Below are 288,358 nucleotides of genomic sequence, written 5' to 3' on the forward strand. Positions count from 1 at the left end.
CAGGTATGTACTCATTGCATCTAAAAAGCAGCCTATAAAGATCCACTTAGATATCTATTACTCTTTAAGAAAAAGAATACCACCACTTCACACCAGCTGGGTAGCTTCGTAGGTCATCCTTAAATATATAATGCCTGGAGAGCAGAGGCACTATGTTGGTACTCACTGCCACAGCAGTTTGTGCACTACCCCTCTCTGCTCAGGGCCTGACATCCATCCCTATAGATGATTTTGTTGTGCAGAGCAACTCTGGATTTGTGCAACAAAATTGTTCTAAGATAAAGCCTATATTTACACATACATACATACATACATACATATACGTGTATATATATATAAACATCAGTAATTCAGTGACATTTCATTCTAATCTTCCCCAAGGGGACTATTAACAAGCATCTCATTTACCTTGCCTTCAGGGGTGGGTCATAACATGAGGTGCTACAGTGCTGCTCTCATTGGAAAAATATCTGCATCCCAGGATTTGCTGTCTCCAAACAAACCTCCTTTCATCCAGTGTACAAGCTATACATATTGTCTGTTTAAATCAGGAGTAGATGGGCAGCAGGCAGCCCTGCTGGCACTGATAGATCGTAATTGTTTTGACCAACGTTTCCTGAGACTCTTACCCACTGCCTCTGTCCATGGCTCCAGGAGCTCCATTTCAGCTCAGGGCTTGCATCCCATTCCTGGGTTATTGACAACTGAGAGAGAGAGAGAGATGGGGACTAGTGACTCATTATCAGAATCTAAATTTACTGTGAGCTACATATGCTTATATATCATTCTAGGAAGGCTAGTAATTTTGTACTACATTGATTGGGTTAAACATCACACAAACAAACTTACAGATTTTGCAACATTTCTACTTGATTCAGTATTCTTCCCTGTCACCAGTCTTGATCCAATCTTCTTGCAATCTTCAAAGCTCTGTTTGTTCTTTCCAAGGCATCTTGGTTATCAAACTGCTTATGCTAATTAAATCCACAGTACTCTCTGTCTTAGCTTCCATATCTCTCCCATTTATTTCAATTAAAAATATACTCTTAAGTGACTTGTCTGTTAATTTTTTCACACACTGTAAAATACTAGGAATAACCATAACAATACATAATATAATGCCTAATACATAGAAGCCTATTTTAACTAAATTTCTTATCCACCTATTAAGTCTATAAGTCTGTTAGAGGTCAAACAGGTGCTGATGAGGTTCATCTCACAGGCACCCCCAGAGGGTCAAATCATGAATCTTCAGAGGTCAGTGCCAGGGCTGGATGACAATTAAGTAATTTTTTCTTTTTTCTGGGCCTCATTCCTTTTGAAGGAGATAAATGTTTGTTCAGATGAGCAGGTAACTAACTACCTTGGAACTGTTGGTGATAAGATAATTGCATATGTTCTCCCTAGGTTAGTAAATCATTTAGGCTTTATCATTGTACAATCAATTAAAGATCTTTACATAGAAACTTTTAGGAAATTGCCTCTGCACATGTAAATCTTCAAAGCAGTATCACTCTGCCAGGGATTAAATTTGATTTAATTTAATTTCAAAATTTTTTAGTATAAATATTGCATTATTTAGATGTTCTTGAGGGGCCATATTCCCCCTTATTTTGTTTTTTTAACAATGTCTCTCATTATTGAACATGAAGGCAACATAAAAAGCAAAATAATAAACTCACACCAAGCAAAAATAATAAAGTAATATAAATAAAAAAAGTAATCCGCAAAAGATACTATGGTGATTTAAAGCAATGCATTATCAATTCCCTAAATACTGTACCATCATCCAGAGTCTGCAGTAACTGGCAAGCCTCATTTTAGAGAGGGCTTGGAGAACCATTCCCAGATAAGATTTTCCAACTTTAATCCAAAAAGGGTTCCAGCTATTATAGGTCCAAATTCAGCAAGTCAAAATTACTTGAGTACAATTTTTATGTAAAAAACACCTAGGTTGTTGGCATACCTCGTGATCAGATAAGGTTAGGATTTGGCCAGGGTTCAAGCCTTAACTGGAAGGGTCTCCCTAATATATACTGAAAACCTCTCAGTAGTAGGAAGGTTTCTTCAAATGATACATGTCTTTTAGATAGCTATACAAAGATATATTAAAGTTTGTAAAGTAGCCAGAATTGTCATTTATATTCAGTTAAACAGTCAATGGTGCCATATACAAATAGCAAATAAGTAAAGTAGTATCTTAAGGATAATGCCTGTTGTAAGAAGTCATTGAATTCACACCATGAGATAATCAACAACATAATCAGGATTATTAATGTATCAGTAGTAACAGTCTTAAGAAATTGAGGTAATATTTTCTTAGACATTTATGCATACATGACAATGAAGCAAAAAAAGGAGCACTAAATAGCTTAACTGATGTGTTCTGTCTTATCTCTACAATAAAATAGCTGTATCTTGTAGTTTAAATGAACACATTTTAACAGAAGTTAGTTCCATGCAACTTCACATTACTCATCTCTATATCAAAAGAATTGCATCTTAAAATTTAAACAAATGTATTTTAACAGAACTTAAAACTAATTTCACTGAAACTCACCATTACTTAAATACAATAAAAGTACACCTAAGATAGTTAGCATTACTGAATTGATCTTAATAGCACTTAACAGAACTTAAAATAATAGAACTTAAATTGAATAACACTTAAATTTAACTTTGCTTAGTCTAATACTTAATCTTAACAGAAATTAACTTAACAGTACTTAACCTTAACAGAATCTTAATTCATGTTGACCCTATCGTTACAAAAAGGTTACTGAAAATTTGTCATACAGCAGTTAAACATGCAAGTAAACAACTGTATTGAGATAGAAGCAACATGAATTTACTGCAGAAATTCAAATGCCGCAGCTTTTTAAAGAATGCTTGTACAATAGATTTGAGTTTAGCCTAATAAAAGTAATGGGATGTAAATACTGACGGCTAAAACAATAAAAATGAGTTTTACACAAGTAGCTTCGTTAGGTTAGTGGGTGTGTAAGACCCACACTTGCATACAGTTACAAAGTTAGGGGGTTTTGATCCACATAAACCGTTTTTCCAGGTTAGTGCCTCAGTAGTCCCCATTAAAAATCTGATTGATTTCTAAAACCCCATTGAAAGAGTACATTCCTCCCTCACAAAATCTGGGGGACAGACAGCACAAAGGGTTGACTGCAGCAATCTGCCCCTCAGGTCCTGTAATTTGCACCAAGTGTTGGCTTTGCAAGCTTAGTCTATTCCCACACACACCTGAGACCATCTGAGGCACAGTTGTTAATGGTTAATCACTGGGCCATTGGCTTTTTGAGATAACAATCATGTCTCCACCAGTATCAATGAGTCCTGTTAAGATTATGTCCCTGCCTTTCAGAGTCGCTTAGCATTGGCATGTGGGACACTGCTCTAATATAGGCTGTACCCAGCATATTTGGAGTGTTCCCGTAGACCCACACCCTCCTTTTTGCATCACGTCCGTGAAAGGTATACTCATAGTTTGAGAGAATAAAATCAACTGAACTATTTGAGGTGCAAGGTGGTCGAGGTGTCCAGGCCGTAATTATAATCTCATTGTCAGAGTCAGAGTCTATAGCCCCAGGGACAACAAAAATAGGTGATCAAAGAGGTGGGTGACTGACCTAAAAGGAAAGCATGTGTACCTGGTGGTCCAAAAACTCCTGTGGAAAGCAAATGAACAGATGAATCAAGTAACATTAATGTGTTGGAAGTTGCCAGGTCCAGTCCAGTGCTCCCTTGTGTGGTGGGTTGTAGATTGGTGGTGGTCTGGTGAAGGCTGCTTGTGGCAGCTGGGCTGGGGCTTGCTGCAGTCCCCTCTGGTTTGCAAGCCCCACAAATTTCACAAGAAAATTTCTAACCTCTTTTTGCACTGAGCATCAAAAATGACATACTGAGTTTGGGTTAATAGTAAATTCTCCAGTCCCTTTAAATCATGAGAGGTCATAAGAGGAGTTGACAATGTAGACTCTAAAAGATTAGCAAAGTAGGGAGATTCCAGCCCATGTTCTGTAGCCATGTAGCATAGTTCCTTAATTTTCAAATATGTGAGGGGTTCCCACCACAGTGGTGCCATGGTGGTTCCCCTGGTGCCATGAAACATGACTGGTGCAACTATTTTTTCTGTGATATCAAAATCCTCCTCCTTCAGACCCTTGTTCTTTATTCTCACCCCGTTGTCATGGAGGTCAGGAGGGAATAGGTCAGGTTCAGCATCTGGATCTATTGGTCCCAGGTCGAAGGGGACCCCCTTCCTCCTCAGTGCTAGAGCTACATTCAGCAACACAGGCTGCTGAGGACTGTGAGACAGGATACCTTCCCCTCCTTGACTGGGCAGAGAAGGGGTTGATGGCTGCGGCCGCTCTCCAGTATCAGGTGTACCAGTTTCAAGCAGGCAGGGAGAGTCAGAGTGGGGCAGGGGGCTGGTGGCGTCTGCAGAGGATACAGCCCGAGACTGCTCTTGCTTTTTCGAGGTTACAAAAATCACCTCCAGGCCAGGACCATATGCACTACTGCCCCATGTCCCTTTGTAGCCAGATCATAGAGCTTAACACCAACCTTTTCCCAGTAATGAGGGGTAAAAATAGAAGGGGTGGTATCAGGAAACATGTGTGACACCCATCATAAAAGTGACTTAACGTTGTGCTTTAGGATGGGGGAGCCATGCTTGGCCAGAAGAGCAAACATGGTTTTATTGGTGTCTCTCTCCTCAGACATGTTCTGTCCCATAGTTCTGTTCCCCAGCTCACTTGTCACATTGCAGCAAGAGAGGTGATTGTGGGCCCGTATGCAGTTCTTTCACTGACATGATCAGTTCCAGGGCTTGCCGATTGCCACCAGGTAGGCCAGTCCTTCTCCTCACTCAGGAGCATCAATTTGCAATGATTGAGAGAGAGATGGGGACTACTGATTCATGATCAGAATCTAAATTTACTGTGAGCTACATATGCTTATATGTCATTCTAGGAAAGCTAGTAATTTTTTACTACATTGATTGGGTTAAACATCACACAAACAAACTTATAGATTTTGCAACATTTCTACTTGATTCAGTATTCTTCCCTGTCACCAGTCTTGATCCAATCTTCTTGCAATCTTCAAAGCTCTGTTTGTTCTTTCCAAGGCATCTTGGTTATCAAACTGCTTATGCTAATTAAATCCACAGTTCTCTCTGTCTTAGCTCCCATCCTGGGTCATGCTGTGGCTATACTTTTCTTTAGTCCTGGCTTTGGATTTATCTTCTACTGCTCCTGTCTTGATCTCCCAAAACGCCCACAGGACTGATCTGTGACTTTGCCTGCTAGAGAAACCTGCTGCCAGGTCCCTGCTCTGCCTACCCCATTTAGGTGCTGTGGGGCTGCTTCCTGGTTGGTGAGGTTACTTCTCTGCTTGTGCTGTGGTCATTTAGAGGATCCTGTCTCTTTGGTAGCTTCTTGCATGAATCACTGCCAATGGAGAGTGTCAGGGAATCTCATAAAATTGCCCTGTCTCAAGAGCTGGTGTGGATGTTAGGAGTGTGGATAAGGAAACAGGGGAGTGATTTACTAGTTCTGCAAAGAAACTGGAACTTCCCGTGAAAAATGAAGAAATAGAGTTCAGTTTGTCAGGGACCTTGTCCTTTTCCTCATTAATTGTGACATTCAGGGTATATACAAACCAGCACAAGGCACCTTGATGATTTATTCTGTAGTTATTCTACAGGGTTTCTACTTCACTTCTGTGTCTCTGTAGTTAGAAGATACTTGTGAAATATGTAGGTGACTGTAGTGTCAGGATGAATGTACTGTCACAAAATCAGTATTTTCATATCAGTATGATATATCATATGATATATCATATCAGTATGATTAATCATATGATATATCATATCAGTATGATTATGCATATTAGTATATATGCAATGGGGCAAAACCATAATAGAAAAATATATGAAGAGATATTTAAATATTGAAAAGAAGGGCTGTGCATCTTCAGGATTTGATTCATCTTCAGGGTTTGATTTTCTTTTCAGCTTCACTATTTAAAATGTATCTGCTAGTGCTCTGCTCATATAATTAGATATAGGAGAATAGCTATAGATAACAAACATGATGAGGCTTTGGAAATTTCTTTGTGTGACTTGTGGATGGAAAATCAGATTAGTTATTCAGCACAAACCTGGCACACATCTGGAAAGGAAAAAGATTGAAGTGACTTTAAGCTTTGCCTGTTTTTTTGCCCTATCTGAACATGATATGAAAGGCTGCTTCTTTCCGCTGGCAGAGAAAAGAAATAGATTGTCCAAGAGAGCAGTTTCCAACACATGAATGATAAATTGAAAAAAATGAATCAAAACAGGAGGCTCCACATCAAGAATATCAATTCCCTTCACTCCCCATTTGGCATTGGACAGCCTTTGACTGAAAGCATTGCACTGAAGTGAATGAGAAGAGGAGAATGGAGGTGATGTGTAAAGGTAGTATGGAGAAAGAAGGCAACAGATATTAGACCCTCACCAGTAGCCCATGTGTCTTGTTGCTGGGATACAGTGGAGATGGATGGGACAAGGCAGGAAGAAGTCTTCTGCTTGAGGAGGTTACTTAATAGACAAATAGCTAAAGCAAAGGTACAATATAAAGGCCTAATAGAGAAATATAATCAGATTCCCATCAACTTTTTCTGGACAATAACTCCAGTGTGTGTTCTGGTATAAACCTGATACTCAGTGCTTTACATCTCATTCTTTCAGTCACATTTTCAGGGGTCAGAGTCCCTCCAACAATGTGCTTTAGAGCAGCATCTGTGCTACCTTAGGATGCTGTAGTGTTTCACAGAGTTAAGCAATAGACAATACTTTAAGGAGAGTCAGGGAGAATTCAGGGTGTGCAAGATCTTTATTGTTTGTTTGGGACACACCCACAGAAGGCCTGAAACCTGGCAGGGTTTATACAACGAAAAGGAGTCCAGCTTCAAAACCCAGAACTGAGTTGGTTTGCCCAGCCATCCATTGGGGTTCTCTAAGAGAGACAATAATTTAATCCTGAGTTTTAAACCTGAGATGAATATTTCATGAACAAGCATGGTTTTCTTGTCTTTTTGCCTGGCAAGTGGTCAAAACTTCACCAACTTGATCTTGACTTTAGACCACTGCAAAGTGATGACCAGTAGATGAACACTAGAGAAATGGAGAAAAGCTGCGTGATGGATCGTTTCAATTTCTTCATGCATCAAGATGAAAGTCAAGACAGGGGGAGATTAACATTGTAGAGGAACATGCTTTTAGCCTGCAGTCTAACCTCCTGTTCTGGTTATTATCACTGCCCTTGGCAATTCACTGGTACAAAAGGAAGTATTGACTTAGAGTTCTGTCATAGCATTGTATCCTCCCTATTAAATACAGTGGGCAAATCGAGAATTCTGAGTATTGGATTTCAGAAAGGAAAATCTATCAGCTATTGCAGTAGACTTTTCCAAACCATAGAAAGTACTATCAAAACATAAATGAAATAACTGAGCAGTCATTTAATTTGGTCAGTTTTCTTCACTACCTTTCCCATGCTCCCACACAACAGTCAGCATTTGAGCTCTTTTGACTCAGAAGGTGGCTGCAGCATGGAAGAATGATATGAAACAATGACACTTCCAGCTGTGGCAAACTGCTCTCCAGCCAGCAAAGTGCTGTGGGGCAGACCCGTTTTTTCAGATTTCTACCAGCACCAGTACTGGAGGGTGTTTGCTTTCTGATGGTGTGATGTTCAAACTGTAAGTTTTAAATTTCACTTCACAGCAGCCCAGCCTACCACTCTCCTAAAATGATTAAGTGTTGCTTTTTGCCTGTTGAGCTTTGGCAGAGTGTTCCATGAGTGCACTTATACTGGGATAGCTCTTAGCAGTTGGCTGGCTCTGTTAGTATCATGCCAATAGGAACTGGAAAGGCTGTAGTATTTATCTTGCTGATTTGTGGGCATTCCATTTTTCAAATGGGAGTCTTTGATTGCAAAAATGCCATTGACAAAGCTAAAGCAGCTGCTGTGAGACTTTGTCTAAGGAGCATGGATGTCTCAGGGCATTGCTAAAAATTGGTGAACACCTGAGTCATAAAATCTCCCTGTATTATACAGATGCCTGTTGGGGGTTGGTTCCCTCCCTTTTCCCTCTGTGGAATTTTCCCCATTGTCATGTTAAGATACCTGTTGACTGGGCCCTGGTGGCAAGGGGGAGGGGAGAGAACAGGGAAACCCCTCGATATCCAAACAGCCAGAAGAGGAAATGGAAGGCTCTGGCTCAGCCCATTTCCCCCGTGGAGTTCGGACGAGAAGGACGATCGCTGCCTCAGCCCACCCCTGCCATCCCAGCACCAGGAGCCATCCTCACTGCTGTCAGACCCTGCCCTGCTGCCTCCTCGCTGTAACCTGCCACCATCCAGCACTCTGCTGAGCACCAGGACCCACACCGTGAGCAGAGGGCTCTCTCTCCATCTCTCTCTCCCCCTGGGACAGCTCTGCCATCACCCCCAGCCCTCCTGCAGCTCTGCAGGACCCGCCCGCCCCCAACACCGGGAACTGCAGCTCAGGGAAAAGGTGCCTGCAGCCAAAAAACACTGGGACTGAGTTACTGTTCTGTTTGTGGGTAATGTCATAGCTGTTGTTGTTCTTGTTTGTCTTGTTAGATATACTCGTAAAGAACTGTTCTTCCTATCCCCATATCTTTGCCTGAGAGCTCCCTTAATTGAAAAATTATACTAATTTGTAGGGGGGAGGGATCACATTTTTCAGTTCAAAGGGAGGCTTCTGCCTTTCTTAGTAAATACCTGTCTTTCAAACTAGGACAGGTTTACACCTTTTTCTTCCAAAGGAAGGTGCACATTAAGTGGACTTGAAAATATACACCAGTTTAGACTTATGAGGATGGAACATATTTGTGCTTACAGTAATTCAAGGTTTTCACACAGGTCTTGAAAGTTTTTTTAAAAAGTGCAGAAGAGAAAAGAACCAGTCTGTTTCTTTTTGGTGGACAGATGCTCTTGTGTCCTCGGATTGCTCTGAAGCTACAAGTTCTGTGAGTGAGAAGAGCTCTACTGGCACAAGCAGATCGCTTCAAGAAGGCCCTGGGAAAAACATGGATTCAGCTTCTTTTCTGCTATGAAAACTAAAGACTAAAATTAAGCATATTGTAAATCTTCAAATAGTTGATGGGAAAACTAGCTGAGTAAACAGGAGCATTTCTGATTTGGAGGGTAGTATAAAGAAATACACACAATTGGGCTTTTTTTTACCCAAAATACCAGCATCAGGGTTGCATTTTTCCCCCACACCAACATGACCTTGTTTCTTAGATGGTATTCTTTATGAATCCTCACCTTCAGTCTCACCGCAGATATATGAGATACTGCCATATTTGTGACTGCACACCAGGACTTTCAACCCCCTAACACTTTCCAGAGAGTCCTGGGGCAAGCACTGCCGCCGCATACACCACCCTCCCTGTTAAAACATCTTCTAAGTGAGGAAAAATGATTGTGTCTAAATTCAGCTGTAACTGAATTTATTTCTAGCCCGTGTTTCTGCTGTGGTTACAGATTTGTGCACTAATTTGGATCGTAATGGCCCAAGATTAGTGAATGTGTTCTCTGCTTGACTGCATGAATTAGGTCTGATGTGACATCACAAAATTGAGATTCTCTGTGTCAAGATGTTCACCATCAATGATGAATGGCTGGAGCTGTGTATTAATCTAGGTCAGGTAAAAACAGGCAGAGGACTATCTATAAAGATTTTTTTCCAAGGATTGCTATCAATACTATTTATCAGCTTCATATCATGCTATAGGGGGAGGTCTGGTTCAGGTCTCTTAACTTTCAGCTCAGTGATGCCCATAGCAGTGGGTGCTGGGAAATTGGCGTTCTCCCTCCTGCAGGAGGAGCAAAACGTCAATAAGGTACTACAAGTTAGGAATTTCAGATGAAGCTTCCCATAAATAAGCCTCAGCCTTCTGCTGTACATCAGGGTGATGAAGAGGTGAACGATGCAGCTCGATTCCCACGATAGCCATTTCTTTTTCCTTTTGACTTAAAGAAATGTCAGCCTACTCTTGACACATTTGAAATATCTGCACTGTGGCCTAAAAGACCTGTTTCAGGACTTGCTAGAAGACATATTTCATGTTCCTATTTAGTTTCTTTTTCTTTCTTTCTTTTTTTTTCCTGAGTCTTGGAAACTTTGCTAATGATTTGCTTTAATGTTTCAGACTGTACTGTAGTAAACACTGCTCTTAGTCATACAAAGTAACTGTCAAGTTGCAACTCTTTCATTTATATTAATCAGCAAGGCTGTCAAAGTAAGGACAAAATAATAATGACCCTCTTCCCAAGTCCCCCGCTACTATCCCACATCACTCAATTCCATCCTTCTTTACCAGAATAAATTTCTAAAATATATCCCAAAAGCACATTCCGGCCAAGTCTGTACATTGAGATGCTGCTCTTTCTCCATTTGTTTTAGTGGAATGACTCAGAATAAAACAACTTATACAGGAAAAACACCACTCAGCACCTCACCTGTTAATATCTTTTTTTCTCCCCACTCATGCCGTTGTTGGGCTGTGGTAGATCTTTTCACATAAAGGTATTTTCTGCCAGGAAATACAGAACCAATGCTGTTGCCTTTCCAGGGTCTCAGATGGTGTGTTGCTGGCCCTGCCTTGCTCCAGATTCTGCCTTGAGCCAGGGAAAGTGGTGCCTGGGTCAGCAGAAAATTTGGGAGCCATAACAGTACCTAGCCATATTCAGAACATCACTCTTTTAGCTCAAATCACATGAATTGAATAAGAAAAATATTTTTCCTCAGAAATCTGAGGGGGTTTTTTTGAGCCATTTACAAGCTCTTGGTCTGTCCCAAGCTGTCACAGATCCTGAGGGCAGAGGTGACCTTACCAGTAGGAGGATCTTTTCTTTCCAGACACTGCTCAAGCAGGTTTCCCAGGGACAGTGACAGAGCAGGTGAGATACCAGCTCAGAAGGACACAGCACCTTCTCCTCCCATCCCCATGGTTTCAGCTTGAACAGATCCAGTGTTGTACCACAGAAAAGATATCAGCTATATAATATAAACCTATTTTGAGACAGTATAAAATATTTTAACCAGTTTTCACCTATCTGAAAATATTAGTTTATTTGTAATTTTCCTTTACTACTAAAGTGTTTTAGACTTGATCTTTGCTAAATAGTCAAGGATGGCTGTGCAGTAACATCTGGGATGACAATCCCTGGAGAGACTGAACTGAGGGGATATCTGCTACCAGCTAGAAAGTCACTTATTGACTACACTGAGTTTTTGCTGTATCTGCTTGCCGAGGAGACTCATCTAGAGCTGGGGCAGGAGGGTTACTACAGCTTTTATGCTTGGACAGCACACTAGGATGGTGTGCTTAGCCATGAATTCATAGGCTGACTCAAGCATGAACCCAAAGCAACTGTCCTGCACCATCCCAGGATAAAAAAGCAGATGAGAAAAGAGAGTAGCCAAGTGCCAGAGAAAGGGCTTTTGAATAACAGTGTCCTTTGTGCAGCCTATGGTCAAGTGAATCATTGCCCATAATTACCTGAGCCTAAATATTCCCTGCATGTGCCAGAGCAGGGCAGGAGTGTGTCAAACACACACTCTGAGTGAGAAATTGCCAACCATTTCAGAACAGGTAGAGTAGTGCAAACAGGGACTAGATAAGGCCTAGCTGACCTGCAGCAAAATGAGAGGAAGAGGAGTTGTTTCTGACCCACTGTGTGCTGTGGCAGGCAGCACAACAAGTGGTGTAACAAACCAAATACTGAACATCAACATCATCTGAGGAATGACTGTGGAAAATGGCATGAGCTCTTGGCAAGAGAGTCCAATAGGAGCAACCCACAGAAGAGCAGCAGCAACAACCCTTAAGGTAGGGGGATTTTTGAAATGCCAGTGCTATTTTTCAGAGTGAAACAGTTTAATGATGTTTAGAATTAGGTCACTGACTGCCTTGGGAACTGTACCTTAAGCTTTGATAACCCTAATTTTGGGAAGTAAGAGTCAATTAGGGCTTATTTAAAGGAGGCTGACCTTTTTAACCAGCACTGCTGTGTGACAGATGGTCATGATCTATAGGGAACCTTGGGAAATATGCTTTATTTACCCAGAGAAAAAAATTGCAGAGAAATTCTCTCTTTGGTTTTCTAAGACTCATGTGCTAACTTAAAGCTTAATGTTCCACCTCTGGAAGTGTTCAAGGCCAGGATGGATGGGATCAAGTGGAAAGTGCCCCTGCCCCTGGTAGGGAGGCTGGTGATCTTCAAGGTCCCTTCCAACTTTCTATGATTCTGTGATTCTATGTCTCTATGATTCTATTCTATTCTATTCTATTCTATTCTATTCTATTCTATTCTATTCTATTCTATTCTATTCTATTCTATTTCTATTTCTATTTCTATTCATTTGCCCTTCCCAAGGACAGTGCAGGTTAAAACAAGAACAGATGCAGATAAAAACAAAAGCCCTCCTGGCTCTGAAGGTCTGTCACAGTAGAGAGATAGAGCCAGATGATCTGGCTCTTATGGTGGCAACAAGAAAGTTCATCTTGGTTCCCAAGCAGAGGAGACAGCAATCAGGTTTAGTCAATTCCTCTGCCTGTTCCTGGGAAATAGTTCTTTAATATTGTGCAGAATAATGTGTCTTATTTCTATCTTAATTCTTAGTGAAACTAGCTATGCGTTAAAGGAGCTTTTTCTATCTGCAGCTTTCACTCTGTCTTCTGAGACATATCTGTCCTAGTTTCAGCATCCTGGTAGCTGGTGAAGTGCTGTGTTTTTTGTTGGGAGTATGTGAAACAGAGGCCTCTCTGAAATCCTCAGAGAGAGATCAGAGTGCAAGAATCTAATTAAAACCTTTGGATGGATTAAAGTATATTAAGCCACTCAGACATGAAATAGAGGTGTAAGCTTAGGTTTTAAGTCAGTAAAAAAATTATTAAGTTGCATAGATATGAAGTAGAAGTATAAATCTTAGTTTTAAGCAAGTAAAAACTTTTTAAGTACCCTAAAGAGCAAAAACCTTACAATCTAGTGTAAAAAGCTTCAGTGAGAACTCAAAACCATAGTTATAGACATAATAAAAATATAGTAAGAATATTGCTTACATTCTTCAGATAGAACAGATAAGCTATATACACAAATTATATGTAAATTTTGTATTATAGAACCATAATTCTAATAGGTTTAGAAGAAATGCTTTAGGTTTGTGTTTTAAATCATTGGGTAATTTGTAAATAAGAATCCATATATTGGAGCGAGAGCTCTCTCGTTTGCTTGCTCTCTCTTCCTCTACCATCATCATCATCACTACCATCAAAGAAGAAGAAGAAGAAGAGGAAGAAGAAAAGAACAGAAGACAGACCAGGGAGCATCTGCCTCTCGAGACTGTACTAGGCTGCAGCCTCTGCCTCTGCTCAGGACTCTGTACTAGGCTGCAGCTTCTGCTTCTAATTGGGACTCTATACCAGAAAGTTTTTAGCATGGACTTTAACACTTTGGACTGTTTGTCTTTTGAGACTGATGTGCCTTTACAATAAAAAAAATTACAGCAACCAACAACTGCTCTGCTCTTTTGAAGACTTAAACCCATGACAATCCTGACATTTTGGATTCAATATGAGAATAACATAGATAACACACTAATATTTTAGTTGTTGCTCAGTAGTGCTTAACCTAAATCCAGGACATTTTAGTTTCCCACTCTAGCAATGAGAGTGAGAGGAAAGCTAATGTTTTTGTAAACAATTTGATGGGTGAAGTTATGGGGTCAACATATTTGAAATGGGTCTTAATGCCTGTACTAACTTTGAGCAGCAGGTTTGTTGCAGAGCCCAGATACCTAGGCTCCTGAAACAAACAATGGTCTGCACAAACTGGAGTTTCTGAGCTTTGTGGTAAAATAGTAGGTTCAAGGGGAGAATATGTGGTAGGCAGTTTGGGAAGGCTGTACCTTCTGAGTACCTCAGCCAATGGGGAAAGGAAGAGGCAACTTGCTACTGGGAGTTTAGGATTAAAGGAGGCTGCACCCTGCGAAACCTCAAGAGAGAAAACCCCATGGGCATGGGCTCCAGAGGACTCTCTCCCTTTATTTTAATAAAATTTCAGGAGTCCTCTGTCTCCTTTTTGGACATAACCCTCTGGTGTTTGTGGATTTTCCTGACAAACTTCATCCAGGATCCTTCCACTGTCTGGGTCCAGCACACGACAAGAGAGCTGGAGGTGCATCTCACCCAGTTTTGGTGACCAACTCCCTTTGGTGCTGACTGGCACTGGGCAATTGTTTGGGCTCCAAAGGCAGTCTAGGAGACAGACGAGATGTGAAACAGGGGTGTCCCTGAAGAGTCCATAGGATATGGATGCCCAGATTGGGTGGTAAGGGATAGTAAAAAAGGGTCTTAGCAAATCTCACCGGAGAGTTGTTGGGGGTTGGTTCTCTCCCTTTTCCCTCTGTGGAATTTTCCCCATTGTCATGTTAAGATACCTGTTGACTGGGCCCTGGTGACAAGGGGGAGGGGAGGGAACAGGGAAACCCCTCGAGATTCAAACAGCCAGAAGAGGAAGCGGAAGGCTGGGCCTCGGCCCATTTCCCCCGCGGAGTTCGGACGAGAAGGACGATCGCTGCTTCTCCTCCATCTCTGCCATCCTAGCGCTGGGAGCCATCCTCACTGCTGTGGGACCCTGCACTGCTCCCATCTCACTTTAACCTACCACCATCCAGCACTCTACTGAGCACCAGGACCCACACCGTGAGCGGAGAGCTCTCTCTCCATCTCTCTCTCCCCCTGGGACAGCGCTGCCATCACCCCCAGCCCTCCTGCAGCTCTGCAGGACCTGCCCGCCCCCAGCACCGGGAACTGCAGCTCAGGGAAAAGGTGCCTGCAGCCAAAAAACACTGGGACTGAGTTACTGTTCTGTTTGTGGCTAATTTCATAGCTGTTGTTGTTCTTGTTTGTCTTGTTAGATACACTAGTAAAGAACTGTTATTCCTACCCCCATATCTTTGCCTGAGAGCTCCCTTAATTTCAAAATCATAATAAATCGGAAGGATCACATTTTTCAGTCCAAAGGGAAGCTTCTGCTTTCCTTAGCAAACACCTGTCTTTCAAACCAGGACAAGAGTACAACTTCAAGGAGTAAAACATGGATGGATGCCGAGGGTGGGCAACAAAGGAAGTTGACAAAGGGTCTCGACATTTGGTATGATGATCCCAAAATACTTCAGAAGGGTCCTTTGGGAGAATGTTGAGATGATTTGCACATTCTCCCAGAGGTAGTTTGGGAAAGGATTGGTTGAAAGGGAGTGAGTGCAAGTCTTTTGTACTCCCAGCTTCCAGGAGAGGTATATAAAAGATATGAAAGAAGGGAAGAAGAAAAGTTAATGGTACAGGTAGGGATAATGGCACAGTTTTTATAAACCCTGATGGGAAAAAGTGCAGGAAACTCCAAGACCAAAGGGAAGGGGGCAGCCCTCAGGACAGCAATTGTGAAGGAATCAATGTTTGATTTGTAAAAAGGAATATTAGAAACTAATTATTAAGGGAAACTAATTATTAATTATTAAATATTGAGCGAGGATCTGCTGTTGTACAGGGGGCTCACCCCACTGGAGCCCTTGCTGAACCAAAAAGTGTGTTTCCTAGCAGACATGGGAACTTCTCTGTCTGATTTGAATTTCATGCCAAAGGGGGAACAATTGCTCAAATGTTCTTTTTATAAGTGGGAAAGATGAGCAGGTGCATTCTATTCTACCAGTACTGGTGAATGTGTGTGTGTGTGTGTGTGTGTGTGTGTGTGAATTATCACTGCCTTTGCCCATTCCCTTCAAGCACATTGTACAGGGTTGTGAGAGGCCAGGAAGAGACCTGAACAGTAAGTTGGCTTGTGTCCACTGAGTTGTTTTATAGTTTTTCTCTGTGTAGCAATAATAATAGTTTTTGCTTTTTTTAAACCCAGTTTAACCTGTGTACTGACAGTGTGCAGCAAAATTAAAGGGCTACCATGAGCCAGGTGAATTCTCTGGATTGCTCAGATCCTTCTGCTGAGGAGCCAGTTCCTCGAGAAGATGAATGGAGGGATCCGGCTGGAAGGGAAGCTGTAGGAGAGTCTGCTTTGCATCCCTGACCCTGGCAGCCTACTTATGATGTGCTGCAGGCTGCTACTTCCTGAGAGCTGAGGGTGCAGAACATCAGGGAGTGCCTGAGGTCACAGGGGTTACCTGAGGTACTTTGGGCTTATTTGAGGTCACTGGAGTCTGTGGTAGGGTTTGAGGTCATGTGGGGCTACTTGAGGTCATTTGGGCTGACTTGAGGTCATTGGTGTCCCTGGTAGGAGATACTTGAGGTCATTTGTGCTTGAACAGGAAGATCAGTTAGCGCAGATGTTGCCTTTGGCCTTTGCTGTTCATAACCTCCAAACAGGACAGCAGAGATGGCAGTCAAGACAGCTGAACATGGATGAATCCATCACACTCGGGTCAAGGTCTCTAAAGCCCCGGAGATTTGGACTTTTCAGCTGGAAGAAAAGGATGGGAGACTTCGGCTATCAGTAGCCACGGACCTCTAGTGATTAATGGACTAATATGAACCATCACTGTCTATTTTATTCTCTGTATTTACTTGTCAGAGCTTTCTGAGGCACAGCACAGTCCAAAGAGCCCCTGGGGCTGCAGCCCCTCTGCTGCTTCCCGAACACGGACAGCTCTTCCTCACCCCTCACCAGTGCTTCCAGAGCACTGGAGCGCCTCCCTCATGCCATACATCCACATCCAGAAGGGGAGGAAGAAAACAGGGATGAGACACCAGAAAAGTCCCATTTCTCCCCAGAAAAACAGGCGGGAGGCAGAGTGTGACTGAAAATCCACCCATGATGCCACGCAGTGGCAGCAGAGGCAGCACCGACCGATGACTGAGCAGCCCTGAGAATCCCGGTGGGTACAGTGGGTGGAGAAGGGAGGAGACGGCCCTGTTATGCCCCATTGCCCCGTTTTGCCCTGCCTTACCCAGTTTGCCGGGTCCGGCCCCACTTGTGAGCGGCCACACGGGGCGCAGCAGCGGGACAGCCGGGAGCAAAGCGGGCAGGGAATCTACAGCGTGCAATAGGAATTACCATACCGAAAGAAACTTTGCTTTTGCTAGGACGCTGAGGCAAGCTGGGAGACAGCCCAGGCCTCTGCAGACTGCCTAAGAACGAGGGGCGCTGCCAGTGGGGCTTCATTTTCAGAGACGGTTCTGGCTGTTTTGTTGGCTGCAGGGAGCTCCTGTGGCACACACACGTGCACGCCCAAGGTGATGGGCACATCTCCGTGCACAGGTGGTAGGAACATAACATTATTTTTCCTAATCAGTATTAATATCAACTCAATGACAGCTGTCTGACACTGCACATGGAGCAAATCACAAGATCCTATGCAGAGTAAGTCCATATCATCCCGCCTTTAAATACCAAGCAGCATAACTTGCCAGGACTTTTGTTTTTTTTTAATTAAACTGTTTGGAGTGAAATGGCCAGCAGAGAAACAGCTCTGAAATATCCTGCCTAAATGCAACAACATTTAATCTGAAGGGAGCTGGAAATCCCAAAATTGCTTTCTCCATGTCACAGAGTTGTCCTTTGCAGTTCCAGGCACATGGGACAGAGATATGGGATGCTCTGCACCCCACAGGGTGGCCCTTTTTTCTGAACTCAGTGCTGGCACTGGGAAATTCCTGCTATCAACCTCCTCAGCTCTCCAGATCTCCTGCCTCTGGGCCCTGTCCAATGTGGGCAAAGCAACTAGTACCTGAGCAAGAAGCGAGAGGTTTCTGATTTGTTTGTAACATTGCTGGCTCTGTCTCACTGAGTGGTTTCCCATCTCTTCGGCCACGTGCACTTTAGTACCGGTGAAAATCAGAACTTGGCACGTCCCACATCCTCACAGGCCACTAACTGCTGAAATCTTCATTGAGCATAAATAGAGTTACAGGCAAAATCTCAGCCTGAAGATGGAGGAAGGAATTCAGGTCTTTAGCAAGAGGCATTTTTCCACTTGGGAAATACATGGGAGTTTTCAACTTTTCTGGCATGTCTCCAAGCCTCCTTCCCTAGTGAAAAAAATAAAATGCTTTTATGGGGAAACACCCTATTCCCCCAGCAGCCAAAGGCTGGATAACTGCTGTGTGGAACAGTGATGCTCACCTGTCCTTCCACACCTGGAAGCATCACGTGGGGGTCCTGTCATTCCCATGGACAACATCTGTGGACAACAACTGCATATGCTGGCAAAAAGCTAATAATACTGAGCATGAGGGATTAAACCCATTTTGAGCATTTTTTACCCTAAGCAAAAAGCTTGCATAAAAATATTTTAAGATCCTTTATTTAAATCCATAATCATGTTTAATCTGGTGGGTTCTTAGCTACAGGTACCAACCTGGATCAGTCTGAATGATTTCTTGGACCATGTGTTCTTTGCTCTGTGCCATTTTTCTTTTCCTCTTTGCCTTTCTCTAAAGGAGCCTTCTAATGGCAGATAAGGAAAGGTATCTGCAGCCACCATGACTGGATGACCACTCACATTCATGCTGGTAATAACCCCCTGGTGGGAGTTAGTTTTCCCTTTTCTCTATGTGGAATTTTCCCCATTGTCATGCTAAGAAACCTCTTGTCTACACCCTAGTGGCAGGGGGAAGAAGGAAGGGGGGGAAGAGGGAAACCCCTCGAGATCCAAAAAGCCAGAAAAGGAGAGGGGAGGCACTGGCTCACCCCATTTTGCCTGCAGTGTTGAAGGTGGACAATCACTGCCTCAGCCCCATCCCTACCATCCCAGCGCCGGGAGCCATCCTCACTGCTGTCAGACCCTGCATGGCACGCTGCCTTCTTACTTTAACCTGCCATCATCCAACAGTCTGCTGGGCACCGCGACTGACACCGTGAGTGGAGGGCTCTCTCCATCTCTATCCCACCTGGGACACCACCACTATCACCCCCCTCCTGCAGCTGTGTGGGACCTGCCCCCACCACCAGTAACTACAGCGCAGGAAGAGGGTGCCTGCAGTCAAAAAAGGATTGGGACCGAGTTACTGTTCTGTTTGTTGTTATTTTCATAGCTGTTGATGGGGTTTTTTTGTTTGTTTGTCTTGTTAAATATATTAGTAAAGAACTGTTATTCCTATCCCCTTATCTTTGCCTGAGAGCTCCCTTAATTCCAAAATTATAATAATTTGTAGGGAGAGGGGATTACATTCTCCATTTCAAAGAGAAGCTTCTGTCTTTCTTAGCATATATGTGTCTTTCAAACCAGGACATCCCCAAGGAGGAGTAATCATCCAGCATTGCTTCCGGGCATTGCAGATGTGCCCTAAACTGCAGTAGCAGACAATGCAATTGTACAAGATGGGGTGCTGAAAGTTAAAAACCTGAATATACCTCAGTTTTTCAGGGATTGCTCCAGCACAAATGCAAATGGTGCTAATGCCTCCTTCCTCTTCAGACCTGACATCTCCTGAGCAGATCTCTCCTTTGACGTCTCTCTGTAAATATTGATGTTGCATTCACAAGGATAATAGATCTCTGTCTACTCATACTGCAGCTGAATGTTTCCACTGGGACTGTTACTACTTCTTATGGCTGGAAATGCACCTGCACCATCTGTGAAGCTATGCACAGCCCCCCTGCCAGCCCTAAATCCCCCACACTCTTAACAGACCACCACTGCCTCCCGTGATCCGTCTTGAGACAGTGGGAAAGGAATACTCTCCTGACCCTTCCTTACTGGGGAAAGAGAAAAACCCCATGAATTTGACTACCTTCCTCCTAAATAATTTCCTTTCTCTAAAACACATGATCCCAGGGCAGGTATCAAGCATGAAAAATGACTTGCCTGTCATACATGACCCACACAGCCCCCCAGAATAAGCCCGTTGTGTTGCCTGACCCTCCCAAAGGAGGAATATTCTGAGGTTTTTATTTTCCAGCAACAATCCAGCTATTCCTCCCCAAAATGAGATCATTCCTTGTCCCCATCCTTATCACCCAGGGATGAGCCTCAGCACTTGTTCTAATGCTTTACCTCCAGCAAAACTTCACTGCAAAGCATTCCTTTGTCCTTACTGCTCGGCATGATCTCTTGCCATGTCAGAGGCCTCCTTTAGAAGCAAAGTGGTTTGATGAAGCCTAAAAGCAGCTTTCTAAGCCTCTGCTTTACATAATATGAACATTTGGCAGACTCTTGAAAGACAGCTTGAGGCAGGGCTTTGAGGAGGCAGTGCTGACCGGTGTGTAAGCGCTGAGTGGTTCCCTTGAAAAAGAGTACTCAAGAGCCATTTTTGCACAAATACCTGTTTTCTCAGTTGCCTCAGCCCGTTTTCTGTCATATTCAGATCTTTGTTTTCCCCCTCTCTCTCCCTAAATACATCCTGTTGTGACACAGCCATCACCTTTCACGTGGTTAGCACAACACCCTCAGTAGAGGTTTGGTGTTCAACACAAATATGGCCATATGAGCAAGACAATTTTCCCCTGGCTTTCCTTTGCTCCATGGTCCCATGTGGAGGCAGAATGTTACAGATGTGCCTCCCTCCTCTCCCAGTGGGGTCATTAATTCATCCTGGGACAGGAACACTAATGAAGGCCAAATTCTTCCCAGTGACACACCTTGATGAGCTCTGTTTATCCCCCCTGCCTGGCTGAAAACACTTTTTTCAGCCCAATCCAGTCTCACTCCTGGACTATTTGCTGCCATTCACCATTTATTAGCCATGCCTAGATTCTTGTTTTAAGAGATTATCACCCAGTGCTTCTGCATGTGTCTGCATATATAGCCATGCATCTCTCTACATACCATACATGCATATACACCTCCTTCTCCCTCCTCCTCCAATAACTGGGTCCAACCATGAATTTTATGCCATTTAAAAGATATTAGCAAGCCCTGAGGAAGTCCTGAGCTCTGACACATCTCATGGAAAAGGACCACAGGATGCCACTTTCACAGCATTTTGAGCATTTTGCCCACCGGACGGTGTGCTGCTTCTTATCTTAGCTTTGTTTATTTTTTTAAATGAACATAAAATTCTCCTACCTTCCTTTTTTTCTCCCAATGAAATAATTTTACCTTGCATACCCTTCTTCTCAGTGGCTCGACACACTATTTCTTGATACTATTTCTATTAAATTTTAGACCCTGGAGATTCATGTTTAAATGTCTAGCTTGAAACACAGACCTCAGAAGAGAAATCCATAGGATTTCTATTTTCCTATAATAAAGATGGTCTTTACTAGAAGCAAACCAATTGGTAGGCAGCCTATCTCACAGTTTTTCTGCTTTTTGTTTTTTCAGCTTGGAAGATTTTTCTTTTGATTTTGTAGCCAAAAAAAATAAGCTTTGAGCAAAATAAGTCATCTTCACCAGCACAAGTGCAGCTGGTGGCCATTTAAGGGGAGCTTGAAGAGTTCTGGGATAAAAAAACCTGGTTAGAGCTTTTAATGGGTTATGAAAGCAGCACACCAGTGTAAGAAAACATCTCCTTTTCTTACACTTAATTTGCTGAATATTACCATAACTGATGCTCTGAGTAACTGAGTTGACCCCAGCTAGAGATGAGGAAATGAAGGTGTAAGGAAATCACCTACATGGGTGCCTTGTTCTCCATGGCTGGCTCATAGGACTTTCAGGGAGGAAAATAATGAGCTATATGTTAATGGGTTGTCAAAGGTTACTGCTGGGGCCTGCAGCCACCAATATCTAGCGGCTCCCAAAGGAATTGCACCAGATGCTTCCACTGGCAGTCATACAGACAATGGGTGTGTTCAGTAAGCATCATACACTTCACACTTGTTTCTCCAAGGCTTTTTTCCCCTGGAAACCCTATGGCATGCAATAACTGCAAACACAATCTGGTCTGCTATCATGGCTGCTAAATGAGCAACGCTTTTTGCTGGACACCATGCTACTATGGCTCCCATTTCCTACCCAATCTTAGCCTGAAATACCTGTCCTCATATATGTGACATTTAAGCAGATGCATTATTAAAATTGCACACCTGGAAACACACATGCACCTGCTGAGGGAACTGCAACAAGGAACACCAGGTTTTCAGCACCCACCCCTGCACTGAGTTTTCAAGTGGCGCTCTCTTTTTCCAGTCTGAGCTGTCTCTCTGTGCCCCACTGTCATTCACTTTCTACACTAACCTGTCAGCTGGTGCAAGCAGCATCAAGTTGATAGTGGTCCTAGCATCTCTCTAAGTCCCACACCACATCTGAGGCATTGTGGATAAGGTGGTTTCTCTCCTTCCACCCACTCATTTTACGAAGCAGAATCAAGTGTGCCCTTCTCCATTCCTTGAGATTCATGTCCCTCCACTTGTTAGCAGAGATGAATTGTTCTGGGATGAGGTTGTGCTGTTTTGGCTGCTTCTTAATGTACCTGAGGGTGATTTTGAGCAGGCCCTGTTGACTTGAATAAATCTATCTCATTCTTTCATCTCTTCTTCTGCTTGCTGGTCACCTTTTTATTTTCTTTGGTAGAAGTATCTAGTCACAGTTCATACATTACATGCTATTTACGCAGTTCAGCCCATGAGAAATACATGAAGAGTATTTAGCTGTTTCTACCCACAGTTTCATAAATCTTGCATTACTCCCTGCATGGCAGCTCACCTTCATGGGGTGATGGGGAGCAGCCTCCCCGCTGCTCCTGCCCTGGGGCCACAGCATCCTCTGGGGATTCTGGTATTACAGGCTTGAACCCTTCCAGGTTGGCAGAGGAGGGGAGAGGTTCAGAGCCCCCTCAGCACTATTTCTATATTATTGGACAGGAAAATAACTCCAAGTTACTGTTTAGCTGCCCTGCAATATTTACAGCACAACCATAATCTTGCCTTGCAGTTTGTGTCAATTTTACTGAGAACAAGAGTGATGCAGATAATATTTCCCTGAGCACAGCTTGTTGAGCATTCACAAGAACTGTTGTTTGCGACTCAAGATGCAGCTGTGCATATATTCAGGGACCAGACAGAGGCTGTACAGAAGAACCACCCAAAAAGACAAGTCAGGAATGTGCTTAAGGGCCCACTTTAAGGTAAAAAGGTAAGGCAAAGCACCTTACCTTTCTGTGCAGGTGAATTTACTAGCTGGTGCCCATGAAGTGCAAGTGCCTTTTCTCACTCTGAGCCCATCAGAGGAAAATGACAGGCAAACACTGATTTGAGATTTAAGAGCGGGTCCTAGGCTAATCTGAGCCCAAAGGCTCATGGAAGTTGCCTCATTACTTAGTTCTCATTTAAGATGGAACATTGTGGAAGGAGTTTGCAGCCAGCTCTGATTTTTAATGCAACTTTCCCCATGTTTGTATTTTCCCCTTAGCAGGCTCTCTGCCTCCAAGAAGCTAATAAGGATGCTGACTACATGGGCAAATTAACAGTTCTTCCCTCTGTCCTCAGACCACCTCTGATTCCTTACAGTGTCTGCTGCCATCATGGTCCAGCAGTGGACAACCTCAAGCTGAACAAGAAAACATTGACTGGGGACTGGCATGTCAATCCAGAGAGATTTTATCCAAGCTGCTGACAAACTCATTTTGCTAACCCAATTGACCATGTGCTCCCTTTAACATATATGGCAGCATACTGCTGCTGTTCTAGCCCATCATGCCTTTCCTGGCCATGGTGTGAGTGTACCACTACCCATCATCTGCCACAGCTTCCTGTCATGTCAGAAACAACAGTATCCATATCTCTACCTCTTCCCTTTTTCCTCTAGCAGTGGACAAGAAGATGGTGGCTGCCCACCACCACCTTCATTAACACCTTACCCAGGTCAGTCTCTTGCCCCTTGGCCTTGGCCTTTCCCACTTAGGGCTTTTCTCACATCTCTCTAATGCTGGCCCGTGCCCCTCTGCAGCATGTGGCTGCCCCCAGATCCATGGAGCAGGGGATGTGGTGGTAAGTGCTCCAGCTGGTCTTGGGTTCCTGGAAGACTGTGGTCTTTCCCCCAAAAATTCAGAGAAGATCGTATCTTGGGAGGAAAAAAAAAAATTACGGAAAAAATGGTATTTCTGAGGGATATATGGTGAGGGACTGATCTGGGGCTTAGGTGGTTTGGCAGGCCCTTTGCCCCAGAAACTAGACTAAAAAAGCATATTTTCCCCCAAAACAGAGAAAAGTGGGAACAGCCTGTAACAAGGCCAGATGCATTCATGTGGGTCTACATGTCTCACTCATCCCAAAGGCCTCTTTCCCTCAGGGACCATGAGAGTAGAACCAAACCTGCATTTAGGAGAGAAAAAAAACACAGAGAATTTATTTCCTTTCCAAGGGATATTGGTTGGGGGTTTCCTGATACTTTGTGGAAAGTCGAAGGATCAAATGTATGTGTGATTCACAACTGGATGTTGCTGTTAGTCAAAGGTTTTTATTTTCATGAAAAAATAGAAAATTTTATACCTTACACTACAAAAAGCTCCCATGTGTGCAAACAAAATGCACAGAAAGCATCCAAAGAGGGGAAAGGGAAGGAATAAATACAGCAATGCTACAGCCTCCTGTGTGTTAAAACCCTGATGCAAGGAATTGAGACAGATGCTGCAACTGTGGCAGTGCTGGATGTACCAGCTCCTGCTCTAAGGAATTGCAGTAAAGGATTAGCAACTAAGTGTTAATCTCAAAACTGCTTCTGACGTATTTTACATCTGCCTTAACATCTAATTTCAAGTCCACAGCAGTCCGAGGAGTCACAATTTCTTGTGCACTGGGACTTTCTATATTATATTCAATATTGAATAGACAAAAAAAAAATTACCTTCATTTTTTATTCTTCTCACTATTAACATATAGGAGAAATACATAAAATTTTAAACTGATTTTCCCCTTTTATATGAGTCTTCCTTTTTAATGCTCAGATAATTTTTCCAAGTCACAGCTACACAATGAAAGGGCATCAGTCTACACAAGCCATTCTTGGGGACACTTCTTTCTCCCAAAATGAAAAACGGTATCAAAAAAAGCCTTTCTACCTTTTGGATCCTTTGAAATACCTCCCTCTCAATTATCAGCAAAATATACTGGAAAAAACAGAATCTGTTGGCTCAGCTGCAGCTGTAGCAAACTGGAAAAGCAAAGCACTTGGACTTACCATGGGCAGGAAATCTGCCTACAGCCCTTTCCAAGAACACAACCAGCCAAATGTTACTGTCATTTTGTTCTGCTATACCCCAATTCATATAATCATGCCTAACACAAAGTTCTTGCAGTTCTTGGGCAGGAACTGAAAACCTCTTTTTGGTTTTCCTCCTCTAGAATTTGTTTCTGGACATAGAAGCTGGAACCTTTGGACCGTACACATTAAAACAATGTTTTATTTTTAGCCCCGAGACAAAGTCTATTAATACAGAGATCTGTAGCAAGAACAGCTCTTGAAATAAATAGAAAAGGCTATTTATTTATTTATTGGAGAAAGTGAGAAGAGGTGGCCTATTTACGAATGCAGTCTGGCTTAAGAACAATTTTGTTTTCCACCGGTTCATCATTTTGAACGTAACTCCAGCATCTGGTAGGTATCCCAGCAATACGGATGATGAAAAGGGGATTTTGCTTTTCAGAGCCCAGGAAAAAAACAGACTGAGTTCAACTCCTCCCACAGAGCCAACAGGAAAGGAATGAGTAGAGATGATGGGCAGAAAGTGCTACATATTTGCTAATAGCATCTCAGTGCCACCAATGGATGCAGGCAAACGAACCATTCCTCCTGATTAAATGAGTTGTTTCTGCCTTCCTACATGTATATTCCCAAATGTTGCAGACAGGGAGGCACAAATAATCTCAATACTCTTCTGCTAACAGCTCTAATAGTCTTATTTATTATTTGACAAATCTCTTTTCCTTGCTGAAATTGTTACGTCTTGATACCCTCTTCTTTTGTGGTCCAGTGGCTGGCAGAACAAAACAACAGGATGAGAAATGACACTATCAACATTTATTAGACCTTGCTGTGGCTCCTTTCCCTCCTATTTCTCCTGATGCCTGAGGAACTCAGCAGACACTTGCAGAGGCAGAGGGGACCATTTCAGAACAGGCAAATATTGCCTGAAGAAGCTCTGCTGTAAGCAAATAAAGCCCTGCTGCTAAGAAAAAAACATTTAGCCTCTTCTCCTAGATGCTTCTCTTCTTAAAAAAACCCAAAACATTCTGTGTATCAAATTGCATCCAAAGACTAGGGGAAATGAAAGAAAAGCTTCAAACCAGCTTCAGGTGCCTTGCAACACCTGTTTCTGCAAGACATGGACATAGGCCTCTTTTTGGCAGTTTGAGGTCTTTGGGCTTGGCTCTGCAGCACTGGGAAAAATGGAAGCTATAGCAACTGTGTATATTGATGTTATTATTAAGGAAGGGTGCCACAAGATGCTATCCAAAGTCCAAGGAAGAAATACATTTACAGAAACAAGAAACCCTTACAAACCACTGAGCTGTTTTAAAATCCTTATCAAAGTCTTCACAAAATAAAAGCCCAACCTACCTACACCAAATTAACTGTGCTGTTTAATCCTATCTACAACAAAAAGAGGAGGACAACCCCAAAATATTTCTTGGTGTGATTCCTAGGGGACTGGGTTGCCCTCAGGTCCCTCTAAAAATACCAATCATGGGCTTTAATGGATACACTGAACCCCAGCTACAACAATGTCCTGATCTGAGCTGTGCTAGCCCCAGATGAATGGCATCTCCTTGCCCTCAGGATGCCATCACTGTGACCACGTTGGGCTACTCTGCTCTTCCCTCCCCTCTGAGCTCTGTCACGAAGTAGCCAGGTCCACAGCAAACCTAGAATGCCAAGAGACAGCTTGGGACAGTACAGTTCTAAAAATAATCTCACTACCACCACTGTGGGAGAAATACTACAGAATCTCCACACTGGATGGCCATAGGCTCATTTCTACACTGTGCCCCAGGACTTAAGTCACATCACCAGAAAAGGAACAACAAAATCCCTTCCTTCTAGCTAAAACTACCTCGTCCTTTCTCTTCTGGGCTCCAGGAACAGAGGTGATGGCTGCACTCATGATGGCTACTCTGCTAAAGCACCTGTGGAAAGGCAATCTCACGCTATCTTTGGCCACACACAAAAATTGATGCTACGTTGTTGCTGGAGGCCATCAAGAACCAGATGTTTTACTTCTCTTCTTCTGGATGTCTTCAACCCATGGTGTAAAGGAAGAGAGGGCAAAATATTTTATTTAAGCAAACTCCTTCTCATATACATAATCAAAACTCCTGAAGGCTTTATGTGTTGATCAAACCAAACCAAACTGCAGCAAAAATACAAAGAAGCATACGGGTAACATGAAAGGGAGACTGAGTAAAAGAGGGAGGAAGGAAGGAATAAACCAAGGAAAGAGCCCCAATCTTGCACCTGATGCATAGCAAACTGTACAGTATATACATCTTCATCATGTATTATCCTCCCCAAAGAGCAAATAAAAAGAACTTGGTAACACAGAAGGAAGAAAACAAAATATACACCCTGTATTGTATTTGCCATGGAGTAAGCAACATGTTTATATGCTAGTCTCTATAACTTAATGCTGTGTAACAGCATTTTTTTCTTTTAATTTACAAAACAAAATATCTATCAAGAAATAATCTAATCATATTGCTCTGAATACACTTCAGTAGACAAGTAAGACTCAAAGTTATACTTCAGCAAGCTGCAGCTGTTGGGAGTCCATGAATGGTCACAAAAATCCTCCATTCAAGTCAGTCATTGGAAGCATTACCACGTGTTGCTGTAATTCAGTATATAAAGATGCTATATATACATATATATATGTGTGTGTGTGTGTACCTCCCATGCACAGACAACGCTTGGTGGAAGGCTTGTCATCACTGTTGAAACTTAAGAGACTGGTTAACCTCATGTACAGCAGATTTGTTTCCACGTTCCATGCATCTTACATTGACTTCATGAAAATGAGGACACAAATAGGAAGAAAAGCAAAACTTTAGTCAAACACTGCTTTAGAAACGCTGCAGCAGAGGCCAATGTCCTCCAGCTATAGAAACCACTGAATTTCCCTTTTTATCTTTTCTTGGGTTCTTTTTAGTCAAAATAAATTTCAGGGCTAGAGTGCAAAGTTCAGGACTGATCCACTTGAGGAAGAAACTTTATAAACCACGTTACAACGGCACCATCCCATTCACCAACTGGACCTTCACCTCTTGAAGGCTGTTCATTATCTTCTTCTGGTGACCAACAAGTGTCACTCCCAGACGTCTCAAATCCCTGTGGGAGAAAGCAAATGTTGGTTCCATGGACCTCTTAGGCACACTTTGCCACGCACACCACGCGCTGCATGCACTGCTGCTGCTGCCAATGCCTACCTGTTATCACCGGTGGCTCTCAGAGCCAAGTTTAGTTGGCAGGTTTTATTTTCCCCATTTGTAATTTTTTTTATAATGGCTGACAGCATCTCAGAGAGGTGATGTGATTTGAATGAAATCACCTTGCTGGCCAAGGAGAAAGGCCAAGCAGCAAAGTGTTAGCATCATCTTTGGCCAAGGATTCTGCTAGGTGTGAAAAGTCCTACTTCCAAGAGAAAACCCATGTAAGAAAGCCCATGTTGCTGTTTCCTCTTCTCATGGGAGAGGCTGGTATTTGAGCTTGGATATAAGCAGTGAGGAGTAAGGTCAATCGGTGCTTGTGCTTTCTTCCTCTTCAGATGAGGGAAAGCCAAAGAAACACAAATGGCAAAAGCTTTGAGCATGGCCACCATCCTGATGACTCCTTAAAGTCAACAAGAATTAGCAAAGCAGCTCCACTTTGGGTCTTTGCAAATCTTCCCATAAACTCACATTTGGTATTGCTTTGGGGAGGTGAATTCTAGAAGCCAAGGGCATTTGTGGTGATTCTGCCTACTGGGCTACCATTACAGGAAAGCTGTAAAATAAATCAGTTAATGTAAAATGCAGGATTAGGAGGAAAGTTTGTCATCACCCTCCAAAATTCAGGTGTATAGATGAAAGTAATCACTTTCATGTGATTCATGTGAATGGCATGAAAGAGGTACATGAATGGTACTATGGTACAATTTATCCCATCCAAAGACAGGAGTGGGACAAATCATCTCCTGGAGATACCACAGCAGGACACTGGGTTATCAGATTCAATGACACCTCAAAAGACAGATAAGGCCATCAGTTATGGCAGAGTGTAATTGTAGAAATTTCTTACTGGGTAGAAAAGTGTTAAAAAAGAAATTGTAGGAATAAAAGCTCAGCAGAAACATCAAGACAGTTCATATATGTTTCCAGCACAAGACACAGAAACTGTTAGAGAAGCAGATTGACTATAAGAGATGTGGTATTTTGTCTGAAGACTTCCACTAGGAAAATATCAGTCCCCCACTTTCTACCTCCAGACTGGAATGAATTAAGAATATTTCTGCATTATGCCTTCTGGTCCTGCCAATACACTTGTGAATCCCCCAAGCTGCTAACACCCTGTGTGAAAGTCTTTTAGGAGAAAATTCTCCAATAAAAGCCACTGAGATGTGACAGCTGTTTCTTAGAAACCATGCTGTTGCATTTATGCAAAGGCTGGGAATCCCCACCAACACCTGGGAGCCCAACCATCATCTGAGACATAATTGCAAACCTGGCCTACAGTTCACAGCAGGGCTGTGTGCTGGACTGCAGGTGAACATGTGCAAGGAACACCAAAACATTTTCACATGAGCTGCCCATGGAGGTGTGCCTCTCTCAGCAGCTTCACATTCTGGACAGAAACTCCTGTGCAAGTATAGCCAACCATCCGTGTCCACAAATTACACAGATGAATGCTGCTTTGAATAAAAAGCAGTCTTGAGTGAAGGCTAATACATTAACACATAAACTAGTTGAAGCCAAAAGCTAGATATGTACTTCTCCAAGGACTGTCATGTTTTCTGCCCTTTGATTTGGAAAATATCAATTTTTTTGCTTTGGGCTAAACACATGACTTCATTAATGTACCCTTTTTCAGCAATACTTCTTGATGATGCAAAGGGAAATCATAACATAAGGAGCACAGAGCAAAGGAGGTCAATGAGACTCATCAGCAGTGCTCCTTACCTGGCAGAGAAAACATGCTTTCATTTCTGCTTTCACTGAATTGTGAAACTAGTTCAGTAAGCCATCTTAATAATGAAGGAAAATGAAGGAATGCTATTGTCACATGCAATTTATTTTATGTACACAGCACAGTTGGAAGTTCACACCAGAGATAAAAAAAATCACCAAAACCAAAAACCAAACCAAACCCCAAAACCAATACAGTATAAGACCTGATTTTTAAATAGAGACAACATCCATCCTCCCCCTGCTGAGTCCTGCTTCACTGGCACTTTTTGAAAAATCAGTTTTTTTTTCCAGGTACCTCAAGTGCAAGCTGAGCTCCTTTGAAAATCCAGTACCACATATTTCACAGATGTATAATTTCTGACAATCTTGCATGTTATGCCGGAAAAAAAAAACAAACCAGCCTGAAACTCAGAGAAAAGCATGCATGTCTTGGCCTTTCACACACAGCCGCATCAGTCCAATAAAGCTCCCACCCAGTTCACTATACAGCCTTTTTTCCCCCCATATACTATCCCCTTAACTCAATATCCTTGAGGAGTGTCTTACTGATTTACAAAAGAGAAAGAAGGAAAAAGAATTTCTGGTTTCAATACATTAACTGCTCACCAGGGGATCCAGTCAATCTTTTTTTTTCTTTATATCAAATCCTCTCAAATGTGAAGCCACCAGCCAAAAGCCTGGGGGATTCCTCAGAGAGAGGTAAAATACTACTGTGGGGTCTTTCACCTCAGCAAAGATGAACCAGAAAACACAGCTCCTCAACCAGATACTCACCAAGTATAAAAATCAGCAGCTTTATTCAAAAGCCACCTTGCACATAGCAAATACAACAGCAAAACTTTCTAAAAACTCCCTAGAGAATGTAGGAGCTTTAATTCTCATGTTTCAAGCATAACCTATAGCACATTGCATGCTCTCATGCATCCAGTGCTGAAGGACTTAAAGCAGTGTAAGGCAGAAGACAATTTTGAACAGAATTTGGTGCACAAACCAGCTGTTTTGGGGACAAAAAGCCCCAACAACTTCTGTGCTGAAGGGCTGCTGCCTCTAAGCTCCAGTCCAGAGCTGCCTGGCTGATGTTACTGGGGCCAAGTAGAAATTTCACTGGGCTTGGCTCTGCAGAGATGTGTGCAGACATCCACTGGGGCTTTACAATAAAAATGTGCATTCTCTGCAGAAAAAAGGCACAAGTGAGACCAACAGGCAAACAACACCTGCAATCATGATCCACTTCCTTGCTGTGGAAGCGACCTGACCCCTGGTGTTGGATATTGTGTATGCCTCTGCAGTGAAGATTTGTGCACCCATTTGCTGGGTGGTCTCCCTGCTTTAAAATACTTAGCCTCCCCAGCCAGCAGACAACTTTAATTCTTATTTTAGGGAGGAAGTTTATCTTTCACTTTTCATTCATGTAGGGCTGGAAATGAAAGCAGGCGGGAATTTAAATCACTTGTCAACAAGGTACTAAAAGACTTAGCTAACTTGACCAAAAAGCCAAGGAAATAAAGGGGAAAATTGGTGTCAGCTCATCCCAAGTAGGCTGTATACAGCTGCATGCATGCTGCTCTCTTACCACTGCCTTACACGGAAGCCCAGCTGCAACATGCCAGTGACAACATGGTATCCCCTTCCCTGCAGTAGCCTCCATTTGCAAGGGTTGAATTCATAGTCTCCATGTTGTAGGAAATAGATTAAAAACATTTTATTTACAAATATAACTACTTATACACCACGGACCAGTTTGCCAAACGCAGTGTAGACTAGGACTGGATTGCCACATGAAATACAACCCTTTCACCAGCCAGTTTAGTCATACAACCAAAAGGGCCACAGTTCTGAAAGATCTCCGTGGTCAGAAGCTGTCAGCCTAGCACAGGTATTTTCTATTTCATCTCCCATCCAGGGCAGATCTCACCACTGTTCTGCACATGGTGTAACAACAGTTGCCCATGCAGACTCCGACTACTCATGGAGTTAGTTGTCAGTTTGAATGAGGGGAAACAAGAAGAACCTCAAAGACCTTCAGACAATGCTAAAGAGAGAGGAATCTGCCTGCTAGGGACATTTGCATGAAATGAGAACTTAAAAAAATTTATTTTAAGAGTTCATCTGCTCTTACTCATAATTCCTATTCTACGTGATTACAAGATGAGAATTTATTCAGAAGCAGACACAGCATCGCAATCCCACAACTGAGATCTCAGTTTAAGAGTAAGTATCTAGAGCAGGTGAACTCTTAAATGTTCTTCATCCAGTATAACTTTTAATAAATAATTTATTTTATTTTAGAAGAAAAATATATACAATGCAAAGCAACACAACACATGTTATTACAAATATTCAGAGCTCTTCATCTAATAACAAACAACAGGGTGTCCTGAGATTCAGTGAGTACAGATCTTTCAAAAGGTGAAAATATGTAGTCCACATGGTTAGTAATTTGTCCAGTTAAGGGTCAGACTGAAACTCATGTCATGGATCTATCTATTCTTGAGTATTGTCCTGGTTATTCTTGCAGTGGATTGAAAGAGTTCCAGACACACTCAGAGTCACTAGTTGGTCCACAAGTATAAAGAGCAGGTCTGGTCCACTGGAAAGGTTCCCTTCAAGTCTGATATCCACTTGGAAAGAGAGGGTGGAGGGTGAGGCTCCACTTTTCACAGGGTGATTCATCCCTTTGCAAGAATTAGAGCTAAATGTAGAAATCACTCTTTGTTTGAACACATACATTTTCAGGTCTTTGCTTAAGTAGGCAGAGCTTAGGACTTGGGGTGATATTCATGATCTTAAGATTTGTAATCTTTTGCTTTCAGAAATTTGTAAATAATACTACTCTTTTCTGGAATAAATGCATCAAGCCTTCAGTTTGAAAGAATCAGAATGGTAACCAGGATTTTGCTTTTCATGACAGGGGAGGGAGGTTTAAAAAAAAAAAAAAGCTGAACATTAACTACCTCAACCAGATCCTGTAAAGAAGCCACAAACTGGGCACCCACAATTATTAGTCCTGTCAGTATTATTGCCAACTCCTCCTACAGTACTAGTAGTTTTTTTCCAGTAGATTTTAGAAATTCTTTATATTTATCATATTCTTTTCCTGCTTTTTTTCTGGCAGTAGTTATCCACCTAATTTCTACATCTGTCTCCTGTATGGTTTGAACTTGGTGAAGACCATTTTGGATGGTATTTGAAGGCAACCTCTTAAATTGTAAAGACTTACTGATGTCATTTGGGGAAAGCAACCTACTTTCAGATGTTCAGATCATCTTTTCACCAGATCCCCCCAAGTCCCAGCTCTGGAATATACAGAACAGTTGCCTCTATTAAAAATGACAAGGAACATTTAATCTAAATTCTCCTTTGCAAAATACAGAATGTGTTGTTGCTCCCTTTTACAGGGATAAAAAAATTGAAAACTTCCAGAAAACCAACCCCTCTCAGTATATCAGCCTTTAAAGATCTTTGCTGGTTCTGGTGTTTATTTTCTGGAGAACCCATGAGAGCCTCAGATGAGCCCACCAGGAGTCATTTTTCCACCTTACTTTACTTTCTAAGGGCAATCTGCCCTTTTACATCAGTCTAAGTTTGGGACTTCAGTACATGACACTTTTTCTCTTAAACTGCTATGATGATTTCTCTTTTTACAACAGCTGAGAATCTGCTGTTTTTTGTTTTTTTACTGTTTCTGAGAGGGATGAGAGAAGTTTTGATTTGGATGGCCTTTTGATTAATCTTCCACAGGTCTTCCAAAAATAGACCTGAGTTTAGGTAATTTATTTATTTAAAAATAGCCTTCTTGCCAAGCCACCTCTTCTATGCAAAGATGTGTGGGCTGACAGAGAAGAACCAAGCAGGCATTTCTGCAAGAATCTCTGTCCACAGGGAGGGGGTGGGGGAATTTATTTGTTGACATGGGTAACTAGCTGGAATAGGTTTCAACCTTTTTTTCAGCTTCACCTGAAATGGAAGATGGATCCATGAAATGCCTCCTTCCAGTTTAAAGAAAAAAACAAATCCAAAAGCTCCCCTAGGTTGCCAGGTATCAGCACCTTCGCACTGTTCTGCTGTTCTAAATTCCCAGAAGAAAGCTGAAGTTGAGCAGCTCAGACATGTTGTCTCCACTGGGACCAGTAGGATGACATTTGTGCCACAGAGAACATCCTGGGACAAGGCCCTTTGAGAAGGTTTGCAGCTGGTGAGAGTCAGAGCATCTGTGGCAGCTATAATCTTATTTAAAGACTTTAAAACCAACTTGCCTTTCTGGCTAGAACTGTGCAGGTAATGGGTTTCTTGGTTCATTGCCATTTGGTTCATTTTAAAGCACTTTTTGCAACACTTGGGAAGATTTTGGGGGACATTTTTGAAATTTCTGGAACACCAAAGACTAAACATAGGGAAATAATTACATTTTAAAGTCAAATTAAGGATCTTATTTCATAATCTGAAATGTTGCACTTTAGGAATTTGGAGGTTAGGAATAATTTTGTCAGCAACATGGGATGCTAAGATGGTGTAGGAGGGATAGTAAGATTGTTTGGAGTTACACAAGTAAGTAAACATCTAATTTGCTGTTGAAAACACCCACTAATTTGGGTTTCAAGTCAACATATTCTGTGACCCAAACAAAAGCATTTTACTTCTGAGCATTTCATGTATAGCTCCTGAAACTGCAGAAAATTCTAAAGCTAGAAGCCTTATTTTCTTCTTTGATATGACTAATTAAGCCAAACAGCAATAAATTTATGATGGATTTTAGACAACCTGCATTTTCTATCAGAAGTTGCTTTGGTTATCAGATTGGGGTGATAATTTGGAGGAGAACGCTCCGATGTTTTCATTTTCTCATAAATTACTGCTTTATCCTATCCCCTTTCTTCCCACTCAGCCTCTGGCGATGGATGCTTTCTTCCTTGGTCAATGTTTGTAGATTATCAGTCAAAACTGTGGAGTCCTCAAAAGCCCAAGTAACATGACACATAATTGCAGTCCAAGGCTGGGAAACAACTTGTAAGGGTCTCAGGAGCTCACCAGAGGATCTAGGCAAGAATCCATGCACCCTGATTTCCCAGACAGTTGCTGGAGAGGACTTCATCCCTACCTCAGGTTCTTCATGTGAATAGCTGAATAAAGACTGGATAAGTCCAGGTGTAATGGGCAGATATTGATGATGTGAGTGGAGCAAATAAAATCAGAGAGCATGTATGCTCCTGCACTCCCTCCATGTATATAATGGAAAACTGAACTTCTTGGAGATGTCACCCACTTGCATCACACTCCTGTGCTGTACAGTGAACTCCATGGCAAGCACTGTGGCAGACAGGAGGAAATGCTAGAGTTCTGTGGGGTGAGGCGATTTTTCTTGGTTTATTCTTAATCCTCAGAAGGAATTCTGTATGTGCAGTGGCAATCTGCATGTGGTCAGAGGAGAGAGAACTTTTTCCAAAGCAGCAGAGTACAATTATTCCCATTCTGCCTTAATGCTGGCAGTAAACTAAGCTCGAATTAACCCAGCTAGAAAGGCAGGCTTTGAGTTTGAGACAGCACAGGCAGCAACAGGAAAGTATTGACACAATTACACAAGCAAGGCAGGCAATTAAAGGTGGAGCACAGCAAATTAGCAGCCCTGAGGCATTTACCAAGTCATTTGAAGGCTGTTGCCTCAACTGCAGTCGCCCTGGTGCAAAAACCACTGGCACATTCAGAAGAAAGGGTCTCACTCAGGAAGCCTGTCCTCTAGAGCTGTGGGCTGCTGATGCTCTTGGACTGGCATCAGCTCTTATATATTGCTGTTAATGCTGAATACCATTTCCACACCTTACTGGGCTTCACTATTCACTTGGTTACATCCAGATCAGCCGTGAAATCAGCTCATCTGCTGTGAAGCCAGGATGTCTCAGCAGGGATTCTAGCATCTATACATTAACTGGCAAGGTAGAGGGTGGGTCTATTTTGTTGGTAACCCCAAATAATCAACGGCTATTGTGACAAGAGGATGGCCTAGCAGTTACAGAAACTCAGGCATTAACTTCTGTGAATAAAGGAGACAAAGTACTTGCTGCCAATGTAGTGATTGTAAATTTTAATCTTGCCTGCACTTGTTATCAATAGAAATGCTATAAGGGAAACTGCTGACTGTAAACACAGGATAATGTTTTCCCTTTCTGCAGCCTCATCCTTTCGTATTTTTGAATGTTCTTCTCCTCCCTCCTCCCATTGCAGTTTAACGAAATGAGGTGAAAATGATCTGGACACTACTCACTCTAGGGTCACCTGAGCCACTGCATCCATTGAACTGTATCCATTTTCCATGAAGATCTCTGTGTACCGGCCCATTTTGATGGCTTCCAGCCACTCACCCACAGACCTGTAGGCACCACTCCCGACTGGACTGTGCTCTACCAACAGATTCGACGCTCTAAAGACAAGCAAAAACAAAGAAGCAAACATAATCAGTATTGAGATATACACAACGTGACTCAAGTTGCTTGAAATTTTATGGTAAAGATGATTCTTTTGTCCCATTTTCAGTAATTGCTGCATCTTAAATCCTCCTAGCAGGCTTGATATGCAGTGTATCAAAGACGGCACTTCACCTGCAACTTCACCCATTCTTGAGTTAGTTCCTGCCATTTCCGGTCTTCACCACAAGCAGAAAGAGGAGGAAAGGAGTGGCATCCATCCCACTTACCTCTTCGCCACAAGTAGGCTCCCCCAGTCGCTCCTACTTCAAAGTCTTCACTTTGATGACTCCTGCTTTGCTCTCTTCCTCCACCTTTAAAGTTCATAATTAACTTAAGACAGCGCAGAGCCTGGAAGCTGAAACCCAAATTACATTTCCCAGCAGCGGCTATCAATGGCAGGCAGCTGTTAACAGTCCAGGGAGCATTAATAGTCCAGGGGCTGCTTCTGCAGAGTCACGGGGGAAAGAGGGGGGTGCAGGTTTGGGATGCCGACAGCATCCAACGAGCCTGCAGAGAGCAGCAATGCTCCAGCCACGCTCCAGCCCTGCAAACAGAAGTACACTCCTGCTACCACACCCTCGCTCCAGATCCTGCCACGGCAATTGCTCCGCTATGCCACGCACTGAAGAAGTAATTCAGGCAAGTAATAACCCTTCACCACGGCTGGAGCACCGATACAGTATCTGGCACAAGTAGGGTCCACCACCCCACTAATGAGGCGCAGAGAGCAAAGAGGGCTTGTCCAAGGTCAGCCAGGAAATAAACCAGACCTGTTCACTGCTTTGTAAAACGGGACACGCAGCTAACACAAGCCCTGCGTAAAGATTATTGCCCACACGTAAAAAAAAAAAAAAAAAATAAAAATTCTGGGTCAGCCTCTGATGGTGACTATTACATTTAAAAGACTTTCAACTGGAAAGAGAGCTGGGATATTATATTATTATAGCACTTCAGGAATCTTCATATATTTTATGAGTACATTAGTATTATTTGTTTATTTAATAGCAATGCTGAAGGGTCTAATAATGTGAATACTTGCAATACCAAGAACATAATGGCTTCCCATAACATTTTATACACATGAGAAATTCGAAACTCCTAAGTGATCATAATGAGAAGTGAATTTTCATGACTAATGTCAGGAGGTACCTAGTGATATCATAGCACACACTGTAATGTAGAGTGTGACTTCCTCCCTTATTTGCATTAATGAGAATTTCCATAAAGAACACATTATATATATTTAAAAATCCTTTACAGCTGTTCTATATTGAAATTATGATTCATTTGGAATTACTATGGTCTGGGCACAGCAATCTATGGGAATAGAAACACAGACCCAAAGCCTGACTGTTCCGGTGCTCCATCCATACCAGAAATACCCACAGCATCTCTGAAAAAGACACGTTTGGAATTGCATGGACCCATTCATGGAATAGAACATCAGCAAAGTGCTTAGCAGCTCAATAAAATGGTTTTCTGCCTATCTTCCTCATCTGGCATAACAGTTTGGTATAAAAGAATGCAGGAAACACCATGCAACAGGCCTGGAAAATAACTGTTCTGAGTAGAAAATAAAAGAGAAACCTCATATATTTTATGCTGTCATAAAAATTTTTCTGCAAGTTTGCTGGGACTGACATTACATCTAACTGCTAACAAGAATAACTTCTTCTTCAGATAGTGAATCTTAGATGTAAAATAGCCCAAGGAACTAGATCTATCTTGTATTTAAAAATTAACAGAAGTTTCAGGTTCTTATCTTTCAGTGCACAAAATGCCATGCACAGGAACATGCCACTATAGGGATGTCCAGTTGCAGCAGGTGAGATGTGCCACATGCTGCCGTGCAAGGCTCACTTGGAAGGTGTGGGGACAAATGACTCACAGTAGTGTCTCTGTTTTGGCCCATATCACCAGTCTAACCTAATCTTATCTCCCTGATTCTTGCTTAAAGAAAACAACATATTTTTGTCCCTCCTCTGAGGATAAACTTTTCTGAAGGGCCTTTTCCATTATTAATCTGGGGAACTCCACTGCCATCAGTGAAGCAGCAACAATATACATACACACACACACACCCCCCACATATATATATATGTATATATATATATGTATAACTTCTTTATGACCTTGCAAGGGACTGCATGATTAGCAATACTGATGGCTCAAAAGTAAGTTTCACTGTGTGCTTACAGTGAAAATAGAAAAAGCCTCTCCAAGACTATTTAGTTCTTTCTCCCTGCTCTATAAACTGCATCCTTATTTCTTGATTGTGTTTACCTTACTTGTAGCTGTGTAACTATTCAGATTCATGTTTAAATACAAACTGGCTGTTCTATTCACTTAATGTAGTTTCAGCACAGGGGTGGTGAACTGCACTTTGGGAACCAGAGACCTCCTCTTGCAATTACCAAGACTCTCATGACTTGTAGTAGTGGCTGGCATGCCTTGGAATAGTTGTGGAGGGATGTACCCAGACATCCATGAGCTTGACACATCCTAAGAGCTTCCCCAAGAGACACTCTGCATTTGTATTACCAAGATAAAGTCAACAGGCAGATATTTGGAGCAGTATTTACTATCTACCTCATGCACTCAAGTCTCACCTTCTCTAACCTTGCAGTAGAGCAAAGGTAGTTTTGTCACAGACAATGTACTGATGAAACTCCTATTTCTGAAGGACAGACCATGTTAATTTTTTGTGGCAGCACTGCATAAGAGTGAGTGAATTGCTCACTTGGCTGCCAACTGCAACAGAAAAAGCAGATATAAGTCAACTCCCCTGGACATAACAGAACTGAAGGAACATTCACACAAGAATACATGAAGGCTAAATAATCAGAGGGAATCCAACCTTAGGGATGGGTATTCAGACAAGGAGCTTGCTCTGAGAAACGATTCTGGGCTGAGTCTGTACCTGCTTGATGCATTAACCAGTATCTTCAAGCTGCTTGGGTTACGGATGAGCTTGTCCAAGATGCTAACAATTTCATCAAACTTGGGCCTGCTGTTGCGGTCCTTCTGCCAGCAGTCGAGCATTAGTTGGTAGAGAGCAGCAGGGCAGTCCATGGGACTTGGCAGGCGATAGCCTTCCTCCACGGCTTTAATCACCTATAGGACACAAAACGCAAGGCTTTTCTTCCCCTCTGTTTCTCAAATGCAAATTGACTTTAACGTAGAACTTTGGGATCAGCAATATGCTCACAAAAATCCTGCCAGTCCCCCAGTCTGCACACAAGAGGCAAACTCAGTAAGCCCCTCTATCTTTCACATTTTCTGTGGGACGGGTTGAGTAACTCTATTTTTAGTCATTACAAAATGAATCTAGAAAGCCAAGGCACTGCTGCAACAATGGAGCCAGATTGCCTGGTTGCATTTGTTCAAAGCTCAGTTGTGGTCTCTATGTTATATACCAGGAAACTCTTGCAGCCTATGCTAAAACCCATGAAAAAGAGCCTACAGGGCTTTCTGGCATCTTCTTGGAGTGCAGTGATTTTTTTTATTCAGATGTTGACTTCTTTTTAAATGAAAAGTCATGTGCTAGACCACAAATTTGTATTACAGTAATAAAAGTCTGACTGTATTTCAAAAGAGACTTTGAATGCTAATTGATGGATGGATTCAAGGCAGAGGCAGAACAACCATCTCATATATCATTTAATACTGTCTAGGTCTAGCAGTTTCTTAGTGTGGCCACATTTCTGCCAGGAATCTACAATGTCAGCCCAGGAGTATGTAAATTAAAACCAGGGGAGCTGTTGCACTGATTTCAAATACAAACCACCTATGGTTTTATATGTAAAACAAGTAGTATGCATATGTGTTGCCTGCCCTCTGAAAAGGCAGAAATGAATAAATGAGGGCAGAATGAAGAGTGCAACTTTTCCCCACTTTGGGGCAGATTTGTGGCAGGGCTTTAAGCCCAACAGTTCCCATTTTGAACCATTACAATTTTCAGGAGACTGTAGCTCATGTTTCAAGCCACAGGGTTCTGTGTCTGTGCCAAGAGAGTCATGGCAGCCCATCTTCATGCCCTCCACTCCTAAGTTTCCTTGATGAAAAGGAGCTAGAAGCAGGTATTTGCTGTATCCACATAAAAACCACATGTGCTTCACTGTCCGCTCCTAAGACTACCTCAAATGCCATTCATTCTAGGCCCTGTCTCACAATTTGAAAACATCCTGTGTTGAAAAAGAAGGCCCTGTGGTTAACCTGGAAGTTGTTATCTTGGTCTTTAATTATTAAATGAGTAGTACACGATGAGCTGTGTCAGGCTAGCACTGCATTTCAGAAGGCTTCAGAATTCAGGACTGCATGGATTGTTTTTAAATTGCCCTTCACCACAAAGCTTTTTCTTAAGTGTAAGAGTTGCAGGAATGAGCCAGGCCAATTGAGAAGTACTGGGAAACTCAAACTCTCTGAAGATGTACATAGCAGAGAAGCAGTTAGGTGAGGCTTTACAATCTCATCCAAGGGTAAAAAGCACATCAGAAGATCTGGGCCACAACATGTACAGTCCCTTTGTGCCTATCTGACATTTCATCTGTCAGTGGAGCAATTGCACCACTCTACACCCAGTCTGCACTTGCAAAGCAATCTCTTCTGTGGCCTGGCTGTTGCTCCCTGCTCCACCTAACTGTGCTATTTATATTCTCTGTTGTTCACACCATGCTTTTCAGTTGGTCCCTGATTCCAAATTTGCAGCTGCCCTATAAAGAAAAAGCTTCAGTGTGGCACAGACATGAGAGTGTTATTTGCTGTGTCCATGTCTGTATTTATAACAATAATGGGTCATCCTCCAACTGCAGCAGAAAATAGTAGCAAGACAGGGATCAGACCATCTGGCACCAGATCAGAATATCTGATGGTGCAATGGGGTTATGCCTGCTGGATATTCCTGGTAATAACATCACTATCCATAGCCTTAACTCAATTTACAGGATGTCATTTGTCCTGGTGATACAATGCAAATAGTATCAAAATACTGCAAGAAGCTAGGATGCTGAAATACACTCTTGCATCTGAAGGTGCCTTCAGACGTCTAGCAGTAAGAGGAGCCTTATCTTGTGATCAAGCCAAAGCATATTTTTAGAGGGCCATCCAGAAATTAGCATGACTTTAAAATTTGATTTATATCCTTAAAACATTTCTTGCCCTATTGCACTTCACCTCCTTTAAAGCAAAGCATCTGTAACACAGTGAGAATAATTTTGCTCATCATCAGCTGTGCTTGAAAATTATATGCTTTAATCACAAGTCATGCAACAAGAAACTCTTGTGCAACAGAGTCCAAAATTTATGTGACCTTCTGCACAAAAGCCAGAGAAAAAGCAGAAAAGTAACTGGAATAGGAATGCTGCTCAAAAAAGCAAGAAGGATGAAACACCAAGTATTGTGACCAGAGGAAACCCATCCAGCAGTAGGATTTCCACATGCCCCGTGGTAAATCTGATCTCATGACTAGCTGGCATTCTCAGAGATCTTTGCAAATCATAGTTTTCAGAGATGTGAAGAAGAAGGAGGGACCTAGAAAATCTAGCTACCCCAGGCTTAAATTTTTTTAGCCTTAGACAAGGACATATGTTGATGGTGAGATCAGGGTAGAATGCAGCCCTGCAATAGGATCAAGAGATCCCTAACCAGGCTGGGATTGGAGCTGCAGTCAGGTGGGAGAGAATATTCCCAGGCATCTCACTGTTTGGAGATGCTTCAGAGGGTGGCCTCAAGATCGGAGGTTCAAGGGGGAACTGGAATCCAGGAGCAAGGGGACACAACTTGAAGGGTACTGTAGAAATGAATGAGAGCTTGAGTAAGCACAGATTTACAAGATGTTCACAATTGGAGCAAAACTATTCTCTTGAGATCAGCAATGCAAGAACAACCAAGATGCAGCTCTGTGGACTGCTGTCACTAGATCAAATCATTCAGCTTTTCTGCCAGGAAACAAAGCCCCAAACATGGCTCTCTTGAGTTTCTGCTTTATGTGGCAGCAGAGGTTTGAACACACAACTGAAATGCTGCAGTTTATCAGCATCTATTCCCTGGCAGGCCTTTATCATTAAGCAGAGGAGGAACAGGCTCCAGCTCTAACATAGTTAATGAAGCTCCAGAGGTCTGCTGGGGGAAGCAGACTTGCTTCCATGCAGACACATTTCCCTCTGCACACAGCTGGTTCTAGGTTGCTGCAAAAAAAGAGCATCAGATGGGAGGATAATTTCTGTCTGGCATGGGGGAGCAGAACCATTTTTACTGCAGTTCTCCTCCTCTTGTCCCCTTTCTGCCTCTCGTAGCAGAATGAATGCTGAGCCCTCAAAGTCCCATCACACAGCAGCTCTGGCACATGCTTACATCTTGGTTTGTCATTTCCCAGTAAGGCCTCTCGCCATAGGACATCACCTCCCATATTACAATGCCGTAGCTCCAGACGTCGCTGGCAGATGTGAATTTGCGGAAGGCAATTGCTTCAGGCGCTGTCCATCGAATGGGGATCTTCCCTCCCTAAATGGAAAAGAAATTGAGAAAAACCCCAAAAAATAGATTGCAGAGGAGGGCAGAGACCATGCGAAAGAAGTCAAAATAGCTCTTCTCAGAGAACCAAGGGATGTTATTTTCTCTCTGGAAAGAGACATCAAATTTTAAAGTAAATCTATTTGACAGCATGGGGCCCCTTTCCACATTATCTCAGCCCATAAGCATTTGTAGACCGCCAACTAATTGGATGTCCTGAAGGTTTGTTGTCTGAATGTTGTTTGAATGCTGGGACATGTATAGCATCAACATCTCAATTATGTTGCATGAGCTGGTAAGGGAATACAGTTCATCCATTTCTGAGAGTGAGCAAGGGAGGAACAGATAGTTCTGAAGCTGAGGAAGACTGATCTAATGAGGGCTTCATGCAAATTACTGAGGAAGTAATTACCTTTTTTTTCTTTTTTCTTTGGTTTTTTTTTTTTTTTTTAAATGCAGTCCTGGTCCTGCAGAGAGATCAGTGTACCAGGCACAGAAATCTGTGCATGCAAAGACCAGCCTGCTTGGCCTCTGCTGTGGGAGTAAAAATGATGCCACAGGTGTCAAATGTGCTTTGCTGTTTCCTTCTCTCCTTTCTATCAGTTTAGAAATCAAACTTCAGATCAGCTCTGAGAAGGGAAAGGGGAGGGAAAGGAAAGTCTGGATTAAGGAATATTTTTTCATTGGGCTTAAAGAGTTGCCTCTCTTGATTTATATAAAAAAATATTTTGCTGTGAAATCCCTTTCTCTCCATGTTGAGCTAAATATTGGAAGGTCTCCCTGAATGCCCCCTAACAGTGTTTGTTTTTGGAAAAAGACAGGATTTGGAACACATTTTCAAAGCAACTTTTTAAAAGCCTCTTCTTTCCATAACTACTTATTCACAAACTCAGCAGCGCATGCCTTAATTGAAGGGCCAGATTCTCAGCAGTGCCAATTAGCACATGGCAGCACATGGGAGCTGCAGCAGGCCTGGCCAAGCCTTCCTGCAGGGTAGTGCCAGTCCAGCTGTGCACGGGGTCCCATCACGGGGCCATGACTGACAAAAGCTGAAAGGCCCTTTCAAGATGTCTGCAGGAATGGGGAACATGACTCAATTCAGCTCCCACCACCCACAAAACAATATCCTTGGAAAAACACATATGACATGTACAAGGTGTGCCAATCACTGCCATTAATACTGGAGGCTCTCTCCAAGTCTGTGCTGTTGAAGGTGGGTCCTGTCCACCCCCTCTCTCCAGTGCCATTGCCATGTGGGCAGAGCAGGGACAGAGCACTGAGGTTGGAAAAGCTCTTTCTTAGGTTGGGAGAAATTATTCTCAACTGGGTAATGCTGAGGGCAACATACATTATTTGCAGTGGGCATTCATTACACACTTACTAATGTTTTAAAAGGGTCAAATTGTTCAGAACACCATGGCTTATATCCCAGGATGGGTGCCTGGCAAAGCAATTGCTCTTTCTTCCCTTTGGTATTCACCAAAGAGGACAGAATAGAGCTTGGAAGCATGGCAACCTTGTAAAGTTAGCTATTTAACTCAAGTACCCAACTTAAAACTTCAGAGCTATTAGTTAAGCTCTGTGTTATTTGGCCATCCCCACTATAAATTAAAGGCATTTGTAAAATTAATCTGGTGATGATTAACAGTTATCACCTGATCTAACCCACTTGTACATTTTAGAGGCTCTGGGACTGTAGAATCCATTTGCTAGAGAGCCTGAACACCAAAATGTGGCAAGAAATATGTTTCTGTTGAGCTGAATCAGTTTGGTATCCTCATAACTGACCCTGGTTGTGTATGCTGCTTCAGGGTCATCTTCTAGGACTCTGGAGAGGCCGAAGTCTGACACTTTGCAGACCAAGTTGCTGTTGATCAGGATATTCCTGGCAGCCACATCTCTGTGCACGTAACCCATGTCAGACAGATACTTCATTCCCGATGCGATGCCTCGTAGCATCCCAACCATCTGGATGATGGTGAACTGCCCATCGTTCTTCTGCAAAAGGAAGGAGACATTTGATGAGTTGAGAGCCTCTGCGTCTTCACCATTGTGTGTGCATGAATAAAAATGCAAAGGCAAGTCTCCAAGGAAGGAAACCAGGAAAATTAATAATTTATTACTCTCATCCTCTGACCATGAAGCTTTTCTAAGTTTCACTGTTTAGATTAGGATCTCTAGAGACAAAGCTAAGGAAGTGTAGTTCTTTAAATTTGAGATCAAGAATTGAACTGCATCTGCTGGTGACTGATAAAGAGACTGTGCCTGGGAATGAACACGTGTATAAGAGCACCAGGCTGGGCTGCTTTTCAGTCAGGTAACTGAGTGGCACAAAGTTGGATGAAAATCCTACCTGTAAGGGTTCGTGAACACTTGAGGGCGTAGGGGCTTCTCCCCATGTTGCCACATTGCATTTCTAAACACCTCCCCACTCTCCCTTCTCTAGCTTTTACATTTCATGGAAAAGCTCTGACAAGTCTGGGGTCTGCTATGCTGCAGTATGGAACTGCTCTTGTACCACACCACACTTTGCAGGATAAGTTAATACTTCCACTACCTTCTAAAATAAATGTAATATCCTCCAATTTATTTTTACCTGTTTCTATCACTGTATGCACCAGGTCCTTCATGACGCTGTGTAAATGCAGATCAAAGAGACAACTGAGCTACTCCTGCCTCCAGACAGCACCAACACTCAGAAATCATTTTCATTGATATTAACCATCTACAAAGAACCCAAACCTTAACCAAGTCCCCAAGTCCCCCTGGAAAAAGGATCTAAGTAATACCTTTAAAAATGTATCCAGAGAGCCATTCTCCATGTATTCAGTCACTATCATTACTGGTTTGCCTGGAAAAGAAAAAGTACATGAGTTTGTTAGGAATTTATCTAAAAAACATGAGCAATAAAAAAGTCTTTTAATAGTGCCTCTGCATCTGGATATACAGCCATGCAACAGCAAATACAAACCAAGCAAATATAAACCAACGTATACCCCAGCAGGATGACAAAAGTTGTTTCCAGAATATATAGAGAAGTAGGGAAATAGAGGAGGAGGGGATGGAAAAGTAATACAATTATCATGGATGGGGAACCAAGCCTTAGACTGTTTAGATGATGATTGAGAAGGACGTTGCAAGATGAACCCAGGCAGCCTTGTTCTTGTCTCAAACAAGCTGAAAACTTGCAGAGGCCAAACTGCACACAGCAAAGCCTTTGGACACTTCTCTCAAGCTTCAACACCCTGAAGTAAAAACAGGAGCCCAACAAGAGCAACAAGGATGATCTGAAGCTTGGGCTTGGTAGCCATGAAAACCGAGACCAGGCAAGGACTGGACTGCATTCCTTGTAATTCAAGTAATTCCATGTGACTACCCTTGTAAACACATCTGGAAGTAAGAAAAGGAATATTACACTGCAGAACAAAAGCTCATTAAGTGTGGAACGAGTGCAGGCTAAATCAAAGTAAAAGTTCTTAACAAAAGACCTGGTCTCCAATTGTTGACAGAAATAATAATGTTTTTCCAAATCTGTTTGATTCATTTTCATGCCTGAGTCATTTTAATGGTAATTATGTATAGTTTTGCTTAGTTTTTATCTAATTTCTCACTAGCTTGCTGCAATGGTGTAGCAATAATTAATGTGGTGTGGTCCAGCCCTTGTAAATTCAATGAAATCTTATATGAATATGTAAATTATTTTTTATTTAAATCAATTTCCATTAGTTAGCATGAAGCACAGACAAAAGAAGAGCTGTCAGTTATTTGTAAAGTGCATTTTAAACATCTTTTATAGAAATGATCAGTGAGAGCTGCCATTTGTCATAACATGTACATGAAGGTAAATACTGAAAATTGGCATGTCCTACCTTTAGATAGACCTCAATTTTCCCATTTTCTATTACCTTAACTATTTTGCCTAATTTACTGCATAATTATGTACATAACGAAAGTAATTGTGAACTTGTCAATCAAAATACTCATTGCTATGCAAACACCACCTTTGCAGCATGAAGAACCTGAGCTGCTTCACTTCTTTTAAGTTACTATCACAGCTGGTGCCCAAGCTTGAAACTTGCTCAGAATATTACTTTTGATATGAGAAATGCACCTTGGGACCATGAAAAATATTGCTGAATCCCAAATGAAACAATGGACCCCATCTTTAAGGATGACAGCCATCTGTCCATGCACACACAAGCTGAACATAGGAGAGAGGAGACATCTCAGGGGCCCTTGCCACTGGATGGCAAACATGCCAGTGGCTTTACCGGGAAGAAAACTCCAGTGATATCTCAAATGTTAAAATTTTTGTTTGTTTTTAAAAGCTGAACACCCAACTCTAGCATGGGGTCCCTTATCTCTGACACTTCAAGGCAGTGTTGCAGTGAGAATGGTATCTTGTTAGGCCACCACCCTGGGAGACCTCCTCCAGACTCCTGCCTTTGGATGCCATCAGAGGAAAAAAAAAGTAAGATTTCTGGCACTTATGTTTCATTATCTGACTGCTGCAGGTTGGCAGCAATCATTGAATAAATGAACCCCATATCCAAGAGCATGGAAATAAGGACACAAATAGGTAACTATCAACAAAGTAAATTAAAAGTAAACATTAGCCCTTCCAAAGTGCTAGGCTGATTCTCTGTGTCACTAGGGCTTCCTCCTGCTGGCATCACATGGTCATAAAATATTTGTGGATGACATTCATGTCAGTGGTGTGCACCTTAATGCAATGTTGCACACCATTAGTGCAACCAAATGGAATGCAAATGAAAACTGTCACTACCTTTGTAAAGCTGAGGGTTTGTGTGTAAGGGGACAATGATTAGTACAAATTAACCAACGTGTGCATTTGAACTATATTAGTTAAATACAACAATATTCTCACTCAGAATTAAAAATGGCCTAATTCAATTTAACTTAATTTACTTCCAAAGTAAATAATGATGTAGTAAAGACATTTTATCCTAAAGATCTGATTCTACAAAAGGCCAATAACTAAGATACTGAAGAGTAAAATACTTTAAGAGAGCAGAATACTTTGCAATTCATAAAGGTCCATGTAAAAGAAAAGGAAAAACCTATGAAGATGCAACAGATGTCTGCTGGGAAAAAAACTGAGTGCAGTAAGCTAACATTTTACTGAGCTAATGAGATGTTCTGGGTGTGTACGTCCCCTTGAATCCAAACTCCAGTTGCTCCAAGTCCAATTTAGAAGAAGAGCTCCCTATGTTTCCACAGCCTTTGGAGCAGATATCCACTTTATATAAAAGGCAGCTTGTTAGGGAGACACATTTTCACTAGAAGTGGAGTTTCCAACCATACCCTGAGGCCTCAGCAGCAGCTTTCATGGATGTATAAACATCACTCGCTCCCAGCTCAATATTCCATATCCCTGCAGGGCTAGAAATTTGAGCTCTTACACAGGGTCTCCCCAAGAGATTTTGGCATTTATTAAAATTTTGGGAGAAATCCGTTTTGGTTATTTTTTTTCTTAAAAGTTTTAGGAAATGCAATTTTGAGGAAAAATGCGAGAAAAGGTTGTTGATTGCAAAACAGCATTGACTTTGTGGAGGTTACAAGGACAAACAGATGGAGCCTCTGTACCTTCTCTATTGCAGCTCTGAAAAAGAAGTAACATTGGAGACAGTTCCTCTGAGGAATTATAAATGGTACTGAGAACAGCACATGGCACTGAATGCCACCATCTGAACAGTATTGGGTAAGCAAGCTCTGACATTGCCAAACATGAAGGCAGGAGAGGAGACAGCCATATACACCAGTGAGTCTGCTGCTTCTTCACTTAAAATGCTTCTTAAAATAAAGAAGTAGTTATTTTCAACAAAATAACCCTTGATGCAAGTAATGTAGACCCTCCAGGGCTCTAAAATGGATGAGTAACAACAACTCTACACATTTTCCACAGCCTCATCACAGTATCACCAGTCTTGTGCTGGGCACATTTGGATGTGCTGTCGCTTTCCCTGCCCTTATCTTTAGTGCATACTGTCATTTGGAGAACTGGGCTGAAAAAGTTACAGAGGGCTGTTCTGCAAACTGAGCAGTCAAACCTCAGTAACTCTCATGCTGGGATGCCTTCAATCCTTCCCATACACCAGCACCATGGGCAAATATTATCAGAGGCATCTCTAACAGATTCCAGAGGGACCTTACTTTAATTGTGGTTTTATACATTCCTGTCATCTTCACCTACAGTCCCATTCTTTTTCCCTGCTTCTGGAAAGCAAAACTTTTTTTTTAGAAATTATGAGAAGTGCATTCAAAACACGCATCACCTAAGTCTTACTCCCTTAACCAACTCTCCCATCAGACAGAATTCACAGAAAGCAGCAAGTTGTACCTACTTTTTGTGATGACACCTTCCAGGTGTATGATGTTGGGGTGGTCAAACTGCCCCATGATGCTTGCTTCTCCCAAGAAATCTCTTCTCTGTTTCTCTGTGTAGCCCACCTTCAGGGTTTTGATAGCCACTGGAAACTCACGCTTTCCCTGCAGCTTCAGCCGCCCACTGCAGACTTCTCCAAATTCACCTTCAGAAGAAAACACAGAACGGGATCACACCACATCAAGGGAACATATGATGTGCCCCTGTCTACAGGATGCAGCACGGCCTTGGCTGATGAAAAGCACAAAGGGTTGCCCTGCGTCCATGGACATGAACTGCTGAACATCCCAGTGATGACTATCTCAATCAAGCACTGTACCACAAGCCAAGTAATTAATAAGCACAAGAAAACTTTGAGTAAAAATGTAATTTCCCTACATTTAAAGAGCTATGATTTATATTCCACTGGGCTTTTTTATAATTTTTACATTTTTGTATACTATATGAAAGAGTCCTGTCATATCCTGTACCACTGTTCTGTGTGGATAGCTGTAAAACTCAAACCACTTGCTTCTTAACCTTCATTTGGTAAGTTACATAGATGGAAAGCTGTTAGCCTTTCACAGTAATATATATTTTTATAGACTATAAACTCTTTACAATTTTATTACTACCTTTCCCAAAAAGTAACCTAAATGGATTTTTTTCTGGTGAACACTAAATTACGTCCAAACCCACAATTTCAGAGGATAGAAAATAGTCCTAAGGTTGGATGCAAGTTGAAACAAACAGCTTTACTGGAAACAAAATGGGATTTTCTTCTTTTAACCAAAGAAGTTTAAAGCTTTGGACTTTTGCTTGTGCTTTTTTAATGTCCCAGGTGACCTCTTATTTTTAATTTTTGCTTCAAGACTGACCTTAATGTTGGGGGATACAAAGGTTTAAATGGTAAAAATAATGTGAAACTTAAGTGACTCCTTTCCCATAGCATCCACTGAAATAGCTCAGCTGATAATTTGTGACCCTTTTCTGACATATTCAGTTCAGCTCCTGAATTTCAGAACTGCAGACGATGACAGTTTGGTCTGTCCCAAACTTCAGCTAGAACATGCTCACCTTCACTTGCAGGGTACCTAACAGTACAAATGTTTCTCAGCCCTTCCCAGATCTCTCATGTTAAGAAAGCCAACCCTTCACATTGCTATGGGTCATGGAATGCATTTCCATACCAGCTCCGATAACTCTTTCAATGCTTATGCATGAAGCTTCAATTTCCTTAGCAAACTCATGGACAGCTTGATTAGGGTCCTCGTAGGTATGGGGATCGACATAAGTCCTCATTCCAGGAAGCTTAACTGCAAACATAAATTAAGCACATTTAATGGCACATGACATCACAGAAAATGGGCTTTACACACTCCCATCCCTTGCACTCTGCTCTGCTGGAAATTTATTTCTATGGTGAAAATGAGTGTCATTCTTGAAAAATTACATTTAGTTTATATTGGCATATGTGCAACTTCAGCATATTTAGAAAAGCACAGTAGTGCTCAGTTGGAAAAAAAAGTCCCTTTCGGTCCTGTATAATGGGTTGGTATGGTATCTGGTAGAAAATAGTCCTTTTCTGGAACTAGAGAAGACACACCAGGAGGAAAAGTACAAATAGCAAAATGTTACAGTAGGAACTTGCAAAGCAAGCTGGATGGATGGTGGTTGATGAAGAGCTGAAATAAATTATGCCCTACCTATCAGCCAATCAATCAATCAATCAATCAGTCAATCACCCACATTATTTCAGACAGAGTTACTGAGATTTAAAAGAACTGCTTATTTGCAGTTGTACAAAGCCTGTGGGTTGTATCAGCAGAAAAGTAATCAATAGCAGGCTTTTTCTGCAGGACTTGAGAGAGATAAGTATTTTCATTATCCATATTAGAAGTTTGTTTTGACAATCATTAAGGCTACTCACATGAAGAATTGTTCATCAGTCTAATGAGACAGCTACATTACACTGTGGCTCTTAATTGATTTGTATCCTGCTGCCTTCATTACATAGCACTAATGGAAATTTGCCTTTCACTCACCATGTGTTTGCCTTTTCCACCCCAAAATCCACCTCACTGTTACCCATTCCCATATCCCACAGCTCTTGATGAAGGAAGGACTGATAGCAACCACGAGATTTGCCTTCTGGCATCACCACAGAGGGTTTTTCTATACAAGGGCATTAACACGGCATTTCTGAAATCTTCTTAGGTGCAGGAAATAGGTGTTCCTCACACCTCTGCAGAGACATCCAAGCTGAAGAGCAGCAGTGGGCTTCGTCCTCACAGCTGGCTGGGTTAAGCAAAGTTTTCAAACACGTATTCTGGGCTGATGCATCCAGACCACTAAAATGTTAAGTATGTTATATGCTGAGCAGAAAAAATTAATAACATCTTGGTTCACACAGCAAAGACAGAGGAACAAACCAAAACGGCTCACTAGAAAGATCTGGTGCAAACTTACAGATGTGAATAGCTCAGCACATATAAGGACTGTTCAAATCTTCAGTTCTCTGCGAGGCTTGCAGCAGGGGCAGGTGGGGACTGCTTGCACAAAACATCCTTTTGTGAATTACCAGCAAAAGCACATTTTTGTTTTTTTTTTCAGGAAACTACCTCTTGGTTGAATTTCTCATTACCACAGAAAGCCAAAACCTCATATATGCCTGATCTTTACTCACTGTGGCCATTATGAAAATGCATCTTTTCTTCTTCTGGATCTTGCTTAGCCTTGCTATAACCACATCGCCTAGAGAGAAAAAAAAACACACAACAGAAGGGTATTTTTGTCTCTGGTATGGCAGAACTGCATTCTTTACTTTGAATCATACAATGCACAAAAAATCAGAGCAGTGATGAACCCAACCCCTCTAGTGGCTCTATTGCTGTTGTCCCAGTTTTAGCTCATCGAACTAGTTGCAATTTCCCTAATGGGATGCAGGGCTCAAGGCCCATGGATTTTCAATTGGACTTGTGTTTCCAAATCCCACAGATGCTTCTGAGCAACTCCACTCTACGTGACATTTAATGCAGCTATTTTTAAGAAGAAAAGAAAGCAGGAACAGGAAGGACAATGAAAGGGGAATGGGATGAAGCATTAGAATTAGGTGATAGTTTTGCATTAGCATTAACTGTCTGCTTTTGTGGCATTTCTGAGATTCGCTTCACTTAGACAACCACATGGAAGCCCCAGGATAACTGCACAGGCAAGAAAAATTTCTACACACACACATACACACATATATTTAAACATATGGGATGAGGTATGCACATAAATAAATATGCCTGTCTTTCCAAGGACCTGATAACATAACTGGATAGGGGAAGTGGATCATCCTTATCATCCTTACAGCAAACTGCATGAACATGAGACTGAAGGACACTGCTTGGTTGAATGAAAAACCTGGAACAGACATCTGCAAGCCAGCCAGCATGCGGTGGAATCACACTAGCTGGCACACCTCAAAGAAAGTCTCAGATCACTAAGAAGCCACTTAAAGCTGAGAAACCTCTCTTCCATTGCTTCCATGATTTTTGGGATAGGGGCATGTGTGCACTCCAGGATCACTCACAGCAAGGAGAAGCATATGATTAGCAGCAACAAAACTGCAATTAGGAGGAGGCAATAACAGGCATCTGCATTAAACATGCCCTCAGCATTAAGTCCTGTTACAGGGAACTGCTCTCTGCCTGGATGCAAGAGGCCAAGCAGCCTTTCATCTATAGGATTCTGGCACTGGGTTTGTGAAATGATCACAGTTACAGACAAAAGCCTGGACACGATGAGACCCCCACCACTGAGCTGCACTCAGCAGAGCAGGACACTGAACAGTTGAGGAGAGGAAAAGCAACATGAGCCTCTGGGGCTATTCCAGGGAAGAGGAAGCTTACCTTGGGGATAAAGGGAGACCAGTGTCACAGGGAGAGGAAGGAAAAAGAGACTGCAAACGTTGTGCAAATGCAGGGGAACAGATCAAAAAGACAAGGGAAGGCTGGCAGGCAGTCTGGGGATGCAGGCACAGAGATAATCAGGTTGCACTTGATAAACAGCCAGACTATACATGCAGGGCATGATCTCAGCAGCAGCAACCAAGCTGAGACTGTAACATTTTGAATGCAAAGCCCACAAAAACAGCACTGAGGTGCCCAGAGACATGGCTCAGCATGTCATTGCTCAATGCCTTGCTCTAAATTCAGCATCACCATTTCCTGAGATGGGGTCCAGCATAATTAACTCAAAACCTAAGCACAAGGTGTACATGGAGACCCTGGGAGTAAGGGTCATTTCAAAGTACATTCTGGTGTTCATGAACCCTTGGTGAGAATGGATTCTTCTTCTTCATCATATGATGTCCCCTTTAACTAAATAGAGAGATGATTCTCAATATCAAGTCTCACTTCTGGCAACCCCATTTTTTTCTGCTGCAAGTTGCCAAAGTTACATCAGTTTTCTGCAGAACCAATTTTTCTGGATGGAGCCATGTGACTCAATTTGCCTTCTAAAAATACACAAATATGTCAATTCATCCTTCTACCAAATGCAAATATCCAATACTTCTGTTTTTCCTTTTGGAGCAAATGCCCTTATCTCTTCTTCAGGTTTGGAGCACTTTGCCTGTAAAAATGCTTTTCTAACATCATCCTCTCTATGACCTGCATCATCTGATTGCTTGACCATAAATACAGACGAGACAGAAAGACGCCATCTCCTACATACAGTGATCCAAGCACACCTTGATGCACAGTGGTCCATGTTTTACTGCCCATGCATGCACTCCAAGGGCCAATGCAAACCAGTTGGCTCCAGATGCTCCCTTCTCTCAGCTGGGTAACACATACACCAGCACAACACATTAGCATATGAAATCAGGCTCTGGGATGCCTGGAAGCATCATTAAAACAAGCCTTGACGAGACATGTCAAAGTGAAATGGCAGCTAGTGGACTGAGACTGTCAAGCAACAGTTGGGTGTCACTAATAAAGCTTGCTGCAAAACCTGCCATCACTTGTACCCTTCACACACTTTTTCAAACTACCCAGAATCCACAATGACTGGGGTCAAGCTGCGCTTCTTCTATTCTTGACCTTCAGATGCTTTAAATAACACACACAAGAATTTTTTTCTCCTTTCTTCCACAACTAAATCCCACAAAAATCTGCAATTTTGTGTTAACAGTCTGGAGTAACTCTGTGAATCTTACTGGCAGATCAAAGTATCTAAATATTGCTGCTTTGCAATATGTTTTGGGAGAAAAAAAACCTCACTCAATTGTTTGTGAAATAATAAATTTCTGCATGTGTACTTGCTCTTAATATTTATTGGCTAAGCTGTGAGTCAAAAGCTCTGATGGAAGACTTGTTCTTTAGTTTATTATCACTGTACAAACCATAGATTTCCTATATATTTTCTGTATCACACACAGCAAAAGCAAAAAGATCCTTAGACTCACTTCATCTCCCACTGAGCTGGAGACACTCAGCCAAAGAGTTAACGTAATTCAGCAGCACACCTGAATCTCAGTTCATTTACGCCTGTTGTGGGTTTGTCCCAGTTTCTCTATGTGGAAGGCAGATGTCTTCCTTGCACATCTCTGTGTTTTTCAATAAAAGTATCAGAGGTAAAAAAGAAAAGTGAGATTTTAAATATTCTTAAGGCATAACATCTTTTTTAAAAACTACTTGCAGATTGGCAGGTAGCTTGTAAAATATTTATGGAGCAGATTATAAAAATGAAGTTGTAAAATGATCCATATATAGGTTTATAAAATATAAAGTGGACAGGTAGAAAAATGAAGAATCCAACTGGGAAACCAATGCCCACTACCTTGCATGACAGAAGCCAATTCACAGAGAAAAATACTTCACAAAGTGAGGCATAAAGATGCTTGCTCTCCCTGGACTAATGGAGATTCTTTTGCTTCTGCCCTGTTGCTTCAGGATACCTGTGCTGGGTTGTGTGTGGCCCTTTAGCCACTCAAGGCATTCCCCTGAAAACCACAGAATTTCCAAGGGAAAGAGTTTTCATCTCCTTAGCCAGGGCCACCATTCTGGTCACAACCCTGGCAATACAGAGCCAGGGGACTGTGAACCTAGACCTTGGATGTCAAGCCCTAGGTGGTGATATGAAAAAATCTTTACATAGTTCTTTTTTTTTTTTACAGGCATAGGACAAAGCATTTCAGCACATAGCCAAGGCATAACTGGAAATGCAGGTGGGGATAGACAGCATTGAGACATCCCTGGTGAGGAAAGAGACTTCACCCTGCCAGGTACAGTCAGTACCACTGAACAGGTTGTGCCCTGTAGCAGCATGCAATCTTCCATCCCAGCTTTGCAGAGACTTACACATGTGTTAAATCTCTTAAACATGAGATAAAACGAAGCATATGCACTTCTCTGAAACAGAGACAAAACACTTTTTTTTCAGGGGTGAGACCTTCACTCAGAAGCATGTCTTTTACAATAAATCAACTTAGAGGAATACTTCCAACCCATCTCAAGCTGTCACTTTACAGGAGGTTTGCAAGGACTGCAAAGTTGTTGTTTACAAGGGGTTAGTGCTTATTTCAGACTATTTATTCCAAGATGTTAAAGCAATAAAACTGCCTATGTGTTGCAGAGCAGGAATGTGTTCCATGCAGAGGAACAAACAAACATGGATCTCTCCATCTGGTGAAGATCCTGTCACCTCAGCTCACATGTGGAGACAATAACTTGTTCAGTAAATAGCTTTATCCTTCATAAACAACACTGATACTGAGAGCCAAAGACAGAAATGATGTTAGAATACCACTAGTCATGTTAGTCCGTGTTCAGTACTGAAGTTGCTTTCATTTTTCTGTTAGCTTTTCTCTTGTACAAGATTAAAAGAGCAGTAAAAGATCTGGTGATGACAAGCAAAGACCTTTAGCTCAGTCCAGGAGATACAGAAAATGGCTGGCCTGAGAGGAATGGGGCAGATTCCCTTCCTAAGGGCTGCAGGCTCACAATCTTCTCAGCTGCTTTCCCAGCACTGCTGTCCCTCTCTACACTATGTGACCCTGTCTTTGACCTCCGATTAACCTGGATGCCTTACAAAGGAAGCTTCACTAATCCAGCAGTGGTATTTTTAGCCTTTAGTCTTTCTTTGCCTTTACACTGAATGACTCCCTGCTTTCCTAAACCACCGCCAGAACAATGAAAAATAATTTAAACAAGATATTGTTTTACTCTCTTGCAGGAAGCTCCCTCTGAAGTGATTACCATAAATCTCTCTAAAGAGGTTGTTGTGCCTTCCCACAGCAGAGTCAATGGCATCCGTGCCTTGAAGTAACTTTTCCCATTTCTCCTTCCCAACCTGCTGCCACATTAGTCTCCCTGCACCTTCGGAGGAAACCTGCAGAGGGTGTTTTCCAGGTCAGCCAAGTTTTCCTTGTGTGTCTCTCTTCATAGCCATCCAGTCAAATCCCGGTCTTCTCTGAGAACTATTTTCCTTTGCTGTCATGCTCCAGTTGGGGGCCTTGCTGAGGAGATTTGAAGCATGACTTGCAGCGAGGGACTGCTTGCGCACTGGTGCCACAGACATGATGGACAGTAAAAGTAGTGTAAGGTTTTCTTTCAGAGAAATCATTGCCAAAACAATGGTCCACATACCAGAAGAACTTTTTAAAGGCACACACTTTGAACTGAGTATCCTTGCTTGCTAAATCTGCTCTTAAGCACTGAAAAGTCACAAAAAAAACAAGTAAAAAATGCTCCACCAGGAAGAATAACCAAAACCAAAACCCAAACTCCTCCTCTATGAAAATAAAAACACAGCACCAGAAGACCTCAAAATGGTCCACCTTAGTGACTGCTGTGCCTCATAGCAAGGGACTGCACCAAGGGACTGACCCAACCAATAACATCCAAAGCCTCAGCATCCCCCAGAAAACACAGCTGAAGAGTTCCACACCTCTGACCCGCTATGCTGAGAAAACTTCCCAGCTTAACAATGTATGTGGGATGTCTCAGAAGTTCTGTGGTCTCAAGCAACTATCTGATGGGGATAGTGATTACATGCATCTCTTAGGACACTTAAGAAGATCTCTGCCCACACAAACATTACAATTGATTCTTCTTTGGGAAGCAACTCGATTTGCATCCAGTCAAACCAACAGAAATTAAAATCACCCCTCCTTTGACTAGTTAGAAAAGAGGGGAGAGTACAAGAGAGCAGAAAGTGTTGAGGCAGCCCAGATGGTGGCAGAACAGGATAGCATGCAGCATGGACACGCACCTCAGGACACCTGCAGAGATATGTCCAATGCTGCTGGAGCATATCGTGGGCAAGCAGCACCGTGTCATTGCTGTGTATGTCATACACTGACATGTATGTCCATGACATATACTTAATTCCACTGACATGCATTTAACATGCCACTAAATAAATACCTTTTCGCTCCCACCTACCCCCTGCCTCCTCTGCAGGCACATTACCTCCCCCTGGCCCCTTTGGATGACAAGAAGCAGAACTTGATGGGTGTACAGCATACATGATGTTTTATTAGACACCTGCTGCAGTATATGGATTGATCATGGCACAACATAGCAGGTTTTTGCCCCTGAGATCCCTACTCTTGCTGAAGATACACTCTGCTTCATGTCACACTGTTTCCAGTTGTTGAGATAGATAAGCTGGGTACAGAGATCAGATAAGAAAGTGATTTCCAGGCCAATACAAGAAAGGAAGGGAGAGGCAGACTGTGCACAGAAAACATGGATGGAGAACATGAAGTAGGAGCCAGCACGGGTGGGAACACTGACCATGTTAGGCTTGGATAGGCAACAGCACGTAGAGAAGAAGCCCACCCACAGCCATGATCGCAGCAACTGAAAAGCAAACAAAAAGGCCCAGGATAAGGAATAATCCCACCACCCTGGCAAGGTGCAAATACATTCACAACATTTTTATATGTATTTCTTCCTTCTTACTGCAATTTTTATTTGGACCTGAACACCCTGTGCTGCAAAAATTTCATGGCATATGCTATTGTTGATGAAACATGCCTTGGGGAAGAGTGTCTAGATCCTGGTGCTGTAAAGCAATTAGTCATGTGCTTCCTGTACGGGAGTACCACCATCAGGATTAATGGGGCCAGCCATGTGCTTAAACTTAAGCACCTGCCTTGAAGCAGAAAAAGTGATTTTTTTACCACAAGTGTGCATGTAGTACAATTACAATTGCCTTTAGAAAAGGAAAAGCACTGGATGAATATGAGCCCTACTTTTGCAGATCCTTATGCATGTACTCACAGAGCCCTTTCTGCATCTCCTTGTATCAGTGAAGCTTTTGATACATCAGGTATCTGCAGAAGCAGGACCTTGTGAGAGCATTCAGCCTAAATAAACTCAAAACACGGTGAGCTGAAAGGCACTGTATGCACCCACAGCTTGCCTTTGAAGGCTGCTCAGCCATTACTTTAATCAGACTATGGGTTTGCCTGGCATCAGTTCTCAACCCAATGCTGGCTGCACCTCAGTAATTGTTCTTTATCCTTGTCAGAGAACTTACACAGACAATTTTTCTGTTACCAATTCTATTAAGATAATTCACCCTGGAAAAGAACATAGTACAGAAGAAAAAACAGGAAGGACTTCAATACAAGTGGGAGCCCAGTGTTGCAGTTATACTCCAGTTAAAGTCAGCTGAAGATCTCTTCATTTCTCCTCAGTCATCACAACAAATCTTCAAAAATATCCTGTGCATGTCAGATTTTTATACAGTATAACTTACAACACCTAAATACATTAAAATAGTTTATTTAGACAAAATTAGCACACTGCAACTGCATTGCCTTAAATTGTGATGCAAAATAATCCCAGGCATGCAATGATTTGAAGAATTATACACTGAGTTATGTGCTTACTTGAATTAAAACTGGTGAAGAATGTCTTCTAAGCTCCTTTTGCCTCAGCAAAACAACTTGTTAACATTTTCTGAACAGCAATGCCAATGCCTCTAATTGACAATATTTTCTATTTTCATAATGCCCCAGCTTGTTCAGTCATACTAATATGGAAGCAGATCAGCCTTCACTAAACCACTCCACAGATCCAGGTTAAAACCATAGAACCAAAACTCAAAGGCACACAAAGGGAACCCAAGCACAGCACCATGTATCTTGAGTCAATGTTGCCATTTTCTTCTTTTAACCTGGCAGGATTTGAGTGCAGGGAACTGGTTCATCTCCAGAAGGTCAGTTTGGCTGTGACCATTTAGCTTATTTTTCAGCTAGGAGACCCTTTTCCCCCAGACATTTTCTAATGGTTGCTGCCACCAGACCTTCCCACACCTCCACACCACTCGGCATGCGAAGTCAAAGTCTTCCAAACCTTGAACCTTTCAGGTTCAATTAACCTGAGAACCAACCACTTCTTTAAAAAGAAAAGAGCTCAATGTTTCCCTGAACAAAGAAAACTCTTTCAGACCTCATCAGCAACAGGGCTGTTCTGAGATGAAATCAGTTCCTGGTACTGAATCCAGAGCACTTCAGATCTAAGTCTCTTTATATGGACTAAAAAAAAAAAAAAAAAAAAAAAAAAAAATTGAGGTGCAAGAGAAATGTACTTCAGTGCAGCCTCGCTCCTAACTAATCCATCGGCTGTGCACTTATGGTCAAAATACTCTGAGGTTCACCATTAGGGGAAATCTAAAGTGCTTAGAAACAAACTGAACTGGATCAGCAGACTCATAAAATTCACTTTGAGTCCAAGGAGCATTTGGATAGGTAAGTGAACTTATTAATTGGTCTGAACAGTCAGGACAAAGGAAGATTTATTACTACTTGTGTTAAAAGGATGACTTGGTTTAGCACATAAATCAAATTTCAAAATACTTCAAAATATTAAAATCCTGAGGCAAATAAAACCAATGTTCAAATCAAGCAAAGCCATCATGCATCTTGTGGCCATTGGATTTGGGTGCCTAATGGCCTCTAGGAAGCGCCCAGTACCCATCTCCTCATTTCCTGCAGGGCTTTCTTAGTCTAGAAACTGCGGAGCTGAATGCAGACAAGATCAAAAGCTATGGATAAGATTAAAATGCTGTTTAATGAAATTGAGCCAGATCTCTTCAGGGTTTTAGATCTTTAGCCAGCAAGCTGACCTATACTGGAGAGCAGAGCTGAACCAAGCACTACATATGTCAATTTTATCTGCAAAGTCTCCAACCTCACTGAATCTACTAGCAAACTATGAGGAGAGCTAATGGGGGCTGCTACTGGTCAGGAGATCCTCTTATCTGCTTCAGGATAACAGATGACATGTCCATGTAACAGCAAAAGTTACTGAGAAAACACCTGCAGTGTTAAATCCCCTTTGCAGGCTCTGAGGCGACACCATCTCCAAAAGCCAAGCTTACTTGAAAAAAGATGTGATACCTGCTTCTAGCCCTGGCTTCAAGGAAGGGGCTGCAGATGGGAAAAAAACATTTAGAGGAGCCTGAAGCTGCAGTGACACCTCCAAGACCTCTGTGGCCTGCTGGCACTGCCCTATTCCTTGGCTAGCCAAACTATGCTGCTTTCAGTTATCTCAGGCACAGAGACAACACTACTCCAGTTCTAGCTAAGGTGACCCCCACAAAGCTTATGTGGTTTGCAAACCAAATTGTCCAGAGAGAAAACTTTAATAAACCTGTGAGATGAGCACTTATCAACACCCTTGGCATTGTTTCAAACCCTGGACTTGTTTAATGAAATGTATATGTATCATGGGCCCCAGCAACTGTGCCCGCAATTAATGTAATTAATTTACCACAAGTCTGCAGATGACCCAGAGAGCATTTGGAATTAAACTACATTTTTAATGGCTAGATAGAATTCAGAGAGGCTCTGCCATATATAGATGTAGCTTTTAAGAGTTACAAGTTGAAGTCTTAGAATCATGATAAATGAAAGTCTTGTTTGTTGCTTTTAATAAGCTATTCTAATGGGGTGTTTTTAAGAGGGTTGCAATTAAGAGACTGAAATACTTGAGAGTGCCTGGGAAGATTTTTCTAATCCTTCATACAGCCTTGAGTGATGGTAGTGATTGCTTCCTGCATCTCCAGGTCAGGAGGCCAGCGCTACACCAAACAATTTCTGAGTCAACATGCTTGCTCTAAACATCAGAGAAGTAGCATTATACACTGTGAGCTGCTAGGAATACATCTCCACTTTGTCCCAAAATATATCAATGTTTAAGGAATCACCTGCTCTTCCTTCAAAGAGCAGTAATACTGCTCCTCTCTGGGAAAATGTACCAGCAAAGAGGCTGCTAATAGGATGGAAGTAGTAAAAACTTTGACCCCAAGAGAAGCAGGACCAGACCCTGCCTGCTCTTGGTGGATGGGAATTTTGACTTGGCAGAGCAGTGGCTTCCTCAACAAAATTCCTCCTTTTGTCAGGTGAATTGTGGGCGATATTTGGCAGTAGGCAGCATAATAAAGTGGCTGTAAATCACAGGAGAAAATGTTCTGCAAGTAAGAGGGATGAGCAGGCAAGCATGTAGAGATAAAAATCCTCTAAAAAGTCCCAAATAACAAAAATTGTGAATCGTGCTGGAAAAATTCTCTATGAAAACCATTATCTATAGACTGTCCCCCATTTCCTACGGAAATACAGAAAAAGCGAACTATTTTAAACCCTGACACAACTTGGAAATATGATGGGAAGAGGCTGTGGAAAAATTCATCCATTTTGACCTTCCACATCACAGAAGGTTGTAAACACTGTCGCAGGACCTGGAATATACACCACCATCTTTCATCGTCTCTACTCCCTGAAAGTCACTTTTTAACATCATGCGCATATTTGTGTCCAGAAAGTAGCCTCTGCCACCACAGGCACAGACATTTAAAAGTCTAAATCAGGTAGGGTCAAAGATGGATATGCTGGTGTAAGAGCCTCTAATTACCAATACCCAGCTGGCAAAATTTGTCTTTGCTTTGTCTTTTAGAGACTAGCTCCTTGCCAGAAGGAGACTTTCTATATATGCATGACACAGAGTGAGGGGCAGTTTTTGTTGCTTCAATTTTTTTTTTTCCTAAGTTCTATGAAAAGCTCCCTCTGGTTCTTTGGAAGATTGCTAGAGATGGAAAGGTCATCCATAATGGGTAGTTGGCTATAAATGCAGATGCACAGTTGACTTGGCTGTTTTGAACAGCTTTTGCAAACATACAGAGCATTGACCTAATATCTTCCTCACTTTACTCTGTAAAAGCTCATGCTTTTGTTTAGTGCTACAAAGTTTGAAAAGCTTGGGGGACTGGAGGAATCAGTCTCTTAACATTCACGCTAAGACCTTGTCTGTTTTGCAAAGAGGGATGGGTTTGAAGGACAAAAGAGGGGTACTGCTCTGGAGCAGTTTGTCTCCTCCCCAGACTGCTGAAAACCTGGCTCCTTACCTTAGTTTGTAGGGAGAAAGAGACTGATGCCACACAACAACTGAGGTGCTTTACTGCTCTGTGTGAGATGGAGTGCAAAGATCTTTGTCACTGGATTGTCCAACACAGACTTTACAATAGTCAATAATGATTTTAGATTAATACATACTTAAATCAGGAACAATAATGGTAACAGACATTAAATTCACGCATTGCTAGGAAAGCAAAATGTATAGCTTAGCTCTATCTGTAAAATGCACTGTGTTTTTGAGAACACATAATCCTAACAAAACAAAGATAATAACAATTGTGTGTTCTTTAATTCAATTCCTGCAGCTGGTTTAATAACAGATTTTCAATCCACTTCTCTTTTTTATGCTGATACAACTACACTCTGGTTTAGTGAAGCTCTTTGATTTGTAATCCTGATTGTTATATTATTAATATACCCTTGATACAAGAAGCAGGATAACTTAAAAAAATGACCAGCTATTTGGCTTGGCATTCATGACCTTGGTCAGAGGATGTATTAGGTACAGGAAGTTTTCTGGAGCATCTGCAAGGAAATCAGCTCTGAAATGCCTCTCAGTTGTTTAGGGCAAAGCACATAGTTTCATATTCCCAGGAATCTCCAGCTTCAGATGCAAAGGGCATTTCCACAGATGGACACTGACATGTGGAAATGCCACCACAACTACTGTTCAACTGACCTTTGGTTTAGGGCCAGCTGCCAATGGGAAATGCCAAGCTGTTACTTATATTAATTCAAAAAAGTGAGAAAACTGCAGAGACTTGAAAGCAAAAAAAGGGAAGAAGTGTGGTCCTGCCTTTGGGAACCTAGCAAAAAATAAAAAAACCTGCACACTCCAGCAAACTCCTCAGCCTACGACTGGAAACTCCTTTCAGAACTACCAAGAGCAGGAGGACATTCATTTTGCACTGCAGAACTGCTCTCAAGCCTCTGCTTGATGCAGCCTGGGACTTGGGAGAATAGGTGCAAAGACATGCTATACAGCATCCTGGGGAGGAATACCTTGAGGTGTCCAGAGCCTCTCAGGGACCTGGGAGCACCCTGGGAGCTGTCATACATCAACAGACAAGACAGAGCCTGGGCTTTGCATAGTTTGGTGTGGCAAGCAGTAGTGATTCCAGCTGGAGTTCAATATAGCTGTTTTCCTAACAGCAGATACAGGAAAGAATTACAAAAGAAAATGCAACCCCCCTGGAACTAGGCACTGGAACAACATAATCACTCTAGAGGCTTAATAGGAAAGCATCTTCCAGAAACAGGTTAATTGCTTCAGAAAGGGATTATTCCATGACTTGGAACATTTATTGTCCTTGCTGTCACAGCGGGAAGAGTTACTCCACAAATTGTCTTGAATCCTTATCAAAGGCAAAGCAGCATGAGTAACAAATCTCCCTGGTATCTCTGCTTTCTTCCAAACCAGAGCAATTTCTTTGTTTTGCTTTGTTTAATTTCAAATTGTCTGTCATCTCTCTGGATTTTTGGGGTTTATTCTGCTGTTCTTATGAGTCACTTGATGTACTAGATGGGCTTTAAAATTAATGGGAACTCAAATTGGTGGAGAAGCCCTGTGGTTTTGAAGGCAATTTGCTAATAATGGACCAAACCTTGATGTGGGAGGTTTCTCCAGCAGCTCCAAATGAGGGACTATGGTCTTTTCAGTTAGGGGATGGGTTGAAAACATAAAAATGGAGGAAGAGCTCAGCTCCCTGTGCCTGTTTTTCCAAGACATCCAGCATGGCACCATGGAGAAGGACCCAGAAACCTGCAGCTGCCCTGGGGGACACACAGGATGGTGCGAGTACAAGGTAGGAGGATTAAGGTAGCAGCAGAGGCAACAATAAAACTCTAGCCAAAGGTGACAAGGGCTTTTTTTATGAATATGCCAAGAGATAAAGAGCTAAGAGGAAGCACATCCTGGAAAGCACATTAGGTAAGAGGACAGAAAGACATGACTAATGAGAACTGCTGACAAATGGCTCAGGATTTGCAACTGCTTGCTGAGACTTGAGAGTGTAGCAGTGAAAAGGAAACTTGCAAGGGTACATCCTCCTCAGAGGAGTAATGAGCCTTTGCCAGCGACTGTAGAAAAAGCAGGAGCTACTGGTTGTGATTCCCTACGGTCAGAGAGGGATATATATTCCTCCACCTGTCATTCACACCCCTGACTCTTCCTTGCAGAGGTGCCAGTTTACATCTATAGCATCTCTACATTCACACATCCATGCTCCTGCTTGCACCAATACAAGCACACATCCAGGCTGGGGGAAGCCAAGGTTCATATCCACCTGCTCTGATGGAAGAAGAATTTTATCATAACCTCTAGCCTTTAAGGAGAGGCTTGAATCCTGTCTAGAGTGTTCAGAGCCAAGTCTTTAGACTACAGTTTTCCTGTAGGCCCTGGTGTGAATTGTCTGTAACCTTCCCCCCCCCCCCCATTCCTCTCTCCTGCTGCATGCTTCTCATGGAGACAGGAGCATTTACTCTTCCATTTTTAAGCCAAACAAGTCACTCAAAGCGGACAACAGGAGCTCGAACAGCTGAACTGGAAGAGACTGTCAGTCTCTGACCTTGACTGGAGATGAGTCTGGCAGCACACTTACCTTTCAAGACAGGAAATAACTTTGTCTGTGTCCTTCCACGGACGCCTTATGCCTAGGGACAGAGTTGCTCAGCCTGGCAGGATTTCGCTGCTCTGCATTTGCAGACTGATACCTTACCTCCTCTGGGAAATAAAGACCCTCAACCAACAAATTCAGTGCAGTTCCTCTGTGTCTGTAACATGTTTTAATGCTTACAATATCCTGTAATTTACAGCCGCCTTGCTAGACCTGAGCTTAGGACAGACCTGTATCATAAAAACAACTATAGGCTGATGGGTAACTTAGAAGCATAAAAGTTTATTTTGCACTGAAAACAAATTCAGCCTTATCAGTAGATGTACTTCATATTGCTTTGTGGAGTACTTCACATTGCTTGGTGTACTTCACATATGCATAAAGGATGTTGCAATGTTTGACTACTGCCACTAAAAAAGGTACTAATATACACATAGAATAGGAAAAATGTGCCTTCAATGCTGGCTGCCAAGCAAGTTTAATGTTCCAGTACAAACTTATCCCGATACAAGCCAGATTTGGACCCAGTACTACAATCTCTTGTACATCAAAAAATTCCATCAACTTCCATTAGAGTTGTCAAACATGGTATTGCCCAGGCTTTCATCACTTGCCTATGTTTAAGCACATGAGAAGTCAATGGGATGGTTTGAAGCAGAGTGTCTCCTTCTGTGGGGGAAGCTCTCTGTATGGTTTAGTAACACTTGGAAAACACATTAGTACCTCTACACATGAGAAATGAAATCCAGATCTGACCAAAATGTGGGACATTTAGCCATTTCAGTGAGTTTATTCTTATTTTCTATGAAGCGTTTTCCTGAAGTCAAGTTTTCTCCATGAGCAAAGTCCATTGCAAGCTCTGAGTGCAAACATATGGGGGTGAAGATATTTTACCTCTAATAACATGTTCTGCTTATTTTTAAAGGAATGTGAAAAGACTTCTCTGAGAATCAAGTCAAATAATCGGGGTTAGCCTATAGACTGATGAAAATGAACTACATCTGTGAGTGCCTTTGTCATTTCTGCTTGTCCAAACAGATCAATCAGCCCACCCTCATGCTGTTTTACAGTGCTACCACTTGACAGCTTTGTTCACATGCTGCTTTTGCCTAGATCACACTAATCAGCTGGTCAGATAAAAGTTATTAAAAAAGTTGAAGAAGTATAAATATACAGCTGCTTTTCTTACCGTCCGCTGAGAAGGAAACCGATAACAACAGCCAGCAGAATGACTCCCACTGTTACAGATACAACAATTATAGGAATCTGACTCTCGTCACTGGATGCAGCTACTGCTGAGATGAGAAACACAAAATGGAGATTAGGGTTAAAATAACAGTCAGCACCCACATAAGTCTTTCTAGTAAAGCTGCCAGCAAGGTTTCAAATCTTATCGGTTCGCTTCTTCTTTTATGGTTTGTGTTTTCCCCCTTTTTCTCTCTGTTTCTAGTTTGGAATGGATATGATGGAAAGGAAACAAAAGCACATGCAACACTAAGCCAAAAAGCCCAACAAGATTGCATCTCATTGCTGAATTCAGAAACCAAAGTGTTGCAGAATGCAGCCTTTGAGTTTGTGATCTCAAGTCTTTCTCCCTGAGTTAGCTGCATTAGAAATCAGAGATAAAAGATGAAAACCCAACAGGCACTCATTTGGATGAAAACCCAACACTCAGAGAGAATATTTATAGAATGTTATTGCTAACAGACACAAGCAAAATCTACAAGACAAAAATAATTACCTGCACTTCAAGAAGCTATAAACAATTATAAACTAACTCCTTGTGGCATCTCTATCACATGGCCATAATGCACCCTCTGTAAAACAGTTGCTAAGACACACACATTGGCCAAAACCTGGGGAAGCAAAACTCTTCAAGTTCGTGCCATGTAAGGGGCTGTCCTGCTGAAGGGCAGATGATAAAGATGCCAGCAGAAAGGTCAGGAGAGCTGATTGAGAACTGAGTTTTGACAAGGGTCAAGTAAGACCAGGTAAGCAAGCTCCTGTAGGCTGTAAAATGGAAATGCTAATACCAATTGTATCTTGTTTATCTGCCCGACACGGTAGGAAAAGGAGCCTATTTTCCCCCAGTGGTTTGTATGTGGGGTTCCCCAAGCAGAAACCAAAGTTTGCCCTCACCTTGCCCCCTTTGCTGCCAGCTTATTTAGCTGCATGTATATAATCACCCTGCGGTACAAATCTCACATCCTCCCTGCAAAATCAGCTCCATGGCACAGGCACCACTGCTCTGTGGGGGAAAACCTCATTATAGCTCTTAACCTTGTGCCAGCCCAGGATGAAGCTTCATCCACCCCAGAGAGCAGCAGGAATTGATTGCATACTGAAGAAGCCTTTAACTAAATGACTGAACTAAAAAAAAGGTCCTTAGCACAGGATTAACATTATGAAGGCTATAATATAACTGAATATAGTCCCATATTAATTGTTAAAGGAAGACAGAAAGGTATGTCATTAAACATTGATGTGCATTGGGCTTCAAGCAGCTCTTCATATGGGAGCTCTCTGGTGTTTAACCACAAGCGGGGTGGACCTGCTACTGCAATGTAAGTGATTTCAGAAGGATTGGTCCTGATACACTAAATATTTAATTTTAACTGCTCCAAACCCCTGCCATCACCCAGAAATTTTATTAGCCTCACAGTTATGGGGGCTCCTTAAGATGGTATTTTACTGCTTTCTTGACAAAATAATTAAAAAGAAAAACATTTAAAGGACAACATTAAGCAGTGATTGGTGTTTTTTTTGCACAGCTCAAGGGATGGGGAAATGAGATAAATTCCTCTGTGATCTATGGCACATGAAAAGCCTGAATTTATAAACCAAGCTGGGACTTGCTGCCTTTCAAAGTCAAGGACACACCCACCCACCCCTGCATTACCCCTTCTCAGCTTGGTGATATGTTCCTACTCCCACCCAGCAGACCAGACAGATTAGCTCACCAATCCAGCCAAAACCCAGCTCTTGGAAAGGTTAGTTTTTGGGGTTAGATGAGCTTGGTGGCATTTGGAAATGATGAAGCAACAAGTGGATATACCCAGCAACACCTTCCACTCAAATAAAAAGAATGCTGAAAATTGAAGCCCTGGCTGCTTCATGGTGCTTTGCAGAATTGCACAAGCAGGGAGAAGTATGGAAAAATTCCCAAAATCTGGGAAAAGAGGGAAGTCCAAAAGAGCTCACAGCTTTCCTCCATTGCATTTCTCAGACTGTTGTAAAAAACCTCCAAATGTATTAAAGATAGAAACTTTGCAAACTGGAAACAAAACCTGTTGTTCAGTCCAAACAACTTTGAGAGTGTTTTTGTTTCAAGGAACAGCCACTAAAAGGTTTTCATCTGTGCCTCAATGAAAATCATTTGCTTTGGCTCTAACAAGAAGTTCAGATCTGGGTACTCAGATGTAGCAATGAGATTTCGATCTGTACTTGTTTTCAAAATCTCTAGGATGTGCAAGAAAGCAGTGGGAGTCTGGTCATGCTCCTGACACTAATATTGACTTTTTATAGGGCTTTGGGGAAAAAATGCTTTTTATAAGGTATTAAATGTCAAACAGAGCTGCTTTTTACAAGATACTGAGGGTTACATTGTATTTAAATCATATTAAGTGTTAAAGTGTCTGGTTAAGTCTGGCCTCAGCCAGAGCTTGAGTCCAACAGACCAACAATTCCCAGTTCCCAAACTGGGAACCATGCAGTAGGTATTCCTCTGACTATGCCAGCAACTCCTTAATATCAGAGAAGTACCTATTCCTCTGCATTTAAAATGTGAAAAAGACTGGGATGTAGGTAAGACTAAATGACCCACAGAATTTCTAGTGTTTAAAAATATTTCCACGTGATGTCCTCCAAAATTCCCAATTAACACAGATACTTACATGATGGGCTTTATGAAAGTGCTATTATTTTTGGACCAAGATCATAGGTAAGAGATCAAATGTACATATATTTCATTTGTTACTCATTAATAGACCAGAAGACTATTACTCAAACAACTCTAAGCTAGAAACTTTCCAACTGAGAAAAATTATACAGAATAATTTTTTGGCATAACATGATTTGGTTGCTACTTACAGGGCACAATTAATGGTTAATACAATAAGAAATACATTAAATAGACTATCCTTACTGCATTAATGCTTCCATTGTGATGCAATTTTCACTGTATTAGCTTAACCACTGTCTCCACAGCTACATTTGCACATGTACAATCACTCCTTGAAAATCTATTATGACTTAAAAGGTAGCATGCACTGAAAAGACAACTCAGTATCTTCTTGTCAAAGATGATGATTTAAAAAAAAAACTGGAGTAACAGTAATCAAAGTATTGATGAATTTACATTTTCAAGGAAAACACAGAAAATAGTCTTCCACAGGAATGATCAGAGTATTTCCACCATAAAACTCCTCTTCCATGCACACAGTATAAAATTAATAAATGCTAGCTGTACAAACTAAAAGGGAGAAGACATATTTTCTGGTGGACAAAACTGTTTTGACACCTCAGCAAAATTCTGTATTTGGGACAAAAAGAATTTCCCCACAGCTGTGCCTAAACACAGAAGAATGAGCAGCTGAGCCCCTGTGTGCCTCAGGAGTTTACCCTGTCACAGAATCTGTTCCAGAATCCAGCCCTGGATAATCAGATTTGTTTAGAAAAAAACATTAAAGAAAATTTAAAAACCCACAAACGTAACAGGCCAAGAAGAAGTCCTGCACCTGCAGTGCACATTTGTTTCCATTTCTTTTTACCAGTCAACCTCCTTTTGAGGCTGTGGCATTGGCAGCCAACAGAAACAATCATTTAACTTGACAGGAACTTTCCCCAAAAAACTCAAAAGACCCTAATGCTGGTTCAACTCTTCCCCTTGCAGAGAGGCACCATTTCAGGGTTTTTTACCTCAGATGTAGATATTTAAGAGAGCTCAGCATCCTCTGCAGACAGCCTTTTTAAAGAGCAGGTCCCATCCCCTCTGTCCCTCCTGAGAGGAAAGACTCCCTTATACCAGGCTCCTGCAAATACAGGATTTTTCTAAGCATGGAATGCCATGAATTTATGAAGCCTGAAGATCTCCTGCCTCACCATGATGAAGCAAAGGACAGATATGTCAAGTTCAGAGTCATGATGTGCCCAGTGTTTCCAAAGTCAAGGGATGAAGTGAATAAAAAGAAGTGCTCTCTGCAAAGGTATCAATCCCCTGACTTGTTTCTGGTAAGCGCTGCAGAGACAAGGGCTGACAGTATTTACAAAGACTTACACAGTGGGCTGGTTTCAAACTCGAATCTTTGGCTGAAGCCCCCGTAGCCGGCAGCTGTCCGGGCTCGGATCTGGAAGACGTACGCTGAGCCTGGTTTCAAACCATCTGCTGTAATCGTTGTCTCTTTGGACTTGATGATGGTGTAGCTCATCTCTTGGTCCTTTTCCCAACACCCCCACAAAAACCACAAAGTTCAAACACACACATAGTGGCTCCCAGAGAAGACCCACTCTTAACAACCCCCAGAGAAACATTACAAAAGGTGACTGAGGTATGTATTTTTAAGGATTTCTTCCTAAAAACCCCCGCTCTGAAGGTTCTTTCTGCAATACAAAATGCGAGATCTGATTTTCTCTTTTATAATCAATGATTCTAGGAGAAATACTACTGGCATTTGCAGTAGAAGCAGCTTTCCACTGCTCAGGGTGCACATGGTCTGGGGTCATCATACAAAGATCAATCCCAAGGCATAGGGAAGATAAAACCAGTTTCATCACCTTAGAAAAGGATTTTGATTTAAACCAAAATGGCTTCCCAATAATGTAAGTAGGCCTAAAATAGACTAATATATTACACACTGTATAACTTTATGCCTGCATTTCTAGAACCATGAATTAGACCTTGGGAAGGGAATGATAAACCAAAACTCCAGGAAAATACCTGATTTTTGCATTGTTCTTCTGAAGCAATGAACTTGAAGAAAAATTGCTGAAATAAATCTTGATCTACATCAGTTTCTAATGTGAAACAGTTCTAGTCCTTTGATTAAAATTTTGTTGAAATCCTAAGTAATTACTCTTAGAATTATTTACTGTAACACATAATCTAGACAAGAGCTCATAAATTAAGGTCTGTAAATGTGGAAACGGTTTTTTTATTCACCACATCTCTCAGATCCAAATTATTATGCATTAAATCAGACTTTTCAGTGGTTCCTTACCAATATTTCTGTATAGCTCTTAGAATCTGAGCTCTTTTTCCCTTTTAATTTAATGGCCAGCTTCCCATAGACAACAATATGCCTGGCTAAGGTGCTGGGAATTTCTTAAATGTAAGATTACAAAATTTCTCAACTGAAGCCTGCTTTAGAGAAATGTGTACAGACACACACACACACACACACACACACATATATATATATATATATATATAAATATATATGTATGTCCTTTTTTCTTTATAAGGAGTGATCCCTCTTACAGGAATGCAATCTGACAAAACTCAGTTTTCCCAAACATTTAATAGAAATAATTCTTGTCCCTTGGAAATGAATGTGAATTTACCCTTATGAAGGGCTGAAAACTGAGAGAATATAAATTATAGTAGCAACAAAGAAAAAGGATTAAGGGCAATATCCCCAGCCTATCTCAACTACAAAAAGCAGCAAGCGAATATTAGGTCACATCTTTGCTTGTATGCCAGCCAATTAACTTTTCAATACACTGGCTTTGGCAAACACTTGGACTCTTGAGTTTTTCTATGGAAAACACTAAGCTTCATTCTCAGCCTGAAGAAAATAAATCAAGACAGCATGAACTTGGACTGGCTGGAGCTACCTCTCCACAAAGGACTCACTCTTGAAGAACTGTTTGATGAAGCTGTTTGACACTAGCCCTGGACTACAAATACAACATTTTAAGCACCCTCTCCTGCCAAACTGTTTGAAAACAAACTAAGGAAAATGAAGAAATACACAATTTTTTTTTCACTTTAATTATTTGCTTTACCTTTTTTGTTTTCTAAAAGCTATTCTTCCCAAGTCATTCCATGGTAAGGATTCAATATACCCCAACAGTCATTCAAACAAGTTAATAAAATAATTAGTAATGGATTATTTCTAGCAACAACACAACATGATTCTTGCTGTGTACTTTAATCTTTAGCACTATTTAAGTAACTCACAAATCTATTTCACAAGCTCCCTCATCTGCAAAATAATGTTGATTTTATTTTGATGGAGAAGATTTATTACATTCTTTCCCCTATTTGCATGGACTGCTTGAGCAGGTCCTTTCCATGGTCAGAGAAAGAAGACAGAAGGAGTAAGGATCCAGTCCTGGTCCAGGTTCAGCAATTTCGCCTGGATCACAGATAGAGCTAATGAATAATCTTCCTTAAAATAGAAACTCAATCCCCCTAAAAAAGTGAATTGCCACTCAATTTTGTTATTTTCCTCCTGTTTTATGTAGAAAGCCTAGATGTTTCTGAGGAATAAAGAACACCTTACAACTCCAGCTAAGGCAAAAAAATTGCTATTCAGTCAAATCCTGAAAACCTGATTTTTGGAAATCTAAGATTTCCAGAGATTTAAGGCAGTATCACTCAAAATACCTTACTTTGATAAAGTGTATTTGTAACCATTTTCATTTAAAAGACAACAATTTTGCAGGAAGAGAACAAGTCACCATTTGAAATGAAGACTAGGAGAGGCAAGTTTTGTGGGGAGACTGCTTCCTTTTAAATTGAGAGAAAGAGCTGGAAAACCCAGGCAAGTTCTTAAGCCAAGATGCCTTTCTTCATATCAGAGCACATACAATTTCTCTCCGCACCCCCCTTCTCTCCTCCTTTCACAGTAGATGGAAAATCAAGTGAGAAATTGAAATACCAAAGGCAAGGTATTGCTTGATGCTTCTGGGAGGAAACAGATGCTCAGTCCCCAGCCCCTTCTATTTTTAACAAATGAGCAGGCTCTATCTTAATGTGGTAAGACTGGAGAAGAATCTGACACACAGATTTAATGCATTTGTTGAAGACAAGTGGCACACTAATGGAAAACAACACCCTCATTTCAAGTCTTCCTAATCATTTACTGCAAAATCAATCTGACATTGATTCTCTCCATTCCCTTCCATGACTCAAATAATAACAACTAAAAGAAGAGAACAATAAAGAGAAGGTACTTGGGAAACTCAGCAATCAGTCCATCAAACCTTTTCAAAATATTTGATTTCATATTCCAGGATGATGCCATTAGGTCGATCTGGCTCCTGCCAGGAAAGAGAGATGCTATTTTTAGTTATCTTCCCTTTCTTCACAGTACTGACTGGAGAAGGTGCTGCAAGACAGGAGAAAAACAACAGGTGAAAACTATTGTTAGTAAGATGGTCTGCTTCAACCAAAGTCAAATGCATCAGCGCATCCTCAAATGCAAGATAATTGTTTGCTACTGCAGATCAGTGAGGTCTGTTTTTACCTCGGTGGTAATTTTCCATTTTTAACAATTGGACTTGCAAAAATTTGCAAGATAACAACCAAGGCAAAGTAATAACATGAACTACTACCACAACTTACATATCAACCCTGTCTTTTCAAGCAATTTTCAAACGCATCAACTCCACAACTTCTCTTGTCAAATGTGTCAGGGGTCTATGTTATCAGAATTGCATATTGATTATGTTTTGCTTTCTTTTGCCTGCTTTCAAATAGGAAGACCTTAGCTTACATGGGCTCCTTAACTATTTTTGTATTTTAAGTAATTTAAGCCTAGGCATCCTTTCAGTCCCCTCCTTCTAGAAGCAAGGAATAATACAACCTTTATAATTCAATTGCTTTCCATAAATATCACTGGGATGTTACAGCTCACATGGTGATGCTAATTCCTTGCAAATGGCAAAAGATTTTAATGGCAATCACAGTTCAGAAGTTTGCAGTGTGCTTGGGGAAGTCACAGCATGAGAGCAGCCACACCAGCTCTGCTCATTATTTTAAGATGCAGCCCTGAAAGGTTATCTGCCCTTTGTAGCACATGTGCATCAGAAATAGGATTGACCCTTTGCATTCAGTCTGATGTCTGCAGAGACTTTTTAAACTTGTGGTTGCTGCCACCCTTGCCAGCTTTCTAGCAGAAGTTGCTATGGGCAATGCAACCCTAACACCACAGGTATTTCGTGCCAGTGATTAGAAAACAACACCAAGTGAAAAGAAAAGGAGATGGGAGAAATTCACAGTCTCCCATTTGCAGGGTCAAGAGCAGCTTTTCCAGAGATAAAAACAGGCCATGCCTGGATGAGTGACTTTAACTCATCCTCCACACAGGCCAGATCCTGCTGGATGACAGGGGACCTGACCAGACCCATGGCAAATACTTTTGTGGCCATATGGGGAATGGAATGCAAATAACCACATATAATCTTCCAAAATGTGTGTAGAACTACAGAAAAAAATTCCATCTATATGCAGGACTAGCTAATTATCTTAATACTATAATAAAAGCCTAACCCATTAAGTAAAATAAGGACAACAAATACATTAATTTTGAAGCCAAAAAGTAAGGGAAGAGCTCCAGACAATTATTCTTGGACTGAAGGCTAGCAGCAACACTTCTCTGTTATAGCAAGTTCCTACATCTGAGTCTTGCTTCCGCTGTAGTTTTTTACACTTCTGTTTACTTTTCCCACTTGGCTCTTGAAGGATCCTGAAAGGTGTTGGCTATTTCCATACCGTTTTCTGCTGGAAAGCTGGCATCAAGATGTACAGACAGTGTTTGCCTTTTAACTGTGCACACACCACTGTGCTCACAACTGCTCCACTGAGTGAGTAAAAGCCACTTTGATTTGAGTGATGATCATATTATTTATGCAGGCACTACATGGTGATCACTAAAAATTTTTCATCTGCAAAAGTCACCTTACCCCTCCCTGCCTGACGTCCTCTACAAGTTTTTGGGCTATGTGAAGGCAAATAACAACCTAAATACAAACTGCTAATCTGGTAAAGGAATTTCTGTCCATCAACCCAGGTGCCTAAATGTGCACTGTGCATATATGAGCACAGCAGTCTGAGTTGTGCATATGAGATATGATCTGTGCTCAGGTGTATGGTCATATATATTAGCTCAGAGAAGACAAAGTGAGTAGTGTGGTCCATTAAAACAGAATGAAGCCCCTTCTGATGCAAGGAAGCTACACAGTTTTTAGGGGCATTAGATAACAAGCCTTGCTGTGTGGTGATAGTACAAAGTAAAAGGAGATTTTACAATCCTCGTTAAATAGATGATACTGATCACTTATCATGAAACACTCAGATGCTACCATGTACAAGGAGGAGCCACCAAAGTACTCAAAAAAAGGCACCCATGCCCTCTGGGACTGATTTTCAATGCCCCCAAATCCCTGCAATGCCTATCCCATGCTTACAGAGCTAGCAGCAGAGGTCTGACAGGATAGAGAACATCAGTGCTGAACATTAAACTACTTTAAACTCCTATTTGCAAAAGTAGACATGAGAAGAGCAGTGAGGGGAGACCTCAGCCATCCCTGGTATTGAATGCTTCTCAGGAAGGTGAAAATGATGCAATTCCCAGTATCAAAATCTCCTGATCAAACAGTGGATTTTTCATTCACTTTATTGAGGTTTCCTGAAGCGTTTATAGGACTGAGGCTTACAAGTGCTTTACAGCCAATAAAACAATATAAGTGCTCCCAAACTCTGCTGCAAAACCTTTCCCTATGAGGTTCAGGGCAGTTTAGCTCTCCTTTACATGCACCTGCACTGTACAACACAAAATTCACCACCAGCCACCCAAACACACCCATTAGACTTCCTACACCCCTAAACCAGAGCATTCCCTTTTTAAAAATGTGTGCAAAAAGCTTGACTAGTGAGCAGCTTCATGAACTTAAATCTTGGGGAGTGCAAATCTCTAAAATGTTCAATCGTGGCTTACAGAATGCTCTGCTCTGCTTGGAAATGGATGGAAGATAATAAAATGAGTAACCCAACTCTTGAAGTAAATTAGAAGAGGAGTAACCATATCCTTTTTTAATCTCCTTCAAAAGAAGTGTTAAAGTGTAACTGTGAGATAAAGGCCAATTAAGTAAATTCAATAAATCCCAGTGGTGTTGGCAAGATATAGCAACTACTGCATCCTCAATGGACAGCGATTATGATGCTCTGAAGTGAAGGAAGGAAGGAAGGAAGGAAGGAAGGAAGGAAGGAAGGAAGGTATAAGTATTTTAGAGTTTTTCTTTGTAAAAAAAAAAAATGTAATCCAATCCAGGCAAATGGACAAAGTCTGCAATCATTCCATCTTAAAAGCCTGCAACTGGATACTGCACTATATGATCTCAGAAAAATTAAAGGATTACTTAAGACTTCCTTTTCAAAGGTCACTGCTTCTGCAAGGGCAGCATCCTCTTAAGAGAAAGAAGTCAAACCACAGAGCCCTTCCATTTGGAGTATAACACGTAAAAAAATTCACTAAGAGTCAAGATACATAAAACTGTAATACCTCATGTTTCTTATGTAAGTAGAGAGAAGTCTTGCTCAAATCCCTGCCTTGACACAACAAAAGGTGGATGTACATTGTGAATTGTTCATGTTCTGCATATATGCATTAATTTCTCAGCCACACAGTCAAGATCAAAGAGGGTTATTGCATCATTTATGTTTATGTTTGCCATTTATGAAAACAGCCATGCATGTGATGAAAGCAAACAGAAGACGTAACAAGGTGTGAAACTGCCAATGTATATTTCTGCTTTCCTGAGACCAAAAATTGATCAGGAAGCAAAGAAAAACACAGAAAACTGATTCTTCCTTTTTTTTTTCTGTTGTTCTCTTTCTAACATTTCTTAAGAAGAGTAACACCAAATAAATAAATTAAAGTTTCTGCTGAAGACACATCATTAGTCACATCTGAATAACTACAAAAATTTATTTAATGATGAACAGACATTTTAGGACATCGTTCCTCTGCAACCTTTGATAATGACACTAGCACTGAATTAGCCATCTAGGCACCAAAGGCCATATTTACTACATACTGTGCTGTGTCCCACTAATAGCTAACATACAATAATGCTTAGTGGAATAAAATGATAATTATATTTTAGGAGAAACTAATGTTACCAGGAGAACAAGCACTGTACCAAGACAAAACAAATCCAGCTTCTACTTTCCATAGTCTATCTAATGCTCTCTCCAGGCCAATTACTTTTGCCTTGGTATTTTTCACTCTGGCAGAAACAACAGCAAATGGCTCCCCACCTCACTCATTCCCAAAGCCATAACCTTCACATGTTATCATATAACTAAACAGTTATATTATAATTAATGAACTTAATAAAACCAGGTATAATTGAAGAAAATAAAACCTGTATTAGACCAGTAACCACAAGACAAGTAACTCTGGTTTCACTACAAAAGCCTGGTATATTCTAATTTTTTACTCAGTTTTTCTCTGATGTTTGATGACTTTAGAGTTTGAAGCAAGATTTGCCTTATTCACCAAGTCACACTAAAGCCATTGCAAAATTGCAGGTGGCTTCAAGCAGTAGGTTAATTAAAATAACATAGATATATTAAATGAAATAGAAACATTGCATAGGGAAGAGAAAAAAATGCTTCCACTGTATTATCTCTTTGCATGTCTACATAGGAACTTTTAGGGCACCTTAACACCCAGTGGCTCCCTTTAAGGGTACTTTTACTGTGAATATTACTCCTGGGTCAGAACTTTGGATTTAAGTAATAACTTGTCTTTTGTGCTGTAATTTTTCATATCCCAAAGCGTACTCAAGTTTGTCTGATAATGGATTTCTCCCTTGAGAACAAAAGATCTGCAAACCATGCCTGGCTAATTAAGCAAACAGGCTGGGCCCCAAGTTTTCAAGTGCTTGCAAATGTTTTTGAAAACTGACTCTAGGGAATGAAAAGTCCTTGTACTAAGTAGCATTAAATGTCACTTCTATTCTCTCTGAGATCTTTCATGGGATTTCAATCCTGCACAGGCCCTAAATAAGGCAAAGAGGTAAATTTTAGCCCCAGGATTAGATTAAATGCAAACACCTTGCCAAGTAGGAGCCAAATCCTAAAACATTGTTGGTAGATGGTGATCATCTTCTTTTGAATGATTCTTCAAGGTATCTCTTGTGTATATGGGGGACTTCATGTTATTCCTTTTCATGCATCAAATATCAAAATGAGAACACAATCTTCAAATTGCTTTGGCAATGAATATATAATATTTCTTCACAACTTCTATGTCCCAAGATGAACCCAAGGTGCCAGGTCTTAGATCTCTTTGCAGTCTGAATGGACATTCTGAATGCTTCTGAAACCTGAGATGCCCTTATCTGTACCTTGAAATAAAATAGGTCAAACAAAAGAGGGGAACCCAGCTGAAGCACTCCATGGCCTTGAGAGAAGGCAGAGCCTCATTTTTGTAATATGAATCCATGACTAACCCTAGCAACCAGATCTATCTTATTTGAAAAGGGGTGATCTTTCAGGTGGCTCCCATCCTGGTTCCAGTAAGATGGTTCTAGTAAAATTCAACACAGGTCTTTAAGCTTGACACCAGGACATAACTTGTCACCCAACCTGATCATGGCCAAGGTGCTCCCAAGACCTTGCTGCCTCCCAGCTGGACAGAAGTTTGGGTTTGTGAAAAGTGAAACCCCAAAGGGTGCCTAATTGCGTTGAAGAGCCTGCTCTTTCTTTGACCAAGCTTTTCTCAGATAACTTCTCTCTAGGCTTCTAATACTTGGACCTAAGATACCAGAAAAGTACCTTTGCTACAGGCAAATAGAGCAGTAGGGATGCTGTGGTTTTGTGGACACTATTAACCCAATGCTTTTAATTACCAGCACTCTTGCTACAGAGAAGTAATCTTGTGTTGGCAAATACAAACCAAAAATATCTCCTTCAATTCATATTCACATTAGAGAAATAACAGAAGTAATCTCCATGCACTTTGCATTAGCACAGGGATGAAGGTTCATCTTTTACTTCTGATCTCTGTAACAGCTCAGGAGAGCTATGCTGGCTATGCACCAATGTGGTCTAAGGTCTCAAGATTTGCTGTGCCTTAATACTCAGTGCTCTTGCAGTAACTGAAGTATGTTTAGGGGAAAGAGAGGTGTGTGCACACTAAATTCAATAATCCAAACCTTTCTTTTCTCTGAGTATCTCCTAAAGGAGCTTGCAAGAGAATCAGCAAAGAGAGAAAACAGAGGAAACTGCAGCAACAAGCTAATGTCAACTGACCCACCCATAAGGACCTACTGCTTCTTATGGTAAATCTTTAGATGAGCACTCACTGATATTCTGTTACTCCTGTAAAATGGTACTAAAAGAACAGATAGCAACAAATGCCTAGCGCATGTGAAAAATCACTGCTGAAATCCTTCCCGCAATAACTTGTGTTATAAAAATGTGTCTGTAAAATATTATTTATTATTAAGACAAGTTATTAAGACCAAGTACTGATTATTTGCATATAAACTATTAGAAAAAATCCATAGCTTTAAATGCTTTTATGTAGTCTTTTCCTCTTAATCAATATGTGTTGTTAATTGTGAGACAGCAGGACTGAACACGTATTCTTTGAAGGACAATGGATGCAACCAATGAAAGCTTTGCCATTCACAAAATATTTTGCTGTAACAAAATATTGCTAAGACTCACCTACCTAAATGCCTACCTTTGTGGAGGCAACCTAGGAAGGCATAACAACATCTCACCTCTGGCACTCCTTTCTCTTACTGAGTGCATGGAAGTTTCCAAGATTCACCGCTTACCACCGCAAAAGAAACAATTAATTTCTAAAAAATCTACCATAAGGAAGTTACTTTGTGTCAGGGCTATCATAAATTAGAACTGCAACAGGATTAACAAGCAGAGCCTAAAGACACCACAAAAATCTAGGCACTAAACTATAGAGCCCTTGGGGTAAGACTGCCTTGTCATTCCTCATGCACACACCATCCCATAGATCAGAGCCAGAATATTTAATGATACCTAAAATATAACACTGCCATCTCAAAGAAACACATAACCTTTGGCAAGGCTCTTAAAAGCACATGGTTTCAAAAAATAAATTGTGTTCTTGCCATTTGCCTTCTGTTTACAGAGTTGCACAGACATGCTCTCAGCTCCTGCCTATCATGGATGAGAGACGTGTACTCTCAAAGAAAGGAAGATGCCTGCAGATCCAAAAAACTTGCAGGCACAAGGCCTGAGGAAAACATGACCAGATATCACAAGAGAAAATTGTGTAATATCGAGCTCACTCATCTCAAAGGAGGGAAAGTATTACCTCCAGCTTGTTCAACAAACATTCTTAGCAGGAATATTGGTATACAACAGTTTCAAGGAATTTTAAGGACTCTGTATAATGAAGGCTTCAAAGGGCACTATCTGCAACATCAATCAAGGTAATTTTTTTTCTCTTGAAACCTGGAGGCTTGCAAACACCTGTATTTTGCAGGGTGCAAAGTCCCCTTCATGCAGCTACAGTCTGTTTAGAAGAAATAATTTTAAAAGTGGCCTGGCAAGACTGGCCCTGATCATAGCTCATTGTCTGAGAAACTTTTTCCCAATTGCCAGGCCTAACATATGGTCATTTGTATTTACAGCAGCATCAGCCCTGCGTCCTGCACAGCCAGCTCCTATTAAGCTGCAATTTATTGTGATCCTCAGAGGGGAGAGGGACATATTAGGGCATTACAAGTTGCTTGGTCTCAGGAAGAAGAGGCATCCCTGATGTCCCTAGCAGGTACTTGCACAGAAGGCCAATGTGTATCTGAGACAAATATTTGTTGGAGCAGGGAAGAGAGGCATTAAGAAATATCTTCCTAGAGGGTGCACATCCACAGGAAATTCCAATGCTTGGTTTTGTTTTTCTAGTGCCTCTGGAAATCAAGATAGTAAGTTTTTCTGGAAGCTGGGGAACAGTCTGTGGCTAAGACCGGAACCAGATATCTTCACACCACAGAAAAGCTGTAATTTCCCTATATTCCATTAGTGGTTTGGTTGTGAAGCCTAAGAATAAATACTATTGACTTACAAGACTCATAAATTCACTCCTAGAAAGATGATGAAGACTCCAGCTCTGGTCCATCAAAGCATTTTTGGAAAATGCTTAATTTTAAGTGCATGAGCACTACCACTACTGCCAGCATTTTGCTGGATTGTAGTCACAGGGCTCAGCATTTTGCTGTAAAATTCTCATTATTGAGTACATTTACCAGACTAGCTTCCACCACTCTTACCAAGGAGTGCCTTCCCTATCTTTCATAATCTAATATCTGATTTGCATTTAAGCAAAAGCTTCCTTTTTAAAAAAACACATGCCATTAAGAACAAAACAAAGCCAAAGAACAGCTACTGAACTAAATGTAAAGTGTGCATGTTTCTGCTCCCAACTACCATACCTTCTTAATTTCTAAATTGTCTCCTTTCTTTGTACAAGACTTGCTGCATCCTTTTTCTAGCTGTTATCACACTCTAAACCCTGCAAATTCATGGATCATTTTTAAACTGTGTTTTTCTCTGCCAAGTCTGCCACTCTGTATGATATAGCAATGAGTCTTGCTGATGAATTCTAACATTAAAGCCAAAATACTAAACACTCTAGTGAAATCAAGGGCAGACAAATTCCTTACATTTGCACTTGTAGAACAACTACATACACAAAAGTGTATCAGGTCAGAGGGAAGAATAGGCAAAGTTCTTAACTGCCACTGTAGCTTGTTTTGGATTTCCTGTGGTATTTGGTCCCTCTGAATACCACCATTGTTCTTATCTCACCTCTCATTCAGAAATGGGAGAAAAGCATGAGCCCACCACTTGTCACAGGATCCTGAGCTGGTTATAGCTTTGTAGAACCACAATCCAGACCTTCTCCATAAATGAGTTCCCCAATGAAGACTGGAAGGCTTGAAATAAAATTCTTAAAAACAAATAATAATGTAGGGAACAGGTAACAATAGATCAAACCCCTATATAAGTAAAATCTCAAAATTACCAGAGCTGAAATGGAAAAGTTTATGTACCTGTTATTATATAAGACCCTCGGTTTGAGACTGACAGTGGCTTTTCTGGATCAGAGCAAAGGCTGCCCAAGCTCCTACTGTTTTTAAGGGAAATGGCAGACAAATAAAAAAATCTAACAGATCTCATCCTTCCTGCCAACTCAGGAATTGTGCCCAGTCTTTTGGCACTTAAGTGTGACCATGGGCTCTGATAGTCCTAAAATCTCAGGTTCCAAACACTGAGATGAAGCTAACTACCAAGGTCAGCACAAATCAAAATTTTACTACAGGTGCTTGGGAAAACACCTCTTGGTACTATCAAGGGAAATTTATCTACCTTCAGCTTCCTAAAGAGTAACCTTTGCATCCTGAAATACTGGAGCATGCAATGCTCCTCTGGAAGGAAGGAAGAAGATGCAGCTTCACAGAATCATAAAACGGTCTGAGTGGGAAGACACCTTAAAATCTAGTTCCAGCCCTGACGCCATGTGCAGGGACACTTTCCAGTAGACCGGATTACTCAGAGCTGCATCAAGCCAAACCTTCAACACTTCCAGGAAGGTTGCAACCACAACTTCTCTGGGCAGCCTGTGCCAGCACGTCAACATCCTCATAGTAAAAAAATTGTTTCCTTGTATCAAGTCTGAATCTACCCTCTTGTAGTCTAAAGCCATTATTACCCCTTGTGCTATCCTTACAGGCCATAAGAGAGGGACGTAAAAGTCCCACTCCAGCTTTCTTGTAGGCACCCTTTGGGGACTGGATGGTGCTGTAAGATCTTCCCAGAGGTCTTCTCTTGCTGGCTCCATCAAACTGGTAGGAATAGGATGAACTGAATTTCTTCTCCCCTCCAAGTCAGCAGACTGTGACCTCCCTGTGCACCCTCCCACATAAACTGTCATGCCATGCCCTGTTTCCCCTCCTGGTCACTTGCAACTCTCCCTGGGGTTGCTCTTTTTGGCAGTGGGTACTCCTGCCCACTCATCAGCTGCTCCTGTACAAGCTGTGGGCTTCTGGTGGGTCTTGGCAATCCTTGGGGGTGTCCCTGGCTCAGTAAATCTTCCTATATGCCTTGATACCCTGCTTTGCTATGGAATGCACCTTGTCCATGCTGTTTGCTTCGGCAAGCCCTCAACCCATGGCTTCCCAGTCGGCAAAGTCCTATGAGGTCCTTGGGGAGAAGGAAGAAGCACTTGAGGGATCTCCATACTGTGCCTGTTTTGAATGTCAGGAAAAACACAGCATGCTTTTATGGAATCCAAGAGGGAATTGGAGAAATCCCACATGTTAAGAAAGCTATGAACAGAGACTGTTGTGTCCTGGGGAAACTCTGCTTTCCAGATCTTCCAGAGACTCCCAGTATGACCATGAGCAAGTCACTTCATCTTTCCGTGCTGTTATTGGTACAATGAAGATAACAATAATTCCTTTATCTGTATAGACTTGAGGGGCAGGAACTAACTATTCAGATGCTGCCAGCACAATCTTTGCTTTGGCCCGCAGGCACTGCTGTAAGGCAAATAAGGAAAAGAAGGAATACTTGCAAGCATTACTCCTGCCAGCTGGCTTCTTCTATTTATATCACAAGAAACTTGTGATATCACACTGAGCTCAAACATGGAACAAAACCCCCATGTGAGTGACAAAGAGGAAAATTGTGGGGAAAGTTGTGGCAAAGGCTTGTTTTCATAATTTAATAATTCTCTCCAACTTCTGTTTCCAAGAAGAAGCACTAGTTCTGTGCTTAAAGAGAAGCACAGTGCAGAATTGCTTTGCTGAGGCAAAACTGCAGAGATCACAACGGAGCAACACAAGCTTAGGATGAACATCAACCTTTCGAACAGGAAAAATGTATCTGCATATGTAAGCATGGCTTTTGACTCTCCCACCCTGAAAAGGCATCACTTTTCTGCAGGAAGCAAATATAGACTCTTCTGACAAAATATAGCAGGCTTTTTCAGTCCAGTTAGTTTCTGAAAGTGTTGATACAGATTTAGAGACAAACTCAAGAATATGCCAGAATGTTTCTAACATGAAAACCCAATTTACAGACTGTACAGGGACTCTCTAGTCCAATTTTTCCCCTTACTGCTGACAGGATATGTCATAAGCCCTGGGTCACTACATGCTCTGGAGGTCAGGGCAATGCTATGGAACCAGGAGAACAGCCTGAGCATCTGAGGGTGGGATTGCCATCCAGAAGCTAATGGTCTCAACAGAGATTTTAGCTGTTTCAAATGGTAGCTGCACATGCACTCTCTAAAGTATCCTGAGGCTTTGGTGACATGGTCTCATTTGTCTCATGACATTGTAGAAAGATTGAGGAAAGACAAGTTTCACTGCATCCAGATTCCTCTTTGGGTTCACAACTACTGTAACAGGACCACAGATTTGGTTTCGGCAAGTTCTCCTTTACTGGTCACTTGCTTCCCTTCGGCTTTGTGAATGTTAGAAAAAAAAAGGGCATTTCAACATCAGTCACTGTGGGTTCCTCCATCTGAGAGGTTTCTCTGCTCTCTTCTCCAGCTTTCTTGGTTCTCTTCTCCAACAAGACCAGGGAATGACTTGGATAGACCTAAGGAAGTGCCCTAGTCCTTCCTTTATTCAGTGTGTGGACTAGACCACTAAAAACTTTCCTGAGGAATTAAAATACATATATGTATGTCTTCATAGATGTAATACATAAAACACTTCCCTGTTTGATATCACCCTGCCCATTTGTCACTCTCTTTTGACCAATGTTAATACTGCAAGTGCTCATTGCATCCAGTGGCTGGCAAAAATTGTGCCTTGAAGACGTCTCAAAGTAGTCCAAACAGCAGATGACAGGAAGCTACAGGAGTGGCTATTAGAGCTCATTGCACAAATACCAGCTGCTCACAGCCATTTGCCTGTATCCTTCATAGGTCTGTGATGATGTTAGCTCCCACTTGCTCCTGGGAAAAAGCAGCTTACAGCACCATTGAGAACTACCCACCCAGTACAGATGAGAGCTCATTAAAGTTTTCCTTCAGACGATGCCTTGAATCATCCACAGGGGTATCAACTCAAGAACAGACATGTACAACAGTTTGCTTGGGCTCAGGCTGCTTAGATTGAAGAGACAGAAAACAAACCATATAGGTTCTCCACTGTTCTGTTACCAGGTTGTTGCTTATTAGCACGACTCTCCCTAAATGTTCCCTGCATAAATGTGGAATTGTAACAGCAAGTGGCATTAAAAACGTGAATGATGCATCAGACAGGATGATTAAACAACCATGTGTAGATTCTGGGGCATATTAGCTTCTCTGCCTTCTGACATGATAATTGATCATTCCTAATCTATAGCAGAAACAAAACCAGGATTACTTCCTCTCAAACAACTCAGCTTCTATTCTCCTTTGTTCATTCCCCCTTCCTCTCCCTCACACAAAGAGGAAATCCATTAACTAGCTCTAACTGGTTTTAATTCAGTGGTACTGAAAATGGGATCCCAGCCATGCACATAAATGATGCCATTTCACAGGACTGCCTTCCAAGGAGCAGCAAAGGTGAAGCATTCACATTATCAAGGTCACTGCAGTGAATGCAAGAATAACAAAAATTTGGATTTGCATCAGGATTCAATTACAGTGAAGTATAGAAATGTTGCTAGACTGCCCTCCCCCCCCCCCAAAATGAGAAGTACTCTCAGAGAGCTATACACAGCAAAGCAGAATTAATAAAAAGAACAATATTTAAAATGGTTTTGTTAAAACCCTATACAAATACAGTGGACTCAAACAGAATGTGTTGTATGTTCATTTAACTTGAATTTGTAAATTTATAGGCAGCAGGTAAAGCAAGATAATTTAAAATCAATATATCTAGGTCTTAAGGCTAAAAGAGATCATTTAGCCCTCTCACAAAACACCAATGACTTTTCATCTTCCTTTACATCAATAACAATTCACTCCTGAGGGCAGATTACCAAACTTCACCACACAGTGACATGCTGCCCCATTGTGCCACTTGGTTAAAAATATATAAGATAATTGAAGCTTGTTCTAGGAATTAATACTGAAGAAAAAAATATGTTAAAATCATCAATACTGCAGTTATGATCTGAGACCATGAAAAACAAAAGAGAAAAGGACACCTTTAAATATAGATATATACACATGTACACTTCCATAAGCCACACAGAAAAAAATCAAAAAGAGCCTTAAGTAAGGATGCATACTTCAAGTGTAATTTTAGAAGTTCAGTGTCCCTTGAAGACTGTGAGTAAATTTCCAAGCAATTTGGGAACATTTATCAGTCCATAAAAATGACAAAAAACAGCCCAATTTTAAAAGGCCTGAAGATACTGAACATCTGATCAGTGAGAACTGCCCACATGCACTTCTATGCTGTACAGCACTGCAGTATACAAAATTCAGCTCTGTGGATTAACCTCCTATGGGCCTGTTTCTATTAGTGAAGAATGCATCTGAGGAAATAAAGAAATTTTGCTCAGTGTTATCTACTTGAACAATCACATAGCTAAGAAAAGCATAGAAAGAAAACTTCTACCCAGTCATTCAATTGCCAAGCAACTGCTTGTAGAGACTGCTTACTTTGTGTGGTATTCAATCACTTCATTTACAGTACTACAAGCGAAATTATGCAAGCCATTAATGCCTGTCTAACTTCTTGTGCATCACTCTGATAAGAACTTTATATTACTTACTTTCTTCTGCTGCTAAATGAATTTAATGCTGATCACACAGGCACATCTTACCTTGTATCTCAAGAAAGACACTGCTAACATCCTTGCATGGTTTCTAGTGGCTGCTTACTCTGGTATCTGCTGCATAAATGTAAACCACAGGCTCCCTCTGGATCACCAGAATGCTGCTCATTTTAAAGCTGCTTGAGCTAATTGAATTCTCTTCTGTTTATTCTAAGACTATGGCCTTTAAAGTCTGGATGTGACATTTAAAAGGCCCACCCAGTAAATACCATATCCTCTCTCAACCATGAATCTTGTCTAACACAGCAGTGTATCATGATCTCAGTGATCTAATTCTCAAGATCATCTCTTAACTAACAAGACCCAGGATGGCCACTATGATAAAGCCCTAGGAACTCAAAAAAATATTTCAGTCAGTGACTCAATAATAAATCTGGTGTTCTCTGCTTCATCTTTTCCTCAGTAAGGCATGTCAAATCATATACTGTATGACCTGGGCAAAAGGATTTTCAGATCATGGGGAAGACACTGTATTAATAAAATAACAAAAATCAAAATGATGGTATTTCCATGCACAAGATAATCTTGCTTCCTCAATACCCTGGGGAAAAATAATTATGTTTACAGCCAACATTTCTAGAGCCCAAACAGAAACACAAGAGCAGCAGTGAAAACACCCAGAGAAGTAAGTGTGATGATCAAACCTACCTGAGACATCAGGCCCTTCCCTGCATTTGTCTACATGAGAGGCTACTCATGGACTTCATCAAAAGTAGCTTCCGTACAAGCAAGACAAGAATTTGATCCACTATGGGAAGAAAAAATATAATATATCCCTCCAGGTACTATATTAGCCAAAGCAATAAATGAAACAGAAGACCACTTGGACCTAAGGTCAGCTGCAGGATAACAGAGAAAAACTGCCCTTCCATTTTGGAAGAGATTCTATTTAAGTCTTGTAATCCAGTCCTTCATCAGGAATGACTCAGATGTACACCAAGATTCAATCCCTAACCCTGCAGTATTCCTGTGTTAGAGCTCTAAAAAGCAGTCAAGAAACATGGGGACTAAAGGAAGGACGCAAATAAATAAGTTACCTTTATGTCTTCACCTTGAATACAGTGAAGTGTAGTGCCACTAGACCCTGGTGACTTCTGGTCTCTTCCTGGCCCTGCTTATGAACTTGGAAAAAAATCACTTTGCTCTTTTCTGCACCCTATAAATGCAAATGCAGGAAGGACAGTCCACTGCTCACAAAGCATTACAAGGTTTGCAGTAACATCTACTGTAGCACGTACATACTCATCTTTGGTGGTAGCCTTAGGCCTGTGGCTGAAACAATCTCTCCCCTAAGATCTTAATTTGCCCATCCCTTCCCAAATACATTTAATTAAGAAGCCCTAAGTGATGAGTTTCTACCTATGATCTTCTACTGAAAATCATCTTCCCTTGACAAGTTGTTCCTATCTTATTCCTAGACACAACTTCCAGAGTTCCTTATTTCTGCAACATGCTGCTTCTACCTACACTTTCTTTGATGGGCTGACAAGGGAACATGTTGAATTCCCAACAGTGATTTTTTTTCAATCAAGGTGGCAGAGCCCTGTGCCTGTGACATGTATCTGGCATTACTTCAGACCTTTTCTCAGAGGCTCCCAAGAGTCAAGGTTTCTCTCTTCCAATGCTGGCATGCAGAAATACCCTGCACAACAGAGCACAAATGGAGCACTCCTTCCTCCTGGACCTGAACACATTTTTTTTTATTTTTATCTGTGTAAATAAAACAGGCAGAGGTGAATACTGCAGCCAGCAACAGGTAAACCTCTGGAAATCCACAAATATCAGGAACCCACAATATTATTGCAGCAGGGCTATGGAAACCATCTGGTGCCTCTCCAAGTGCTCTCCTACCACCTGATGTTACAAATGCTTGGATGATGGAAGCATCTCTGACAGGCTCTTAGGTCTCCTAAACCTGATTAATCTACATGCAGCATATACAGCAAAGCTACAGATACTTCCTAATGGTCTGAATGCCAACTTCCATGATAAATATATGTATCCTATGTGCAATTATGCCTGTATCTTAATAGCACTGAGATGGCTGCAAGATATTAATTACCAAATAAGAATTCAGCAATTATACTCCATCTTACCTTCTGCCTGACATAGCTACTTTTAAATAAATAAGGATTTGTTTTCAACACTGCCAAAGAAAGAGTAGTTTTCTCCTTTGCTTTGTTTTGGCTTACCAAGTGTGATCATGGAATTAAAGAAGAGTAAAAAATTCCATTTGCTGAAGTACTGCCACTGCTTCACTGAAGCCACCTCACTGCTGTTTAAGAAACACTGTTAACTCTTTAAGTAATCAGGGGGAGGAACAATGTTACCAGAAACAAAAGCAATCTCACTAGCTAATACCTGCTATTCTCCAGCCAGAATTTCAGTGTTTGTCATGAACTGAATGACAAACATTGCAGACTCACCTTAACTTTAATTACCAATACCACAAGATCCAAAGTATTGCCTGTTTGTCCAACACTGATGTTGATAGACAAAACCTCTTACCTGCATCATCTGTGGAGACACTGGCAAACTGCTTACACCACAAGTAAAGAGTACAGAGAAGCTTCTTTCTGAGGCATGTGAGAGGGATGTAATGAGAGAATTGTGCCAGTGTCACTCAAACATACAGAGGCACTGTCCTTGCCATGAAGTCAGAGGCAAAGTCCCTGGTTTATTACAGTGCAGGGGGAATTAAGCCAGTGCTGAGCAACTGATACATTTCCCCTTTGAGTGTTACCTCCTAATATAAAAATAAATTGGCATTGTGGTCATCTACATAAGAAGCTGGTTAGGTGAGATTATAGCAAGGATAACGCAAACCAGTCCAAACCATTCTATGATTCTAAACATGAGAATATGTAGCAATGTGAAAGGATGTGCTGATGACAGCAATATTTTTCCACTATTCATGCAGCATGGAGACAAATATTATGATCTGTCTCTGTCTGCCTTTTCTGAAGTGCCGTTTTATGACACAGTTAATGAATTAGCAAAAAAAAAAAAAAAAAGAAAAGAAAAGAAAGTAACAGCCCTGTATCGCAGCAACTGCAAATCACCTTTGGCAGAGGAGTAACAGAGACCTGTGTCTGACCCCTTTATACGCATTTTGCTTGTGACAGGGGGAGATGAAAGGGAACTTGGAGTAAACATCTAAAAATATGTGTGCAAATGATGTATAAGATGCCATGATATATGACTATCTTATTTACCATAATCCTTAGCCACAGATTTATCACCCTGCTCTTAACACATGCTGTACATCTCTTCATCTTCTCACCCCTACTTTCACTTCTAATTGGAATTCAGTCTGTGAAATGTAATTAAAGCTGTCATAAATACTGCCAGCAAGTGCATCCTTTTTCATCCAAGTAACTACTAACATCTTGGAGGAGACCTCATCAACTTCTGATACCTCTGGGGTTCTCACACACTGCACTCAGGACGAGGAAGTCAATATTCCCACCTTCCACATAATTAAAGTCATCCACATTATGTACTTTTCCTTCACTACTCCCACCCCTTCTCTGATACATCTATTACCCTGTCATCAGCTGCTTTCCTTTCATCTAATTTATTCTGTTTCTAATCTGAGCAAAATCCAGTACTTTCAAGAAGACCTGGAGCAGTCCTAGGCATAAGCTCAGTACCAAGTTTATTGTATTAGAAGACAGCACTTTCAACTCTCCTTTAAGAGGGATAATTTCCTGCAATCTACATAGTTTATTCATGCCTAGGAGTAAAAAAAAAAATAACCTTTTCCATTCACAGTAAATGACTGTGACATTAACAATGAAATTCAATGGTACTTCAAAGACTCCTATGGGCCCTAAAGGTTGTGCAAGGCAGCCTGGGGACTGAATAAAGCCCAGTTAACCCAACAGGTGGCTTCATTTGCTCTGTGAAAAACAGCTGCTGCTTCTCTTGGAGAGGAACACTCTCTTAGACTCAGCCAAATGGCAGCTGTACAACTGTCTGACTTGAGGTATCTCTAAAGGTTTCAAGCATCCTCATGGCAAAGGGAAAAGGTGGCTGCTGTGCATGCCAAAGTTTTCCTGCTAGGGCACAGTGCACAGAACTTCCATGATCCACCGGTTTGAGCCATATGCATGCCTTGTCCCCAGAATCATTACTTCTATGAGGCACAGTAGCTGGAGATGGAGACAGGGAGGCAGGAGACCTGATAGTTCCATACTTCAGATGTTTGGGTATTCTCCCATCCAACCCCTGGAACAGCCCCTTGGGCACCTGCTTGGGACTCAGCCATGGGGACCAGGGAGCAGAGGGCTGTGACCTCAGAACCTGACACAGCCCTGGGCAGTGATTGCCCCTGGCTGGGAGGCAGCCATCTCACCAGTCCCTGGCAGATGGGCTCATGATCCAGGTTAAAAAGTTGAAGAGAGGCAGAGAAACTGGGAGGAGCCCCTGAAATATTTGCTAAAGTGCTGAAGAGGATAAACACAGTGCCAGTGTCTTAGGAGTTTATTACTGCTATCACTTGATTTTGTTAAGTGTTTTTTTGCCAAGTCACTCTAAATACTATTACCGTCAGAGGCCAAATAAAACTCAACTGTATTTGCTGAAAAGGTAGCAATTGTTCTCTTGCTAGATACCAAATCAAAATGATCAGGATTTTATCTACATGTAATCATCAAGGCATTGGAATTTGTAACACCTTGGAATGGACAGTGTCACATTATTAAGAGCTCTCTTTCTAGCACACAAAGCACAGTTCACCAACCAGATGAATGGAAGGCAACACTTTGCACTCAGCTGGACTTGGATCAAAGATTGTCTCTCCTGACAGAAGATGCAAAAGAGGAAAGGAGGAAATTTTCACGATTGCAAGCAATTAAGACTGCGAGCAAATGGGCCCCCATCACACTTCACCAAGTTATTCATCAGACTTTAGCTCACTAAAATGCTTTGGATAAAAACACTTTGGATAAAGACATTTATATCTTTAAAGCTGCAGTGAAACTGAAACTTCAATAATACTGAAACCAATTCAGAAAAAGCAATCCCAAACCCAACAGTACATCTCCTGTGGACTCTGGTGAGCCTCTCTTTTCTGCTCTCTCAGTTAGTTTGGCAAACAGGATAGGAAACACTTCTAATGCACCTTAGGGTTCCAGCCCTATGGGAAGGGTTCAGCAGGGGCAAGGAGCAGCAAGAGGAGTCCTAGTTCTGGTGTGTGTCCTCTAGCCTGTTACACCACTCCTCCATGCCTCAGTTCCCCCATCAATGAACCAGATGCCTGAAAAACCTCCCTGATGAAGGCAATGCATAAAGTTTTAGGCATTGAAATAGCAACTTATGGACAACAGGTATCCCTTGCAATGATACTGCATCAATCAGATCTGCATAGAAGAAAGTTGAGCCAACTTGCATTTATGTGCATAATGACCATGTATTTAACTTTCCAATTTTGTCCTAAATGAAGAACAGGACACTCTACAAAAGAATTTGAATAGCAGTTCTCATTCACTGACCAATTCAGAAGATAGAGGAAGAGTGCAAGGCTACAACAGAGACACAATTGTTACTAGAGCACAAACAATATTATCAACTGACTACTTATGGGGGATTTGTTTTGCTTTATAGAGATGTTCTGCAGGGGCTGCAAATAGCACTCAAAGCTCCCAGGGCTATCTGACTCTGGTGAAGTCCCCCTTGAAGCTTCAGCCAACATGTAGCAGAGAGTTTGGAGTGACACCTCTGTGGAAGGCACTGGGCATTTTTTCCTTCATGCACACACAGCTTTGCTAGTTGCAGTTCTGGAAAAGGTGGAGATGGGTCTGTGCCCTCATGCGCATCCTTACCCAGTCATTCTCTGGTTTCTTTCCATGTCCTTGCAAGGGCTGAGCTGCACCTGTGACAGAGTGATGTACACCAAATTAAATAACCCAGTCATTTCTGCAGTGATAGTCTTCCAGTTTACTGAACTGCATGAGAGCATCTATTAGTGGAAGCTGTCATTGCATGGCCAGGTGTTTAAAGGCTCAGACCATAAGTCTCCAGTAAGGTCAGCAAACAATTTCATGCTCTTGGTGCCACCCCTCAGGAGAACAAGGCAGAACCACGGAGATTCATGGCTTAATGATGCAAGGCAGGAGCCCATTGTGGGGAAGGTAGAGCCCTGGAGATTACAGGATAATGGTGTGGTGCAGATCAGCCCCCCTGCTGAGCTTAGTCTAATAAGCCACACTAATGCGGAACTGTGTGGAAGGCAAACCAGGAAACAGAATAATTAATAATCTATTTGGCTGAGCAGAACTTTCTCTCCTTGGATTGAGGCAGACTGCTGAAAGCTGGAAAGAAACTATGAAGAAATGGAATACAGGGTCCCATAAACCCTTGCAAACTGAAGGAAGGAAGGCAAGCCCAGTTTTCTCTTTTCATGTGATTCAACTTTCTTTCCTTTTATCTCATGTAGGGGCAGAGAGCAAAGATGTACAGTTTTGCACAGCAGGATGCAGAAGCATGGTGGGCAATTGTGCTGTATATTCCTGGGAAGGCAGTAAGCAGTGCTAGCACCCTCCGCTGGCGTTTTCCACCTAATTTTCTGAATTTGCTTTTGAAGCTTTTCTCTCTCTGCAAAGCCCAGGGAGCCAGATGCAAGAGGTCCCTTGTACCACCTGGCACACTGTGCTGGTTTTACCTTGAACACCTGAGGAAAAGGGAAACTAGGCAGTTTTTCTCCATGGGAACTTCCTCTGTGAATTGATGGGACCAATTGGAGGCTGGTTTAGTTGTTGACAGTCTGAGAAACCAATTGGAAAAGTCGGTTCGCTCGGGGACTCACATTTGGAGCAAGTAAACAGTGGGAGATCTCTCTTGCATTTCCGGCCTTTTACAAGGTAACGTTGATCTGGCCCGGGCCCGCTTTTCAGTGCGGCCCGGGCCAGGCAGGGGTAGGCTCGGTGGAGGCTGCTGGGCCCCGTTTTTAACCAGGAGCCTCAGTAGCCAAAAAGAAGAGAAGCACATTGCCGAGATCTTTACCTTTTCCCGGTGTGTCCGTGGCTCGGGGGGCCCTGCCCTGCCCTGCCCCGGCTCGGAGCAGCCCTGGGGTGGCCGAGCCCGCCCGGCCGCCCTCACGGGCTGGGGGGAGGCAGCCGGGCCCGGTTCGGGAGAGCCCCCAGGGCTTTGTGTGCTGGGCAGGGCAGAGGGAGAACACTTGGCCCGCAGCTGGACCTAAATGCAGTTGTGGCACCGGAAGGCAGCTATGGAGTCAAAGGCGTGTTACCAGTTTCTCCTCTGACTGGACTTTGTTTTTGTTTGCCCCCCACCCCGCCCGTGGCCTGGGCACCCTGAGATCCTGACACAGCTCCAGCATGGCCTGGCCCAGCCCCTGCAACTTCTATGTGAGATTTTAACTCTTTTTTTTCCCAATGCTCAGATAAGACTTACAGACTTTCATCTTTCCTTGGGTGAGAGGGAGAAGAACAGAAAGGCTACACTAAAGTCAAAGAAGTAAAAGCTAAGTTTCTGAATGGAAGGAGAATGAGGAGACACCACGAAGGTTGGCTGAAATATCTTTTTATAAGTTCTAGGGGTGGACTGTACTACACGAAAAAGAAATTCCTTTAAACCATGAGAAAAAGAGACATGGGGGGGGGGGGGATGGAGTAAGGTGTAAAGTGTTTGAAGAATCCTTTGCCCCGAGGGAAAAAGGGGGATCTCTGTTCCTGGGAATGAAGTATGAACAGAGGGAAGTCAGCTGAAGAGAACTTTTGTCTTTAAGTAGCTGATCTTTAAAAGTAATACCCCATCACTTTTTTTTTCTTTTTTTTTTTTTTTTTTTTTTTTTTTACCATGGCCCACAAGCACAGTTTTGGGAAGACTGTGAAAGTGGGAGGAGTTTCATGATAGCAGATTCCGGGTGGCTGTTATTAATGAGAAAAAGTGAAGTAGGAAAGAACTGGTTATTTCCTCTTGAAAAAAGTCCTTATAGCTTGAAAAAAGAAACTACTCTCCTTAAAATGAACTGAAAAGATTATTTAAGTAAGGAATTGACTAAAGTGTCTCTGTATGTTAAGATATGAAAAAAAGGAAGAAGGAAGTGGTCTGAAGATCTGCTCTGAATTTATTATTATTTTTCTTTGTGTTATTAATAAAGTTTTTCTTTATCCTCTGTTAAGTTTTAAGCCTGCTTTACTTTTACTCCTATTTCACAACAAAAGGTATATATGTTTAAAATTGGCAAACCCAAACTATAACACACACCTGTCACTGTCTGTGGGGTCTCCTGAACTTGAGATCACCCACAACAGGACATTTAGGTGGTTTAGAGTTCAAGTTTTCCCAGTTGAGCACCAAAGAAGAGTCAGGAAGCCATTTTCTGCGGTTCCCAAGGTTGTTTATTCTTTCTTATCTAAGATATTCTTTCTCTAACAGAGGGCTGTGTAGTACATCAATCCAAGACACACTCCCTCTGCCCTTGGGGCAGGACTTATCTTTTATACTATAAATTATGTACCTAATGTTTACAATTACTTTCCAATACATGACACCGTTATTACACTGTCCAACTTTGTCCCAAACCAATCCAGTGATGCCATCCCGACTCAGAAGATGGATGACATGAAGAAGAAGCAGAAAAGACATACCACACTCAAAATCCTCCATCTTAGCTTTAAACCCCCTAATATAAACATTTCTAGAAACTCACTTTTCTACCTTCTAACAATCTAATTTATACTCCACTGAATTTTTGTGACTTGTTATTCTTGCAATGTTGGTAATTTTTCCAGGGACTAAAATCCAGTCCCCAGGGGTCTTGGGCACTATACCAAGCCCTCTAAGCCCCCTGCCTGGAGGGCACTTAGAGGGTCAGTCCAGCGTGGTCGGCCCCTCTGCGCAAAGAGCAGTGACTGACTCACCCCAGTTTGCTGCATTGCAGCAGAAAAACCCTCACCCAGCACCACCATAGCCACTGGGTGCATCGAATCATACAGGGCCTTTTGATCAGAGCTTGTATTTTTAAAAATTATCAAGCCTGAAGAAACAGGAAAATAAATAAAAAAGAACACTTTCCTTCTGGTGATTTCTATTGTACTGATCTAACTGGAATTCCCATTAGTTACTTGCTTTGATGAAGACTGTTCCTCCAGGACCAGGAGATGCAGTAAGCATTCCATCACGCTGGCAAATGAGCACATCTGAAATGTGTTTTTATTAAAACCTTCAAAGTCTTGAGCTTTTTGTAGTATTTGCATATACCTGAACTTTGGCCCAGCTGCTGTGGAAGAAATATAATTTATTGCTGGGTTGTCTGTCACCTTAGTGCTACTCCCAGCTCTTCAGATCAGAGATCTCCCCCCTCCCTGTCCCCATGTCCCCCCCCACAGTAGGGAAAGAAAGGGCAGTAAGCTGGGAAAAAGTGCTAGCCAGCCCTAATACTTCTATTACATTAGCCCTTTGAAAGAAATACAAGTGCCAGAAGTAGCATTTTGGAAATCTTTCAAGGAATGAGCAAGGAGTTTGCTGTAATAGCAACCACAACAGAAAATGTGGAAAAATATTCCAAGCCTCACTGAAACAATACCTCTTCAATGAGAAGCAATCCAGGGGAGAAAGGCATTTCAGCCTGATACTGTAAAATACAAACTGGTAACCTGTAATTCATGCACATTGAGGGCTGAAGCTCAGTTCTGATACAGCAAAATCCTTCCTGGGATACAGAAGCTAGCCTGCTGTGCGGATGCAGACACCAGGCACAACAGCAACCAAGGGGAAAAAGTCTGGCCATATGAGAAAATAAATATTACAAACTGCTTATTGAAGAAGGGTTATGCTCATGGCAAAAGAAAACACACAGAAGGTAAAAGGGACCAGAGAACTGCCAGGTGGCCTTGCAGCACAGAAAGCCACCCTCTTCAGATGTGGGCCCAGTTAGCCAGCAATTTGGCACAAGGACATGAAGAGCGAAAGGCACCCAAACTGAGATTTACCAAGCTGTCACAGATACCCACATAAAACAAGGGTGTGTAACCTCTATGTCCTGCATGTTCATACACACACAAATGCACACGGAATCACTAGGTTGCAAGAGACCTTCAAGATCATCGAGTCCAAGCCATGCCATAACACCTCAACTAAACCATGGCATACACAATGCCATGACTTCAGACTCCTACAAATTTATTCTATCAGCATGATGGGTGCATGGGAAAGGAGAAATGCCCTGTGAAGCTGCTATACCCTGAGCAGTGTTTCTATAGCACAGCTCTCTGAATGCACAACTACTGAAATGCAAACGTTTAAACTCCTCTGTTTCCTCCACTGTGATACTTAACTTTTGAGGGAGATAAATATAAAGAGCTTACTTGGTTTGGTAAAAAACTGCAGCCAAAGAACAAGTGAGTTGTTTATTAAATGCCTGCAAGTCTACTGCTATTTTTCTAATAGTGCTGAAAATATTTTTACATTCTTTTTTGGCTATTTTGGAGTCCTGATGTCTTAAAAGAACTCTCAGAAGTATCATTTATGCAGAGTGTTATAAATGTAAAACTCCTTTTAATGTTAAAATCAGAGAAATAACATACCAGGCAATGGAATCATCAGCTTGCAGAGTGAGATTAAAGAGGTGAATGGGACTTTATCAGCAGTGAGATTCAAAAGCAACATTTGGGGGAGGGGGAATCTATAAATTGATGTCATCTGGGCAATGAAACCATTTCAGATGCTTCACTTTTGCTCTGTGCCAGGTACTGTGTTCAGCACAATACAAAGAGAACTCTTTGGCCTTGAAGACTGTGTTTTAAGGGAATTAGAATTAGATTAGTATAAGATTACTTGGCAATCCTTTAAAAATATGCCAGCAAAATGAGAAAGATTTTAAACCATCTCTATCACTCTTGTAATTTAACGTGAGTAATGCCCTGCAAAACCACAAATTTAAACTCTGACCTCATGCAGCTCTTACTGCACCTGATCGCAGCATGGCCTGCTCAATGCTATTTGGAAAAAAAACAAACAGTGTTTTATTCTCATGCACCTCTAAAAACCTGGATTTGGATTGCCCAATATCTGCTACTTTATCCCAAGCTTGAGGTGATGTTACTGGTGGGGATTCTGGTGACTCAGAGATGTTACTGACCAGTGTCAATCCTGCTGGTTGCAGCATCATAAGCCAAATATTTGGGCAACTCTTTCTCCCTCACACCCATCTGCATGGCACCATGTGGGTGCAGTCCATTTTGCCCAGGTATAACCCAACATTTTCTTTTTGTACCTCACATCTCATGAATAGCACACTTTGAAGAAGACTAATTACTTCACCATAAAGGTGTTTGTCTCACTGCCACTGGGAGATGGTAAAAACTGCACCCTACTGTACAACACACAGTGGTTGTCATCAGCTGAATCTCATCATGAAATCTTCAGCATCTTTCTTTTTCCCTTTTTCAGGATGTGGCTGGATACAGACAACTATTTATTACTATTTTTATTTTCACCTATAAATAAGATGTTTTCATTTCATGTCAGAATTGAAATTGGTCTGTCTGTAGATAAAGGAAAATGGTTTTTATTTCATCTTTGAATGTCCTTATATATCAACCATGGGGCTGTCTCACAAACTTCCAGAAAAAAAATGACCTCCAAATAAAACTTATTGTAATTTGGGGATTTTTTTTCATATTCCAAAGACTTGTCTCAGTATTCAAGCATGTATTTCTAATATGTGAAGTACAACAAAAAGACTTATAACAAACTATGAAAAAGCAGCAATTACCGATAGGAGAATTATAAATAAAACTGTAAAATATTAATCTGATCCATAATTCATTTTGTAGCAGACACCTAGCCATCTGGGCTGGGGTGAACTCAAGACTCCGGAATAGGATGCTGGATAAAGATTTTGCATTCAGTATAAATGCAACCATCACCCAAAAAAACCCAGAAATATTCAAACAATAAACCTTTTGTAGAACACTGGCTTTCAGGTTTTACTTTGTCAGTGTACTTGCTTTTGACAACCTGAGATTGCATGCTCTGATTGCATGAGACCATGATTCAAAAACATACCAAAATACTTCTTGAAGGTGACTACCAGCATACTCATGGAACTTAACAAATTAAATTATTCTCTTTCTGGCTGAGCCTTCACTGGAAGCTCAACACTAATTTTCACAGCTCCCTGTGGGTGAAGGGTGTTCATGGCCAGCAGAAAGATCCTGTAGTTAGGGGCAGTGCAGGGTGAGTTTTAAATAGAGACTATGATCTTAGAGGCAGTGCAGTTTACCCGTACAGTTTACCAGTGCATATTAAAATACCCCTGTATTCACCCATCCCGGTATGGAAGAAATTATTTTCTTTTAAGAGTACTTTGTTCTTGACTAAATGCTGCAATACATGGGTTAACACACTGGAAGCCAGTGATGCATCTCTAAATGGCAGTGCTTTCAACACAGATGGGTAATTGCAAACCTTAAAACATCTATTTATGCCACTAATAGCTCCTCTCTGGCCAGTGTGAATCAAAAGCAGAGTTTAAACTCCCAGACATACCAAATTCAGAAAGAATTGCCTGCAGCCATTAGAATTTTCTTAGAGTCCATAAAATAACTAGACAAACTGAGAAAAATCGATTAAGGGCTATAAAGCACAAAGAGGCGCATCCCGGAGGTTGGAGAGCGTTCTAAGGAAGCTCTGGTACGTGTCTGCTTCCTTGTCTTAGCCCTTCTGTGTTATCCAGTAGTGACCACTGGTGGAAGGAGATGCAGCCCAGTGGATCAAGTATGGTTGCAACAGATGTTTAAAGACAAGCCCTGCATAACATACTGGTTGTGGAAAGGCAGTTTTCCAGAAGTAAGCATCTACTTAAGCTTTTGCAGACCCTGGGCCAGCAGTTCTGGCTAAAACAGTAGAGCTGCAAGAGCAGTCTTGCTTCTTGTGTGAGATGATGGAACATGCTGCCTCTACTGGAGCATCCCCCTGGAAATTTTCTGTTATTCCTGAAGAAAATAAGTAAACTGCTCTCTTCCCTGTGCCAAACAAAAAAAAACCTGTGAAAACTTCAAAGTTGAAAGAATCAGATCCTGAATGTTACAGCACTTGAACCTATCAGTTCCCAAAGGCAATCTCTGAAAATGTGGTCCCCATCTCTTGCCTCATTTTCTGATGTCTTTTTCCCAGACTGTGCAGGACTGCAGGCTCCTGGTTTCAAGAGCATGCAGATACTGATACAAGATTGCAGCAAGCTCTGTGTTACAGGTTTCCCTTTCCAGACGGCTCTTGGCTGCTTTTCAAAGCCTGTACACATCCTGACTGCTAAGGAAAATATCTTCTCCCTTGCTCCCCTCCACTGCAGCATCCCAGCCTGCACAATTAGAGTGAAGACCATTGTTTTCAACACACTTCCCTGTTCCATGAGCCTTCTAGCTGCTCCAAACATCTAGCCATTTTTGGTCAAGTAAGAACCTAGCCACGCCTCCCAGACAGCACTACAGGTTGCCAGGTTCTGTTCTCCAACACCTTTGCTTAAAAAGGACTTCTGCTCCACAGGAAGCAACTTCTATCTCTGGTTTGGCCTCAGGCACTCAGACTCCTTGAGGCATTAGACACATTAAATACTCTTCTGTTAGCAAGCACATCTGTATCTTTCTTCTCCTCCTTGCCCAGAAGGCTCAAAAACATCATTCAGGTCACAGAAGGGGCTTGAACACTGGCTTCTGACTTTTCAAACAGAAAACAGTCAGAGAGTTTATCTAAAAACACACACAGAGAAGGTCTTTAAGTGCAAAGGAGTCTGGCATTTGGGATGCCAGCAGGAGTACTGCCCCACTCTCATACACCCCCACCTCCAAGCCAGTTCCAATGCTGAAGCCATACTCAGCATGGAACTTGCTGACATCTAAGCAAAAAAAATTTCTCGGCTGTTTAGGCTGGCTTAAAGTGAATACTTCTGGAAGATTTTAAGTCTAGAAAGGTTTTAAACATTGCATCTTTCCAGTGTGCTCCTGTGATGATACAATGGGCATGTAGGCAACCATGAATCAAAACTTGCTCCCTATGGACCCATTACGACACAAGTCTCTGCCCAAAATGTCATAGTAGGTGCTTTCTGTATACAGGGCAGAAAAGATGAAAGACCTCAAGGGAGATGCACATCTCTATCCAGAGCAACAGCATACCTTGATCATCCAGCTTGGTGAAAGCACTGAGAAAAAAAAGGACAAGATGCCACTTGAAAAGCAAACTTCAGTATCAGCAGTACACAGAGACTGCTCTCTGGAAACTGTTTAAATATGTGGAGGTTTCAAAAATCATGAGCAGGTGAAGGATGGCTAACTCAACCATCATTGCCACTTATGAATTATTCACTGTGCTCCAGCCCACATGCATGAGGCACACTTTTTAACACTCTGTGAGACTGCATTACAGATGCCTCCCTGTCATCTGTGCTGGCAAGTCCCTTGGGCACATATTTTGCAGCAATGCTATACAGAAAAACCACACTTGGGTCAACTCCTGTGCCTACAAAGGGAAGGTGGTCCTCGGTCTGCCTGCTGCAGCTCCAGGGTAGCCACAGTGGAGGCCAGCACAATTTCTATCTCTCATGGCTTGTGGCATTTTCACCCTTTCTAGACATGTGTTTTCCAGCAGAAAAACACCAGCAAAATCCCACAGAAACAACAGAGGTTTGCAGATTGCAAGAGGGTTACAGGAAAGCTAGTCCTGTATTTGGAGCCTAAGGCCACTGTGTCCTGCATGGATCAGCCCCATCCCAAGTACTGTGAGGTCTCCAAGGACTGGGGGAACAGAAGAATGCTGGGGTCACCAGTGGAGATTAGCAATCAGCCTCTTCTTGTGCACTGAAGTTTACTGTTCCCTCTCTGTATTTCCAAGTCTGATTTCAGAAGTCCAGAGGAAAATTACATCAGTCTGAAAATGCCAGATGGATTGCTAGCACCAGTTCTTTTACTCATTATTTAAATAGAGGAGAGAGGAAGAGGGACAAATTATTTTGGAGAGAACCACTATTCTTTTTTCAGGAAGTAATCCCTTTGAAAGTCTAACCCAGGTGTAGCTTCTGCTGCCAAAAGCTGCCATGCCCAGAAGAGGTGCTGCACATGAGGACTCATTGCCTGCACATTCTTTGCAGTTCTGAAATGAGAGCAGTCTTCTTGGGATGGACAAAAGCCAAACCAACAAAACAGACCCTGGCATTTCTCTGCAGTGCTGGATTACTGAGTATGTGCCATTGGGACTCCAGCAGCCAGACCTATGCCATGGCATGCAATTTTTCAATTTCCTGGCAGCCAACAGATCTTGCAGCAGGATTTCTCCTACTGCTGCAGTTGGTCATGTATCACTAATTCAGCTTCATTAACCAGCCTCTGTGAAAATATAATCAACATCAGAAAACCTGTGCAAGGGAAAAGATGAGACACAAGAACTGCACCTCTTGGAGGTAATTCCAGGGGGAAGGTGGGTGGCCTGGGACTCCCTGAAGCCACATGAGCCCTGCCTACTATTTACAGGAAAAGGACTGTTGAAGTGAGTCTTTATATCCAGAATCACTGGGCATGGAACACTCCATTACTTGCTTCAAAGGACATTCTTTGTACGCACCTTAAAAAAACAGATACTCACTTTCCATGCTTGGCAGTTAGTCTGATTTGCAAAGTCCCTCTTTCCATCTGCTTTATTTCTGGCATGGGCATATTGAAGATGGCCCAGGGGAGTGCTGAAAGACCAAATTACTGGGAAGCCCATTTGATGCTACAGCTCCAAAAGATAGGCCTGGCTCACTTCAAAAATGTATGGTGGGACCAGCCAGAGAGACAATGAAACAGTCACCACTGCTTTCCTTAGAGAGCATTTTGATTGAACCTCCTGTTGAATCAACCAGTTTAAACACCACACAGTTATTAAACACCCATGGCTTGATCCACTACTATCTTCCATGACTGTGGCTCCACTATGATAAACAGGGAGATGATAAGATGATAAGATTTATGGCTCCACTAAGATAAACCAGAAGCTAAACTTACCCACTTGTCCTTAGCAAGAGATACCTTTGTCATAAGTTTCACATCTTCTGTAAGAGACCTTCCAATACAAAGCTGCAAGTGATTAACTGTGCAAGGGGGCTATTCTTGGTCTGATGCACAGAAAGGCAGCTATGTGGATAAATTCTGCTGCAGCTATGGAGAGTTTGGGACAAAAGTCACAAACCAGGACCTTTTCCTCACTGTTTGCACTGATCAGCGAGGTATCATCTCCTCCTGCACAACTATATTTACTGAGATTTATGTGGATTTAACACCACACATCAGAGAAAATCCAGTGGCAGCAATGAAATACCAATGCAAACCCACTAACAGGAAAATATACTTCCAACAGCAGAGTTACTGGCAGTAGCCTTCACAAAAGGAAAACAGTAAATGGCTTTAGGACCATGACACCCACTGATCTGCAGTGGGTGATCTGATGTGCCTTCAACGGTGTCATACTGCTGTCCCCTAATATTTCTGCAGTAGATTCCATGCCACATCTATCAGCAGCATTCCCAGCATGCTTTTATTTCCTTTTCTCAAGAAGCACAGGTCATTTATCTGTCCAACACTTCAACAATCCAGTTTAATTACCAGGTATCTGGACTTGCTTGCTGCTGGCAGCCAAGCCTGTGCACATACACCTGGGTAGCAGGAGTGACACACAGCACTGCTCCAACTAGTGTTTTCCAACAAGTGTTCCACAGTGAGGATCTGCCAATCTACATCCAGCTGTCACACTGAATTGCCCACTGGGCTTCCTGGCTGAACCTTATCTGGAGAAGACAGGGGATGGCCCCAGTGATCTGGCGGCACAGTCTTCACAGTCTCAAATGATACCTGTAAACAGTCCTGGAAGGGCTTCATGGTGGATAAATGCCACTGGTGAGCCCTGAATTAAATGGCAGGAAGTAAGCCAGATAGGAAAAATGAGAGACCCTAAAACACAGAGTATGAGGGACAACAGAAGGATAGGTCAATCTCTGGGGCTTTACAGAAAGTGTAAACGTGACGTGCCTGGTGTGTTGATGCACAGAGGAGATGTATCGCATTCTTGCCTCCCATCATACCTCCAAATGACAGGAGAAAATGGCAACTCCATACGTCTGTCCTAAGTGACAGGTCATTTCAACTTCTGAGCAAAGGAAGGGCAGACAGATCAGAGCACTTGGCAAAGGAATAAACCAGTCTACATGATCTCTGTCTGTACAGTGCAAAACCAAGAATAAAACAGCATGAATGAAATCCTAGCCCTACCTTGCTGGAGAAGCAGTGGCAATGTACCATACCATGAGCCCAGTCACTTTAGCATTGCAATGTAGAAGAGGGATTAAATTTCCCAAAGTCACTAGAAACAATTTTCTTAGGATAACTGTTTGTAAAGTTAAGATGCTTTAGCCATTTTTAATCAAAATGGACTCTTAGAAATTTCCCTTTTCCAACAGGAAAGACAGCCTTTTTTTCCCCCGGTTTAGTGGATGTATATGCCAACATGCAAATAAGTGGAGGTATCTCCAAATAGCTTATTATAAAAGGAAGAAGTCACAAATCCTAAAAATGTGTCCTGCTGAAAGGGAACATACTGAAGACTGCAGTAATTATAACCTACAATACAAGCACTGCCCACCTCCCACGCCCCATATTTGAAGAGGCCATAATCCAGCCCTCCATGCTAGAGACTTCCACCCCTTCCAAAGGGAGGCCTGCACTGGGTCTGATTGGCTCAGGCTCCCACCCCAGACATTCCCCCAGACTGAAGATCCACTTACCTGCCTGGTTTGTTGTTACATTTACAGACACAAACTGCCGGACTCCGGAGTTCTGGTCGGACACTCCATTCACTGCCTCAATTTCAAAGGTATAGTTTGTATGAGCAAGCAGATCCACCATCATGACAGAGGTGTTTTTCAGGCCGGTTTGCTGGGGGAGGTACCTGACATGACTGCCACACGCCTCACATAGACCTGAGTGTGAGCTGCACTTCTTGCATGCAATATAATAAGACACATCTTTCCTTCCACCAGTATCAGCAGGGGGAATCCATTCCAGAAAGACACTAGTCTCGTTAACATTTGAGATGGCACTCCGAGGAGCAGAAGGGGGTCCTGGTTTGTAAAGTGAGAAAAACACATGGTAAAAACAGTATCATCAATTATCCTGCTCACTACTACTCTCCAGGCTGAAAAGAGATGCCCCATTGCTCATGTGTCAGGAAGTACACAGGGACCATTTGCACAACACCTGAAGAACTGGGAAAACAGGGATTTGATTTTAACACTCTCACCTCGCTCAAGAGATTTGTGTTGGGATGCAGTCACCTGTGTAGGAGGACAGGACAGAGGGCTGGCTCAAACCCAAGAGGAGGACCACTGCACCCTGGGGCATTGTCTCTTATGCTCTCCTTGCTTTTCCTGCAAAGGGATTAGCAAGTCTTTGCCTTGTCCAAGTCACTGTTGGCTTCACCAGGGGCAAGATTCCTTCTCATCCCACTGCTGCTTAGTGGTATCAATATCACTAAGTCCTAAAAAAATACACATACTGGGGTTTTCACACCACCCAGGTACTCAACTCAGATGCCAGATCTTTCCTCTGTATGCACCTGCCTCTTCCCATCAGCCACTTGGCAGCAAAGAAACCAAAGCTTAGGTATCCAAATCACATTTAAGCGAGACACTTGATGTAGCCCAAATAAGATGGTGATCTACATGGGCCACTGGAAACACTGTGGCTGTCTTCAGCCACTCCATGGCAGCCCTCCTGGTCCCCATTGGGTTGTGGCATGGCTGGTTACCCACACTGCACTTGTTTACTTGCCAAGCCTCTCTTCTCAGGATGCCAGCATGGCACTGGCAAGGCTATTCAAGGAGGAACAGCTGCTGCAGAGGTACCAGAGCACCTGCAAAAAGTGGGCTGCTTCTCTTCATCCTGGTGGGAAAGGCCATGGCAGGGCAAGCAAAGCCCACCTGGAGGCATCTTCAAGACTTGCTTCCTTGCAGAAGGTGCTGCAAGGTTTTTGTTTTTTAACAGGCTTGTGTTTCAGATGAAAGGCAAGCTGCAGACACCTGAAGACAATGTGAAAGGACAAGCAGGACATATCATGAAAGATATCCTCATGTTAAGTAGTCAGGGAATGCTAATGAAGAGGAAGAAAGAGGAAATTTATCAAAGCAAGCCAGGATGGATTTTAGTCACAGCACCACCAGAAACTATACAGCAAAGGCTGGGATTTTTGCAAGGGAAGGCAGCACAACACACTCCTCTTCAGTTTGAATGAAACTGTCAAAACCCATGAGCAGTTCCTTAAAGAGTCTAACAAGCAGCTTCACTAGCTAGACATCCATATGAATCTAACAAGCTGACTTAGACTGTCATCTTCTTGTTTTATTGTGATAACTGAACTCGATTAGTTATTTAAAACAGACAGTGTTGCAAGAACAAAATCACCTTATAAACCAGAAGCATTCTCCTCAATTTCCTTTTTCTATTCCCCTCTCTGAGACTATAAAATTTGTAACACTGATGAACTGAAACATGTCATGATTTTGACTCAAGCTCTTCTGATTAAATGAGAAACTTGCTGCCAGAGGAAATATATAATACTGATGTGTCTTTTTTTCTTTTTCTTTTCCAGTGGAAAAGCAGTTGAAGAAAAAAGCTAAGATAGCTTACGAAATGCCAGATCATCTTTGTTTTGTTCTGTGATCCCTTCAGATCCCTACTAACAGGGAGCAATCCACTCCCAAGCTGCACTCCAGGGATACAGCACAATTTAGCTAATGACACCAACATACAGTCCAAGTCAGGAGTATTTTCTGCAGTGTCGTACTGATATAATGGAAACTATGGAATTCATCACTGGAGTTGTTTGGAGTTATATGTATTACACTTGAGGATTTTTTATATGTTTTTTACTGGTTAAATTGCCCTATTTTTTCTTCCACTGAATGAATGCCCTTTTGCTGATGCCAGTACTCTAGGAAAAAATAAAGAACTCAGGCACAAGAAACACTTACTGGAAAATGTGTCTTTGATGGGGGATAAATTATTACTTTTGTAAAGTCACCAGAGGTTTTTACTTGCTTTGGACAGAAAAGTCAGCTACTCTTCTTGAAGGCTTCAAAACATCAGCTTCAGTGGGAATGCTTTAAAACTGGTGGGACTTATAACCTATAAAATTACTGTTCTCACAGGTCCTCTCAGATAAGCCTTTAGTAGCCTACAGATATCTAACAAGACATACTTGAAGAATCCTGAAACTGCACCTGAATAAAACTTGGTTAAACCCCAGCTGCGAGAACAAAAAGGTGTTTTACCTTCAGAACAGGGGGGGCCTAGATCTGCTAAGGAGTTCTGCTTTAATTTCCATACTCCCTGTTTGGAAGGGCACAGATATTAGTCTACTGACTTTTCAAAATATATATATAGTTTTGAATTTGCTACTTTATACCCTAAAATTCACCCCTTTTGCACGACAATTTTCTGACAACAGGCAAATACTTTCTGAAAACAAAGATATTGGTATTTTTCTTGATGGACAGCAAACCTGTTGTTTACTGACACGCATATTTTAAAAATATAACCTAAGAGAGAAATTACTCTCAAGATAAAAATATATGTATGAAAACACTCAAAGTTAACTGTAAACTTTTTGCAAGTATCCTATTACAGTAAATACAATAAAGTCTTCAATTTGTCCCATGTGTCATAATACTACAAATATTTCCCCAATGTGCTCTGAACAACAATAAGGCTACTTGTTAGACACATGAGGAAAAAAGGATCCAACTGTTTTAGTTTTAAAGAGATGTTGTGCAAGGAACTGAAGCTAGGTTACTCAGTTAAGAAGAAATAAAATGCAATTTCTTCCTGGAAGATACATAATAATATTAAGAGAATTCTCAAATGTCCATCAGAACAATTTTTTTTTTTTGTCTGAGAACACTAATTATTTCAGACTATACTGCAGCACTGTTAGTTTCAAAATTACCAATCACTACTTATAAAACATACTTAATAATCTGGAAACAGAAAAGTATTCCTCCCTTGCCCTGTACTTAACTGAGCAAGTGATAGCTAGTCACTAGCTAGATATAGCAGCTAGTTTTCTTCAGTGATGGTGGTGGGGAGATTTATGTGGCCTGGAACTGAAAAACACTAACTTTAAATTAGGAAAATGTGATTTTACAGCTATACTGAGTGGCAAGGGGACTTTGCAGGTGTAGACCTGAAAAGAGACATTGATGCATTCTCTAAAATTAACTGCATTTCTTGTTGAAACACCAGTGTCACTACCTACTCTTTACAGCCCTGACAAAATCTTCTAATCCTGCTGCTGAGCTAGCACAGCACATGGGGCACTCCTCATCACCTTCAGCACAAAAACAGCAGTATTAGGACAAAATCCTAAGAAAAGATGCATGGGATAAAGTGAGGGTGACAGACACACATGGAGAAGGCTCAGATATTCCACCCTGCTTTTGGGGTGGTAGGCATGAATACCAGCAAATGTGCTGCAATGTCCTCAAGTGTGGCTCTGGGGTTTGCAGTGGGAAACAGAACCTGAGTTGTGCCTTGATCCGTATTAAACTTCTCATCTGCCCCAGAAGGACTTAGTACCCTGCCAAGCCATATCCTAACACAGCTTCAGGTACCATGTCTGGACTTTAAACTAGCTTACAGTAAGCTCTCAAAACAAAAGTAAAACCCACCCTGAAAGAAAACCACCCAAACAGTAAAAGTCAACAAAGTTAGACATCCATCACCAACAAATAAGCACAAAACCCCCAAACAAACATAAAAAGAAAATCCCATGGCATTTGCAGAGTTGGAAATTACAGCCTTCACTACAGGGTTTGAACTGCGCTAGAAACCTGGGAGAGACAGGCTTCTGAACTTAGTTTGTTTTTAACAAGAGTTGTTCACCTAACTTGCTTGTGGCTCTCTAAACCCTGCCGATGCTGCTCAGGCCATAGGCATGCATAAACATCTTCCTTTGGGATGGCAGCTCCTTCCCTGCTCTAATGCACCAGCATGACAGATTGGATGTGCACCCTTCCTTTCAGAGAAGGGCAGAGAGCAACATCGCTGATGGTAGGTAGGAGGCACAGTGGACACCAGAGTCTGGCAAAACTCTCTCTCAGTTGCTGTTTTGGTTCTGTCTGTACAGAAACACCTGCTTTATGAGTGTTCCCAGAGCTCAGTGTGTTTTCCAGTACCATGCTGGACCACGTTTATCTGAGTTTTTAAAGTCAGGCCAAGGGCCATAATGAACATCAGAAAATGCTGGTATCAGGTTTTTCATGCCAAAACTCACCCTGGCCATGGCTCCAAAAGACTCTGGCATACCTATTTAATAAACTGGGATGTGCTTGCATTACTCAACACCCCCCCCACTCCCCCCCGACCTCTTTGATCTGACAGTACCAGTGACTCCAGTGTTGTTGAAGGCTGCCTTCTCCTTTCCTGCAGCTGCATCCCTGCAGCTTCCAACAGCCATGCTCCTTTGCCTGGTGAAAATCAAAGGCAGAGCTCAAGGGGCCTGATTCTGCTTCAAGTGCCTCCTGTGGGCAAGCAGAGAGCTGCCAAGGGAAATTTCTTTTGGGAGAGTGTGTCTCCAACAGGTACAGACTTTTTCTTTCTGTTTTTGAAGTGCAAACTTGGGAAGCTAGGAAGGATGTCTTTATTAACTGGGAAAGGCACAAAAACTGCTATTATCCCTACATGACACAAAATACTTCCCTACATGATGCAAAGTACTTCCCTACATTATGGAAGTCACCACTGCACCATAGTCCAGTAGCTCTGAACATGTATGGCATCATAAACCTACTTTTTCCTCCATTGCTTAAGTTTGTTGGAAGCCCCAACTGCTCCTGAACCAGTAGTTCAACTCCATTTCAGTAATTTTCAACCATTTCTGCACCACAGAAATTACATTTGGAGCATGGCATTCCCAGCTCAGATCTGTGCTATAGTCAGCAGGACTAGCTGGAGGCATGGAAATTGTGGCCTTAAGTATCTGAAACAGAAACTGAACAAGGGACTTTCAAGGTACAGCTGAAAGGACAGCTTATGGATGGAAAGAGAAGGGTAAAATTAGTGATTCTGATTACACCAACTCCACTCTAAACTCCTGTACCCCAATGTGCCTATTCTACTGCATGCCCCCAACACCCAGGGAATAAGTTCTACGTTTTGGAGAAGCACTTTCCACCACAGAGTTTTGAGAAGAGTGACCATCTCCAGGCAGGTTGGAAAGACAGGGCTCTGTCCCAGCTTGTTTATTGAAAATGAGCTACAGGATGACACCAAGCAGGACCATGGAGATTCTAGCCATGCCTATTGCTAGCAAGGACTACCCATTGTTTATTCTGCATGCATGCCCCACGCTGGTACCCATGCACACACTGACATGGATGTCTGATGCCATGCTGCTGGCTGAGTCCACCCAGGAGTGCAGGGGGACAGATTGAACATTTGCTCATTACACAAACTCTTCCTGGCTTGGTTACCAGCTTTCAAAACAAAAAGCACTGAAAAGTCTCTTGTTGTGTAATCAGAAGTATAGTGGATAAAGACAGTGACATTACAAGTGTGTGAAGACTAATTCAGACTACAATGCAGAGCCTGAAAAATCACATCAGTTAGCATCACAATGTCTAGTCACAGTACAGGAACAGCTTGAAAGGATTAAAAACAACCCTATAAGCACATGCTTACTTGTACAGGCCATTGTAGGTGGGTCTGATTCCTTCCTAAAATAGTGCTCTTCACATAGGCAAGATGTGGAAGCTTCATCAAATGTGTAGCTGTGAGGGGGACATTTGCTGCAGGATGGACTGTGGGGTGAAGCTTTGAAGAACCCAGGTCTGCATACTGTGAAAAGAAGAACCACAGGCTAAGCTCTCCCATCATAAAATTAGTCTCTTCACATTTCCTTTAAAAAAATCCCATATCTTCAGCTATAAAACAGACAAATATTCACAAGCTATTTAGTTTGCATATTTTAAAACAGTCTATGCCACTAACAGATAGTGCATACTTAAATATCTGCATGCAAAAGGAATGTGAATTTATTGATTATTTCTTTTGCCTAGCATCTGCCATTGCTGGGTATTTATTTTCCTTGTTGAATGCATTAGAGGTAACATCATCTGGGCTCTGCTTTAGAAAACATTACTGTGATTTTTTACTTTTTTCGTTCAGTTTTAGGAAAAACGGTAGAATGCATTTAATGTTTTTTGTTTCAGATGTTCTACACTCAGAAATCAATTTCTCAGCAAGCAAATAGCAACACAGTGGTGGAGGGGATCTCAAGATCAACATCTTTAAGACATTGTGATAAGGCTACATCCCTAGAGTCTTCCCCCCTGCAAACCTGCGATGAATTTTAAATGCTCTATATGACAGGCTGTTCTGGGTATGGTCTGAACCAGGCATGCTCACCATACAAGATATTTCTTCCAGCTCCAATGCATAGGCATGACGAGGCACAAGGACTTGATCTGAGAGCTACTTTTTTTTCTAACAACGGCTTACCCAGAGCTTTTCTTACCCATGGCTCTAGGTAGCTTGGGATTTTTTTAAGCAGTTTGAAATTAATACAGTAATATCTTCTTTCCATCCTCCTGAAACAAGTGCTTTTTCACCTATGCAAAGCTCTCTGCACTTCACTTGTGTGCACTCAGTCAGAAGCAGTGACAGCCACAGGTTCGCAAGTAATTTTTTAGGAAAAAAACCTAGCTGGCACTGTGTACCATTATATACAGAATTACCAATGCACTGTTAGCAAAAGGAGGAAATGTTGATTTTCTGTTTGTCTCAAAAAGCACAAACAGAGACATGCTAAAGCAGCTCTAAAGTGCTGTTACCTTTCTTCCTTCTGAATTGCTTTAAAATATTTCTGCCCACTATGATACTAATTATCTTATATGAGACTTGAAGGAGTTACCTGGAAATCCCAGAGCCTTTCCATCTGCATTCAAACTCTCCCATTTGTAATTAACTTGCAAAGAAAATGAGTTCACAGCAAAAGCACTAATATTATCCCATAAGGAATGTCCCAGACAATCACAGCATGTGATAAAACTCAGGAAGTGATGACAGAATTCATCTTCACCATAGGTAAAGTATAGGTTTTTACTAGTGATCCCTTTCCTCTGATGGATCAACTAGGACAACTACTTCTAAATTTGGCTCTGCTTCCTGCAGTATCAGAGAAACTCCCTTGGCATCTTCCCTTTTATGTCAGTAGTTTCTTCACCAAAGGTGAGACACTTGCACATCAATTCCCAGCTCTCAGAGCTGAACAGAAGTCTTTGGTGATGAAGATCACTCATGCATCCAAATGTGGGATTCAAGAGAATCCAACAGGCCCCACCTCCACAGCCTTTCCCAGATTATGCACCTCTCACAGCAGGCACCATGCAGCCCTGAAGCAAGTCCCAAGCAAGCCTACCACAGGCTGCCAGATCACCATCATGGATCTGCAGCCTCTCCACTCTGCTGTAGGGGGTGATCATCCCCTTTACCTCCCCAAACCAAGCATTCTCCCACACTATTGTACAACTTCCCTTTCTTCCCACAAGTTCTCAGGTTGGACTGGAGGGATTTGCATGTCAAAAACCCATTTTTCAAAATTGCTCATCATCCAACTAGCGTTCCATTCCTAGGCTGTGGTATCTATCTGCAGGGTACAGTTGTTCTGCTTTGCGCCCAGACACCAGGACCAGTGAACAGATCTAGGGCTGAATCTGTTCTTGATGGCTTTTAGCAAACATGCCACAAGCTGCCCTCATGCTTTATGGCACATCCCTCAATTTCCAGCACATACTCAAGTTCTTTTATTTATTTTACAATCACCTTCAAATGCTGCCCTACTTACAGCAAGGACTGTTATACAGTGTCTGGAAAGTCTTCTGTGATAGCAGACCACCAAATGGTTCCTCTCAAGCCTACAATTTGTCTTTCAAAGCCAAATCAAACACCCTTGCACAGGCAGACAACAGAGATGGGGAAATATAAGCATGAAAATGTGCAACATGTAATGCCAGCAGTGCCTTCAATATAATTAGCCCTCAAAAAAAGGCATGAATTTATCTCATTATGTTCTATCAAGACAGACAGAAAATCATTACAGCACAAAAGTTTACTGTGCTTCTATTTTGTACAAAGCAGCAAATGCAAAATAAGTCAGTTTTCCGTGACAGATTTTAAATGAGGTGCAGCTTGTTGATGATAGTATGATACGTAGCTCCGCTCAAAAGGAATGTGTGGTTTTCATGAATAAATATGGAGCCAAGAGATGCATAAGGCAAATAACCCATGTTTTAATGAGAGATGTGAAATAAAACTGAACTAGACTAATTTTTGTATAAACTGCAGGCTCTCATGGGTCAGGTAAGTCCCATTTCTATTCAAAAAGTATTAGGAGGAATACACAAGAGCACTACATTAAACTGAAGATTTCAGCATGAGTTCTCAAAACAGACAGCAGAGCAGCATCCTGCTGAACCAAGGTGAAATATGCCTGTGTCAGTTATAAAGGAAGAATTCAGGGATGGGAGATAGGTTATGCAAAATGCGGAGTATAGAAAATCAAATTAAATGCAGGAAGTGACACATGAATGGTGTTGGCTGAATCCACACACCTGCAGCTTTGGGGGATTTGCAGGGTTCCCCCAGCACAGTCTTCTAGGCTCTCATGAACAGCAGGTCCTGATGGAAACCACACTTGCACTACCATGCTCAAGAACAGAAGCAGATGTAGCTGCATGGGTGTCTCAGGCACAACTTGTATCTATGACAGCACTTCCCTCTGCATCCTTTCCTGTGTTTGTTTTGTGCACAACACAAAGGCGAGGACACACTGTGAGATGGTTCAAGCAGCAATCGTTTAACAGACAGAGATGCTGTGATGAAATGAGCCCTGTTTAGATGAAAACGACCCAAGGGCACCCTATGCTTCCACACTGCAAAGCAAGTATCACAGTAGGTGGTTGAGCTCACTTTGGCTGAGCTGAATAGCTAAAAGCTGGAGCTGGCACCCTATCCATTTTCTGCCACTGGTGGCAATGTCTCAGACATTTTGCAAATTTGTTTCAGAGCAGAACTGGGCCAAAACCAACTTAACTTGCATGTATCTTGGGTTCTGGTCTCACATCTTACCATTCATCTTCTGACAGTCAATCTTATAATCTCTTCATGAAGTATACATGACTTTATTTAAAATTACATGGCTGTCTGGTGTTTAATTCCTAATTGAATGTTATTTTAGTCTTACATTTTCATCACAGTATTTCCAATTCACCACCTATTGAAATGATACATAGAACTAGGGCAGTGCAGTCACACAGATAATGGTACTACCTCTCTTTTAAAGGGGATAGGAAAGCAGGAGAAATAAGATGAGCTTAAGACTCCCCATAATCTGCTGCAAACCATATGAAAAGAAATTAAATCAAGTTTAAAGCTGTTGAAGAGATCTGCTTCTTTCTTCTTAATATTAAAACTCTTTAACTGATTAACAGCCAGTGATGTGTGAAAATAGTCTTTAAATTAAATTGGTCTCTAGAAAAAAAATATTATTTTTAGAGACAGTAAATATGCCATAGACAACCTGCTAGTGTTAGGTACAAGTGGGATGTGTTTCTGTTAGTAGCACATCCATTATTAGCAAATCAATTTCACTCTGTTTGTTTTTAAGAGCAACCACAAAATGTGGCATGCACAAAGCATGAACATTTCTGCAGCCTCTTGCTGTACACTTTAAAGGGGCCAGAGAGAGATGCTGTGGGCAAGGATGGCAGCAAGAACATCTTGGGATTGCAATGGCATGAGCCAATCCCTTAAACTGACAGCAGTCGGATTAAACACTGTCTTCATACTTTGCAGAGGGGAGCCCACAAGAGCCATGCTGAAAAACACTGGCTCCTGGAAGGAATGTGGGTAGATGGAAATAGAACCACCGGTCCTCTTACAATGAAAACTGGCCTCTGTGAACAACATGCTGAAATATGCTGTACCACTAGTAGAGACAGTGAGTACCAGTGAGGAGACAAAGCAAAAAGAGGGGAGGACAAGCCAGTAATATCAAACAGCTGGGACTACTTGCCAGATTACTTTCTGCAAGCCTTAACATCAAATGATTTGCAGCTACATCCCTGTAACAATCCCTTCCCTGAACTTTGGCTGAAGACTGCAGCCAATAGGCAGGGCTGTTCTCTTCTCCAGCTGTCCCATGCCTTTGCTGCACACTGACCCAAGGCAAAACACGCTGGAAGCAAGGACCAGATCTGAGGTTTTCCATACTCACATGACCATGTCAGTAAAACCACCCAGCTGTTGCAGAATCACAGAATCATTCAGGCTGGAAAAGACCTCCAAGATCATAGAGTCCCAGCCTTTGAACACTGCCATGTCAACTAAACCATAGCACCAAGTGCCACATCCAGTCATTACTTGAACACTCTTAGGGATGGTGACTCCACCATTTCCCTGGGAAGCCTGTTTTGATGCTTGAAAACCCTTTCAGTGAAGAAATTCTTCCTTATGACCAACCAGAATCTTACCTGGTGCAGCTTGAAGCCTTTTCCTTTCATCTTGTCACCAGCTGTCAGGGAGATGATTTCCTTCCTAAAGTATGTCCAGCCTTCCTGGATCCATTTGTTATTAAGGACTGAACCAGTGTCCTGAACAGGCCAAAGTCTGTGCTCTGCAAGTCCAAGGCAGGTGTTGTAGACCCCTTTCCTTACTTGACCAAGAATTGAAAACTTTATAATTCCTCAGTCACAATGCCCAAGGTGGCCTTTGACCACCACATCTCCCACCAGCCCTACTCTCTTCATAAGCAGCAGGTCTAGCAGGGCAGTGCCTGGTGGGCTCGCTCACCAGGTGTGTCAGGAAATTAATAATCCACACACTCCAGGAACCTCCTAGACAGCCTCCTCTCCACTGTGCTGAGTTTCTAGCAGATATCCAGGAAGTTGAAGTGTCCCACAGGAACAAGGCATAATGTGAAATGTCAGCCAGCTGCTTGTAGAATACTCAAGTGGTCTCTTTATCCCATAATTAGTATTAGCAGTAATTCCAGTTTTGTCTCTGTAGAGAGAGAAGCTACGAAATATGGCCCTATAAGCCTCGAAATCCCAGGAGATATAAAAAATGTCCAAGTTATTATTCTCTTTACACTCTCGTGATGCTGGGAGGATAAGCTCACTGTACTTAAATGCTTAGGATTGGTAAAGTAACCTTTCATATGTCCCAGAACATAAAACTCAAACAGGAATTACACTGTCTCCCTTGCAGAGCATCAAATTAGTCTCCACACTAATTATAAACTACAAGTATAACTCATAAGGTAGTGCCACTAATTCATAAATAAAGCTAAAGAACTACATCTAATGAAAATTAATGAGGATAAGGATGGCTACCCTCGATGGAACTACAGGTTATCCAGTTGAACCAGAGGTTTCCAGCTTGGAAAGTTCCTTTACTTCTCCTTCACATCCTCAGTCCCATTTACCTTTTCAGAGTGCCAACTTCTTCAGACAGGGACACACAGCTCAAATTGTCACAGCTTTTAAAAGTAACCACAGTGTAAAACTCTCTGCTCCATGAACAGACCCATAGTCCACAATAATGCAGCTCTCAGCTGAAACACAAGCAGATATGGAGGGATGTGTGTGTGTATGTGTGTGTGTTTTCACCTCTGTAGCTCATCAGCTCTGCTTTCACTAGCACACTGCTCCGGTGAAGGGAATATGCCTTGAGATTTGAAGGATCTGAGCAAAAAAACAAACTACAAATAAATCAACCCCTCTTCTCTGAGCTGCCATGCCTTTAAGTGTTTGCACTGAGAAGAGGGTGCTGCTGCCTCTTAGATGTGTCCAAAAGCTATAAAAGGGTTTAGCAAGGTAAAGTCTTTACATTGTGGAATGAATTAAAATGCTGAGAGGCTCCAAGCCTCAGCTTGTGCTCCTGACACACTCTTACTAACAAGAAAAAATTAAACAGAAAACCACAACAGACTGTCTTTGTGTCTCCCAACAAGCATAAACATATGAACTCCAAGTTCTTCTAAAAAGTATTTCAAGAACTACAGCAGCCCCCCCCAAGCATCTTTCTGCAGAATTTACAAGCGGGCTCCCAAGAGCTAATCCAGCCATGTCTATAAGCTTTCCAGAACGGCAGGCTGACACTGAAATTGCTGCCAAAGCTACAAAGCTACAGGAAAATGTGTAAAATTCCCCAATTATATCTCTTTTAGGCTTGGTCTCTTCTATCTGCAATGCTGCTGTGTTGCTTCCTGTAGCATGCCCTGGGATTTCAAGGGAATTAAATAAATGCCCACTAATAAAACACTGTAATTTGAAGCTGCTGGTTCACTTCATTACAGTAGACTTGCCAGCATCTTTCAGGAAGTCCAGCACCCAATCCTGCAGTCCAAGACCTGCTAAAGGTCCTTTTAAATGATGTCCTGGAGCTTTCTGGACAAGTGAGGCATCTACAGGCTCTGCACTTTGAAAAGGAAGACCTGGCCCCTAGCTTGGATCTAAACCAATTCATGCACATCAAATGGGAAATATTATTTTAAGCTTTTTTTCTTTTGTTCTAAGAAAACACTGTCTTTTGATGTTGTCCTGCCCAACCCCACACTAACTCAGGCTGAATTATTTCCACTTAGCATTGAAATCAGCTCTAGCTCTGAATATAAAAACAATCTTAAAAACTAGAATATAAATAAATTAGTACTTTCAGCTCCTTCCTCTGAAATACCACTTTTTTCTATCACATGGCTCGCTAAATTTTCACACAACAATTTATGACATAACCGTAGTTGCTAGAAAACTAAGAATTAAGTGCCACTAATGACATTAATGCCTTTCTTCTAAATCGTATAAAACATCACATGGCATCACTCTGAAAGATTCATCAAATTTCCAAGCAAACTACATTTTCAGGACATAAAAATACCTAGAACACAACACATTTGAAAACTCTTGTGCTTACATTAGTATCTTAATGGGCTATATTTCTGCACATTCTGACTTCCCTCTAAAGAAGACTTTAAAGCAATCAATGAAGAAAAACCTTAGTCAAGCCTAAACTCTCAGCAGTGTGATAGAGAAGCAGGGCAACAGATTTATCCGGGCATATATGCAAACTCACACTATCATTTGGGTTTGATTTTGGGATTGATTGTGTTTGATTGAAGGAAAGCAAGCTATGGAAAATAAATGCTCTTAGGGGAAACCGATTTTACAAAAGCATTTAGCACTGTGCAGGTTTCCTCCCTCAGGCTGTGTAAATTGCAGGGCTAGATGGCTGTGCTTTGGTTTTGTGGGGTCTTCCTTTTTTTCCAAACTTTCCTGTCCAAAAAAAAAAAAAACCCTGAGAGAAACTGGTACATTTCTAGAGAAAGCACTTAAGGTGAAGTGTCATTTCTTAGCAAACCCAAAATTTCTGTGACCAGCAGCTGCATCCTCTTGCAAGCATGTACAAGGGCTCCTTCAGCTCTCAGCACAGGCAGCACCTGCAGTCTTCTTTGCTCTCTGGCTACAAGGGACAAATCGAGGCTGATCTCACTGAACCCCAACTATCTGGCTTACAATAAAAAAAGGAAGTTCACATCCTGTTGCTATAACTTTTCTGCCTATTATATTTATAAATAATTTATCTTCACAGATCTCTGTGTATATATCTGTATAAAAATATAGCTGTGTATCTTCACTTTGCTCTCTGAGATCTGTGCAAAGATGCACTTAAATTACTCCTAAATTACTGTCTTTGCTTTTTTAATGAAGACGAACTGAAATAATTTTACTCCCTTAAACAGAGGAAGCCGTGATTTACAATGCTGAACCTAAAGGCAAAAAACAATCTAAGACACAGAAGCCAGCGGAGACACATTTGTTTCCAGCACACTCGTAAACATAATTTAAGTGCCCGGCTTCACACATAATCCAAGAGGCACAGGAGTCTATTTTGGGGGTTTCTGCACACAAAAACGCCACCTGGGTTATCCTTTGTTATGCGAACCGCGAGTTAACATTCAAGCTACGTTGTCGTGCTAAGAGAGGGGAGGATGATAGACAAGCCACAGAACTCTGAGGAGTTCGACAGCAGCATTGACTGAACAGCAACAACAAGCATCGTCCCTAATGGCAGCTGGGGGACAGGATAAACCTAAAAATGACTAAGCCAAAACCCCGTTGTCCATCTGTACACACCTATTATAGACAGCCATGCAAAGATCAGTTGGCAAAATCTCCTGGAAAAATAGGGCTCTTCAAAGCTATACATTTGCCAGCACAATACTTCAATGAAAGGGTTACAGTCTTTTGGTTGAGTTCTGCCATAGGGATCTGGAGCCCAAGAGGCAAAGAAAGAAACATTCTTTAATTATGATGTGGTTTGGACAACTGCAATCCATTGAGGGTAAGAAATATGATGATTGGGAGGATTTATTTTGATGATTTATGCCATGTGTGTTTACCAACATTTTAAGGTTTTAGCCTGAACTAATGAACTGTATATATGCAGACAGTAAATAGAATTAAAAATTCTCAAAATATTTCCCTCCAATTGGCTCTACCTTGCTTAACTTCCTTCATGTGTACAAGATTTCCTGCTGGTATAAAATCAGTCTTTCTTCTACTGACTATCTGATCCAAAATAGGCAGCATCCCACCAATCTTCAGTGATGCTAGCACCTACTCCAAAGGATCCTTTCAAAGCTGCAGTCAAATGTTTAAGGGCTTGTTAGCTTCTAGCTTTATGATCATCTCTCTCAAGAGGTAAATTCGGTAGGACTGGCTGTAGACAATTTCTTTTAAAATTGTTCCTCTGAAATTTATAGCTGAACATATGTCATTCCAGACACATCCATACAAATTCCATCAGAGGGCGATGGAAATGGATCTTTACAGTCCCGACCAAAAACAGAGAGGAAGTATTTATCCAGAGTTGACAGAACTAAGTGTGCTAAATGGGTTTATGCAGAGAACAATGATCCTGGGGAAGTGATGTTTCGTGGAGTGTGGTTTTTGTTGGGGTATTTTGTTGTAATTTCAAATTTAAGGTATACAGGTGATCCTAGCCAATTTTCCCGTGGACAGGCAGTTGAGAGGTGCACAGAAAGAAACACAGACTTACTTATCTATTGGGGAATACCTCCCTTCAGTAATACCTCCTTCCAAAGAAGCTCATGGGTTTCTGTACTGGAGCACACTTGTTGGAGTTAGAAACGCCAGTCTCACTGAGCTAAATTCTGCCCTCACATGCACACCACAAGATGCTTTGGCATGTTAGAAGGCCACAAATCAAGGATTGTGTGCAAGGAAGACATGCCAAATATTAATACCCTGAGAAATTTAACCAGGAAAGCTGAGCAAGCTCTAAGCACACAACCAAGTACTGAAATATCTAGAAGTTAAAATATGCAGATAGAATGCTTCATCATTTCAGTTTAATTAACCAGACATAAAAATACTGCGATTATTTGTTAAATTGATTTAACTACACCTTTGGGTCAGATGAACACTGGAACACTTTACATCATCTGCCTTGCCAAGTAACTCCATCAAACAGCTTCTCTTTAGGAAAAAGCTCAACAGAGGGCAACCTCTTCCCATGCCAGCCTGACATTTGGGAGCTTTTCTTCTGTGTTGCAATCCATCAGAGAATTTATTTCATTACTACAGTACTACCTCTCCTGTTTCTGGGGGAAATCTTGCTGTATATAAAAAATGCTCAAACACAAGATAAAAAAATGTGACTTGACACTTTCAAACCTCCTGGTTTTGAAGCCAATCTCAACACTATTTGGGCAGGGAGCCTCATGGCTTTTGGATGGTGGAGCTGGGTCATCTTGCTATGAACTAGCTAGAACTGCCATGACTCCAGCCCAGTCAGAAAAAAACTGCAAAAGCCCAGAGGAAAAAAACCCCACAGTTATATCCCAAGAAAATGTTTTATCAGATGTATAAACATTACTTTCCATATAACATAAACATTACTTTGCATAGAAACACTACTTTTCTGAGACAAAAACATCTATTGGGAGGAGACATCCTGCTAACAACCCTGTTCTCTGTCTCTTCTCCCAGAAATGGCTGTTTGACATATGCAACTGTTCCAGAAATTCACATACGAAGCAAAAAGTAAAGCAAAGCAAACTGCCTTCCCTCTTAGTACATGAAGCCTTACCTTGATGTCCTGCCTACCAAATCTGTTTCCCCATAGCATAAAGTACTAGCCTGAAGCACGCTTTGCAGCAGCAATGCTGGCATTCTCACAGGCTCTTTGTTTAAGGTTGTGAGCTGCTTGATTTAAGGAGATTTAATTCTCAAACTATTATAAAGGAATACTGTTGCTCACATGTAGCTCACATGGCTCTCCAGCCATATCTAAAGAAATAAGCATTGCCTTTATGACCTTGTTTACCCTGGAAACCCAGCACTGCCTTTATTTTTAATTTTTGCAGTATCTCTGCACCCTTGCATTGGATCAACTTGAACAGTCTTTCTAAGGCATCCTGGGAAAAAAAAAAAAACAACAAACCAAACCTTCTGCTTTACAGAAACCATTAATGTTAAATTTCTTCAAGGGAAGACTGGAAGGCAACAAGAGGGGAGAAAAGGGAGCAGTTGGCATAGGCTCAAGGGCACTGCACCCTTGGTTTGGCATACCTGTGACTTGAAAGAAAAAAAGATTGCAACCTCCTTATGTCTCATGCACAACTGCCCTCAACAGCTTGCCACTCCTCACTGCTAGCTCCAATTCCACACCTTGTTTTCAAAGCCTTCTCAAGTGCTGCAGCACCTCTCCTATGATACCCAGCAGGTAAGGGTGGTAGAGGAATTTGCTGTCCTCTCAGTACCCCTGAAATGTAGACACTGCATAAGAATATGAAGAATCAATCTTACCATGAGGAAGAGAAGGCCCAAGAACACCTGAGAGGGAAAAAGAGGTGACTAGCCTTTTTGAGAAGAAAGACGGAAAATGAGAATACCACCAGAAAAGCCAGCAGAAGGCAAATGTAAAACATCTGGTATCAATTATTTTATTTGAAGAGGTACACTTTGCACTGAAAGACCAAATGTGAGTTTCCGGACTCAGGTATGGACTGGTAATTATTTTCCTCCGTGTCATCCCTTTGCCTCCCCAATATCTAGCACCCATTCCATATGGAAGCACTTTTGGATGTTGGATTGTTTTCTGGTGCACTAGAGAGCATCCAGGAACTTCTTTGTCTCTGACATTTGCCCCAAATACCACTTACAGTTTAATTTTTTCAAATTTGTGCAAGTGGTAAAAATATAAGGTTCATTAGTCTGTGCAGAAATTCTCTCATCATCCAGTCAAATTTAAAAATAAATAGTTGCAATTAAATGTGTCACTACATTATTTACGTAGATGCATTCAATTGCAGAAAGCTGCTATAAAAATACTCCCCTTCAATCCATGGGAAATTTATTGCACTTTTACTGTATATTTTCTTCTGGCTGCTCAAATGTATGTTGCTCTCTGCCTTTTTTTTTTACCCATGTAACTTAAGACATCATTTTCTAGCCACTGTTTCTCCTACATTTGTCTTGAAAGAATGGGAGATGTAATCTAAATCCAAATGTTTCTTGATTATTTGTGAACAAGGGTGCTAAATCATTACTAGACAGATAATTCCAGTATTTCCCCTGCAATCAAGCACCACTCCTTGTCTCTGCATTTGGCTCTTACAGCTGTTGGGTAAATGATATGCACCAAGGCTGCCCAAAGCTTCTGGTTGCACATTAATTCTCTCAGAAACTCCAGACACTCTAAAGAATTGCTAATTTAACAACAGACTGTGAAATTATTTTTTTCTTTCTTTATTAATTGCTGTGCTATTTGAAAGTGACTTCACTACCCTGACTGTATTTGGCATAAAGAAGTGGGAGCATTTAATCCTGTGAAGAAGTAAGTGAAAGCTTTTTCACCAGCAGTCTCTATATTCACATAACCACATATAAATATGTGAGACAACTGCTAATAAAAACAGGATAACTTGCTGCAGATGTTCCTCTGTCAAGTTTAGCCAGATACTAGCAAAATCTGACAGAGAAGCACAGTGATACATTTCATTTGTGTCTTGACATTTTGATTCTGTTTGTTAGAGTGTATGTGCAGGAATCTGGCTTTTTCTCCAGGACCTCTATAGCTGTCAGTCTGTACAAATAGGATTTGACAAGATATCCATTTAACAGGACAGGAGGGCAAAGGAAAAAAAAAAGAAATGGAGAGACCAGGTATCTGGGTAAAGCTGCACTGCAGTGCAAAAATGGATGCTTTTCACATACTGAACAACTTAAAAAAAAAAAAAAAGAGCAGCTTGATTTGCAGGATCTGAGACAGTTTGCATACTTTAATCAATAGCTCCCTCAAGAAAGGCAGCCAAGAATAACATAAATAGATGTTAGAAGAGAAAGAAGACAAAAGGCAAGAGCTTGAGAAGGCATAGGATCACTGTACACTCATTCACAGAAAGATTTTTGGTGAGTCATAATTATTTTTTAAAAAGAGAGACAAAAAAGGATGCTTTCATTTGCTTGAGAGGGATTAGATTTAAGAATAAATCTAAACAGGAAACTCTGCTTTCCAAGTCTGCCTTTTTCCAGCCTGAGGAAAGAAACAGAAGGTGACAAAGCTGTCTCTTCCAGGTGTCTTGGTTTGAAAGACAAGCGTTTGCTAAGGAAAGCAGAAGCTTCCCTTTGGACTGAAAAATGTGATCCTTCCTTCCTACAGATTTTGATGATTTTGAAATTAAGAGAGCTCTCAGGCAAAGTTATGGGGGTAGGAATAACAGTTCTTTACTAGTATATCTAACAAGACAAACAAGAACAACAACAGCTATGAAATTACCCACAAACAGAACAGTAACTCAGTCCCAGTGTTTTTTGGCTGCAGGCACCTTTTCCCTGAGCTGCAGTTCCCGGTGCTGGGGGCGGGCAGGTCCCGCAGAGCTGCAGGAGGGCTGGGGGTGATGGCAGAGCTGTCCCAGGGGGAGAGAGAGATGGAGAGAGAGCTCTCCGCTCACGGTGTGGGTCCTGGTGCTCAGCAGAGTGCTGGATGGTGGCAGGTTACAGAGAGAAGGCAGCAGTGCAGGGTCCGACAGCAGTGAGGATGAATCCCGACGCTGGGATGGCAGGGATGGGACACAGACGGCGATCGTCCTTCTCGTCCGAACTCTGCGGGGGAAATGGGCCGAGGCCCAGCCTTCCGCTTCCTCTTCTGGATGTTTGAATCTCACGGGGTTTGCCTCCTCTCTCTCCTCCCCCTTGTCACCAGGCCCCATTCAACAGGTATCTTAGCATGACAATGGGGAAAATTCCACAGAGAGTAAAGGGAAAGAACCAACCCCCAACACCAGGGATAACATAGGCACTTAAAATCCTTCTGCATGTTTTTCCCTGCAAAGAACTTTGGACCAGAAGTAAGCAAATTAGTTACAATGAAACAGAGTACAAAACAGCTACAAAGACAAAACAACAGAAAATGAATGCAGTATTAAACAATACAGTAACCAGAGAATTAATGCAGTATTAAACAAGACAGTAACAAGAGCTCAGAGATTCATGGTCATTTGCTGCTGTATAAAGATAAGAAAGGGATTCTGATAGCCCAGGTGATTCCTGCATCTCTGCAAGCATGGTTTAAAAGCAAGACTGAATATGCAACTGTGGTGGTTTGTACAAATTTCCTGAAATAGTTACCGTCAGGACATGGGCAGCTTCCTTTGGACCTTACAAGGACCAACTGGTGTCTGATTTTCAGTATTGACACATTGCTACTCCAATGAGAAGGTTTATGCGCCTTTGTGAAAAACAGCTGCAAAGACCAAAAACCCCGGGAAGCTCTCTTTCATTTCCGGCCTCTCAGAAGGTAACTAATCTGGCTGGGGCTAGGCCTCGCACGGCCTGCGGGCCAAGCCTGAGTGGGGGCCGGGCAGGCTCTGACGCAGGGTCGGGAAGCCCGCCGGGCCCCGTTTTTGGCTGGAGCCCCCGATAGAAAGGGGGAGGCTCGGCTCGTTGGGCTGCTAAGATCCTAGCTTCCCCCACCCATCCTGCCAGGGAGCCCGCTGCTCGGCTGAACATGTAGCTGACATTAAAACCTACCCTGCCACCGGCTGGCAGTGGCTTTGGGTGATCGGGCCGCCCCACCGTGGCGCCCACGTGGCCATGGGGAGAAACAGCTGGGCCCTGTTCCTCTGTCCCCCCCCCCCCATCCCGCTCTGATACAGCGATGGCCAAATGCCAGGCATGGAAGCACCACCCCGCAGAGGCTGCCCTGCTGTGCCCCTGGCATGAGGGCTGAGGGCTGGCCTTGAAGGTAGCAAACACCAGAAAACAGTTATGCAGCCAGAGCATCCACCATTATTTCTTGCTGGGCTCCTGCTATCTAGGCCCAGCCTGCAACGTGGTCTGAAATACTCCACCCCAACTGCTCCTGCTGCTGCCCGGGCAAGACACTGACTCTTTCACTGTCCAGAATGAGACTTGCAGACACTTTGTTCTCTCTCCCGAGTGAAAGAAAAGGACCAAGATGAAGATACGCACAGAAACAGCATGAAAACACCGCGGTCATGCATAAAGAAGTAGTCAGGGTCCCAGATGGAAGTGATTGATGGAGATGCCTCACTCTTCAACTGAAATTTCTCTTTTTTTAAGCAGTGGAGAAGAAAGTTTTGTTTCCCTATATCTCATAGAAATGCATTATGGGGTAAATGAAATGTTCTAACTGTAGATATGAGCAGAGGCATTTGTGCTAAAGTAAGCAAATGCTGAAATGGCTGTGATCTCATAGGTTTGAATAGAGAGGAGAGATGAAGATCCCTGCTACCACCCAGGGAATAGAAGCAGAAACGACTCTGTTTTCAAAGATGAAGAGAGCTTTTGTTTGAACTGTTAAAATCCTTAAAGCATGACCCATAAATTGATATGGTCCTTGATAATGATTCGTGAAGACTGTTTTTTGAGGAAGGGATTTTTACACAGTGATCAAATTTCCATCCCCCCGGGCAGCTGATTCACTGTGATACTGAGGCCATGAGAAAACTGTTTCTTGTGGAGAAATCTACATAGACTGAAGTCTCCTCTCCCAAGTAAATTGGCGAAAAGATTATTTTTCAGACATGGTAAACTGTCTGATTTGTTTGTGTACATTGTCAGTGTGAAAGAAAAGAAGCTGTGGGGAAGGAGAAGTGTCCTGAAAGTTTTATTCTGACTTTTATTTTTTTTCTTGTCATTTCTAGTAATAAACCTTTTCCTTGTACCCTTTAAGTTTGAGCCTGTTTTGCCTTCCTCCTAATACTATCTCACAGCAGGAAATAAGTAAATAATTCTAGTGGGTGCACTGGTTATTTGGCCAATGCTAAACTGATGACATAAATTGGTGTGTCAGCTGGGAAATCTCAAATTAGTGAACCAAAACCACTACACTAAATTGGTGTTTCTGCCTGGTTGAACTGAAACTGTGATCTAGTTAAAATTCAGAAAAAAGAAGTAGCAATTAGTGGGGTTTTAACCATACCTTACCTTTCAAAATGTGCTTCTACACAGCATCAGCCACAACACATGCCTACAGGCTTCACGATCAGGCAAGGGCTTGCCTCTTCCTCCTCCAGAATGCATGACAGCTGTTCTTGCCAAATCTACACCAGGCTACAGAGAGGCATCTTCCTCCTGCCCTCTCTTCTCTAAGGCCATGCAGCTGAACACACGGCTTTCATGGTCCAACACATATGACAGATCACAGGATGAGTCCAGCATCCAGCCACTCCCCAGCTCACACCATCTGAGTGCTGTCTGATGGACAGGAGAAGTATTCATCCCATGGCTAGGGGAGGGCACATACCATACTACCACACACAGATCAACCTACAGCTCAGCCTGGAAACAGGACCAAATCACAACATCCACAGCTGGGCCAGACACCTCCAGATATCAGGCAGGTCTGCAAATGACCTGCCATCCCCAAAAAAGGGAGGGCTTGAAATAAGTTTGTGTGACAGACATCCCTGAGTAGTTTTGCACCTTCACAGCACTCCTGTATATCATCTCTGACATAAAGTGATGAAAGATCTAAGCTAAGCAGAGCCAGTAGTGTCCTCCTTACCTTTCTGCTCCACTGAGGTAGAAAATATGTATTACTGAAGCCATAAAGTGCTTACAATTATGGCTGTAAACCCAGTAGTCTCCACTGATGTAGGTAAATTGCTGACCTCTCTCTCACTTTACTTACAATGCAAAAAAACCCTTGGGTTTTCTCTGCAGCTTAATAAAACCTGTGGGGAATTGGCACAAGGCTTTCATTCCTTATAGCCAGCCTTTAATGCAGAAGTCTAGATTTCCTGGAGGAGAACTGAATAGTTTAGAATAATCAGTGATTTATACATGGAGCTGTCAACAAAGATACATGGTATTAAGTTACCATGATGAAGGGTTCCGCCTTCTCAGTTGCTACATTGGATTTGATTTTATCTTAAAATTTTGTATTTTAATTCTGCTCACACTCTGCAATCCCTAGTAAAGTGGCCTGAAGCAGACAGCAAGAGGAGAGCACTAAATTGTAGGCTTAAATCACTTCTTCCTCAGTTCCCCCTGGCAGATTTAAAGAGCAACCTGGCACTAATACTTTCAAATAATATACTGTTGGACCCGACACAGCAGAGAAACACTGCTTCAAATCATACAATGGTCCAGATGACCATGCAATTACAATTAACCTCCTGCCCGCTGTGCCTAGTGACAAATGATCATGTGAATAATAGACTCAGGAAAAGACCCAGGTATCAAAAAAAAGTATTTCTGATTCTTACATATTTAAAAAGCCATTTTCATTTAGGAAAAAGCCAAGGGACACTAATTTTAGTTTTGCATCCAAAAGAAATGAATAACCCTTGATAACATACATGCAGGCATAAGCACAGGCTGTCAGCCTTCGAGCAGCAAGAGGGATGCATGGAAATCTCCTTTTGCCAGAGTGCTGTAATCAGAAAAGTACTAATATCCTCCACTATTATAAATCTCAGCGCAGACTAGAGAGCATGAATTTTGTCTTTGCTGGATAAAAAAAAAGTAATATAACCTCAAAGTAGCATGCAATATTTTTTGGCACACTTACTGGGCCCATGGGGTTCACATTACAAGGCCAGTAGTAGGGAGTTATCCTATGTTGTTCTGTCAGGTTTTGTGCTTCTCCTGCTTTACGTCCCTCATCTCCTACTTACCTTGAGACCTCCCTTTACCAGGGAGCAGCCTCCTTTCTCTGCTCCCACAGCATCTTCAGAAGAAAGCAGAGCTATTTTCCAGTTTACTCCCTCTGCAGAACAGGGAAGCACAAAGATCACACCATTCTGGGAAGATGTGGGGACAACCATTTCCTTTTCTGTACTCAGCTCTAAAGGATAAGAGTTTATTTGTCCCAGTGGTGTTCCTGGTCAGAAGATCTGTCAGCAGAGCACATTAAGTGATTTCTCCCTCACTTGCTTCCGTGATGTAAACTCATTAGTTTAAATATTTTTTTAAGGTTTTTGAGAAGTCACTTATTCTGATTTGTGTCCAGACCTGATGGGGCAGAAACCTCCAGCTCAGGTGCAGCAGGGCATGTGTGTGTATATACATATTTTTACATTTGTATGTACAGGACATGCTTATGCAAATTCTATCTCCCGTTGTTCCTAAATCTGGCATTTTCTGCATCACCCAAGAATGACAGAAGCAGTATGGATATAGCCACTCACCTCACCTGAAAGCATCTTGTAGGCATTGCTGAGACCTCTTCTGGAGCAAAAGCAAGCCTTTAGGTCCTCCTTGCTCTGGAGTCAAAGGATACAGCACCACCAGACACCTATGGGTCATATCCCCAGCCAAGATAAATGGGCAGCACCATGCTTGGGCAGGCCCTTCCTGCAGAGCCTGTTATAGCAAGTATTTTTGAAGTTTCATGCTGGGCTGTTTTGTAGAAGCTAATCACAGGCGTAACACAATTAGGAGATAAGCCTTGTAATGCAGAACATTATGTATAAGGGTTTCTATATATATTTATAGCACCTATTTCAGCATGCCTTCTCATGCATAAGAAATGTGCTGTACTCTGGCAATTTATTCTGGTACTAGATTAGGGAAACATTGCTTCATGAATTCAAAACCATGACATTTCCACTAATCTTTCCATTTCAAAAGCACAGAAAGAAATGTCTTTCATATCTCCATGCTTAAAATTTTCAAGCTGAGTATATTATCTGCTTGTCTCTGGATTTACTTGATAGCTCTAAAAAAAACCTAAAACAGACCACCACAGTCTGTGAAACTTATGTGTGGCTTACTCAGAGAGCTGTATGTCATCCCAAAGATGAATAAATGTAGAAACTAGCTCTCATTCTAAAGTATGTAAAATAAATAAAACCCCCAGATTTCTATCTGTTATTTCCCTTCAATGAGACTGCTGCTTGTAAGGTTACAAATTATGATATTTTTGCTTTTACAGAAGGCCATGCATTACTCTTCTCATATTGCTCATATTGCAAGGATCAAATAGTTTGTTGTTAGACTTCTTAAAATTGCTCTTCTGCCCCACCCCCCAGTGCAACAGCTACCACTGCCCCGCACACCAGCCTGCCCCTGAGAAACCTTACTTTGCCATCCTTGCAGCACCCCAATCCCACAGGTATTTTAACACCTAAACAAATAGTCAGGAGCTCCTTAGCTGTAGTTTCCAAGTTATAGATTTAATTTTGTGTTGCTTGTAAGGTCCCTCAGCAGCGTGAGCTGTTCTTGTGTGCCACAATACCTTGTCCCCTCACGGTTTTACCTAGGACTACTCTCTGACCACTGAGCATCATATGGATCTATAACCTGGAACACAGCCCATTGATTCATGAGGGGATAAAACTTGACCTGAAGATGTGTCCTGGGAGTACACTGTTGCTCACAGTACCCGCTCTAGGTTTTTTGAAGGGGCCAAGCTACAGCCAGTACAAAACAGGGACCTTGAAAGATTCACAGCACTCTGCTTGAGCCTATGAATCCATTCCCAAGACATCACGCCACCTACATATGTAGAGCTTCTGCTACCATTAACTAAAGCAATTGTGCCTTTTGTTCAGCCATAATACACACCTATAGCAGCCTTTATTCTATTATATATTCAGACTCAACCTGTCTTTAGAATTTGTTTTCCCACTAGCTGTCATGCTCCAACAATCATCAGTTGACTCAGATAACAAAATATTACTCTGATATTCACAGCACAATTTAGAAATTCCCTACACAAACTACAGGGAATTCTGCCAGTTCTAAGATAAATTAACTTCTTATCAAAGGCAAAACTGACAAGGATTGTTGGTTTGGGTGCTTTTTTTTTTTTTTCATGAATCCATGGTTTATTACTTCCTAGCCCTGTAACATTACTTAGCTTTTTGATGATCCATGCATGAGGACATTTAGCTGTATCACCTTGGATTAATAACAACACAATTACAACCGCTTAATATGTTTAAGGGAACAGTCCCAGCTTAATTTCTGATAGAAGCATGCTCTGCTAGCAAGGCAAAAACAATCAGCCTGTGCTCAAACCTTCCTTTAGCTGCTTAGCCAGAAACTTCCCTGCCCACCAGCACCAGGGTGGAGCTTAGTCTCCGATCCCAGCTCCTTAGGGCAAAGTCCAAATGGCTCCTTTCAGGTTTGACTGCAGCTCTTCTCACACCCAAATCAATACCACCACAGCTCCTCCTCCTGACATTATGCTAAACTCTGGCAGAGCACCCTTCTTTTTCCTCATGAACTCAGCCTTCTGGGTCACATTTTGGAGTTTCTCTAAATTGAGCCTGGCAACAATTGAGTCCCAAGTCCCAGAGTTTTCTCAGGACTTAAATGCCTGAAGCATTTAATGCCAATTAATTGCCAAAGCATTTTGGGCTTCCCATGCCCCAGGAAAAAAAACTTTCTCCAGAAACCTCATGGGCACAAGGATGCCAAGTCCTCTTGGCCTGAAGAAAGTAAGAAACCTACCAGAATGTTACCAAAATCAGCCCTACACATACAGCAGCCCAGGCTTGTGCTCAGTAGCCTGCCTACAGAGAAGCGGGCACCCCACCATTCAATAATCCATTCCTCTCTGCCATACATAGTCCATTATCCTTCCACCCAACTTCCAAACCTCTCTTTCTGGGGTGTGTGTGGAAAAGTATAATGTTTCCAACATGGAACAAAAGGGTGGGTATATTTCAGCACCAGAGCAGAACTGATACTGCCCACACAACCTGGGGTTTGGAAATAATGTATTTATAGAAGTACATTAAGACCAATTTAGAAAAGGTTGATTAGATAAAGTAATGCTCATTCAGGCAAGCCTAAACAATTTTCTTATTTCAATGAATCAGCAATAATGTACTCCTACAAATGCAATAAATATATATCTAATCACCTCCTCCTTCAGTGACTTCTCCCCTTGTTCCTTTTGGTTGGCATCATTTGGTTTCAGTTGTTTTGAGAAAAGTAAAAAAACCCCAGTAATTCATTTATAAAACCTTCCCTTCCTGGTAATTTTATTTTATCTCTGTAGCATAAGGCAATCTAGCAGAAGCGAACATTGTTTACTTGTTAATACCAAGCCAGAATTCTTAAAGAGAGTCGATGAGACCCCAGAGGAAAACTATTGTTGTCTTTGTTATTCTGCTGGAAGACCTGTGGTAACATGTTAGACATTGGTAGAGTCTTTTGGGGAAAATACAAATAGTTCCTCTGTTTTCATCCATATGCATGGGAAATTGTGCTGGTCTACAAGCACTGGAAGATTTTGGATTGCTGCTCCAGCTACATCTTCTCACACCATAAGAACACTTGCTTTAAAGAATAATTCACTGCAATTTCTAATTCAGAAATCAAGCTATTTTTAAATCCTGACTGTTTGATTGTGTTACTGATCTACTGATTATCACAAGGTACATCCCAAGACATACACAGCGCTAACTGCAGACCAGGCTTCTGTGTCTGAGTTCTGGCACCCCACAGCCTCTGGGTGAGCCCCAAAACCAGGATCCAACCCACTGGCACTCAGATAAACTGGGAATTTGAGGGGCTGGAGGCAAGTGATGGTCCTAGCCAGACATATGCGTACAAAATCCTTTTGTATCTGTTGTGTGGTGACATCATCTGTTAATAGGACACTGGCTGTTTACCTGGGTTCCATGGCTTTCTTGTCTTAAGACTGCCTTCAGCTCAACACCACATTTGGATCTCAGACTCCCTCCTAGCCTCTCCCTTCCCTTTTAGCCTTCTTCATTATTTTCCTCTAGCTCTAAGAGAAATTAATATTTCTTTAATGCAATCTGGGGGAAAGAACTGTTTGTCACCTCCTTTCTATGCAAGCCTTTGCTGTTGAGGTATGAGGGCCCATATATGTTCCTTCAGTGATTTCATGAAAGATATGCATAGAGAAATTTCTGCTGCTGGGCAGAATTTTTGCAGCTCTGTTTGTGCCCAAACTAAATTCCCAAGCATACACTCTGTATAAAGCCTCTATCAACTGCCAGCAAAGAGAATTGACTCATCAAGCATACCCCTTATAGACTTTTTTTTATCCCATGCTACAAATTGAAATTTTATCAAGGATACTGCTTAAGGAGGCTTTTTATTTTCCGTAACTACGTCCAGAAAATTTCTCTGGATCACTTTTGATTCAGTGAGGGGATGTGATTGGTCTGCTACCAGAGCTCACTCCCTCCTAGCTAGAAAATGGCAACATTTGGCCTCTAAAAACAAAAAAGGTTCCAATTTAGCAAATACTTAGCATCCTTTGCAAACAATAATCTACACCAGCAAGATGCTAGGCAAAAACTTTTGAAGCCAGAACTGGGTTTTCAAAAGTTCTGTGTGTACACTCGTAAAAGCCCATTCTTTAACAATTTTGTGAGCAATGTCCAAATCACTGCCAGTACCACTAACTGTTTTGAAAAGTCCTACACTTAAGCAAGAAATGCATGTGGAGTTTCACTTGTGCTGTAAGTGTAAGTGCCTAGTCTCTCCTGGGGACTTACTAAATGCTCTCAGAAAACCAGGAATGATTAAAGCCTCACCATTAGGTTCAATGGGATAGAGGTTTTACTCCACATCTTTCGCTTATGTGTGTGGATACAGGTTTAGAAACATAACTTTAATTTGCTCCTCTTGGAAATCTAACTCTAAAAATTCAAAACAACCAACAAGAGCTTAATAAGGAAAACAAAATTAGTCAGACTTGGTGTAGCTGTACAGCAATACAGACAGCTGAGCAGCTACTTCTGAGCAGTCAGCATGAAAGCCTGGAAGATGATTTGCTGATTTAAGGCTTGCACTATAATTTTGATTGACTCAGGTTTAATTCTGCTCAAAACTGAATTAAAGAAAAATGAATATTTACATTCTTTGCGCTACAGCCAACACCCAAAGCAAGGAATACATTTGCTCAGCTCATCCTGAGTGTAGTATAGATGCAGCTCAAAGACCCCACTTGTGCTATTACAGCAATATGGGAAATAACCTGTTCTTTAATTTGTCCAGCAATGAAAAGCAGGGAAGTAAGCAAAATCCTACTGATAAGAGAGGTTCAGTCAGGAAAAGTTGAAACTCCAACTCCAGACCCAAGAATAATTTCCGCTGAAAAGGTCTGGATGCATTTTTTTTACAGTTGCATCATTTTTCTGAACCATCCCTGGTAAGCTTTTATCCACTATGTGCACTTTACATCCTTAGGGGAATACCCTTTCCTTGATGTTTTCCTCTGGAGCATCACCCCATCCTGAGCAATAATGCTCAGCATGCCCACCATCGATGTCACCAGGACAAGAGTCAGCTATGGTACTCATAGGCAAGGAGCCACTGTAGAGAGCAAAATAATCCATAGTGAGAGAGAATGAAAGTCACGACGAAAAGATGTGAAGCTTTTGCTGGAGAGAGCCAAAAGAAATTTCCACAGAGAAAACTAAGGAAAAAAATTAAGCGGAGAACTAAAAGAATGTAGGACCAGAAACTTGCTGGTAGTGCTGTTCTCTAGAACTCTACTGGCCTTGTCATACAAATTAAGATTATTTCTGCTTACTTCCTAGCTTTTTTCCCCTGCTTTTTAAGGATTCTATTACAATAATAACCCTGCAATACCGTGCAGCACTTGCTTTCACGTGCATGCACAGATTAGGTCTAACATAATGCACTTCCCATTACTGAGCAAAGGTGTGAGTACATCTGCTCTGCATTGCTTCAGGCAGACAATTGACCTGTCCTAACCCCTTCTGCAGCCAACATGGCAAAAATTTATCACCATCATCTAACTTAATTCACTTCCCTGCTGAATGGCAGCCATCAAAAGTCTCATCATTGGCATGCTACTAGGTGGCAAGGCAATCACATCACCTAACAAGGTCTTAAAAAGGACAGAAACTTCCCAAATCCCGTTACCTAGAGGCCTCCCCTCGCTCAAGATGAAGATTTGAGCCTGTTTATACCATAGATGTCAAATACATTTCTGACCCTTTTTAATCTTTCAACCTTGGTTCCAGGTAAATGAAGCAGGAGTCCTCCTGCAGATGCATGGATTTGCTTTGTGGAGTTTAAAACCATCAACAGTTGAATTTGCTGGATTTGTTTTCAAGGCAAATCCACTTACCTGACTAATAAGTAAGCCTTCTGGGCAGGGAAAAGTCAGGCAGAGATTTATCCTTAGCAACTAGCACAGTGGTAGCAGAGTATTTCTCTACAATGCAGGAGGACTGTTTTTGTGTATTTGAGCCGATTACTAGAAGCAAAGGCAAAACACTTCCAAAACTACCTATTCTATTCATTTCTATGAGTGAAACAGCAAGGAACACTTGTGGCAATGGAAATCACAAAATCTGAAATAAAATTAACAATGATAACAGTGACAATCAGCAGTCTGTAACTTGGTGGCTCACATCATCAGGTAATGCTACCAAGTGTGGTGAGGCAGCAGCTGCTGCCAGCCACAGCTCAGCACGAGTCATTCTGGATTCATTGCATGGTTCTGCTGCAGCCATGTCAGTCTGAAACACCACCTACAGATTCCTCCTGACTTTTCCAGGCAGGACCTGGAAGGGCTGTGCTTTTTAACAGCTGTACATCAGGGAGAGACAAGACAGAGACAACAAATCAAAGCAAACAAATTCAAGACACCAGTTTTTGGCTAGCTCCCATGAGTGCAGTGCAGTAAGAAAGGCTGGCTTAGTCCCAGTTCAGCCGCCAGTTTGAATGCCAATATATGATCCACTTCTGTATCACACTTGCATTCAACAGGGCTCTGATGAGTAGGTCAGACACCTCCTGGCCTTTAGCATACACTGCTTTACATGACAACTCTGCCTTCGAAATAAATACATTTACCTTTCAGGAGCAAGCAGACATGCCTATATCTCAAGGCAAGCTGCAGCTTGCATTCATCCTGCACATCTCCAAGCATCAAGACTCAGACTTACTGATGATTTTACTTACTATCACAAATTGGAGGCTTTTTTGATGCTGTTCATCTCTGGGAATATGTGAGCAACTGTCACCGTGAACATGAGAGCAGCAATCATTCTCTGCCATGGGCTAGAAAAGCTGACCCCTTTGGCACCAGAAATATGCATCCTGGTATCTTGGGTATCCAAAGGAGAGGTGCTGAAGCATTTTCATGCTGGGACTATTTAAAAATATTTTTATCTTCTCTCTGCTTTGTTTTTCTTTGAGTTTACAATGGAGTAATCTGGTGCACTACTCTGACTCCACAAAGCAAAAGCATCACTTTCAAACTCGAGGCCTTATAATGCAGATTTATGTAAAGACAAACTCAGCTAGTCCAATGGAAGAGAAAAAATTTTTAAAAAGTCCTATTTTTTTTTCCAGTGTTCATTTTACCTTTAGGATTCCTCCCTCTGAAAATCAGAATACCCACACAAATGCACAAGTGTACATACATGTATATACGCACATGTTAAAAAATATGCAACAGATACCACTCCTTTCCCATTCAAGATGTTAGTTACATCTTTCTGTATCTTGCTGCACTGGAAGAGAAGGCTTTGTTTCCTGTTTTTTGTTCTTGGCTTTGGTACAACAAGAAACGGGGACTATTTTTCATGATGCAACACATGGAAAAAAAGGACCTGCTTAGCACAGAAGGGCTTTCCATATATGGAAAAGACAGGCATAAATGGTCTCCAACATTTCTGTAAAATTTCTAGACTTTTATTAAATAGTTACTAGAACCCATGAGTTTATTTTGTCAAGAGGAACAATGGGCACTGAGGGAACTTGGAGACACTCCAGTTACTCATCATCTAGATTCCTTTACAGCAAAACAGTCTGATGCACCTATAATTATGGTTGCTAAAAATTTTTCACTGGAAACCATATTTTTCATAAATGATCTTTCCTCTAATAAATGGTAGATAATTAACATGTTTAAATTAATTCCACTTCTTGTCCATAGCTCAGGTATTTTCATTCTGCAAAAGGTTATCTTAGTCAAAGTTATGAGAAGAATTTTAAAACATTCGAATTCCATTCAGAAACATTAATGGAAAACACTTAGTTTGTGCGGTAATAACTATGTCCACAGCATTAAGCCTTGCTGATGATGTATGTACTTCATATACCCTCAAAACATATAGTTATATTCTTCCCATACAGCACCAGCAACCTCTTTATAGCAGCATTTGGGACTTTTGGTTAAAATTCCTCTGGGGAACAGACGGAAGAATGGGACAAGGGCTGAAACAAAGCCAGATCATAAGAACAACTTACAAGGTATAAATTAACCTTCTTTTCTTCACAAAAAACACAACATCCTCCAACTGACTCTGCTACAACTGGCCATCAAACTGCAGCAAAGACTAGGGCAAATTAATGATTATTTTTTTGCAAGCCTGCTAATGAAGTTCACTCCCATTGTTAGCCAAGGTGTTCTAAACTGAGACTGGTAGATTTTTTCCCTTAGTCCAGAGAGGCTTCCTGCCAGCTGGGCCCGCAGAAATGACCAAGAGAACAGAATGTACAGCGGTACAGGAATCCACTAAGTTTTGACCTCAGGTCTGAAATACCTCTCTTCTATCCACAGTACTAAATCCACAGCACACATGCAGAGCACTGCTGCACAATATCTGTTTATCAACCAGGTATCCATATTTAGATCTTCATGTCCTTGCCTAGTTATGAAACATTATTCAGAGGTCATATCTTAAATGTATACCAGATAGCTTCACAGACTCACACATACCTAAACACATATCCATCCACAGCCCAAATGTGTGGGGATATTTTTGTAGGGCTTTTTTTTTTGTGGGCTGTTTTGGTGGGGTTTTTTCAAGGATATTCAAAGTTCAGCTTCTGCCAATTCAGTTTTTTATCTCTTTTTTAAAATCAAACTGCATTTCAACTACAGATCATCTCTACAGGAGTCAGTTCTTATTATCCGTGGACTTCTTAATTAATGTTCACCCTTCTTTTTCTGTTGCTATATTGAATTTGATTGCGTATGGCTTAATAGACACACCAGATGCTACTCTCCCTAGGTTGTTTAGGAGCTAATGCTTCATCATTTGAAGGTTTATAAAAAAAAGAGAGGCTTGTTATTTAGTAAATTAGCCATCAGTTCAGAATAGGAGAGAACCTGGAGGAGCTATCTTGCCTGGCTGGAAACCAAACTCCAGACCTTAGGAGGGACTGTGCTGCTGCTTCACTGGAGAAGGAAGTAGGCACCTTCCTTTTTTCAAAGCCCACTGACAGTAAAATAATGTCTTCCAGAAACAGCATTATTTCCTCCCCATCTCCTCCAACCAGGTAAGGGCTGGACTCAATGGACTCTTGACTTCTTCCAAGGCCGGAGACTTTTTCTGCTCCAGTCATTTACTTCCCATTTTGCCCTTCCTTATTGTTTAGGTGGAGATATAAAACCACTGCCTTAAACAGCTGCCTCACCACCAACAGAGAGAGCAGCAGTCAGCCATTTGCGACACCTCAGACTCAGACAAGTGACACACTGAATCATTGAGTATGGTCATACCAAACTCCAACTCTCCTCCCCCCTGACCCAAAGCAGATCAGGCAGAAATGTAAGCAATTCTTGCTCTCTATTGCTGATAATCCCAGAAATATCTTCCATGTATCACTTTGCATGTATGAGGTCACATGTATTCATTTAGGAAGTTGTCCTAGTTTGAAAGATAGGTGTTTGCAAGGAAAGCAGAAGCCTCCCTTTGAACTGAAAAATGTGATCCTTCCTTCCTACAGATTGTTATGATTTTGAAATGAAGGGAGCTCGCAAGCAAAGATATGGGGATAGGAAGAACAGTTCTTTACTAGTATATCTAGCAAGACAAACAAGAACAACAGCAGCTATGAAATTAGCCACAAACAGAACAGTAACTCAGTCCCAGTGTTTTTTGGCTGCAGGCACCTTTTCCCTGAGCTGCAGTTCCCGGTGCTGGGGGTGGGCAGGTCCTGCAGAGCTGCAGGAGGGCTGGGGGTGATGGCAGAGCTGTCCCAGGGGGAGAGAGAGATGGAGAGAGAGCTCTCCGCTCACGGTGTGGGTCCTGGTGCTCAGCAGAGTGCTGGATGGTGGCAGGTTACAGCGAGAAGGCAGCAGTGCAGGGTCCGACAGCAGTGAGGTGGCTCCCGACGCTGAGATGGCACGGATGGGACTAAGGTGGCCATCGTCCTTCTCGTCTGAACTCCGTGGGGGAAATGGGCCAAGGCCCAGTCATCCGCTTTCTCTTCTGGCTGTTTGGATATCGAGGGGTTTCTCTCTTCCCTCTCCTCCCCGCTCACCCTTGCCACCAAGGCCCAGTCAACAGGTATCTTAGCATTACAATGGGGAAACTTACACAGAGGGAAAAAGGGAAAGAACCAACCCCCAACAGTATCCACGCCAAATTTTCCCATACCATCATGCTACATCAAATTAAAATCTTCAAATTATAGACATATATGTAGTTACAGATACAGGCACAGTATCATAGGTAGTTCACCCTAAAACAAGGTCTCCTTGGGGTATGCATCGGATCTTTCCATCCCTTTGCATCACCCACCAGGTACAACCCTGTCCTTGAGCGAAAACCACCCCACGAATTGGATTGTCTTTGCTGGAGGCAGAGTTCACCCAAACAGTTTTTCCTAGCATACCTCTCATGTGCACCACTGGAACCTTGTCCCCATCTGGTGTTCTCAAGGGCTCAGACTGGGCAGGGCCTGCTCGATTAGTGGAACCTCGGGTGTTCACTAACCATGTGGCCTTTGGTAGATTAATCTCCCAGTTCTTGAAAGTCCCCCCACCCAGTGCCTTCAAGGTGGTTTTAAGCAGCCCATTGCACCGTTCCACTTTCCCAGCCGTTGGTGCATGATAAGGAATGTGGTACACCCACTCGATGCCGTGTTCTCTGGCCCAGGTGCTTATGAGGCTGTTCTTGAAATGAGTTTTATTGTTTGACTCAATTCTCTCAGGGGTACCATGTCTCCAAAGGACTTGCTTTTCCAGGCCCAGAATGGTGTTGAGGGCAGTGGCGTGAGGCACAGGGTAGGTCTCCAACCATCCAGTGGTGGCTTCCACCATGGTCAGCACGCAGCGCTTGCCTTGGCGTGTCTGAGGCAGTGTGATGTAGTCAATCTGCCAGGTCTCCCCATACTTATATTTGGACCACCGCCCCCCATACCAGAGGGGCTTCACTCGCTTGGCTTGCTTGATGGCAGCACACGTCTCACAGTCATGGATAACCTGGGAAATACTGTCCATGGTGAGATCCACCCCTCGGTCTCGTGCCCACTTATAGGTAGCATCTCTGCCTTGATGACCTGAGGTATCATGGGCCCATCGAGCCAGGAACAATTCTCCCTTGTGTTGCCAGTCTAAGTCTATCTATGACACCTCTATCCTTGCAGCCTGATCTACTTGCTCATTGTGTTGGTGCTCCTCATTAGCCCGACTCTTGGGGACATGGGCATCTACATGATGGACCTTTACGGGTAGCTTCTCTACCCGACTGGCAATGTCTTTCCACTCATCAGCAGCCCAGATTGGTTTTCCCCTACGTTGCCAGTTAGCTTTTTTCCATCTTTCCAGCCAGCCCCACAGAGCATTGGCTACCATCCATGAATCAGTGTAAAAGTAAAGCTTTGACCACTTCTCTCTTTCAGCAATGTCCAGGGCCAGCTGAACGGCTTTGAGTTCAGCAAGTTGACTTGATCCACCTTCTCCTTCAGTAGCTTGTGCAACCTGTCGTGTGGGGCTCCATACGTCTGCTTTCCACTTCCGGTTCATCCCCACGATGCGACAGGAACCGTCAGTGAAAAGAGCATAGCAAGTTTCATCTGCTGGCAGTTGGTTGTATGGTGGGGCTTCATCAGCCTGGGTCACTTGTTCTTGCTCCTCTTCATCAGCAAGACCAAATTTTTCACCTTCTGGCTAGTTTGTAATTATTTCCAAAATCCCAGGGCGATTAGGGTTTCCGATATGGGCGCGCTGTGTGATGAGGGCGATCCACTTGCTCCATGTGGCATCGGTGGCGTGGTGGGTAGAGGGGACCTTCCCTTTAAACATCCACCCCAGCACTGGTAGTCAAGGTGCCAGGAGGAGCTGTGCTTCTGTGCCAATCACCTCTGAGACAGCTTGAACTCCTTCATAAGCAGCCAAGATCTCCTTCTCTGTTGGGGTGTAGTTGGCTTCAGACTCTCTGTAACTTCGGCTCTAAAATTCCAGAGGTTGGCCTCAGGTCTCAACAGGTACCTTCTGCCAAAGGCTCCAGGACAAGCCCTTGTTCCCGGCTGCAGAGTAGAGCACATTCTTCACCTCTGGTCCCGTCCTGACTGGGCCGAGGGCTACAGCATGAGCGATCTCCTGCTTGATCTGGGCAAAGGCTTGCTGCTGCTCAGGGCCCCACTGGAATTCGTTCTTCTTCCAGGTGACCAGGTAGAGAGGGCTCACGATCTGGCTGTACTCAGGAATGTGCATTCTCCAAAAGCCTATGGCACCTAGGAGAGCTTGTGTATCCTTCTTGTTGGTTGGTGGAGACATCACAGTGATCTTATTGATGACCTCAGTGGGGATTTGATGCCGTCCATCTTGCCACTTTACTCCCATGAACTGGATCTGTCGGGCAGGACCTTTGACTTTGCTCCTCTTGATGGTGAAACCGGCTCCCAGCAGTACCTGGATGATCTTCTCTCCTTTCTCAAATACTTCCATTGCTGTGTTCCCCCACACAATGATGTCATCGAGGTATTGCAGATGTTCTGGAGCTTCACCCTTTTCTAGTGCAGCCTGGATCAGTCCATGGCAGATGGTGGGGCTGCGTTTCCACCCCTGGGGCAGTTGGTTCCAGGTGTACTGCACGCCCCTCCAGGTGAAAGCAAACTGAGGCCTGCACTCTGCTGCCAGAGGAATGGAGAAAAATGCATTGGCTATGTCAATGGTGGCGTACCACTTTGCTGCCTTGGACTCCAGCTCGTACTGGAGTTCCAGCATGTCCGGCACGGCAGCGCTCAGCAGTGGAGTCACTTCATTCAATGCACGATAGTCCACAGTCAATCTCCATTCTCCGTCAGACTTGCACACAGGCCAGATGGGGCTGTTGAAGGGTGAGTGGGTTTTGCTGACCACCCCTTGGCCCTCCAGCTCACGGATCATCTTGTGGATGGGGATCACGGCATCTCGATTTGTCCTGTACTGCCGGTGGTGCACTGTGGAGGTGGCAATTGGCACTTGCTGCTCCTTCACCTTCAGGAGTCCCACTGCAGATGGGTTCTCTGACAGTCCAAGAAAGGTGTTCAATTGCTTAATGTTTTCTGCCTCTACAGCAGCTATTCCAAAAGCCCACCTGAGTCCCTTTGGGTCTTTGTAATAGCCATTCCTGAGGAAATCTATGCCTAGAATACACGGTGCCTCTGGGCCAGTCACAATTGGATGCTTCTGCCACTCCTTCCCAGTCAGGCTCACCTCAGCCTCCAGCAAAGTCAATTCCTGTGATCTCCCTGTCACCCCAGCAATAGAAACAGGCTCTTCCCCCACATGTTCTGATGGTATTAGGGTGACCTATGAACCAGTGTCAACTAATGCCCTATGTTTTTGTGGCTCTGATGTGCCAGGCCATCGGATCCACACCGTCTAAAAGACCCGGTTTTCCCGTGCCTCTCCCTGGCTAGAGGCAGGGCCCCTCTAGCACTGGTTATTATTTCCTTCCTGGGCATACATGTTGGAGGTTCCCTCAAGGGGATCTGACAAATCATCCTCCCTTTTGTAATACCCTATACCTTGGTTATGAGAAGTTGAGGCTACCTTCACTTTAGTGGAGCTCCTTTGGTTAGTGTTTCCCTCCCTGAGTTGATGCACCCATGCTGCCAGGGCAGAAGTGGGTTTCCCATCCCACCTTCTCATGTCTTCCCCATGGTCATGCAGAAAGAACCACAGGTCAGCTCGTGGGGTGCACCCTCTCCTCCTAGCTGGGGGACGTTGGGCTCTAAGTCTGGTATCTGTGACTTGCACTGGTGCTGCACTGACCTTCCTCATCTCCTCCCTCACCCCTCTTATCTCCTCCTTGAACTCCTCTTTGAGTTCCCTAATCACGGCAGAGACTTGAGCCTGCATTGGGACACTGATCATACTCTGAAAAGTTCTGAGCATATTGGCAACAGAACCCACTGTCTCTTGGTTGTTGTCAGCATTAATGGCTGCAATGAATGTGGTGTATTGAGATGGCCCCAGGTGTGCCAGATTCCACAACATCTGCCCTGTGCACCTGACCTTGTTGGGGTCATTGTCATGTTGTCCACCCCTCCCAAAGAGTATCTCCAGTACTGCCACTTCTCTCAGCTGTTGGATCCCCTCCTCAGCGGTCTTCCAGCGCATTCTATGGTGGTGCTCCTGCATTCTCACTCTATGGACAAACCTCTCTCTTACACTCATTAAAAGCCGCCCCCAGAGGGGGCCTGGTTCCCTTACGAATATGTGATCCACACCTGAGTCCTGGGTCAGGGGTCCCAAATTCCTTGCCTCAGTACAATCCAGCTGCACACCTGTACCCATAAGGTCCCAGACTTGCAGTAACCACGTTGTAAAAGCCTCACGGCCCCTTCGTACAACATCTTTACGCAGATTACGGAGACTCTCGTATGACAGGGACTCCGTGACAATCTCAACCTCTGGCTCCCCTGCTGGTTGTGAGGGCCCTGCTTTCTGATCCTTATTATCCAGGTGCTTTGTTTTCACCTTAGACTTTCTAGTTTCCACAGGGGCAACTGCTGCTGGCTGTGAGTGCCCTTGCAGCTCAGCTGGAGCCTGGAGAGATGTAACATTTGTGGGTTCCACTGCTGCACCATCAGGTTCTCCCTCTTTAAGGCAGGGGGAGAGTTTCTCAAGAGCTGGGGAAAGGTACTCCTTCTGCATCTGGCCCATCTCCTTCACTAGAAACCCCACCCACTCTGGGTGGTTCCTGTCTGAGGTCAGCTCTGGGGCAGAGTCAGGCTCAGGGGCAACATCCTTAACCTCTGGGGCAGAATCCTTAGTCTCTGGACCAGGGTCAGGCTCTGGGGCAGAATCCCTATTTCTTGGGGGACGTATCAGGGTTGTCATCCAAGTTAATCTCCCCTCATCTCTGAATGTTAAATAGAACAGGTTTACAAGGCCTATTAGCAATGTCAGCCACTGTATGATATCATTACCACTTAGAAGAGATTTGAACCCTTCAAAAACTGGTGGAGCAGACCCAAAAAAGGGGGTGGGAGAAAATTTTTCCTGGTGTTATATCCTCACAGTATGTACCATTATTAAAGTAACACAAAAACATACAATTAGAGTGTAATAGCCCTGAATCCATGTACCCACCTTCCAGAGGAAGTTAAAAATCCATGAATTTCTCATATAATCAACCCACAAAATGAACTGGATAATAGTTACAGCAGCCTAAGATATAGGACCCATGTTCAAGTAAGGGATTGCAAATGGGAGAGATAAAGCTGTGGCCACATGGAGCCCAAACCACGGTAAGCTGGACAACATGATGCCACCTAACACAAAACTGAGGTAACTCAAGAGCTGTTATTCCTTTTTCACCCTTTCCTCTCAATGCCCTTGGGCCCCATGTTGGGCGGCCATAATCTCTCCTAGTTTGAAAGACAGGTGTTTGCTAAGGAAAGCAGAAGCCTCCCTTTGAACTGAAAAATGTGATCCTTCCTTCCTACAGATTGTTATGATTTTGAAATGAAGGGAGCTCGCAAGCAAAGATATGGGGATAGGAAGAACAGTTCTTTACTAGTCTATCTAACAAGACAAACAAGAACAACAACAGCTATGAAATTAGCCACAAACAGAACAGTAACTCAGTCCCAGTGTTTTTTGGCTGCAGGCACCTTTTCCCTGAGCTGCAGTTCCCGGTGCTGGGGGCGGGCGGGTCCCGCAGAGCTGCAGGAGGGCTGGGGGTGATGGCAGCGCTGTCCCAGGGGGAGAGAGAGAGATGGACAGAGCCCTCTGCTCACAGTGTCGGTCCCAGTGCTCAGCAGAGTGCTGGATGATGGCAGGTTACTGCAAGAAGGCAGCAGTGCAGGGTCCGACAGCAGTGAGGTGGCTCCCAGTGCTGAGATGGCAGTGATGAGGCAGAGGCGGCGATCGTCCTTCTCGTCCGAACTCCGCGGGGGAAATGGGCCGAGCCAGAGCCTTCTGTCTGCTCTTCTGGCTGTTTAGATCTCACGGGGTTTCCCTCTTCTCTCCCCTCCTCCTTGCCACCAGGGCCCAGTCAACAGGTATCTTAGCATGACAATGGGGAAAATTCCACAGAGGGAAAAAGGGAAAGAACCAACCCCCAACTGTAGTAGACATGTAGGAGTCCAAATATCTCTGGCTGCAAGAAACATGGGTGATGTAGTAAACCATGTGAATGAAGAGTTAAAGTTTATAAAATGTTTTATAAACCAGAGTTACATGGGTAAATACATAATGTGCAATCTAGGCACCAGAAAAAAGCTTGCAGTACTTGCTGGTGGATACGGTTTTAAGTATGCAGTCAGACAACCTACTTGTGAAATGTATTGAAACAACAGCCTTTGCAGAATCTTTAGGCTGAGCCAACTCTAAACAATTTATAAGTTTAAGAAGATTAATATGAAGGATCTGACACATTTACATCCACTGTGGTGATAGATTGCAACTATGATACAGCCTCATTACAAAATACTATCACTAACGTTGAGTTAGATTTAAAAAAAAAAAGTAAGAAAGAAAAGGAAGAAAAGAACCCAAAAGCAACCCCCCCCCCCATGCTATATTAAACCCCAAAAATCCCAGTCATGGTCCAATGCCTTCCCACTTGATGTTTGCTGGCAGCAGGATGCTGACACTCCTAATATGTGAAGCTGCTCAGGCTGGTCCCCAAAAGGAGTGAGCTTTTCTCTGTCTGTCCAAGTCTCTTTAGAAAGCGTCGGCATACCTGGAAGAGCTGATAGGGATGGGCTGCAAAGACACACTGTGGGATTGATTTATTTTTCCCATTACAAGCAGGCCCACAAGAAGAGAGACCTAAATTCTGCATATGCACAATTTCTCAAAAAAAAAAAGGGTTTTTTGCATGCCGGAAGCAGTTCATAATTATGAATGCATGGTTCACAATTATGGTTCATAATTCTTCCAAAATGGACAGGCTGATGATACAGGGATCTACAGAAAGAGTTGAATCAGCATTTCCTTTGATTTTTCCCTTCATTTCACAAGGAGTCTCCGTATGGAGAAAGCCTAAACTTCAGCTTTTTGTTTCCAAATGAGTTTAAACCATACCTCCAGTTTATTTGGGGCAGGTGGTGCAACAAAAACGCTAAAATGAGTTTATGGACAGGATTATATTACTTAGTGCTTCTGGCAGACAAGGACTAGCATGAGAGCAATAGAAGTCCTCTGTGGTCTTCAGTCCTCTGCTTTTTAAGCTTTCTTGCTCAAACTAGAAGAGAAATACTAACTTATAACCTTTAGGCCAAGCCAGCCATCTCCTGGTCCTTGCTGCCAGGCTCTGCAGCCAAGGCAGAAGCCTGTGCTGGAGCATTTGTTCACTCCCACCCAGCAAGCAAGGGTTTCACCCACCCAAATGCTCATCGCCTGCATCAGGCAGCCCACGGCACAAATGGGTTGTCCTTGAAAGGCCAGAGCTCATTACTCCACATGAGCATGCCAGGCTCCAGTCTCTCTCTGGAGTGTTAAATATAAGCAGCTTTAGACCTGAGCTTCTGGAAACATGACATGCTGACAACAACATAAGGAGAGACAAGAAATTTGTGCAAGAATAGCTTACTGCAGCCCAGCCAACCCCCAACACATTTTACCTCTCCAGTGCTATCACACAGGAACCTTTACTTTTAAAAGGCAAGAGTTAAAACCAGCTAAGAGAAAAGGACACACAGAACTTTGAGGCTCACAGTAGAAATACAGAGGGGAGAAAACATAATGACAAAGTCTTCACAAAACATACACTGGTCCATCCTGAAGATATGTGCTTCACACAAGCCAGGACAAACCCTTCAACAGCAGGTTATAAACATGCTTTTGAATAGATAAGGCTTAACATTCCCACCCCTAACTCAAGAGCAACTGGAGTAATTTACCAAACCTCACTAATGCCAGCTGATTAAGAGCCACAACCTTAACCAACAGCTACCTAGAGCCTGATCATGAGGGTTGTCATGAGCTCTGCAAAGTTCCTGCAGTCCCAGCAAAGCCTCCTGCTCCTGCAGCACCTTGGCTGCCTGGCCATCTCTAGTGGGGTGGGTCTGTCACTGCACAGGTACCTGGGATGGTCCCTGTGCATTTGCTGCGTAAGATGGCAAGTGCAACCTCTGCTGCCAGAGAAAGGAGGTCTGACAACACAGTTTTACAGGGGGAATTGGAGCCCTCACTACATCCAGTATGAGTGCTTCATTGTGCTGGGATTGGAAGGCTGGCTGATGATTTATAGAAGACATGCAATGGCTTTTGGCTCATTTAATATCTGGCTAGATAATAGTCAGCCTTTGATGTACAAACTCATTTAATAGATTATTCTTCCAAGGTGTCTTTCTACCTCTAGTGCAAATCAGCCCAGAGATAATGTCAGAAACATGAACATATGCTTCCTTTCAATCTGTTCCTTCAATGCTTCCTGATACACATCACCTCACAGTTCCCATCCCAGGGACATGTATGGATAGTGCCTCATGTATTGCATCAGTGAGGTATTTTCAGAGAATAAAGCTGTGCACAGACATAACTCATGGGGGCATGCACCCATGCATGTGCATGAAAAGCATGTGTGTTGAGAAGCAAAAACAGAACAGCAGTTAGAACAAGAAAAAATACATCATCTTTTAAGTGCAGCCACCTAATCTTTTTTCTTTCAGGTCTGTAAGGCACAAGATCACATTGATAACGCCATCTTTTATCAAGTCACCAATCAACACTATGCAGTGTCGTTGCTATTTTTTTATTGTTAGAGAAAAAAAAATCTCTTTAATGAAGCTGTTCAGCCTTACGTTTGAACAGCAAAAGCAGGAATCAACCTCATCAGTGTTTAAGAGTTACAGGGGCTGAGAGTGTTTTCTCACTGAGCATCAATTCCAGCTCTTTGAACCAACTGCCACAGATTCCAGGAGCTTGCCCACCTCCAATTTTCACACTTAGCAACTGTAAAATTTTTGAAGTGATATCTTCCACACGACTGCTCTGTTATTAGTGCTTAGTTTGGCATGCCACCTTAGTTACGGGCTTTAAATGCCACTTTCCGGGGTAACCTTGGCCATGAAATCGAAAATCAGATAATTTTCTAGTCTTTTTCTTTTTCTCTGGATCAGATTAGATTTTGCTACGCCTGACTGACAAATCTCATTTGGGATTCCAGAGGAGGCTGAAGCCCTGACCTCCTTAAGAAGTAGGAAGCAAAGATGTCTCAAGCTATGATAAGAAACAAAGAGCTAATTTCAACACATCACATAACAGGCAATTAGTAATTAATTTGCAGTGAGAGACAAACATGCTTGCAAAATATGTTCAGAGAGTGCTTCCCTGTAAAGTCAGTTGCTTAGTTTTATTTCTTTAAAAAAACCCTAAAACATAGGAGGTTTTCTTCTTTCTCTGTGTTATCTATGTCTGTTATATTTATCTCAGAAAAAGAGAACTATGGGAGTTAGGGGCTTTCTTTAAATATTTTAGCTAAATGCAATGAAGAAGAAGCCTGACAGTGTTTTTAAGAATTATTTTTAAACCATGTTTAAGCGATTATTTGACCTTTCTGTAGCTATAATCTTTTGACAGCTCAGTATGTTCCAAGCATGTTATCTGTGCTAGATGCAGTGTTATTTAAAAAGGATGGCAAACTGCACATCAACCATAATGAACAACAGGCAAATGTCAAAAAAATTTCATTCCTAGTGTTTAGTCATGCTCCTGTTGAAAGTTAACATCACATTAAATACTATTATGGAATATCATTCAAAATGACAGGGCAAAAGCTCAGCTGCTCCATCAAGTAATATACTTTAAACTGCAGAACTTCAATGGCTGGTCCACAGAGCTGTAATAACTGATTATATGCAGGACCACCCACTGACACCCTGAGACTTACTGCTAGGAATAAAAAACTGTATCAATTCAGCCGAGGTGCCCTGCACTAATATTTTCATTCTGGTCATTTTTCTTAACATCCCCAAAGAAAAAAAGAAAGCAATCAATATGCAGAGGCTGAAAATATTATAGATTAGAAGGATTAAAATGCAGGGCACTCTAGAGAGATTGTAATCTTCGTAAAATTCTGAAAAGCCACATGGGTTCTGAAAGCCACATCTTCAACTAGAAAGGCTGTGTTAAAATTCAAGTACCTCCAAGAAGCACAGACTCACAGGTTTTACTTCTCCTCAGGAAAGCTTCCTGGGGTTCCATTCAAACTTGAGTCCAAGTGCAAGCTGGGGAACCAATTGGAAAACTTGCACATAAGGACTAAATTTAAGATCTGTAAGCCCTAAGAAGGCTTCTTCCCTAAGTAGCACTTCCAGCTCTTTGAACTGACTTTCACAGAAAGCTGTTTAAAGACAGGTTTGCAGAGCTGGGATGGTCTGTCCTAGAGAGTAATTCAGAGAGGGGAGGCTTTTCTGAGCAAGAATTAGCTTGCAATGGGAACCACCCCTCCAAACCCACGTTCAATCCCACCCACCCCCCCAAAGCTGACATGCCAAGGTCATTATAGGAATGCCTGTTTTGTGCCTTTGCAACCTTCATGACAGTTGGAGGCTGTTAAACTTTTCCACTGGTGCCAATTATCCCCAGGCACTTGAGGCAGGGTAAATGAGGCACACTAACAAATGACAGTAATCGATTTTTCAGCTTGCATTTTTTAGATGTAGACAGGGAGTGCCAAGCTAATGAAATGAACTACTAAAGTAAAAAATTGAATTACAGCATGTCAAATAGTCTGCGAAAGCACCCATCTCAATGTCCTTCCATCTTTCACTGCCACCCAGCCTTGCAACTATTGCTTGACTTTGACTTCAGTGGTCTTACCACAGCAGGCACACAGGCAAGAGTTCCTTCACACACAGCCTGAAGTTCCCTCAAACCCAGTCAATCATGACAGCAACACCCACTGCTGACAAGGTGACTGTAAGGAGCCCCAAGAGAAAGGGAGCATCAGTTCTGGAGAGATCCTGATGAGGCAAAACCACACAAACACATTACAGACAGACAACAAAAAAAGACTTTTTCAGCTATGGCCTGCCAATATTAAATGCGAGAAACCACAACAGCCATCAGTAACCCACTCCAACAACTTGAGCAACAGTTCTGAATTCAATATGCTACTTTAAAACCTGAGATCCCTTTTTTTTCATGGTAACTGCACAAAATGTAGACTTGGGGATTAAGGTTTAAGGACCTCCTGTCAGAAGTCTATGCAAGTGTCACTAAATTCAGATATGTGAGTAATCATATGGTTTCATCTTTCTTGTCACTACCAAATCTCCATGAATTTTGTGCTCAAGGATCACATCACAACTCAGAGAGAAGCAGGAATTTGGAGACTTATTTCATGTCATCGCTATCCAGCTCACAAATGCTCTACGTAATGCAAAACCTTAACAATGTACTTTCTCATTAGACATTCACAGCCTTCCCTCAGACAAAAACCAACCATGCCATGCTCCAAGCCCATCCCAATGTTGATGTTCAAGCTAGGATACAGCTTGGCTTCCCCACCTGTATCAGAGATTGGCACCTGTTTGGTGCTGTATTGGTACAAAATACGAGCTGGCAGTTGCATATGCACAGCTTGCACAGAGGACATCCCTTCTGGAATATTACTTATGGGGAAGTAATGAGACAGGGCAGCTTGTGAACCTTGTCCAGCCAACACCCCACTCTCTCAGATCTGCAGCAGAAAGCCAGGAGACCAAATTCCTCATGCATTTATTTCTGAAAAAAATAAAAGGTTTATTTGACTGTTATCCCAGTTACCAACAGGATAAAGGATTTCCATAGTAAAGATAAATGTCAGTAAATTTCATCATTCCCAGATATTTTGCTGCTTAAAGGACAATCACATGATTCAGACTCTTTTTTCCAGGAATAAGAATCCTTTCCAAGCCTCGTTCTCATCCCACACCTTCTTGATTTGTCTCCCCCAAATGACTCACCCTACCTGCTTCTTGTGTGATTGAATATTAATAGCATGAAATTTCCTAGTTTATGTGACAAAGTTCTTTATCTGTTGGCAGTCTTGTATTTGATCTTCATCTTTTCTGCTTATCCTATTTTTGTTATGGATAAAATAAAAATAAAAGACTAAGGTAATAAAATGAAACGACATCATATAATTAATACTTTGGGCACTGCACACAAGGAAATGAGGAGTTCTATAGAACTGCATTTTTATTCAACAGGATATTAACACACAAATGTGTCTTCAAGACCTAAATCAGAGCATCTTTTTATCACTCGCAGTGACACAGGGCACTTGCAGGAGAAAGAGTATGTGGACAGTGTTGTAAATACAATGTTCAGCAATGGAAAGTATAAACAGATAATAAATACCAGTTTGATAAAGCCCAAGTTTCTGCCTGTTCTCAGATCGGACATGGGAATCAAAGAAATCTTCTCTGGTATGGCATGACGTTCATTCCTATTGCAATGCAGCAAGAGAAGTGTTGGGAGCAACTCTTACAGCATGGAAAGATGCAGTTTTTTGTCACCGTGGGGTTTGCTTTTAATCAGAACTTTGCTCTATTTTTTATGACACAATTGATGCTAAAAAAAATTCAGTATTTCTATCATGAGGAGGATGAATTGCAAAGGTGAGATTTGCACAAAGTGCTGGTGTGTACAAAATGAATTGGTTTGAGCTTGTCTTTCCCTCTTAGATCGAGAAAATGCTACAGTTGAGGGGAAAATTGATTTAGAGTTGAGATGACTGCTCTTTGCTCATAGATTAACACTATCTTGGAGAGCAGAGACATGAGGAGGACCCTGTTATTCAGGGTCTTCTCCTTCACAACACAGGCTGTCTTCCTCCTAGGATCTACTATGTCCTTTTGCTCATTTCTGGCATCTCAAGGGATTCATCACAAGCTGTATTCCTTCTCCTTTGCTTACTTTTCTTTCTACAGAAACATTCCAGATCTTTTCTTCAACTCTCCCTGCTTCTGTGAGAAATTCCACAACCTTGGTCAAGGCTTTATGCTTTCAAAACCAACCTTCACAGTTACCAGTCCTGCAGCAAAGAGGGGAGTTAGTGTTATGAGTCATAGTGCTTTCTACCATTCATGTAAATGCATCCAATGAATAATAAAGGGTATTTTAATATACTAAAGATGTTTGTAAAAAATTTGTAATCTGTAAGGCTTAGAAGTGTCTGAATTGTTGCAATCCATCACACCTAGGGCTTACAGGGACAAGAGGTGAACCTCCTTTCAGATCCAACTTAGTAAGAACTTCAGGTTTTGGAAATGAATTACAATACTACTTACCATGGACCTAGTATCATTACCTTCAAAGGGACTCCATAACAAATGAACTAAGTAACTTGCACTTAACCTTTTTATCTACTGAACTTTGTATTTTAAAAGCTAATAAAACTAAACCTATGTGCTGCCTGTAGTACAGCACTGTATTTTCTTAGCATAATCAACAGTCTATTTTAAAAGCTACATAATTTATGTGTATGGTAAACCCAGCAGAGAAAACTTACCATGATTAGTAAGTTTAACATTTTTACTTAGGTCACATAGTCACTTGCCAAAGGAATCAATAAAATGTTTTAGAGTTAAATAATGAATCAGTCACTGACAAGATACATCACTGTAATGGGCAACTACTTTCCAATTACACTTTATTTCTGCAGAAGTAATTTTGGGGAAACAGCATTAATTGCCATTTGGAATTGAAAGGGCATTACCACCAGGCAGGGGGAGAGGCAACTCAGTTCAAAATGTCCTGCGTGATGCCAGCATGATACTTAAGTTGAAAATAAACCACAAGCAACATGAATATAGCAGGAGTAATAATTCCCCCACTCCCCATAACAGATGACCTAAATAAATGAGAAACACAGTTCTTTAAAATGTAAAATGCTTAATCTTTTTTTTCTTTTTTTTTTTTTTTATTTAAACAAGCTATTCTTTCATCCAGTAGCTCAGCTGCAGACTTTCTATGGCACTCACTGACTGCAAATATGCAAAGGTATTAGTTAGCTGCAATGTGCTGTCTTACTGATGCAGACTATTTCCAAGGACAGGTAAAAATGCAGGAAATATCAGTGCTTCCTGTGCAGTTACAGTTACAGGATGGCCAAAAGGAGCCAAACATTTCCAGAAAAAAACTTCTTGTATCAAAATAACCAAAAGAGGAAAAAAGCCAGAATTGGTAAAGCAGATCTTTAAAGTATATTGCAGCAACCCACAGTTCTAGAAATTCCCACAGTCTTACAATTTGGAGTGACTTGCTACGTAGACAGTATAGAAGAGGAAGCTATTTTTGGGACAAACCTAACACAAGATTGAAAAATTTAAAGTTCAAAATATAAAAATATTAAACATATAAGAATTACCAACATATTGAGAAATGCAATTAGAGAACCCAAGTTCCTTCGACTGTGCCCCCAAAACAGCTCTTCCATTTTCCTATCAGTTTAAGTCACAGGTACCTCACAAGGTCTGGTACTTCCAAAGTATGACAGTGCCACATGGACAAAGTGTGGGGAATAGTGGATAGTCTTCTAGGGCTGGAATCCAAGTCCCTTTATAGATGGTGACATCCATTTTTTGATTTGACCCCACCTGCCAACAGACTCCAGAATGCACCTGCACCACAGGCTGGCTATCAGGCTGGTGACCATAGCTTGGGTCAGCACAGCTACCTGCTGTGGCTTATAAACTCTCAAACTCAAGTATCTCAAGACAATTAGGAAAAAATTGTTTGATTTCCAGTTCAGTGAGGGCTTTATTAACAAGTCATAAAATGCCCAGTTGCAAAGTATTGGTTTTTTGTCTGTTATACCTTTTTTAAATTATTGAAGCAAGGCAAATTTCTGGATTGCACTAAAATCTAAGGAAGTTTGAATAATTCATTTTCCCCGAGTTTTGATCTATAAATATTGTGAAATTCAGCATTAAGGGCAGATAAGAAGCAATTAAATTCAGGTCATTGTGGCTTTCCATAATGCAGTTAAGCAGAACAATCAATTCACCAATTTGGCATTGGGAAGCACCTGGAGGTCCTGCTGTAAGAACTCCAAGGCGAAGCATTAACTTGTCAGCACCATCCTCCTACAACATGAGCAGCACAGTGGATTGTCCTGCCTGGGCAGCACTGAGGGCATGCTCCACAAACAAGCCAGACAGCTCTTCAGCAGCAAATCACCCATTTCCAAAGGAACATCTGGGATCTATTGTCCCAACAGCTGCCCTCGGGTCTCTCCACAAGTCTTTCCTCAATGCAGTGTTTCCAGAGTGATTTCACAGGCTGTTCATTTTTAATAAGTATTAGCCACCAGGCTGCCCATGCTGCACATGTTTGTGTGCTGCTGCATGGGGAGCATGTGCATGAGTACAGGTCAGACCATTTCCTAGGAGTTTCAGCAAATTCCAGGCTTACCTACTAATTCCAAACCTTGTTTTCAAACAGCTTAATTCCTTTCCCTTCTCATCACTATTTTTTCATGGATATAAACATCCAGGATGTGGCAGAAATACTCCTTGACTCTCAGCTGATAGCTAGCACAAGTAAGGGCAAACAGGTGGGTATGCAAAAACCAAGTGCCAAGCACACTATTATGTGTAATCTTGTAGTGTTGATATGCCCCAGTTAAATATCTGTACAATTTAGTATACTTTACCCCAAAAGATAGTAAAATATGGCTGAACTGACAAGAAGGTGGAAAACAAGAAGAAAAACACAAACTTGCCCAAGGTCAGAAGCACTGCTTTAAATATCCCAGCTTCTACTCTTTGTGCAGAGATGGGTATGTTCACAGAACAGTGCAATGCCTACCCCAGATTTACATGAATCCCATGCACTTCCTATTTAGTCCTCAGAAATCTGGCTGTGCATCTTCCTAAAAATACACTTTCAACAACATATTTGAGTCATAAGTCTCCAGAACAAGTCTGAACTTTCAGAGGGAGATGCAATTTTGTCCCCAGTGCTGCCTTTTGCAAGGCTCACTTGAAATTAGTCTTCTCAACAGTTATTTGGGCCCTGACATAAGTCAACCAAGTAGAAAAAGTCCTTGTGCTGTCTCAACTTCTACTCACTTCAGTACCAAGTCTGACCATCAGGGCAATTGTACAAGAGCTGAAACATGGATATTAGGTCTCAGAGGAACTGCTGTTCAATATTTTGCCCTGCTAGTGATGAGTATTTTTTTCTGAATACTCCAGCTATTTTCTCCAGTTGCTTGTCACAAAGGTGAGAAAAGATCAGATTTTTTTCTTTATCCCAAACAGCACTACTTACATTTTCTTTGATAATTAACTGCATTTCAGCATATGGAAACACTGTGTAAGCAACCACAGAAATACATGATGATCTGCCTCCTTCCTCTCCCCTTAATCACATTATCATTCTCCCTTCCCTAACCAGCCTGGCAGGAAACAAGGTGATTTTGGTTCCCTTTGGTGAAAAGGGAGAACCACCTCCACTTTTACTGAATTTAATGGACAAGATGAGGTTCTCTGAGTAGCCAGCACAGGCTTTGTATGTTCAGACAGACAAAGCATCTGAGTACAACCAGAGGATCCATGTCCCTGTCCAGTCCGTGTTTCCAAAGCACACAAATGACTTAGCAGAGACAACATAAACCTCTACCCAGGTATTCAAAAACCACTCTGCAGCACACTGGAGTTAACTCCAAAGGCCTAATACACATCCAGAAACAAGCTCTTCACCTCCCTGAGCATTACTGAGAAGTTTCTAACACCTGGCTTGTGATTTTTAAATTACCCTTAGCTTCCTTTGGGTGCAGAGAGAGGGAACAACCTGGTGTAGGTAATTTCTAGCCAGAAAAGAACAAAGAAAAAATGTTGAGGTTTTATGGGCTGAATTGGAAAAGAGGCAAGATGTGCAGAAACTGTTGACTATGTCTTTTAGAGGCTGACATAAGGACCTGAGAACAGCTCCAATTTTCTGATTATGGGGAGTCTGCTTGCATTAGGAGACTGGTCACATGGGAAACCCTCCAGCTGGGATCCTGAAAAGCTCTCAAAAGTTTGGGTCCACTGTGATTTCTCTTAAAACACAGAGCGTGAAGTTCAAATATATGAACAGATACAAGGATCCAACTGCTCCTCAAAACACTACAAATTGTTGCGCTACACTTTCAGATCAAAAATTCCATCTAAGAGCAAAAAATAAAACCCCAACCCATGTCCATCTAGGAAGAAAGTAATTACAGTATAAAAAATAATATCCTAAAATGCTTTGGGCATTTGTTGCATCTGTTTGTTGTTTAGGGTGACTGCAAGTAAGGAAGCAGGAAGGGGCTTACAGAGATGTTTATTTTAGCCACGCGTGTGCACTGTCCATGGTTCAGAGAACAAAAGGCCAAGAGGAGCTGAGAGGGTCCAGGTTAAGAAGCCTCAGACACGAATTACCAGGGGACATGGAGGTGTCACAAGGGTGGGGTTAGGGCCAAGGGCCAACAGGGAAACAGGGTGGGAGTGACCGAAAGGCTGACAGACAAGGAGAGGGCACAGGGCTGGAGGCCTCTCATTTTCTTTAACTGGGAATGCCACTCTGGGTCTCCATAGGCATTGCAATAGAAAATAAGCACACAGGGAAAAGAAGAATATGATGATGTCTGTGCTTTTGAGCCTTATACATAATTTCCCTAAAGCAGGTTATTGGGAAAAGAAAGACTAGTAGAGCACACTAAGCATGAAAAAAAGAGGTATAACAAAGGGCATATTTTCTGAACACAATTCATAGTTGAATTACTAGCACTGAAGCAATGGAAACAATTTCCATACTAACCTAGAAAAATCATGTGGTTCACACATTATAAAAACACTGTTTCTATCACTATCAGCAATACTGCAAGAAAGTAGATGTCCTATCTAAACTCAGCAATAGCCATAACATTCTTATAATGCTGTACTCTTCTATGCTTAAAAACACTACTGGAGTGAACTAAATCCAGCCATGGATACTCGAAATGTTTTAACAGGTAAAATGGTGTTCTAGCTTTATTCTTAGATAGCAAGTTTATTTTGCTTTATAAAAGCTCCTTTACAAAACTTTCTTAACTCTCACCATACCAGCCACTATTTCCCGTGCCTCCTCCTTAACAGTCCTGAAATTTAAACCAAAAATACCTAAAAGGTAGCTTCATACTGGTTTCTTAAGGACACTTGAGACTGTCCCACCTCTTGTCCTAAAATTTCATCCTCAAAATGTACTTCCATTCGGCTTGCGATCATGGTTCAGCTCCCACACTCTCCCCTTCTCTTTTTTCCCTTTCTTCTGCACAGAAAAACTCAAAAACCCTGAGAGAGAGAGGAAAAGCATGTTGCTAGAATTAGACTAACAGTAAGTATGTATCCCCCCATTTTTGTAAGTATGACTGAATCAGACAGCTAAAGCAAAGAAGACTTGATAGATCAGCTTTTGCATTCACACATAGTAAGGTTAAGTTCAGAACAAATGGATAAGGTGATTGCTAACGTCCAGCAGCACAAACACCACGTACTTCCAACATACCATCTCCCAAGTCCTTTCACCATAAAAATATCAAATATTGATTTGAAGGAAGAGGATGGGGATGGTCTCAGCCCTTCCCTTCCAAGGTTTGTGTCTGTCCTGCAAGCCCACAGAAAAGAAAACACCCCTCAGGACATACCACCTCCTTGGATGGCTTCATTACCAGAACGTGCGGCTGACTGCTGACAAAGCATCCAAGAGCAGAGCCATCAGGATGAAAACCCTTCAACAGCATTAAGGAACAAGCAAAACTGTCAAAACTGTAATTCACTGAGCTTGGGTGACAGCTCTCAGGGCTTTAGGAAGTCCTCACAGAAACACAGGTCTTGGGATGGTGAAGATGGGAAGATGAAAAACAGAAGCTGTTTTTCAGAACTGTTTGCAAGATCAATTTAATGCAATTACCAGTTTGTTCTTTTGAGCAAAATCAGACTGACTGCACAATGCTGCTTCCAATTAATTCACAGCAGTGCAGGAGCAACTAGGAAAGACCATGGCACAGAAATGGTCAGAAGCATCTGCTATTTAGCCATGGCCACTCCCACAATCACATCGCCCTGTGCTGCTCGTGCCACAAGCATGGTTCCTCATCACCTTATGGTCCTCCTGCACATCACTGAGCAATGCATGCTTCTCATTCTTCTCCATCCCAGCATGATGCTTCAGCAAAACCTGCTGGGCTCCTCTTAGAAAGATAATTTACCGCATAGGATCTCTCTAGGTCACGTGACAATCAGCCTTAAAACAGTCTAAGACCAATCTGGGTAACCTCCAGGGCCAATTAGGCATTCAGCATTGTTGTGAAAGATGTGAAGAATTCAGGTATTTGAAACACTCTATACAGTAAACTGAGTCTGGAGATTAAGGTCATTAAAGTAAAAAATGCTTTTAACTGGCATTTTTGCTTAAATCAAGAAAAGTGTTTATTATAAGAAATTCCCATTTTAGAGTGTTCTTTACGTGGACATTTGCTGGCCATACCCTACTGCTTAAAGGGCTTTTAGATATGTACAAACCAATGGTTTTGGGAGAAAATCAGGATGCAACAGCGTCAAAACCTTTTCTTCATGTTTGTTCCACAATTTCACCCATGCCAGCTCAGTACCAGATCTAGCCCCCATCAGTTTCTTCAGGATTTCAAGTAAGTTCTGAATCTATTTAAAGTAAAGAACATCATCCTCTCAATAATTACTGGATGGAACCACCTTAACTACCATGTTCAAGAAAACACAGAAAGAAGAAACAACCTTAGGTACCTCTTTCAGAGAAAACTTTTCGAACTCCCACGAAATAGAAGAATGATGAGAGACAGGGTTTCAAGCTGATGAAGTGCCTGCAGCTCCCCATCAGCTGCAGTGCACCATCATGCAGATGGTGCAGGAGAGACTGCAGACCTCTGAACAGTCAGCATTTATAGGGTTTGGAGTATGTGAGATTTGAGAAGAGGGGTCAGAGACCACCTCCACTCCAGTATAAAGTCTTAAAGCTGGAATTTTCAATAAGGGTAGAGAGAAACTGGTCAAGCTTTTATACATCAGAGGTCAAGGAACAACTACAGCTATAAAGAAATACTACCAGTTGTGTTTGAACTTGCATCTGCTCCAAAGAAAGGCCATACAGGACTCTTATAGTTTACACATGCTCATCACTCCCTAAAATAATGAGTTTTTTCATACAATTATTCACAGGAAACGGGAAAACACTTCTAAGCCAAGGCTAAACCAGTTAAGGCATATATGATATGTTCCATATATGATACAAACAGGTAAATTGATTGTTTGCAGAGTAATGGCAACATTGAAATGTATGAAGTGTACCTCAGCACATAAATAATAGTAAAACAACTAGGAGGCAGCTTTCAACTTCTCATTAGCAGGTTCTAACCTGGACTGAATTTGGAGTATCATGTAGACAGATTTAGTAACAATATAATAGTTATCTAAAACCCTAGAAGTTTCCTTCTAGTTACATTATCACACAGGCGTTAAGGCCTGTGCTCATCTTAGAGATGCATGTCCTCATTTAGAAAATTTTCATTGTTCCCTATTGCTTTTAAAGCCGAACATTAGCTTCTGCACTTTGGTCATTTGATAGTTTCAGTAAGGTAAAGAGAAAAAAATGCATCAGCCTCAAGGTTTCCTACAACTTCATTTCACCTACACTGGCCTTGCAATGCCACATTTTTCACTACCATATCTGCTTTATTTACTCCTTCATGGCTAGCTGCCTGGCCCTGGTTAAATAATCTGCTATTTTCATGAGGCAGCACTAGCTGACAAAATAATTGATTTCTGGGAGCTACATAGATACAAAGACCCCTAATGTATTATTAGGTATGATGTCATCTGTGAGGCACAATTTAATGACTATTTATCATGTATTAAACAATTCATTTGGAAACATGCAGCATAATTTTTCATCTTCAGCCTACTGGACAGGATAAGAACTTGCCAAGTGTATTGATCTTAAATAATCTACTGCACCATGGGTAATATCTTAGTTTGCCTGGGAAAGAGAAGTGACAGAATGGCAGTGCTGGGGATTAACTTTTTTTTTTCCCCAATAGAGAATTCATTTAGTCTAGATAAAAGCAATATGTATTCCCAAAACTCATTTCTATTATTTCAAGTACTCTCAGAACCTATTTACATGATAGTCTCTGATGCAGACAGCAAGACTGATCTTCAGATGGATATGGCTGTTTGCCCCTCTGATGAAAAAGACATTAGACACAAAGCACTGAGACATTAAAGGCAAATGGGTTTCATTACAGAATCACAGAATTACTAGGTTGGAAGAGACCTTCAACACCATCAAGTCCAATCCATGCCCTAACACCTCAACTAGACCATGGCACCAAGTGCCACATCCAGTCTTCTTTTAAACACATCCAGGGATGGTGACTCCACCACCTCCCTGGGCAAACGATTCCAGTACTTTATTATTCTTTCCACGAAAAACCTTCTCCTAATATCCAAACTATATTTCCCTTGATGTAGCTTAAGACTGTGTCCTCTCGTTCTGTCAGCTGATTCCTGGAGAAAGTAACCAACCCCCACCTGACTACAACCACACTTCAGGAAGTTGTAAAGAGTGATAAGGTCACCCCTGAGTCTCCTTTTCTCCAGGCTAAACAACCCCAGCTCCCTCAGTCATTCCTCATAGGGCTTGTGTTCCAAGCCCCACACAAGCCTTGTTACCCTCCTCTGGATGTGCTGAAATGTCTCAACATCCTTCCTAATCTGGGGGGGCTCAGAACTGGACACAGCAGTCAAGGTGCAGCCTCACCAGTGCTAAGTACAGGGGGAGACCATCTCCTGCTGGTCACAGAAGGACTATCCACTATTCCTGATACAGGCCAGGATGCCACTGGCCTTCTTGCCCACAAGGGTACACTGCTGGCTCACGTTCAGTCAGCTGTTGATCAGTACCCTCAGGACTCTTTCCACCTGTGCACTGTCCAGCCACACCATCCCCAGCCTGTAACATTGCAGGGGGTTATTGTGGCCAAAATGTAGGACTTGGCACTTGGACTTATTAAACTTCATCTTACTGGACTCTGCCCATCCATCTAAATGTTCCAGGTCTCTCTGCAGAGCCCTCCTCCCTTCCAAAAGACTGACACATGCTCCCATTTTAGTGATGGAGATTATAATAATCTCACCTCACCTAGCAGCGAATTCAAAAACCTAGCCCAGTTATTCCTGGAGCCACACCCCCAGTTAAAGCACTGAGAAATTGGTATTAGCTGCAAAAGGTTTGTTTATATTTTACTGCCACTCTCGACAGACTCCCATCTTCATCCTATTTAGTATTTTTACATGAAATGTCCATCCAAATCACAATCTGCATCCTTCTTTTTCCATGCAAAACTTTAAAATGAAAAATAAAGGCTCAAAATCTGTGAGGAAAATCAAAGAATTCAACAAATAATCAAGCAAACCACACAATTTCTGCATACATACATTCACAATACTGTGATTATGATAACTGCAAGAACCAACAACACACATCCAATACTCCAGACATTCCCTCATCTCTCCTATTCCCATACTCCCACATTTATATACAGCCATCATACGGTAATTATATCTGATCACTCTTTGCTTGAGACAAACTGGGACCTATCAAGTGGAAATGAATAACAACCCCCTAAAACCTTACCATTTCATAGATTGCATTCTATGAAACCACCAACATACAACAGTTACGCAAGGAAAAGCCTCACGAATTCCTAAATCCCAAGGCTTTTCCCACATTTTTTCCACAAATGGAAGGAATATGCCATCTGAAAGCCAAACTTTTCCAAGATGAACCTATATTTAACATGTCTAAGCCCATGTCTGGAGTCGTATCTCTCACCATGGATGTTGCTGTCTCCCTTTTGGCTGCTTGACCCATACACCAGCTCTTCCCCAGTCACTACCATCCACTTTTCTCCAGACTAGTAAAACCTGCTGAACTATGTTTACTGACCACCTTTGACAAATACTTCTTGTTATTAATTTATCAGGTTTGTTCTACTAAGCATCGCACATATTTTTAGGGATGCGAACATCTTCCCCTTCTGCCAACATCCCTTTGACCAGAAGAATGATAAAGCCAGAGCATGGGTTAACACAAAAACTGCAAGCTATATGCAACTCAGGCTTATAACATTTTCAGCATGAATCCTTTATGTCCCTAGTTAATAAGGTAGGCTTTCTTGAAACAAATCAGCCTGTATTCAGCTCATTATTTTCCATGAAATCAAAACAAAAAGAAAATTACTGCTCCTCAAAACAGACCAGAAAATTCTGGTCAATCAAAGCCTGCAAAGAAGATAAAAGATATTTTTAAGTGATTATACACTGCACCTAGCAACCTCCTGGTTTTCAACACTCACTCTTGATTCTCCCATGTTACATCTTATTTCACCTCCAGCAAGATCCTGCAGTAGTGTATTATTCAAAGCAGTATTGTTGTCAGTCAATGCCTTAGGTGTATCTGGTTATTTTTGCAGACTCTTCTTTTTGCACAGACTCACAGTCATAATGGATTGCAACATCTCCCAAGGGAGCTTTCCAAGCCCTGTCAACAAATCAGATAACCTTCCCTTCCCTTCCCTTCCCTTCCCTTCCCTTCCCTTCCCTTCCCTTCCCTTCCCTTCCCTTCCCTTCCCTTCCCTTCCCTTCCCTTCCCTTCCCTTCCCTTCCCTTCCCTTCCCTTCCCTTCCCTTCCCTTCCCTTCCCTTCCCTTCCCTTTCCACAAACTTACCAAGAAATAAGGAAAATAATTTCTACTTCAAGGCTGCTTTATCAATTTTATTGTTGTGAAGAGTGAAAAGAAGGTTTGTGTATTTCTTTCAAGGTGAATGTCTCTTGCTGATGACATGAAAGAACTGATTAAAAATAAATTAACACACAGGATATGTTTGATTTCTCTCTGAAAGGGTTGCCTCAGAGACTGACCAATTACCACTAGAAGGAGAACATCCATTAAGCAAAGAGCTTCTTAAAATTTTGCAAAAAACATAGTAATATTTCCCGAAGCCCAGGCACCAAAAAAATAGTTTCCTCCAGAAAGACTGACTTTTCCAAATGTACAAATGGATACTTTCTCAACTCCAGGAAAAATCCAGTGACATCTGCTGTAAAAAAGCAAAGGACAGAGCATCCTCAAAGGCCTAGGCCACACCCACACATCTCACCCTCAAATGCACCTGCAAAAAAGCTCTAAAAAAACAAACTCACATGCTTTATAATATAATCCATCACTCATCCAAACCAAGTTGTCCCTTCTCTCCCTTCATCACCCTCTGAGGCTCGTATCATTATGCACCTCCTCCTCAGCAGCTGGAAGACTGGAGTTTTCTCCAGTCTCACTCACTGAGCTGCTCATTGGGAGTGAGTGCAGATGCTGGGTCCTGCCACTGCACCCATCCGAGTTGCCTGAGATGCTGCTGGGAGCAGGAAGGGTGTTACATCTCCCTTCTTCATGCACATAGAGAACAAAACGGCCTGTTGCAAAATATTTTTTTTTTTTAAAAAAGAGGCATTGATTCCACTTGCAAGGGACCCTGGTGACACTCGGGTAAACCCGATCCCAAGGCAAAAGGCAATCTGTATGCAAGCAGATTAGTGCTTTCGTTATGTGGATACCACAGAAAACCTTCACCATTGGTGGGGGCTCAGAAGAACACAGGAAGGGTTGTGGTGTGCAGAAGGGGGATTATTCCACACCCTGGTGCATCAGGGAGCAGGGAGGGGGCAGTGGAGATGCTAGGAATGAATGGGGGATTTCATGAAAAAGCAGAGCCCAGCACAAAGTACCAGAGGGTGAGTGGAAGGGAATCAGAGCAGACATGTACTCGACGATTATAGCTGCATTTTGAGCAGCTCCAGCAAAATGCGGTGGTGTGTGCCACAGCACAGAGAAGAGCCAAAGGCGCTGAGGAAGCCGGGTTTCATTCCACCTCGGATCTCAAGGGGGACAGGAGCAGGAGGAGGACACAGGAAGCCAAAGGAGGTGGTGACAATTAAGAATTCTATTTTTGTACTTAAGAGGAGCTACGGGTAATTCACTTCAACATGTACTTGGTGAAGAGCTCTTCACACACCATCTGCATGGTCACCACTCCATCACCATCCCCAAAGCAGAAAACCTCCTTGAAGGTTTTCCCTTCTCTTGTGCTTCAGCATTGCTCTGCTGCAGCAGCACTGCAGCACTCTGAAGTGCTCTCCCCTCTTTTCCTTCCTTTCAGTTTTTTCCTTCCCAGAACAGATTTTTTACAAAGGAGGTTATCAGAACCAGCAGAAAATGTGCTGCCTGACAGAGGCCAAGCACCACAAAGTAACAGATTTGCCACAGGTAATTTATCACAGCTACACAGTGGCACTGCTAAGAGAACGAACAGCCCGACTTTTGCAGTCTCTGTCTTTTGATTATTAAAAGGGCCAATTAGCACATAAATTGAGCTGTGAATACTGAAAGGGATTTGACAACAGTAATAATTAAAGAGCAGGACAGTAACTGGGCTCATGAGCTGCCCCTCATCTTCCCTGGCCTGCTTGCTAAGCTGCTCACATATTGATATAAGAAAAGAAGCAGTGCTCATTAACTGCACTGTGGTACTCAGGAGCATCCCTGCCCCACCGGCCCCATGCTTGCAAGTACACAGGCTCCCTGCTCCTTGCTGAGAGAGAGTAATTATTTGCACTTCTCTAACTTCACACAGCATTGAGTCCCCAAGAAAAATTCTCACCTCCACGCAAAACCCCTTAGAATCCACAGGTATTCCCTCATCTCAGCTAGATGGTGGGACCAAACCTTGCAAAGGAAGGGTGATAATGCCAGGGAGAGAAAAAATGCCAAAGATCAGCACCACACCCGGCTTCCCCTGTGTCAGCCACTGACTAATGAGGAGTATCTAATGGCAAACGATGTTCTCAGTCCTTAAGCTGCTCCCCAAGGACACTATCAGCATCTTTTATTTACAGACTGATGACAACCCCTAGGGAAAACAATGCCTACTCCTACGTGGAGCATGGGAAATGTATATCTTTTTAATCACTGCAGTACTGATTCATCTTCAAGGCTGGTGCAGTTTCTGCTCTTTGTTGCTCTGAAGCAACTGCAGTGATACACCTCCCCTGCAAATACCACTGTCTCCTAACAATCTTTACTATTAGGATGGCTAAAAACACTCACTGACATGCAGGCAGCTCCATCCTGACTCCAGGGGCAAGGTCACCTCAGGTCTCCCATATAAGGAAGCTCAGCAAGGAAGGGAGGAGGAAGATGGACCCACTGTGCACTGAGTATAAATGATGGGAGGTCCACAAAAGTTGAATGAACAAAGTTTAATATAGAAATCACCAAGATTTCCATGCATGTTCCATATATATAAATCAAAAAGCCAATCAAGTAATGTTGTCCCTTCCTCATTTGAAACTGATCAGTTTGATTACTTGCTATAAAAGCTACCTTTGGCTATAAAGAGGGAAAACGAAAATACCACAGGGGAAAAAAAAAGACGGGAACTTATTTAAGAATAAACATTTGTAATCATGAAAACGAAGTAGAAAAAATATTTCTACTCCATTTAGGACTGTATGATACTTCTATGTACCTGGCTGATGCAGCTACAAAGCTCCATCTCCCAATGCCTTGCAACCAGCAATATCAAGTAGTGGCACTGATACACCCCTGTTGACAGGATCAAAAAGCAAGGCTCAGCCTGTTACATAGCCAAGTCCACCAAAACAGAAGTAAAAAACTCACAGATAAGACTTAAAAGAGAATAACACTCAAACCTATGAACTCTTTCAGACAGGATGTAAACATCTACAGCACAACAGAAAGGCTGAGGTTTTTCACAGGACAATTAATACCATGTACAGACTCTGCCACATTGGTTTCTTGCTCACCTCTGATATTCACAACTTTTAACAATAAAAGTGAGAGTCCATCAACTTCATCCAGGCAGTAAATAGCTTTGAAATTAGTGTGTGCCAAGTTCCCTAGAAGAGAGGTACATGCTTGAGAGAGAAAATTACAGAGGAGCCAAGCAGATTTATATTGGCTGTTTTAGCATTAAATCTTTTCAGAGCTTTTAAAACAATAAATTGAGACCTTATTAAAAACTTAGTATTTTTTATTTCACCAGATTAATGACACTTACAGCACTAAATTCAATCTGCAGTTTCAAACACCACCAATAAACACAGTTCTATCTAAGTGTAATTAAAGAACTAGTCATCATTTTGGAGAAAATTTCTGGAGACACACCAGAAAGCTTGATAAATGAAAGGAACTCACCCTCACATGTGAATTTGAAAACATATTTTACGACCCTTTTTCCTTTCTGTGTACAATGAAATACCTTGATAGCATGACATTATAAAACAGTTTAACTGAAGGGACTGAAGGCTCACAGCAGGAATCACTTCTATGCACTAATTATCATGTATTGGAGACTTTGTGCTTGCATGTTTTGGCTGCAAATCTTGCAAGCTGCAAGTCTGAGAGGTTTTATCTAAACAGTAGATTGCCAATTTTGCACTAAGAAGAGCTTTTGTCTTCATTTTTACTTGCGGGGAAGAGATCTAGTCCTGTTGTCACTGAGGCATATTGCTTTGTAACACACAGATCCACTTTCACTGTCTTTTCAAGAGATAACTGACTATGTAGAAACGCCATGCACAGCTGCATGCTATTTTAAAGCAAACACTGGAACATGTATCTAGATCTGGTGCTTCAGCAAAAGAGAAAAGGCTGCAAATTACCCTTTTTAGTAAATCAGCAAAGAGCAAAATATTTAATCCAGCCTTGTCCACAAGAGAGGATACAGATAGTTCAGTAATACCATGTACTTTGTAGTGGAATTTCTACATTTTAAAAATCTCCTATTTCTCCAATAGCCTAAAACATAACAAATTAAATACTCACATATTGATGATGTTGTCCTGCCTCTAGGTTTCCTAACCTAGTTGAGAATGTGCTGTAGACTGTAAGATTTCCTAACCTAGTTGAGAATGTGCTGTAGACTGTAAGAACATCTAATACAAAATGTAATCAAATGTTTGAGCAACAGAAATCCTGGCCTACATATATGGGAAAAAACCCCTCAGCTGTAACAGACAAATCATATCACTGAAGCTATTGACAGCAAAGCAAGTCACTTAAGATCAGCTACAATATGGAAGACACATGCCTTTACTCACTAATGAGAAGGAATAGCAGTAGAAAGTACAGTAGAGATTGGGAAGCCTGATTTTCCACTGATTGATACATGATTTTGGCAATTCCTTTCTTTGTTTTGCTCCCCATTACCAAATGAAGATAATGACATCCCCAAGGTACAACAGATATCTGATCTGGTGACAAAAGTCCTGGAAATCCCATTCCAGAAAGGCAAGTATACAAGAAGCATAATGGAGACTGGCTGTTCTTTTGCTCACCATCACCCATGAAACTCCCTTGTGTTTGAAGAATCCACGTGTTAGTGCTACTAACATTTATGTTGTTGCTGTTTTAAAGCCCAGGAAATCCTACATTTCCTTATTGCCTTTTACAAAACACAAACAAGTTATTTACAGCAAGCTATTTACTTTTTCCTTAAGAAATGAAGATTCAATATATTTTCAAACATAGTAATTTTAAAAGCATCTAGGAGACTTTAATATCTCACTGCCATTAGAAAATAAACTATCAAAGCAGAGTCCAAAACAACAAAAAAAAGGGGATAAATCTGAGTTTATGGAGTAATTTTCAGGAAATCACAAGTCAGTCCCACCTAGGATCAGCACAACATCCTTCTTTATCAAGCAGATGTAAAACATTTATCAGATATAAATACAAGGAAAAGACACAACAGAGTATCCACAACACCTGCCAAATGCCCATCAGTAGATTTCTGGGCGTGCTGTGTCCCAAACCTGCAGCTGCTTGGTGGGACAGACCTCTCCTCCCTTGGGCACAGCCTCAGGCATATGTATTGTCTGCATGTTTAAGGACATCTGAAACAGGCAGATTCTCAAGTAGCTGGTTATATCTGTGTGGCTGAAGCAAAGATGGACTTTTCCCTTCCCACGCATACTCTTCAGATTTCATGTTTTTTTCTTTACTCATGGTGTCAGACAGTTGTAGCAATAAATAGCTTTTTCTTGCCTTCAGACTCACACACATATAGACCAACTGCTCCAAAACAGAAATGTAAATTTTCTCTGGAAAAACTATGGCTTTTGTTACATTCTGGTACAGATGGAACACCATTCTACTTTTTCCAAGTAGTGTTCACGTCATGTAAACCTAAGAAAAGGGAGAGGAGAGGGAGTGAAGCTCTTCTACTATTTATCAGCCACATAATCTAGTGTTTGCCCCCACGAGCTATTTCAGAGATCTATGGATGCAGAATCTGCAGATTTTCTCTTATTAATACTTTCAGCCATGATGATGTACAACATAACACCTAAATTTACACACCACTGAATGCTGTGAATTTTTGGGTTTGTCCTCAGAAATTATTCAAAACTTAGATTCTTTTGCCTTTATGTTGTAACTGTGTGCTACAAAGTAGGATATATACACTGCACACTTATCAAAGCTCAAAAGTTACTGACGTGACTCTTAAAGACTAAGCTGATAAAGCCATTCCACTTTTGGTGATTTACATAATTATATTTTAGGTACATTTTACTTATCATTCTGTTGCTTACAACCAACTTTTCAGGAGACATTGCTTATATTCCCTTTTTGCTGGAAGCAATCAGAATTGCTCTATAAATGCAGTTTTACACAAGAGCAGAGTTCTCTTCACAAGAATCTCAGCTACTTGTTTCAAAGCAGCGGGTAATAATTAGGAGAAAAGAATAATACTCATAACCACCTCTTTACAGTCCTGTGACTGCTCATTTGTTTTTATCACAACAGCATCTAAGTCAAAGACCACAGACATTTGCTAGTTGTTTGACAGACAAGTGCAATTTGGGCACTTATCCACCTGCCTGTTCTTGCTAAAAAGCTGTTTCCAAACTGCCCCAGAAAGCCCCAGACACACCAGGGGTACTCGCTTTCAAAGCATGTGTTCCATTTCTGTTACCAGAATTCCCCTTCTTCCCAGCTGGGAGGAGGCAAGTAGAAAAGCAGTCACCTTAAGCTGGTTTCCTCCTAAAGGGAAAGTCAGGAGGGGAAAACAATGCACATACAAAACAAGAGGGGAAGAAGGGAAGTGAGTCAGGGTTGTGGGAAAACATTTACTTGCATATGTGAACACAAAGGAATCTCAAGCATTCCTTGCCCGTGCAGTGGATTTGTTGCTTCAGGCTATTTAAGGCAGAAATCTGCCGTATTTATCCTCCAGTCATGTCAGTTCAAGTTACTCCCGGGGCCCTGACAGCACATCACTTTGCAAAACATGCCCAGCTGTGCAAGGAGGGTACCCCCCCATCTTATGTCAGAAAGGAAGATCATGTCTAAATCCTTTTCAGGACAGCAAGAGAGATGAGAAAAATTTCTAATGATCTTGAAGCAAGGATGGCAGAAGCAGGAAGCCTGAGCCTCCTAGCTCCATCAAAACTGGTTAGTGGACCTTCAGCAAGTCACCCAGTTTTGTGTTTCAGCTTCCTCCTAATACCTATCCAGACACTGTAATGAACATGTGTACAGAAAGCTGGAAAACTCTTCCAGAAGGCAGCTAGGGTGAAACGTCAGAGAAAGCAGCAGTGACTCATGTCCCAGAGATCTTTCAGACTACTATTATTCTTTCAGTAGGTGTGGTGGCAGAGAGGGATCACCATGTTTTCCAAGTGCTGCTCTGTAAACTATGCCAGGCATCTTCAACACAGAAATCTCTGGATATAGGATTAACTCAGACTACTGAATGCTAGACAAAGAAGGCAGCAGGACTCCAGGAGTGAAAATGAGCAAGGATGAGATAAATCACTTCAGCTCCTCCTCCTGCATGACTCTTCTCTAGTGGACACACTACCAGCTGAGGATGAGGCAGCACTGGTTACTTGAAGCGAAAAAGAAAGGCCAAAGCCTTCTGCACTCTCTTGCAAGAGAAAGCCACAGCTTGCTAGACCTTCTGCAAACCTGTCAGCCAGTGCTGACAACTGCAGCCCACATGGTAGCCTGGAGCAGGTTGGGGACCCTGGTGTTGCAAAGTAACCAAGAGCACCTCAGGTTTAGCCCTTCTTCTTGAAGGAGACCTGCTACAAAGAGTCTTCTGCCACAAATGTCAGGGTGGGAATGGAGATGCTTGAGATCTGTGTTGGGGTATTGCAAGCAGCCACAGTACTATAGCAGCAACACAACTTCAGCACTTCATGTCTGCAATGAAATACTGCTGATAATCAGCAATGAAAACAGTATTGCTATAAACAACTGCAATACTCATGTCACTAGTGTTATCCCCAGTTTGGGGCAGATTTTGGGATATTAATAAAATCATTTTGTATCTTCCATGGTCTTTTAGGTCTATGCCCAAGCAAGCCAGGAGTTAAACATTAAAATTATAGTACTTTTAACACGTGAAATATTTTCCATCAGTATCAGGGTGCCCAGGTAATTTACATATCACAAATATGATTTTGCAGGATTAAATTTGAAAATTTTATACCAAGGTTTTGTTGCTGGAAGGGAAAACATTTGCAGCATACAACAGACCAACAGAAGCAAAGCCTGATTGCTATGATTAATAATTCATATTGCCTACGGTATTAATTAACCTTGTACTCCAATAAGATATTATGGAACAATAAGGCTACTCTGAATGTCAACTGACACTCTTCCCAATGGCACCTGGAAGTCAGTGTTTGAAACATCTAAAATTTGAATCTGTTAAACCAGAAGCCTTTGTTCAATAAGCTTTCAGGAGTATTTTTCTTTCTCTATATTCATAGCCCACACTGTTTTTATGCACACAGGCAGCTCAAAACACTGAAGGTGAGGACCAGAAATGTTCTAGCTCCGCTTTCCAAGGGCCCTCACCCACCTGTCAGCAGCACGCAAGCAATAACATGGTGCCTCCAAGTAAATCCCACAATGCACATTTAGTCCTACAGACAGAACTGCAGTGTGACTGCTGTGCTGCCTCTGTTTCTTTCCAACCAGAGTGGCAAAATACTTACAGTAAGCTCACTGAAAATGAACACTACAACATGAAGCTGGTGCTTTTATGCCTCCAACATAAGAGCAAGTGCCTCCATCTGAAAACATTCCTTCTAGTTTGGGTTGGTTCTGCTTTTCTTGTAAAATACTCATTTTCTTAACCCAGAGCTACACACAGTATTAAACACGGCTGCCACATTAGAGGCATCGTGTTTTTAGTTGTGTGCACAGTACCCACAAAGTACAGTAAAATGACTTGCACATACCTGAACGACTGAAGACACAGAAGGATTCATGCACAGGATAAACACTTCTTGTGTTAGTTTACAGAGTCATGGAACCAAGTTTCCAGACAACACTTGCCAGTGTTTTACACACCAATGTCTGATCTAGCACAGTCTTTTATTAGGAAAAAAAACCAATAAACTAAACCTACAACAAAAAAAACCCCCAAAACAAACAAATGAAACAGGAGAAAAGAAGAGGCCACCAAATCAAGCAGTCTCACAATATTCTGGAAGGGCAGGATTTGGCAGAGGGCACTTTCCCCCATCTGCCAGTGCACTTAACATGCTACAGTTCAGAGCCACTGCATGATCCAATGTCTTCACCATCAGGATGACACAACTCATCAATGCCATTAGCCACGCTCAGAGCTCAGTCAATAACAGACTCACATAACCATTTCACTGGTCCCCAAGCACGAGATTTCCAGCTGGCAGCCATCCCATGCACCCCAGCAAAAACATACAAGGAGATATCTGACCTGACTGCTGAGTACTGTGTTACTGATGCATCCAGGAGGCAAGACCCTGAAGACATCAATGATGAGGATGCCAAGTGCAGAGCTCTTGCTCAGTTGAGCACATAGCAGCACCTTAGGGAAGGCTTCCAATGATGCACCACATCCTGCAGCCAGGCTCAAGGGTTGCTATGGCATTTTAAACTAATTAGAGTGAGAAGTGACTCAAAATTTCTTCCTTACTCTCTTCAATGGAGGAGTGCAGAAACAGGTGGATGAACTTTAGCCTGTGTCCCCCTGCATTAGATGAGAAAAAGACAACCACAAAATGTCAGAAACTGATATTTGGGAAGCTTGGAGGAGATCAGGATGAGACCACTTGCTGACAAATAGGTCTGAGTTACACCATTTATCATGAACTGAATTTCTTTTCCTATAGGCTGTGTTTGCTGGAAGTCAGCAAAACACTTAATAAAGATCTAGGCCAGGAAATAATTTTGTTAACATATCATATAGGATTATAATCTCTCTCCCACCGAAATCAATGACAAAATCCACACTGACTACAGAATGCAAAAGATCACAGCGCAACTCATTTCTTCCAGGAAACCTGCAACCAGATGTATCAGCCTGGCATCACTACCCTGCAGCAAGGTCTCTCAGTGTTACTTCTGCCAGGCTCACTAGGGCAGGCACCAACAGCATGGTTTCTTTCTCTCCTTAGTACTAGCTAGACTCTCAATCTGGAAGAAAATGCCTTTGCACATGAATGATTGATTAAGTCTCTCAAGTATAAGCTTGTCTCTGCATCTGCCTGTGTGGGCCCATGCTGCCCTGACCCATGCCTGACTGTGGGCATTCTGGTGCTTTGTTAAAGGATGCTACTGCTGTCACAGCACAAGAGCAGGTCCTAGCTGCCATGACACTTCATTTGTGTGGACAGCAGCAATGCCTGGAAGGATGACTGCCCTGTTTTAGTGGAAGTATGCAAGACAATCAAGGCCAGCTGAGCAAACTAGTTTTGACACATTAACTCATGCTTGAACTGTGAAAGCAAAGAAAAATAATGTAAAAGCTCTTCTAAACACAAAACCAACAAAAAAACGCAAAACCAAACAAAACCCAAAACAAACAAACAAACAAAAAAACAACCAAAAAAACAACAATAAAAAAAATCCAACAAAACAAAACAACAAAAAAGCTCACAAACCTTTACAAATAAATAAATAATATGGGCCAGTCTTGTGCCTGGGGGTAGAGCAAAGCTTTTATCTGAGCCTGACTGAGGACTTTGGGTAGGCAGAGAAGGAAATACTATTTTGCAAGACAGACACCTACCTTTTTCTTCATAGGTCTGTAGCCATTTCCATGCATTTCATTTCTAGAAAGTCTTTTGCTGATCATCTGCTCTGGCAGTGAAAGAGCATTGAGTGCTTGAGCAAAAAGTAGACCCAAAATCAGGTAGGACAAGAAGAGTAAAATCCCATTACCTGTTTGCTTACCCCTTACCAGCACACTCATGTGCCTACAAATGCCCTGACCAACATCTGACTTAGTACTGGAGGGTCCCATGATTGTTTTTGTGACAGTATTCTGTGGACCTTAAGCTATTTTTGTCTCAAATTTCCTCTGCAGGCACTTTGGTCTAGACATTGCAGCCTTCAATGACAACACTCAGCCTGCTGCAAGTCAACCACTGCAATGCAGGAAGTCCCAGCAGCACAGGGTCACAGGGCATCTGTAGACGTTGGCAATTATCCATGGCATCTAACCATCATCCTGGATCTGTTCCTCCTTGCTGTGAATTTCTTCCAGTAATTAACATGCTCAATTGCTTTGGATTTATGCTAATAAAACACGGGCTCCTGTCCCAAGATTCCAACATTGCTGTCACTTCTTGAACCTGTGCAGAGCCCCAGCAGTAATGAAGTCCACTATCCTAGCTCTATTACTGCCTGGCTTGCAAGCGATCTCAGAAGCAGTTTGGAGCTCAGAAGCTGCAGCCTGCAGGTTGCTTCTGCCAAATTACAAATTAGCACATTCTCCATGCTCTTCAGTAATTAAAAAACTTCCTTTTCACGCAGCTTTCGAAGGCAACACTGTGTTCTCTGTCCACATTGCAATGGCATGACAAGACTGTCCAAATCGGTGTAAGCCCTCTAATACATTATTTGTGGAATTAGTACTGTACCAGTGTGACTCTTCAGCCCACACAAAAGACAGTTGTTTCACTTGGGGGGCAACTGTCACTTGGAATTCAACAAAGATCATGTTGGCTCCCTAGACAGGCTCACTTTATTCAAGTAATACCAGTCACACACATGCAGAGGGACTGGACAGTCTGCTGGGGCAGGGGATGCTTTTTTATATATATGCAGAGGGCATGGTACTCAATAATGCTGAAGTTTTGGCAGTGAAAGGAACCCTTGGGCAGAGATGGATTCCCTGGCACAGCTGCCACACTAGGCAGAGCCTCTAGGTGATGTGATAATTCTGTTCAGAAAATGCACCACCAGGCCAAGTGGATTTTTGAAAGCAAGCATCTAACTGAGGTACAAAAACAAGCCTTTTGACATGACAATTACTGTTCAAATTCCATCTCTAGAGGAATGCTAATTTCATTGTTATTTCCCAATGAATCCACCTGGAGGTGAATTATCTTAAAAGGGCTTTAGGTTAGTCTAAGAGCATAAAAAGAGCACATGAGATCAAGTACAGCACTGATATCCAAAATCCTGGTTCAGGTTCTAGTCTCTGAATGGCATTGCATAGCTCAGTCTCCAGCTCAAGGCTGCAGTTTGTAAAACCAGGAATAGTGATTCTGACTTACTTCATAAAGTCCATAGTTCAAGATCCAACAGAGGAAAGCCCTTCACATGACCTGGAAGTGGTTTTAATAGTCTGCATTAACTATTTCTTTCCTCACACTGAAACACTCACTTCTCAAGCAGCAGCAAAACTGCTGATAAGCTAGTCAAAGCCTACCATGAGGACTTGGCTCAAGATATCCTTCCAAGTATCACTGCAAGAATGGGTCACATCTCAAGTCAGCACTACCTCCAGTGCCACACTGGTCAGGCAAACTTGCCAGGGAAGTTGAGCCCACCACCATCACTACCACAGCGGGCTCTACGAGGACCATGAAGATGCAGATGAAGATGCTCTGCTGATGTGTATCCCCTCCCACCCATCCTGCTTCCAGGGGTATAACTGTGGGTGGCATGAGGAGGCATACAGGCAGGGATAATCTTGTTTTACCCCCTCCAGCCAGGAGGTTTATCCTGATACTGCCACTTACCTGCAGCTCTCAAAGCCTGAATTTTCAGAAGGGAAAGTAGAATTTTTCTTGGCATTAAATTGATTGACTCTCATTTATAGGGAGAAGAAAGCTGTCATCTTAAATCCCAGTTTTTCAAACTTCAGCTGTTTTTATTTTAAGGACATAAATTTATTAAGACAGGTGTATGAAAGGAATAAGAGACATTTGCAAGCCTGGAATTGCTTCTTTTGTCTTGGGATTTGTTTTTTTTTTCTCTTCTAATGTGTTTTGTGTATACATTTTGGGGTTTATATAACACCTACCCATCTGAGTTTGCTCCAATATTAAAAACCTCTTAAGCGCTCTGAGGAAAATCAAAAATGGAAGCTCATCAGAACCATGTTCAGTACAATCTTAAGTCTGTGTTATTCATACATACAATTCTGTCTATACTAGATTAACTTCTTCAGTGACAGAAAATGAGCAATCTTCCAGCAAAATAAATGGGTATCTCTTTTATCATGAAGAGCAGATTCAACTCCTTCTACAGACATATGTATCACAATCTCTTTGCTCTTACTTAATTCTACTGAACACTTACCTTGTAAAGGATACAAGTTTATTCAGCTAAAGAAATACAATAAAATGTAAGATGTGAATCTCTCCATACAAGGCACAATTGTAGCCTGCTTTTGTGGAGCCTGGATTTCAACCTCAATTTTAACCCATAGCAAGTGAAAATGGTCAAGCTGTAAAGCACGGAGAGAGGAAAGCTTATTACTGAAATGTGAACACATCATTAACTACTACTGAGTGTTTCTAAATGAGAAATACAAAACTGAAAGCCCAAATTATGAGCAAAACAATAGTACCACTTCATTTTAATACCCCACATAAATTAGGTGGAATGAGGGTTCCGACAAATAAGCTTTAGCAGACTCCTGGCAGTTCAAGTGGTTGCACCCACCCTTCTGCTATAGATCACCATCTAGGGAGAGTGCCCCCAGGCCAGGACATCAAGACAAGCACTCCATTGATCACATCAGTCACAGGCAAACTATCCAGTTTTACAGAGTGACCAGCAGCTTCCAGCACTGGGGCAGAGTGGGCAGCTGGGGACATCCATATCTTAAATCAAGGCAATTAAATTCACTGCATTGTCAACAAGCATTCATGCATTTTATCCTTAGTGTTTCTCCAGAGTCCTTAATTGCTTCTAAAAACCACAATTAATAAGTGAGCTGTTTCCAAGTCATTCAAAATCGAAGGTGGCAATCAGAGGAATTTAACAATACCTTGGCCAACACTCCTGCAACACCTCCACCATCCCATAATTTAACAAATTCCCTAATCTATCAATGGATACAATATCTTCAAGAATAATAAAAACAAAGATACCATTCAAGCAAATATAATTTAGTTATCTAGGGCCAGACAAAAAAGCAAACCCTAAGATCTGTCCCAAAATACCTTATGGCTAAGAAGCAAACATGACGTTCACAGTTTACACTTCTGAAGCTATTTCCAAACCTTATTTTATTTACATTGCTCAATCTATACTTTGTGAAGGGAATAAAGTACTTCTTAACAAGCCAGACTGTGAAAAACAGGAAGGTTAAGCTGGTCAAAGTAGCAGGCTAAAAGCGTCGCTGTAGAACAAGGAAAAGATCTTCAGTCACTGGGGTTATGAGTATACAAGGTAATGCAGAAAGATACAGCTCATTAGTAAAGCATGAAGTATTGCACATAGATGGACACTGCGCCTCCTATAATAAGGAGGGCAAATATACACACAAAGCAAAACAAAGAGAGTAATATTTAATCAGCCCTACTGCAATATAAGTTTGATCTGTGCAAAACATTTCCCTGCTCGTTAATTATTTCAGCTGCAGAACAAAACACCTAAATAATATACATGCACACACCTCTCTACAGAATAAAAGTCATTCTCCCTCCAGTGAGAACTGCCTTTTGCATTCAAGTGACTTTCTTTACATTTGGAAAGAGAATACACACTGCGTGGCCAAAAATTCAGCTACTCTGAATGGCTAGGTTTGTGACTAATTAAAATTTACTAGGTACTTCATCTCATAATTATATAAACACCTAGCATGCTATACTCCCAGCCAATTTGATTTTCATCAAAACAACACACAAGAAGTATGAAGGATGGGTAAATAACTCCCTGGAGGGGCAACTGTATTTCCAAATTCAGTATTCTCCATATAACATGTATTTCTATCAATGTTTTTCTTGCCATGTAATCACCTCCCAACAGAACAATTAAAAAGAGATTTTTTTTTTTTAATCCCTGGACTTTGCTTGCTTTCCACTCCACCACGAAGGTAAAAGCACACTTGCCTTATCCACCTGAGTCCCAGCTGGGAAGTCTCCCACAAGACAGGCAGAATTTAGCACTATGCTGCCTTTCTAGCATAGTTCATAAGGAGGAGAAAGAGAGAGAGAGAGAGAGAGAGAGAATTCAACTAACATGACGCAGAGAGGTAGGCAAGTTGTGGAATGGGCTAAAGAAAAGTTGCCCCCTCCCCCCCCCTCCCCCGCAGCTATATCAGGTGTAAAAACAGAAACTATGTTTGCTCTGGAGCAAAACACCAAGTTTCAAAATAAGGTTACCTGTGCAGCAGCATATTTCCATTTTTAGAAATAAGGGAATAGGGAAGGCAATGGCTGAGTTGCTGCTGAGAAAACCACACATAATATGCAAATACACAGGGTTCTCTTTATTGTGGTATCAGTTATCTGTTTTATTCACAAGTCAGGCCTTTGGGATAGCTGCTGTGCAGACTCAAAAACACAGGAGTATTAAAGCATGGCTCTGCCATCTCTAAATTTTAAGTCCTCAGTTGTCTCCCAACCCTCCACAGATGGTGCCTCTGCTCCTTGCCAGCCAATGGTCACTAGCTCCACCTCCTCTCTCCTGCCCAGCAGTAAATAAACAATTGCCTCTGAATATCCTTCTAGTGGCTGATAACAGGATGGCAATCACTGCTCTTGGAAAGTGCCTTCCAACAGTCTGCACTTACTGCTCCGCTTTTGGAGGAAGATGAGTAGCTGTGCTTCACCCCCAACCAACCAGCAACAAAATCACCCAATAACTGATCTAGCAGGTAAACTTCTAAACTGCATAAGCTAGATGTCAATTAGTTTTAATTAAGTCTAAAATAAATGACCTGTGAACACAAGGTTTTTCTGCAGCCCATTTTTCTGTAAGAAACTCATTTCTCTTGGCAAGAGCTCAGCCGCATCACAACACAAATACTGAAGAATCAGGAAAAAATAAATATGATTTTATAAATGCACTGAGCTATGTTCAGCAAAGTTGATTAAGGGAAAAATAATCAAACATCAATATTGAATACAGCAGAAGGGCTTGAACATTCTAGATGTGTTTTACCAAAAAAAAAAAACAAAACAAACAAAAAACAAATAAAAAATCCAGGTATTTTCTCCGGCAGCAGCTCCTTTCTAAAACCACAAACTATACCCCAACCCATCTTTCCTCCAGACCTCAGTTTCAATGCTCTTCCTCAGCAAGGCTGAAGAAAGATATCAATGAGCTTTCCTCCATTATTTTGTCCACCTCTAACATCTGTAACCTTGTCTATACCTTCTATCTAACTAAAACCAGCTGTACTCCTTTTGATGTCTCTTCAAGTGGAAGCATGTACCAATTCTTGGAAACAAGAGTATCATGACCTCATGAACTCATTACTCACCTTTTTACTTTCGATCTCCTGTGCAGGTTTTCTTTTCTTCCATTTTTTTCTTTACTCAAGTATTTAATAAATTTGTGCTTTGGCTCTAAAGTAATCTGAAAAAAGATCAGGCTCTTCAAAATCAATTACATTTGTAGTTACTAGTATATTGTCCACTGGACACTAGCAGGACCTCACCACTGCAAATGTATTTGGCTCTCATTAGCTCATGTCAACATCCCCTCTCTTCCATTTGCACAGGCTGAACTGTCCGTAAAGGCATAAGAAGAAGTACTTCTTGCTGGTCACTAAGCTGAAGGTAAGGATGAATACAAAGGGAAGTGCCAGAAGGTGCCCTTGTTGTGGTATTCTTTTCCTACACAAACCCCAGTGGTGAGCACTGCTACTTACAGTAACCAGCTAAACTGAAACTACAATAAAACTCACCTATGCCAGTGCAGGAAGAAAGAAAGCAGAGACTAGGTAGATAATTTTTCTTGGTCAAACCCATAAATGGGTAAATGTCAGTGCCACCAAATGCTACAGAAATGTCAGTGGCACCAATTTTTACAGCATTTTAGGATCTGTCCCTCAGCTTTAGTTGAGTACTGCCTGCTAGTAGGCAAGCTGGTGGAAACCACCATTAGGACTCTTGAAACTGGCCATGCAGACTTTGAAAGTGGGCTTTTTCCTCAAGGATCCATTCAGAAAGCACCAGCTGAACTGAGGCAAAGCCCATAACCATCACTCTTTTAGTGGTACCAAACCACCACTCTGGAAACCAGCATAGAAATTCACAGAGCAACTGCTTTCATTTCTCTTATTAACTAGTACAGCAATGTATTCTTGTGAATAATGAACCTTAACAGTGGTCCTTTACAAACATGTCCTAACACAGTCACAATTTACCTCTAGCTGTCCCTAGGAGCTGCTGATAAATGTGCCATGCTGCCAAAAGAGGTGTAAAAATTCAAGTAGTTTGGGTTTTTTACAGTAACTATTACCTAGCCGCTATGTTAACTGAGAGAGTGAGCACATTATATTAGTTTAGACCATGTCATATTTACAGCCTCAGAGTCAGCAGTGAGAGAAACTGTTCAGCTGTTACTGCCAGTGCCTTCTTTAAACAGGAACCCTGCTGACAAGATGATGAATTCAGAACATCGTTGCCAATTTGTAGGCAGAAGGGATTTCAATAGTTCCCATATGTTTTTGACAATGACTGGGATTTGCATCACCTCTAAAAGAAAGTGTAGTCTGCTCTGTCCAGACCTGACACTAGCAATTGGAAAATGTCATCTTTGAAGTGGAAATTTTAATAAACAAAGCCAGGCTCTTCTGGGTTGAAAATGTTTCCCAAAGCATGGTCATGAAAAACCCACTCACTAAGTGAAAGCAACTGGAAGACCACTTGCAAGATGCACCCAAGTGATTCACAAAGCAAAGGCCAGAAGTTATTTAGGTGTTTGTGAAAGCTACACAGCAGAGTGCCAAAACCATCATTATGTCAGCCAGGAGCATGGAGTGTGTTTCCTTAGCATCAATCAGACTGTGAAAAAAAAAAAGTTCAGCATTTACAAATATATAGGACATTTCTTGGTGTTACTTACTCTGCTTAGGGATGCAAAGTTTTACTTCACTGTTCTAGAAGACAATCTCGTCTTTGTGAATGCAACAATAACCAAACCAGAAAGCATTTTACTCACAAGGGATATTAACATGAACTAAGGTACATGCTGAATACAGACCTCCTGAACTGCCTAAGGCTGAATGCTTCCTATCAACAGAGCAACTCTGAGCCAATCTGAGGGAATGCTTGACACAATGACCTGGCAGTACATACTAACTGGGCCCTCAAAGAGAATTTGAGAATTGATTTGGTGACGGAATTCAGCGCTATCCCACAAAAAAAAATTACTGGTTTTAACATCTCTAAAGCAATAAAGTTATAAAAATCCTGTCAAGGGTGCAGGCTGTAGTTGAAGTAAAGAGCAGTTTATGTGGATATACCTTTGGAACAGGGCAGGGATACACCACCACAAAGCATCTTTATACTTCCTGATTATGATCACAGGCCTACCCAACACAGTCATAAATTCAGAGGCCACATACTGTCCTCTTGATTAAGAAAAACAAATTTTAAAAACCCTAACCTGCACCCAAAACCAGAAAGCACAACCTTTAATCACTAAGGTTTTTTTTCTCAAAGCACACCCCAGACTGCTATCTCAACATTGCCAGAGATGCAATCCCTCTACAGGCAGCACAGCTTCTTCAATGATAGTCTCAGGTTTCTGGTTTAAATCTGTAGTTTTTTGGGTCTGGTGGTTTGCTTCATAGTTGGATTTTTAAACAGTGTTTTAGTTTGGGTTGTTTGTTTGTTTTCTTTTTGTGAGACCTCTAAGAATGCTTTGAGAAATACAGCATCAGAGGACAGGACGTGAAAGGTAACTAATAGAGGACTCCTTTCCTCCAAAAATTCTTACAGGTGGACTGACCTCAGTGTCTAGACCTCACACCAAACCAGTGTCTTCTCACTTTGTGACATGGTATTTTCTGCCATAATTAAGCAAAACCTTGCTGATCTATTGACCAACATCCCTTGTCTGTGGCAGTCTATATTTCCTCAGCTTGGGATAAGGTTGATCTTAGCTACCCCCTTGTACAGTATCAAACATTGACTAAGTCTCTTCTTCCCCCCAAAAGGAAAAATATCTTTATTAGCACAGGAAAAGCAAAACCAAGACACATTTTGCTGTATTGACTACATCTGTAGAAAAAGGATATTATTCTGGTAAAAAAATCCCACTCCACATGCTGTTCAGTAGAGCCTTCTCCAACACAAACATTTATCTCAAACATTACATCTTCTCTCCATGTCAACCTTTGAAGAGATTTGAACGATCTGCAGGGTCACAATCATCTGACCGAGGACTAAAGGATCAAGGCCACAGTTTGTTGTGGATATGCACTGATCTATTCTTTGTACCACACTACAAATACCAATATTGAGTGTCTGGACTCAGGTGAAAGTAAAATGCAACAGACTTCAGCTGAAGTGGAATTCCTCTGCCTTCCCCACAGTATGTATTACTATCCATTTATTAAGTAGCTGCAAAGACAAGCCAATTAAGATGGGACTGATAACCAAATATGTATTAATTTTGCAAAAAGCAAACTGTATTGAAAACTTTTATTTGTTTACCCTTCTCTTTTACAAGCAAATTAGTTTTAGGCTACCTATTACATATTTGCAACAGAAGGGCAAATTTTATAAAGCATGTAATACAGCAAACCACAAAATGAGATCATACACTCAAGAGTATATTGTTGTTCCTTGTAAGTATTCTTTTTAAGGTCTTGAGCTTTAGATACCCTAGATCTCAGGCCTCTGATGATTCAGCAGACCTATCCTGACCAGCAACTTGAGAAACTCAGCAAGCTACTTGTAGGAAAACGTCAGCATATATGGAAGCATTTTTATCAGTGGGGCTTTAAGTTTAATTCTGAACAGCTGAGTGGCTTTGTATTACATTATTTACTAGAGAGGAAAATCAATCAACTCACACCACATCATATACCCAGCCCCCCACAGAGTGATAAAGACAGAAAAACACACTCCTTCACATACAAAACTAAAATGCATCTTTTATAGAGAGATTAACTTCAAAAATTCCCTGGTACAGTCCAGGAAAAAAAGAAACTAGGCTTCTAAGACTCATAAGGAAACCCTGATACTGAGGAAAAATAACATAAATCTCTAAATAATAGATAAGACTACAACTGCCTCAAGGACCCAATATTACAGTGCTCCAAAAGTAGTAGTAGAATGCCAGATGCTCCTTGTTGGCAGCTCTGTAAGCACCAGAACCACCTGCATATAGGCATCAACTTCCATGACATCCAGCCCAGGCCTCTGTCTTCCTGTTAGAACACTTACTCAAAGGACCTCAGTAGAAGTGAGAACCTGAACCAACACTGTCAACCCAAACAGGCACCACAAACATGAAAGAGAAGAAAGTCCAGACTGCACATCACCTTGGAAGCTCAGCACAGCACCCTCTCTGCAAACCCTTACCTTGGCAGGTGTTGTTCTTCTCCTCATACCCTGCCTTGCACAAGCACTTCCCGATGGGCACCAGCCATTCCCCCTCTGCACTGCAATGCATCTTCGGTGCCTCCTCAGTCACTGAGTGGTTGATGCAGACACCTGTCACTTCCAGGAGCTGTGAGGAATCTGCACCCGTGATGGTGTCAGGGAAGTGGGCCAGGTTGCGGACAACTGATGGGCATTTCTTGTAGTACACGCGCACGGAGACCAGGGCAATGCAGGCACCCACGTCCTGGAAAGCGAGGTAAAATCCCTTTCTTGTTAGGGGCCCAACATCTCTCACCTCCGTGTTGAGCTTCATTACTCTGTCTCCAAGGTCTAACTCTGTGAAGCTCTCATCAGCAGCAATGGTATCAATCTTGATGTACTGGTTTTCTTTGATGTTCCTCCCACCTTCATCATCTGATTCAAAGTAATACATGTTAAAAGTCTCTTTGCAGGTCCCAAGTCCTCCCGGAAGGCTGTTACAGTCCCTCAGGGTGAATTTGAGCTCAATGAAGATGCGGGATGCCCCTTCATTAGAGATCCAGCTGGTCAGAAGCCAGTTGTTCTGATTCTGTTCCATTACCTTGCATACCTGGTATGTGTGTATTGGAGCGTAGTTTTCATCCACCTCACCAATTTCTTCCCACTGTATAAAAAGGAAAAGTATTTTTTTAAACTGTCACAACTCATGCAACTCTTAGCTTTCCCATCTAAGAGCATCTTGGGCTTCAGAACTCAGGACTTTCAGGGGCAAAAATGCTTTAACGGCCAAGCTTTCTATACTAGAGGCTCCATACATTTCTGGTAAAGTCAGATAAGTGATCCTTTATAAATAGAAAAGGATGCTAGTTAAAATCCTCTTTTAGACATTTCAAAAGTGGGAAAATATATTGCTGGTTTGTCCACTAGTATTCAGTTAGGAAACAAAATGCATCCACAGTTCTTCCAACCCCATGCCCCCAGGCTCCTTTCTACCACATCTTCAAATCACTGCCCCACATAACAAAAACAAGCTATCCTCCCCCACCAAAAAAAATGAGAACATCAGTGGAGTGATACAGTAAATAAATGGGCCTTTGCTATCCCCTAGCTAGTGTGCTAGTCAGAGTAGTTCTTGCTCATGCACAAACCAAAAAAAAACAAAAAAAAAAACCCCAAAAACCCCAAAACAAAACAATAAACAAACAAACAAACAAAAAACTTCCAACACAGTTACAGGGATCTGTAAATCTTTTTATGTGCTACACAGGTTTTTAAGCAGAGCTCCAGGCAACTTTTTGAAGCTATTTATTGGAATTGTAGCAACTGTTTGTTCATTTTATTGTAGCCATGTTCTGAAGGGCATGACCTGGAAGAAATGCTTTTTTCTGGTGCAGCTCTGAGTCAGTAGCATCACAACTGTGCCTACAATAGATTCATATTAGTGTTTCATCTCTGCTTTTGTTACCATACTGAGATTAGGTTAACTAAATGCAGCAAAGAACCCAGGAGAGCCAGTGTTGGTTTCAGTTTTGCTCCCTTCTACTTTTGAACCACTCATCTGCAAGAGCTTAATTTCCAACACCTCCTCCATCCTCTGCTCAGCATTGCTTCACACACCTGGTCACAGTGGTGGATGTAGAACAAAGGAAATGCACAGAGCATAATTCCAAGGTACTCCCGTTTCAAGCTGCACATCTTCTAAGGGCCAAAGGCCAATTCTTTTCTTTGGAAGCACAGCCTGAGATAAAGTTGAGAGCAATCTCAGCCCAGATGCCATTACTGCAGAGCTGAGGTAGAACACCCTCAGAGTCAATCTAACAATGAAGATTTTGTTAAAACAAAATGCTCTTACATTTTAACTTAAAACAGCAGCAAGAAGTGACATGAGAACATAAGCTGATGGTACAGTCCAAAATAAATTATAAATACCACCATCAGAAAAAAAATAATTCTTCTCCTCCCTAACCTGGAATGTGAAAGTGGGGACTTGTGGAGAAAGACATGCCCACTGTGATGTGCAAAGTTCATATGTACCACCTGTCTTCCAGGTAAGGAACCTAACCCAAAGACATTTTTGCCATGGCAAGCAGTACTTTCATTTGTAACCTTTTTTTGTGTCTCTATGCTTAAACAAGCCATGACTCTACTGTGATTAAGATGTACTTGTCAGTGGGAAGCATCACAGAACTGGACAAAGATATGACTGCAGTGAAACCCAGGCAGATCTGTGCAAGATTCATGCCTAACTTCAGGAGAAGCAGTTTACTAGGAGAGTCACTGAGAAAAGATACAAGAAAAGTATGCAACATAGAATAATTTAGCAGCTAGATTTGCTGTTCCAGTAAATAGGGAGGTTTTGATATATGAAATTAATAGCAGAAAAACATCATTCTGCAATTAGCATGCTTAATTTAAGTGATAAATATACTATACATACATACTTCCAAGTGAATTTGTCTAACATTGTGCTAGTTTCAGCTAGGATAGAGTTAACTCTCTTCAGAGTGGCTCATCTGGGGCTATCTTTGGAATTGTGCTAGAAACACTGTTGATGATACAGAGACGTTTCCCTGACTGCTAAGCAGCACTTACACCAGTCAAGGCTTTTTCTGTCTCCCAGCCCATCCCACCAGCGAAGAGGCTGGGGGTACACAAGAAGTTGGGAGAGGACACCTGGCTGATCCCACCTGGCCCAAGGGATATTCCAGACTACATGGTGTCATGCTCAGCACACAAAACTGCAGCAAGAAGAAAGAACTGGGAACAGGAAGAATCATGGCATTTGCTTTTACAAGTCATGGCTCTTGCAAGCCATGATGTGAGGAAGGCCTACTTTCAAGCAGATAGCTGAACACCTACCTGCCCATGGGAAGTGGTGCTTCCAAGGAATTTCTTGGTTTACTTTGCTTGTGTGTCTGGCTTTTGCTTTACCTATTTTAGTGTCTTTATCTTAACCCATGAATTTTCTCACTTTTACCCTTCTGATTTCTCACTCATTCACTGTGGGGGAAGTGAACTAGTGGTGCTTAGCTGCCAGATGGGGTTAAACCACAACGGTCCTTTTTGATGGCCAGTGTTGGGAGTGGAAGGGTTTGAGATAATGACAGATTTTATTTGAATGTGTTGTATTGAACTTATAGCTGTTACTGTTGTTTAGCTATTCAGTGACTGGCTCCAGGGGTTGCCATGGGGCTTGATTGCTCACTAAAGCCTGGTGCTTGTTAGCAGCTGCTCCTTGGTTCTGCAGCTTGCTTGATCTACTGACCATCTTATTCTACTGGGCCTGAGAACATCTTGATGTCAGCAGTGACAGAGCACCATGCTGGCAAATATCCAGGCCATCACTGATGTTTCTGTAATGCTACACTGGATATACTGGAACTTCAGTGTGAACTGAAGTTGATGGGAATATAATTATTATTAGTCCACATGGGAGATTAGTCCACATGGAGAACAGCCCTAAGCAGCTGTAGATACATTCATGCTGAAGGAGGTGCATCTCAAATATCTGTGGTTATGTCAGTGTTGCAGAAGGTACACCCCTGAAGAGACTGTGGCACATAGGTAAGGCTCCACTTTGAGCAGGTAAAATCCTAAGGGATTGAATTCTGTAGCTAAGTCCAAAAAAGAAGCAGGGGCAAGGAGAGGAGTTCATTGCAACATTACCCCAAATGGTCTGGTCCAAAGGGGCCATGGATAGAGACTGTAATGAAAATACCACCCTGCTTACCAGGAAATGGCTGAACACCAGCCAGCCCATGAGAGTGGTAAATTAATTCCTTGGTTTGCTTTGCTTGTGTGTGCAGCTTTTACTTTACCTATTTTAGTGTTTTTATCTCAATTCATGAGTTCTCACTTTTACCCTTCTGATTTTCTCACTCACTGGTGGGAATTAAGAGAGGGGCTGTGTGGTGCTTAGGTTTAAAGCATGACACTATATAAAGTTCCTATTTTTATAAAGGTGGTGGTGATTCTTCATTTGATGAAAAGGGTGAGTAACCCTCCATTTCCGCCAGCCCACATGGAGGTCCCTACCAAACCAGCCCAGGGGACAGATGAACACATCCCAGTATAGCCCAGGAAAGACATAATGACTTCAACTTTGCTTTTTCTGGCTGGAGGTCAGAACTCAAACAACTGCTCACATCAATGAGCGTACATGAAGAAGTGTTAACTTCCAGCAGGAAGTGGTGCAAATCATTTTAGGACTAGAAATTGCACAGACCAGTTTTATCACATGGAGTTGTTTATGGATGGCCAAAAGTACACAGTATAACTCCGTACAACATTTAGAGAGCAATAATGTATATTTCTTTCACAGAACTGATATTTACAATGACTGTGATGTTGCAGTAATATCATTAGTGACCTAACTTAAAGGCACGCTGAAAAACATCACTTGACTTTTTTCACACTTGCCAGGTCAATTTTCAAGGACCCAACCGTGATGCTCCCCAGAGTTATGCAGCTAAGGTCATTTCCACCACTGCTTCAGGAGTTGTGCTTTTGGGAGTGAGTACAAAGTTCATTTGTTGAAAAACTAAGTGCAGTGATTCTAATGGTCGCCTTCATGTACTGAGAGCACTAAACACCATGAGGAGAAAGGTTCATGCATAAATACATCAATGAACTCAGCTAGAGTCTAATCTCAGCTGCAAAAAATGGCACACAGCGCAACATCTCAGGCTTCAGGATGTGCTGCACTTCCAGTACTGCTCCCCAGATCAGAGCAAATCCTGTCATCACCACCTGCCATGAAACCTAAAGCAATCATCAGAGCATGAGAAAGGGGAGGTGCTAATGAGCTAAGGCTGCTTATCTCTGTATAATCCTCAAGGGAAAGTCAGCCAGATCTTATCAGACCAGCCAGTATTGTGCAAAATCTCTGCTCTGTCATTTAATCTTCTCTCCTGTGTGCATGTAGGACTACACCACTTCTTTCTCTTCAGCTGGATCTGCCTCCTGCCAGAGACTATAGGCAAACTGCCACCCTTCTGCTTTTACATCCCTCCACAAGATGGAGATCGCAGTAAGAGCCCCTGCACCTTCTGCCTGGTCCCAGCTTCCTAATCACTACAGACCTCAGAGAAGTATTTCAACCAACAAAGAAATACAAACCAGAGGATGAAATGCAGTGCCTCACAGTTAACGAAAATGAAAACTCACCACATTAAAGAGACAGCATCTCGATGAAAATCATTGACATGAAAAAAAATTAAGTACAACTGAAAAACTGTGGAATGTTATAATTCCTCTCTGCAGCACATATTTTTTGAGATTTAAATCAACCCCGTCTGCAGGATTAAAACAAAAATGCAACCATTAATTTGGTGGTAAATGTTTTCTCTACATCTTTAATAGCCCTAAGAAGGAAAACACAAATGCATTTCAATGGCCTGATGTTAAATCATTTACAGAAGACCTATTTCTGTATCAGAAATTTCCAGCACACTACTACTGGTGAGTAAAAACGCAGCTCCATCAATAGGAAGCACACAGTTCATACAGGCTGTCTGTCTGTAGAAAGGCCAAAGAGATCACACATCTTACTAAAGATGTAAGAGTTAAAAAAACATTCAGTAGAGCAGCCTTGGATTAAATGGACAATTTTAAAACGCATTCACCAGTTGTCTGCTACTCAGGCTTGTTTCTAATCTTGGAGGTTCCAGGAGCACAATTTGCTACCACAGCACAGCAAAAGGCTGCTGCCCCAAAACCAAATACTGACAACAGGGACGGAAATTTCAGAGCTTTTATTTGGTTTTGAGGGGATGGGGGGGGTTGCAGTATGAGTTTTTGTTACTGGCTTTCACTAACTCATTCATTTTCTTTAGCATCTACTTAAAGGCAGTACAGACATTTCAAGTGTTGTTCCTAATTCCACGCATCCTTGCACTGCTGAAAAAGAAATGAGGCATTTATCAAAATCCTAGGTATCTTAAGAGAGAAAGGAAACTTAAGAACACTAAACAAAGGTGTTTCTAAGACTTACCTGAAACCTTCCCAGTAGGACTCCCTCATTCCAAGGGCTGTCAATCTGCGTCTCTTTCCACTACATATTTCACAGGCTCCATGGTATGAGAAGCCTCATCCTCTCCTATTTAATTTTTCCACCCCACCACACAGAGCTCTGCAACATATGCATGTTAACTCAGGTATCTGCTGGCACAAAGATGTAAAATTAGAAAAGGATTTACATATTTTACCTTTGTTTCTTTTGGAAAAAAAGCAAGCCTGGCATGGATTTCTGATCTCAGGCTTTGAATGGGTGAAAGCATCAGAGATGCTCTATGTGCTTTGCCCACAGAAAGGCAATTTTATCTCAAAATACTGCTGTCAGGGCCACCACAAGCACATACTGGTGCAGAAGAGAGTGTGGCATGGTGCTATGCAATCCCTATGCCAAGTCAAAAGGGGACACCTGATACCCTTCCAGAAGGGCAAACCAGCCTGGTGTTCATCGCAGTACTATTTATCCTGCCTTTCATCCTGGTAATATTTGGGCAGACACTTCGATTTCCTTTTATGCAGCTGATGTTAAGACCTGGCTGCCAATCAATGGTCTCCAGCTTAGCTCCCTTACAAATGTTCCCACCCGCTACTCAACTTTATCTTGCAACCAGTTTCTTCCCTCCCATCGCAAAATCCAAAAACTTGTAGGTTTGTTTGTTTTTTTTTTTTTAGCTGTCTGCTGGTTTCCCCTTGCTATCATATTAAAGTTTTATCAAACAAGCAGCAGGGTCTCTGCACAGTTTCAGTGACTTCAGTGAGGTCACATAAGGCTAAACCTCTACTGAAAGTCAGGCAGAGCACCACACATCTTTTCTTAAGCATTGCAGAAGGTTTTGCAGGGCTATGCTAGTTGTCAAATAAGGCTGACTTTGTCACTATCTTGCCTGTTGCAAAACAGCAGTCACAAACAGGCCAGTCCCAAGATTCAGTGACTTCAAATCCTACCAACAAATACTGGCAGTGCTATCAAGAGAAGCTGTGATATGTGGCATTGGTCAAATTTTCAGCTTGGGAGCTGTATGATTAAGCAAAAGTCTGATTTTGCTGGAGGTATTTCAGTCTTCATTAAATGAGCTTTGCTTGCTCAAAGAACAAGAACACAAAAGAAATAGCACCCAAAAAGTCATGTTAGTTTTAGCTCCCTCTACAGTAATGCTAACCTCAGGACAGGCAGGAGCAAAAGAGCTTTGTCTTGAAAACTGGCATCTGCAAGAGGTTATGTATAACCTCTATGACCTACTGATTATGGTAGAGTCCACCAGCACCTGGATGGGGCACTTGAGAAGCCTGGTTACCCCTCACAGCAAGGCACAATGACCCAAACCACTCTCAAGTAGTAGAAAAATCCAGTAACCTGGAACAATGCTGCATGTTTGTTTGCAAGCCTGCTCTTCCCAATGGATGAGCATTGCGAGGAGCAGAGCTGAGACATCAAAATAGCCTTGTCCAGCTTTTTCCATCAGTTACCAGGTCACTGGACTCTGCCTAAAACACCACTCTCAGGCAACAATTTTTAAGCATTTGTACCAGGGTAGCCACACAGGTTTAAAACTCAAATTCTGCTCTGGGGCAGAGTGCCTGCTCACTGGAACAGCTCAGCAGCTTCTCCCCTCCTGCCCCACACCAAGCAGTGGAAGGACACCAACTAGAGCCATGAGACATTTCCCAGTAAAACACAAACTTGAAATACAAATAATCAGGAAGCCAAAGTGATTCATGTACTTGGATCAAGTTAGGAAAAAAACCAGACAAACAGAACAAAAAAATCTAGTACAAAGGAAACCACTTATTTTGAGAGCCTCACAAACCATTTTTTTACCATCTTCTCTCCTTGAGTTTAAACAAAATAGAGAGCAGATAAAAAATTATAAAAAAAACTGTTCTGAAGCAATACAAATTACTTCTTTCAGCCTCAAACACACTGTTTTAAATTTCAGCTACCAAGTAACAAAAAAACTTATTACTTCTGCAAACTTCTCCAATATCAACATCCACTTCTATAATGCAATAGGTGAAGCTATTTTTACACATTCTTACCCTGGTTTTAGGGGATTTGGAAGCTTATTTTCAAGGCAAGAGCCAGCGTCAAAAGGAAACTGCAGTGAGTTCAATGCAAACAACATTTGGAAACAATGTACTAAAACCTTTAAATACCAGAAGCAGCTGCAGCTGCCTGGGATCTTACTATTTCCATACATCTGACAGTGCCCCCACTAGAGGCTTAAGCCTCATTTGGATGGCAATGTTACGACTCAGACATGCTCCTACTGACAGCAGTTACTAGTTAAGCAAAACATAATGGATAACAGAGGACAGAAAGCATCTGATTAATCTCCCTACTCAGGGGGAAATCTGTCCTAATGAAAACTGAATTTCTGAAGAAGGAACTCAACATTTTCTGGTGCTTGGCACATTGCCAATTTCTCCAACAAAGAAAATAAAAATAAGAATACGATAATTTTTGGGCTACTCTTCTTATTTTATTACTGGATTGCAGTTTCCTGTTGTTTCTTGCAATGCCACTCTTGCCACTAAGCTGCATAGTTTGGTTAACACACAGCTTCAGAATATCCTGAGGTTAATTAGCTGAAGTAAATATGTGTTTCCTCACTCATTACTGGAGATTTCCCAGCAAGAAGCTAAGGATTACTTTTCATACACTAAAGTGTAAGTGGGGGAAGTAAATAGCAAAGAGGAATGAACTGGAAATCTAAAACATAATTTTGAGATGTGCCACATCAGACTACTGAATATTTTTTCTCCATTTCTGTATTAGCCAAACACATAGCCCACATGTGATACTTGCCTAGCAGAAAGCAAACTTAGAAAGTCACCTCCATTACCACCCCCTCCAACCACCTTTCCACTAAAAGGGTAAATTCTCACCTCAGCAGAGTTACAGGAACCACCAGACATGCTTCTGAACGACCCCTTGCAATATGTGGGCAGCAAAAATGCAAAGAGGAGAAAAAGGGTCTTCATCTCGAAGGCTACTCTGCACTGCATCAAGAGTTAACAAGACTCAATTTCACTTAGTCCCAAGGTTTCACATTTGGCTTTGCACTCTGACAAAGGGCAGGAGAGGGAATAGCAAAGATGGGGAGATAAATGATGTTTCAGCTCCACTATAAAAAAAACTACACTGAAAATGAGCTGGGTGAATATTCACAGTATCACCACACTCCATCCTAACTACACAGCTGCCAACAGCACATTCCAATACTCAGAACAGCTCGTCAGCAGACATCAGCTTTAAAAAAATGCAATTTTTAGAATTGAGAGCTTAAGCATCTGGGTGGATACTTTGGTATCTTACAGTGTATTGGATATTTTTAATTCCATCCAGGTCAACCTTTCATCATCCTGCGTGCAATCAGGACTGCCAGAAATCCTCCTCCTTCATTAAGTAATGTCAAGAAAGGCTCTCACACAGTCACATTGGTCAGAGCTGAGAAAAAACACCAAACAGGAGAGCCCCATGCTGAAACTATGAGACAAAGTATGACTGCTCCTCTCAAGAAGAGCTACATGTGAAGACACTATCAGTCACCTAAAGCTATACTGAGAACTTCATGATCATCAGCTCCTGTTGTGTGAACATTAGAATTTACCACTTGAACAATTTTTCAATATTCTTATTTTATTTGTAGTATGCATGTAAGGTTTACTGCCACACCTTCCATTTCTGCAGCAGGCTGTGCAGGAGACTTCTCAGTTAAAGTCCCTATAAGGCAAAAGTGTTGACAATTCCTGGATTGCTCTTCACCACTAACTAGCTGAGTAACAATGCAGATTTCTGGAAAGCTGTGATTGCATTTCAAAACACGAGCGGCAATTTGCTACACAAAGTACCACCCAAGAAAACTGGTAATGAAGAACAACTAAAACCTTGAAAATTATTTTCAGTACATGCTTATGAAATGTATTATCTGTTCATAAACCTGCACAATTCAGGCTGTTGAGAAATGAAGAAACATGAGGACAAAGTCAACTAGACTTTTCAGTCTGCACACCAAGATACATGGGGAAAAAAATGAAAGCAGGACTGAAGTTTAGCTCAGACTTTGATAATTTGCATGATCAGTGAAAGATGCCAGCACCAGAATCCAAATGGAATGAGAACCCAGCTGGAGGCTAGCAGAACTGGAATGAAAAGGAGCACCAGCCCCTCTTCAGCATGCCTAATCAGGGACTGTGATGACCTCCTTCCCAGAACAAAGCAATGTGCTATCTGGAAACCCCACCTCCCCTCCCACAGGTTTATTTTTTAAAGGTTTGAAATTCTTTGTACATCTGAATTAAAACATCCATTTCAAATCGAAGTCCAGCAATTGAGGGAAAGACAATGGAGATGAGACTGAAAGAAACACAATATAATTAAATCATTTTTTACTGCTTAATGTTACACTCATTGCAGAGATACTTAACAAAGGCCAGAACGAACAGTATTGACCCACATGGTTTAACACTGAAGGCTGAAAGGAGCGAGATTTTCAGAAGGACCCAGAGCAGGACATAAATTTTAGGTTTATAACCAAATGCTTGGATTTTCAAAGCTTTTGGGATATTGTTGATATTACTCATCATCTCATGATACCAAGAGGTTCACAGAACAACTTTGAAAAGCAGAAGGAAAGGAAGCTTTCCTTGTTATTTTAATGTTGTCCTAATATTTAAATAAATCAAAATCTATGTGCTGATTCTTTTTACTACAACTGAAATAATACAAAGCATTTGGTTTCTTTTTAATGCACAGAACAGCAAAAATTTGTAAAAACCAAATTCCTAATCTTTATCACTGCCATTCACTTTTTATAATTTCTTGCAAGTGAGTACACATTTAAGAGTTTCCAGTAAAAGAGAAAAAATACTTGGTCTAAAAGTGCATTTAATGAAAACAAGTCTGATTAAACTTCTTGGTTTTCTAGTATTTTAGGCAAAGAGATGCAATTTTCCATGTGCTGCACTGGCAAACCCTAACTTCTCAGGCGTATAGCAAATTTTATTAGATTACAGATAGTCCATACACTGTATCGGACCCTCCAGCAAATGCATTATTTTGCCACTGCTCCCTGGTCTCTAATCTACCCAAAGCTTTTCATAGAGATAATATTACATTAATGGCTTAGGCTTTGATAACTGCACCCATAAATCAATTTTAAACATCACATTAATCATCTTTCTGTAATCAGTGGCTATTCAGCACAAATTTACATCTCATTTCTGTTGACCAAACAGCCACATCAAAGCTTTGAAGCTTATTCAGGCTTAAATTATTATATTCCCCTAATAAACACTGAAGTCCTCTCAGTCCAACTGCTGCGAGCTGTATCAATGACATGCTGTGGCAGCAGGGGCCATCTGAAGCCAGCCTTGTACAATGCTACAAGCAGCAGCCCCCTTGCCAATACAGATTTTCTGCATTTCCAATATTCTCAGAAGACATGAGATGGCTGCTCTGCCTGCGCAGACCCTCCTACAGGAATTGGTGTGCACAGCAGACACACATAACATGAAATTTATTGCATCTCCCTTTAACAGCTCCATTTTGTCACCTCTTGAATACAGGGGGCTACGAGTAAAATATCCAAAACCAGATTTACTGATTCACCATGTGCAGAGCACCTTAGCTTACTTTGGGTTTGGTGACAGTTCTGTTGAATCTGAACTGTCTACAAAACCCACTTTACCCACTTGTCAGATAGCTCTAACTTTGTTCACAGCACCACCAAACTGTACCTTAGCATGCTTTTCTTTGATCACCTCATAATTACGCATTACATTTTTAATACCTGACTGCAACTTTTTCTGGGTTTTTTTTGTTTGTTTGTTTGGTTGGTTTTTTTTTTTTTTTTGTGTGATGAAGATTATTACTCAGGATTACAGTAAGCAGCTAAAATATTATCAGTTCAGGGTGGACTTTGCATGTACTTGCCTGCAATCCCTATGGTGAAACAATCTATTCTGACTGAACAATGAATAATTATTTAATTAAAGAACCTTGGCAGGCCTACATTATTAAAGCTGCATTAAAAACCTGACATTGATTGCATATTCACTTTCAGTTAAGGTCTGAATCAGTATGCTAAGATCTAAAAACAAATTAATAGAATGGGTTTATTATAACTGTTGTTAAGTACTTACCCCTCTATAGGTAATGAATTATACATGTGGATGTCTGGTATGCTTATTCTACAAGATAACAAAACTTTTCGTTACTTTTTTTCTATAGGATTTAATTACCATTGTTTCAGGTTTTTACTATTTAAATAAGGCACCACAGTTACACGGATGTAAATCTGCTGGACAAAGATGCAACCTGGAACTCAGTGTTTCTTTTAATCTGGAATTGAAGAAACACAGATGTGCTCAGTTGTTTGTGACACATGTCCTATATCCTAACCATTTCACAAAGAATATGTTTCGTATCTGCAACCTCCACGCTTTCCTGGTATCTGATAACCACTGAAGCATCACTTGAACATCAACATGCCATGGCCAGGAAAGCAAATGCAATCATATGCTAAATCCTCAGCTGAGATGTCTGCAATACAAAAATAAATGCTGTTTTGAGAATCAGCTGTGATAATGCAAAGTGTAGGAAAGCTGATGAAGTTTTCAGAAGAAGCTGAAAAAAATTATTTTCTTAACCAAGAGGTAAACCACGGCTTAACCTGATGGCAATACTGCTACACATACACAGAGAAAAAAAAATCTGCAATTAGCTTGCTTTTGCCTAACCAACAAAAGAATTGAAATTGAATGCTTTCAAAGAGGAGGGAAGGTAACCTTGTTACTGGGGGGGCCACAGTTAGAACTTGCCACAGGAGTCAAACCATCATTCAGAACTTTTAAGGGGGATCCAAGGAAGTTTCAGAAGAAAGTATCTGATCAGATAGCCAAGCCCATGACAAGCTACATATATTCATCATGTAAATAAGGTGGGTTAAAGCCAGCACCAACATGCCTGTGCCATGTGAGAATAGAAAGTGGGTACACAAATAATTAAAGTTCATGTATTTTGCCCTCACCAGTGAGTCTCTTCCAAACCCAAATCCCTGAGGTAGAGAGGCAGAAGACCACGGAAATGCTGAAGACAGCTCCTTAAAGAACAAACTATCAAAAACATTTTAAATAGAAAATTAATTAATTGACCTAATGCTACATCTCTGTCTGCTCAGTTAAGCTACAAGCTCTTACTACTGCTATTTTCTATCCAGCGTGTACTGGGATTAATGTGGGTTAGAAGTTGGAGAGGCAGAGTAGAAAGAGGAAGTAAACATACGTACATGGGCAGGGGCTAAAATTCCTTATGAGAAAAGAGCTTGCCATCAACCAGCCCTTCCTCCAACAGATTTGGGTTAAGGTGGGAGATCACAATTTGCTGATGCCTGGTGGCAATGGACCTGCTGGATTTTGGCCACCTTGAACATTCTGGTCTGCCATCCTGCCCAGCTCCAGGTTTTGGTGTCCTTTTGGTGATTCTTCTCCCCTACCATCTCACAATCCAGTCAAAAAACCACAGGAAAGGGCCTGTGACTTGGACTTGCTTATCACAGAGACATTCTCACAGTAGGGTCACCACTGAATAAAACATTCTCCCAATTTTGTGCAGCTAATGAACAGAACTCAGTTAAATTTCAGCATTTTACTGCTAGGCAAGATAATTCTTGTCTGGAGTCTGAATTTCTGGTAAAAAAAGCTTTACATAATCTTCAGGAGTCCCTGAAAGGCACCACTTGGCACAGAAACTACAGACGATTATTTACCCAGCCCTATCCTAGGCCTTGCTCTCACTCTACAAAATGGACTGATTGACCATTTCACACATGAAATTAAAACCACAGTTTCATAATTTCTTAGCAATTAAACCATTAAATCAAACTCCCTTCAATTTTTGTCGTGTCAGCTTCCGAGCCTTTCAGCAAACCTGGATGCATATTTCACAAAGTGTTAAAGTTTGAAAGGAAAAGGATGAGTGAATGCATTTTGAAAAACAAATTTAAAAGTACAGTTCTCAGAGGAAGAGCTAATTAGCATAGGAAATAGCACTTCTACAGGTTATGTGCTTAATTGACATAATTCTTCTTACCAAAACACATACTCACTGAAGACTGCTGAAAAAATAAATGGTACTCTGATGCTGAAATGTTGCCCCCATAGTGCACAACACATAAAGCTTTCTAATAATGTTTACTCTCATCCATAAATCAGTGTGCACAAAGAAACTTAAAATACTAAGCAGTGAAAGAATTTTGAACCAAGTAGGGATTAGCCACTTAGGGGAAGGACACAAAAATCTGCTGTTGCTTCTCAATAGCTTCCTCTTGCCTTGTGAGCGAGTGACATTGGACCAGGCCCAAAAGAACTCTACCACTCATACACACAAAAGGAGAATTTTCATATTTGTGTTGACTGAAGCAATCAGACAGGCCATCTAAGCACACAGATGATTTTGGTTCAGTCTTCTCAGGCGTGAAGAGTTCTGAGATGATGCAAAGTATTTGGCTTTGCAGGCATACCACCTTTACTTTTACAGAAGCTGGTGCTGAGCCAGGACTGAATCCAACCTTTCCTAGGGCTTTAAGAGGCTCCAAGGTTATACCTTCCCCTGTAACAGGAACTTGTCTTCCTACCAAAACTTGTGTACATGGTGCATTTATGTATTAGCACATTCACCTCCTATGGACTCCCCTTACCACATAACCATCCCACAGGTTCCCTAATGACAGTCTTCAGCACATCTCTAGCCCACATTTTCATGTCACAGAGCACCCTGCACTGTCCTGCAACTCCTACCTGCCACAGCAACCAGCTGAGCAGTCACTAAGTTTCCCTCTTCACTTTTACCTGGCTCCCATCATAAAGATGATTTTCTTCTCATTGTAATCCATTTGCCTCACAGAGCAAACAAGATAACGCAACAATTTACTAGGATCACTTTCAGAAAGCTGTTTTCTTTTCGCATCACTTCAGCTAGGATAAATTGCAAGGATCCCACAAGAGAGTCCACAGCTATTCAAGAGATCAATGCTCTACTTTATAGCATAAAAACCATTAAAAAATAGAGAAGGCTTGGAAGTAACTAACTTGCCTGCGGCCTCTTTGCCTGAAAAGGATTGTTGGGAGGAGAAGAGAGGGATGACCAGTATGTACCTGTAAAGTTAGCAAGAGGAGGTATGGAAACACACACTGACTGAGAACTAAAGTTTGATCAATTTGAGCTTGAAAGATTAATTTGTCTTACAATAAGGACAGATAGATGTTGGCACAAGCTACAAAGGGATATGGACTTAGCACAACAGGATGACACAGTCAAAGAAATCTCTCTCCAGAAGATGCACTGTGGGCCAAAACAAGGCTACACACCTGCTCCAAGGACCCCTGAACAAGTTTTCACACCATATGTGCCACAAGAGATTCAACTACATAATGTTAACAGACCCAGTGGCCTTAAATCCTATAAAGGTACACCACCATTACCTTCAGATCATACACTCACAGATCTGTTCTTCTTTTTAAATAATGACTACCAAATACTATAATCTTGTGCTTTTACCTAGTCAATTGTTTTACCCCATCAGCACTGAAAGTATAACTCACTAACAAACAGAAATAGCATGTATAGAATGTCAATGATTTGCAATCAACACATTTGAACACCAGGGTGTTGCCCAAATTTCTTCCTTAATATAATTTTGATTCCTTATGTATTTACTGTAATACAGGGGGGGGGAAAAACAGTTCTTGGTTTTAAAACTCTGCAGAGCAAAGAAGGAAGGAAATTTGTGAAGTAGTATCTTTGGTCACAGCACCATGTGTAAGAAAAAATGTTTGCATGCACTCTATTTTGTCTCTTTGCTAATTTATTTTTGAACAAACAAAACAAAGGTTGAAAAAAAGGAAAGGGACAATCTGTTTTTTAAAGGCAGTAATCAAGACTTTGCTAACTTAGGTAATTCCCCGTGCAAGAAAACACAGGACACCTATGGTATTAGCCCCCATTTTGGATTTTAGTTGTTTCATTACCCTTCATCAACAAGGACACTATAGAGTCTTCCAGTAGGGTCAGAAGCACCAGGGAACTCATTTGGGAAAAGCTCCCCTCATACTGTCCTGGTTTGAAAGACAGGTGTTTGCTAAGGAAAGCAGAAGCTTCCCTTTGGACTGAAAAAATATGATCCTTCCGATTATGATGATTTTGAAATTAAGGGAGCTCTCAGGCAAAGATATGGGGGTAGGAATAACAGTTCTTTACTAGTATATCTAACAAGACAAATAAGAACAACAACAGCTATGAAATTACCCACAAACAGAACAGTAACTCAGTCCCAGTGTTTTTTGGCTGCAGGCACCTTTTCCCTGAGCTGCAGTTCCCGGTGCTGGGGGCGGGCGGGTCCCGCAGAGCTGCAGGAGGGCTGGGGGTGATGGCAGAGCTGTCCCAGGGGGAGAGAGAGATGGAGAGAGAGCCCTCTGCTCACGGTGTGGGTCCTGGTGCTCAGCAGAGTGCTGGATGGTGGCAGGTGAAAGCGAGAAGGCAGCAGTGCAGGGTCTGACAGCAGTGAGGATGAATCCCGGTGCTGGGATGGCAGGAATGGAGCTGAGGCAGCGATCGTCCTTCTCGTCCGAACTCCGCAGGGGAAATGGGCCAAGGCCCAGTCTTTCATTTCCTCTTCTGGCTGTTTGAATCTCGCGGGGTTTCCCTGTTCTGTCTCCCCTCCCCCTTGTCACCAGGGCCAGTCAACAGGTATCTTAACATGACAATGGGGAAAATTCCACAGAGGGAAAAGGGAAAGAACCAACCCCCAACATTATCCACCCCAAATTTTCCCATACCATCATGCTACATCAAATTAAAATCTTCAAATTATAGAAATCCATACAGCTACAGATACAGGCCCAGTATCATAGGTAGTTCACCCTAAAACAAGGTCTCCTTGGAGTATGAATCGGATCTTTCCATCCCTTTGCATCACCCACCAGGTACAACCTGGCCCTTGTGCACAAACCACCCCATGAACTGGATTGTCTTTGATGGAGGCAGAGTTCACCCAAACAGTTTTTCCTAGCATACCTTTCATGTGCACCACTGGAACCTTATCTCCATCTGGTGTTCTCAAGGGCTCAGACTGGGCAGGGCCTGCTCGATTAGTGGAACCTCGGGTGTTCACTAACCATGTGGCCTTTGGTAGATTAATCTCCCAGTTCTTGAGTCTCCCCACCCAGGGTCTTCAAGGTGGTTTTAAGCAGCCCATTGCACCGTTCCACTTTCCCAGCCGCTGGTGCGTGATAAGGAATGTGGTACACCCACTCGATGCCGTGTTCTCTGGCCCAGGTGTTTATGAGGCTGTTCTTGAAATGAGTCCCATTGCCTGACTCAATTCTCTCAGGGGTACCATGTCTCCAAAGGACTTGCTTTTCCAGGCCCAGGATGGTGTTGCGGGCAGTGGCATGAGGCACAGGGTAGGTCTCCAACCATCCAGTGGTGGCTTCCACCATGGTCAGCACGTAGCGCTTGCCTTGGCGTGTCTGAGGCAGTGTGATGTAGTCAATCTGCCAGGTCTCCCCATACTTATATTTGGACCACCGCCCCCCATACCAGAGGGGCTTCACTCGCTTGGCTTGCTTGATGGCAGCACACGTCTCACAGTCATGGATAACCTGGGAAATACTGTCCATGGTGAGATCCACCCCTCGGTCTCGTGCCCACTTATAGGTAGCATCTCTGCCTTGGTGACCTGAGGCATCGTGGGCCCATCGAGCCAGGAACAACTCTCCCTTGTGTTGCCAGTCTAAGTCTATCTGTGACACCTCTATCCTTGCAGCCTGATCTACTTGCTCATTGTGTTGGTGCTCCTCATTAGCCCGACTCTTGGGGACATGGGCATCTACATGATGGACTTTTACGGGTAGCTTCTCTACCCAAGTGGCAATGTCTTTCCACTCAGCAGCAGCCCAGATTGGTTTTCCCCTACGTTGCCAGTTAGCTTTTTTCCATCTTTCCAGCCAGCCCCACAGAGCATTGGCTACCATCCATGAATCAGTGTAAAGGTAAAGCTTTGGCCACTTCTCTCTTTCAGCAATGTCCAGGGCCAGCTGAACGGCTTTGAGTTCAGCAAGTTGACTTGATCCACCTTCTCCTTCAGTAGCTTGTGCAATCTGTCGTGTGGGGCTCCATATGGCTGCTTTCCACTTCCGGTTCATCCCCACGATGCGACAGGAACTGTCAGTGAAAAGAGCGTAGCGTGTTTCATCTGCTGGCAGTTGGTTGTATGGCGGGGCTTCATCAGCCCGGGTCACTTGTTCTTGCTCCTCTTCATCGGCAAGACCAAAATTTTCACCTTCTGGCCAGTTTGTAATTATTTCCAAAATCCCAGGGCGATTTGGGTTTCTAATACGGGCGCACTGTGTGATGAGGGCGATCCACTTGCTCCATGTGGCATCGGTGGCGTGGTGGGTAGAGGGGACCTTCCCTTTAAACATCCACCCCAGCACTGGTAGTCGGGGTGTCAGGAGGAGCTGTGCTTCTGTGCCAATCACCTCTGAGGCAGCTTGAACTCCTTCATAAGCAGCCAAGATCTCCTTCTCTGTTGGGGTGTAATTGGCTTCAGACCCTCTGTAACTTCGGCTCCAGAATCCCAGAGGTCGGCCTCGGGTCTCACCACGTACCTTCTGCCAAAGGCTCCAGGACAAGCCCTTGTTCCCAGTGCAAGAAAACACAGGACACCTATGGTATTAGCCCCCATTCTGGATTTTAGTTGCTTCTTTACCCTTGATCAACAAGGACACTATGGAGTCTTCCAGTAGGGTCAGAAGCACCAGGGACCTCATGTGGGAAAAGCTCCCCTCATACAAAAAAGCTCAACATGGATTCTGGGTTCTGACAAAGTCCCTCTGCAACACCTGCACAGGAACTTCTGCATATCCAACTTCAGCAAGGTCAGCCTCTGCAAACCGCAGTGCTGAGAAACACCCCAAGTTAGCATTGGAGAAGACAGCCATGCAAGCAAAAAAATCTCTCATTAGGGCTGTGCTCAAAAGGGGAAGAGAAGTCCAAAGTTTTACCTGGGCTACTGGCATCAAACAAAACAGCTTTGTTAACACTGAGCAAGGGCTGCTTAAGATTCCCTGCTTTCTCTTCAACACTTTCACAGCCAAAGCCTTTTACAAATATTACAGAGGCAGCATCATAACTAAATCCTCTGGGGACAAAGGTAATGACATTTGCCAGGTTAATACACTTACCTACAGCTCTGAGAAACAGGTTCTGCCAAATTTATTTACTGTGTGACTCCAAAGGACACAGTAGCTCTTGCCTATCTGTACTGTCTGTCCACATCAAGACCACCCCTCTGACTTAAATATACTAGACTCTGAAGAAGCAGTGTTTTGCAATTGAACATAAAGGGGTCAGGAAGCTTACAGCCTGAGTAATCAGCATGCATATTCAATTATCATTAAAATTAATAAATTGTACAATAAACAAATCCCTGGATGGGTTTTGATTATCTCAGTCTGGGTATTTACCAGAATTACTCTGACACATTGAGTCACTGGGCTCTGGCTGACAGGCACAAGTCACTCCTTAGCCCACTGGAATTTCCTTCACACTAGAAGCATCAGGACATCCAATTGCAGGAAGAGACAAGTACCACACAAGAAATGAGATGGGTATCTAAAAATGTACAAAAAGTTTTGATTTGGTCTGAAATCCATTCCCAAGTGATTCAGCAGCTGTCCTCTGCCTCACTATAATTCTGCAGACTGATAGCACTCACTGCTTTTGCAGGAAAGCACCAACATACTTCCAGTCACCTACCCAACAACATACCAGCAATCTCAACTCGTTTACTTCCTGATCATGTGACAAGACAGCTCTAGTGACAGACATAACTAGCAATTCTCTTCGAAAACTTCATCATTTTAAAGTTGATTTTCCTATCACTGGAGCGAAAATTATGGCTTTGCCCAATTACTATATTAATAAATATCAATAATTTTAAGAATGCAAAAGCAACTCCAGATTTGGCAGATATATCAAAAGTATGTGTGTTGCCACTTAAGTTAACTGCACAGAAACATTCAGTTATTCAATCTGTCATCAAAATAAAGCAAACAGTAAACCAGAGACTGTGTAATGAAGTAACTTTATCTTACAGGGTTATACTTGTGGTTACAACTTTAATTGTGTAGTCTAGAAGGATTTGACAAACTGAATAATCTCGCATTATTGTAATGATTTGTAATCACAACACTGCCTATGATTTATGGGCTGACTTTACATTTGCACTGCAATCAACAAAGAAAGTCAGTACACACCCTACAGTTCTAAACACTTGAAATTATGTATTGCAAGGAGCCTCAACAGCCCCCCAGTTTGGAGGTTTGAAACCAAAGCAAAGCTCAAGTGTATCTTTCAATTTCTGAAGCAAATAAAGGTAAAATAAAATAAAACAAACCTCAACACCCCCAAGGCTTCTGAACTGAAGACCAAATATCATATTTTTGGTATCCTTTATTGTTGACTGAACCAGGAGCAAACCATGCTGAACAGACATCATACAGAACACAAGTTGTTTTGATGACCCTCAGCTTTATGACAAACTTAAAGAAGGACCTCCAGGCTCCAGCAGGAAACCAGGAGAATCACATCAGTGCTGGACCTGGAGTCTGCAGGCTGAATATACTAAAACAATCACCCTACCCTTGTCCCAGCCCCACTCCCCCAAATTAAAATACTAAGTCTCAATGAAAAACGCAGCCAACACAGACAGAAGGTGCTAGTTTTTCCGAACAGCTGGAGGAAAAAAAAAAAAAAATTCTTAAATCCTCCTTTTTAAAAACAGACATTTTCCCCTTCACACTTGGTATCTGTTGAGTACAATTAGGTCTTGGGGTTATCATCCCTGAAGGAGTGGCACCTGTGCATCACAGAAAAACTCAAACACCTCATAAAAATTGATTCATTCTAAAAAGCACTTTCAATAAATACATATTTTAAGCTGTCACCACCTCCTCTTCCAGCCTGTTCTCACTCACTAGTTCTGGTCTAGCTCACAGCCTAAGTGAGACAGGAAAAGGGCTGACTTGCACTAAAGGAACACCAAGCAGCTCTTTCTCACAACTGAGACAAAACTGAGAATGGATTAATGATATCTCAAATCATAGCAAGAAATACCCAGTGCCATCTTCTCTTGATAACTGCATCTTCTGTACCACATTCAATACTGTCAATATCATGAGAAGAATCGCTGGGGTTACAGGAAGATCTCAGAAGACAAGAATCAGCTTGCTTGTTCCAAAATATTTTTGCTGAAATCAAATGCGAATTTTTGCAGCATGAAAGTTCAAGTCCTCTCCCCACTTGAGAGCCAGAAGTTCTGATCTTTGCAAGAAAGCATCCCAAGGAGTGCAATTATCCACAGAAAATACATATCTTTACATGATTCTGGTTTACCTTACTGCAGCAACAGTAACAGATCTACAGGACACTATATGCTACAATATATAGGTAGTTCATGTATGGAAAACAGTAAGATCCAGGCTTTAGTACTGGGGAACTTATCTAAAAATTTAAGTGCATCTACTTTTTTTGACATGCTTTTCTAAATTTGACTTTTTGACTCCTCACTTAGGAGTAAAGTCAAGAAATAAATAGAATCAAAGGGGTTGCCTGGCACTTGCTTGAATACTGATGACAAAGAAATGAAGAATACATAAGCTAAATGCTTATCTAAGCATTTTGACAAGAATCAAGTATCTAATGATACTTTCCTTCTCGGAAAGCAGCAAAAGGAAGCAAATACAGGACTGTGTGGAGGTTTCAGCCTGATCTGACAGATCCAGCCTTTAGAAAGCCACCAGCAATCTCTACTCTTGCTATCATCACTTCCTCTGAGCTGTCCCAGGGATGCCCAGCTCAGCAGGCAATTTCTTCTCCTCCTCTTCCATCACACCATGCTGATCCACAGTCCACACTCTCCTCAGGGGAGCTTGCATCCTTACCACCCCCAGGGCCCGATCCTGTCTCCTCCCTGCAGCTAACTGGCAACTTGTCCATGGATTATTCCTTACTAGGACCATTAAAATCATACAGGGGTAGGTAAAGATCAAACTAACATGCCAGTTGTTATTCACTCCTAACTATAAATCACTACTACATCACAGATGTGTCTTCAGTAAATCATCTTGAAATAGAATTAAGAATTATTGATGTCTCATTACACACGGAAGAAATAATTGCTCTTTACCCTAAATACTCACAAATTTCCTCAGGATGGCACAATCTTTATTGTTTTGAGATAATTTTGGTAGGGTTTTTCTTCTCCCCCAAATCCTCTATCCTGGCAGAAGAAGCAGCAGCCAAACCATGTTCTGCAATTCTTTACTATTCACTGTTCATCTCATGGGGTGCAGACAATCAATCACACTGGCCTGACAATATACAATATCACAGCGGTATTGCAGAGATGAGTGATAGCCAGATGTCACTCATATTCTCCTCAACAGAGCTCCATCACTCATCTTGAAGAGCCTAAAGGCTGGTGAGAGGAGCTACCACTTTTCTTTGGAGCAGAGTTAACACAAAAGCCTCCAAAGCATGATTTGCATCCATGTGTACTGCTCATACTTAATTTCCAGTGTGTTTTGCTACAGTATTTTCAGTACTAAACCAACAGACCTCATGGCTACTGTTTTAGTCACACACACCAAATCATATAGTTCTGTATGCTTTTTCCGTCAAAAAGATATCTAAAGATAAATTAAGACTACCAACACAAAATATACTGGGACAATAAGAGCTTTAAAATAAACACTAGCATTTTCTTTCAATAGCAAGGACCCAGCCCCACCTTCCACTTTCATAGTGCATGTATCATCCTTCAGCAACTGAAAACATCATTTCTTTTGTTTTTCTGATCAGAACAAGCAAACAGAAAATCCTGAATAATTACCACTAATAACTTGAAAAATGGATAAAAGTTTGCTCTAACAATCCAAGATGCTCAGCTGCTGAACAGTTTCTTAACAGTAGGATAACTACATACCAGGACTTTCCAGCAAAACAACAGTCAGTCAGAAAGCTCTACATTCAGGTTTCAAGTTAGATGAAGGGTCTTCAAATAAGCCCTCCAATTTTTATTGTCTTCATTCACTGTCTCTACCCAAGGCAACGGCTTGCCATGAAGACAAAATAGCACCTTCCATCTTAACACTATTTTCTGGAATTTTGCATGTAAAATGTTCTCCTTCTGGATGCACCTACTATGTGTTTCCCTTTTTGAAGCTAGAATTCATTTTTTTATGATTTTTTGGGCTGGCTTTCTTGAATGAGTAACATTAAAAAAAATCAAACATGATTGCATTCTTGAATTTAGCTACCAAAAAAAAAAATTAACCTGAGGAAAAATATATGCTGTAAAATGGGGCCAGTACATTTGAAGTCTTTTAAGGATATATGGATAAAAGGATTATGCAATTAAGTGATAAGTAACCCACGGATACATATACTTGGCACATGAACCAGTAAGAAATATACTTCAAAAATTCATAAGCATAAGCTATAAAATCCTAATGCATATTTTAAAAACCCTGGGTTGTTTTATATGCATTCTGTAATGGCAATATTTTATTCTGTATAGTTTTAGATTTTCCATGACAGCACTACATTAATACATTTTAATTGTATGGCTACCAACTGTTGGATACCAGTATTTCTGAAATTGGCACAAAAATAACAAAGTAAACAATGGTTTTAGAAGATAAAGCTCTTCAAGGCTCTTTTATCCCCCAATGTAATTCCTAGACACTAGAGAAAAAAAAAAGACATTTTAGCATGATAGGAGATTATTGTTTGCCCAATGAGCCTGTGTGGAGGAACCTAAAGCTGACAACAATATTTACAAAATGATACACTGAAGGATCAACCTTTATTTTTTCCCATGTAGAATATATTATTCCAGTAATATAGTTTTCTAGCCATGATAAAGATTTGCTTTATTCTTAATCTCACTAGTATTAATTTATTTTAAAGTACGTTAGAGTACTCAAGGCATTTTAGATCTCCTTCAATAAGACTTACACCTCGCCAGATACTGCTCTCAAATAGATGCTGATTTATGTCAGGGCAGCCAGCTGAGAGGACAAGACAACAAGGGAAGTCTCAAATAGAGTGAAAAGATTAAACTTCAGATATTAAAGGAGATATAAGAAAGGACATGAATAAAATGGTAAGGCCATACAATGAGAACTCTTGTCTAGCATGGGGGCCTTTGCTTTAAAAGCAGATACATACTGCAGGTAGTATGTCGCAGGTATCAAGAGTAGATCTTAAATGCAGGTTGCTGAATGAGTAACCTGATTTTAGTCAGGCCAAGATTAAAAAACAAGACAAAACAAACAAACAAAGAAAAAACACACACACCAAATTTCAGGGGGAAACAGATCTCACCCTAGACAGAGTCAGGACAAGCTTTGAGACAGAAGTACTTCAGACTTAGGGCTGCAGTAGGTCAGAACAGACCACTTGGTTTGGTCCTCCAGAAGAGATAAACTCTGCTTGACCAGAGTAGAAGAGATAGTCCGACCTGCTGTCAGAGACCTCCTGTGACATGGAAACCCCACATCTGGCCCACAGACTAACCATTAGAAGCTAGGTTCCATCAAATTTAACCTGAACCAGTTTAGACGAAACAAATTCTGTTTCTCTTGTCCTACCCTTTGCAAACCTGGATGAAAGCCATTTCCCTTCCTCTCTGGTTGCTGTGGACCAGTTCAAGACTCTGTGCTACACCCAATTCCATCAGCCTTCTCACACAAGATGCATTTCCCCATTGCAAAGCTGATCTCTCTGGATCTAGATTGGTATAATAAAGCTTTGTGAAACAAATGCAGCTCCACGAGCACCACCAACTCAGCAGGGAAATACACAAATTTGGACAGTAGTCTACTGACCAAATTCACCTCTCATGGTAGTGCCCTACTCCCACTGAACTCCAGCATCTTCATTCTCAGTCTGGGGCTTCTGGAGTTGGAAACATGAAGTCACCTCTGTTTTAAAACACAGTTTAGTTAAATACCACAACTGCATTATTAACCTCTGATGTCTTTACTGTCCCAAAGCTCAAGCTCTTCTGTTGGAGTTATGCTATACAAAACAAGCATGCATTACTCTGGCATGCTAAGCAGGCAGCATAACCAAAAGAAAACACATCATCATGGCCCTCGTGGGATGAGTAAAAATGACCACAGAAATGAAGAAACAGAAAGAGAGTCACAGAGGACAGAAGTTTACATATATATAGCTACTGCATATTACCTTAAGAAATCACAGTGATGAAAAAACACCCCATATGTTTCAACATCTCACAGTGATGAAAAAACACCCCATATGTTTCAACATCATCCCACACATGGTTAACACAAAATTCCTTTATTCAGTATATAACAGAAAACATTAAGTACTACTGCTTGGGTTTGGATTATGCAGTTTACTTCAAAGCCTTAGACATGTAGTATTGTTTCTTCCTAAAACATGCATGCACAAAAATGTGTACATACAAACAAAGCAGCCAAATTGCAGGCTTTTAGGACACCATTGACATTTTTTCAGCTACTCGGTATTACTTATTTCCATTATTCTTCCTGCTCATGTATAAATTGCATTCTTGCATGTTAGCACATGTGTTGGTTTTGGCTGGTATAGAGTTAAATTTCTTCATGGGAGTTGGTGTGGGCTATGTTTTGGATTTGTGCTGGAAACAGTGTTGATAATTCAGGGATTTTTTCCCTACTGAGGTTATGCAGAGTCAAGGCCTTTTGTGGCTCTCACCCCAACTCACCAGCAAGAAGGCTGAGGGTGCAGAAGGAGCTAGAGGGGACACAGCTGGGACAGCTGATCCCAGCTGAACCAAGGGATATTCTGCACCATATGGCATGTGGAGCATATAGAGTTGGGGACAAGAAAGAAGGGAGGGACATTTAGAGTGATGGTGTTTGAGTTCCCAAGTAACAGTTACATGTGATGGAGCCCTACTTTCCTGGAGATGACTGAACACTTGCTGGCCCTTGGGAATTAGGGAAGAAACTCCTTGTTTTGCTTTGCTTGTGCACATGGTTTTTGCTTTAACGATTAAGTAGTCTTTATCTCAGTCCATGAGTTTTCCCACTTTTAACCTTCTGATTCTCTCCCCCATCCTACTGGGGAGAGGGGCATGAGCAAACAGCTCTGTGGGGCTTAGCTGCTGGCTGGAGTTAAACCAGAGCAGATCCCTCTGACTTCCTTTTCCACACTGGTCACAGATGAGCAGCAGCATTTACAGGAAAAAAAAAAACAAAACAAAAAAAAACAAAACAAAGAATGCCAAAACTACTGACCTGAAAATGCCAATTATAGTCATAACTACATGACACAGCTCAATGGTGCCAAGAATCCCCCTTCTCCTTTCACTACCTCCTATCCCTCCCCCTTTGTTTTATTTCTGTCCCTCAGGGCAAGCACTGCCTCCAATCCAGGATTCCTCTGTTAAATCTCTATCTGAACTAGGACTGACAAGAGAGCAACAAGAATCTATTCCCAAATCATGCTGAGCAATCTAAAACTGCTGTTATTTTTTAAAATTAAAGAGGCACCTTAGGGTACCTGTCCTCAAAAAGATAAGCCAGAAATGCTGCCTGGGGAAAAAAAACCCTAATCAAACCAAACCAAACCAACAAAAAAAAAAAAACAAAACCAAAACCCAACAAACCCTAAACCAATCAAACAAAAAATAAATACCCCCAATATCTTACATAAATGAAAAGCAACTTGTATAATCAGTCTAGCTGAATTTACTCCCCAACTTTCAGTATTTGGCCTTACTAACCACCCAAAGGAGGGGAAATTGCTGTTAGCATGCAAGAAATCATCTAGCTCCCTCACAATTATTTATTTATTGCAGAAAATTAACATCTCCACAGGACCAGGCTCTTCAGTACATGTTTATTTTCCAGTCTGAGCCTAAAGAAAAAAAAAAAAAAACAAAACATCACATGGAGCTGTGCAATGAGCCACAGCAAAGAACCAATACCCAAGGACCACAGAGACTTTCTCATTCTGTGCTACAGGAAGTTCAGGGAAACCAATGGTAAATGGAGGAGAGGGAAGAGAACCCTTTATGCAAAAGCAAAGCAGGTGTGTGGCACTCTGATTTGGACAGAAAAAGAGTACTTATAATCTGTAAAGAAAGAAGTTTTAAAATGAAAGAAGGGAGGGTCTGAAACAAGTAAGTCAGCCCAATAATAGCAACTGTAACAAAAATCGGACATAATTGCTGAATAAGTCAAACCAGCTAAGAAAGATTTTATTTTAATCAGCAGCTTTGTTTTCACTTGGCCAGACCACGTAAAACTGCACAGCATGTGTTTGCAGGGTGCTCTGTAGCTTCTGCCCTGGCTATGGCTTTGCAGTAAGCTGAAATGCATGACATAGCCTCCTGCCAAACTGAGGGAGGAGGAGGATATGATACAACCTACAAACACTGCCTAACCTCACCTGACTATTTCTGTCACAGCACTTACTCTTGTTCCTACCTCTCCAAGCTTCCATATGATAAAAATGCATGTTTAGCACAGAGAAGTACAGGCAGTTTCTGCAGGTCAGAGCTGTCCAGTGTCACAGCCATGTACAATGCACACACAAACCTCTGATGTGCCCACTTCGGACAATCCTAAGCAGTATTCCAGGAATCAGCCCACAGGTAAAAAAATTTGCAGAACTGCTGCACAAGCCTTTAATAGAAAACCTGACTGTTTTGTTCACATGCTTGGTGGGCTTCCTATCACACAAGAGGGACCAGACCCCTGATGTAGCCTCTGGTAAATACAGTAACCTCCTTCAACTTAAAACAGTCTTAGAAGAGCAGCAAAAAAAGGTCAAAATAGTCCCTTTGGCACATAATAAAAGGATCAATTCCTAACTTAAGTATGAAAAGGGCAGCATTTTCCATGCTGACCATGCTCTTTTGTCAGGAAGAGGCCCCCTTTTGAGCTCCAAGGCCTTGACGACTTCACAGGAACTTAGCTCATGCTTTAACAGATAAAATGCATGTTTAAGAATTGCCTTCACAACTGCTGCAAGCTGCTGAACCCACACAGGGCAGCCAGGAAGCCAAACTACTGCAATTTACTTATCCTTCAGGGAAAAGCTGCAGAAATAAGAAAGCCCTTTCTCCTGCTCAACTATTGGTTCTTCACACCAGGAGGCATTGTTTCAAAACCGAACTTGACCATAGCATATTCCAGTCATCTCATTTCTATGCATCCTTCAGTACTCCATATGAAGGAAGAGGGGGATTTTTCTTTCCTTCTATGTGCATAGGGAATATGAAGGCCAACCAGGGTGCAAGGATAATGTCCACCACCCAAACCACTACGAAATAAGTGCCTTGACAGACAAAGCGCTTCAGAGGACACTCTTGACTGAAGTGCTTGCCTCCCTTCCCATAAAACTCACTTCTCATAAGACGAGCCAGCACACACTGTTTCATAGTGGATCAAGGTCTGATCTTACAGGGAATTAAGCAGCTGTAGTATTTCTTCATTTGAGATGACAAGCATGAAATACATCTACCTTTAAGCCTGATCTGTTTCCAGGCTGGAGAGTCAGTCTCCTTTTTATAAAATGCTGCTTTCATTTCCCAGGTTAGATCACATTTTCTCCTTGTGTTAAGCAAAAATGAGGTGAACAAGAGACTAAACAAGGGCAGCTGGACCTTTTTTGGAACATGGAATGCTTTAAAGATTCGAGACACAAAAATTAACACAACACACAGTTGTAATAGAAGTTTAGACTATGATATCTACAAAGGAACTGCCAAAAGCAAGTTCATTTGGCTTGCCTGGACCTCTTATCCCCATTGTCTTGGTAAGGGGTTTTTGTTGGGTTTTGTTTGTTTGTTTTACATGTGGAAATCCGCTTTCAAAACCTATCAGTTTGAGCCTTTGTGATACAAAGATAATTTCTCCCAAGCACTTCCATACAATACCAAAGACTAAACACTTGCTTTCCTTAGCAGCAACTCTGCCCCTGTACAGTCTCCTACTTCTAGCAGTTATGGTTCTAAGAAAACTATTTAAATTCCATTAAAATTAATAAAAATCAAATGGAGAAGCAGCAACACTGGTAGAGTACCAATGTATCTTCAGTTGGAATTCCACCACTGTTGAAAAGTGACTGAACACCACAGGATGCTGTTCACAGCAATAATAAAACACCATGCATCAAAAAGCTTACCTCAGAACATGATTTGTATCTATACCCTCTGGTGTTGCAAAGTGTGACACATCCTGACATTTTTGCTTCTTTCCTTCATGGGGGATTGTGCAGAAAGATGCTTGAAAATTTTCCCTAGAGAACATCCTGAGATAACAAATTCATATGAGAATGCCTCAAAGCACATGAGAATGCCTGTCTCTGATGTCAGTTAAAGCTCCCTCCTTTTCCAAGTTAAAATCCTGAAGCAAGAGTGACTTTAAATATTTATATTAGGTAGATCCCGTAAAAAAAATTAAGCAAAGAGTATGTAACTGCAGTGCAGCTGATTGCAAAGCAGATAGAGCAGTTAGAGAAGTAACTCTGGGAAGACCTTTTTTAGTGCTTATAAAATACTGCAAATATATTAGTAAAAAAGAAAAAATAAAAAAGACAGTTGGACTAACCTCCTGGATTTTTATGATGTACCATGAAAATAAAGAAGATTAAGTTGAGATTTCTGGAAATTGGAGAACCAACTGCTTAAGTCACTTTTAAATACAAAGCAGAAGTTTTAATTTGGTATTCCTGAGTGTACTTCTATGTGCTCTTTGGAAACTGAGCTTGTAAATATAGAAAAGTTTCCCTAAATAATGAAAAGATAGAACTGCAGCTTATGTATAGGATAGTTAGCTTTTGATTTATTAATCTATACATACTGACTCAGAAGTATTCGGAACTTCTCAGCCCTATTTTACTACTGACATTCTTTTAAGGGTATTGGGATATACCAGAACTGTGCTTTATACCACAGGAAAAATACCACAAAATGTTGAAAAAGTTAAAAAGAAAAATTAAAATCATCCTTTAAGAACTGTATATTGGGATCTTTATGCTGCACCATGGCACCAAAATATTGCTCTGTCAGCATGTCTGGCACTGGTTATTCCGATGCCCACACAAGCAAGTGGAGTAAGTTTTATTCTCATCTTTAAATCCATAGATTTATTAAAAAAAAGGGGGGGGTTATAGACTAATCCTAACAGGATCAGATGTAGCTTTCACATCCCTACCGTAACCAGAGCCTGTAAACACGCAGCTTGTGCAAGTGAGGCTGCCATTTCTACAACCTTTCATCCACACAGAATATACAGAGAGCCAGATTTTAATTTACTGACTATTCAATACATTTTTTTTCCCATGGTTGACTACATTTTATATAAACACCATCTATATAACAATCCAACTGGAGTCCAAGACAATTATGCAATCTGTTTCATCTGGTGACTAAAATGCTGGAGTAACACATTCCTGAAACTTGCTCTGTTGGAGGGCTCAGTCATGCAGCATTTCTAACTTAGGATGCTTTCTCACCTCACAGTGCTCATGGCTTTCAGGAACTGACAGGAATACTCAGCATGGTACAGAAATCAACCTTTCAAGACTGCACCAAATCTCTGTCACAGCACAGCATTGCAGATACCCCAAACCAAAGAGCAAAAATCACAGCCCAGACTATTCACATGATGCAGTCATGTCAAGCAGATACACTGAAGGTATTAATGCATCTAAACTCCACCATTTATTTCAGGGATAGAATTAGGAGGCCAGGTTCTTTCAGCTACAGAATCACAAGAATGGGTCCAACATCCCTATTCAAGCAGGACCATCCCAGAGTACCTAGCACAGGATTGTGTTTAGAGGGTTCTTGAATATCTTCAGTGAGGGAGACTCCACAACCTCTCTGGGCAACCTGTGACCCACACAATAACCAAGTTCTTCCTCATGCTCAGGTGAAGCTGTGCATCACTTTCTGCCCGTTGCTTCTTGTCCTATTGCTTGGCACCACTGAGCAGAGCCTGGCTCCATTCTCTTGGCACCCTCTCTTCATTCACAGATATTTCAGTTGTCTTTTCTTGACGCCAGACAGTTCTTAATATAGGTAATGGTAAAGGATAGAGGCTCTTCAAAAGTGCTTAGAACCCAGTTTCAGTGTTATCAGGTCCCAGAACTTTACCATGAATCTGAGATGTATTTGTGAACAGCCTTGGTCACTTAAAGCTAACAGTAATCTTCCAGATCTTGTTTTTCAGAAGCTAACTTCCAAAAAAGTGTGTTCCACATTTTTTGCACAGGTTCAAGAAAAAACCCAAGAATTTATAATTTAAGAGAAATTTAAATAACCTAATGGATTTTCTTGGTGAGGGGGAAGGAGTGAGAAGGCTGACTCATTATTATTTTTTTAATACTTGTGGCTGTCTCTGCTGCATAAAGAAATCAATCCCCTAGCTATACAGCTCCATTTCTTCAGTCACAGCCTGTCGTTTTGTTTATTTTTTTCTCTCCATTGCCAACAAATCACTCTAGAGAGTTTTTAAACCCAGTAGTCTACTTTCCAAATGGAAACAATTAGTATAATCTGCGAGAGAGAAAGCAAACAACAACAGAGACTTACCCCATTTTTTGGGTAGGCTATCCATCCTAGATCGCCCATTACTGTACGTGAGTCCAGTAAATTCACTGAAAATAAAAGAAAAAAACTGTTAAATAAGATGGATGGATTATAAACTTCAGCATGTATTTAGAGGTATGGATGGCTCTGGTAAACAGACTGTTTAAAACTAACCAAGGAAGTTGGATTTCTATAAAGCAGAATAACAATGCAATAGCTACTCTAATAATGAGATCGTTCAATTAAAAGAATTCTATGCAAGCATTAGCTTATTCCTTTGAGATCTGCCATAGAAACCAAGCTGCAAAAACATTGAACTCCTGAAAAACCCAGATCCTTCACATTCTTAGGACTTCAATCTTCTGGGGGAAAAAGTACATCATGCACACTATGTGTTTACTTGTTTAGGTATAAATACATACTCACAAACATCTATGCATGTTTATACACACATTTCTTTTAAGTTGGCATGTATTTTTTTAGCATAATCAAGCCCTTAGGACAAAAATGAAACAAGAACTGAATTTTAGAAGTATTATACGTGCAAGTATTAATTTCATCAGGAATGTATTATTGTCTTCATCTTCCACATTTTTCTCCAAGTCTTTGACATCTTCATTATAAGGTATGCAAGGGATCTTTTCTCTTCTACACACAAAGATTAATGAGTAGTTTTAAGTCACACAAGCAATCAACAATTTACATTACACAGCAAAAAAAAAACTATTTCCAAGTTTTTAACCGTTTTTTCTTCTCTTACTATCTGAAATACTGGGTAAAAAGTGAGAAGTGACTAAATCTACACAAACTTAGCTAAGAAAAACTGTAGCAGCTTCTGGTGCTGAGCTTTCACCTCCTGCACCCAGGACTCTAAATCTCCTAGGCGCGAGATTGTCTCTGAATCATCAGCGGTCATCCAAAATCTCAATTTAGGAGCAACTTTCATCGACCTTATTAGCACACTTCATCAGATTACAACACTCACTTCTCTCAGTATATTTGTCTGCATAAGACCTCACTTTGTGTACTCATGTCTTTCCTGAAAAGGAAATTACTTCCCTGGGTCTTCAATTCCTGACCTCCACCCTCTGTGCTCTTTAAAAATCTCACTGGAAGTTTTGGTAATTGGACTTTCAAGACTATCTAGCAGATGATTATCTAGACCAAGAACAAGCTTGAAATGGGTGCTGAGGCTTTGTTCTCCTTCTTTTAGAATTGCAACAATATAGGTACTTAAAGATTGCTACAGAAGAAAAACAAACTGGTTGCATGGACAAATTTGAAGAAGGCATGTATCATAACTAACCCTCAGGGTTACACCATTTGCAGAGGCATAGTAAGAAAAATCCAGAAGTACACTATACTGCAAAGCTTGCTCCTTTAAAATATTAAGAAATATTTATAAACAAATGAAGACTAAGCAACTGATTTAGTCTGAAAAATACCCGAAGTTCTCTAAGTCAGTTTGGTCTTTATTGTTGTACTGCACTGAAGGCTGACTGCTGTAGTCCCTCGCACACAAAACCAGGCCAAAACACAAAAAAATACAACACAGAGTCCTTGGATCTGGCAAACACCTATCTTAAAAGTGATCTGTCTATCCAGATATTTTCACAATGTATGCAAGTATTAATGCAGGACCCTATCACATGTTCTACCTGGTCAAGTATATTTTTGTGATGTTGAGCAAAACACATTTGGTGGCTCAGGGTTTTCATTTCTGGATTGCTTTTTCCTGCCAAAAGAGAAAACAGTTGGAAGCTGTCCATGCTACCAAACTACAGGACATGTGGTGGAAGCAATACTCAGAGACTACACTGGACCATATTCACATTAAGTAAAAGTCCATGCAAAATAAAAAAGTATTGCTATCACCTGCCACTTGGTATGTCACCCAGTTATACCCAGGCTTTCCTCTATGAAGTCTCCAGGTAAAATGGTCATTAATTTCTCCTGCTTCAGCTGAAGCCAAGCACCACTATCCAAGTGCTCCTGAACTATATTGCATTTTCTTGGGATAAAAAGAATGACCCTAAAATATTCTTCAAAATATGACACACATAAATAACACATCCTGTATTATAATTGTACACTATTTTAAAAAGCAAGAAACAGCATTAAAGTTGCTAAAATGGCAGGTTTACTCAAATTCCTTCTATTACAATCACTGTAGTTAAGCTATGAAGAACAGTATAGTCCTGTCATTAAGTTGCAATGGATGCAAAACAAGTATTAATCTACATTGTACAACTTAACTAAAAGTTGTCCTGGAGATGCTACTAATGAAGGCAATTAGAGGCTGTGTTTGATGTCACAAGCTTCTTCATGGCATGCTAATTATGGAAAAAGCAGAAAAAGTACTTTATTCAAACATTAAATCATAAAATGGATATGATGCAACTAAATACTGTATTATCTTTCTACCAATGACAATTTTTAAAAATTTCTGTTATTAACTTCAAATTCAAAATAATTTTCTGTATATGAAAAGATAATACAGCCCATTCAACTCTAAGTCAAGGGAATTTTCCGACTAGTGAGTCAGAAGATGCAGAGATAGATGTATCCCAAATCCCCAGCTCAGAAAGACTCCATTCTTCTCGTATCCTCTTGCATTCTGCATAGAGCAAAATAAATAGGATGGAATACACCTTTTGTCAGGCACCATGCAGTAAGTCAAAGTTCATGTGCCAGGAAGGCAAAAGTGACAAGTGCCTTGAAGCTGTCCCTGGGTCTGAGCTGGTGTGGAAACCAGCTGTGTGACCACCACAACTCAGAGGGGCTGTAAGGCACAGAAGACACACACTGCCCCATAAGCATATGCTCAGGGCTGCTTTCACAGTGTAGCATCTGAATCACTGCACTGCATCTGCTCTGATGAATATACTTGGCCAATAACCTAAGCCACCTCCAAAGACAGAGACGTTTTCCTTTGAGAAGCCACAAAATTCTAGTATATAAACACAAATTATTGCTTGCTCAATCAAGATAGAAGGTATCTGCATCTTCGCCACCAGCACCCTCCCCAGTCACTTCCAGCGTATCTGTCCTTCACTTGCATCATTTCCAGGTCACCACCCCACCCCAATGCAGCCTCAAAACAGGGCCCAAGCATCCCCCACTCCAAAGGGGAAAGCGGGGGGGGGGGGGTGTCTCCAACAGCCCAGGTGTAGGAGTTCCCTGTGGCAGTGATGCTGTTATGCTATGCATACTTTGGGGATGCTCTCTCAGGCAGCCTTCCCATCCTGCACTGCCAGAGACGTCACTGAAACACATACTGGTCCCACTACAGGAGCTCAGACAGGCTCAGCACCACCCCTCTTTCCACCACCTTCCAGCCTGGCAGGAATATTATTTTTGCTGAAATGGTTTTTATCAAAACAAATGCTAATTGGTCAAGCTGGGAAGAATCAGTGAGCAAGCTGCATGTAAAATAGACACCTGGAACAGAGGAAAACAGGAACAGAACCAGTTCTTCCCTATTCAACCTGTGATTATTGTCAGCATGTATTTGGCTGTGGCTGTTTATTAACAAAGTAATCCAAATACTCAGGATACCAAAGGAGGTCGTTCAGGAACACCTCCAGCTATGTGTGCAAGGCTCTATACTTCAAAAGGTCTAGTGCCAGCTGCTGTGTAGCTAGTGACTCTTGGACTCACCCCAGCATTGCCCACTCCATGGGCATAACTCAGACCTGTATTCAAGGAGTGCTTGGGATACTGCAGAGCTAACTCCACTGAAAAAAATAATCTCTCCAGAAATTACTAGCAACTCTGCTTGGCCCACAATCTTCAAAGGCTCCAAACAGCAGAACTTATTTACTCCCACGTCCCTTCTCCTCAGCAACAGCTAGCTTTATCTCAACAAAGAAGCAAGAAACCTCAGACCCCATAAGCACACACCTAGCACCTGTATCTTTGCCAGCAAACTTGGAAGATAATGTATTTTTTCCTCATCTCTACCATGACTGCATCCATCCCACAAGCCCTAATTATTTCTAATGCTCAGTCAAGGGGAACACAAAACCACACAGATCTATATCATCATTAACTTCCATGCCTTCAGGGTAGGATAAATGATGATTAAGTCTAAAGTCATACCACAGCCCCTCTTTTTTCTTTTTTTTATGTACAGAATAATAGCCTGGGGAGTTTGCATACACTCTTGCTCTCAGACAGACTGGTTTCTACAGGTGAGCAATCAAGTTAAAGCAAAAACAGACATGATCTAAACCTTTGCCTTGAACTCTAGCAGGTAAATTAATAGTGGTTTTTTTACTTGGGAATCTCTGTCAGGGAGCCTGGATATAGCTTTTTACACAAATGTCCTTGTCATGGTCACACAACTGGCATTTAGCAGCTTAAACATGGCTACACAGGGACTGTAGCTGGGAGGAAGAACATGAAATGCCATGGCTGATGGCATTCAACACTGACCTAAACCAACACTCCACAGCACTGCAGAGCTCCCACCTGGCACAGCCACGTAAAACAGGCAGCAGCAGTAGCTTGCCCAGGAGAAAGCATGACAGGTCTGTCATGATTGTATATAATGCCTGAAGTAGAAGCCACCAATCCATGGACTGTTTTGATCACACCACTGAAGTGAGATGGCTCCTCTGGCTCTGGGCTGGAGCAGGATCACCTGGAGCATTGCTTTTTCTTCACTCCAATTTCAAGAGGAGGGAAAAAAAAACAAGCTAAAAATCAAAGATGCCCCACCAACAGTCTAGAACACTGAGTATTTCTGATCCTAGCAGCTACATATCCTTCTGCCATTTCAGTATCTAAAGATCTTCCAGGAAATCCTCCATTGCTTACACCACGGCATTTTGTACACATACAAAAACTGAACTCTTCTGAGTTGCCATGGTCTTTGAACTGATTTCCAATAAAACATACACTAGAATAATCCTGCTCTTCAGTAGCACCATTTTCAAGCTAAGGTTTACCACAAGGCATACTCTACGAAAGTATACTCTAACTAAGAGCTCTGGAATAGGCAAAATGGTCAGGATAGCAAAAGCTGATGGAATTTATATAATTATAAAGCCATATATAAAGCCATAAGAATCTCTTTTTATTTTATTTCACTGAAATATACCTAAAACAGGAGGGAAATAAAAATCCTCTTTGACCCTCAAAACCACTTTCCATCACAAAACAAACAGGGGTAAAGAAACCCTCCTTAAATCCTGCATAAATATTTCGAAACATCATATTATCTCTAAAGTAGCATATTCTAAATAACAACACTTAAATAAAAATGTTTTGTTTCTAAAAACCGAAGGAAAACTCTTCTTTAATAAACTTTTTACAAATTGAACAGGAATCTGAATGTTACTTTCAGCAGCCTGAAGCTGAAGTACGTTATGAAAGAAGGTGTAGTCATGCTCCTATATCCTCCTCCAGGCTCTTCCTGCAGCTCCTGGACCCCTTTCCACACACTCTGCAGGACACGTAGCTCCAACCTTTTCATGGGTGGTCAAGGTAGCCCCAACTCTGACCTAACACTCACAGCTTATGGGAACAACTACATTCTAAAGAACTTAAGAAACCTCTCACAGGAATACACACTGACAATTAAGCATGAGGTAAAACACTCGGCTGGATGGGGGTCAAGGTGCAGGACAAGATGAGACAGCAATGCTTTGCACTTCATCAGAAGGTCTCCTGAATAGCATCATAGACTTTCCATCAAGCTTCATGCCTTTACTCCCCTCTACCCAAAGGAGGGGGGAGGCATAGCTGCCAACACATCATCATTAACAGAGTTGGTTTCTCCTTACAATGCATACATCCTCATCCTTCCTCCAGTACTTACAGGGGACACAGCACCACCAAGACACATGGACCACAGAGGAATCTTAATCATCATCACCATCATCATGAGTCAAAGTTTTCCTACTTCATAAATCTTCACTGATTTTATTGCAGTTCATTGTTGCAGTTCATTAATTTTCCAACAGTTTTCCCTGTTGTGCCAAGCATTTTCTCTAAAAAGTATATACCCAACGTACTCCAACAAGTAACAGTCAAAAATAACCCAAGAAAGCAAAAACAAATGAAAAAGTCAAATTCTTGGAAGAAAACAAGGTCATCAGGGAGTAGATGCCTTGAATTAATTAGCTACATTGAGTAGGGACAAAACACAAAGGCAAGAACCTCTGAAATATTTCCATCAGTGGAAACAAGCTACAGAGTGCAAGGTGTAGCAGAACCTATTATTTATAGCCCACTGGAGGAGGAAAGTATACATTACTTAATGAACTTGCAAGCTAATATTAACTGCAGATTTATATTTTATTATGTTGGCATCATTCTGATACAAGTTATTATTATTCCAATTTATAACGAGAGCCAAAATGCTTTAATCTGCATCACAGATTCATAGGTTTTTAAGGTCAGATGGACAACTGGAATCATAACATCAACTAGAGAATTTAATCCAGTAATTTCTGCATTACATCTGTAATTTGCTTGAACACACTGTTTGCAAGGGAATGATGTTGCCCTTTGACAAAGTTCCTCGGGTTGGCTGCATTTTTCCCCACAGGCATAGAACCAGCGCTAGAACCAGGGAGAGAGACCCAAAGCTCACTTCGATAAGTGGACCTAAAACAACCAGAAAAAGCCATTTTTTCCTTTAAAAAATTTCCCAACAAAACAAGAGGCAGTCATTTGTCTGCCCACCATACATCACTTAAAGGAAGAAAGTGATTGGATTAGCCTGACACCAAAGTGTCTGGAAACCTAAAACTCCAGTAATGGTTTGCTTTTCTTTAATGGTAAACACTCCTATTCGCACCAAAATTACCAACTTGAAAGGGTTTATTCAATGTGAAGAAAGCCAGGAAAAAGCTTCCATTCTCACTCATAAAATTCACTGGAAACAACACTGTACCAACACAACAGCAGATTTCTGAGCTGGCTGCAGCACCACTTTTTTGGGTTACCATCTGGGCAAGTATCACTTTACAACAAAGAAAGACAGAGAAGCTTCCACTGAATGCAACATGAAACCAGCACCTGCAACCAGACAACCAGCCGGCATGAAGAAACAAAATATCAGTGCTGTCCTGCAGATCAGGACAACTACTGTCAAGGCATCTGCAAGCCATTGAAGGAGGCAGTTTCTTCAAAATCCTGCTTAAAGCTAGTACCTTATCAAGCACATATACAGTCAAGCCCAATGTTAGCAGCCCAGCAGTTTCTCAGTGCAATCCAAACACCTGCTAGCAGGGCTGAGATGAAATCTCACCTTCTTCCCTAAATTAGCAACTAAAACCAATATAGCCTCTACAGTCTCTGTTCCTAAAAGGTGTCCTAAAAGACATGGATATCAAATTCTGTTATGCATATAACTGAAGAAAATTTGGCATATAAATTGAAGAATTTGGCACAGATACATCCAGACTGGGTAAGGCTGCCAACTTTCACCACCAGTGGACTTGCAAGACCTCACTGTCCACCACCAATAAAGCCTTCCAGTTGATAATAATGACTACTCTGCTGCTACTGAATTCATTCTAGTAGAAAATAAAAGGAACTGTCATAATGCTTAGCAAGCATTTGGGAGAAAAAAATGTTTAATATTATCCACTGGCTTTGCAGGGGGATTGACAGTTTATCCCTTCTACTTCTGTTGAGGGAAGAGGGTGCAGGTTGCTACTAGGAACATTGTCAACACATTTAAGTAAGAAACTGCTTTGCGTATTAGCAAAGTGAAGATGGATTAGCCAAATGATTAGGGTTTTTTTTTAAGAAATTATCTTACAAAAGCAAGTATGCAGGTAATTTTCCCAAGTCGTTCCACTGTTTTGGGACATGCAAAACAGTTTAAGAAGTGATACAAGTCCACTCAGAAGCATCAAGAAATGCTCATTACTGACGCTGAATAATTAATTTTCTCTTAGGTGCTCCTCTATCCCCTCTGGGAATTAAAAAGTTCAGACTGGTTGTTATGATCTCTTTCTAACATTAAGTGATCCAAGAGAACCCAGTAGTTAACACCTTGGCTAAACACTTCAATACTGCCCCCGGCACCAAATTTACATGAAAGCCTGCAAGCCCAGGGTCCTAGCCTCTCCTACAGGTTCAATACCTGCTACACAGACACCTAAACTTCAGCTTCTGAAGGTACTGTTTGCTCTCCGTGCACATCCCCAAGGCACATTTTGCTGAACTGATGCTCAGGGGCTTGCCTGCAGGAAGACCAGGGGCAGGAATCCCCTTCGTCCTCAAGGATGTCAGACCAGCTCACAGGGGTATTCTCAGATCTGCTGTCATAGTATATGCTGTACCACCTTCTCCAAGAGGCATCACTCATCCTTCCAGACAGTGGTCACCTAAGCAGCTCTATTTGGTCAGAGGACTCCTAACATACCTGCTGCACAACTCAAATACCAGGGATGAAGGAGAGATATGGAGCATGTTTTCCCACCAACACCACCCCCGCTTAAACAGCATGCACTGAATGTTCCCAGGGCAATTATTCTGGCCCAAAGCATCTTCAGCCCTCTCTGCAAAGCAGAAGCAGGAAGGCTGTGATCATTCACACACCCAGGGCAGCCTGCAGCTCCCAACACCCTTGTCCACAGCAGGCAATATGCATTGCATCTCTGCAAACAGCCACCCACCCATCACCTACCATACCCAGCAGCAGTCAGGTGCTGTGAATCACAGCACTTACATCTCCTCCTGACTGTCCACTCCGGATCAGCTTCCTTGCAGGAGACAGTGATAATAGCTTTCCACCTCCAAGAGGATAATCACATTAAACCTCTGGAGAGGTTCAGATAATGCACTGACCAAAGCCATAGCAAATACCAAAACTGAGACTATAAGAGATATAATAGGTCAAATAGATAACTCAAAGGGTAACAAACCCTTAGAGACAACTAAGCTACTGAAGGCCAGCACTCAGGTTTGCCAGTACAGCTGGCTGTGAAAGCAACAAACCTGTCACCTCAATGTGCAGCTAATCACAGAGCAGAGTGAAGGACAGGCACAACGTGAACACAAAGGACAATCCAGTTCTGTTCTGCCTGTGCACAGGCAGATCTTAAGAAAAAAACAGGCACATCTTAAGAATAAAATATATTTTCAAAGAAAAAAATGAATTCTTTAAATACTTTCTAAATACATAGCAATTTTTCTAGCAGAAATCAAAGAAAACCAGTTTAGTGAAGAGAAAGTTTAAAAAAATTGTTCATTCCAATGCAATAATTAACACAGCACTTCTGCAACATTTTCTGACTAAAGAAAAATACGTAGCTCAAATCCATCCTGGTTGAAATGAGGCCTCATCTCTCAGCAGTACTTATGGACACTGAGAAAGGTGCACTTTTAAGAGATTTCAAGTCTGTGTTCACATGTTTTACTATAAAAACCACATTGTCTTTTAAACCTTATTAATAGACAGTATTCACTAGATACTCAACCTACTACTCTTTCCTCCACAGAAGCAAGCAGTTACGAAATTTAGTGCTTCTGTAAAGTGACCCATCTATGTGCATTTGGGGTTTCTCTCATTTTACCCTTATTCCATACACAGGTTTCAATTTATTCCTAAAGAGGAAGTGAGAATATAGTTTTAAATTGCAAAAAGAGTTTGTTTTCTTTTTATTTTGGGGCAGGGCTTAATTTCCCTGACATCCCTGAGCAATATTTAAAGCTCATCTCTATATGCATACTTTCACACTTAGAGGAACGGACCACTAGAAACATAGCTCCAAGTCAGAAAGACTGGGGGAATCTAAAAGACCCATGTCTGCTCAAGATCCTAAAAACAAAAAGGGTGCAACACCATCACGAAGCTAAGCTAATTCAGCTGGACTTTCCCAGGTCAAGGGCTCTGAGTTTGCTCAGCACATGCTGGACACCCAGATGCGTGCAGAAGCAGCATAGAAATCCTTGGAACAATAAAGCATAAAACCAGGAAGAACAGAGTGCATGGCACCATGTCATAAGCTGTCCCACACCACCTGTGCACCCCCTCAAGCCTGCTGCAAAAGCTTTGTATTTTGTAGTGCAAAGAATAAACATTTCACCATGGACAAGATTTTGTTTCCTTATTTAGCAGAAAGAACAGCAGACATGGAACTGGGCTGCGTACTGGAGCTAAAATGTAAGGCAATGGTGAGAGAGTTAACAGTGGAAGGGAAAGAACTTGTCACACAAGCCCACTAACTTATTTTTCCTTCCATGGTAGCTGCCAGTTAACACCTCTGTATTACTGATGTGCAAATAGCTGCTTTATACATCAAATTATAGCATCAACATTTACCACATTATAAGCAGTCAGTTACTGTTTGAGACAGTTTGCCTGGTTTCTACTATTTATCACAATTTTTAAGGTAAGCTTTGAAAGGAAACAGGCACTATCATGGAGTCAATCTTTGCTATTGTTTATTTCATTTTTTTTAAAACACATTATTAGGCAACAATGCTTTTAGTCATATACTTAAAAGTGCTGAGTTTCTAATGTTGTTTTACTGTCAAAAGGATAGTAGTTCCATTTTAAAGCCATGACTCAGTCATTCTAAACCTCTTTAAAAGCCATAAATCACATATCAGACAGATCCCAAAAAGAACATTAGACATGAGCTGTCCTTCCTCATACCAGTAATTCCACTGCAGTAAATTTAAAAGTTAATGGGACTAGTCCAGTGAGTAAAATAAACACATGGCACTGAGGCTAAGCTCTGCTCTCATAGAAAGCACACAGGGAACCATTCCAATATACCAAATAGAGAACTGGTAACTCCTTAAAGCTTCCTTTAGGCACTGTAAACACACTGAAATGTGTCCAGTCTTGCCTGTTCTGCATACACAAAACAGATGCATGCTAGCAGCACTCAACACCTACAAAACTAAACAAAATGCTGTAGTTGTGTGAATTCATGACATACTAAGCCAAGCTACTTAGTTCAACCTAGTAAGTAGAATGTTCTGATAGTGTGTATTTTTATCTGAACCATTAGACTAATTTAAACACATTGATATGAAAATTAAGACTATTTTACCACCTGCTTTTGCCACGCAAAAAAAAAAACCTTCCTGAAAAAGACTTCATTTACCAATTAAAGATAAACATCACAATATTATAGCTAAACATGCATTTATCCAGTGTGTCATGACACAGAAATTATATACCACTATGAGACATCACATACACACACAAGTCAACACAGCGAGAACAGGTAGGCTCATTGCAGTCTCTGGCATGAGTAATTTGCAAATTACAACCTTCCTTTATGTTTTGCCAGCACCGGACACCTTTAATTGTACTCACTTATTCATTAATTCATTAAAATGAAATAAAAAAAATATACACTGAGACAAAGCAAGCTTCAAAAAAACCCCTGAAAGAATTAAGAGGGAAAGAATCAAAGCAGGAATTAATAAAAAACAGTAATATCCTTCTAGTCTTAAAACAAATACAACACACATTAACGATCCATTTTATCTCTCACCTTTGTCTATTTAAGTCAATGTCATTCCTTCAGACTGCATTTCTTTTGATTTGCTTAACAGTACACTTCATTGTTAGCACTGCCTCATCAGCACTTCTGCTGAAAAGCCCTAAAATGAAATACACTTCGTATTTAATTGTAATTATGCAAATATCTTGTGGAATTACTTTGTTACAAGCAATCAGATATAAGGCATTCTATGATTTAAGTAATTTTCCCACAAGACATTTTTTAAGGTCATTTAAGCTATGACCAAATGTGATCTGCAAACCTCAACCTCTTCAAATCCAGAGGTGATGTGTAACAAATCATACAGTTTAAGGTGAAGGGAGGAGTCTTTACCCAAATCCATCATTCATTGTGTTTCACAAAAATATTTTATACAAGCCACTTCCCAAACCCTAACACTTACAATGGAAGGATTTAAAGCACATGCTTTTAAAACCAAAGGCAGTGCAGGAAGCCCAGTTGCATATTGCAGGGCTGCCTCTCAGACCGTATTATCATAGGGAATGCATTTTAAGAAATAATCCACTTCTGGAACACCAGCACTTCACAAAATTGTGTGACACTTTCAGGGTACTCTTTGGAATATTTTCATTGGGACTAATTTCCGAATTTTTAACATTACTCGAAGCAAACAGCAAGTATTTGGTTTTAACAACCAACTCTACTAAAGAGTTAAAAATTATGGCAAAACAACACTTGAAAACGCATGAAATAGCATTAAGCCTTCATCTTTCACTACATGTTTTGCTTTTAACATATAAACTAAAGAAAGGTGATTAAAATAAAATATCTGTTTTATTTCACTATTACAGGAAAGGCTGGAGAAAAATTAGTTAATTTTTCCCAGCGTATATCCTTCAATACTATTTTGGAGATACCTATGGAGGTGACCAGATTTGTGATAGAGGTTGGGCATTCAATACTTCTCCATAAAAATGCCAGGAGCTTCTGAAACACAGCTGCCCCATGCAAAAACCTACTTCCATGATAAGGAACTAAAACAATGAATTTACTTTCTTTCCCCTCTGAATAATAACCTAGATTTTTAAAATGTTTTCCCCTAAGTTCCCTCCACTAGAGGGTAAAATAAAACATCATGTACTGTAAATTGTTAACTGCATGTATTTTATCCCATGAAGTCATTGTGGGTTACAACAGCACTCAGAGAAACAAAAAATATGAAGCAGGTGTAAAGAAAAAAATTATTCTGAGAATGTCATCATCTATGCAGCTACTTATGCGCTCCATGACTACACAGCACAGGGTACTGGCTAATTGTTTAACCACACTGAGTAGGATGAGTGATAATAAATAAAAAATAAATCCAGAAAACCCAATACTACCAACTTTTGAGAATATTATTCATCAGTCTAAGATGGCAACCTCCATCTCAGTAAAAGTAAACTTCCTAACCAGACGAAGAACTAACCCCAGGGGAGAAGCTTTCTCTTCAGAGCCCAAAAGCAGCCAAATGAACTTTTCAAACCCAAACTGGTTACTCGCACACAGCCAGGTAGGTGGGCTTCAGTGCCCGAGGTTTCTCATGCACTGGGCTCCACATACTGCAGGGTGAGCCAGTCCCATTCATGGAGCTGTTCCACAGCAATTGGCAAAGGAGACCTGCTACGAGAAGCACTTGCCAAATAATGCTTCTTTACAAATAAATCTCGCAGCAAAGGACAGCATTTACTGAATAACGTTCAGGTCCACAGTCAGACCCCTCTTTGCAGCAGCTTTTTAGCTTTGCATTTACAGAAGAAATGGAAATTAGAGAGCAGCAGTCAGAAAAGTAGCACCAGAGACACGGTGAAGCAAGTGCTCACACTGCTGATCATTACTGTAATATTCCCCTGCAACCTCCCTGTAAAGATGCCACTAAACCCATTTGCTAGGCAGCTTCATTAATCCTTTACAGTAGTTTCCTATCATGTAAAAGTCCTATTCTGCAGCTGCCTTCAAGCAGACACCTCTGTGCTTCGCAAATGGTCCCATTGATTCAGACAGTAATATCCACCTTTTCTGAGAACTGGCAAGGATGACTGAGACAGGGCTTGGAGCATCTGCTGGTCTCTCAGCATGGTATCATGGCAGACTGGTTCACACAGGACAGCATGCTTCCTAAAAGGAAGGTGAGTAACCGGGAAAGCCCTTCTAAATCAGCCAGGCTATCTCAACAGCATTGCTCCCATGGGTGAAATAATCTGAAATTGCATGGGGACAGAAGGATTGGGCCCACTGTTATCTAAACAAGGCAAAGCCAAACCATTTCAATCATCTCCCAAACCAATGCAGTTCCTGAACATTTGGTATCGGTATTTCCCCCTTCCTCTGCACTTTTTTTTTTTTTTTAAGAAAACTGTGATTCACATTATTATCGCTCTCAAAAAGAAATTAAAGCTAGCTGGTTACCTCAGGCCACATCTTTGAAATTCTGGTACGGTTTTCCTATACCAAACCCTGCATACATCCTACCTCTTCTAAAGGAGTTTCACAAATAATTACGGTGATCACGACGCCAGCCTGCTTCGAGCCGCTGGCAATCCCTGCAGACGCTGAACTTCTCCACCCATTGCTTTTACATTATAGCCTGCCCGCGGATCCAAAAATACTGGACTCCACGCAAGGAGAAAATTTCCCAGACTAATTTCAAAGAATAGAAGCATCCTGTTGTACAAGAAGCCAGGACGCGTTTTTGGGCATTGGCCTCACACAGATCAAACGTATAAAAAGAAAAAAATCCGTCCCCAGCGGCTTCGCTCCGCTGCGGGTTACACACCGCCACCGCATCGGCTTCCTCTCCTTTTTGTATATGTATTTTAAGCCACGAAGTAAGCGCACTGCGGCCAGCGCTTGCAGGGCTCTCCCCATCGGGAGCCTCCCCTGCCCCGCCGAATGCTGGCTGGCCCCACCAGACCCCCTGCCCCGTGCGAACTCCCCCGTCCCAGCGCCGCCAACCCCCCCCCCCGGGCACCCAGGCACCTGTGCGACCCCCGAGGCAGACCGCGGGCAGACACCACCGTGCGCACCCACACCACACACATCTATTCCACCGCAAAAAGGGAACACCCGCTGCCAAACGCGCCCGTGCCAAGGCATCTGTGCACACCCACCCGTGCCCGCGCCCCGTGAGGCGCTGCCGCCCGCGCTCACCGCCGCCTCCCTGCGCCGGGAGCCCCCTGCCCCATCGGCAGTGCCTCCCGCATCCCCACGGGAACAGCCCATCTCCACTTCCCCCAGGATGTCCCAAAATTGAATCCGCCGAGTCTGAAGCCGCGCACCGCCGACCAGTCACCCTCCCGGGTGGGCGCTGCCCCCACGTCCCGGCCGCCCCGTCCCCGCTCACCCTCGCTGCCCGGGCTGGCCCGCAGGCTCCGGAGCGCGGCGCACAGCAGCAGCGGCAGGAGGCACGTCCGACCGGGAGCCGGCGCCCCGGCGCGGCCGGCCCAGCCGCCGGTACCCCACGGTCCCATCCCGTCGCCGCTCAGCGCATGGGGCGGCGGCTCACCCCCAGCGCAGCCCGCTCCTGTCGGTTCAGGACGGGATGGGGGGGGGGGGGGGAGGGGGGGCGGGGGGGGGGGGGCTGGCAGCGCGGACAGACGCTCCCTCCTCCGCTCCCGTCCAGCCGTCAACGCGACTGGAGAAGCAGGGGGCGGGGATGGGGAGGTGGCCCCGCGCCGCCGCGGAGACGCCCCCGACGGGGCGGACCCACCGCCGTCGCCGCCGCGTGCGAGAGAAGGTTCCCCCCGCGCCTCCCTGAGCCTGGGGAGCAGCGGGCAACGCATCGCAGGTGTCCGCCGTTAGGTAAATTCCTCTCAGCCCCCCGATACCCGTGCGAGGGAGCGGGCGGCAACGCTGGCCCTGCGAGGCGCCCGTCGAGCCCGCTCAGGAGGGACGGGGAACACCAGATCTTCCCTCAGCAGCCACGGGTCACGGTGCCAAAATCTACACACGCACACCCCAGCCCAGAGCCGGGGAAGCCGGGATCTCACAAGGCTGGCAAACCTGAGAGGAAGGCTCACCCCTGGCCTGGTAAGCAGAAATGCCACAAACTCCGTAGTGGAGCCGATATAAAGATGAGTTTCAGGTGTATTTTACCCCAAGCTACCACTAGAGCACAGCTTTGAATCCAGAACATCTAGTTTTAGAGAATCACAGATTATGTTGAACAGGAAGAGACCAGAAAGGATAATCAAGTCCAACTCCTAGCCCTTCACAGGACCATCCCCAAGAATCACACTTGTACACTGAGATGTTTTTACCTCTCAGAACCCTAGTTATCACTCAGGCCATCTCCCTAAAAAGAAAAAGATCCCCAAAAGAAATTAATTCAAGGAAGTTCATTCACTCATATTGGTTCAACCCATATCATTTGGGGAAACTTCTTTCAGATGAACCAATAAAGATCAAACTCAGCCTTGTAGGTGCATAGGCAGCAAGTCAAGGTGTGCTGGTTTTACTCTGTGGGGAGGGCACACTAGGAAGTTTTTCTCCATAAGAACTTCCTCTGTGGATTGATGGGACCAATTGGAGGCTGGTTTAGTGTTGACAGCCTCAGAAAACAATTGGAAAAGTCGGTTCGCTAGGTGAATCACATTAGAAGCAAGTAAACGCCGGGAAAGCTCTTGCATTTCTGGCCTTTTACAATGTAACACTAACCTGGCCCTGCCCGTTTTCAAAGCGGCCCAGGCTGGGCCCGGCTCCAGAGGCTGCTGGGCCCAGTCTTTAACCAGGGCCCCCAGTGGTCAAGAGGAGGAGAGGCCCATTGCTGGGATTCTCGCTTTTTCCCGGTGTAGCCGTGGCTCGGAGCAGCCCTGGGGTGGCCGAGCCCGCCCGGCCGCCCTCACGGGCTGGGGGGAGGCAGCCGGGCCCGGTTCGGGAGAGCCCCCAGGGCTTTGTGTGCTGGACAAGGCAGAAGGAGAACCCCCGGCCTGCAGCTGGAGCTGGGTGCAGTCAGTGCCGGAAGAAAGCCATGGAGCCAAAGGTTTATCACCGATTTCTCCTCTGACTGGACTTTGCAGTTTTCATCCTGCCCCTCCAGCGTGGCCTGGCTGGCCTGAGATCCTGACACAGCTCCAACGTGGCCTGGCCCAACTCCTGCAACTTCTGTGTGAGATTTTATTTTTTTTTTTTCCCAATGCTCAGATAAGACTTACAGACTTTCATCTTTCCTTGGGTGAGAGGGAGAAGAACAGAAAGGCTACACTAAAGTCAAAGAAGTAAAAGCTAAGTTTCTAAATGGAAGGAGAATGAGGAGACACGGTGAAGGTTGGCTGAAATATCTTTTTGTATGTTAATGGGGTGAACTGTACTTCACGAAAAAATTCCTTTAAACCATGAGAAAAAGAAAGACAAGGGGGATGGAGCAAGGTGTAAAGTGTTTGAAGAATCCTTTGTCTCGAGGAAAAGAGGGGGATCTCTGTTCCTGGGAATGAAGTATGAACAGAGGGAAGTCAGCTGAAGAGAACTTTTGCCTTTGAGTAGCTCATCCTTAAAAGTAATACCCCATGACTTTTTAACATGGCCTGCAACTCAGTTCTGAAAAGACTGTAAAGTGGGAGGAAATTCATGGTAACAGATCCCGGGTGGCTGTTAATCATAAAAAAGTGGAGTCAAGAGAGAACTGGTGATTTCCTCTCTTGGTAAAAGATCCTTATAGCTGAACAAGAAGAAACTCCTCTCCCTGAAGTGAACTGAAAAAGATTACTCAAGTAAGGAATTGACTGAAATGTCCCTCTATGTTGTTAAGCTGTAACAAAGGGGGAAAGAAGGACTGGTCTGAAAATCTGTTCTGAATTTATTATTATTGTTTGTGTTATTAATAAAGTTTTTTTTTTTCTTTATTCCCTTTTTAAGATTTAGGCCTGCTTTACTTTTACTCCTAATTGTATTTCACAACAAAAGGTAAATATATTACAATTGGCAAACCTTAAACTATTACATTTTTGGTGTGTTGGCCGGGAAACAAACAAACTAAACTAAACTATTACACAAGGTTAGCCAGAGCCCTGCTCACCTCATGCTGCTCCTCCATTTCACCCCTGTTGATTTATGTTATAGAAAGGTTAACCAAAGGTTGAGTACCTGCAAAAGTCTCTCTGTCTCCAAGGTGCAACATTCAGGACTAGGGTTTCAAGCAAGTGGCAATTAAAATATGCAATCGCCAGTACTGCCAGTTTGAAGGGGACAAGTAGTTTTCAGCTGGGGAACTTCAGATAACCTAGGTCTCTACACTGACATTAGTCGTCTTTTATTCCTTATTGGATAGAAAGTGTGTTTCTCTGTGTCTTTACATCATATATACATCTCTGCTACTTCCATAAACATTGTCCTAAGCTGTTCACAGATATTATTTTGATTAGTGTTGGTCTCGTTGCAAGAGGATATTCTACCTCAACCTAGTCAACATTATTACTGCCAGCAGGAGGATAAGGTGAGGACTGTTACTTTACATGAGGTACAATAGTAGGGGCACCAGACAGATGTAGAGTGTGGCATGCATCTCTTCACAGTGCTGCCTCAGATTTTCACTATTTGAATACCCTTCTAGTCCGAAGTTCAAAAGGAGGTTTGCTATCATGCCGCCCCTCTAAATGGCACATGACTGGATCCTCAGTATGAATCACACCTGAGAGTGTCTCACTACAGCCCTGCATCAGATTAAGGACGGGAGCATGGGGTGTAGTAATTTCTAGGGATTTGCCATCAATAAAAGCAATGGTAAATTTTGCCATCCAGAAATTGGTCCAATGCAGGAAATCAGAAACAGAACCTTGCTAGTGTAGTAAAAAGGATCTGATGGCAAAGAACAAGTAAAATGGTAAGCTGGATGGCCACCTCTGCTGTCTGAGGGACAAGCTTGCTGTAGCTAGACAAGTATCTTAACAGAATCTCATGTCAAATTGCCGTGTGCTCACAATTTTCAATGCTGTTTGACAGTCACTAACTGCTGTTTGGACTGTCAGGATTATAATTTAGAGGCATTTCAGATGGGCATTTCAGTGGCATTTTCAGATGTTAATGACATTGTAACTTTCTAGGAAACACTGAGATGATCTTTGTATGATTCATAAGATATTTAAGAATAGCCACCATGCTCTAGGTTTCATTCTAGCTGCTTCCTTTTTTCCCCACAGGAAGCAAGCTCCTGGCCCAAGACATTTGTTTTGTTTCCCACCGTGGCTTTGGCACAGCAAGAGTATCCCACCTCATCTCACTGGACATCATTAAGTACTGATAAAAAAGGAAATGCTGTCTTATAAGGGGGGTGTTACCTTGTTCCCAACTGCAGGGTATTGCAATTTTATGCACCTTGTAATGAATCCTATTTGCTGAGGTCTCAATCTTCTAAAACTCTCCTCCTGGCTTTGCCATTAATCTTATTAGTAATCTGCAGCAGTCAACTCCCCCCCAGGGTTTTGTCTCATCAATGCATCCAGCAGGCTCTTAAACAGAGGACAGAAATTCTAGCAAAGTGCTGCAGTATCTCATGTAGCCTTGATGGGTAATCAGAGAGAAGCTGGACAATCTGAGGGGATCCCTTCCTATTTCCCATCAAAGAGTATATCTCCTATTGCTTTGAGCAAATTCACTGTAGAAATCACAAGGGGTTGGTCTCCTTGCAAACTAATCAGGAACCTAAACTATCTCAGAATCATGCCATTTCTCCCCATATCCAGCCTATATTTTGTCTTAATGTCAAATATTTCTTTCTGCATCTCATTAACTTTTTCCTGCCCCTTACATTTGTGTCTTTTCACCTATGCAAACAGCATTTCCTATTAATTATCACTCAGTTAAGATCTGTATTTCATCCTTTATCTACTTCTCATGAGTCATTCCTGTAGATTGATAGTAATGCTGTTATACTACAAAAGTCCCTCCATTCTTCCCAACATCTCCATCATAACATTTTGCTCAGAAATATAATCATATTAGTGCCATAATAAACAACTGTCTCTAAAAGGCTTTTGAATATAGTGCCTGAAACTGAAATGACAGCTTTGCCCTGTAACTTTCCCTGTAACTTTTCCACTTTATATCTATTTTGCTGTCAGCTAATGTGTTTTAAACTATTTACTAAGCCAGACATCTTTGGAGTTAATGCATTTCCGATTATTTCACTTAGATATGCAAAAGCTCATTTTTCAAGTTTTATTTCTCTCCTGTGTAGGTAGTTCCCTTCATATAATTTCTGTGTTCTGACTTGGCTTCTAATTCTGCATTGCCAATGCATTTCATTAGCGTGCTGTTTATCCTATCATCAACAGGATACACTTGAAAAATAAATTAGTCTATCCTTCAGATTATTTCAGCAACCAAAAACTGCCAGCCAAATCTATTCCTTATATAATTATCCTTTACTGACGTGTAAGGGCAAAATACTTATTGCATCTCCATATTCAACAGGGCCTTCATCTGACAAAAGATTCAATTTCATACTTTATGTGTAAACAGTCCCACTAAGCCCACATCTTCATTGCAATAATGGAATGCAACACCCACTGTAATGTAGCAAACTGTTTAATTACTTAGGAATATTAGTTTTTCCATTTTCATTTGAAAAGTTCTTTCAAGAGTCAGAGAAGATGACATCTTTAAGGAATGCCCTAATGAGATCTAGTAATTTGGGTTTTTTTGTTTTACCCCATAAGCTTTTTGAAACAGAAAAATTATCTTCTTTTCGAAAACTAGATGCATATTAAAAGAAAAAGCAATCCAGGAGCAGCTAAGCAGCTTTGCATAGTAGATGTGGTTGGATTTGTACCATGATTGCAACTACAGTTTGAGCACAAAATGGCTGGTGTTCAACATACACCACAGCAGCCTTTTCAGGCTGCAGAAAGCAATAGTCAGACCCTCAATGGAAAGCAGACAAATCAGTGCCAGGAGCCCGTGGGGACAGGAATGTTACAGAGCCAGTGCAGGTGGGCCACCACTTGGCCTGAGTAGGTGTGTCTGGGACTGTGCCCCTTGGGCTGCTGAAATCTTCAGTGAAATCTCCGCACGCTGCACTGCAGAGAAGGATGTTCACCAACAAACTGGTAATTTGCATGAAGAAAAATGAGCAAGTGGTAAATAAAGCATTGCCTGTGCAAGTTCACAGCCCAGTCACTTGTATGATCTCAGAACCTATTTATCTTTTGCCATCCCCATAAGACACAGGAACTATTGGCAACCGTGCACTAAGGAAAATCTGCTCACTTCATTTACAGTCTGAAATTAGATCCAAACCCATGAAAATACATGGGGAAAAACATGTGAATATTTGTTTCAGTCAGAAAAGGCTTGGAGAAAGCATGACATTTCAGCCTGGCATTTTCTTTCAGAGTACTTCATCACCAGCCCTCAGTCCTGATAAGAGTCCTTCCAAAAGCCCATGACCTGGCAGCACACTCTCCCCTTTGCAAATGCCGTGTCACTGTTTCCCTCTCACTGCCTTACAGTGACCCCCATGGAGCGAGATCCCAGGCTTTAGCAGAACACTGCAGGCAGAGGAATGTTCCCTGTCTTGGAGGGGACAGTGTATATCACTTCACATGCCAGTGTGGATTAGACTGATCAGCAAAATAATCCAGTTCAGATATGGAAATACATACTCATGTGCACCAAGAGGAGCAGACACAGCTGGCACTACTTGCAGCCCACTTGCTACTTAGCAAGTAGCAAAGTGATTCTTTGCATCACACCAGAGGAGAGCATTAAAGGGAGCAAATGAAATGGCTTTGCAGAGATTTATGGAGATTTTCTAATGCAGAAAGTAGAGCGCAGGAGAAAGTGCAAAGGCTAATTTGATTACACTGTTAGCTCTATATAAATTTAATAATGGACTTGCTTCCACATTTCTCATCATAACCTATTTATATGCATACACTAACTGTAGTAATGCTGTACCTCACACTTCTGAGCCAGTCTTCCCAACCCACCCCTGTGAGGAAGAGGTACATTATTACTTTTGCACAGATAGACAGAAAAAAAAGATGTTAAAGATTTAGAAAAATATTACTGAAATGATTATGGCTTCTCTAGATCTGGAACAATGTTCTCTAAATACTGATGAAATTATCTTACTCTTCTATCAGAATAAGAATCAGCAGATATTAAAAGTAACTGGCTTATCTCCTCAGGACATTGAGTCATGAGCTATAGCAGACACTGCACAAGCTTGTACCAGTGACTTAGGTGCACTCACAAGTACTGAAGTGCTCTGTAGAAGTCTAGCCCTTGAGTAACTTGCTCAAGGTCACACAGAAGGTGTGTGGCAGACCTGAATCAGGTTGAAAAGCTATTAGAGCATCCATTTGCTTTTCATTCTCACTTTCCCTTTTCCAGCATGTCATTTTTGATCAGGATCTATGCTGTCAAATGCAGACATTACTGTAGGGTTCCCATTCAGCACTTCACTCATTAAATGCACATTCTTTCAAGTTACAAATGCAATAACAGATATAATGATGAAATTCAGTATATAATTTATTAGTGAGATACATTAATCTCCTGCATACAGTACTCTCCAGAACTCAGTTCCTTTCTGAACTATGTTTCATAAGGTCAATGCCTTCCTTAATTTCTAAGAGCAGGCTGGATGGTACCCTGAATTTCTTTGATTATAGACAGACTAGTTTCCTTAGCTTGAGCTACTGCCATGCATTCCACATTGAGGCCAACTATGTCTATTTTCCTCTTGTTTGAGGAAAGTGAATACTTTTCATCTCACCTTGCTCCTCCTAGCAGAATTGTTTGATACTGACTTCTTTATTTTAATCTAACCCTAATGATTTCTTAAATAAATCACATCATCAGTCATATCATATCTCAAATACTCGCAAATGCTTAGCAATTTCAGCTGCCAACACAATAATTTATGTTCTTCAGAGATGCCATCTGAATCACAGCTATCATATTTGAGTCGTTTTCTTCAGTTAATTGCAACTGTTTGTGAAATGCTGGAGCATATTTATTTCTCTCCTTCCTTTGCAGTGCTCAAGTTGTGCCTTTAGGTAAGTCTTCCATTCCAAACTCAGAAATACTTCACTTGCAAAACTACAGTGTCTACTTAGAGAACTACTTCAGTAAGTATAAATAATTTTTTTGGCATGTGCTCTGTTAAGAGTTTTTTAAACAGAATGATAAAGTAGGATCAATGCCACCTTTCTGGGACAGACTGCTTTATGTAACAAATTCCGACACAAATATTGCACAGTGGCATACCATGGGTTTCCTACTGTCACTCTTAGCTTTCAGAGTTTCTTTCCTTATCCCACCCAAGAATCACAAATAAAATACTGCTGAAAAGAGCTTACCTGTGTTAGATATTTAAAAATTTAAGAAAATGTAAGAAATCCAGCTGTCAACTTTTACACATGAGTTTCCCAAATTGAGGGTTTGCCTACCATGAAGGACCAACTCTTCCTGACGGACTTCTGCTCATTATGAAATAAATTGTCCACACCAGAAGAGCTGGAGCAATTAGGTGGCATTGCAATCAAGCTATAAGACTCAGGTGCATTGATGTAAGTTTTGCTTCCCACACAGACACCCTACATGATCCCAAGGAAGCTATTTCTCAGCTGGGAATAACCCTTTTCTCATCGCTCATTGATATGGTCTCAAGATGGAAATAATGCCCTGTTAAAAGACATGTGCTTTAAAGGGTTGGTATTAGACTCAAAGTGAGGCTGAAAAGGCTCATCAACCAGCCTGGTTCTTGCACCATGACTGTTCCAGTAGCATTTTTTCATTAATGTTTGTTGTCAATGTGGTTTAACAATACAGACACTAATCTTGTCTCTGGTGACCAGTGACAGGACATGAGGGAATGGCATGAAGTTGTGTCAGGGGAGATTTAGGTTAGATGTTAAGAAAATGTTCTTTGCCCAGAGGGTGGTTGGGCACCTGAACATCTCGCTAGATATTGGTCAGAGCACTAAGGCTAGACAACTCTGTCAGACACACAGTGTGATTCGTGGGATTGTCCTGTGCAGGGTGTTACAGAAACTTTCCTGTCTGACTATTCATGGGACTCTGGCAGTCACACTTCCACTACCAGACATTTTAAGTGCTAGGACCAAAACCCTTTCATGGTGTATTGCTCCAGTGACCCAACAAGTGCTCCACTTGACTCCCTGCACACCACACTCACACACAGTCAGACCAGGTTTCCTTACTGGCTTGATCCCAGGTTTCCCATAGCAGTCTCAGAATGGCTTCCATAAAGCCATTTACTCATGGCACAGTAACACAGAAACACCTGAAACTGGAGCCTCCAAGAAGGAACCGCAGCAGTGGAAAACCCTGGGCCTTTATATCCTCACAGTCTCTGCTCTTCCTCCTCAGACACGAGCTCCTGCTGTGTCTCTGAGTGTCCAGTCATCTGGCTGACTGTCCTGGTTTACAATACAAGATACATATTCTATTACCATCTGAGAAGGGTGATCATCCTTATCTCTGTGGAAAGTATCTTCTGTTAATGGGCCATTGAGTCCTACTGTATAACTGATAAGATTACATCATCCCATTGGGAGATGCTCCATCCAGGAGGATGAGCCAAGCCTTTCCTACCTAGATAAAAACTGAGGTTTAGAATACCAAAGGCAGACTTTTTCCACTGGATTCCAGAGGAAGAACCAGGCTTTTTTTTTTTCCACATCATCGCTGGACTCTTTGGAGGAAAACTGCACCAGCACGCTGACTGACAGGGTATCAGGTTGTATTCTGACTCTGTCAGTGGTTTTATTTTTTTATTATTGCATGTATTTTGTTTTTCCTTTTTCTCTTCCCTATTAAGAATTGTATTACTGACTTGAAGTCTCACTGGTTTTGCTTTTCAAACCAGTACATTTATTGGTGCCCAATGTGGGGCACAAAGGTACTGAGAAAAAGTCAGTGTTACAATTTTGAATTGAGCAAGCCACCTATTCGCCATGATTCTCAACATGCTTACATGGGTTTTATATCTTAGTCTCTATATTTTTACGCACATGGGGAACTATCTGCCCGTTGTAATGCTCCTTTGTAGACCAGGATATGGTATAAAAATTGTGTCCTGGTTTGAAAGACAGGTGTTTGCTAAGAAAAGCAGAAGCCTCCCTTTGAATTGAAAAATATGATCCTTCCTTCCTACAGATTATTATGATTTTGAAATTAAGGGAGCTCTCAGGCAAAGATATGGGGGTAGGAATAACAGTTCTTTACTAGTATATCTAACAAGACAAACAAGAACAACAACAGCTATGAAATTACCCACAAACAGAACAGTAACTCAGTCCCAGTGTTTTTTGGCTGCAGGCACCTTTTCCCTGAGCTGCAGTTCCCAGTGCTGGGGGCGGGCGGGTCCCGCAGAGCTGCAGGAGGGCTGGGAGTGATGGCAGTGCTGTCCCAGGGGGAAAGAGAGATGGAGAGAGAGCTCTCCGCTCATGGTGTGGGTCCTGGTGCTCAGCAGAGTGCTGGATGGTGGTAGGTTAAGGTGAGAGTTCGACAGCAGTGAGGATGGCTCCTGCCGCTGGGATGGCAGGGATTGGGCAGAGGCATCGATCGTCCTTCTCGTCCGAACTCTGTGGGGGAAATGGGGCTGAGGCCCAGCCTTCTGCTTCCTCTTCTGGATGTTTGAATCTCACGGGGTTTCCCTCTTCTCTCCCCTCCCCCTTTGCCACCAGGGCCCAGTCAACAGGTATCTTAGGATGACAATGGGGAAAATTCCACAGAGGGAAAAGGGAGAGAACCAACCCCCAACAAATTGCTTTATTGTTCTATTATGTCCATTGCATGATAACCTCTGAGGCAATGAACATCATTCGGAATATATACTCAACTTTGTTTGTTTGTCCTAGTCTAGGCTCCTACATCTGGGGTCTCAACAATTGCACCCAGCCCCTGGGGGGAGGGGAAAAGGATGATTTTTTCCAATCTTTCAGGCCTGTCACAGCAGTTTTTGGAAATGTTGAGTTCTCTCTGGATGCCAAGGACAGCATAATGTTGCTGTTAATTCTGCCTTGTTTCCTCTGCACAGCCTTCACAGCCTGCAACATGCTTAGAAACAAAACACTACATGGTGTAGTGCAGCTTATTCTTGAGGAAGAGGAAAAAAGAAACAAATCAACTGCATCCATGTCTGCACAGAGTGTCACAAAGGAGAAAAGAGCCAAACACAAAGCAACAGCATCCGTGTCTACGCAGACTGCCACAGAGGAGAAAAAAGCCAAAAGAAAAGCAACAGCATCCGTCTCTATGCAGGCTGTCACCCAGGAGAAAGGAACCAAAAACCCCATCAGCATCTCCACACAAACTGTCACCGAACCAGAACAGCCCAGACCAGTAGCAGTTGCCCCCATTCAGAAGAAGAAATCAAAGAGCAAATCAGTTCGCATAGTCACTGATGAGGACGTGGTGGGACCTTTGCACCCAGCAGAAGAGACAGAGCCAGAAATCATCACTCACTCTCTCTGGGTGAGCTGCGTGACCTGCGGAGGGAATTCACCCGCCAGGCAAACGAGTCCAGCCTGACCTGGCTGCTCCGCATCTGGGACACTGCAGCCAATTACACTGTTCTGGATGGAAGTGAGGCCAGGCAGCTGGGATCTCTGTCCCCGGATGTGGTCAGTGACCAGGGGATCGGGAAAACCCAAGAAACCCTCAGCCTCTGGTGGCAACTGCTGACAAGTGTGAAGGACAGATACCTTTGTAAAGAAGATCTCCAGGTGCACCAAGAAAAATGGAGCACAATGGAACAAGGTATCCGATGCCTGAGGGAATTGGCTGTGCTGGAGATCATTTTCTCAGAAGATGAGAGATTTCCTAAGAGCCCAGACTGTGTCCGGTGCACGTCACAGATGTGGTTGAGATTCGCACGGCTTGAACCAGAGATGTACTCCCGTAACCTGGCAATGCTGCAATGGAGGGAAGGTGAGGGCATGGTAGGCATCTTGGCCAATAAACTAAGAATTTATGAGGATACTGTCACTGCCCCATTTTGTACCCATGTCTTGTCCGTGGAAACAAGACTGGCTGAGCAAGTCCGGAGCTTGATTGAAGAGGGCCATCAGAAACTAAAAAAAGAACTTAAGGAAGAAAACTACCAGATCTCACCAGAACCAACAAGTATCTCTGCCATTAGGAGCCGGCGTTTCCCAGCCAGGGAAAGATGACACACTCCATGAGGTAAACTTCAGGAGCATGGAGAAGACATGAGGAAGTGGGATAGAAAACCCACCTCCTCCTTAGCAGCCTGTACGTGAACTGAAAAGAGGGACACCCGACACGAGAAGCTCATTTAGAGTCAACGCTGCTCCAGTCTCTCATGCACAGAACTCCAAACAGTATCAGAATGATGATATGACTGATCCTCTTGAAGGGACTTCAAGAACCTATTTACAGGAAGAGAGCAACAGGTACCAATCGCCACAAGAAAAGTACACTGTCAGCAATACCGTACCGACGGAGACTCTGTGACTCCCATCCATGAGATGATTCGTAAACTGGAGAGCCAAGGGTTGGTCAGCAAAACCCACTCACCCTTCAACAGCCCCATCTGGCCTGTGCGCAAGTCTGATGGAGAATGGAGATTGACTGTGGACTATCGTGCATTGAATGAAGTGACTCCACTGCTGAGTGCTGCTGTGCTGGATATGTTGGAACTCCAGTACGAGCTGGAGTCCAAGGCAGCAAAGTGGTACGCCACCATTGACATTGCCAATGCATTTTTTTCCATTCCTCTGGCAGCAGAGTGCAGGCCTCAGTTTGCTTGCACCTGGAGGGGCGTGCAGTACACCTGGAACCGACTGCCCCAGGGGTGGAAGCACAGTCTCACCATCTGCCATGGACTGATCCAGGCTGCACTAGAAAAAGGTGAGGCTCCTGAACATCTACAGTATATCAATGACATCATTGTATGGGGGAGCACAGCAGGGGAAGTCTTCGAGAAAGGAGAGAAGATTATTCAGATTCTGCTGAAGGCTGGTTTTGCCATTAAGCGAAGTAAGGTTAAGGGACCAGCTCAGGAAATTCAGTTTCTAGGAGTCAAATGGCAAGATGGACGTCGTGAGATCCCAACAGAGGTAATTAACAAGATCACCGCTATGTCTCCATCTACCAACAAGAAGGAAACACAAGCTTTCCTAGGTGCCATAGGCTTTTGGAGAATGCATATCCCTGAGTATAGCCAGATTGTGAGTCCTCTCTACCTGGTTACCCGCAAGAAGAATGATTTCCACTGGGTCCCTGAACAACAGCAAGCCTTCACCCAGATCAAGCAAGAGATCGCTCATGCAGTAGCTCTTGGTCCAATCAGGACAGGACCAGAGGTAAAGAACGTGCTCTACTCTACAGCTGGAAATCATGGTCTATCCTGGAGCCTTTGGCAGAAGGTGCCTGGTGAGACTCGGGGTCGACCACTGGGATTCTGGAGCAGAAGCTACAAAGGGTCTGAAAACAACTACACTCCCACAGAGGAGGAAATTTTGGCTGCCTATGAAGGAGTTCAAGCAGTCTCTGAAGTAATTGGCACCAAAACACAGCTGCTTCTGGCACCTCGACTACCGGTACTGGGCTGGATGTTCAAGGGAAAGGTTCCTTCCACACATCACGCCACTGTCACCACATGGAGCAAATGGATTGCCCTCCTCACTCAGCGCACCCATATTGGAAATCCAAATCGCCCTGGGATTCTGTAAATAATTACAAACTGGCCTGAAGGTGATACTTTTGGGTTATCTTCTGAAGAAGAAGAGGAGCAAGTGGCACGTGCCAAGGAAGCCCCACCATATAATGAGCTACTGGAGACTGAAAGACGATATGCCATCTTCACTGATGGTTCCTGCTGAGTTATAGGCACTAACCAAAAATGGAAAGCAGCAGTATGGAGCCCTACACGACAAATTGCACAAGCTACCGAGGGACAAGGTGGATCGAGTCAGGTCGCAGAGCTAAAAGCCGTCCAGCTGGCTTTGGATATTGCTGAACGGGAGAAGTGGTCAAGGCTCTATCTCTACACTGACTCATGGATGGTAGCTAATGCTCTGTGGGGATGGTTGGATCGCTGGAAAAAGGCCAACTGGCAGCGCAGAGGGAAACCCATCTGGGCTGCTGAGATTTGGCAGGACATTGCCACCCGAGTAAAGAAACTAACCGTGAAGGTTTGACACGTGGATGCGCACGTACCCAAGAGTCGAGCTAATGAAGAGCATCACAACAACGAGCAGGTGGACCGAGCTGCCAAGGTGAAAATATCACAGGTGGATCTAGACTGGCAGCACGAGGGAGAATTATTCCTAGCTCGTTGGGCCCATGATGCCTCTGGTCATCAGGGGAGAGATGCAACATACCAATGGGCCCGTGACCGAGGGGTGGACCTTACTATGGACAGCATCTCACAGGTCATCCAGAACTGTGAGACCTGTGCCACAATCAAACAGGCCAAACGGGTGAAGCCTCTGTGGTACGGTGGACGATGGTCAAAGTACAGGTATGGGGAAGCCCGGTAAATTGACTACATCACCCTTCCCCAAACCCGCCAAGGCAAGTGCTACGTACTAACCATGGTGGAAGCAACCACAGGATGGTTGGAAACATACGCTGTGCTTCATGCTACTACCCGGAACACCATCTTGGACCTAGAAAAACAAGTCCTTTGGAGGCATGGTACCCCTGAAAGAATTGAGTCAGATAACGGAACCCATTTCAAGAACGGCCTTATCAACACCTGGGCCAGAGAACATGGTATTGAATGGATATATCATATCCCTTACCACGCGCCAGCTGCCAGGAAAGTGGAATGGTGCAATGGACTCCTTAAGACTACCCTGAAGGCACTCGGTGGGGGAACCTTCAGAAATTGGGAAATGAACTTGGCAAAAGCCACCTGGATGATCAACACCTGAGGGTCCATCAATCGAGCCGGTCCTGCCCAATCTGAACCCCTGCACACAGTGGATGGAGACAGAATCCCTGTGGTACACATGAAAGGTATTTTAGGAAAGACTGTTTGGATTAATCCCACTGCAGGCAAAGGCAAACCAATCAGTGGGATTGCTTTTGCTCAATGACCTGGTTACACTTGGTGGGTAACGCAGAAAGATGGGAAAACCCACTGTGTACTGCAAGGTGACCTTATTTTAAGAGAGAACTGTGTGTAGGGTTTCATTCTGTATTATATATATATATAGAGGGTATTGGTTTGGGTATAATGTAGATGGTAATAGAATAAGGGGTGGATTATGTCCTGGTTTACAATACAAAATACATATTCAGCTGCCATCCCAGCATCGGGAACCATCCTCACTGCTGTCGGACCCTGCACTGCTGCCTTGTCACTTTAACCTGCCACCATCCAGCACTCTGCTGAGCATCGGGACTAACACCGTGAGTGGAGGGATCTCTCCATCTCTCTCTCTCCCCCTGGGACAGCGCTGCCATCACCCCCAGCCCTCCTGCAGCTCTGTGGGACCTGCCCACCCCCAGAGCTGCAGCTCAGGGGAAAGGTGCCTGCAGCCAGAAAGGACTAGGACTGAGTTACTGTTCTGTTTGTGGGTAATTTCATAGTTGTTGTTGTTCTTGTTTGTCTTATTAGATGTACTAGTAAAGAACTGTTATTTCTACCCCCATATCTTTGCCTGAGAGCTCCCTTAATTTCAAAATCATAATAATCTGTAGGAAGGAAAGATAACATTTTTCAATTCAAAGGGAGGCTTCTGCTTTTCTTAGCAAACACCTGTCTTTCAAACCAGGACAACAAATCTCAGAATTAGATTATACTTTTTAAAGAGTTTAGTTGAATTTAATTTACTTAAATAAGATACATAAATTTGAAAATACAGAAAATAAAAATTACCTATTCTTTTTCTAAGTAGGTTTATTTTTGTGCTTAATTAATATATTTCCTTTCTCTTTGCCCATTGCTAAAAAGTAGATACATTTATTCCAGAAAATATCAATCTAGATCCCCTTTATTGGGCAACCTTGCTTTGTATCAGGTCAGGATTTGGCCTACAACCATGTAACCCCCTGTCCTGGTTTACAATACAAGATACATATTCTATTACCATCTGAGAAGGGTGATCATCCTTATCTCTGTAGGAATTATCTTCTGTTAATGGGCCATTGAGTCCTACTGTATAACTGATAAGATTACATCATCCCATTGGGAGATGCTCCATCCAGGAGGATGAGCCAAGCCTTTCCTACCTAGATAAAAACTGAGGTTTAGAATACCAAAGGCAGACTTTTTCCACTGGATTCCAGAGGAAGAACCAGGTTTTTTTTTTTCCACATCATCACTGGACCCTTTGGAGGAAAACTGCACCAGCACGCTGACTGACAGGGTATCAGGTTGTATTCTGACTCTGTCAGTGGTTTTATTTTTTTATTATTGCATGTATTTTGTTTTTCCTTTTTCTCTTCCCTATTAAGAATTGTATTACTGACTTGAAGTCTCACTGGTTTTGCTTTTCAAACCAGTAAACTGAGCCACAGGTCCCTGTGCCCTTTGTTATGCAAAGGGTTGGCACCAGCTCAGGACCTCTTGCCTGAGGCTCCTGACCACCCTGAGCTCAATCTGCAGCTGGCACTGCAGCTTACAAACCAAGCTTCCTGGACCAAAAGCATAATAAGGACCAGGAATTGGAACTTGAATTATCCTTGTGGCCCCTTCCAGCTCAGGATATTCTATGATTCTAAGCAGTATCCTGACAAGCCAAATCCAATGCTTCCAATCACTGCTGTGCCTCAATTCACCTCCCTACTCTTCTGAGTACACCCTTCCTTTGCCACACACCCTTTGCATCCTTGTTCAAGCATGACTGCCTTTCAGATTAACCATTGTCCATCCTTGCTTTTCACCCAGCTCCTCTAGAAGCCAGCCCTTCTCATGGCCTCTGATATCCCTTGCTAGATCCAATTTCAGTAGGACACTGGCTTTTCTCACATCATCTACATGCTCAGTCAGTGTATGTATTCCTCACAGATTTCACTGAGGTATTGCTGGACAGTACTGAGGTGTAAATATACTATACATCATGACATGACTGTAAATGAGAACTAGCAGTTTATTTCCTGTTATTTCTCTTTTATAGCCACTTCTCCTTGCTCTCTAAACATTACTCCCCTTTCTGTCTTTTGTGAGATCTGGGCTGCAGCACTTTTGCTCAATCTCCACTCAGTTCACCCTGCATGTGCCGTCCCAGACACTTCTGGCTGCCTCAATTTTCTGCCTCGAATTCTGCCCCCAGCTAAACAGAAGAGTAGGTGATTACAATTTCATTCAATCAGGAGGTGAAGGAGATGGGACACATGCACAACAAGCCAAGGAGTGGCAATCAGATTGCAGCTATAGCCTAGAGCACAATACTTTGCAATATGAATTTATAATGGATCTGTGGTCTAGGGCACATAATAGACATTTTACCCAGAGTGCCATAGTCACCCAAAGACATTTACTTCAGGAAATACTGAGCCTGGTATAAATATTTAAACTTTAATAAAACAATTACATATCCACTGATTGCATAGCTCCTTTAGAAAGTGAAGTCTTTAGACGTAGGGAAGTGAGCAGAAGACAGTATCAGGCCATTTACCTAAAGACTTACTGAGAACTCACCCTTATGTAGGTCAATGCCTTATCCATATCCAAGAACTACTCACTGAACAAAAGCCATCTCAAAACATATCCCATCTCAGACACACATTGTCCTTTGCAGGATCAGTGTATTTATAGAAGTTAAATTGAGAACCAGTATATTCACTTCCATTTTGTGTTCATAGTATCCAGACCCCTTATACATCTCAATATAACATTAAATTTTAAAAATAATATCATATCTTTGGGGGCTTCTTGCTGTTTCTGCTCAGAAACACTTCGACACTAACAAGTTCTGCTTAAGTATGACAAGTTAGCTTGTCATATTTCAAGTGACAAACGTGACTCTGTCCACAGAATAGGAAGATAAATAAGCATTTACAAGAAATAGAAGAGTCCAGTCAGGAGGAGATGCTGAGCTGCCTCTCTGTCTTGTTAACCTAACTAGTTGACTATTTACGTTTCATATTTCTGAACCAATTCAAATAGAATTATTCCAAACAAACATTTCAATACTAAATATGCTTCTTCTGTGTTCTGAGGGAAGCAGCAAATCCACAGGCCCTCCGTTTTGGTCAAGTCCCCCTAACCAAATGACAATTATACAGAAAATAGGAGCATCTCAGAGCTACAGGGATTTGCAACAGTCATTATCCCCTGGTCAGCACAAAGGCTGAGCATAAACTAAAATTCTGTGCACCGTGTAGCAGCTGAACCTCTGTTCTCTTCTGCTTTGTTGCTAGTGAGTATTGCATATTAATTTCCCCATCCAGGCTTTCCCCATTTCGTTTGCAGCAAACTCCATCCTGCTAACTCTTTTCACAACCACCACCCCAAGGAACTGGGCACCTCTGCATTGGGTACCTACTCTGTGTTGGAGCTAGCCCCCAATCCAGAAGGTGGGAGCACATTCATGTAGTGTTGTATACACGGAGAAGAGGCTGCTGCAGGTATGCCCACATCTTCAAGAGAATGGAACAGGCTTTGTTTATTTTTAGATTAGTAGCTGCTTTTCAGTATTTGGCTTTTACCACTCCACAAAACCTGGACTCAGAAAAACACACTGAGTGGAACAGGAGAGATAGACCAGTCATAAGATCTCATTTGGCCACTGCTGAACATGGTAGAAAAGACTCCTACTTACTAGGCTGCATTTATACATCAATACAGTTCTCTCCATTCTGCTACTGACCTTTTTCCTAAGATTTGAGACCTAACATGAACTTCTAGTCCCAAAAGCCCTCAACACCTCCAAAAACAGATTCAATGTTGATTTCTTATTTTTTTTCTCTAGCATCTCTATCCAAATCATTCCTTAGCGTTCTGCTGGAAAAAAAGCTAATGGTGACAAGCACAAAAAAAAAAAAAAACAAACAAAAAACCAAGACACTCAAAGGAACTGTTTTACACTAGAAAAACAGTATAAGATGCCTGAGGTCACTTAACATGGTACTACATCATAACATACTGTATTGCATACAACTATTCAGCTTTTACCTAAGTCTATTTTTTGTCCTGAGACCAGAGCAAGCAGGACTTTCTGCAGCATTGCTGCTGATTCGTCTTAGTCTTAGAATATACATTGCTATCACTAGATAGCTTGAGAATCTACTGGCAAACTGCCGGTCATAGCTATCTTTTATTGACACATTGAGAACAAAGGTTTGTCTCTATGTATATATCCAGCTCCTTGCTCAAGAGTCACTGTTTTCACTGGGATCTGTTCTCTTCTGATATTCATACCTGACTAGGTTATAGCTGGGTTCCACAAGATCAATCTTAGTTTAATTGCATTCAGCTAGCTTTCCATCATGTCATCTCAGTCAAGTTTTATTCACAAAAAAGCTTCATCTTCCATTCAGTACAGAAATCCACTGTTCTGATAGCTGTCATATTTCCTAGCCTCAAATTAGGAAAGCATGTGCTTGCTTACATGGTGAGCAGGGCTGGACTCTAAGCAGAGGTTTCAAAGCCATTTAGAAAACAGTGTCCTTGAATTGACTGAAGAAGTCCATTTCTAGAAACTCTGTCCCAGGAGAAAGTATTACTCAGCTCCTGTTTCCCACTGCATACCTCCTTTCGGAAGAGAGCTTTATCACTCTCTCCCCACCTCCATGCAAGCGCTAAGGTAAGGGTAATATGCAGCAGAACAGATGCTGTGGAAGGAGTGTGTTTACATGAAGATGCTGACAGCAGAGGCCAGCTTTTAAAATTAGCCAATAAAAAATACCAGCATCACTGTTTACTACTATTCTGAGCAAGACAGGCTGCCAGCAAACTGGAAAGCACTTTGCACAGGCATACCAGGTTAAAGTTACAGAATGTGGAAAAAAATCATCATTTTTAGGCTAGCAGAAGTGTTATTTTCATTCAAATACAATGGAGTCAACCATGAGCTGCCAAACAGTCTCAGTCCTTCTCCCTTTTGCATTAAAAAAAGGTCCTATTTAGTGTTAAAACATCAAAGAACCAGAAATACTGTAAATACAAAAGCATGTGTATCGTTAACTATTGAAAGCATTTTGTGTTCTATTGATGCCTTTTCCTGGTCTTAAAAATTGAGAGCCAGAGACGGTTAAGGGATAAGGGGTTTTTACCTCCGTATTTTAATAAGGTGCACCATTTATGGCGCACTGTTTTGCCAAGGTGGGATGTGCTGCAATGCATCCCCAAGATAGATCATGTATACAGTTTATAGACCTTACAAATTAGCATATCTAACAAGGATTCCCCAGTGAGAAGCTTGAATGAATAGCATGATATCCTCCCATCCTGAGGAATTCCGCCCTGGATGGGCCAAGTCTCTAGTTTACAGGATATGTTCTAGAAAGGACCATGGTTTCTCAAGATAGCATAGCGTTGTAATGCACATTTATGGTTTTGTGTTGCACTGAGGATGGTTTGTTCTGTTTCCCCTCTCGGTTTGTAGCGTGGTTCTCCTCTTCCCTTAACCCCTCCCTTTTCCCCCTGGCCAGCCCTGAGTGGCTGTGACCTGGGGTTCCTCCGCCCCCTGAGTTGGGGTTGAAAATACCCCACGTTTGCCATGCTCGCTCTCTTCTCCCTGGAACTCTTCAGGACAATAAACTTGGATCATCCTGGGAAGGAGAGCCTCCTCTAATCTTTTGCCTTTGTCCATGTCGGATAAAAAATCCCCTATCTCTCTGACCTCGAGCTAGCCGAGGCAGGTCAGAGAGACCAAGGGGAGATCCAACAGCATAGGGCTTTCCAACTTCCATCTACGAGGCCTTTAGGGTGTTTGTCTCCTGGACTAACAAAATACTAGGACTATGCTACATTATCAGACTTAAAAAATTACAAGTATATATGCTAGGAGTACTGATAGATGACACATAAAAGTATATAAAAGGAATATAAAAGAAAAGGTAAAAAAATCATCTTGACATCACTATGACTCTGGTCGAACCTGAAATTTAGTGACATGTGCACTGCAAATGTTATAGACCAGGAAGCTGTTACTTGAACTTAAATCTCCTCTAGTCCTCTTTGCAATCACAAGTATAATAAAAATAAGTCCTGATTTTTTTACAAAATTTTTGTCTGCATCTTACCCGTGTAGATCTGGAGATACTAAGACTGATCCTTTCAGAATTTTAAAATAGTACTAAAATTTTTCACCAGTTAATTATCATTAATTCTTCTGAGTAATTTAAAGTACCATTAAGATGAGAATCTAGGCCTAAATAAAGACACTCAAGAAAATTATTAAAACTATGTTTTTAAAAATAAGAGTCTACCAGAGAAAGCCAAGTTTTAGACCATCTTTTTTCCTGTACACTGAGTTTCCCTACACTGGAAAATATCAACCTTCATTAAAGTTTCAATTAATACATTCTGTAATACTCTTAATTAAAAAACTAGAATTATAAAAGGAAATGTAAAAGTAACAGAGGTATTTCAGAGATTAAGTTTGAAAACAAGTTTTGACAGCTTTTACTTTCATTTTAAACAAACACTCAATTCTCTGAAGAAAATTAACTTTATAAATGCTTAATAAGCTATTAATGACTTCTGTAAGCCTGTTGGAGGTATAAGTAAGAAGTTAAAAAAGAGGTAAGTAAAACCGCTAGAAGAATTAAACATATTATATATAACCCATAATTAAGAGTAGCTTCTTTTCCTCTATAATCAAAAGCTGATATCAGTTCATGACATGATATGACATGACATGACATACCTTTGGCATGCATCTATGAAACTACTAGATGAACCATATGCCTGCAATGCCTTTTCCACAATAAAGAGTGAACAGCTTCAGTCTTCTGCTTTATTGACAATACAAGATAAATGAAACTAAAGTAAGCAAAGTGCTGAAATCCTGTTGTCAACAGAATTCAACGAGTTGAATTTAAACCAGCATTTCCCTTCCATACACTGAAAAAGCTAACAAATGCAACCTTCCCCAACATTAAATAAGAAAATAGCAACAAATCACATTCTACTCTACTACTCTCTTGCAAAGAATAAGAAAGAGCCTTCAGCATGCACCCAAGCAATAAACAGTAGATGGTATCTTATTTCTTTTATTATTTTAGGCAGTAGGGAGACCTTTACAAGTGGTCTGTGTTTGGTGGCAATGGTGTTAATAAGCCTTTTGGTTTCTCTTTTGTCAAAAAAAGAATCAGGGTTTCTCCATAAGCAGCTGTTGTTCATTAATAGTTTGGGACTTCTTAGCTGTGTAGGTAAGCTCTGATACTAGAGCATGTTTAAAACATAAAGTGGAGAATAAGTAATCTCAGTTTTGGGAGCTGAAGAAACCTTTTTTTCATATTCTAGTAAGTAGAGGTATTTTTTCTCTGTTCAGATGTCTTAGGTTGCAATGCAAGGTGTAATCAGAAGTATGTCTTCTATCACCACCTGTTAAAACCAGGTGTTTTAACAGTGTTCCTTATCTCTTCCATGACCGATCCCCTCATAACTCGGGGGGGGGGGGGGGGGGGGGGGATATCCTCTGTTAATGGGCCATTGAGTCTCACTGCATGACTGATAAAATTATATCATCCCATTGGGAGATGCTCCACCCAGAGGGAGGAGTCAAGCATTTCCTACCTAGATAAAATCTGAGATTTGGAACACCAAGGTGGCCTTTTTCCACTGGATTCTCAGATGGAGATGAGGTCCATCTTCATCACCACTGGACCTTCAGAAGAAAAACCTTCTCCAGGATCACTGCTTCAATAGAACCACATCTGTCACTCCAGGAGGACTGTAGCCACCATTTAATCAGACTGATATCCAACACACTGACTGATGGGGCATCAGGTTGTATTCTGACTCTGTCAGTGTTTTGGGTTTTTTTGTGTTACAAAACATTTATATTTGTATTTATTTGTATTTTTATTTTAATTTTCCTACTAAAGAACTGTTTTTCCTATTCCCATATATTTTCCTGAAAGCTCCTTAATTTCAAAATTATAATAATTTGGAGGGGTTAGTTTTTCCTTTCCTCTCTGCCTGTGGAATTTTTCCTCCCTGACATGCTAAGGGACACTGATGACTAGGTCCTTGAGATGGGGGGAGAGGGAGCCTTCCTGCTTTTTTAGGAGTTTCCTCTTGAAGGGCGGGGGGGAGGAAGGGAGGGGTTAGATGATTAGAAGCAGATAAAGGAGGGTGGGAGGCACTTGCTCACTTCCTCTTGGAGTCGGAGGAGGATGGCCGCCACTGCTACCCCACCCCCGCCATCCCAACGCTGGAAGCTGTCTCTTCTGTTGTTGAACCCTGCACTGCTGCCTTCTTGCTTCAGCCTACTATCTCCAAACATCCTGTTGGAGCACTGGGACTGATGCTGTGAGCAAAGTCTCTCCTTCATCCTTTTCCCATTCAAGAACCGCCTCCATCACCCCCAGCACTGCTGCAGCTGCGCGGGACCTGACCCTGTCCACCACCAGTAACTGCAGCACAAGGAAGAGTGTCTGTGGCCAAAAAGGACTAAAACTGGGTTACTGTTCTGTTTGTTGTTGATTTCATAGGTGGTGTTGTTTTGTTTGTCTTGTTAGATATACTAGTAAAGAACTGTTATTCCTAGCCTTATATCTTTGCATAAGAGCCCCTTAATTCCAAAATTATACTAATTCAGAGGAAGGGATTTATTAGCGCATTTCGGGGGAAGGCCCTCCTCTTCCCTAGCACACCTGTCTTTCAAACCAAGACATCAGCTTATTCTTGAGAAGTAGCACAGTAGCTTAAGGCCCTCTTTATCCCATATATATGTTTTTCTAATAAGTAACAGGGGTTTTTTGTTTTGTTTTGGTTTGGTTTTTTCAGTTTTTTTCCCTCTCTGGGACAGTAGAGGGGGGAGAGGGTGGCTGCTGGGATCCCTTACAACGATTGCTGTTTCAGAAAATTAGTTAAAACTTTGTGTCTTCCTTGGGCAGTCTGGTTATTACCCTAATTGTTAGTTAAGCTTTGCCTGCTAGATACAGGTGAAAGCTGTGTGCCTGCTCAATTCAGGGAGCTTCTATCCAGAGCTGCTAATATATTGATCAAAGTTTGTTTATCTACTTAAGCATATGCAGAACTTAATGCTGAGGAGAATTTTATCAATGTGTTGGTGCTGGTTCAGGTACGTAAAATAATGCATATGCAAGAAACCACAGGAAAGAGACTTAGTGAGTGCAGAAGAAATGTGGTCTGTTGATAATGCTTGATGTGATTAACTTAACTGATGTATGTTTTTGCTCCTGTAAAGATCCAGACATGTGATTCAGACTGTTTATCATATTATGATACGATCTAGAGACTACATTCATGGTCTCTGTTTGTGAGCTGGTGTTTTACAGCAGGACTAAGGAGTCTTAAGATGCATGTGTTCATACCTATGAGTCTGAAAGGACTGTTTAAATCTTTTTGAGTGGAAAAAGGCTCTGATGTTCCAAATCTCAGATTTTTCTAGGTAGGAAATGCTTGACCCTTCCCTCTGGGTGGAGCATCTCCCAATGGGATGATGTAATTTTATCAGTCATGCAGTGAGACTCAATGGCCCATTAACAGAGGATATCCCCCCCCCCCCCCCCCCGAGTTATGAGGGGATCGGTCATGGAAGAGATAAAGAACACTGTTAAAACACCTGGTTTTAACAGGTGGTGATAGAAGACATACTTCTGATTAAACCTTGCATTGCAATGTAATTCCCCAGCAGGGAATATATTTTCTTGGCAAATGTGAGGTTTATGAATCTATTTGTCTCATCAGTAATAAATAGGATATATGCAGGCTGTAGATTGTAAGGATGGACTCTTTCTGCTTAGCTATACATATTCATGTTAAATAACACCAAAGGGCACAGGAAGCAACTGCCACACACTTCTGAAGAGTTACTGTCGCTAGCTGTTGAGTCTAGAATTGAAATTAAGGCCTCTCAGATGGGAAACTTGTCTGAAACTTGAAAAAGGCAAGAATGGATTTATCTGAAGGATTTAAAAAGGTAACATATAGAAGCTACATTGGACATCATAAAATATTTTTAGTGCCTTTGTTTGTGTAAGGTGCAGCATCTGAGGTAAGTTTCTCTTCACTAGAAGTGCCTTTTCATGCTCTAAAACTCAACCCCTTCATAGGTTTAACTTCAAGAAACTGAACTCATGCCTGGGTTTTCTTTTGACAATTTTACTTTCCTTGTTAATAATATTTCCATAGTATTTCTTAAATTAGTCATTAATATCTGGAAAAAAATATTTTATAGAAGCTATTCTAATAAAGAAAATAATAGATTGTGTAATGTTCCTTTAGCATAAAGCTGTAATGGCAAGTTGATTGTTATGGTCTCACCATTTTGTGCTGGTCCTAGGGATTCAAGTTTTTTTCTTCCTCATACTAATGCTATATCTGCTAGTATAAATGTGCTCTCTCAGCAGGCAAATAATTAAAAAACCCCCACATTTAATTCCTGTAGTGTGCTGCTAAGGTCTATCTTGTGTTTTATTAATCAAAGTAAGAAATACTGATTTGGTAGTTAGCTCAGCACATTAAGCATGGCACAGACCATGGAAATACCTCAGAGCCCATGAATGTGAAGTCTGAGTTCTGATGTAAATGACCACCTAAGGCAATATCTTCTATTTAAACCTGAGTGTATAGAAGGATTTCCATCTCAGATATCTAGTATATTTAAAAAAATCATCAGGCGATATTTGTCAAGCAAACTTGGTGCATCCACTTGGCATATGTGTATGGGAAATTGTATCCTTCAGCTGAAGTCCTGGTTTTCAGTTTTATATGACTGTTTGGCTCTACTTCATCTGTTTCTGTTATATTTAACTGTCCTTTGAGGGACCAAAATGACATGACTGGAAGTCGGGAGGGTTGTGTATATGTAATTGATGTTTTCAACTGCCTTGTGGAAGTGGGATGAATATTTCGGTAGTATTGGCTTCCCTGTTTTATGACTAAGAAGAACAGAAGTTTCTATCATGGTGTCTATGATGTACAGGGTTCTTTTTAAAGGAATTAGCTGCAAGTATTGTCTCCTGTCAAGTTTCTGGCTTTTCTCTTGCTTCTATAGCAGTTTTCAGTCTAGCTGCAGGGCAAAATATTCACCAGTTTTCTCTGATGGTGAGAATGTTCATGGGTTTTTCCCACACTATATACTCCAACCTGAGGGAAATTGCAGTTCTAGTGGTTAACTGTACGATATATTCCTTGGTGAAGTGGAGAGGTTGGCCTTGGCTTAGGAGACTTCTCTGATGTAAACATTAGTTTGGCAAGTTATTGCACTGACACTCTAAATGGTCAATGGTTGACCCAAACACCCATGGGGTTTTCAAAATGGAGTCTGACTGAAACTTCTTGTAGTGGAACATGACTTATACCACAGCAAGAGTGTCTTCCTCCTGATTTAATTTATGGACTTCTTTTTTGTCTATTTGGAATTCTAGATCTGGTGAGCTAAAAGTTATTTTGAGCTTTACTCACAAAAGGTAGTCTGGATCACATGTGCTATGGTAGACAGTTCAGGGACATCCAGAGTGCACAACCTAGGTTTATAATTAGAGCAAGTGACTAGCCTTTGGTTTAACCATCAGGCTATTTCAGAGGTGGGAAGTGGCTTGGGTTGTGAAGTAGAGGGGGCTACAGTGGTGGCTTCTGTAATAAGAAGGTATCAGCTTCCCCCATGTTTGATAGAGCCAATGCTAGCCAGCTCCAAGATGCACCCACTGCTCACCAAGGCCAAGCCCATCAGTGCTGTTGATAGCACCTCTGGGATAACAGAGTTAAGAATGGGGGGAAATAGCTGTGCAACAGCAAATACAGCTGGAGAGAGCAGTGAGAGCATGTGAGTGGAGCAGCCCTGCAGGCACACAGGTCAATAAAGAAAAAGGGGCAGAAGATGCTCTGGGCACCAGAGCTGTGATTCCCCTGCAGCCCATGGGGGAGACAATAGTGATGCAGCTGTGTCCCAGGAGGTCCACAGTAGATCAGGTGGATGCCCAAAGGAGATTGTTATCCCATTGGAAGGCCATGCTGGAGAAGCCTCCTTGGCAGGGCCTGTGGCTCCATGGAGAGAGGACCTCACACTGGAGCAAGTTTGCTGTCAGTACTGGTGACCCTGCTGAAGAGTCATGCCAGAGCAGGCTGTTCTTGAGGAATTGTATCCCATGAAAGGGACTCATGCTGGAGCAACAGTCCTTTTTGAATGTCATTGTATGAATGAAGGGCCAGACATGGAGTCTTCTTCTACAGTAGCTTCTCTGGTAGTCTAGAAGCAGGTGTTCTACAAAAGCACCATCCAGAAATAAAAAAAAAAAACAACCTTCTTAAATGTAGTTCTGGCTTGCTATATAGTTCATCCAGACCTTTGTCATAGAAGGCGAGTTAAGGTGACTGTAAGCACTTAGCTGGGAACTGTAGAAGGCATTCAAATCTTGTATGCGAAAAACTACTTTGCAGGAGTACAAGATAAATGTGGTTAGAGTGAAGGCAAGCTCCCAGCAACCTGCCACAGACTGTTGTGTAACTGCAGGACAGTGATAAATCAAACCCTTTGTATGCTTTTTCTCATTCAAGGTAAATGCTAATCCCTTAATATCTATATCCCTTAATATCTACTCATCAGGTGTTGGGTGCTGTATGTGGGTTAACAAAGAGCATCTTGAGCAACTTTTTTGTTAGCTATTCTCACCAAACCAGCAATGTTGCTAGACTATGATTTTACTCCAAGATACCCAGATTCTGTAGCTCATGAAAAACCTTGTGTTGTATTAGTAGTGATCCTGTTCCTCATCTTAAACATATTGGAAGCATCTATAACGTATGATATAATCAGAACAGATTGTGACCCTCATACTCCTTGATTTGAATTGGATTCTTGTAAAGTCCAGTTATATCCAGTGACTTATAATTGTATTCTTAGTAATCATGTATGCTAATTATCTATAATCATGCTGTGTGGAAATATAAAATGTGTGCAATATGTAACTTCTCTCAAATGCATGGCTCTGCTAGCCACTTGGTAACGTTCTTTATGATGGTGGCTGGAGAGAAAGCTTGCTGACTTTTCTCCTACTAGTTTATTTCTCTTCTGAAAATGAATTGTAAGATCTCTGTGTTTCATTGGGAAGCTACTGAGCTGACAGCTGAAGAAATACAAGAGGATGATGAGAAAGTTTTGTGCCTTGGGCATTTGATAGCTTAATCTGTTCATCCATGAGTGAATAGGTCTGTCTTGTAGGAATTTATCTGTGGAGGCCTATGTCATTGGTAGTATCTGGAGACAGGATAATTCACCTCTGTTGATTAAATCAGTGTGAGAATGTATAGGTTGGCATGTGATCTGAGTTGTTTGATTCAGTGGAATAATCAGAATTATTAAAGCTGGAAAATACCTCTAAAACAGAGTCCAACCATTAACATTAGCAGTGCTGAGTTCACCACTAAACCTTGCCCCAAGTGCCAAATCCACATATTTCCACATTTTTCTGACTAGAGATTGTGATTTCATCGCTTCCTATGGCAGCCTGTTCCAATGCCTGACCCCCTTTCCTTGAAGAAATTTTCCCTAATATCCAATCTTAACCTTCACTGGTGCAACTTGAGACCATTTTCTCTTGTCCTATCATTTCTTACTGGTGAGAATAGGCTGACCACACCTTGCTACAAGCTGCTTTCTGATAGTTGTAGATAATGAGAAAGTCCCCCTTGAGCCTTCTTTTCTCCAGACTAAACAACCCCAAGTCACTCAGCTGCTCCTCATCAGACTTATGGTCCAGACCCTTCCCGGGCTCCATTGCCCTTCTCTGGATAAGTTCCAGCACCTCAATGTCCTTCTTGTTATGGGACACCCAGAACTGAAAACATGCTTCAAGGTGTGGCCTCAACAGTGCTGAAGAACAGGGGGACAGTTGCTGCCCTGGTCCTGCTGGTCACACTATTGCTGATACAGAAGTCCATTGGCCTTCTTGGCCACCTGGACACACACTGGCTCATGTTCAGCTGCTGTTGACCAGTAACCCCAGGTCCTTTTTTTGCTGGGCAGCTTTTCAGCCACTCTGCAGGAGGCTGTAGCAATGCCTGGAGTAGTTGTGGCCAAAGGGCAGGACTTGGGCTTGTTGAAACTCCCTGCAACTGCAGAACCAAGTTTAAGTCTTGTGTCTGGTCTTGTGTTTTGCTGGGAATGCTATGTGAACTTATTTGCATTAAAAATCACATGGAGGTCACTGTGGGACAGATGGAGATTCATCATGGGTTGATGGGTTTTTCTATGGAATATTCAGGAACTATTGCAATTCCTTCTCTGACAATATAGCTTTTATTTCAGATCTTTGTCCCAATGAATAAATGTAGCTTATCAGTTTCTCAGGATGACTTATTCTGTATTTCATCTGGCTGGCAACATTATAAGCTGAAAGTAAATGGTGATAGCTTTTCTTGCTCATTCTTTTCAGCTATTCAAGAAAACCTAAGCACTTCAACAAAACTCTGAGGAAAACCCTTTTTAATTAAAAATTTGAGACTTGAAAACAGAAACAGGCCAAATAACTGGGAAAGCATGCTCTGCTTTTTCAAGAAGATAGTAGTTAAGGCTGCCCAGTCCCTTTCCTTTGGCTAATTTTTGCAAATGAAGTTTGTGCAATTGTCTAAGTGCAGGCTATTTTTTGCTGTGAGGTCCAAAGTATACCAAGATATGGACTCTCTGTGAGGCTTGATCAAGAGAGGACAGCTGGGAGTACCTTTACTTTGCTGGCCTGGATACAGGTTCCTCATTTTCTATATTCCTCCTGGAGATCTGTGTGTATCTGACTCTCTTGTTGAGGCTTAAGTCGATGTGAGTTATCTTAATTAGACTGTATCATAATACATGCACAGACTAAGTGCTCACTTTTGTGCCTTTAGTCAATCTAGTCTTTTGAAAGCAAATCAGATTGAGTCAATGGCATTTGGATGTGTGGTTTTGATCAGTCTGGAATTTGACTGTACCCATTCATTGTCTGGTTCATGGCAGTGATGTTATTGCCTGTGGTATATTTTGGCCCTGAAGAGAGATGGGCCTTTGGCATGGCAGAAGGTTTCATGGGAGATTACTGAGGGTTGGGGAAGGGTGACCTGATCTTTTCTTTCTGTTTCAGGCCCAGGAACAAAATGTTTTTCTCATAGTCAGCCATTTGACTGTAAACTTGGCCACTTTGAGTGGTCAAGTTTTGCTGTGTCCTGGCCAGCCCCTTTTCAGGATGATTAGTCCTATTCTTGCTGGCAGGCAATTATTTTAACATCACTTGCTTCTGCAGAGACACTCCTTATGTCTGGTCTGTCCTACTTGACAATTTTGAACTAATGTCTGATTTAAAATTTTTTTCAGCCTGTAATTACTACAATGAAAATACCAAAGAAATTAATTTCTTATATTCCTCACATTACTCTGGATCCTAAGTGCCCAGGTGTTAAATATGATTAATATAATCTACTTTCCCACTAATCATTTATTCAATTACCTATTGGAACTCAGGCAAGAAAGGAGAGAGACCAACCTGGAGTATATATTCAATAAAATGCTACAAAAAACCAACAGATCATTAATTATCTAATCAGCATTCTGCAAGTCTTTTAGCCATGATCTCATTACTGTAATTAATTGCAAGAATCATTTTATAAACAGAGCACAATAAAAGAATATGCAACATAACAGCATCCAAATTAAATCTAAATTCCAGAATGAATAACAGAGAAAGCTGGAAGATATTATTAAGGGAGGGTGTCATTAAAGGACGTCATATTTCAGTGTCAAAATCTGGTGGGCTACTTGTGCTGCAGGAGCAAATCAATAGTGTTGCATTGAAAGGACTGGGCAGATCCACTTTGGTGCAATTAATCACTCCAAGCTTTAATGGAGTAGAGATAGGGTGGCTTCTTAGCCAGTAAAATTGGATTTTCTTTTTGCCAGCTGGCATGTTGGCAGAGTTTCCGTGCTTGGCTAAATGTTTTGCACCGAATAGGTAAGATTGTTTATATATGTGAAAGATTTAGGAAATCTGGTGCCTTTCCTTTTAGTTGTGGAGGGGTTCTTGAAGGATTTCACATGTCAAATGTCTTCCCTTTAGCTAGCTTTCTGTGGTCCTTCACTTCTGATAGTGGTAGCCCTACTCTGCTTTTTAAGACTGTTTTTGCAATAAATAAATTATGCAGACAGATCCCACATACACGGGCCAGGCTTCCAGCAAAGTTATTTTATGATACTTTCAGGATTCTACATTTAATATTCCAGCAGCGCAATACATTATTGTCTTTGGCCTTACCAGCCTTTGACTGCAGTATTTTGTAACATTTTTCTCCTTTTTGTTTATTTTTTCCTTATTTTTTTTGTGAGGATCAGTGTCAGGATTCATTTAAAAGCTATAAAGCAATATATATAAAACAGTCCCAACAACAAAGGTTTGGTTATGCCATTAATTTCTTTTCTGAGTTGAATTCCCTGCTGTCTGCAGTGGTGAGTTGCTCGAAGATATTGATAGCATGTATCCCTCTACAGGGGAATTTAGATTTAAAATATGGTGCCTTCTAGTCAAAAAGGTCTGTGTGAAGTGCATTAACTTGGGGTAAAAGCTGTATTGTACAAAAAACCCCACCAATTCCACCCACCTCCACCCCAGCAGACTCTAAACTTACCCTGACAGTAGAAATGAGTGCTCCAGCTGTAATGTCAGGGAAACCCCTCATTAATGCTTCCACCTCTCTGTGCTGAGACCTGACAAAGTACTGGACTGTGATCCAAACTCAGCTTCATGGGATGGTAGAAGGCAAATATACCTGATGATTTCCTGTGTGGAGGATCCCCCTTGTCTATTGCTCAAAGCCATGCTTGTTTTATCCAGGCAGATTGGCCAAGGTCCAATTTTGAGGAACTTTAGGACCTTGTCTTGCATTGTACTGTTCCTTGCTAGCAAGTGCCACATGCCTGCCTTAGTGTGGTACCATGCCAATGTTTGGGTTGGGATGTGCTGTGGAAGGTTTGCTATGACACTGACATGCACTTACTGGGCTACTACTTTCAGTGCACCCCTGAAATTCTTCCTCAAAGAAAATTCTACAGAGAAAATACAGAATGCCTTGTTAATTCATATTTTAATGGTGAATGCCCCATGGATTTCCTTTTGATAATCACAATTTGCTTCCATGAGCCAGCAAGCAGGTCATACATTCTGAAGTCTGCAAATTCCTTTAGGTAAAACTGAGTGTTAGCCACTTCTGTAGATGAGGGGAATAATAAAAAGTAGAACTTTGGCCTCTGCCTATTTTTCAGGCATATAAATAGTGCAAATACAGCTGAGAGCCAGAAAACTGTGGTTTTTTTGTTGATGAAGAGAAGATGTTTTAAGTCACTAACTAATTCTTTTTAAAAATACTTAAATGTCCTTCAAGCATTTTTTTGCTTTGGAAGGGTGATTCTGATGCTGTATAGAGTCAGCCTTATGTTTAAATTCATCTGTCCTCAAAAATGCACTGCTGCTGCATTTAACAAGTGTATTTTAATGGTAAGGCTTAAATAAATGCCATTTTTTCCCCAGTAAAAATAAAAGTGCACTGTCTATATGTATTAATAACTTCCAAAGTAATAAATATTACAAACTTACTCTAAGACACCCACTGGGATAATATTTTTCTGGTTTTAGACCATTAGCCAATTTTTACATATGCTCTGGCATGCTGGAGAGATCCCATAGAGGGGGGTCTGCATTTTTTCTAGTGCAGCTGTTAGATCAGTTGCATTACTTGATTGATGCATCATGTCAGCAAGCCCTGGGGAATATACCCCCTTCTCTAGCTAGTGTAAATATTCCAGGGCCCTTCACTGGATATAGACACGACTCCATCTGTGCTGAGTACTTGTGAAGGCTGGGCAAGGAAGGTGTTTGATTTCTTGTGCTGGGAAAGCTTTGACACATGCAGAGGTTCTTAATTTACTTTTGAGTTTCTGCAGACTGGGTGTCCAAGTCCTGCTTTGGGTACTGAGGTGTAGTAAGTATGCCAAGACAGATACTACTGGCACCAACACCAGTCTTTTTAATAAAATCTTTTCATGCCTTCTCTCAGGAAACTCTGACTCCTAATAGGCAGCTCCACACAGCACTAACTCCTTCTCTCCTCTCTGCAAGTTTCCTTCTTCCTTCTACATGACTGACTAAACCCCAAGCTGTCTGTTACCCAGCTGCCTAATCCTGCCTGTCCCTCACACAGCATCTTCCTACCTTCTCTCCTTTGCACTACCACATGTCCCTTAGCTCCTTACATCACAGTCAGGAGACTCTGGTGCTCGAGCTAGAACTTATGACCAGCTAGCCCACTCTTTTATAACACCCATCCTCACTGGGCAGGCAAGGCTGTGTCCATTCCTTGGTAATCAGTACAGCTGTAATTCATTGAGGAAAATTGCCTTCTGCACTATCCTTACAAACTATTCTCCTACACTGAGGTGCTTGGGATTTGAAGGAGTGGTAGTACCCTTCATGTAAGGGTATCTGTTTACTTGGATTATATAGCATAGAAAGCATTTGTGGTTATATTGGCCTTTGCTTGTTTGCTGCTTCTGTGCAGGGTTTGAAATTAGAGTATGTTTTAAAATTTAGCTGCTTAGGAAGGTTTGGGAAAATGTTAATTGTCATAAAATGTAGGATGTTTTATACTGGAAATAGATATTACCTTCCAGGTAACAGTAATAGCTATACTTCCTCAAAGAATTACATGGTATTTTCCATTGGCTTTAATCCTGGCCCTCAAAGAATAGATGTTACCATCTGCATGATAACTGAGTTTGGGTAATAAGCTTCTAAAGGAATAGTAGATGTAGATGCATATCATCTGTCCATGTGGGATTATTAAACTGGAACAGCTACATGGTATTTTGTCAGTTGTCTCACATCTTCAATTTGAAACATGGGCAGCTCTCTATTTGGGCAGCTCTCATGGGCAGTTTCTCTATTTGCAGCTTTGAATATACTTGAGAAACTAATAAATTGAAATGACAGATACAGAGGAATTACAGGATACCAAGCAGTATTTTCCAAATGGGGCAACAGCTGTTATGAAAAAACATTCCATTGTAATAATGGAAGTTATCTTCTTACATCTTCTGCTTGCTGGTCTGGAATCAGCAAAGAGATGAAAATTTCTCTGGCAGCAAAATACTTGGCAAACCTGCTGTGGGATGCAGAGGTTACTACTCTGAATAACTAATGTAAATAAGGCCTTCACCATTACACTGGGAAATCTTGGATGAAGCACTCTCTGCTGCTTAGGCTGACATGGGCCTTTTACTTTTCTGAAACCTCTCTTTTGCTGCATCTCTGTGAAACTACTGAGATGTTAGTGATTCTGGGGGCATCTCACCAGTACCTGGGACAGTGATGAAAACCATTGGAATCACTCTCTGTATTCTTTCAAACCATGGGTCCCTCTGAGGTGTGTGCAAAAAACTAGAGAATAGATTTGATGGCTGTGCTGAACTGTCCTTTCCAAAGCTTCCATGGGGTCTGGGAACACTGTCTCTCTGACTGATAAAACCTTACTGAAAGCAAGTGAATACTGAGGCCACGGCTACCTGAACTGAGTTGCTATGAGTGCAAGGATCTTAGTGCAAAAGGTGCTAGTGATAGCCCTGTGGCAAGTGTGATAAAAAGGACATCTTAGCTGTGAATTGTATTTGGAGGAAGTATTCTAAATTTGCACTAGAAAGCTTTCCCTTGTAGGACACTTTAATCTTTTCTGGGTTTTGATATACTTATAATCTCAGAAAATAGGTGAAGAGAAGACTGCTTTTTCTTGTTTGATTTGATTTCAATCTAGAAAATCATTATTTGAAGGGAATCTTCAGGCATAACTGTAAGCAAGTACTTGCTTAGCAATTTTATATTAATGGCCTTTCTGAACAAGGGTGACCCTGAGTACATGAGTATTTTTCTTTCTCCATTTCTTTCTCCGTTGTCTCTTTATGACTCAGCTAGGAATGAAATTTAACACAGTTTGCATAGAATTGTGTAAGTGCATTACAGGGACACTCCACAATAAATAAGAATAAATTGAATTTAGCAAGAGCAAGTGCTGGATTCCACTCTGGGATGGGGCAACTCTGGATGTGTGTACAGACTGGGGAATGAGATAATGGAGAGCAGTACTGTGGAAAGGGACGTGGGGGTCCTGGCCAATGGCAAGTTATATATGAGAATTTTCAGGGCAATCATGTTCCTTTATATTTCTCCATTGCCCATGCCACCTGCTCTATAGCCTCCCTTCCTCCTGAGGAAGCAGATATAAACAAAAAGGAGATACTGCAACTTGCTGGAGAAAATGGGCTTTGCAATTTCTTAGGGTTCTAAATTTTTGGTGGAGTTATTAGAGTTATTGAGGGACTGGGTGTGTGGGAGGGAGATATGTGCCCTGGAAGTGGAGAAGGCCACTGGCGTTTTGAACTGTTGTGACTTCAGGCAACGAAAGCTAGTCAGGTCTTCTCTTGTATCCTGCCCCACATATTCACATCACCCTCTCCCTTTCCTGTCCCCAATGGGCAGTGTGAATTGTCCCAGGATAAGAATACCAGGTGGGAATTGCAGGAGAAGCTGTCTTGATGCTCAGATAATAAATGCATAGCAGAGATGGGGAAGCTGTGGGTTTTGCAATTTACTTTGGTATACATCAGCCTTCCAAAGGGTATAAAATGCTACTGGAGACTGGGCTAACTGTGCAAACTGGCCTTCCAAGGTAGCAGGCAGCTTCCAGGTGTATTCTCCACCTTGATGGTAACGCCTTCAGGATACATCCAGACCGAAGATGGGTAACACTCACAAAGATGAAGAGCACTCACTTTTAGATGGGTGAGTAAAAAGCAAGCTCTAAGATTGATCACACAGAGATCACATTCTACACTAGCTCCACAGGTGCTTTGTTATTGTGACTTCTGCAGGGTCAAAGACTGCAAATCTCTACACTTCTAGCCAAACCTACTTATAATCCATTAGAATATTATATACTGCATTTATTTAGATACTGCAATATTTGTTTTATACTGCAATATTTAGATACTGTACTAGCCATAAGGCTTATCATAATCCTCCTCACAATCAGTGTTAATTTCTTGCACCCTGACTGAGAGCCTTCTCTCTATTTCTCTGCTGTTACTGTCTAAGAGCAGGTGAAGTGAGGTGATATCCCCCTCTCCTACCTGATGGGCCACAGGATCTGTGATAAGGTTATCAGGAACTTCCTGTTTAGGTAAAACTTCTTCATGTCATGTCTTCAGAGGCAGCTGTCCTGAAGGAGAAAATTCACTTCCAGATAAATTCACTGTGACTTGTTTCTGTTGCTGCCCTTAATCTTTCCAGGGCTACATGTAACAAATTGGAGAAATGATAGTATTATACTTGTGACCAATATATTATTTTCTATTTTGTGATTTCAGTATCTCTCTTCCCCCTCAAACAGTGCCAGCATAAAGTTGAAGCTGTCTCTATCATTCAGGTTTGCTTCATGCACTCCTGCAATAAAGCTTTTAGAGCATAGTTTTGATGCATTTGTGGTGGCTCCTCAGATACCTCTTATCCATCTGTTTTAGCAGTATGGCACAGTCTGTGTTATAAAGCACATGTAATAAATATGTAAATTTCAGCTCTGCTACAAAAATATTTTTTCTTAAGCAATATGCATAGGTTTTTAATGCATTACAGACCTAAAAATATTAGTATGTTAGTCAAATATAAAGAAAGGATGTGGTTTTATGTTTGTTTGGCGTTTTTATGGTTGTTGTTGTTGTTGGTTTTTAGGGAAAACTATTTATTACTTGGCTCTGAATATCAGATAAGAGTAATTTCTGGCCCATGACTTTTTGAAGGGAGGGTTGGTGGCACAAGCTTGAGAAATCAGGAAGATACGCAGCAAATAAGACTGGAAAAATAGTAGATGAAGTGTCATTGCTGTCAGCATTTGCAACTGTAGATTAAGGTGTTCACATCCTAATTTAATCTTGTGCTTGAGACACACCATTAACCTCCTGACAGCTAGCAAAGTGCATGCACTATGGATCACCTGATGCATTTTTTTCTTTCAAATGTTGACTGTTTAAGTGATGCAGATGTCTTAAAACTCTCTGACCACATGCTCCTGTTCTAATTTTAAACTAGAGTGATTATATCGAGATATGGAGCTGATGCTATTGAAACGGACAGCGCATTGTCCCTGAAATACAGACAACGTTCCCAACTGTTGTCACACACATAAACAGCCTGGCTTTTCCTCTCCAAGCTTGTGTGTTTCAGCAAATTCCAGAATAATAAAAATTCAGACCATGTTATTTTCTATGAGTAATTCTGCTTATGCAATGTTATTCCAGGAGCTGTACTCTGCCAATGCCAATAATTGGCACAGACTTTGTTCCAACACTTGCTCTGCTTTTAAGCAGATTTTAGCTATCACAGTAGATTATACTATATGGGCTATTTGTTTTTCTGTGACAGTTATGTGTTAAATTTGATATTTGAAACATAGCTCCTGTTTCAAACCTTACATACATTCATCTTGCTATGGGGTGAATAAGAATAGAATAATTTTCTCATGCTGTGCATCAGTCATACAGATTCTCTAAAATGTTTCAGGTATGTCCAAATCCAGCCAATAAATTACTTGCATAAAAGTTAGCCTAAATCCTCGAATTTGATGGGCAGTCAATGTGAGATCCCAAAATCTGGTTCAGTAAGGCACAATGGAGAAATAGCACCTCTGGGTTGTTCTGCACTCAGGTGACTATAGCAGCACCTTCCCTCCTCTTTAACTTGTTGCAAGTTAATCCTAGAGCAGGTGTATAGTGGCCAGAAAAACGCTTCCAGTGGGACTCGCTATATGAATAGGTTAGCTTCAAACTGTTCCCAGATTTTCTTGTTTTCCCCTCTAAGATGCGGAGGTTTCCATAATACTTTGATTCTGTCAGTATTTCTCTTGGTGGGAAGAAAATATCATCTTGTTTTCATTGCTCTGTCTTGAACTTGCTGAAGTTTTTAGCAGCCTCCTGCTGTGGAAGAAGTTTTTTGCTGAGGTGCAAACCAGTAATGATCTGTTAAGTGTAACACTGCTTTCTGCTCTTCCACCATCCCTTTTCTCTGTGCAACAGCATGATAAATGTTTGCAAGTGCATAAAACTTTTCACTTCCATGAAGCTTCTGGTTTTTATCTGGCAACTCTCAAAGAAAACAAGCTAACTGGTGTATCCCTTGGATTCCTTGATCCTTGGTGTTTGAGTAGTGACTAGTGAGTTCCAGGAGAGTGAATGAAAATCAAAGTACCTGTGCTGTTGAGTTTTTTTAGCTTGTGAGTTGTGTTCAAAGTGGATGAAGCTGCTAAAGGCTTGCTTTAGATTTTGAGGTAGATGAGGAAGTTATATCACTGCCCTCATGGAATGAGTCACCTCCTGACTAGGTGAGCAACCCAAAAACAGTGAGTGAGTCATCCTTCAACTGGGTACTGACTACTGTACCATGAGGAGATGGTCCCCGTCAGAATACCAGCGCTACAGTCCACAGGCTAAACTTCTTATAACCTGTTTGTTGCAAAGGATGGTGGGAGCCTGGATATTCCTCCATGTGAAAGAAGTATGGTTACATAATTCTTGGAACTGTGTGTGTAAATATATGGAAAAAGAAGAAAAACCTTCCACAGGTTCCACTCTTGGAGAGTGACTCAAGAGCTGTTAGCATAATGGAATGACACTTCCATGACAGGGAACAGTGGAAAATGGTGTTATTGCTGGGTATCCAATATACTTTCTTTAACATGATCTCCTTCAGAGAAAAGGCTGGTAGTCTCTGAATATACTTCAGTTCATTCTCAAGCTGTGCTATTTACAGTGCCGTTATCCTGAGCTGTGCTAGGGTTATGCCTTACTTTTGCTATAAAATATTATTTCTGGTCATCTCTGCACAGAGGTGGCAGCAAGGCAAGATTTTTCTTCTAGTCCTTTACAAGACAACAGTGGCCTGATGAAGGACTTAGTCAGTATTCTAATATCCTGTGTTTGTGTCTCTACTTTCTGCAGTGGAAGGGTTTTGTGCTCTTAAGAAGAATGAAGATAGAGACGAGGAATACATCTGAGTGTTCCTTGATACTGAACCATCATTGAAAGCTGCTTTGAATAAAAATGCAAATAAATTACATTGTTAGTGCATGATCCAGAGTCTGAAAGAGTGCTAGTCTTTTACCATTACAGTGACTTTTGGTTTGAGTTGGAGATCAGAAAGCTCCAAATTCTCATACTAACTTTACTGATTGTAACAGATGGCTTATAATGATTGGGCACAAAGACTTAGAGTGAGTGGAGTAACATCATGCTGGTACTAGTCAGGTTCTGCAGAACTCCATCCTCATTCCAGTTCTCTTCCATACCTTTATTAGTAACTTGGATTCAGTCTCACAGACAGGGACATGGTGGTCCTGGTCCATGGCAAGCTGAATGAGTTATTGTACCCTGGTAGCCAGGACGGCCAAGCATGTCCTGGGGGGCATCAGGCACAGCATCGGCAGCTGGACAGGGGAGGGCATTGTCCTGTTCAGCTCTGGGACTGAAGCAGCCTCGCCTCAAGTGCTGGGTGCCACGATATAAAAAAAGACATTGAGCTATTAGAGAGCATCCAAAGAAGGGCTGTGAGGATGCTGAAGGGTCTGGAGAAGAAGACTTCTGGGTACTAAAATGTATTATTTGAGCAACTGTCTATGCAGACGACAGCTCATTCTCAGTTCCACCTGTGTGCCAGCATTTCTTATTAAAATTTCATGCGCAGTGCCTTTTGGTTTGTCAACCTCTGCTTAGAAATAACAGATATTACTGTGAGTTTCTCCAAGCATCTGTTCAGGAGAGCAACTTGCAAAACAAAAGTGTGCAAGAACAGTTACAATGAAGCATGGCCATGGCTGAGACTATAGACTAGAAGGGAGGTTTCTGTCAGTACTTCCCAATGGATCCTTTCTGAGAAAAAAATATAATTTCCCAATTTTTCTAGAATTCTGTTTCTATTCTGGTTTGTTTTTTTTTTTTTTCATATTCAGTGACTTTATTATGCTTCTAGCTGCTGTGTCACATGGATTTCTGTTCTGCTTTTGTGGAGCACCCATTAGAGGTGTTTACTGAGGAGATGGGGTTAGGAATTCTTCAGGCTGTGGTGTGTCAGGTAACAGTTTCTATACTGGTTTTGAACCACAGTTCAGAATATTTTTTCTCATGACATAGGCAAACAGAATCTTAGATGACAATGAGTTAAGTATAAAGAGAATATTGCTAAGCTTTTGTATGGCAAGGTTTGTTAGTTTTTATTTTAGTGATCCTCTCATAAATCTGTAAAGTTAATGTGAATTTTCTTGGTCCCCGTTAAAACTTGTCAATACATCAGTATCAAGCTAAGAAAAGCCTCTCCAGCCTGTTTCTGACACTCCTGTATAGTGCTGCCTCTCTTAAGCCTTTGTGCATTTAGAGGCAGTGCAGAAAAAGGATTTTTAATAATGGTTTTGTCCAACCTACATGGTAAAAAATACTGCTGTCTGTATGTATGCCAGTTATGTGTGTATTTCTATTTATGTGCAGCTGACCTGAAACATCTCAATGACAAAAGGCATTTCCATGCTACTTTACAAAATATGCTTGCGTCCTTTCCTTCACTTATCACTACCTTAATGTTTGTTTTCATATACCTGAAAGCCCACAACCACAAATATTTATTCTCCTTAAATGTCTGTCTTGCACTGTTTTAGCTATTTGAGCTATTAATTAATTATTTATTTCAACAACACCCCTGGGTTCTAGATAAGGCAAGGTCCTGCTGAGACAAGTACTGTGCAAATACATAGTAAAAATCCCTGCTTTGAAGAGTTTCAGTATAAACTGTATTCCTTAGATCAAAAATGCACAATAAACTACTGTGCCAATCTTGGTCCCCTCTGAAACTCTCAGGCCTCTAATTTATCCTCTATTTGATCCTGTAAATTACAGAATGGGGGCCAAGATTGACAAGATGGCTGAGGTGGGAGGAAATAGAGAAGTACAGTGAAAATAAGAGAAACAAAAATGATGGAGTAGCTTTTGTAATTGAGCAATGGCTAAACATTTGAAAAATGACTGGGGATGTGACAGATACATAGTAATGAATCATATTGTGAATGAAACTAAGGGTGGGGTGTTGCCTTTTCTAGCATTAGAGGTTCAAGGCATTGTGGTAATCTAGTAGGTGGCTAGTAGGTAAAAGTTAAGGGGAGTTAAAGGAGATAATAATGTCATGCAATGGGTAGTTAAGCTGTTGATGTACTTGCCACAGGATACTGGACATGCAGAAAGCTTCTATGGGCTCAAAGTGCCACTGGACAAATTAATGCAATAAAGAGACATTGCAGGAGATTAAACAGAGATGTTTCCTCTGGCACAGGTTTGGGAAACAAATTTTCAGTGAGCCAGGAAGTAACAACTTAGCTCTCCAGTTTTAACCCCTTATGTTTGCAGATATCCATGCCTAGCTGCTGTCTGTCATGGAACATTAGTCCTTGCTGTGAGATGGCACATGTTGGTATTATTGTTCAGTGATTTTTTATTTGTTGTCATCTTCTTGGGGAAGTCTGGTATGCTAATGTAATGGGAGCCACTAGACTTTATTACTTTTAAATTTGCCAAAATTTTTTTTGCTTTGTGAACAAACACTGGCCTTTATTGCCCTTTCCTCAACACACAGTTGGTCTTTTCTGTAAATGAGTCATTGCTCTTGGGCAGCTTGTCATGGCCAAAGTCTTAAAGGAAATGGATATGTCCCTCCTGTGCCAATCAGTTGGACCTGATCCCTCAACTATTTTCAAATGCTATCTCCTGTTGACATTCCTAATGTCAACTGGTCCAGGGAGGTGCTGTTTCTCATGCACTGAATTCAACGTAACTACTTCAGAGGTCCAGAAAATCCTATAACAAGGCTGGAAACAAACAAATTAAGCTTAAAAAAGGCTAAAAGCAGATGTAGATATAAATTCTAGTTGTGCATAAATGCGCAGACAACTTTGACAATGAATTGTTTAGTATATAGTGAAATGTATAGTGATAGATGCATCACGGGCATGGAAGGCCAGAACAAAGGAAGTTTGCATGTATTGAGATGGATTAATGGCCTGTCTCTTTTGGATCCATTAAGATAAAATAAGAGAGTGCATGCATACTTCATTCCCAGGCCAAAAAGCTAGATATTTGGGTGCCTCTGGTAAAGGAGAGGCTATCTCTGTTGACACAGCAACCCTATCAATTCTTCTTACTGCTGTGCTCCTCTCTTATCGACCTGCCATGCTTGCTGTTTATTTCTAGTTTCCATGTACTTTTAACAAGTTATCACTGTTTTTGCACAAGGTGCAGGTGAGGAGGAGTACATAGAAATCAGATAATAATCTAGAGAAAGATGCAGGAATATAAGTAATACCAACACTTTTCATGAAAGCAATATCAGTACTGGGCACTAAAGAATATTCTGCATACTGAATACCTTTTCGTCTTTGAGACCCAGTGGGTCACTTAGATGAGCAACAGTACCTGTAGAGACACTAAAATCATCACAGCTGTCAGGCCTATGTTAATGCGTGTTGAAAGAGTGATTAATGGGTTTTGACAATATCATTGCATTTCATATTTAATCAGATTATGCCTCTGCTAGGAATGCTTCCTGACATCTGCAGTCAGAGCACCTGATCTGCATCTAGATCATCATTTTGGCAGGAGCATGAAACATGGTCTATGGTGGACTTTTGACAAATTAAAACTATGTGCTCTCTAGTGTGATTTTAAAATCATCTATGTTCACCTGCATGGCTCCTGCATGTGTGTATGTATGCTCATAGGCTCCTTTCCTGGTGAAAATACCCATATGGCAAAGCATAGAGCCTGAAGACAAAGTAAATGGAATATTTCACTATAGGGAAGGAGTGGTGCGATATAGTGTTAGCACACATGTATCAATATATATGTGCCTGCCTAATACTTGCTTCCCAGGTCTTCTAGGTGCTTCCTGTGTGACTTCTCTCACTCTGGCTGCAGTCCAGCCATAAGATTGCCCTGATTTCCTCTGGATCTTATCTTCATCTCTAATTTGGTTGGTAGTGCTTTTTGATACTGTGGAGCTGTGGAAGGATGGCGGCAACAGCAGGTACTACAGTAGTCAGGATTTATCTGGCCTACAGAAATTTAAAGCTTCACGATATACCTATTTGAGAAGCTCTTAAAATACATGGGAGTCTCTGCCTGGAAATACATGGAAAACACTGATGTACTTTGGCTGAAGGCTGTCCCAACACTTATCTTTATTATCTTTAAAAAAATTCTGCTTTGAATTCTTTCTGAAACAAAAAAAAAACTGCCTTGGCTGTCAAAACACTCCTCAAGTAGAGAACTTGAGCATAGTATCACAAATACATATGGTCTGAGAATTTAAAAAAATTCATATTTCTTTGGTACATACAGCATGAATGACCTCCCCAAATGCTGTCATAAATCTAACTCTGGGGTGTCCTGCTATGCTGTGCAGTGACTGCGGATAAGGTAGTCCTTGTTGGCCAGAAGCAGGCAGGGAAATGTAGTGGAACTGAACACAGGATGCACAGAAGAGTGCATACAATAGTTTTGGTTTCCCTAAGCACCCAGCAGGAATACCCAGTGACTGAGCAGCTCCCCTGACAGCAAGCTGGGGGATGTATCAGGGGATTAGCAGTGCTCTGGAGTGAAATAACTTACTGGCATTCACACAGTGGGGAGCAATCATGATTCTGACCAGCCTCATTCTCTCATCTTTGCAGATATGTCCCAGGGATTAAAAGCTATGAAAGTACAGTCCAGGGGTGAGTGTGAGCAGGAGCCAAGTGTGAGCCTTCATTGTCAGTAAGACTCTGTCTGCCTAGGATTTGTTGGACTGTCACCGTTGTTCCATGAATGATACTCCTCTGCTAACCTGCAGAACATACATCCTCCCACCCTGGAGCATGGCTTGCACGCGAGCTGCAGCTTTCATAGGGAAAAATAATTTCTAGTTTCACGTCACTAATTTCTTCTTCCTGTCAGGGACTTTATGGTATGCAGGGTCTTAAACAATCTCGCACTTCCTTTGGAAGATGAGGCCCTGCTTTAACAGAATGAGAAGAATTAATTTTCCATTTAAATACCAGCTGTCACCCCAGACTGGTTGCATGACCAACTACATCTGCAGGGCAATTTTCTTTTCAGAAAAACAAGTCATCTTATTTGCTCTGTGAATCTCTAAAATGGAGGATTATTGTTTTTAAACAATAACAAGTTAAAAGACATTCTTGTCAATAAATATGAATCAACAGCGTATAATTGTTTTGACTATTCTAAAAAGTAGTATTTTATTAGACAGGTTTATGTCATCTCTTGGTATATATTTGCCTTCACATGTGTCAAAAGTTGTCCAAATGTCCATGATCAGATGCAGGGAGATGCTTTGAGGAATAATTATACACTGGTACAACAAAAACATATCAATGATGTAACTTTTTCTTGTGTCCCCTGCCCTGTTGTTGTTGGGCAGGGGAAAGTTAAAAGGTTTATGGGCGCTGGCCTTTCAGGCTCTCAGCTTCATGGTTTCTCACAGAAACCTATAGTTCCCAGCCAGCATAAAAAGACCAGGAGAGCAGCTCAGACTTTTTCCACAGGCTTTATTATCCGTGAAGGGGTCAGGCCACAAATCCCAAGATGGGGGATCACACATGTAATTTTATAGGGTTTGGGGGGGATCACAAGTAAACCAATGGAAAACAGGGTTAACACATTTTGGCCAACTACATTATCTTTCTTTGTTTGGGACAACCAATTATAAAGAATCAAACCTAACCAATAATATTCTAAAAAGATAAGAAGAGGAGCTTACATTTTTTCTAACATGAGTCATTCTAAGCAAGTAGTTTTTCTTATCTCAAAGGAAGTGCCAGGGGGCTCTCACAGGGATGTCTGCAGAGGGATTTGTCTCCTCTACACAATGATTCATAATTTTGTTATATAAGACCTCATTCTCATTACTAGGGGAGTGGATTAGAATCACTTGTTCCACAGTGTTCTCTCAAAAATGATCTTAAGGTTTTATTCCATGTTTCAGTACTTTCTGTTGTATTCTGGTTATGCAGCAAGTTTGAGACCCTGATGTGGGACATCCTGTTTACATCTGATGTGGAAATAGTTCACTGTTTGAGTGAACTATTAGTAGTCTAAACTGAAAAGACATGAAACAAAGAAACTGCTGGAGAAAGAAGCAGGATGAGGCACCTGCTTGAGAGAAACCATACATATTTAGGAAACCATATGAGTGCCTATGTCCATACTCCCAAGCAAGGAGAAAGACAAGCACTAACAGGAATGGTTTCCTAACTCAAGGCACTACTCTAACAGTTTTGCTTGAGGGAGGGGTGAGTAAGATGTAAGTTTTGAGGAGAATGGACTGTTTCCATTTTTGTGGAGTATGTGGTCTTGGGTATATTAAACAAACTCTGGAAAATCTTGAGAACAGAGCTCAACTGTGTTGGTCTCTGATAATGGCATTGTCCTAAAGACACCAGGTAAATGTTAGCTTAGTGAATATTGTTGGCTATGAATCCATTCCCCCTTCCTCGGCAACCTGTTTGCCAGCAGAGAAATCTGTCTGTGTGAGCTAGCCTGAATTTTGACAGTTAAGTACTGGGACTTAGTGTGGAAACAGTGCCTGGAGGGCTTTCAATATGTCCCTTACAGCCTGTTAGAATGAGGACTGCAGTTGGATTTCTTTTCCCTGAGCTCCACATTTTACTGTTGAAGAAATTTGAAGGGCTCCCAACTTTAAAAAGGGTGGGAGGAAGCATAAAAACATAGGGTTGCTGAACTTAAAAGGCTGAGAGTTAGTATAAAAATTGGTGCAGAGCTTCCTTAGTTGTCTTTCATTCATTAACCTCTGGACTGAGTCTGCCATGGAGCACCACTAAAAGCAAGTCTTGTGCCTTAGACTGTAAGACCTTTCTGCTTGCCTGCCCTGTAGTCACCCAATACTTCACAGAATAAATCAGCTCCAGGTTTTCCAAAGCCTCTAGGAATGGAAGTTTCCACATCAGTTGTTAGTCTACTAAACTGGGACTTGGTGGGTAGGTATTTGACTGAAACTCAATGTACAGGTGTATGAATATGTGCCTATGGGAGATCGATGGTCACAGCCTATTTCTCAAGCCTTGTGTAAAAGACCATACCTACAGGTGCATGTTTATGCCTATTGTCAAACGAGCATTTGTCAAGCTCCAGGCTCTGGAAGTGCTGGTTCTATTTTGAATACAGCAAAGGCTGTGTGCTGCATTGTTGTGCCGAGTTTTGTGTTTAAGCATCTCGCCTTTGTTTTTCTTGTCGGCCCGCCTCCTTCAGGATTCAGTCTAACATTGCAAGCAGCTTTAAATACTGCAAGATAAAAGCTGCTAGAAGAGTAGCACCTTGCCTGGCAAAGAAAAGTTTTGCTGGGCTGCTTGGATCCAGTCACCAAGCTCGAATCTAACTTTATTTCAAAATAGTTCTAGTCTAGGACCTTGAGTGGGTAATGTACAGTGCTGACATGAAGATGGGTTTAATAACATCCCATATGCTTAGAAAGAGCAGTAGACTCCCTCTACCACTGGGAAGCTACTACTGTCATGTCTGTTAGAACAAAGCACTGCCTTTCTTCCTGTAATATCCTGCAGTGCTGTTACAGTGATCTACTCAAAAGAAATTTATCTTATTTTTCCCCTTTTTGAGTTCTGTAAGTCCCCATAAATCCCCATATTATGACAAAAGTTTAAAAATGAATCAGTGGGAAGAATAGGAATAACTCCCCAGTGAAACCAAGTGTTTATTGTGGAGCAATATGGTATCAAGGTTTTACTTTATCAAGGTCACCACTACTGACTTGAGTTTGTGGAGTTGCCTTCTCTGGAGACAATAAAAAATTGCCTGCACACAGTTCTGAGCAACATGCTCTAGGGGATCCTGATTGAATGAAGAGGTTAGACTAAATGACTTCCAGCAGTCCCTACCAACCTTAGTTAGTGGTTCTGCAAAACTACTTATTCAAGAAAATGAAATTATCTGTATGTATTTAATTTCAGTGGTATTTAGAGCTGCCTCACTCAGACTTTTCAGAAGATTGCAGCTAATATTTGAGATACGATGCTTTTCCACGGCATGTAATTTGTGTCTGCAGGGAATTCTCCATCCCTTGGGAGTTAGATCATCCTTGAAGAACTAGGTCTGCAATTTGAAATTTGTGCTTCCTATGTATAGCCAAATACATTCAACTCATCTGTCATTACTTTGGCTGTATTTCCTAGACTTTCCATTTTTTTATCAGTGTTGCAGCCATACTTGAAATTAATACTGATACTTAGTAATTAAGTAATTTAGTAATTAAGATACCTAAGCCATTGTATAGTATTGCAAAGTCCATCAACTACTGTTCTATTTAAAGATAGGTTTTAGCAAAGCACTAAAGAAGATTAATAAGATATCACATTAAGAAGATATAATTCTCAAGTTTATGCACTTTGGCATCTTTTGAATTGATTAATCTTCTCTGAGCATTACACATATTTGTGTGTTTGTGTTCATACATATAATGGAATGTCTGCCAGCTGCAAGAGTACAAGGCTCTTGTGAAAACTGAGGAACACACCAATGTGCATTATAAAAGCTAGAATTCATAATAACTACAGCAATGCAGAGCTGTTTTCTTTTTCAAGGAAATTTTCCATTAAGTAAGAATTCTGTTCCTTTTATTATGCAGCCACAGTACTTACCATGCTGGAAAAATTTCAAAATTGTACAGAATAGATTTGACCTCAGAGAGGATCATGATAAATTAGAGTTACTTTCAAAAATTCATATTAGATTTGAAAACTGATTAGTTTGATTGAGCCAAGATGATCTTGTAGAGAAAGGGAAAAATTATGGTAACAAGATAGATAGACATTTGGCCATCAAATCCTACAGAATGTTCTTTTACTTTCTCCTGCATTTTCCCCTGGTTTTGTTTACTCATGAGCAAACATTTGTAATTAGAATCTTTCTGCTCTTTAAACTAGAGAGAGATTTTTTTTTTTTCTGTAGGGATTTTGTCTTTGTTCCCTGAAACTCTTCAGGACACTGAATAGGGGATCTGTGAAGTTTTTGTTTTCTAAAGGCTACAGAAGCTGAAAGGTACTTTTCTGGCAAACTTGTAAGGGAGAGGAAAGGAGACAGCTTGTAGGGATGACACAGAGGGACCAAGGAGAAAAGCTTGGCGTATTCATTGTGAGCATCTGGTGTGAGACATCAAGGACAGGCATGTCTCTCAGACAGCGGGCAATGTTGTGGGCTGAGTCCTTCCTGTGAAAAGTCATCCTTCAGAGGCCAGCCCATCCCAAATCCTTCCTAGACAGACAAGCAAAACTGGCTGAGCTGGGTTCCTTCAGTCCAATCTTTTACCTAGAATGAGGAGAAAAAGCTGCCAATGCTCAAAAAAAAAAAAATGACAAAAGCAAGCTGTTGCTTAAACTGCTCACAGGGGTCTGAATTTGCCTTCTGATTCTGACTAGTGGATTTGCTTTTCATTCACAGACATTCAACAAAGCAGAAGTATTGTAATAGGGTGAAAAGAAGGAATGGGAGTGAAAGAGGAAGGGTGCTAATAGGCCTGAAAATGAACAAAATATAGCACAAAGACTGACAACTGCAGCAGTTCCTCCTTCAGTAAGAGTTTTCCATCTGTTATTCAGCTTGATATTTTGGGAACCTATTTGGCAGCTGAAAGAGACTTCACCTGGTAATTTTTTTATTTTAGAGAGGTTGAAATGTGATGGGAGGAGAAGCTTCTTCTAAATCACAAGTATAAATCAGTTGGACAAAATGGTTTCTCTTCTTATAAATGGCTCATTTGCAAGGGTAGCTCCTAACTCCTTTCACTGATTGAAGAGGGGAGGATTAGAGAATGAACAGTAGATTAGGTCAGGACCACTGGTGCTGTCCTGGGAAAAAGAAGCAATTGGATTTCAGTCTTTTAAGATTGATCCAGTAGGCTACAAATGCCTGTGTGGCACCCTAAGAATGGAGGGTTCACCCCTGATATCTCATCTCACACCCTCTTCTTCCATTCCCTTCAGTTTTGTGTGGGTCTTTGTCACTGAGTTGAGGCCAGGGCCACTTGCTTGCACATACTTTTTGTCCACCCTGTTTAATGTGTCCAGCATCCCCAGCCAAGTTGGTCAAAGCTCAGGTCTAAATGTATTTCCCTGTCAGGGCTTTACAGCTGGAAATAAAGCTGAATTGAAGTTGTCTGGATTTCAAGTGTAATCTGTTTTCAGCAATTGCTCAACACTGATATCTGCTTCTCACTCAATATTTGTTTGGATTCTTGGTGTCATCTTGAGCATCAGCTAAGTGAAAAGTAACTGCTTGGGGAAACACTTCAATTGGTCTGTACCCTGGAAACAGTATGGTCCCTGCTTGTAGCAATGTATTTGAACAGGTTAGGCCATAGTTTATACCAGGTGAACCAGCCAAGCCATTTTTAGTTATTCTTATCAAACACTCTGGAAATTGTTAAGGCTACTGAAACATAACTTGTGCTAAATTGGGAAAGAAGAAGCTGAAAAACAGAATACCAAGGTTGCAAGAACTGCAATAAAGAAGGGCCATGAAGCACTGTAACCAATCATATTTCCTGTAAGGTGCATAGCTTGTAGACAAGATAGAGGCATTAATCAACTAATATGTGGTCGCATGGAAAGTAGTTTTAGAATGTATAAGTAGAGCATAATGTAAACAATAAAGTGGTTTCTGCTTAATTACATTGATTAGTTGTTCAGAAGTCCTGAGTTCCTGCACGTGCTTTGCCAGGAATTTTGCTCTTGACTGAGAGACACTTCTGCAAAGCTCAGTGCAACCGCAATGTGCTTTTAAAATGGGGAGGAGCAAGCATACAAGTCTACACTTTCACAGCTGTAAACCAAAATATGAAGCATTGTCACAGCTGTAACTGGCTGGGGTGTGTGCTTTGTTCTTTTCCTATTCTAAGCTCTCAGCAGTTATGGGTTTGCCACCTAGGCTAGCACCTGATTTTTCAGGCAACTTCTCTTTTGCAAGGAAAGATATTAAAGCTATCTTAATGTGCTTTCAGTATGTGACCAAGTCAGTTACAACTTTCTGCTTTCATGGAGGAGGGTATAAAGAAAAAAGATCTCTCATCTTGAGTGCCCTGTATGAATAGGAGTAAATCAAGGATAAACATAGATGCAACACGTAGGTGAGTTTTTAAAAAACAAACCTCTAACAGTTTAGTCTAAATTATCAAAGATTAGTAGATTTTCGGTTACAAACAAATGTTTAAGGAAGTCTGATGCTTTTATTGAAAGCAACAGCTGCTTTTGACTTCAGGAGTATCGGCTTTGGACTAGATAAAGTCAAGATCCCAGCTAAGTCTTCACTATCTGCCAGTGTTAATCAGCACTGGATGCTTCAGGGAGAGATGTAAGCATCATGCAAACAAGTTGTCTATAAAGAAAGTTTTCCTTCTATGTCTTCTTAGCTTCTAACCTAATTTACCTAACCTATTCCCTAAACACTGATAATGTTTTGTCTCAAAACAAATGCTGCTATTTTGAATGCTTTTGTGGTATCTTCTGCAGACATCTAATGGTAGAGCTCTGCAGACTAGTAATAGGGAGACAGTTTTTACCATTTCTCCATCTATCATTTTTCCTTTTCACACGGGCCCCTACTCTTATTCACAATTTGAACAATGAATCTCAGAGGAGCTGGTTTAGAGTTATCCTTTCTGTAGCTGTTTGTAAAATACCACCATTTTTTATATAGCTGAAATGCTCTACACAAACATTTCTTCTCTGGTGCATTTTCTTAAATTTGTGTTTATCAGATCTCTGGAGTTTTGTTGATGGGGTTTTGTATGAACATTTATTCTAGAATCACATATTTATATTTAAAAACTGCATAATATAGTCAGAACTTTGGAAACTGCACTCAGTTTAAGATTCAACTTCCAAAGACAGAAGATAACCTTTTATTTCAGAAGCCACACACTGCAGTAACTACACTGTACTGGTGCTGCTATTTTTAATTTACTCCAAATGGAAAGTGCCTATGGTTGTATCTTAGCAGCTGCCATAGATGAAATTATGGGTATTATAATTAATGATAAAGATTGCCAAAACTGAAGGGGCTAAAAAAGCAGGGATAAGTCTTTAAAACATTTCATTCTTAAGTAAAAGATGTTTCTATTTTTTAGGGACATAAAGAAAACCCAAGTACTACAGGTGGAAATGGCCCACAAACCAGACCTGTAATTAAGTTATGGAATTTCAGATGCAGTAAAGAGTTCTGAACTTACATTTATTATGAGATTATTTTACCAGCATTATGCTGATGGTAACCCTTTAAAAGCTCCAGTGTAGGTCCAGTGCTGAAACACTTTAAGCAGGAATGCTCACCAGCAGTGTTCTTTATTAGCTAACCTTGGCAGTACAATAGTGTTTCCTCTGCTTGTTTGGTGTTCATCTATTCATCAGAATCTGCTTTGTTGGTGTCTGAAAGCCAAGAATACTCTTCAGAAGCTTCATTGCTGATAAGTGATATGGATCATATGGGTTGTGTGTTAGGTTTAATTCTGTGCTCCCCATATTTCAGTGTGTGATGTCTACTCACCAGACAAGCTTATTTAATATTATGGTTTCACTAAATTAATCCTTATTTCTTCTTTAGTGGACACTGATGTGGGTAGAAAAGAAAAAAGGAAACACTATCATTTTAGCCACTAGACAGTGTGGATAAGCAAACAAAACCAGCTTGTTTTGTATTGTGCAACGAGACACTAATGCTAATGAGAATACTCTGAAATAAGGTGCTGTGCTAAGGAGCTGTACAAAAGAAGCTGGTAACAGCTGTGAAGATTTCTACGTGATGCTGTCCACACTTCAGTCCCATATCCAGACTACATATTTCTATGTATGTAGCCAAGGGATGTTCTTGTAACAGCTGCCTGTCAGTTAATAGATACGTTTAAGAGGATGGATAGATGCACATGCTAACACAAGGAAGAAATGCATGTAAGCGTCAAAAAGCATTCCTCATCAAGAGTCAGTGCTCTGAGTAGGAAATAGGCTTTCAGTCTCAGGCTGTGGCCAGTGCCTTGATGGTTGTGAAGTGGTCTCACAAGTCCTGGCAGGAACTCCTCAGTCTTTCTGCATCTCTCACCCTAAGTAACTGAGCAAGTAGAGGTACAGTATCAAGCTGCTGGGCTGCAGACAGTCTGAAAAAAAACCAACCAAAAAACAAAAACAAAGAAAAAATCAACAAAAACAAACACACAAACCCCAAACAACCAACCAACAAACAAAAAAACCTGGACAACTTGAAAGGTCTGGTGAACCATTGTAGAATCTCTTCTGCAATGCGTAATATTTAAATATAATTTGTTCTCCAACCTTAATCCATATGGTATTTGTTGAAATTGATAGTAAATGACATTTTCACTGAGTGGCAAAAGCAATGAAGGCAGCCAGATTGTTAGCAGAAATATATAGTATATTCACAGACTATGACAATTTGGTCCCAGAGCTTTTCTTTTTGGCAACTGAATCAATTTTTTGAACAGAGCATCTTGATCTTAAGGGTCTTTTCCAACCTAGAGAATTCCATGATCTAACTGCACTGGAATAAAAAGGCAAGTTTTTTAGAACTAATAGTACAATTATTGCTTTTAGATATCTTTTCCCTTCCAGTTCTCCTGACTACTACTACTTCTAATAGAATAAGTGGAAAAATATGTAACCCTTTAATTTACTAAATTATAATGTATTAAAGTTCCTTCATTCTATTTGAGAGAGTTGGCTTTGTCTGCATACTAAACCATACTTTTTATAATCTCAAAGTGAAATCATACATACCAGGAAATTTTTAAATTAACTGAGGCCAGAAGGCACAACAATTGTCATTTAATCTTACTTTTTTTTTTCTCTGGGCGAAGTAATCCAGACTTTCCCCAGGATGAGGCATGCTGGCCATTAGCATAATAAAAAAGCTCTTCTTGCAAAATGCCTAATTTGACTCCATTGAGAACTATTCTTGAGGTGGAGATATCTTCTGCACGTCTGAGCTGCTCTATCATGATATAAAGCAGGTGAATATCTGGTCTAAGTTGTTAGAAAACACCAATACACAGGCTCTAGATCTGGCTTAAAGCTTTAAACATTTTGATGACACCCTGGGAGGGAGAGAAGATAGTATGAGCATTAGTTGTAGAGCTCACTGCCATGCCAAATCAGTGGGGGGTTTTCTAAATAACTCAGTAAATCATTAACATGTTGCTGTTGAAAAAATACCCTCAGTAGTAAGATGAGTCCCATTGTGAGATGATGCTTCAAAGAAATTATTTGGAGTGGTTCACTCCAGACACTTAAATTGGTGCCTTTCAACTGCAATGCAGACAAAAGGAAGCTAGGGTTTAGGAAAAATAATAACCAGAATCTGTAAGTGATTCAGTCAACTCAGAAACCTGCTATGAGTCTTATAAAAACAGAGACTGAATAATGAGTGAACTGTTGTGAAAGTCTTGGTATTTTATTGATGAAAATAGGCAAATTCCACAGGACATGACATTATTGATTAAGGGGACACTAAGCTTCTGGAAACTGGGTTTCAGTTCTAGTGTCTGCTGCAGACTCCATGTGATGCTGCTATCACTTCACTCCTGTGCCAAGTGTGTCATTCAATCTACAAACCCTGACTGAAACTGGAGCCACACACAACACAAATACCCTGGAAAAGAGCCTCTTCCTCCAAGACCTTCCTGTGCAATCAAGCCACAAAAAGAATAAAAAGAAGATAGGGTTGCACAAAGCTGCACAGCAGCAGTATTGAATCCTGAAGTAGCAGTCTTCTGGTACCCAACTCAAGGCCATTGTGCTAGGTCCTAGCACTGGTTTAATAGACAGACAAATAGACCACACATCTTTCTTTGTTACTGCAGTGAAATCTTACGTACAGGGGAATCATGAGAAGTAAATGGTCTCTTCAAATACCTTCCAAACAGAATTTTCCTTTGATCATAGGATAAGGTTTATCTTGGTTTATTTGTTGCAAGGCTCTAAGGAGAAAAATTAATAGGAGATATTTGCTACATTTTTCTGTAGCAGGCACTGCTGAAGGGGAGGATAATATCTTTAAAATGGTGTGGCTGTGGAATGGCTGGTAAACTCTTGCTTGACATATGTAATAGAGTCAAACTTCAGCCATATCTGCATTACAATTACTTGGACTAATTTGCAAATATTTTTCCTTTACTCCTTATAGGAAGTTACTTGGAAGGGTCTTGGATATCTATCAGAATGCTGCAATCAGCCTCCAGATTTTTTTAAAAATGTTTGGGTGCCAAACTTCTTTCAAATTTTTCAGTTTGTGATGAAACTCTACTCAATAGCTTCTATTATACTAAAATCAGCCAACTGGACTTAACCCTCCCTGGCATTGTCTTGTACAGGCAGTGGAAAGGAAATCTAGCACTTGAATACAGCCAGCAATTATGGACTGGGACCAGAGGGCTGATGTGCCAATGGTATAGTAATCTGAAAGACAGATTCATTGCAGATCTGACTTATGCACCAATCTTTATCCAGAAAAGTATTTAAACTTTGCTGAAGTCGTAAGTACGTGCTACTCCAAAAGATGAACCTAATTATGCTTTCTGCTGCAATCATTTAGAGATCATCTTTAGGGAGCTCTTCCCATTTGCCCAAATTCAATATCCAGATAGATACAGGAGAAAATATTGCAAAGGGTTTGTTTTGCTGATAGTGAATTGGACTGAGTGGTATGTGATAAAAATGTGGTGTGATACATAAAGCACTTGTTTCCCATGCTGCATGTGAATGCACTGCTTAAATGAGTATGGTGAATTTATAATGTGGTGCAATAGCTGCTGAACAGCACATGAATCTTTTGCTTATGTTCATCTCACACTGGAGTCATGACACATTGGAATTTAGAGAGAGAAGAGCAAGGGTTACCTGCCAAAATTAACTATCTTTGTGCATTTAAAGGAAACAAATCCCCTGCCATGCAGCAAAAGTAGCAGCCACTACAGAATTGAGTGTGTTGAATGACCTGCCAGACTAGGAGCCTAGTTTCAGGGTTTGCTGTGGAACTTGCCTGGTCAATGGACTCCAATCACTCAGGTTAATGTTTGCTGAAGGAACCTGAGGCATTCAGGCTCCAGAACCTGCAACTCCAAACTGAAGAAAGATTTGTGGTACTTGATGGCTTTTGCAAAATCATGATTTAAAGTATTGTCCCAAGAAAAATGAAGCCATTTCGGATGAAATCCAGCTTTCTATGTGACTTTATTATGGCTGCTGACAAAAAATTTTGTTGCAGTAATTAAGCTCCTTCACTGTTAAAAGTAGCACCCTCTTTCATTTAAATTTGTTTCCCTTCTTCTCTCAGCTACTATCTTATTACATCTTTCTCCAGTAGTTAAATGTATCTTCAATACCCAGAACTTTATCCACATCAAACTATTCCATTCTTAAGTCAACTTTTGATCTCTGTTTTGGTAATTCAAGTTGAGTACACTAATTAAGCCTATTGATGCATGTTTTTTTTTCTTCACAAAACTGAAAAATTCTACTTCCTCTCCAACTTTACAGTATCTTTTCTGAAATGTAAAAATGGCTGCATGTAGTTATTTAGTGGTGGTGTCAGACGTGTCCTAGCAAGCACTGCTTTTCATTTGCAAGGTGCAGAGTTATGCAGAAGCTTTGTGGCAAATAGTTTAAGGTGAAGCATATGTACAACACATTTTGAGAATCCTTTAAGGAGCCAAAATTGGATCCTTCTACTGGTGACAGCTCCTAATTGCTCCCATGTAACATCCCTGAAGTAGAAGCACTAGCTTGGAATAGTACTTTGCCCATATGCAAGCTTACTTGGTGGGGTGCTGTTGTTGTGACTGAATTACTACAAGGAAAGGTGTTACCTTCTCTAGAAAACCCAATGCATAAATATGCTGCATAGGCTCCAATTTGTTTGCTGAAGTTAAGACAGGAAAAGACAACTTTGCACAGGTTGAGTTTTCCTTTTTTTTCCTTTCCTCAGTGATGTGGTCTGTGTTGTCCTTTTGGCTGGTATTTTATACAATGGAGATGCACCAGCATGACATCCTAGATTGCAGACACCCTTCTTTCAGTGACAAAGTCCTTTTGAACATTCAAGGTCTGCATTGATGCTGGTCAGTTTTCCCAGTGGCTGCCAAAGGATTTAGGAGTGCCAAGCTCACCATTTCTGTGGTATTTCTGCTTCTAACTTCCTCCAGTGCTTTTTTCAAAGCTCTGCAGCAACACACTTGCATCATGGCAAAGGAGCAAAGTCCTGAAAGCAAGACAGAATTTGTAAAATTTGCCTTTGTACAAAGCAAGCACAGAAATTAGGAGAGATATTTTTTCAGGACAAGAATCCCAAGTAAATACTGTCATACTTGGCAATGTGCCTGTTCCTGGAGATACTATGGGTTTTGAAAATCTTCTGATTTATCCAGTCTGTTTTGTAAGCCATAGGGGACTACATAACATGCTGCAGTTCTGCTTGCTGAGATGGAGGCGTTACCATTCTGCTGATCCTATCTTCCTGACAGTATCTCTGTAAGCCTGGTTTAGGTTGTGCATTGGGACCACAGAATGGGGTCCCTGGGAAGATCCTTTTCAGGTAGAAATTGTGTCCAGCCTTGCATCCTTGCAGCAGCATTTCTTAGGTAAACCATAAGGTCTACATGTGGTTTTGTACACTCAAGCCTATGTATCCCCTCACACTCAGGCAAACTGAGTATTTATCACCAGTCAGTTCTTTCAGGCCTTTAAAGCAGACTGTGAATACCTCCACCACTCCCAGTGCACTGGGAGCAGCCTACTGATGCCATTTCATAGAGTGAACAGCAGCAAAACAGTCTGAATCTAACCGGCACTGTTTTGCTGCCAAGAGGAAAGGACAAATCCTTGAACAAAATGGCCCACTTTAGGAGCATGATATGGTCTCAGTTTAGCTTGTTGATAGGGAAGAAGCCAGAATGGTTTTGCATGAATCCATGAGAGCAGAATTTGATCTCTGAAGAGGAAGATTGAATTTATCCCTCATATTCCATTTATCCCTCTCTCGGGTGACCTGTGAATGCTGCCCCATTGGTGTTTCACCCCTGTGCTGGGACAGCACTGTGTCATTGCATCATCTGTTCATAAATAGTGTACACAGTGCATGTTCATTTCTTCTAGCTCATGCTTTCCTACTCTTAAAAGTATCTTGGTACTTAATTGCTGAACAGACTCAGTTGAATTCCCTGGAAAGAAATGCACAGCTTTTTCTTCTTCACTTATATCATATGCTCTGAAATTCACGCACAGCTGACGTACATGAAAGAATGAACTCAGACCTTCAGTGAGAGCATTGATGGAGAGGTTTGGCACTAAGTGCTGCAAAGTAAGCTTGCTCATGCTACCTCCATGCAAGCATATACCTGCAAACCTAGAGCTATCATGCACAGAAAATCAGGCTTATGTGGGGGGGGGAGGTTGGAAAGACAAATTATGGAAACAACTCTTAGCTATTAAAAGTGCAAAATCCAGCATGAGAGCTCACTGGCAGATCAGGGAGTGCAATTTGTATGAACTAATGATCTAGCAAAAACTTATGCTGCAGAAGGAAACTTTGAGGTTCAGGGATGTCATACGATGGGTGGTTCAAAGCCAGAGGATATAAAGCTACTTCCTGCAAACTAGAAACCTGCTGGAGGTTTTTGAAAGGTCTTCATGTAGGGGGGAAAACAGGATTAAACAAATCCATTTATATGAATATCTATCTGTATATATGAAACCAAAATTTCAAGATTACATGCAGATTGCAACATGCTGCCTGAAACTAGTAGTGGGGAATTAGTGACACAGTGAAACTATTCAGTGAGGAACTGGTGAGGCCAAAGTAACCACATAGCTTCTGAGTGTCTTGGAACGTGAATCTCCTCCAAAACAAAAGAAATAATGTTTCATTTTGCATGCATAGTAACCTACTGGATTACCAGCTTTTTTTTTTGTTTTGTTTTTTTTTTTGCACTGATAAAAACCTGTTGGGAGGGGAGTCCTTTGAAGGCAGCATCACTTATTTACAGCAAAGGCATGCATCCCTTTGCCTCCTTGCCCTGAGTGTGGTGTGCAGGGTGAAGCTTGCAGTTTATGTGCATCATCACTGAGCCTGGAAAAGACAATTAAAATCACTCTCTCCAACCAAATCCAGTGGCACTACTGCAATTTTTCATTTTTTTCCAGGGCAAGAGAAAAACTTGCTTCTCTTGATAACTTTCAATCCACTTGTATGGCTGGGAGAAATGTAGCATTTTGTCCTCTCCTACATGAAGAGCTCTGAGACCCAGGTTTACTTCACTAAAAAGCATTTAATCATGGGATCATGATTTCATTTGGAGAGGATGCAGCAAACCCTCTCCTTCTGCATAAGCATTGCATGGAGTAGCTAAGAATCAATGGATATCACAGAGGGAGAGAAAGCTTGCATGCCTCTTTACTCTAGGGAGTGGGGCTGTCTGAGAGGAATAGGAACTGTGATTAGCTATAGGATTTAAATACACTCATGTGCTCTTAAGGACTGTATCACCCTTCCCCTTAAGCAGTTGCTTCTCTTACAGTTAGAACTATCCTGGACTTTTCAGTCATGGTGCAATTCACTGCCACTGAGCTGATCAAATTATCACAGTGTCTTGTTTGCAATATCACTGATTAAGTCACAGAGGAGGAAGCTAATTATAGAGGAGCATGCTATTTGCACACAGGGATGCTGTAGCAAGCTCTGCAGGAGGCAGATGGAAGTATTTTGAAAGAAAAAAAGGCATAAAGGCATATGGCAGCAAAAAAAAATTGTAGGAAATGCTAAAGCTCTTCTTTCTCTTGAGGCATTTCTTTTGTGTAGAGAGAAACACTATCAGAATTTGAGAGTACAATTCCCAGAAGCTGCTTTAATTTTATTACTGGACATGTGATCATTATGCTGCAGACTAGAATACCTCAAGCTTGGCTTTAATGTCAACTTGTCAGTGTATTCATAACTGAACAAGCATTTCATAATTACACTGAATCAC

The 288,358-nt window shown here is 41.7% G+C and overlaps 1 protein-coding gene across 4 annotated transcripts; it reads right to left on the reverse strand.

Annotated features, from left to right (window-relative positions):
* Nucleotides 1-28,201: 28,201 nt before the first annotated feature.
* On the reverse strand, nucleotides 28,202-214,709 carry EPHA5 (EPH receptor A5). 4 transcript variants are annotated; one of them, XM_062492936.1, is made up of 17 exons: nucleotides 214,650-214,709; nucleotides 182,953-183,616; nucleotides 111,044-111,199; nucleotides 105,094-105,429; nucleotides 73,736-73,860; nucleotides 70,806-70,965; nucleotides 66,720-66,822; nucleotides 58,288-58,353; nucleotides 52,185-52,252; nucleotides 50,689-50,814; nucleotides 49,479-49,664; nucleotides 45,903-45,964; nucleotides 44,902-45,111; nucleotides 42,955-43,104; nucleotides 39,524-39,717; nucleotides 36,402-36,557; nucleotides 28,202-28,307 (listed from the first exon to the last, which is right to left on the reverse strand). In XM_062492936.1, the coding sequence occupies exons 1-17, from the start codon at nucleotides 214,686-214,688 to the stop codon at nucleotides 28,202-28,204; spliced, it is 2,907 nt and encodes a 968-aa protein (XP_062348920.1). In that variant the 5' UTR covers nucleotides 214,689-214,709. The 4 variants fall into 4 exon arrangements, with proteins under 4 accessions (XP_062348920.1, XP_062348922.1, XP_062348924.1 ...); XM_062492938.1 differs by having other exon boundaries at nucleotides 66,720-66,825; nucleotides 214,650-214,706; XM_062492940.1 differs by lacking the exon at nucleotides 58,288-58,353.
* Nucleotides 214,710-288,358: the final 73,649 nt, after the last annotated feature.

Source organism: Cinclus cinclus, chromosome 5 (genome assembly GCF_963662255.1).
Source record: "Cinclus cinclus chromosome 5, bCinCin1.1, whole genome shotgun sequence".
NCBI lineage: Eukaryota > Metazoa > Chordata > Aves > Passeriformes > Cinclidae > Cinclus > Cinclus cinclus.

Bases quoted from the DNA above. Each gene is read 5' to 3' on its own strand.
- EPHA5 (XM_062492938.1), bottom strand. From the start codon at position 214,688: ATGGGCGATCTAGGATGGATAGCCTACCCAAAAAATGGG. The intron at 66,826-70,805 runs GTAAGTCTTTGT...TTCTCATCTCAG, and splicing joins GTTTGAAACCAGCCCACTGT to CAGTAGCTGCATCCAGTGAC. The intron at 39,718-42,954 runs GTAAGCATGTGC...TGTGTCCTATAG, and splicing joins GGGAAATGACAAACCAAGAT to GTGATTAAAGCCGTGGAGGA.